This window comes from Pan paniscus, chromosome 22 (genome assembly GCF_029289425.2).
Source record: "Pan paniscus chromosome 22, NHGRI_mPanPan1-v2.0_pri, whole genome shotgun sequence".
NCBI classification, from domain to species: Eukaryota; Metazoa; Chordata; class Mammalia; order Primates; family Hominidae; genus Pan; species Pan paniscus.
The window spans coordinates 18,487,503-18,775,860 of record NC_073271.2 but is presented as its reverse complement, the minus strand read 5'-3'; the positions used below and the strand labels follow the sequence as shown (position 1 = coordinate 18,775,860).

At 34.3% G+C, this 288,358-nt stretch overlaps 1 long non-coding RNA gene and 1 other non-coding gene across 2 annotated transcripts; one reads left to right on the top strand and one right to left on the bottom strand.

The window, feature by feature from the left end:
* Positions 1-108,826: 108,826 nt before the first annotated feature.
* LOC134729747 (uncharacterized) lies at positions 108,827-287,436 on the top strand. The gene is made up of 8 exons (XR_010111155.1): positions 108,827-108,954; positions 109,319-109,399; positions 136,483-136,620; positions 205,881-206,052; positions 228,897-228,954; positions 257,796-257,858; positions 279,211-279,353; positions 280,864-287,436. It is a non-coding gene; the product is annotated as an uncharacterized LOC134729747 (long non-coding RNA).
* On the bottom strand, positions 121,797-121,937 carry LOC112438106 (U4 spliceosomal RNA). The gene has a single exon (XR_003026589.1). It is a non-coding gene; the product is annotated as a U4 spliceosomal RNA (small nuclear RNA).
* Positions 287,437-288,358: the final 922 nt, after the last annotated feature.

The window sequence follows — 288,358 nt, the reverse complement described above, 5'->3', positions numbered from 1 at the left end:
TAAGATCTGGATAATACTATGTTTCACAAAATCACTGGCTATAATCTTGTAACTAGCTGGAGAAGGGACAAAATGTTTGCAATAGATAAAGGACAATTAGAAAGTTAATATGATAGTCCAGAGAAGAAATGTCAGTGGCAATGGATGAGGTTAGAAATAGTCCCATTTATGAATGGGTTTTATAGCATAATGACAGAAATTGCAATCTATAGATTATTTTATTGATTATAACTCTTGCTCCATTTTTTTTTTTCTTCTTAAGTTTTTAACTCCTCTTGGTGTTGTGTTAAACCTTCTGGTTTTGGTCAATATATTTTATTTTTTCTCTCATACATTCCATGTATATTATGTGACCCTGCTGTCTTTCTTCATGAATCTGATGATCATGTCATCCATTTAAACTTCAGAAATAATTTTTGCCCTATTTTTTCTCTTCTTCTATTGCATAATGAGTACAATTTTCTGCTAGATCTCTCAGCTGAGTGTAAGTTCTCACTGTGAGATCCATGTGGAACAGTGAAGCACAGGGCTTATAAGGTAATAGGCCTGCTAAAGTCTTTCAAGCTGAAAGTGGTCTTGCATACAGAAATTAAATTTCACACAACAACTCAATTCTTTCCTCTAATCCTTTAATGTTTTTGTTTATATAATTTATGTGAACCTCTTACTATTTGCTTCAAATAATTTTTTTGAAAATGTAATTTCTTCTCAGAATGACATCCCTAATAACATAATAATTTCTTGTTTATTCTCTAATTGTGTCTTAATATATGTTTTATTTATCTACATGAAACTGTCAGAAATAAAAAGAGACCGACTGGGCGTGGTGGCTCATGCCTGTAATACTAGCACTTTGGGATTACCTAGCCAAGGTGGGTGGATCATGTGAGGTCAAGAGTTTGAGAACAGCTTGGCCAACATGGCGAAACCCTGCCTCTATTAAAAATACAAAATTTTTCTGGCTGTGGTAGCACGCATCTGTAATCCCAGCTACTCAGGAGGCTGAGGCAGGAGAATTGCTTGAACCCAGGAGGTGCAGGTCTCAGTGAGCCAAGATTGTGCCTTTGCACTCCAGCCTGGGCAACAGCAGTAACTCTGCCTCAAAAAAAAAAAAGAAAAGAAAAGAAAAGAAAAACAAAACAAAGAGCCCCATGAGCTTCCAGTTCAAAGGTAATATAATAAGTAACTTTATACTCTGTTAGACTACCTATAGGTCCTAAAACTAACTAATCATTAGTATGTATATATTCTATTATTTATTACTATATATTAATTTAATTATTACTATAAATCACTTTATTTTTAACTATAATGTGAAAAAACTTCCATGCAGAAAGAATTTTCCCATTCGTTTAATAATTTACTATAGAATCACTTCCTATATTTCAATATCTACCTTTGACTGCAGTAGTATGGCTACATATAATATCAGTTCAAGTTACTGGGACTTTCTGTTGGTATTATTCCCATTATTATGCTATTTAGACATGTATACAAATAATTATATGAAGATGGTGATAAACATATTTGTACATTGCCACTTCTAATATGTAGTTTTCAAACTACTGTATATCCAATTATAGGATTTCATTTTTTTCTCATGGATCTCTTGTGAGTTGGCTGCTATTATCACACCATGAATGTAATGAATAACAGGTCAGAAAGTCAATAACTTAGAGGTTAAGAATAACTTAGAATTTAAGAATTCACTTAGATCTTCTGCCTTCAATTTTCTTTTTGTAATTTTCATGATATTGTATCTTCTGTTAATGCATCTGTATATGTGTGTGTGTGTTTGCATATGTATGCAGAAAATATACAATAATTTATGTGCAAAGTTGAGAAATGGAGAGTTGTTAATTGATATGATGAACACGGTGTAAGGCATAAAGTAAACACTTAACGAACCATATGTGTCACATAAGCACAGGGAGCTCTTGCCTGCAAAACCAATCAAAAGTAGCCACCCAGTCAGTTTCTATCATACACCCTATTTTGCTCTCAAATTAGTGATTATTATTTATTCATTATTTTTTACTTTTTAAATTTAATATTTTGTCATCCCCTACTCTCACCTCAAACAGATAATGAGCTTCATACGAAAAAGGACTTTAACGTCTCCAAGTGATAGTTTAATCCTCAGTGCTAAGAACACAGCTTGGTACATAATAGGTGTATAGTAAATATTTGGTGATGTAGCCCTGATATCTTGCTATTCCATATTTATGGCCTGCACTTTTCATTATTATTAAATTGCCTTCAACCTTGCTTCCTAAGAACTTATGTACTTCTCAGTCTGTCAGTGACCTAACTCTAACAGTGCTACTTACCTCAAATTCTTTTTTGTACAGATCATTTGATGATTCCCACATCTGCTACTTTCCTAAATTACTCTGTAGAATTAATTTTCCCTGTTTCTCTCTTGTCTCAGGATTCCATTTATACATCTTCTTAATTCTTTTCAAAGTATAGTCATTTTTTTACAAGCCTTTTACAATATTGATTCTAGATTCCAGAAGAGAAACCATACACATTTGAATCTAAATTCCCACATTGCCTACCTTACTGAATTGAAAATAGCATGTGCTTAATTGAATTTTATTATAGTTTGGATTTATTATAAGATATAATACTTCTATTAAACAAGAATACTTTTCAGTGAGGCACATACTACTTTAGCAGAAAATGTTTTTCTTCAGTGCGTAGCTCTAATTGTTTAAAAATGCACTTGCAAAAATAACTTTATTCCATGTTCTAGTATTTTAAGCATTAAAACAGTATGGAGATTTTTCATAAAGCTAAATACAGAACTACCATATGAACCAGCATTCCCACTACTGGGTATTTATCCAAAGGAAAGGCTATCACTATATCAAAGAGATACCTGCGCTGATATGTTTATCGCAGCACTATTCACAATAGAAAAGATATGGAATTAACCTAAGTGTCCATCAATGGATGGGATGGATAAAGAAGATGTGGCATATATACATAATAGAATACTAGTCAGCCATAAAAAGACTAAAATCTTGTCATGTTTAGCAACAGGGATAAAACTAGAGGTCATTATGTTAAGAGAAATAAGCCGGGCACAGAAAGACAAATATCACATCTTTTCACTCGTATGTGGGGGCTTAAAAAGTTATTTTCATGAAGTAGCGTAATAGTTACCAGAGTCTGAGAAGGGTGTAAGAGTACATGTGGGGGAGATGAAGAGAGTTTAGTAAATAGCTACAAAAATACAGTTAGATAAGAAGAATAAGTTCTAATGATCAATAACATTGTTGTTAACAATTATGTATTGTTTATTTCAAAATAGCTAAAATAGAGAAGTTGAAATGTTCCCAACACAAGGAAATGACAAATACTCAAGCTGCTGAATACCTTAAATACCCTGACTTGATCATTACACATTCTATGCACGTAACAAATATTATACATATCCCATACCGGCATACATGTATTATGTGTCAATAGAAAATTAACATTTAAGCAACTGAAACTTTTGTTTTTGTGAAAGTAGTTGTTGGACAACCCTTTCACTAGAAATAAATATTCTAAATACTCCATTGGTAGTGAAAAAAATCTAGTATGATGTTGTTGTTATTATCATTGTATGAATGCAACTTGCTGAAGAGAGGAACACTAAAATACATGGTGTTGCCAAACTGTTCACAATAAATTATTTATCTGAATAATTTTTCACTTTTTTAATCTCGAAGGTATATATTTCAGGAAATAGTAAAGCAGGAAGAATGATTTTACTTATATGATCAAATTAATAATTACTGAAATTAAAGCTAATACATGAAATAAAGCATGAGACTCTGAAATTACTGATATGTTTATCACGTGTTATAATGAAATAAAAACACTTAAATCACAATTTAAATGGCTGATAGTATCAATTCACTTTTATATTCCGAAAGAAGCACAGTGAAGAGAATCTGGTGGAGGTAATTCCATCATTCTCACATGTTCCTTCCTAATCATCCTTGGAAACAGATACTGTTTTAATTACTGTAGCTTTGTAATATATTTTTGAAATCAGAGAGCTGATGCCTCCAGCTGTATTCTTTTTCAAGATCACTTTGACTATTCAAACTCTTGTTATTCTGTATAAATTTTAGATTTTTTTTCTATTTCTGCAAAAAATCCCACTGGAGTTTTGATGAAGATATTATGAAATCAGTAGATCACTTTAGATCGTATGGACATTTTAATAATAATGAGTCATCCAATCCATGAAAATGAGTTTGTGTGCTTTATTTCATCATTGTTTTATAGTTTTCAGTGTACAAGTCTTTCACCTTCTTGGTTAGGCTTATTACTAGGTATTTTTTTTTGATGCTTTTATATATGGGATTGTTTTATTTTTTAAAAAAATTCTGAACCGGAATTCTAGTTTAATTTTTTAAATTGCAGTTAACATAACATTTACCACTTTAACTGATTTTATGTATACAGTACAGTAGTGTTAAGTGTATTCACATTGTTGTGGAAGAGATGTGGTATTATTTTCTTAATTTCCTTTTGGACAGTTCATTGTTAATGTATAGAAACACAGTTGATTTTTATATGTTGATTTGGTATCCCTAAAATGTATTGAATTCAATGATTGAACTACCATACAATTCAGCAATCTCACTCCCGGATATACATCCAAAATAAGTGAAATCATGATATCAAAGAGATATTGCACTAATGTAAGTTGCAGTAGTATTCACAGTAACCAAGCTACAGATATGACCCAAATTTCAATAGACAGATGAGTGGACAGAGAAAACATAATGTACATGTACCATGAAATATTATCCAGTTTTTTAAAATAAAGAAGAAAATCCTACAACTTGGGAAAACATAGACCTGGAGGACATCTACTAAGTGAAATAAGCCAGTCACAGAAGTACAAATACTGCATGATTTCATTTATATGAGTTCTAAAAATAGTCGGACTCCTAGAGGCAGAGAATAGAATAGTGGATGTCAAGGGCTAGGAGGAAGGAAAGATAGGAATTGTTAAACAATGGATATAAAGTTTTAGTTATGCAAGATGAGTAAGTTCTAGAAATCTGCTAAACAACATTGTGCCTATAGTTAACAATTCGCTATTGTATACTTAAAATTTACGAAGAAGGTAGAGCTTATGTTAAGTGTTCTAACCACACACAAACACATACACATTTGAAACACATCAGCACACACACCCTCTCCCCAAAGAAATACATGGAAACTTTTAGAAATGATGAGTATATTTATTATCCTTATTGTGGTGATTTTATGGCTACAGGCATATGCACTAAATTGTGTACATGAAACATGTACAGATATTTTTGTTAAGAAAAAAAAACAAACTGTAAGCTCTACTAGACCCCAGGTAAGGACCCATGATTACCTTTGACTGTAATGGCTATGTTTGCTGAGTGAGTCATTAATAATTGATTCAATTAATGGATTAATTTGTTTCCCCAGGAACCTAAAGGTTAGTCATCTTTTCTTTCTCATAATTTTATTTCTCATAATTCAACCACTGTAAGAAAATTCAAAATTATGGTCATTCTTGGGGTTTTTCAAGTGTGGGGAGTTAATGACACTCAAGGCATTAAGAGGGTTATTCTAGTCATTAACCAGTCATCTCCACTGCAATGCTATGAATTACTTGTGTTTGTAGAAATCTTTTTCATGTTTCTAAGACTACTTCTAATGGCAAAACAATAATCATATCATTGGCATTCCTGCATGTTAAAGTTTATTACTTTATGGCAAATATTGAGATAGGCATGTGCTTCACTTTTCTTAATTTAGCTAATAAAATGTGAAATATAATAGTGATTCCTTGCTGACAAATTCCATTTTGCTATGTCACGTTTTTCTCTTAATTTGCTAAAGGCTTTTATAATAGCACTCATGAATGAATTTTGTCTGTAGTTGAGAGAGCTTTACTCTGTGTGTGTGTATGTGCGTGCTACTTGTTTTCTATGTTATGGCATTCTTATTTTATTGCCTATAGAAGTTGTTAGTGCTCACTCCACACCTTCCTGGCACTTACTATTCTCTGAAAGGCCAATGGTTTCTGCTACAAGCACTGGCCACACTCTTCCTAAGGATGTTCCTTGGCCAGAAGGCTCAGATCAGCAGAAAACATGCGAACTCTGTCCACATGCATGTGAAGAGTATGTATGCTCGAGAATGGTCTTAAACCAATGATACAACTTAACAGATAAATATTCCAACTTCACATGTACAAGAGAAACAATTTGAAAACATGTTCTATGCTGTCTCCTAGAAGTCCCCATCAGTGGTAACCGTATCATTAGACAACATCAATGTCATCCTTTCTTTCCCTGTCTAACTTTCCCTTTTACATACCAGTGCTTCTTAAGATTACCTATCAAACAATTTGCAGCCAAACCCATATTCAAATGTGTGCTTCTGGGGAAACTAAAACAAGCAACCCAACTGTTTTTGACCAATTTGAAAACTACTTATGTTAATATGCTACTAAATTCTTTTAAGTAGCATGTTGGCCTAGCATTTATAGAAGACATTCCTTCACAAATGTGTTCATTTCAACTTTGGTAATTATTCTTTTGCTTTTAAATGCCAATTGACGTAGTTCTAATAATATATACCTAAAATATTTTTTTGAAATTAATACTTTTTCAAGGAAATATTTTAGCAAATATTTTATTTTAAAACATCTAAATTCTTTTACACATTGGTAATTTATAGTCTTATTTCTTGTATCATTCTATATTATTTGTCCTTTGCGTAGGCATATAACCCAGATGTTGACTCAAATTGATTTTTTAGAGATCCGTTCCTCAACACACACACACACATATATATATGCTTTTAATTATCCCTTGTTTTAAAATTTATTCGTTCATAGTTTTGTATTAATTACTTTTTATGCTGCTAAATTAAGGTTTAGTTAATTATACTTATAAAATATTATTTGACAAATAATTCAGTATTTCAGTTTGTCTAGTTAATAATATCTGGCTAAGAAGTTTTTAATCAAACAAATATTTTAATCAAATTTATTCTTTACAATATAAATATTGCTTAAACTTTACCTTTTTTTATTTTGTTTATTTCAATAGCTTTTTGGGAAACAGGTGGTATTTGGTTACATAAATAAGTTCTTTAGCAGTGATTTCTGAAATTTTGGTACACCCATCTCTCCAGCACTGTACACTGTATCCAATGTGTAGTCTTTTATCACTCAACACCCCCATCCTTTTCCCGAGTCCCCACAGTCCACTGTGTCATTCTTATGCCTTTGCATCCTCATAACTTAGCTCCCACTTATGAGTGAGAACATACGATATTTGGTTTTGCATTCCTGAGTTACATCACTTAGAATAATGGTCTCCAATCCAATCTAGGTTGCTGCAAATGCCATTATTTTATTCCTTTTTATGGCTGAGTAGTATTCCATAGTGTGTGTGTGTGTGTGTGTGTGTGTGTGTGTGTGTGTGTGTGTATCTCCCCACTCATTGATTGATGGGCATTTGGGCTGGTTCTATATTTTTGCAATTGCAAACTGTGCTGCTATAAACATATGTGTGCAAGTATCTTTTGTATAATGTCTTCTTTTCCTCTTGGTAGATACTCAGTAATGATACTGTTGGATCAAATGGTAGTTCTACTTTTAGTTCTTTAAGGAATATTTCATACTGTTTTCCACAGTGTTTGTACTCATTTACAATCCCATCAGCCATGTAAAATTGTTCCCCTCTCACTACATTCATACCAATATCTATTATCTTTTGATTTTTTTATTATGGCCATTTTTGCAGGAGTAATGTCACAGGATTCTTGGGGTGTCTCTTTGCCAGCTGGAAACTTTTGTGGCAGATGGCACCGTTGCCCAAGTTTTATTTAGGCCTGCTGAGCTTGTTCTGCCCACTCGGCTCATGCTACTGGCTTGGATCCCACATGTGACAAGGGTGAGCCAGGCACAGAGTATTGAAGGGCACAGGAGTGAGCAGGTGCAGACTCTGCCCCTGCCTCATATTTGCTACCTACCATAAAATTTTTTCAGCTAAATCTTTTTTTTCTTACTTTGCAATTTCCTAAGTCATTTTTCTCCCTAGGAAAAAGTGAATATTTTAAAAATACTTCTTTCAACCTATGGCTAACGTGTATTTTTTAAAATTTGTTGATTTAATAAAAACTGTACATATGTAATTTTTTACTTCTCTTTATTTCCTTTGTCATTCTTTTATTTATTAATCTTCCTCTAGCAATTCTTACTTCACATTGTGTGATCTCTTGCAGCTTTCCTAAACTCAGTCAATTTCCTTATTTTACATATATAGTAAATAGAACATACGTGTATTTAAAATTTGATTCTACACATTTCTTATGGCACAATACTTGTTGTTGTTTTTTTTTGTTCTTTTCGAGGGGTCAATCTCTCACCTAGATTTAATAATACAAGCTTAGTGGTTTGTTAGAATGGTCACACTTTTTCTATTGAAAGTATGAACTATAAAGATTCTTCCTTTGACTCTATAGTGTATTAATTTCTCTTCATATTGTACATTTTTTATAGTCCCCCCACTCTGTTTCTGTTTTGTTATTAAAAATGAAGTTGTCTCTCTAAGCTTAGTATGTACCAGCAAAGAATGAATGCGATGCCTTAAGTCTCTCTTGTATTCAGAATAGGTACTCAAAATTTCTAAATCTAATTTTCTTCAGAATTCTGAACAAATTGATCTATTACCTATGTACCTTTTGCATTTCTCTGAAGAAATACAACAGCATTTTTATTTCTAATTGTTCATATCTGCTTATTTCCTCCCATTTTGAATTTTTCCTTGATGGAGGAATCCATGATTTAAGATCTTTTATAAGGATTATATGAAACAATGCCTAAAATATGCCAATAATAATTCCTGGCTCACAACAACTATTTTCTACATATTATTATTCTTATTCAATTGGTGCTTTTGTAGTTTGAGTTTGCAAAGTTACACTTCACTAACATGCATCCCCTCTATATCAGTGGACTTATAATAATAAATATGTATTTTTCTGTCAGTACTAAATATGTGAAACATTACATTTTATCTATCGTGGCTGAGACACATAAGTTGTAATGTTCCATGTGTCTTCTTCAAGATAAAATCCATGTTTGAAAAGCAGCCCACATTCAAAACATGCCTTTATCATTGGCAAAAGCAAAGAGCAACAAGAGAATCACACAAAGGCATATCTGAAAGATATTGTGGGCTCAGTTCCAGACCACTGCAATAAAGCAAATATCACAATAAATTCAGTCACACAAATGTGTTGGATTCTTAGTTTATGTAACAGTTCTCTTTGCTATACAGTAGTCTATGTGTACAATAGCACTACAAACAAAAATGTACATACTTTAATTTTAAAATATATTATTGCTACAACAAAATTGCTGACACAGAGACACAAAATGAGCACATACTTTTGGGAAAATAGTGCCAAAAGATGCATAATTGTCACAAATCCTCAATTTGTTAAAAAAATGCATTCTCTATGAAGCACGATAAATTTAAGTGCAATAGAATGGGGTATGCCTGCAATTACTTTTTACCCTACTGCTCAGGTATAGCATAGGTCTCTTTTGCTCACCTTCTATCAACCATGCAAGCTGCTTAGGTCTCAACTGTTTGCCCTTTGGCAGTGATTTTTCAAAAAATATAATCATCTTTTTAATCAATTTGATTTCAGTTGGCTCTATTCACTAAATATTATACTTACACTTATTTTCAACGTATGGCACATTATTCTCTAGTCTTCATTGTTTATAGCTTGAGGTTAACAGCCACTAGCCAACTCTTGGAATTTCCCTTGAGCCATTTTTTTCTAACTATAAAGTGTCTGATTTTATGTCTAACCTTTAAGACTTGGTAGTTATTTGTCTTTGTTTTGCATTTTTCTATTTAAGTCTATTTGGTTGTAGATAAAAAAAATTATATCATATCATTAAAAATTTTGAAATTTATAGAATATCTCTTTTCTCTTTTATTTTTGCTTGTACGGCAGCCAAATTTTGAAACTCAACTCTTTCTTTTAGGTTCTTAGTAAATCTAGCCTATAGACACTAAGGCATGTTTGCAGCAGTGTATTCGTAAACTTCTTTAATAATCCAGAAGCTCAACTGGTATAATGTATGACGTTCAAGTTATCACAACAGATTATTAGACGCTTGTGCTTATGAACAAGATGATTCTCAATGTCCAATTTCTAGTAACAATTTTCTTGCTATCTGCTGCCTTTTCCTGAAACCAATATCACTTATGTTAGATTTTAATTACTTTAGCACCCAGTCCTTATATATTTTTTGTATTTTTAAACTCTTACTAAGTTATTCTGTAGTAACAACATCAAAATCTCATTGGCTCACAACCAGTGATTTCTTTCTCACCCATGCGACATTCCAACTGCAGTTTGGCTTTGGAACTGCACTGCTCATTGTGCTCCATTTAGCTTCTTTATTCAGGAATCTAAACTGAAGGAAGAGCTCCAAACTATGTCATGCTGTTATTTGTGATAGAGTGGATAAAGCAATGCCAGAGCTAGAAAAAGGATTTTACCATTTCTTTTGGAGTGCTCACCTTTCTTTGGCCAAAGCAAATCACAAAGTCCAATATGATGTCAAAGAGAAGGGGAAAAGTTATGCCATCAAGAGTCCATGCAGGGCATATAGGATTTAGCGAAAAGGTGTAATTTCCTTATAGGGAAGGCAGTCAATAACTGGGGACAATAACATAATTAAGCACAGCGGGTGACTATTTAATGTGTTAATCCTGGGCATATTTTGGATTTTATGTGACGTCTGATCAAAACAATAATGTCAAATATAGTGAGTATTTTCATACCTGCTTTCATTTAAGAAGCCAATCTTTCTTCCAAAAAAACAAAATCACATTGCTTTGACCTTCCTTCTCTCATTTCTTTTCACTTTTTCTTTCTTTGTCCTTTCTTCTTTACCACTCACTTCTTTCCTTTCTTTTACATTGTCAACTAACTGTATCAACTTCATAGAAAAAGGATTCAAACAGATAAAGTAGTACTCAGAGAGAAAAATAAACTCACATGACCATAGATAATAGACTTTCCAGCAAAGTAAGTAATTCGAAAGAACACTGTAGAGAATAATGTGAGGATGACATCTCCCTAGATATGCTACCAATATTTAATTGATGTACTTGAGAAATTGAAGCTCAAACATATGTTCAAGAATTTTTAAAAGATGCAAAGGACAAATACATCCCAATGTGGAAATTAACATAATCATAAAAACGAGTATGAAAACATTAGAATAGACAACAAAGAGGAATTCAAAACAGACCAGAAAACAGTCTTTGGTTTCAACAAAGGGTTTTCACCAATTTAAGAATGTGAGAAAAATTATAAAAATTAGTATCAGAAACTCACTGAATAATATAACTTGTCTTTTTATATAATCATGTGTTTGATTAAGAGTAAGCAACTATAGCCCATGATCAAGTCAAGCTATCTGCATGCTGTTGAAGTAAAGTTTTACTGAAAATCAACATACTCATTTACCTATTGTCCATGGATTCTTTAATGCTAAAATGGCAGACAGAGTTGCATAGATGCAAGAGAGAGTATGGTCACGAAGCCAAGTATTAACTTCCTGGCCATTTATAAGATAAGATTGCTAACTTCGGGTTTAGATAATTACATATTCACATATTGTTATTAAAAAATAAATTGTCAACATCAACTTTATTTACACAGTCAAAAATCTTTTTATTTATAGTCATGAAATCTGTGTGTAAAAAATAACCAAATTTCAATTGTTCTCAAAAATAAATTTCCCCAGTAAATTTAAGCATTGCTCTCAAGATCTTGATTTTTCAAAGTGCACAATGAATCCAAAGCTGCATACAGAATGCTAGTTTATACAGGATTATCTCTCTCTACACCTGCTGAAAATAAGTCACTTGAGTACCAAGGAATTTACGTGTAATTAACAACAAAAATGACATTTTGAAAATAAGTATTGAATACAAAGTATTGTGGAAAAAGTGAATGTGATACAGATTTGAATATTCCAGAAATGATAATCTAGTAAAGCGGCATAACACACAAATAAGTAAATATTTGTACATTAAAAATTATAGATATATGAAGAAAACCTAATAACTGGTAGGTTTAGTAACACCTGTTTTAATATCTCAATAATGGTGCAGTCACTTGAAATGAGTTCAGAAGTCTGGTTCCAGATGCAGAAGAAATATTATTCTGCTTGAGAGGAAAAAATGGTACAATAGGAAAAGTATAGTTATTTTTCTAATTTTTTATCAGCCAAATTCAAGCCAATGTCATCACTTTGCAAGCTGTTCTCATACTGATTACTCAATGTTGCATCATCTAAATTATACTTATTCCCACTACTTTCTCAAAGAGTTCTGATGAGAAATTAGCAGGTGCTTAATCATTCAATATTTCAACGTGGTTTTCAATCATAGACATATGTCAATATGATACTAAAATACTGCTAACATTTCATTTTATAAAAGAATTATCTCTGAAGATGTCTGTCTACAAAATTATATATATGTACATATATAATTATATATATATAAAATATCTGTAATAATTATATATAAAAAAATCTGTATCAGAAACCTGGCATTTCCCTGTCACCGCAAATGCATCTTAACTAGAGGCGTGCTGCCTTGAAGTGATCCTGTGTTTTGTGAGATATCTAAGCTTACTAATGGGTCAAAAACAAATCTACCCTGTGTGTGGGTTTTCTTCAACTGTGAAAGATCCTTTACACTGTGACCATTTGATGGCATTTTAAAATGCCAACCTTAGCAAATGTAGTTAGTTAGGCATATTTTGACTTTAAGAGAGTGAAAATGAGTTTAAAACGAAAAAGAAAAAAGAAAAAAACTGGCTGCTAACATCTGACAGCATTAAAACTTTAGCATTAGGACCAAAGAATACAGAGTGTGACGCCAAAACATAGCTTTCTAACTTAGATATGGGTCAGTATACTTCAAAAAAGACTCAGTATTAATACTGTAGCAATTTCTCTCATGACACATGCATACACCACAAGCTTTGGTTGGCGGGATTTGTGAGAATTGAGGTGATAACCCAGCAGAAAATGGAATACACAAAGGAAGAGGCTGGAATTGTTTATTCAGAATTTTTCTCTTCTTACTTTAAAGTTTATTTTCTGTTAAAAAAAAAACCATGAATTTTTCTTTCTGATTAAGCGTGTACTACTGTGTAATTACTATAAATTAATTAAAAATAAAAAATCTATTTTAAAAATATAAAGTCTTCCTATATTTCCACAGTGCAGTAATAAACATGATTGTTATTTCCTTTCAGAAATCTATTTTATTCCAATAGATATGTTATTAAGTACAAAAATATTTTCTACTTATTAATATTTTTAACAAATGACACTAAGTTCTTTCCCCTTCCCATCATCCCATCTCTGATGTAAAATTTTGAAATATTTGTGACTGGATGTTAATTTGGAAAATGTCCTATTGATGTCTGAGGTGAAATAAATAACAGATTCAAAAGTGAGTTGGGTAACAGGCCAAAATGTAAATTTCCAAGGAAACAGTTAAGTATTTTTGTTTTTTCTAAAACTTTTGAAAATCCTCACTTGCATCAGGACACAAAAAGGATCAAGAAGGGGATTTAAACTTTGGGCCCTGAAGATATATCTCTGGGAAAAATTATTTTCATACTCTGATTTTCCTGCAAATCTCAAATCAACTGTTAATCAATAAATGAAGGATGAAGGTAAATTCTAATCTCAAGCCTGATGAGGGGGCTTTCCAGGAGGTCCCTTGGGGAGTTGGAAAAAGGTATCATGCAGTCATGTGCTTAACCATGACTGATTTTGTTATGCAAAATGTCTTTGGCAGGATGGTGGATAGAGAAGAGAGAAGAAAAAGAATAGGGTTGGGGATGAGAAATGTTGTTGCTGACTTGATAAATAACTGTATTTCCTTCTAACAACTGTAAATAGTAACAGAAACATAAAACCTAGGGGTGAGTTCTGGAACTCCATCTAGCTATTTACGACCAAGGTCATTTTGATAGGAATCTTGCTTCAGACTATCCACTAGGGTAGCATGGCAGGACTATAAAGCAGAGTCTATGTGAATGAGATTTTAAGATCAACCACTGATGAGATATCAGGAAGAAGTAGATGAAGTAGAGGCACTACTTCAAGAGCAGCCTCTGAAGTATCTATGAAAATGTTCACTAGAGAGAGTGGAGGAGAAATAAGAACTTGGCCATATGCTTTTCTCCTCCCACCCTGATGTAGTTTGAATGCTTGTCCCTACCCAAATCTCATGCTGACTTGTAATGCCCAATGTTGGAGGTGGGGCCTGGTGGGAGATGTTTGGATCATGGGTGCAGATCCCTCATGAATGGCTTGGGCTGTCCCCTTGGAGATAAGTAAGCTCTCTCTCTGAGTTCACACAGGATCTGGTCATTTAAAAGTGTACGGCACCTCCTCCAACCCCACTCTCTGTCACTTGCTCTTCCTTTCTTCATGTGACATGCCTGCTTCCCATTTGTCTTCCACCTTGACTGTAAGCTTCCTGAGGTCCATCCGGAAATCTAGCAGATGCCAGCACAATGCTTCCTGTAAAGCCAGTTAAACCTCTTTTCTTTATAAGTTACCCAGTCTCAAGTATTTCTTTATAGGAATGTAAAAATGGGCTAATAGACACCCCTACAACCGTCTTTAAACTCTGGCAGAGTATGAAACAGTGAGTAAGGGAAGTGGTGAGCAAGAAAGGGGGAAGAAAGACCATATTCTCTTCATTGAATGCAAGTGAGAGCATCATGTTTCTGGGAGTGAAGTGAATGAGAAATCTCACCTTTGATCATGGACTAAAGTAAAATTAGCACATTGGGTAAACATTCTCATTTTTTGGGTCTGTGTTTTAAAAATTAAATGGACTCTATGTATCTTCTACCACCTGAGATTAATAATAAAAAAAAAAAACCTTTTAGCATGCTGGGTTTTTATCTGGTGGAAATGAAGGTACGAGGGAGGAAATAGGTTTGAATGACATTCTTTGGACAACATATATAGCTTACACATTGCTATATATGTATCACTTTGGATGATTTAGCTTTTCTTTTAAAAATACTATATTTAACAAAGTAGGGAGAAACTCAATGCATAATGAAAGCCAGTTTTAATTAGCAAATGATTTTTCTTGTAGGGAAACTCTTTGTTCAGGTAAGTAAACTTTTGCCCAGACAAGGCAACATGCCCAAATGAGAAAACCTTTTACCCAGAAAAATTGGTTCCAAGGATTTTCTAAAGCAATGTGAAATTATTTATTCTTCTGTTATCTTGACTTCCTAGACAAAAATATCTTAGTGCAAATAGCTAAGTTATGCAGATTCAGGTGGTCTCTCTCCTCAATCCTCTCCTTGTATAATAAACAGGGCCATAGGGTGTAGTGAGTTGAGCTGTTGAAGCTGTGTATTAATGTGCCATTGGTGGTGTTACATTCTCTCTGTAAGTGTCCTGTTTTCTCATTCTTTCTGTTGCTTAATTCTTTCTTGAATCGCTTGAAAGGACATAGATGGTGAAATAACATTTAAGAGTCTGGAAATCACATATTTGAACTCTTTGACACAGACTAATATTTAGAGAATGACTGTGATCAGAATTTTTAGTCCAGTACTCAGGTCAAAGTGCCCACATTAAACTAAGAGAAGATTCTCCACCCTTAATCCCAGAAGATCACAAAACCTCATATGCAGGCATTCACCAAACTTCCTAAATTTTCTGATGTCCTTGTTTGTTTCTTGGATCATGTAATATTAAACATTCCATAAATGCCTCTAATGATGTAAGTACAATAATTTTCTCCTTAGATGAGACACATTTGATCTAGTGAGGACAACCTTGTATTTGAGGCTTCATGGTTTTAAACCCCCTGTCAACTTCCATGAACTTCTCAATCAAGGACTTTTATGGATTTGGGGATATTGCTATCTTCCCTGTCATTCCCTGAACCGTAACTTGTTACATTTGTCCAACTTTCTTAGCTTCTTATATATTGTGGAATAAACTTTAAGGACAAAAGAAAGAAACAGTGTAGAAATTCTCTACAGTTTTTAAGGCACTGGATTTTCAGTCAAAGCCTAGTTGTTTTTGTTATTATTTTTGTATCTTTTTTGAACAAACTTATCTAGTGATCACTTTTTCAAGACAGAGGATTAATGAAATAAATTTAACCCCTTCTGCTATGAGACGCTATGCTTCACTTAGGCATCAATTTAACAAGGTAATATATTTAGTTTTCTGGTGGAATCCAGTTGTTTGTGTTTTAAACTCTATTGATGAATAATTTAATTACAATAAACTGCACATATTTGAAAAATTTACCGGTTTTAATATCTGTATCCGTGCTTGAAGCCATCATTATAATCAAGAAAACCGACATTTTCATTACCACCCAAAGTGTCCTAGTGTCTTGCTTAATCCAAGGCTCCCTCTATGTCCATCTTCAGGCAACATAGTTACTGACCACCTTTCATCCAAGTATTTTGCATTTTAAAAAACTTATATAAATAGGATATACTGTGTATGCATTCTTGCCTGGATTTTTTGACTCAGAGTAAGGATTTCGATAAGAGTAAGGATTATCCATATTGATTCATATATCAAAGTTCCTTCTATTTTATTGCTGAGTGATTATTCATTGTATGAATATACCACAATTACCCATTCACTTGTTGTATTTCAGCTGTTTCCGTTTGGGAACTATTATATGAAGCTGTTATAAACCTTTGTGTACAAGGCTTTGTGTGAATATATATGTTTTAATATTTTTGGAGGATGAATAATAGAAGTGGAGTGGCAGGTTCATATAGGTGAATGATTATTATTTTAAAAAGTGTCAAGTTTTTTCTTAGAAGTAGGTATACATTTCATATTCCTACCAGAAGTGCATGAGAATTTAGGTTGCTGCACAGACTTGGCAACACTTGGGATGTTTATTTTATTTTATCTAATTAATTAATTTATTTTTTAGATGGAGTCTCCATCTGTTGCCCAGGCTGGAGTGCAGTGGTGCAATCTCAGCTCACTGCAACCTCCGCCTCCTGGGTTCAAGCGATTCTTTTGCCTCAGCACCCCGAGTAGCTGGGACTACAGGTGCACATCACCATGCCTGGCTAATTTTTGTATTTACAGTAGAGACGGGGTGTCACCATATTGGCCAGGCTGGTCTCGAACTCCTGACCTCAGGTGATCCACCCGCCTCGGCCTCCCAAATTATTTTTTTAATACTAGCCATTCTAATGGATATTTTAGGGCTACAACATTGTGGATTTTATTTGCATTTTTCTAAAGACTCATGATGCTAAACATATTTTAATGTGGTTATTTGCTTTTTACATGTCTACTTTGGTGAAATATTTACAAATCATTTGTCTTTTTAAAAATTATGTCGTATTTAGTTTTTGTTGTTGTTATCCATCTATCAGTAAATTGTATTTTTAAAATAGTCTGGATACAGAACACCTGTCTGATATGAAAATTCTCACTATTTTTTCTCAATGTCTTGCCTTTTTTTAAATAAAGGAGTCAGCTGATGGATACAATGAACGTCTAAACTTCATCACTATTAAATATTACATGTCCATGTAACAAAATTGCACTTTTACCCCCTAAATTTACACAAATAACAAAAAGAAAAGGAAAAAAGTAAAACTTTAATTTTGATGAAGTCCATTTTACCATTCTGTTTTGTATTATGGTTTGTGCATTTTATATTCTAAGAAATCTCAACCTATCCCAAGGTAGAAAAGATTTTCTCCAACTACATCTAAACATTTTATAGTTTTAGTTTTTATTTAGGTCAATGATCCATTTTGAATCAATGTTTCTCTGTGGTGTGAGCTAAAACCTGATGCTGGCATCTTTTCTTATGGATATCCAGCTGATCCAGTATCCTTTGTTGATTTTATGTTTCCCTGTTTGATTGCTTTGGAACCTTTGTTTTAAATCAATTGACCATGTATGTGACCAGAGATGTGGAATTTTTGTTCTGTTCTACTGATCTACATGTTTATATTTAGCCAATGCCAAACCAACTTGATTAGTTGTAAATTTATAGTAAATCTTGATAATAGTTAGAACAAGTTCTCCAAACTTGAAAAAAATTATTTGGTTAGTCTAGGTCCTCTTTATAATTAAATAATTATTAATTAATATAATTATTAATAATTATTAATATAATTAATCAATTAATTTATTTGAGACAGAGTTTCTCTCTTGTTGCCTAAGCTGGAGTGCAGTGGCACAATCTCACCTCACTGCAACTTCTGCCTCCCATGTTCAAGCTATTCTTCTGCCTCAGCCTCCGAGCAGCTAGGATTACAGGCGCCCATCACCACGCCCAGCTAAATTTTGTATTTTCAGTAGAGACGGGGTTTTGCCATGTTGGCCAGACTAGTCTCTAACTCCTGACCTCAGGTGATCTACCTGCCTTGGCCTCCCAAAGTGTTGAGATTACAGGCATGAGCCACTGCACCTGGCATATTTAATTTATAATTTATAATCAGTTTGTCAATAATCACCAAAAAGCTTGTTAGAGTTTGATTGGTGTAGCATTGAATCTATAGGTAAATTTGGGAAGATCTGTTATCTTAAGAAAAATAGAACATTTTATCTCATAAGCATTGTATAACTTTCTACTTATTGAGGTAGTATTTAATTCCAATATTGTAGTATTTAGATCATAGTTTTTCTATATTATAAGCATTGTGTAACTGTCTGCTTATTGAGGTAGTATTTAATTCCAATATTTTGCAGTATTGAGATTATAGTTTTTATACATCTCTTTGTTAGATTTGTATGCCATTGGCCCTATTATAAATGGTATGATCTTAAAATTAAACAGAAGTGTTAGTAAAAGTGAGAATTCTTGTGTTTATTCAAGATCTCAAAGGGAAAATTAGTTGTCTCTGCCATGAAGTATAATGTTAGGAGAATAGACGCCCTTTAATAAGTTGAGGAAATTCCCTTTCTATTCTAGTTTATTGAGCATTTTTTCCTGAATGAGTATAACATATTTTTCAATTTTTTTATCTGTATATGTTGAAATTCATTAACTTTTTTCTTGTTAATATGGTAAATTTCATTGCTTCTATTTCAAATGTTAGACCAACTTTTCAGTCCTGGAATAAACACTACTTGGTCTTGCTGTATCATCCACTCTACCTAGATTGTTAGATTCAGTAATTCAATTTGATAATATTTTCTGAATAATTATTCCATCTTTGAGATATATTGATTTGTAATTCTCTTTATCTTTCTCTACCTCTCTCTTCTTCCTCCTCCTCCTCCTCTACGCTTTCCCCTCCTTTTCCTTCTTCTTCTTGCAATATCTTTGTAAGTTCTTAATGTTGGAGTAATGTTAGCCATAAAGAAAAAGATTGAGTTGTACTCCCTCATTTTCTTGTGTTTGGAAAAAGTTTGTGTTAAATTGATTATGTTTTTCTGTAGCATTCATTAGAATTTATCACTGAAATAATCTGAGCATGCAGGTAGTGGAGTTTTTGAAACCTTTTTAATAACATTATAATCTATTTTCCATTATTAAGATTTAATGTCAAATATGATAAATTATATATTTGAATTTTTTATTTTTATACTTTTATTGAATTTGGTGGAATACATATGCTCATCTTTTAATGTCTATAGATTCTGTTATAAACCCCTTTTTTATTCCTGAAACCTGCAATTTGTTTTCTCTTTCCTTATTTCTTGATCACTTGAGCTAAAGGTTTGGCAAACTTTCATATATACTGGTTTTGATTTTGCTAGTGTTCTCTTTTGTCTATTTAATTTCAGAGATTTCTGCTCTTATTTATTTTTTCTTGACTTCTACTTACTTTGTATCTGATTTTCTATTTTGTAAATCTAATTTGTTAACATGGAGAGTGTGTTTACTGAATTTATCTATTTCTTTTCTTATATAAGCACACTTTATGTGCTTTATTTTCAAAGAATACTTTGTATGATTTCAATCCATTAAATTTATGGAGATTTTGTTATAACTTAGCATATGTTTTCCTTAGTAAATACACAATGTGCCCTTGATAAAAACGTATTTTGCTTTTTTGGAACAGAAAAGTGGAAGATAATGTTGTTTGCTCCTTTGTGTTACTCTTCATATAATTTTTCAATCAATTGCTGAAAGAGAGACATTAAAATCTCTTATGTATCGTGTGGAAGTGGCTGTTTTTCTCTTTTATCATGTCAATTTTTGTTCCTGTATTTTGGGTCTAGACATATCCACAATTGTAATGGTTATGTTTTTTAAGCAATTGTTCCTTTCATTTTCATGAAGTATATATTTTCCTTTCTATTAATGCTCTTTATTTTGAAAATCATTTTATTTAATAAATTTTATATTGTCACTTACTTGAGCAGATGGTATACGTATATTAATTTTGTACTTTCAGCTTATTTCTGTTGTAATGTACCTATTATGGTCAGAATATATTTGAATCATTCTTTTTTAAGATCAAATCTGTCAATTTCTTCATTTTAATTGGAATCTATAGGCCATTAATACTTAATGCTATTACTAATATGGTTAGATTTAAGTGCATCATTTGATTTTTTCTTTCTGTTTGTCACCTTTGTAATTTTTTGTTCTTATTGTTTCATATGTGTTCTTCTGTTCCCCTTTTCTGTATTTTTATAATTAAAATATATTACATCATACCTCATTTTATTGTATTTTACTTTATTGTGCTCCAGAGATACAGAATTTTTTACCAATTGGAGGTTGTGGCAACCTTGCATTGAGCAAGTCTTTTGGTGCCATATTTCAATCAACATGTTCATTTCATGTCTCTGTGTCACATTTTGGTAATTTTTACAATATTTCAAACATTTTCATCATTATTATATTTGTCATGGTGATCTATGATTAGCAATTTCTGCTGTTACTAATATAATTATTTTGGGGCACCACCAGCCACACTATTATGAGATAGTAAACTTAATATATAAATGTTGTGTGTGTTCTGATTGCTCCACTGATCGACTATTCCCCCTTCTTTCTTTCTCTCCCTGGACCCCTTATTCCCTGACAAACAACAACATTGGACTTAGGTCAACTAATAACCATACAATGACCTTTAACTGTTCAAGGAAAGGAAGCAGCACACATCTCTCACTTTAAATCAAAAATTGGAAATAATTAAATGTAATGAGTAATGCTTATCAAAAGTGGAGCTAGGCTGAAAGCTAGCTTTCTTGCACAAGTTAGCCTAATTGTGAATGCAAAAAAAAAGTTCTTGAAGGAAATTAAATGTACTACTCAAGTTAACATGTGAATTTCTAGAAAACAAAACAGCCTTATTACTGATATGGATAGTTTTAATGGTCTGAAACCTGCCACAACATTCCCTTTAGCTAAAACCTAATCTAGAGCAAGGTCCTAACCCTTTTCAAGTCTATGAAGGCTGAGAGAGGTAAGGCAGCTGCAGAAGAAAAGTTTGAAGCTAGCAGAGGATGGTTCATGGGTTTTAGGGAAAGAAACCATTTCTATAACATACAAGAGCAAGGGGAAGCAGCAAGTGCTAATTTAGAAGCAGCAGCAAGTTATTCAGAAAATCTAGCTAAAGTCACTGGTGAATATGGCTACACTGAAAAACAGCTTTTCCGTGTAGATGAAACAGCCTTCTCTTGGAAGAAGTTGCCATCTAGAACTATCATAGCTAGAAAAAAAAGTCAATGCCTGGCTTCAAAAGACAGGCTGACTTTCTTGTAGGGGACTTTGCAGCTTCTGACTTTAAGTTGATGCCAGTGCTCGTTTACCACTGAAAAAATCTTAAGACCCTTAAGAATTATGCTAAATCTACTTTTTCTGTGTTTTGTAAATGGAACTACAAACCCTGGATGACAGTACATCTGGGTACACAATGGCTTACTGAATATTTTAAGCCCACTGTTAAGACTTACTGCTCAAAATAAAATAAAATAATTCCTTTCAAAATATCACTGCTCACTATATCTGGTCACTCAAGATCTCTGATGGAGATATACAAGAAGATTAATAATTTCATACTTGCTAACAGGAGATCCATTCTGCAGCCCGTATTCAAGGAGTAAGTTTTACTTTCAAGTCCTATTATTTAAGAAATACATTTCATAAGGCTAAAACTTCCTTAGGTAGTGCAGTGGTTCCTCTGATGGATCTGGGAAAAGTACGTTGAAAACCTTCTGCAAAGAATTCACCATTTTAGATGTTGTTAAGAACACTTGTGATCATGGGAGAAGATCAAAATACCGACATGAACAGGAGTTTGGAAGAAGTTTATTCCAGGCTTCATGGATGGCCTTCAGGAGTTTAATACTTCAGTGGAAAAATGAACTACAGATGTGGTGGAAAGAGCAAGAGAACTAGAATCAGAAATAAAGCCTGCAAAAGTGACTGAATTGCTGCCATCTCATAATAAAGCCCGAACAATGAGTAGTTGCTTCTTGTGGATGAACAAAGAAAGTGGTCTACTGAGATGGAACCTTCTCTCAGTGAAGATGCTGTGACAACATTGTCGAATTGACAACGCAGTACTTACAATATGACATAAACTCTGTTGATAAAGTTTAATTTTAATTTAGTTTAATTTGATACAGTGTAAATTGATTGTCTCTAATATTTTTAACTTTTAAGCTCAGGGCTACATGTGCTGGCTTATTATATAAGTAAACCCTTGTCATGGGGGTTTGTCGTACAGATTATTTCATCACCCAAGTATTAAGCCTAGTGCCTGTTAGTTATTTTTCCTGATCTTCTCCCTCCTCTCACCCTCCACCTTCCAGTAGACCCCAGTGTCTGTTGTCCCCTCTATGTGTCTGCTGCTCTCATCATTTAGCTCCCACTTATCAGTGAGAACACGCAGCATTTGGTTTTTTGTTCCTGCATTAGTTTGCTAAGGATAATGGCCTCCAACTTTATCCATGTTTCTGGAAAGGACATGATCTTTTTCATTTTTATGGCTGCATAGCATTCCATGGTGTGTATCTACCATATTTGCTTTGCCCAATCTGCCTTTGATGGGCATTTAGGTTGATTTCATGTCTTTGCTGTTATGAATCGTGCTGTTATGAACATACACATGCATGTATAATTATAATCCAACAATTTATATTATTTTGGGTATATACCCAGTAATGGAATTCTGGGTTGAATGGTAGTTCTGTTTTTAGCTTTTAAGGAATCACCAAGCTACTTTCAACAATGGTTGAACTGATTTACACTCCCACCAACAGTGTATAAGCACTCCTTTTTCTCATGAATTTTGCCAGCATCCTTTATTTTTTTGACTCTTTAATAGTAGCCATTCTGGCTGGTGTGAGATGATATCTCATTGTCGTTTTGATTTTCACTTCTCTAATGATCAGTGATGTTGAGCTTTCTTTCATATGATCATTGGCTGCATGTATGTTTTCTTTTGAAAAGTGTTTGTTCATGTCCTTTGCTCATATTTTAATGGGGTTGTTTGTTTTTCTTATACATTTGTTTAAGTTCCTGATAGATGCTGGCTATTAGACTTTTTTTAGATGCAGTTTGCTAAAATTTTCTCCCATTCTCTAGGTTATCTGTTTACTCTATTGATAGCTTCTTTTGCTGTGCAGAAGCTCTTTAGTTTAATTACATTCCATTGGGAATTTTTGCTTTTGTTGCAACTGCTTTTGGAGACTGTCATGAAATCTTTGCCCATTACTATATCCAAGATTGTATTGCCTAGGTTGTCTTCCAGAGTTTTTATAATTTTGGGTTTTACTTTTAAGTCTTCAATACATCTTGCATTGATTTTTGTACATGGTGTAAGGAAAGGGTCCAGTTTCTATTTTCTGCATAAGACTAACCTGTTATCCCAGCACCATTATTTATACATGGAGTCCTTTCCTCATTGCTTGTTTTTGCCAGCTGTGTCAAAGATCGGATAGTTGTAGGTGTGCAGTCTTATTTCTGTGATCTCTATTTTGTTCCGTTGGTATAGGTGTCTGTTTTTGTACTAGTACGATGCTGTTTTTGTTACTGTAGCCCCGTAGTATAGTTTGAAGTTAGATAGTGTGATGCCTACAGCTTTGTTCTTTTTGATTAGGATTGCCTTGGCTATTTGGGATCTTTTGTAGTTCCATATACATTACAATATAGTTTGTTTTTTTCCTAATTCTGTGAAGAACGACATTCATAGTTTGATAGAAATAGCATTTGATCTGCAAATTGCTTTGGGAAGTATGGCCATTTTAATGATATTGATTCTTCTGATCCATGAGCATGGACTGTGTTTTCATTTGTTTGTGTAATCTTTAATTTATTTGAGCAGTGTTTTGTAGTTCTCCTTGTAGAGATATTTCACCTCCCTGGTTTGCTGTATTCCTAGGTATTTTATTCTTTTTGTGGCAATTGTGAATGGGATTGCATTTCTGATTTGGCTCTCAGCTTGACTCTTGTTTGTGTATAGGAATGCTCGTGATTTTAGCACACTGATTTTGTATCCTGAGACTTGGCTGAAGTTGTGTATCAACTTGGGCTAAGATTATGGAGTTTTCTAGATATATAATCATGTCATCTGCAAACAGGAATAGCTTGACTTCCTCTCTTTCTATTTGGATGCCCTTTACTTCTTTCTCTTGCCTGATTGTTCTGACCAGGACTTTCAATACTACATTGAATAGGAGCAGTGAAAGAGGACATGCTTGTCTTGTGCTGGTTTTCTAGGGGAATGCTCCCAACTTTTGCCCCTTCAGCATGATGTTTGCTGTGGGTTTGTCATAGATGGCTCTTATTTTGAAAGAAATTCTACTGTGGATAACATGCTATCAAACAACATAGCATGCTATAAAGAAATCTTTCTTTAAAGAAAGAGTCAATCAATGCAGAAATTTTCATTGTTTTCTTGTTTTGAGAAATTGCTATAGCCAATCCCAACCTTCAGTAACCACCATGCAGATCAGTCAACAGCCATCTACATGGAGGCAAGGCCCTCCACCAGCAAAGAGATTATGACTCACTGAAGGCTCAGATGACTATTGGCATTTTGAAGCAATAGTATTTTTAAATTAAGGTATGTGCTTTGTTTTTTAAACATCATATTATTGCACACTTAATCAACTACAGTATAGTGTAAACATAACTTTTGTATGTACTAGGAAACGAAAATATTTGTGTGACTTATTGTGATATTCACTTTAATACAGTGGTCTGGAATCAAATCCGCAATATCTCCATGGTATTCCTGTATACATATGTGTGTGCACACATGTCCACACATGCACACACACACAGACATATATGTATATATAGACACACGCACATACATATATATGTATATTTATTTCAATCCTAATTTTTAATTGACTTTTGACTATGCCATTTGGTATTTTATTTTTCTGAGTATAACAGAAATTATAATATACATGCCTAATTTTTCACAGCCTACTTAGAATTACTATTTTACCACTTCACGTTAAAGATAAAATACATACACTAATAATATAAATCCAACTCAATCCCTGTATACTCAATCCTGTATTTTATGGCATAATTATCATATGTATTTTCCCTATGTACATTGAAAACCACACCGGATAATAAGTTTTGCTTTTAAAATCTTACAAAGTTTAAAACTTTAGAGGAAAAAATGCTCTTTATGCTATCCCAGATATTTGACATTTTTTATTGCTGTTCTCTCATTCTTAATGATATAAGTTCTTTTTGTATCACTTTCTTTCAACCTACAGATTCAATTGCATCATTTACTTTAGAGAAAGTTCCACTATTGATATATATTTTTGTCTCTATTAATCTCAGAATATCTTTATTTTTACATTGTTTTTATTCCTGCTATGAAGTATCACTGGATAAATATTTTTGATATGCAGTTGATTTCTGTCTGCACGTTAAAGGTGTTCCATTATTCTCTGGCCTCCATGGTTTTGAAAATAAATTTGTGGTAATTATAATTTGTTCCATTGTAAATACTGTGAAATCCTTCACTAGCTGTTTTCAAGGTACTTTCTTAAACTTTGGTTTCATTAGTTTCATTATGATGTCTCTAGGTATAATGTTGTTTGAGTTTATACATTTTGTGTTTTCCTGAGTAACTTGAATTTGTAAATTTATGTCTTTCAACAAATTTGGAAAGATTTAGACTGTTATTCTTTCAAATATTTTTTCTTCTCTAATCTTCCTCCTCCTTTTTCTAAATTCCTATGATATATTAAGTCAACTTTTTGGTATTTTCTCACATGTTCCTGAACTCTGTTACTTTTTTCTGTTCTTTATATTTCACAGTTTCTATTGATCTATCTTCAGGTTCACTAACTCTTGCTTGTGTCACATCTACTCTCCTATTGAGCTCACCCAGTGAAATTTTAGATCAGATATTGTAGTGGTCAGTTTCAAAATTCTTATTTTGTTTTTTAAAGATTACATTTCTTGGAGATTCATACTTAATATTAATATCAAGTGTGTTTGATTTTACCTCAGAGTTATCATAGTTTCATAATTTTTAAGAACTTTAAAGTCTTTGCTAGATAATTTCAGTAACTTTATCATCTCAAGGGTAGTATCTAATTGTGTTTTTCCTTGAGACTTGGTCATATTTTCTGTTTGTTTTGCTTGTTTGTTTAATGTTGAGTAATTTTGGATTTTATCCTGGAGAGCATGAGTGTTATGTTGTATAGTCAGTGAATCTTATCAGAGTCTTCTAGATAATGTTGAGCTTTTTGGTCTTGCAAACAATCTTCCAGCTAAGCCTAAATTACAAGTTTTGCATTAGCTTTTATGATGGGTTGTTCAAATCTCAGCTTAATTCTTTGTCTTTATTACAATAATTTGCATCTATCCCATGAGTATCTTCTAGGTAGAATGAGCTTTATTCATTCCTGGAGCCAGATCTTTTAAAAATGTGTGTCTCAATTCGAATACCATCTTTGGTGGGTCACCAAATGATTTTAAGCAGAATGCTCCCATGAGGCTGTTGTATTAGGCTGATGCAAAAGTAATTGTGACTTTGCCTTTTTTGTAATGGCAAAAACAATTACTTTTGCACCAACCGAATATATTATTCTGTGGTTTTTAGCATCGTTTGTAATCATGGTCAGGTGTGAGGCATGAATATTTGTGACTAGGGTGGTTATAGGTCTGAATCAGAAAATCCACTGAGCCTTCACTGTAAAATTTGCAAAAGAGAAACAACTTCCAAATATGTGTCATCTCTCCTGTAGTCACTTTCCAAGCTAAATTTTACAAAAAATATGAATAAGTAAATATTAACCACACCATATTTAAAACCTTTGCAAGCTGCAGTGGTATGAAGTCCACTCAGAAGTCTTCAAAACCATGAGGCTCCCTTGGGCTCTTGTTCAAATTTTGCCTTGATAATTTTATCAGGATTATGCTAGTGACATATGAGGCATGCTTCTGAGACCTCCTCACTAACTTTGTTAGATTTTCGTCTTTTTGTTTATTTATTATTTATTTATTTATTTATTTATTTATTGAGACAGAGCGTCGCTATTGTTGCCCAGGCTGGAGTGCAATGGCGCGATCTTGGCTCATTGCAACCTCCGCCTCTCAGGTACAAGCGATGATTCTCCTGCCTCAGCCTCCAGAGTAGCTGGGACTACAGGCCTGCGCCAACACGTTTGGCTAATTTTGTATTTTCAGTAGAGACAGGGTTTCTCCATGTTAGTCAGGCTGGTCTCGAACTCCTGACCTCAGGTGATCCTCCCACCTCAGCCTCCCAAAGTGCTGGGATTACAGGCATGAGCCACCACGCCCAGCCAAAAAAATTTATTTTCTATTTTAATAGGTCTTTGGGGAACACGTAGTGTTTTGTTACATGAATAAGTTCTTTAGTGCTGATTTCTGAGATTTTGGTGCACCTGTCACCCGAGCAGTGTATACTGTACCCAATGTGTAGTCTTTTATCCCTCATCACCTACACAGGTCATTACTGTGATGGATAAATTCCTGTAAATTGTTTGAAGATTTCTCTTTGAGATCATCTGGCATGATCACATGGCCATCCTGAAATTGTTAGAGGTTTGTTTTGTAACTTGTATTTAGATATTTTTCCATTAATTTTTATATTCTGGAACTGTTGCTGACTTTACACAGCTTCTTTGAAATTTTGAAAATGTGTAGTTTTAAGGTAGTGTAGAAGCTAGGACTTCAGTGAGAGATGCCTATTTAACATAATAATCAACTAAGGTATTTTCTTATTCTCCATGTTAACTCCCTGCAACTGCCCAATGATTTTCTTCATATTAGCCACTTTCTTTGGAAGTGTTAATAGCTTTACAGTTTTTTAGTCTGCTACATATTTTTGGTTGTGCTTCTTGTTGAAGTAAAGAGATTCCTTCTTTTAAAAGCATTCTGAAATCCTTATTTACCCCAAAATACATATTATCTGTTGATTTTGAGGAATCTCTCACAAATGAACTAAGTTACAAGTCTGATAATTGTTCTTATTATGAGTTGAGACACATTATTGTGTATTTAGCTAATAATTTCTCATTTTGGTCATATGATAGTATCTGTTAATTTATTAAAAAATGGGAAAATCAGATTTTCTAGATGTCTAATATGTTTGGTGCTTCAATAGCTCTCAGAGAGTGGCTAACAGTTATAAATTTTATAACAGTATTTTAAGTATTGCAATATCAAATATAAATGTGTGAAGAAGATTGTAATTGAATTCCACTGGAGTTAAGTTTACTTATGACAATGCTGTGCCAGTGAGCAATGTAGACTGTACAGTGTGAGGAACCATCACGTTTGAGATACCATAAAACTAAGTTGGCAGGACTGCACTAATTTAGTTGCATCTGCTCTTAAGACAAGGTCAGTAGACTTTTGCCACAAAGTCAAGAGAAAGGGTATGACAAGTACTAGTCTCTGATGATTTTCATGCAGTTAGATCACCACCAACAACAAAATTAAAATTCATGATAATTATGCAAGCCTAGGGTGGAAGACTGTTTAGAGATAATTTTAAATGGCATACCATCTTTCTGATGTTCAGACAGCAAATGTTCATATCAATCTGTTTTCTAAGAGTTGGAGATTTTATTTCCTAAAGCATAAATTCTTGTGGGTTTTGAGTTTTAATAAAAACACAATAGCAGATTTATTGATATCTCCAATATCTACTGCTTTGTGTAGCAGTAACACAGCTTGAGAAAATGAAATTAGCTCAAGAAATGGGACTGATTGGTCTACCGTTGGTTCAGGATGATGGGCTACTTCTGGCTAGCATTTTATTCATTAATTTCACATGTCATTAAGTGCAATTCATTAATTTTTGCATTTCATTAAATGCAAGAAAGTTTTGCTTAATTATTTTGTGCATTTTCTCTTCTTGGAGATATTTTAATTGAAAGATTAGGTAGATGAGTTAATGCATATGTTAAATAGCTTCATTTAGCCATTACTCAATGCATACAAATATGAAAACATCATTGTGTATAATATAAATATATATAATTTTTATTTGCCAATTAAAAACAAAAAATATTAGGAAAGTCAAACTAGGTATTGCTACTTACAGATAAACATAATCTGTTATTTAGTTCTACCTATCTAAGTAAGGCTACAAAACCACATCCAACAAAATTGTTTTTTGTATTTTTCTCTAACATCTGAAGACAAAAATCATAAAATTTTAAGAGTACAGGAGTTAAATTTCCTGTTATACAAAGACTTCCTTTGTCTTTGTAAATGTGTCTATGATGGGAGGAAATACAAATGTATATTCAAGACCAAAGCATGCGCAATTCTACTTGACACTTTGATTCTAATACGTTTTTGTGTTTCCTTAGTCTCTATAGCATAGAAAAGTAGAAACACATTATTTCTTGAAGATCAGCATTACCAAAATGCACTTTTTTACCTAAAGAGAAAGATGGAGAAAATGCTTAATTTTGCTGTTAAAGCTGTAAGACCTATTCTGGTTTTAAGATGTAAAGAGTTGAATTCACCTTTTATAACTTTCTTCTTTATGCAATCACTTACTGTACCTTTTATCTACTGAAATTTAAAACAAATATTCTCTTTTAAAATGGAGTTATGGTTTAAAGTTGAGACTCTGTGAGCATAAAAACTGCTTCTGTGATATTGAAAATATTTGCCAGGTGTGGTGGCTCATGCCTGTTGTCCCAGCACTTTGTGGGGTCTGAGGCGGGAGGTTTGCTTAAGGCCAGGAGTTTGCGACCAGCCTGGGTGACGTAGTGAAACTATGTCTCTACAAAAATAAAAGTAAAAATACTAGTGAGCATGGTGGTGAGCACCTGCAGTCCCAGCTACTTGGTGAGATAATTGTTTGAGACCAGGAGTTCAAGGCTGCAGTGGGCTATTATCTCACTGCACCCCAGCCTACGTGACAACGCAAAACCCTCTCTCAAAACAAATACAGACACACAAACACACACACACACAATGCTGAAATGCAAGTTACTTCTCATTAAATTAAGATTGATTTATGAGAATATTTATGGAGGGTGTATGTGTGTATGTGTGCAGGTATACGTAGACAAATTCTGATCATACCATGGTACAACCTATTATTTCTGCTTACCAGTGAGGTATTATTGTGTGCATTAACAATTCCTTAAAAATACGGAAGAGTTTGTGTCATGAAATTATGAACAAAGCAATGCAGGTTCAAGTTATGGAGAAGAGATTTATCAAATTCTGAACAGAATTGAGAAATGTATCAATATTTAAAGAATGGGACCATTGACAGACGACACATGTAATGTGAACATTGGCTATTATTCTCTTTTAACGTGATTTTGCATGCAGTGAAACTTCAAGAAGCTTGAAGCAGAAAGAAAATACACGATGATGTAACTGAGGTGAGTGATAACATATATAAAAACAGGAGAGCACCTCTGTAGCATTTCCTAGAGATAATAAACTTTGTGAACCAAAGAGCTTCTAATGAAGAAATGAAATAGAGAAACTTGAATATATCAATGTGAGCATCGCTTTATTGATATTCAAGAGTGAAGAAGCCTTGAAATATTTGCAAATGAGTGAAAGTACAGATTAACTTGTAGAAGAAAAGATTTTGTAATTCTGAAGCTGTTTCTTACAGTGATCACAACCTCCTCTTGCAGATGTTGTCCTTATTTCACATCAAGATAAGAATGAAGAAAATTATAAGGCCTCCCCTATGTTATGTTATAACATAATTGAGAAGGCCCCCTATGTTATGTTATGCTATGCTATGCTATGTTATGTTATATTATAACATAACATAGATGGGGCCTTCTCAATTCCATGATTGCTAGATCTGTCACTCACTAAGATGTAATCACAGTAAAATCAGCTTAGTGTTGACAGTCTCAGGTTCTCAGCCTGTGAAATGGGGCTAAGGAACCTACCTCATAAATTTGTCATAAAGAACAACATGGCAGTGTGTATAAAGAGCTTAGCAGAATGCTTTTTTGTTCATTTTGTTACTCTGTGTCACATTACTTTAAATTGACTTGTCTATGACTGTGAAAATCACTTTAAGGTAAAAACAGACCATGAATTATTTAGGGTTTCTAAGATATGGTAGAAAGGTTAAGAAAGTAGCACGTTCCTATGGGTCTGAATAATTATAAAATGTGAACACTAATAGACTATAAAGATACAGAATTGGACAGGAATAAGGCAGAGTGAGGTTTTTGGAATGGTGCTTAACTCTTTGTCAAAGGCCTCACAAAAAGACAAGCTTCATTTTAAGTCTATTCTGGGAGCTTTGTCTAACAAACATACACACACACACACACACACACACACACACAAACACACACACGGCTTTCTTGCAGATCCCTTTCCACTAAATAAAAGGCTACATAGGATTTTCCACTGAAGAGTTCTATTTTGTTCCTACCCTTAACAATGCATTATGTCAGTGTCATTGCAGACCCATTGAAGTACTATATACATGGTCTAATTCTCTAAAACTTACTGAGTGACAAACAGGTCTTAAAATTGAGGATCAATAATGTGAATAACATCTCTTCTCTTGTTGACAGTGACATTCACACTTTAAAGAGTTTTACTTTTGCTGTTCACTATTTTAAGTTCAGCCAACTAACACATCAGACAACAGGGTTTAGGAAATACTAAATCCTGGACTAAGAACCCATTTAATTATTAATGACCTTTTTGGTCACAGTTGCTGTCTCATGTCTGTCTGTGTAACATTATATATAGCAAGAAGAAAATAAAAATGATTTGATTTAAAGGTGGAGTATTCAATATATGAAAAGCTGTTACAGTCACAGCAAGTTGTGATTGCTAAGTAAAGGCATGCTTGCCTACAGTTTTTTTTTTTTTTTTTTTTTTAAGACAGAGTCTCGCTTTGTTGCCCAGGCTGGAGTGCAATGGCACAATCTCGGTTCACTGCAAGCTCCGCCTCCCAGGTTCACGCCATTCTCCTGCCTCAGCCTCCCGAGTAGCTGGGAGTAGAGGCGCCCACCACCACGCCCGGCTAATTTTTTGTTTTTTTTTTTAATAGGGACGGGGTTTCACAGTGTTAGCCAGGATGGTCTTGATCTCCTGTCCTCGTCATCTGCCTGCCTTGGCCTCCCAAAGTGCTGAGATTACAGGCGTGAGCCACTGCGCCCGGCTTCCTACACAATTGTAAAGCAATAAGTTTTATGTCATAAAGTTCTAGAAATGCCTTGGGTCACATGAACACCTTTTCAAAATGAAAATGTTATAACACAAGTTAAATTTTATATAAGCAAAGAGACACCTAGAGTATTCATATGTTATCTGCATATTTAAAGAGTTTCCAAGAATACAAGATAAATAGAACTTTATTTTCAAATAATTTTCTGCATGCTTCCACCTAAACATGCCAAGGCAGTTTGCTGCCAAATAAACATGCTGTTGACATATAGGATACCACGAACAAGTTCTGCAAAGAAGGGATGCAATATTTATTTTATGAAAAATTTTAATGTATTTGTACATATATTTAAATGAAAACTGATACTACCAGTGAAATAAATTGACAGAAAATGGCTGTATATTTTACAGGAGAATTTTAAACACTACTTTTTTTAATGTCAAATGAGGCTCCTAGAACTCTAGACCATCAAATAAAAACTTCACTTAAGATTTAGCTTATGAAATGTGAATTAACGTCACTCTGGCATTTCGTAATGTGGGACCCAAGGCAAGTTACCTAAATAACTTTGAGAAATATTTCCCAGATAATTAAGTGGATGCAATGATATTAAAGTCTTTCTTATAGGGATGCTTTGAGGTTTAATTGTAATAACTTTCATGTGAGTAACTACTGGGGTGCCTTATACATTTTTAATGAGAAAGGTTTAAACGTTTCTCTCTTTATATATATATAGTTTATATATGCTATATATTTACACTATATATACTATATACTTATATATAGTACATACTTGTATTTATATACACTTATATACGTATATATACTTATATTTATATATACAAGTATACATATACTTATATAAATACTATATATATTATATATAAATACTATATATAATATATAGAAATGCTATATATATTTTATATATATATATAGTATATTTATATTTACTTTTGCAACTACCAACCGGTTTACTCAAGTAAATCTCTTCAGTTCTCTGGTTCTTCATTTTGTCAGATGTGAAGTGAGAAAGTTGGTCTATATAACCTGTAAGGTCTTTCTCATTTTAACTATAAAGTTCCAATTTATATTATTTATCTATACATAATATTTCATTAGTAGTTTTCACTTCATTTACTGGTAAAACTTGTGTGTGTGTATATGTGTAGCTATATGTGTGTGGCCCAATGCATTTTAACGTAGTAACTCCCAGCAAAGCTTGAACTCATATTCTTGATATAAAGGGTTTCTTTCCCTTCATGTTATAACCCCTCAAGATAGGTTTGTGAAGAAAAAGAAATTCAATTGTGTAATATCACAGAAGTAGAATTTTCAGAATATTTTCTTTTTATTGAAGTTGCATCAAAATTGTACATCTTCTTTAGAAACAAAAACATAATTCTGCACCATTAGGCTATATCCTCAGAGAAGCAGATGCCAGGAAAGGATAAAATGTTCAAGGAATTTATGAGAGGAAGCACGGCTGTGAGAGGAAATAGAAAGGAGACCTTAGATCTCACAACACAATTCTGACCCCACGTAAGTGAGAATAAAAAAGTGTGTTAGAGTGTCTTTCATTTTAGGGAACCTTCTTCAAATTTAGGGATTCCTTGGGCAAAGGCCCATTTTCAAAGTAGTCTAGTGTTCTAGGAAAGCAGAGCATTGTCTGCTTCAGGATCTGCACTGCACTCACTCATGGGAGGCTGGTCCTAGTGCAAGCATGGCAATGTATTTTCTTTTCTTTCTTTCTTTCTTTTTTTATTTTGAGACGGAGTCTCGCTCTGTCGCCCAGGCTGGAGTGCAGTGGCGCCATCTCGGCTCACTGCAAGCTCTGCCTCCCGGGTTCACGCCATATTTTCAAGGGATGAGCCCGGGCCCTTGGTCAATTGTGCACTTGTAGGAAGAGAAGTGCCAGTGTACTCACATGGCCTCCACACTTGTTACTGATTTCCAGGACTCCCTTATTGATGGCAAAAGATCTTAGGATCTTAGAATTAGTGATGTAGACAGAGACTGGCTTGTGTCACTCTTGAGAATGGAAACATGTTAGACTTTTGTGAAAACTCCTATTGTCCGCTGGTATCATGAGAGTAAGATACATGCCACCTCACATCTAATTCAAAGGGCCAAGTGTCTACACATAGTATTAAAATTAAGCTAATATATCAGAAAGCATCCCCAATAGTTTAGCCTATCCTCTCACAGCAACCCATGTTTCAAAAATAAATAAATAAATAAATAAAAACTAGCTTTCCCCCCACCCACCTTTGAATAGTTTCCTATTCCACCACTGCTATGGTTAAAAATATTTTATATGACTACTAATATTTTGCTTCTATTACTTTCACGTTACGCCAATTCACTTACAAATGTGACCTTCAGCCAAGGTCCAGCAACAGAAAATCCTACATTGAATAACATTAGCAGCTATCATTCGTCAAATGTTGTAGTGTCTTGAACAGTTTCTAAAAGGATGCATAAAGCACAGTGTTTCTCTGTGTTGACTACACAGATCTACTAAACCCATTAAAATCCCTTTTTTTTTTTTTTTTTGCTTTCTTGCTAAATCGTAGTTTTTTTTTTTTTTTTTTTTTTGAGACGGAGTCTCGCTCTGTCGCCCAGGCTGGAGTGCAGTGGTGCAATCTCGGCTCACTGCAAGCTCTGCCTCCCGGGTTCACGCACATCAACTATTAATGCTCTTCTTGAAACCAAGTCAAAATAGAACACACACAAAAAATGAATTTCTTAAATATAGACTACCATAAAAAATTAAATATAAACTTTATGGAAAACAAAGGCTCAGCTGGTTCTATGTATGTATGGCCTTACACTTTAATTTGTATTAACTTCCCATTTTCTCTTACCTCCTCACTGGTACTTGTTTCCATGGGTGGTTTATAATTCATCATTAAGTTTAATAAAGCATATGGTTCCTTCTATATTCACAAAATGAAATGCATGTTTTGGGACTATGTAACTAAATATGAGCCTTTCCTAAGTACCAGGGTATTATTTTCAGAAATGTCTGTGAGGTTGTAGTTACAGAAACATCTCCTACAGATTATCAACACTGTCAAACACATTTAGGAAAGCAGTCAAATGGGCATAGGCAATTGTAGTAGCATAGAATGAGATTTGTCTGTATTTTTTAACTGTCAGAAAAAGAAAACTGCAGGATATTTTAGCAGTAAAAAAAGTACACATGTGATATATTCATTATTCCCCCCTTCCTGGGTTAAATATGCCACAAAGAACAAATACAATTCCATATTCTTTATCTTGTAGTGGGAAAAATATTAAACTTACTTATGCAAAGAATCAGAATTGCATATTGGATATGTAAATAGTCCTAATTCAATGCTGAATACAAGGGGGAATATGTTTGTGTGTATATGTGTGTGTATATATATATATATGTATATACACACACACACATATATATATACATATATGAGAGAGAAAGAGCAATTCTGTAAAATTGGATTGTTGGATATAAAGTTATGGACAATGTGATATGAGGCAAGTTTAAACAAAGTAAAACATGCATCATAATTTTATTACCAGATATCATGAAGGCATAAAATGAGACAAATCATTAAATACAAAAGGACACTTTCTAAGGCAAACAGATACAGCTTAAAACAAATCACAATAATTTAAATTATTTATCAGTCAAGAATCTACCAGCAATATTAATTTCCGAAAGTAAAAGGGGAAATAAAAGCATTCAAGTAGTTGAATTTTCTTCTTTAAATTGAGATATACTTTACATGCTCTGAAATTTACTCTTTAGATTTATAGTTCTCTGTTTTCTCAAATGCATACAGTCTTGTAAACACCAGCTCAATCAGGATACAGAAGTTACAAACCCACTCCCATTCCCTCATGCTTCTTTTTAGTAAATCCCTTTCCACAACCCCAGTCCCAGCAAATACTGATCTGTTCTTTGTCTCTATAATTTTGCCTTTCCCTGAATATTACATCAATTTAATCTTACACATATGTGACCTTTGGGATTGGGCTTCGTCCACTTAGGATAAAGCATTGCTGTTCACTCACGATGTTTCATGCGTGTAGTTGCTGCAGTGGATACCAACTTTATATAAATGGGTTCCGTAAGTTTTGTCAAAGATTCTTATCCTATAGTTTGAGGATAAGGCATGAAAGACTATATACTTAATACATTGTCTCAGATTATTTGGTGACTGAGGTCTTTGGATTGCACCGTGAGAAGCCCTGAACTAGGCAACAGGAAACAAACTTCCCTTGACTAATTCAGAAGAGAGTTTGTAGGTAGAGACAAAGGGGTACAGAGTCAACGTTCCCGGCACTCTATCCATTCTCAAATCTAATAGAACCTTGAAAAAGCAAAGGATTCTAGTCTTATTGGTCAAGGTCTCATCCACTAATAAGATCTCCTACTTTAAAGCAGGCTTTTAAAAAAAATCATTACATCACAGATTTTGCATTCAGCAAAATGTGATTATCTCGACAAGGCAGAGTTCATTGGTTGTAAGCAATAGGAATGCCTACAGCTATAGAAGTAAAACAGATGTGTTAGGATTATTTTGTTTGGAGTAAACTATCTAAAGCAAAAAATATAATGTATTAGCCTTTGTATCTGGGATTTCATAATTATAATTGGCAACAGGAACAACTGGACTTTGAGATTCAAATATTTACCCATTTATCACTATCTTATCCTCTCCTAACCCCATGTTATGGGTTTAACTTTGCCACCACTCCCCAGAGAAAATAGATATACTGAAGTTCTTACCTTTAAGTACTTCATAATGTGACCTTATTTGAAAACAGAGTTGTTTCAGATGTAATGAATTAAGCTGAGTTCATGCTGAAATAGTGAGTCTTTATTCCAATAGCACTGGCATCCTCATAAGAGGATGGCCATGTGGAACAGATACACACAGGGAGAAGACCATGCGATTACATAGACAGAGGCTGGAATTACTCATCTGCAAGCCAAGGAATGCCAAAGATAACCAGCAAATTGTGAGAAGTGAGAGAGGGGAAAGGAGGGATACCTCTGTAGATTTCAAAGGATACATAGTTTTGAGGACATCTTAATGTTACATTTCTAGCCTCCAGAACTGTAGAAAAATAAATTTCTTTTATGCTAAAAGAAATTACCCAATTTGTGGGGCTTTATTGGTAGCCATGTGAAACTAACATACTACATTAATCTGTTCTTGTATTCCTGCAAATAACTACCTGAGACTGGATAATTTATAAAGAAAAGAGGTTTAATTGTCTCATGGTTCCACAGGCTATACAGAAAACAGGACTGTGGAGGCCTCAGGAAACTTACAATCATGGTGGAAGGCGAAGGTTAAGGAAGCATGTCCCACATTGCTGCAGTAGGAGAGAGAGAAAATAGGGAAGTCTACACATGTTTAAACAACCATATCTCCTGAGAACTCACTATCGTGAGAACAGCAGTGAGGAAACTTGCCCCATGATCCAATCACCTCACAGCAGACTCCTCCTTAAATGTTGAAAATTACAATTTGACACAAGATTTGGATGGGGACACAGACCCAAACCATATAATTCTGCTCCTGGTCACTCCCAAATCTCATGTGCTTCTCACAATTTCAAAACACAATCATGCCTTCCCAACAGCCCCCAAAGTCTTAGCACATTCTAGCGTTAACTCAAAAGTCCAAATTCAAAGTCTCATCTAAGATAAGGCAAATATCTTCCGCCTATGAGCCTGTAAAATAAAATCTAGTTACTTCCAAGATACAATGGGGGTAAAGGCTTTTGGTAAATGCACCCATTCCAAAAGGGAGAAATTGGCCAAAACAAAGGGGCAACAGGTCCCCTGCAAGTCGGAAGCCCAGCAGGGCAGTCAATAAATCTTAAAGTTCCAAAATAATCTCCTTTGACTCTATGTCTCACATCCAGGTCACACTGTTGCAAGAGGTGGGCTCCCATGGTGTTGGGCAGCTCCACCCCTGTGGCTTTGGAGGGTATTGACTTCCCCACAGCTGCTTTCACAAGCTGGCATTGAGTGCCTTTTGCTTTTCCAGGCACATAGAGCAAGCTGTCAGTGTATCTACCATTCTGGGGTCTGAAGGATGGTGGACCTCTTTTTACAACTACACTAGGTAGTGCCCCAGTGGGGACTCTGTGTAGGGGCCCTAACCCCACATTTCCCCTTCTGCAATGCCCTAGTAGAGGTTCTCCTTGAGGGCTCTGCCCCTGAGGCAAACCTCTGCCTGGATATCCAGGCATTTCCATATGTCCTCTGAAATCTAGGCAGAGGTTCCTAAGCCTCAGTTCCTGCCCTCTGCTCCCACACAGACTTAACACCATGTGGAAACTGCCAAGGCTTGCAGCTTGCATGCTTTGGAACAGCAGCCTAAGTCATGTCTGGGTCTCTTTTAGCCATCGCCAGAACTGGCATGGCTGGGACACAGGGAACAGTGTCCTGATGTTGCACAGGGAAGAAGTGCCCTGGGCCCAGCCTGCAAAACCATTCTTCCCTCCTAGGCCTCCAGGCCTTTGGTGGGAGGGCTTGCTGTGAAGGTCTCCAAAATTCTTTTGAGGTATTTCCCCCCATTTTCTTGGCTATTAACATTTGGTTACTCTTTACTTATGCAATTTTCCACAACTGGCTTGAATTTCTCCCTACAAAATGTGTCTTTTTCTTTTCTACCACATGGTCAGGCTGAAAATTTTCCAAACTTTTATGGTCTGCTTCCCTTTTAAACATAAGTTCCAATTTCAGAACATCTTTTTCTGAATTCATATGACTGTACACTGTTAGGAACAGCCAGGTCACATCTTGAATGCTTTCTGCTTAGAAATTTCTTCCCCCAGATACTCTAAATAATCTCTCTCAAGTTCAAAGTTCCACGGATCTAGGGCAGGGACAAAATGCCTCCATTCTCTTTGCTAAAGCATAGCAAGAGTGACGATTATTCCAGTTCCCAATAAGTTCCTCATCTCTATCTGAGACCACCTCAGCCTGGACTTCATTGTCCATATCACTATCAGCATTTCAGTTGCAACAATTTAACAAGTCTCTAGGAAGTTGAATTTCCAAATTTTCCCTCATTTTGCTGTGTTCTTCTGAGCCCTCCAAACTTTTCCAACATCTGCCCATTACCCAGTTCCAAAGCTGCTTCCATATTTTCCAGCATCTTTACAGCAATAGCCTACTTTTCTGGCATCAATTTTCTATATTAGTTCATTCTCACACTGCTACAAAGACATACCCAAGACTGGGTAATTTATGAAGAAAAGAAGTTTAATTTTCTCATGGTTCCTCAGGCTGTACAGGAAGCATGGCTGGGGTGGCCTCAGGAAACTTACAATCATGGTGGAAGACTGAGCGAAAGAAGACACATCCTACATGGCTGGAGCCAGAAGAAGAGAGACCAAAGGAGGTGCTACACACTTTCCAACAACCATATCTCTTGAAAACTCACTCACTATCATAAGAAAAACAAAGGGGACGTCTACCTCCATAAATAAATCACCTCCCATCAGGACCCCCCTCCAACAATGAGGATTACCATTTGTCATGAGATGTGGGTGGGTACACAGAGCCAAACCATATCACATGCCCCAATACAAATAACCTGATTTTTTTTCTAAATTAGCTTTATTTTTCATGTACTGATTTCCTTCATGAAGCAGAGAGATGGGAGACAAAATCATATAATGTTCCAGGTTTACACCCTCTTGGTTTTTGTTTTTGTTTTGTTTTGGACTCCATAGAGAACTATTTCTTACATCTGGTCTCTGTATATAAAATTCCGGGGGAAAGACTAAGATCGGTCAATAAATGTCAATGTGGGAAAGAAGTATGGTGATTGACACGACTGGGATGCTTACTTTCCCCTGTGGCAAAATGGAAAGATTTACAATCCCTTTGAGAGCCACATGGAGCAGAGGTGTGTAATAATGAGGATAAAATTTTAGTGGGATTTATAAATAATTGCATTCTTATTGTGGGAGATTTATTGACATTTAAAGTAGAGATAGGCAGGTACATATATCTGCACAGTCAGTCCTCTGTATCCATTGGTGCTTCATCTGTGGCTTCAAAATATTCAGAGGAAAAACAAAGTGTCCATGCTGAATACAAACAAACCTTTTTTGTCCTTATTCTATTAACAATTATTTATATTTGATTACATATCATACATGATCTAGGGATAATTTAAAATATACAGGAGTACGTGCATAGATTATATGCAACATTTTACATAAGGAAGTTGAGGATCCACTAAGTTTAGTGTTGGCAGCATCCTGGAACCATTCCTCCATGGATACCAAAGGACAACTGTATATACCTATCTATATAGGTAAATAAACAGACACATATACAACAGTAAAACAAACACATTTATTCAACTTTCTAAACTTCTCTATGACTCAGTTGCTCTGAAAATCAAGTGAGTTAATATGTGTTCCCGTGGAAGAATATCTGAGATATAGTATGTTAAACAAGTGGTAACTCATTTAACAGTAGTAGTAAAGATTGTTGAACATCAAGAAATATGAGAAGATAGGGATTAATTTTGAAAATTACCATAATCAAAAAGAAACATTAATTCACGCACAGCAATATATTTGTGTAAATCGTCAAATACCATCAACTCATTGGTAACAAATAAACATTCATCTTAAAATGATTTGCGTAAATATATAAGAACATTTTTCTAAATGTTAGTCAAATAAGTGAGAGGTAAACAAGATGCCACTAATCACACATTAAAATGACAATAGTAATAATCATTGCGAGGATTAAGTATCTGTAATGCCATGGGAACTCTCATACGCTGCTAGTGGGGTTGTAAAAATGGTGCAACCACTTTAATAAACTATTTGCCAGTTTCTAGAAAGTTAAATCCATCCTTAATATATGACCTTGCATTTCTACTTCTCAATTTTGATTAAAGAGAAATGAAATGTATGTCCACAAAAATATTTGTACATCAAAGTTTACAAACAGTTTATTAAAATAATCAAAAACTGGAAAAACATAATGTCCATCAGCAGGAAAATAAGAAAACTGTGATAAATCTATATATAAGGAAACACTTCTCAGCAATCATATGATACAAACTACAGATACACACCACAATATGAATGAGCATCGAAAACATTTTCCTGAGTAAAAGAAATTAGAAAAAACTTCATACGGTTTGATATATATTAAATCATAAAAAAGCAAGACTAATCTATAGTGTCAGAAAAAAAGCTCACTTGTTGCCTGAATGCCAGAGTGTGAAAATATTTACTGGAAATAGGAATGAGGATACATTTGGTATAATAGAAAAGTTCTATATCCTGATTGTGTTCATGGCTACATGGGTGTATGCATTTGATAAAATAATTGGCCTGCCGGGCGTGGTGGCTCATGCCTGTAATCCCAGCACTTTGGGAGGCTGAGGCAGACAGATCACGAGGTCAGAAGTTCAAGACCAGCCTGACCAACATGGTGAAACCCCGTCTCTACTAAAAATACAAAAATTAGCTGGGCATGGTGGTGCACACCTGTAATCCCAGCTACTCGGGAGGCTGAGGCAGCAGAATAGCTTGAACCCAGGAGACGGAAGTTGCAGTGGGTTGATATTGTGCCACTACACTCCAGCCTGGTGAAGGAGCAAGACTCTGTCTAAAAAAAAAAAATACATTGGCCTGTACACTTAAAAGTGCATTGCATTGTATATCATTGTATTGTATATCATTTAAACCTCAATACATGACACAATGTAGAAATATACCCAATATTAAATATTAAGTATGGTAAATGATTATAACTTAACGTTTATTTTCCCCATGATGAACAAGAAAATATTGGGCTTGATGATAATCATTCTTATTGGATAGAAAAATTATTCTGTAAGGCAAATTATGAATACATACACCTTCATTTGCTTTACTGGTAAACATTACCTGATCCCATAGCTTTTTAAGGTATTCCTGAAAGTTTATCAAAAATTTCCTTAAATATTTTAGAAATTGGTTCACAGTATTTCTGTTCTTTTCTCTTTTATGTTGATGAGGGTTACGAGACAACCACATTTTGAGACACCAGTAGTCTTTTGAGGATTGACATTGTAGTAGCCTTTCTTCCTGTAAGGGGAAGAGTACTGGTTTTCATATCTCTATGACTAACTCCACTTCAATCATATTTCAAAACATTTTTTATACCTCCAAGGAGAGTAGAAAACATGTTATAACTCTATCGAGAAGGCTAAATAATCATGACAATGAAGTACAACATTGACTGTCATGCATGCACTGAGAGTTCGCTGGGGCCTTTCCAATACAAATCATCTCTGTTTTCTCCTCAAAACCTGAAGAGGCTGAGATTTGAAATAAGGAGTCAATATTAAGGAGAAAACATTACCTCTGTTATGATAGAACTAGGCAGGAGGACATATGTTAGCATAAAAACTAACTGGCCCCTCGAATTTACAAGTAAGGAAACTTAGCCAAGCTGTCAGAGGTAGTACTGGTATAAGTCAACAAGGCTTAGAGACCAGCATAGCATATAAAAATCACATATTCTCTGTGGTCAGGCTGGATCCCCAGAGAAAAACAGCTGCACCAGTTATTTATCTCAAATTTCCAAATCATATGTTTGGAAAATAGAGTAGATTAAAAAGAAAAAAAGGCTGGGTGCAGTGGCTCATGCCTGTAATCCCCGCAGCTTGGGAAGCTGAGGCAGTTGGATCACCTGAGTTCAGGAGTTCGAGACCAGGCTGACCAACATGGTAAAACCCCGTCTCTACTAAAAATACAAAAATTAGCCAGGTGTGCTGGTGGGCGCCTGTAATCCCAGGTACTTGGGAGGCTGAGGCAGGAGAATTGCTTGAACCCAGGAGATGGAAGTTGCAGTGAGCTAAGATTGTGCCACTGTACTCCAGCCTGGGCCACAAGAGTGAGACTTCATCCCCCAAAAAAAAAAAAAAAGAAAAGAAAAGAAGAAAAGTAGAAGAAAACCTTGGGACTGATAAAATTTCATTCTCCCAATGTAGACTATATTTATCTTCTCTACCAGATAAAGTCTCCACGATGCTTCAGCATCTTGATTATGTCCCAGGAGACTGAACTTATGAACGAAATCAACAGGGATTTTTTTGCCCTTTATTTACTAAGTTTAGCTGATGGGAGTTTAGGGGAGGCAAAATTTTATCCTTATCCTCTTGGAGCCTCTGGCTGGCAAATGAGAATTAAATTGACGTAAGTTATATTAGCAAAATAAAAGCATACATATTCTTGTATGTACATGGAATCCCACACAGGAAAATGAAGACACAAAGAAGCAGTAGAATCAAATGCTTATACACTAAGTAAGACAGAGTAGTAAATTACGAAAATGTGACAAGACAGAGGGGCTTGGACTAGGACAGTTAGTTATGGAGAAGTGACTACAAAGATAAAAGTTGGCTTAATAAGACTTATTCGCACAGATTTTCCTGGGCCTCAACTCCCTGTTTCTGGTGATAAGATGGTTCATCTTATCTCACATCTCACCATGTGTGAGAGAGAGAGAGAGAGAGAGTGTGTGTGTGTGTGTGTGTGTGTGTGTGTGTTTCCTACTGGTACAAGAAGGGTATCTTTCACTTGACAGTTTCATCTCCTATTTTCAGGAAGAAAATAACACATCAGAGTTCTTGTCTTGCATTTGTTATTTTTCAAGTGCCTTTAACTCAAAGTAATTTTTATGCCAAATGACATATTTTGGGGTAGCATATTCTGCCACCTGCAAAGGTGATACTGATAGGATATGGGATAATAGAAATAGGGCGATGAGGGTGGCCAGTGGCCGTTTCTCTCCAAAGCCTAAAGCTATTGTTGGGTGATTTTTCTAAAGCCCAGGCTCCTGGCTTCCCTCTGGATTAAAACTTATTTTACCCTTTGACTCTTCTGTCCTATGGATGGTAACTTCTCTCTTAGTTTGTTGTATCCCTGGCCACTCAAGTCAATTATTCCTTCTTTAAACTTTTCATAATTGCCTATTAGAGAGTCCCATCTGTGTTTTTCCCAGTTGATACATTAAAATGGCAATTTGTTCCTGGTTCTCCTCATTATAACACAATCAAATTCTAACATTCAGGGACTCTTAAGATCCCCTTATTATTCTTATGGCAGAAGAAGAAGAACTGACACCACAAACCCTAGTAAACACATAGAAATTTAAATAATTGACAGAACATGAAAATATACCAATGGAGACCAGGTTATAAATATGAGTGGTTTATTATTTGGTGTCAAATAAGGAAAATGTAAAGTTATTTTTAAAAATCAGTTTAGTCTTCTTACAGTTGGCTTCTAGTCATGGTATGTTAATAATTGATAATTGCTGTAGACAACATCAGTGTTTTCTGGATATTTTTATCTAGCCAGTTCTAGGAAAATAAAACAATGCAACTTTGGAGGACATTTTCTTATACATGATTTTCTGGTATGAGAAGTGTGAATATCAGTCATTTAAAACCACAAATTCATTAAGATACATTTTTGAGCCAGTTTATAGAAAATTTCATAGAAAAGAAAAGGTTATTTCATATTATACTTTCCAGTTCTTTAGTTATGATATCTTATTATTTTAAAATATGTATTTTTCTTATCAGACATTTTCCCACAGAAAAAATCATTTAATACACACAGAAGGCCAATAAAACAATATCTCTTGTTTTTGTCACACCACCTACAATATGGTTAGAATGATAAAAACTTCATTCCAAATACAGATAAAAGTAAAGAACATTTTTATTGACAAAAAGACATTTTAAGTACTTTGTAAATTTTAAACAATGCTAGATATGTGTCAATTTCCATCTCCTTAAGGCAGTTTCAATTTGAACATTATCAAATCATGCAGGTTGTGTCTCCCTTCTAGTCTACAGTTAAATAAAATTGTTTCATTACCATATCCACTGCTAAATTGCATGAAACATTAGCATCTGTTCAGAAGTGAAACTCTCCCTGGGGCCGTGTACTGGAGAACTCTGTGTGTCCCTATGAATCTGAGAAAAGACTTCAGATCCCCGAAATGTCTCCAAAGTAATTTACTTTTTAGCAGTGGGAAGCCTTAGTCTAAGGAACTGAACTCTTTGAAAAGCTTTCAGTTTAATTATAAAGATTAGTTATTTCCATCCTAGTCAACATTTAAAGCAGCATTTTCTGTTCTGTAATTATACCCCAAAATGATTTACTTATTAGGTGAGGTAGACTGATGTGTACATTTATTAGAGGAGTCATCAGAAGTCAAAGAAACAGTATTGTATCTTTAGTTGTCAAAGTCTTCTTTGACAAGTTAAACATATTGTTTTGCTTAGTTGTTAAAAGTAAAAAAAGACGGTAAACTAGAGAAGTGGCAGAAAAGATAAATATGTAATAAAAAAAGTAGAAGAAGAGGTTTTATGCAGCAGGTAGTCAGACTGTTTAAGAAATCATCAAAATTGATATCGGAAAAGGATACTTTCTTGCAAGTCTAATATTAGCTAACAGCATGATCTTTAGCAAGTAAATTTTTGTATTCTTTGAGGTTTCTTTCTCATCTACATGAAGAAAAACTGTTGTAGATTATTTCTCACATTGTGCTCAGCTGTTTCATTCTGTAACGTTACCGGGAATTAAGTTATTAAAAGGCAACAAGCTCCAATATGAGGAAGAAAGGAAACTTTTCTGAGAAATGGGAGCCTTTAAATTATCAGATCCAGACAGGCACTGGAATGAGACAACAGCCATGTTTTGCTCCCTTGCCTTGAGTTAAGTAATCATCTCCAGAAGCTGCTTGCTATGTGGGCTCTAGGCTGATGCCACAAGTTGCTAGAAATTAATCTAACAATGCTGCATACTGGACACCATAATTCATACCCTATGTTCAACAATGTATAGTCAATCACTAATTAATGTTATTTCTGTAAACCAATGATAATTTCTGACAACCTTGTTTCAGTCCACTTCTTTCCCTGCTTTCTTTAAAAACATGCTTGTAACAAAAGCTGAAAAATGCACTTCACAAGGTGTTACGGTTTGGCTGTGTCCCCACCCAAAGCTCAAGGGCAGAGCCAGGTGGAGATAATTGAATCATGGGGGCGATTTCCCCCATACCTGTTCTCGTGGTAGTGAATACGTCTCATGAGATCTGATGGTTTTATAAATGAGGGTTCTCCTACATATGCTCTCTTGCCTGCCACCATGTAAGATGTGCCTTTGCTTCTCCTTTGCCTTCCACCATGATTGCGAGGCCTCCCTAGCTATGTGGTACTGTGAGTCCATTAAACTACTTTCCTTTATAAATTACCCAGTCTCGGGTAGGTCTTTATTAGCAGTGTGAAACCAGACTAATACACGAGGTAACCCGGAAGTGTTTCATAGGCAGCTGTCCTCACTTTGGCTCAAGTAAACTCCAAAATTTTATTTTGTCACTCAATTTCATTATTTAGATCAACATTTCTGACACTGCAAGCAGGGTTCAGAGCAATCCATCCCACCATGCAACACTCTTTCTGGACTTGATGCCTGGTCACCTAGAACCCCTTGTGTTCTTCTGCCTCTGACAGCATTATCCAGTGTAAGAAATGAGTCCTTCTGGATTCTGACCTCCCTACTCTTTGATGATGTCTAGACTTTTCTTTATCTGTCTATTCCAACCCTCCCTTTCTAGAATGGAAGTTTCCATCTGGTATATTTGGGTCTCAGGAACAAAACAAAAACAAAAAAGCTGCCTTTTCTACCTTTGCCTTTGGCCAGAAGTTTGGCTTATTGGTTAAACAGTGAACACTGATGGATTTTCTCTATCTGAACAATTGTTTTGAAGTAATGCTTTTCTGGACCTGCTTTATTTCTTATTGTAACCAAATTCTGCCCCTGTATTTTATGAGGCTTATTTTCTATTCAAAAGTGAAGAGGCAATTGCTCCCCCGACCCATTTGGGTGCTCTAGGAGACTACAGACTTTGCAGAGGGGCCTCAACATTTGTCTGTGATGTATAGCAGCCTCATAGGGCTTCCCTGAAAAAAGAAAACCTGGAGGGACTTTCAGCTCAGCCAGAAAGTGCACATAAGAGTTGGTCACCTGGCACTCTGAGCACTCTGCCACTGCCACTGTAATTAGCCAGAAATTCTGAGACACCCAATATAGCAATTCATGATGTTTAGGTGACGCTTTGGGGAGTGATGCTCATAAGCAGCATACTTTGACCCAAAGCATGTTTTCAGCCTTGGACACTTTCCAAAAGTTCTTAAATTATGGAAAATCAAGCTTCAAAATATGAGCACTTTTTAAAGGGATGATCTCCTTTAAAAACACCATTTGGTTTTATGTAAAATACTTAAAGAGTGTCCTTTTGTAAATATCTAGAAAAATGGACCCCCATGGCCCAGGTTGGTGATAAGCTGCAATGGCTGAAATGTGGGTCTTTTGAAATGCTTACAAAATTATTTACATGTACAACTGGAAAAACTGGTTTTAAAACCAGAAATATTGAATGAGAGACTCACTTCTAATGGCAGGTAGAAGCTTCTAAAAAGGTTGAAAAAATTGCCTCCATTCAGCAGATAAATAAAAAGATATCTGAAACTATTTCTGAATTAAAAAGGACTTCACTAAGGAGACCTTCTCCCTTCCACCTCCACTGCTCCTTCTCCACCCACGCCTGAACCTTTATATCTTCTTTTATCTAAACTTTCCTGTCCTTACTTGCCTTCAATTCTACCTCCCTGACCACCTGAGGAAATTTTCTACATCTCTGACATCCTTTCTGAAACTCCTATTTTTGCAGCCCCTTTCAAGGTAAAACCTGCAGAAAGATGTGAGCCTCCTATTATGCACACCCGTTGGACAAAGACTGAACTTAAGAATAGTATAAAAGACTTCCCAGAGCTTCTCCAAGATCCCATAGTGTTTGAAAAAAAAAAATTCATTTAATTGTCAGGACATAAGAACACAGATAGTCTGACTTTTATCAATTAGTTCACATGCTGGTATCAAAAGACAGGGCCACTGAATGGTTGAAAATGGCAAGCTTAGAACAATACCTCATAGGATGTTTTAAAAACAGACTGAAGCCAACCATGAAGGTGTCTACACCTTAGTCTAGGCTCTTTGTGATGCCATTCTCCAGACCTTTCCAAATAATGTAGCTTTGAGGAGAATTAATCAATGCTCTAAAAAGCCAGATGAATCTGTGCTGGATTATTCTGAACAGCTTGAAAAAAAAAATTTAAACAATATTCTGAAATGCCTGATGCTAGCCTCCAAGGTCATCAGAATGATTTTCTTATAAATTCTGCTTTCTTCAATGGCTTACATGAAGACTTGGTTACCTTATTTAAATAATACCATCTTAACTTTGCAGATATACAAACCCATAACTTAGGAAGTGTGGGAGATCAACTTTCTAAAACTATTCAGAAAGAAGAAAAAACTAAGGTCTCAAAGATGTATTAGGAGAAATGGAAATTTCCACAAATGGAAAACAGATGTGTACCCTCATAGACACTGAGGCTACTCTCTCTGTTCTCAGCCCTACAACTTTAAACTGTCTCCTTTCTTAGAGTAATAAAACTGTAAGAAATGGTAGCGATATCTAATGAACCTATGACTGTATATAAGTCCAAACCCTGAGAATTTTAAGTAAGCTCATTTAGTGGCCTTCATTCCCTTCGGCCTGTTGCCTTGGCTCCCATACATCTCTTGGGCAGAGATTTTTTTTGGAATTTCATAATACACTAATTTCCTTCTCACGAAAGGGGGAAATATAGTTAAATTTGGAATAGAAGGAGCAAATGGAACAACTACAGACTAAGAATGAAAACACTAAAATTATAAAAAATGTAGTTCAAACAATTTTTTTTCTGAACTGGGACTAATGAATGACATTGATGGCTTATTGCAAGCTTTGCCAGACCACTTTTCATCCCAATCTTCTACTCACTTTGGTAAAATATATTAATCCACTCTCAGTAAAGTAGAAGTAAACCTTATTAAACCTTTACCAGACAATATCCTCTAAGGCCTAGAGCAATTGAAGGAATCAGACCCATAATAAAAGATATATTTAAAATGGTCTAATTATTTCTTGCACCAGCCAATGTAATACTCTGATCCTTTCTGTAAGGAAGCCAAACAGGAGGGGCTGGACTTTTGTACAATATTTGAGAACTGTCAAGAACATTGTGATCCCAAGACATCTGGTGGTACCAAAAGCCCATATTCTTTTGGCAGCAGTCCTTACTGAAAGTTGTATATATATACATACCATGGTTGATTTATGCAGTGTTTCCTTTGATATTCCAGTAGGCCCATGGAGTCAATACTCACTTGCTTTTACTTGAGATGACTACCAGTATACCTGGACCATCATGCCCCAAGGTTATACTGAGAGCAATTCCTGTATTTTTTCAAATCTTGAAATCTAAGTTGGTTAATGTACATTTGTTAGGGCAGAGGTCCCCAAAATTTTTGGCACCAGAGATCAGTTTCCCAGAAGCCAAGTTTTCCATGGACTGGCGGTGGGGCGTGGTGGGGGTTGTGGATGGCTTCAGGATGAAACTGCTCCACCTCAGATCATTAGGCATTAGTTAGATTATCACAAGCAGCGCACAACCTCGAACCCTCTCATGCACAGTTCACAATAGGGTTTGCGCCCCTGTAAGAATCTAATGTGACCAGTGATCTGACAGGAGGTAGAGCTCAGACAGTAATACTTACTCTCCTGCCACTCACCTCCTGCTGTCTGGCACAGTTGCTAACAGGCCATCGACCATTACCAGTTCATGACCCAGGGACTGGGGACCCCTGTACTAGAGGGAATGTATGCTCATCTAATGTGTAGATGGTGTCCTTCTTTATTCCCTGAATATGCAAACCTCTAAGAATGACAGCATGCATCTATGAAAACAATTGTCATTTAAGGGACACAAAATTTCTAAAGAGAAACTCCAATTTTGCTAGATGCAGGTAAAATACACGAGACACTTGATTTGTAACAAAGGCTTGCTGAAGGATTAAATGAATTCTAGTCTTCCCTACGCATTCAAAAAAGAAGCAAGGATTTCTGGAATTGGCTGGACACTGTTGGAATTGGATACCTATTTTTTTAATAGCTCAGCCTTTACATACCCTCTTGATAGTGAATCAGCCTGATTCTCTTGTTTGGACTCCAGAGGGAATGAAAGCCATACAATTTATCAAGTCTTGCAACTTTCTGTGCTTTAGGGCCTCTCGACTATAGCCTTCAGTTTTCTGTGTTCATTGATGAAGATCAGGGAAACACCTTAGGAGTCCTAACACAGAAACATGGGGAACAAAATAGACCTGCTAGATACTACAGCCAGCAACTTGATGCAGTGGCTACAGGGATACCACCATGCTTAAGAGCAATCTCTGCTGTCACTTTGCCCTTTAAAGCTATTGAAGAAATAGTTAGGGAATCCCCTTTTACCATTTGTACTCTGCTGTTTGGAAATTCTTCTGAACTCATATCACACGCAACATTACTCTGTTAAATGACTGGCTTCCTATAAAGCTCTTCTTTTGTCCTCACCTAATGTTAATATTTTGCTATAACAATCTTAACCCAGGAAATCTCTTGCCCTTGCCTACTGAGAGGATGCCATATGATTGCATCACTCTTTCTGACAGATAGACAGGACCTATGAGAGATGCCCATAAATAATGCCAGTATAATTTGGCTCACTGATGATTGTAATTTGAAAGATACAATCTGAAAAATTTTGGGCTAATTATGCCATAGTATCACTAACTGAGGTTATAGAGGATAATCCTCTTCCATATATAAAATTGGCTCAGTTGGTAGAATTGATTGCCCTAACTTGAGTTTGTCAGTTGGCAAAGAATAACATGGCTAACATTTGTGCTAACAGCAGATATGCATTCACGGTAGCTTATGGTTTGAGGGATGCTTTGGAAGCAACACAGGTTCTGACCTCTTCAGGTCAATTCACCAAAATTGTCAACAAATTTTCGACCTCTTGGAAGTAATCCAAACCCCAAATATCTAGCCATCATTAAGGTTCCTGGTCATTCAAAACTAGATATTCCAGAAAGCAAAGGAAACCATTTCACTGATGCTGTAGCTAAGAATGCAGCCTTGAGGGTTATGTTAGACAATAAATGCTTTGAAATGTCCTTACAGACTTATTACCCATTAAAGTTTTATTTAAGAAACCACAAACAACAGCCCTCAGAAGAAAATAAACGACTGGAAAAATAAAAAAGGCAAATTTTTCCCAGAACTAGGCTCATAGTGTGGATAAACTGATCTTTCCTTTAGGATTTCAATTACCTTTTTGCATTTGAATCCGGACACAATAATAGCAAGGGGGAAAGTCATATTATTGAAAACTACCCACTACTGTTGCACAGGTTTTTTCTTACTGTAGTGTTTGTCCCAAACAATCCTGGAAAATCCTTTCATGGGTCATGTGGACATTTTCGTTTACCTGTAGGACCCTTTAAGTTACAACAATTACTCTTTGCCCAGCTGCCTCCATCTCAGGGTTATGGGTATGCTTTTGTGGTAATTTGTTTGTTCTCTCATTGTATTGACGCATTCTTATGCTGACAAACTATGGCTTAAGCAGTAAGTAAATTGTTATTAGAAAAGATAATTGCTACATGAGGAGTTTTATCTCAGCTCCATAGTGACTGAGAAACATGCTTTACTGGTCAAGTAATTTGATCCATTTGCAACATTTTGCCTATTTTCCAACACTTTCTTTGTACCAATCACTGTCATCTCCCCTAATAGCCCACATCCTCTGGACTGGTGGAACACACCAATGGCATAGTAAAACCTCAACTGGCAAAACTAACAGAAGTTGTTAACACTACCTGGCCACAGGCTCTCCCATCAGTCCTGCTCAAACTATGATTGCCTCATTTGGAAAACACCAGCTCTTTTCTTTTGAAATAATAGCAAGGAAGCCTATGAAACTAGATGAAGGAACTCATGAGCCTACACTTTTTCTTCTTTTTTTTTTATACTTTAAGTTCTAGGGTACATGTGCACAATGTGCACGTTTGACACATAGGTATACATGTGTCATGTTGGTTTGCTGCACCCATCAACTCATCATTTACATTAGGTATTTCTCCTAATGCCATCCCTCCCCCAGCCACCTACCCCTGACAGGGCCGAGAGTGTGATGCTCCCCGCCCTGTGTCCAAGTGATCTTATTGTTCGATTCCCACCTATGAGTGAGAACATGCAGTGTTTGGTTTTCTGTCCTTGTGATAGTTTGCTCAGAATGATGGTTTCCAGTTTCATCCATGTCCCTGCAAAGGACATGAACTCATCCTTTTTTTATGTCTGCATAGTATTCCATGGTGTATATGTGCCACATTTTCTTAATCCAGTCTATCATTGATGGACATTTGGGTTGGTTCCAAGTCTTTGCTACTGTGAAAAGTGCCGCAATAAACACACGTGTTTATTGTCTTTATAGTAGCACGATTTATAATCGTTTGGGTATATACCCAGTAATGAGATTGCTGTATCAAATGGTAATTCTAGTTCTAGATCCTTGAGGAGTCTCCACACTGTCTTCCACAATGGTTGAACCAATTTACACTCCCACCAACAGTGTAAAAGCGTTCTTATTTCTCCACATCCTCTCCAGCACCTGTTGCTTCCTAACTTATTAACGATTGCCATTCTAACTGGCATGAGATTGTATCTCATTGTGGTTTTGATTTGAATTTCTCTGATGACCAGTGATGATGAGCATTTTTTCATGTGTCTGTTGGCTGCATAGATGTCTTCTTTCGAGAAGTGTCTGTTCATATCCTTTGCCCACTTGTTGATGGGGTTGTTTCTTTCTTGTAAATTTGTTTGAGTTCTTTGTAGATTCTGGATATTAGCCCTTTGTCAGATGGGTAGATTGCAAAAAATTTCTCCCATTCTGCAGGTTGCCTGTTCACTCTGATGGTAGTTTCTTTTGCCATGCAGAAGCTCTTTAGTTTAATTAGATCCCATTTGTCTATTTTGGCTTTTGTTGCCATTGCTTTTGGTGTTTTAATCATGAAGTCCTTGCCCATGCCTATGTCCTGAATGGTATTGCCCAGGTTTTCTTCTAGGGTTTTTATGGTTTTAGGTCTAACATTTAAGTCTTTAATCCATCTTGAATTAATTTTTATGTAAGGTGTAAGGAAGGGATCCAGTTTCAGCTTTCTACATATGGCTAGCCAGTTTTCCCAGTACCATTTATTAAATACGGAATCCTTTCCCCATTTATTGTTTTTGTCAGGTTTGTCAAAGATCAGATGGTTGTAGATGTGTGGCATTGTTTCTGAGGCCTCTGTTCTGTCCCATCGGTCTATATATCTGTTTTGGTACCAGTACCCTGTTGTTTTTGTTACCATAGCTTTGTAGTATAGTTTGAAGTCATGCAGAAAAGGCCTTTGACAAAATTCAACAGCCCTTCATGCTAAAAACTCTCAATAAACTAGGTATTGATGGAACATATCTCAAAATAATAAGAGCTATTTTTGACAAACCCACAGCCAATATCATACTAAATGGGCAAAACTGGAAGCATTCCCTTTGAATATTGGCACAAGACAAGGATGCCCTCTCTCACCACTCCTATTCAACATAGCGTTGGAAGTTCTGGCCAGGGCAATCAGGCAAGAGAAAGAAATAAAGGGTATTCAATTAGAAAATGAGGAAATCAAATTGTCCCTGTTTGCAGATGACATGATTGTATATTTAGAAAACCCCATCATCTCAGCCCAAAATCTCCTTATGCTGCTCAGAGACTTCAGCAAAGTCTCAGGATACAAAATCAATGTGAAAAATCACAAGCATTCCTATACACCATTAACAGACAAACAGAGAGCCAAATCACGAGTGAACTCCCACTCACAATTGCTACAAAGAGAATAAAATACCTAGGAATCCAACTTACAAGGGATTTGAAGGACCTTTTCAAGAAGAACTGCAAACCACTGCTCAATGAAATAAAAGAGGACACAAACAAATGGAAGAATACTCCATGCTCATGGATAGGAAGATTCAATATCGTGAAAATGACCATACGGCCCAAGTAATTTATAGATTCAATGCCATTCCCATTAAGCTACCAATGACTTTCTTCACAGAACTGGAAAAAAAAAAACTACTTTAAATTTCATATGGAACCAAAAAAAAGCCCACGTTGCCAAGATGATCTTAAGCAAAACGAACAGAGCCTATACTTCTTAAAGGTGATATCCTCGATTATTGCCAAGGTCTCACAAAACTTCTAAGAACTCCAAATTAAATATTTATTTCACAGTGAGGTTCTGGGAGATGAAGACCTAAAAAGCATGGCCTACAACTTGGAGATTTCATTTACTGGAAACAATCCTAAGTAAAAGATTCCCTCTAACACCATTGGAATGGACCATATCAGGTATTGTAGACCAATTCCTGTGCTGCTAGATTTAAGGACATTGACTTATGGATTCATGTTTCTCATTAGAAAAGGTAATCCCAGCCAGGTGCAGTGGCTGACACCTGTAATCTCAGCATTTTGGGAGGCCAAGGCGGGTGGATTGCTTGAGGTCAGGAGTTCGAGACCAGCCTGACCAACAGAGTGAAACCCTGTGTCTACAAAAAATACAAAAAATTAGCCAAGTGTGGTGGTGGGCGCCTGTAGTCCTAGCTGCTTGGGAGACTGAGGCAGGAGAATCACTTGAACCCGGGAGGTGGAGGATGCAGTGAGCCAAGATCTCGCCACTGCACTCCAACCTGACGACAGAGCAAGACTCCGTCTCAATAAAAAAAAGAAAAGAAAAGAAAAGAAAGAAAACAGAACCACAGCCATGTGCGTGCCTCATACCTATAATTCCAGCACTTTGGGAGGCCTAGGTGGGCAGATTGCTTGAGTCTAGGAATTCAAGACCAGCCTGGCCAACAAGGCGAAACCCCATTTCTACTAAAAATACAAAAAACTAGCTGGGCGTGGTGGCACATTCCTGTAGTCCCAGCTATTTGGGGAGGCTGAGGTGGGAGGATCAACTTATCCTAGGAGGTCGAGGCTGCAGTGAGCTGAGATGCGCCACTGCATTCCGGCCTGGGCGACACAGTGAGACCCTGTCTCAAAAGAAAAAAAAAAAAAGCAACTCCACCAGAGTAGACATCTTCCGTCACTGGAGAAGGTTAACTGAAGCTGACCCACAGTCTTCCTGACCAAGGCATCAAGTAGCTGACACCTGAGGTAGTCTGATTCTGCCATTCTGCCAAGATACCAAACCTGGGCTGTATACCCAGTTCCTCACGATTCTAATGTTTACTACACCTGAAACATTTGGTCTTCTATTTGTGTTGACTAGTATACTCGTGTTTTTAGGCCTCTTTCGTATGATAGGACTCCTCTCTTGCTGGTTTTGGTAAAATTATTCTACATATAATCTCTTAGGATAGATACATCATACTAGTTGATGGGCCTATAAATGTCTAAGAGCACGAAACAATGAAAAGCAATATCTCTTCCTCCTCTGTCTATATCTATTGCTATGAAAAAAAAAACAACAAACTGGATGAGTTCCCTTCTCTATGTACATATAGCTCTGAAAAAACCACAACACTAGACTAGTTCCCTCAAACTTTTCTTTAGGTGTGACCACTAATCTATTCGGGATGGTTATTCTATTTGGGAGAAATCTGCTCATTATCTGCCTAGCCATCAAGAAGATAGTTACATGCATTTAATTGGGAGAATGCTTTTTTGCCTTGGTTGGGTGTCACTTTCCATGAACACATGATAATAATATTTTTTATAACTTTAGGAAATATTGTGATGAAACTGTAACCTCCATCACAGCTCAACAAAAAGCTATTGATTAACCGGCTAAGGTTGTACTAGAGAGTTGCATTTTTTAGGCTATATGCTGACTGGGCAAGGAGATGTATGCTTGGTGATAAATACTTCTTGTTATATATATATATATTATAGAAGCATATACTTTTATAGGAAGTATATATTTTATAGGAAGTATATAGGAAGTATATATTTTATAGGAAGTATATATATATATATATATATATATATATATATATATACTTCCTATAAAAGTAGAAACTCTTCCAGAAAAAAATTTAGCAAAGAAGCCACTTGGCTACAAGTATACAAAGAAGAAACTGGATTTAGTTTACTTCATTTAGTTTTTACTTGGGTCTTAGATGGAATAGGTTCCCAAACAAATTATCTTTTTAATTACAATCCTTATGTGCATAATATTTCTACTATTAAACTTATTAATGCTATGTATCTTTCATTTTACTTCTTCTAAGGAAACCAAAATCATGGTACGTTGAAGACTAGATATGATTCAACAAGTAATAGCAGCTATGTAAATCAACAACTAAGGCTGCATTTTTGCCACTCTTTGATAGCAATTTGGCTTTTGCACGGTCTTAAAATTCCTCACCATGACATTTTCTCATTTTCCCCAATGTGCGACAGGATTATCCAAGAATGAGGCTTCTGGGCGACAAGGTACATCTTAAAATTCAGACTTTGATCATGATTGCTTTCAAGAGGAAATATTTTGACCAAAAGGGAAAATAATAAAGAAAATAAACTTTTTATCTGAGAAATGTGAGCCCCCTTTAAGTTGTCAGGCCCAGAGAGGCACTGAAATGAGACACCCATCATGTCCCACTCCTATCCCCCTTGAGCAATGCAATCATCACTGAAGCTGCTTGCTATATGGACTCTAGACTGACAGACGCCACAAGTTACTACAAACTAACCTAACGACGCCACATGCTGGACACCATAACTCATAGTCTATAGTTTAAAAATGTATAGCCAATCATTAATCAATGTTATTTCTGTAAAACAATTCCTAACAACTTTGCTGTAGCCCACTTCTTGTCCCCCTTTTTGCCCTTAAAAACTGACCTGTAACAAAGACCAAACAGAGAAACTTCCAAGGTAATCTGGAAATGTTTCCTGGGCAACGGTCCTCATTTTGGCTCAAGAACATTCTTTAAAATTATATTTTATGTCTCAGCTTCTTTCTTTAGGAGTACAAATATAATATATTTATTTTATTACTGTTCTCTTTTTTTGTTTGGATTTTAATGGAAACTGATAGTGACAGATCTGCTTAAAAGAAGTCATTAGAGCAGGTACAGAGAATTTTAGAACTTGAGAACATATGATTATTTACCTTATTATTCATTTACTATAATATACTGGTCCAGTCACATTGATGGCTTTTTAATTCTGGGAAAGTGTAATGCTCATCCACTTTTCTTGGAACTTCAAACTGTTTCTGGGGTACATTCTTTACTTCTCTCATCACTATTTAAATGTAATCCACATTTAAATTATGAAACTATGTCATTTGCTCTGGAAATGAAGCAGTGATACCACTACCCCTTCCCACTGTTCATGCCAGTTCGTTAATTCATATAGGTATTATATCTTTATTTTCAAAATGCATGTATTGGTTTGTAGTGATGCCTTAGTAAATCATCACACACTTGTTAGCTTAAAACTACACACATGTAGGGCCAGGCGCAGTGGCTCACGCCTGTAATCCCAGCACTTTCGGAGGCCGAGGGGGGCGGATCACGAGGTCAGGAGATCGAGACCATCCTGGCTAACACGGTGAAACCCCGTCCATACTAAAAATACAAAAAATTAGCCAGGCACGGTGGCGGGCGTCTGTAGTCCCAGCTACTCGGGAGGCTGAGGCAGGAGAATGGTGCGAACCTGGGTGGTGGAGCTTGCAGTGAGGCGAGATCGCACCAGGGCACTCCAGCCTGGTGCACAGAGCAAGACTCCATCTCAGAAAAAAACAAAAACTAAAACAAAAAACCAAAAACTACACATATGTATTATCTTACAGGTCTCACAGGGCTAAAATAAAGGTATTTCCTTTCTGAAGGATTTGAGGTAGGTATTGTTCTTTTGCTCATACAGGTCATTAGCCAAATTCTGACCCTTGTAGTTGTTGAACTTAAATCCTTCTTTTCTTACTGGCTGTCAGTGAGGACTGTTTCCAGCTGTTTGAGGCTACCCACATTTCTTGGCTCATCTTTCATCTTCCTTCCTCTATCTTGAAAGCCATTTACGGTGAGGCAGTTTCACACTTGAAATCTCTCCTTATTCTCATACTTCTACTTCACTCAGGAAAGATTATCACTTTTAAGGAGTCAAAGTGTTTAGATTAGGCTGCCTAGTTAATCCAGGTGTATTAGTTCGTTTTCACGCTGCTGATAAAGACATACCTGAGACTGGGAGGAAAAAGAGGTTTAATTGGACTTAGAGTTCCACATGGCTGGGGAGGCCTCAGAATCATGGCAGGAGGCAGAAGGCACTTCTTACATGGGAGTGGCAAGAGAAAATGAGGAAGAATCAAAAGCAGCAACTCCCGATAAACCCATCAGATCTCATGAGACTTATTCATCATCATGAGAATAGCACAGGAAAGAACAGCCCCCATGAATCAATTACCTCCCCCTAGGTCCCTCTCACAACATGTGGGAATACTGGGAGATACAATTCAAGTTGAGATTTGGGTGGGGACACAGCCAAATCATATCACCAGAATAATCTCCTCACCTGAAGGTCCTTAATCTTAATCACATCTGCAAGGTTTATTTTTCATAACAAGATAACATGCTCACAGGTTCTGAGGGTGAGCATCACTAGGGATGTATCAGTCTGGTTACTTCACTTTGAAATATACAAAAAAGATTACTTGATATCCTTTCAATGAATGCTGTACCCTTTCCACATTTGCTAAACCTGTAGGGGTATGCCATTTTCATTAACATCATGATTTACAACAATCCAAGTCAGATTAATAGTAATGTAATTTCAATAATATTCAAATATTTGCTCCTCTATTGCCATGTTTCATCACTCTTTTATACTATTTTTATCACAAATGACCTCATTATACACTGTATTACAATTAGCATAGATTTGTAATAATTTCTTTATGCATTTTCTTTTTAAAGATAACACTTTTTAAAGATAAGAACAGTGAAGCCTACAGACATGTGATTTGTTATAGTTTAATGGAGCAATGCCTCCAAAATAAACAAAATAAGGTTTTGGCAAAAATTCAATATCCAAGCAATTGTCTATCAAATACGAGAGTTTAATTAAATGAATACAATCTCAAAAAATTACCACTCATGCAACCTTCCTTAGTAAGTAATTAGAAGTGTTTTACCCAAAATTAGGACTAAATGAGGAAAAGGAAAAGAAAAAAAAAATCATTCTATCCAGGAAAGAGATGAATAGCGTTGCCAAGATGGGCATAATGCCCAAGACCCAGCTAACTACCACCCCAGATTAGAGCTAAAAAAGATTTTGACATGTATTTGAAATTTACACATTATTTGATGCTGAAAGAAACCAAAATATTTCTGTCTGAAATACCAGGGAGTGCTGAGATAAAGAAGGCTCTACTCCTTGCTCCAAATTCCTGATGGCAGGACAGCAAATTACAAAGAAAAAGGTCTTTTTGCACTCATCTCTGCCTTTTCCCTCTTTACAATGCTTGCTTATCAGCTCAGAGACGGTAGCACCAGCAGGTCTAGGAAAAGACCACTTTTCCCAGAAATTTACCTTCCAACATTTTCTCACCTTTTGGAAGCCTGAAGATGCACTTTACTTTGTCTTGTCATTACATAGGATTTATGGCTTAAAAAAAACTACTACTTATACCAGGCCCCCAAGCCACTGCCTTGAGAGAGAAATATTTTTGAACTGAGGCCTCTCCTGCATGATGAGCACAGCACCTGTTAATAAACTGCTGGTTTTTCTCTTGTTAGTCTTACTTTAGTTTTCAGGAGAATATCTCAACTAAGAAAATATGAGAGGAAAAAAGAAATTATATTTTCTCCCTTACAATGCAAAATAGCTTAGAAGAAAGTTAGTACTGAACAAGTTGAAACCCCATGTCTCTGGGAAGGGAGAAATGAGTAAAGTGAAAAAAACAAATCTACTTTTTGGTAAAAACCTCGTTGAGCCATTTGACTTTTAGAAATGTGAATATGTGTATTTGGAAAAAAAAAAACAACAAATGAAAGAACAGAATAAAATAGCATAAAATCTCAAAAAAAGAAAGCAACAATGTGATCCTTTGTAAACTGAATAATTTATAATTGCAGAAAAAGTATATTCATGTTTCAAAACAAAATATTGAAGCACTTAAGCAAAATGTTCATAAGGTTAACTGAAATGTTGGTATGATATTTCATCTACAAATTAAACATAAAATTATAGAAAGCCTGGTTTTACTCTCAATTCTTGGTATTGAATGGAAACTTCTTACTAATTGCATGTATGAAATTTGAGATTATTGTGGCAAAATATTAATGAATACGTGATCTTTATGTCAAGTTAACACAGAATGCTGAACTGAATGGTCTCCTCAGGCTTATTAAATATAGTGCAATTTTTAGTAGTAATTATTACACATTTAGGTAAAATATGCAGGCTCATTTTCCTTTGATTTTGGAAAAGTAAAATATTGGAAGGTTTATAATCAGAAGAGTTTGTTGCAATTACAGTGTGCTTTGTTTAGCTGTCCAATTTTTTTTGCATATTACTTACTCTAATCTAGGAGAAAAGATTATTCCAAAAGAATTCTATTAGTAAGCTCATAGAATCTTAAATTCTGTCAATGATTTAGTAAATATTTAAAATATTTTTCTCATACTAAATGTTATTTTTTGGGTATAAGTTGTATCTCTCCTTGAGATTTAAAAAATGTACTCAGAAAAATATTTATAGAACCTGGAATGACTATGCATTTTGTATTTCATACCAAATTTTCTTTGAAACCGTGATGCTGGATCAGCCAATAATAATTTGGATTTTATTGCATTTGCACTTCTTTTGCCCAATCTGGCTTCCACCCACTCCTTTAATAACTGTTGATCCCTAATAAACAGTTTGTATCTCAAAATCTGTTTTAACATATGATTTTGGAAAATCTGATTTGTGAAACGATCCTATGAAAAACAGAATCTTCTGGCACATGCTATTGTTACAAATACTTATTTCCATTTTTTATTTTTCATTTTATTTTTATTTACTTATTATTTTTCTTCTTTGAGACATTCTTGCTCTGTCACCCAGGCTGGAGTGCAGTGGCATAGTCTTTGCTCATTGTGGCCTCAACCTCCTGGACTCAAGCAATCCTCTCATCTCAGCCTCCCAAGTTGCTGAAATCACAGGCATGTACCACCACACCTGGCTAATTTTTTTACTTTTATTTTTGGAACAGATGGAGTCAAACTCATCAAACCAGCCCAGGATGGTCTCAAACTCCTAGGCTCAATCCTCCTAAAGTGCTGGGATTATAGGCATGAGGACTGCACCCAGCCTATTTCCATTTTTAATGTTTAACACAAGTAAAACTGTCATCTGGTAAAATATCAATGTGTTTAGTTACTGTTTGTGATTCTGTTTTTAACACAAGTAAAACTGTCATCTGGTAAAATATCAACGTGTTTAGTTACTGTTTGTGGTTCTGGTTTTACATATCATTAATGCTAAGAAAAAACATATTTGACCAAAAAGAAGGTGCTAGCTCTCTGTACTTTACATTATCTTTAATAAATTAGTACATGTTTAAAATATTTTTGCTTATATAAAATAAACTATTACACATTATTCTCTTTTGAAACTTTTTGGTGTGTTAAAACATGCTCAAAAAGAGGTTTTTGAGGACCTTCTTGAATTTCTTGGTTAATATAAAATTTCTTTGACACCATGAAACAAACTAATTATAGATATTAACCAATTTGGTGGGGGTGGATGTGGAATGAAGTTATTCAGAACTATTACACACTACACTTTTCCTCTTTTTGTTTTCTTTTCAATTAGAAATGGGGTCTCGCCATGTGGCCCAGGCTGGTCTCGAACTCCTGGTCTCAAGTAATCCACTCCGCTGGGCCTCCCAGAGCGTTGGGATTACAGGCGTATCACTGAGCCACCGTGCCTGGCCTACACTGTGCTTTTCATTCCATGAAAGTAATTATCAAACTTCATGTTTTTTGCTTGTTTGTTTGTTTTTGGCTTCTGGGTTTGTTTTTGTTTTTGTTTTGTCGGGGTATATTCTGGGCTTGTTAAATTCTACTGCTGGTATGCATTTAATTTTCAAATTACAATGAATTTTCTGAATGTTTCTCAATTTAATTTGTTTACCAATGTCAAAAAAGCTGTCCCTCTCCGGAATGGAGAAGATGTTTCCTACCTGACATAACTTTTAATTTTTATAATTAGGTTACTCTCTGGCATCATCTAAACCTTATCTCTATAGAAGATCTGTTTCTCAGATTCCTCTAGATGAGAGGTTAGCAGATTTTTTTTCTTAAAGGGCCAGATGGTAAAAATTTTAGGCTTGCTAACCAGACAAAAAAATTGAAGATATTATGTAGGTATTTATATAACCATTTATAATGTAATAATTTCAAATTATTATTATTTAACTTTTACTTTAGGTTCAGGGTTATATGTACAGGCCTGTTATATAGGTATACTGTGTGTCATGGGGGTTTGTGGTACAGATTATTTCATCACCCAGGTAATAAGCATAGTAACTGATGGACATTTTTTTAATCCTTCCCCTCCTCCCACACTCCACCTTCATGTAGGCCTCAGTCTCCATTGTACCCCTCTTTGTGACCATGTATTCTCATTGCTTAGCTCCCATTTGTAAGCAAGAACATTCAGTATATGGTTATCTGTTCCTGCATTAATTTGCTAAGGATAATAACCTCCAGTTCCATCTGTGTTGCTGCAAAGGACATGACCTCATTCTTTTTAATGGCTGCATAGTATTCTGTGGTGCATATATACATCACCTTGTCTTTATTCAGTAAAATTATTTTTTAAAAGCATTTTTTAATTTTTGCAGACTTCCCAAAACAGGTGGTTGTCAAGATTTGGCTCTCAGGCCATCATTTGCTGACTCCCACTGAGAGTAAGCCATTTATAAGTAGGCACTATGTATTATATTCAAAATTCATTTTGGAGAGCAATGAAAAGTAATTTTTGATTAGAAAATGTAAACTATTGTGCCAGTTGTAACTCAGAATAATCTTTCTCTATTTGTTCTTTGTTCTGCCATTAGAGTTAGTTGTTATTCAGTTATTGAACATCTTGGACTGGTTCTGAATTATTCCCATTGTCCATGACTGTTATGCTTTTCCTGGAAAGCACACTTTATTACTATTTCCAAAAATAGTATTTTTAAAAATTTAGCCTACCATATTTTTAAAATTTTATTTTGAAATAATCAATTCATTGAAAATTTCAAATATATATATATATATATAAAGAAGTTTCATGTATCCTTCACTTGGATTCTCCTAGTAGTAACATCTTGCATAACTATAGTGCACCAGCAAAACCAATAAACTGACATATGCATAATCCACAGTTTCTTCTAATTTACTAGTTTTATAAGCAATGTGTGTGTATGTGTACATTCATGCAACTTTATCACGTGTGTAGGATTGTGTAACCACCATCGCCGTCAAGATACCAAATTGTTCATCACCACAGAGTTTCTTTATGCTACCACTTTATAGTCATATCCATCATATCCAGCTCCTCCTCTTCAGTCCTTAATCTCTGCCAGCCACTAATCTGTCTCCACCTCTGTGTTATTTCAAGAACACGATACAAATTGAGTCATATGATATGAAACATTTTGTGATGCTTTTTTTGGTGAGCATAATTCTCTTGAGAATTCCAAGTTGTTATATGCATTCATAGATTGCTCCTTTTTTGTTGATGAGTTTTATTCCAAGGCAAGGAAGTGCCACAGTGTGTGTCACCACTTACCCATGAAGGACATTTGGGTTGTTCCAGTGTTTGGCTGTTTCAAATGGAACTGCTATGAATATTTGTATAAATATTTTTGCATGAATGGAAATGTAAATTTGTCTGTGATTAACGCCTAAGGAGTGGCAGGCTCCCATAATTATAGTATCCAGAATCTCTTTTTGTTCTTTCAATCCATCCATGTTTTAGTGCCCTGTTATTGTTTTTGTTTCATTTTCCATTGACTATAATTTTTCACCTGCTTCTTTGATATGAACAATTCACTTGTGAAAGTGTCTTCATCTTAATAGAATCTCCTTCCCTTCGAGTTGCTTTTTTCCATTTGTTTGTTTTAGTCTCTATCTTTCATGGTAGTAGGTTTTCAAAGATGTGTGTTGATGCTTGTATTTGGTTTGTATTTAAATTTGAGTTTCTGAGTTGTTAACAGAATGCTCTAGACTCATTATTTTGGCTTGCTAGCAGTACTCTTTATTATAATTTATTGGGCAGTGGCATTTCCCTGGAGGATTCTTATTTTCTTTAATAATTTCCTATTGAACTTGATAGAATCCTAACAACATAATATATAGAACTGGCTATTAGCAGCTATGAAAACTAAGTATGGGGAGAGGGTTGGATGCTTAGACATTTAGTATATAAGTATACATTAAATCCAAACTTTTCAGTATTTTTTAAACCCAAGATATTTGGAAATTTTTCAATTCAGGAAATCTTAATATTTTATGGAATGGTATTGCCAGAGGTACTTTCATTTATCAGTTTTTGCAAAGCTTCAGTTTTAGCTTTCTTTTGTTAATACTCATTATTCTAATTTTATTTCCTATTTTATTTTTAAGATCAAATATACAATATTCACTGCCTTATGATGGAACCATATTGTGCTATTTCCATCTGACTACCCACAGAGAATGGCAGAAAACTGAAGGATTAGTTTTTAGATTTTAGCAATTACTACCAGAGAAAAAGGTGTGTCCTATATAACAGGATACAGATTTGGGTTTATATGTAAACTATAATTGTGCTACTGGTTTGGCCCAGGGCTCTATATTATTTATTCAAATAAGACACATGCAACTAAGGAAATGTAATTTGATTGATGCATGAAAATTATTCACAACAGTCACTGTCTTCTTTAAAAAAGGTATATCATGCAGGTGTTAACTGACATTTAAGAAATTAATGGTATTAGTACTAAAGATTGTGTTACTTAAATATCTGTCTATGAATCACAGCTCCCAAAGGTAAATAATTTCTTATTAAGCTTACAAATTTAAACTTAAGAATATCTGGCAAATAATTTAGTATTGGGCACTCATTAAAAGGCAAAAAAGTTCAAATGGCATGCTTATGGTTATATCCATCAGTGATTTAAATTTTATTTAACACATTTATAAAATCCTGTTGAATATAAATAGTGATTCATACCTAATAAGTTGACTCTATAGGAATGCAGCCAGCCCAAAAAATAGAATTATTATTAAGAAAGTAAATTATTTACATACCAGATATTAACTGACATGACATATTATTGGATTGAATATATACCAGTAAATAAAACTTATGTCTTTCTTCTTCACTAGACAAAATATAAAGAATACAGTTTTCAAATTTTGCAATCTATTGAAGTTATTAAAATATATGAAGAATACAGTCATATGGAAAGTCCATGATCTCTAAGTTTCATAATCAGAGTATATTAACAACTGAAACATCTGATGACTAAGAGAACAATAGCTACTTTCATATCACAAGTTTTGTCAAAAAGCAGCTCCCTAGTGTTACATGCAATTTTGTTTATTTAGTAATTATTTTCTTTTCCCAGATCTAGAAGTCATTCGGTATGTTCAGGTTTAGTACGGGCTTTGTCTGAAGAATGTTAATTTGTTTCTTAAAGCATTTTATTGCAGCTTGCTACACACAATCAAACTGTCTAGAGACTGAATAATACAAAAGAACTTCATTTAAATTATTAATTTAACCAATTGTATCTTTTATATGTTTGTTAGATGATATTTTTCATATAATAAGTCTTTAGCATTGATGTTTGGATATGCTTTATAAATATCTGTTGGCTCGAATTTTAAATGATCAAAATGTACACATAAATTATTTTTAAGATAAAATTATATATTATACAAATAATCACTCTTTCATTCTTTATTAAAATTAATTAAACCTAAACGTTTATGTTGAAAATAATTTATTTTCTAGTTATTTATTTCTTTCATAAAAGACAGTACCTCTTATATTTACATATAAATTATATAAGCATAGTAAGTTACAAAATCTTTCTAGAATTTGATAATATATAGAATAAAAACCGTTTCTGGTGCAAGAAGTGGACCTCCACTGCTTTCTTTCTCATCTTCATGCTGCTGATAAAGACATACTTGAGACTGGGTAATTTATAAAGAAAAAGAGGTTTAATGGACTCAGTTCCACGTGGCTGAGGAGGCCTCACAATCTTGGCAGAAGGCAAAAGGCATGTCTTATATCCGGCAGACCAGAGAGAAAATAAGAGGCAAGCAAAAGTGGTTTACCCTTATAAAACCATCAGATTTCATGAGACTTATTCATTGCAACTGGAACAGCATGGGGGAACCGTCACCATGATTCAATTATCTCCCACCAGGTCCCTCCTGCAACACATGGGAATTATGGGAGCTACAATTCAAGATGAGATTTGGGTGGGAACACAGCCAAACCATATCACCATCCACCCTTAAGAACCAAGATGGCAAAGATCTTTTATATTTTACTAATTTCTGAATACATGGGGACTTACAAAGGACCTGAAAATGGCAAGCATTAAAAAATTTGTTAAATAAATAAATAATCCCAAATACATTCTCTCTTCTTCAAATAAGAAATTAATATTCTAGTGTGTAAAGTTAAAAGTTTTCTCAAAAAATAACCTATGCAATATAACCTTTAAAAAATTTCTACACAGAAATAGAGAATGAATCTACCTCCATGATTTGGTTGCTTCTGCGATTAAACAATTTTATTTTCTATTTCATTATTTATTTTATTTAATTAGGAGAGAATAACAAGTCATAGTACCTGCTGACTACTTAAATAAATCACAATGTTTATTATCTTTTTCTATGTTTCTGAAATGTAAACATGGCACACATCACTGACATACTGGTTCCCAAGAACTGCACTGCTGAGTTGATTAGATTAAAATATGCCAAGGAAGGGGCTGTTAAAGCAATTCACTGGTGAGAGAGATGAAGAAGCTCTTTCAAAAGCAGCTTCAGATACACCTCTATACTTTTGTATAGTCTGTTACTTTAAATTCTGTACTAGCTTGTCAATTTTCCTCTGCATTTGGATTGCACTAATTAAATTACATTAAAGAAAGCCTACTTATAATGTGCCAATAATAATTTAATTATATTCATGAGAATAATCCTATCATTGCAGGTAGTATGAGGTAATGAAGAACAAATGTTCAACAGTATTTATCGGGCAATTTTTATTTACTGAAAACTCTAACAAGAATTATATACAAAAAGATAAAATGCAAAGGGCATATGGATATTTAAAGCATATACAATTTTTAAAATGACTGACAGGAGAGATATCATTTCTTCCATGAAATAGCTAACTTTTGTGCTTTGAATCTTTTTTCACTTCATATTTATGCTTTAAATATCTATATGCCCTTTGCATTTTATCTTTTTGTATATAATTCTTGTTAGAGTTTTTAAAGCATATATAATTATGCTTTAAATATCTATCATCTATCTATCTATCTATCTCTCTACCTATCAATCATCTATCGTCTACTGTGAATTCAATGATTTTATCCACTCCAAAATAATATCTATCTATCTAGCTAGCTAGCTAGCTATCATCTACCATGAATTCAAAGATTTAATCCACTACAAAATAATATCTATCATCTATCTATCTATCTTTCATCTATCTATCACCTATCTGTCATCTACCGTGAATTCAATGATTTAATCCACTACAAAATTATTTTGAATATTAGAGGAGACATGGAGCACCCTGGGTCTGAACTCCAGTTCCAAAATTGTAGTGTGGTCTCTGAATAAAAGAGAGGCCATTTATGGCAACAATAAGTATAACAGCATTATATGGTTGATATATCTTTAAGTAAAACTTTAATATTAACTGGGACCTGATTGAACCTAAAACTAATAAGAGTCAAGAATATACTTTTAAAGTTTGTCAATTATCAACATGAACTACAAATGCTTATTTTTACCTTCTTTGGACTGTATGAGAATGTATTGTTTCTGTTTCTTTTAATTAAATTAAATCTTATTTTCAACTCTTTCATTGATTCCCATATGGAATCTCCTTTCATAAAAAGTAGTGTGAGCCTAGTTTGATATTTGCAACATTGCTCTCACAAGTAAGGATGACTTATCTCTTCACTCAAAGATGCTCAAACTATTAAAATTAACTGTGAATATGACTATGTTGCCTATGTAATGTAATGTTGCCTGTGTCACTCCTTTTAGGGTCAGATGAGTTCCATATTATTTTTGTGATAAAGTTTAAATGCATAAAATTTATCCTAGAACAGAAATTTTTATAAGATGTACTATAATGGCTGGATGCGGTGGCTCACGCCTGCAATCCCAGCACATTGGGAGGCCGAGGCAGGCAGATCACAAGGTCAAGAGATCAAGACCATCCTGGCCAACATGGTGAAGCCCCGTGTCTACTAAAAATACAAAACTTAGCCAGGCATGGTGGCATGCACCTTTAGTCCCAGCTACTAGGGAGGCTAAGGCAGGAGAATCACTTGAACCTGGGAGGCAGAGGTTGCAGTGAGCCAAGATCACGCCACTGCACTCCAGCCTGGGGGACAGAGCGAGACTCTGTCTCAAAAAAAAAAAAAAAAAAAAGATGTACTATAACTATATAAACATGTCACATTAAATATATTAATTTAATAAATCATTAAATGAAATTCATTAATATTTTAGTCATTCTAAACTTCAAAGTCAAAATATGTCAATTATACTGAATAAAAATATTTTTTCAGAATTCTGTATTGACATAGCAATGACAATAAAAGCAAAATCCTGACATATGAGATGAACACACATAAGGAAGGAATACCACAGAATTGGAAAAGAAATATAACAGAAGAAAATGGCTGACAAACTAAGTAGACACAAGAAGCAGCAACAGCAGCAGCAGCAGCTGCCACTGTCAGAAATAAAAAATTTACTACATGCTTCTTTTGACCACTTAAATATGTATGGGAGTCTCTGAGACAATAAGCCAAAGCAGCAGCATTTGGGCAGTGTGTATTTACAGAACATTTTCTGAAACAATCAGTGAGTTCAGTCAAACATTGACTCAATTGAATAAATTAACTTGTTCTTTAAAATGACTGTATCAGTTACAAAAACAAAATGAGGGAACCAAGTAGATATAAAAATATAGATGGAAGGTGCAGGAAGGTCATGATGAGGATGATGATTGACTAAATGTCTGTAATGATGTGTATTTTGTGTTAATTGTCCTAAGTATTTTTTTCTTATTCTTGCATCTATTTGTCAAGTTGCAAAGTTAATCTCCTTTTGTGCTTTTGCATTACTCGTATTAGACTTTAGAAGGTCTCTAATGGCCCACTTCATAGTACAGATGTAAGATAATTCTGTGCATTATTTTATTCTGTGAACAGGAAAATTTTTATTTTTTCTTTTATCTATTTATATTTTGCAAGAGGATCTCAATAAAGAAATGAATAAGGTACATTTTTTGCAACAATTTCTTTCTCCTTTTCCTTCTTCCTTCTCAACACTTACATAACTTTAAGAACACTAGCTCCTTTTACAGGCAATTTATTTTAATGGATTATGGTGTTATATCTGCGAACTAAGTGGATAGCATTCCACTGCTGTCAAAGATGCTGAAACTATTAAAATTAACTGTGAATATGACTATGTTCCCTATGTAAGGTATGAGCTCTTGGAAATTTGATCAGTTGACATCTCTTCCAGTTGTTACAATTTTTAAAATGACTGACAGCAGAGTTATAGCATATCCTCCATGAAAAAGCTAACTTTTGTGCTTTATTTTTCATTTACTATCTGTATGTACACTTCTCAGTTGCCCCCAAGTCCAAAGCATGCCCCTTTTGGAAAGTTGCCCTAGCCGTGAGAAAGAATAAAAAAGGAATGTAACTATCTCAATTTTCCAGATAGGCTATTATTTTATTCATTTAAATTCATCACCCTCTTAATGTAGAAGTAATTTATTTTTAATTAACACTATAATTTTATCTAATCCTTTAGAAAAGAGCTTTGCTGGTGAAGAAATGTATACTTCTGGAATAAATTTGAATAAGAGAGTTATTGTAAAACACTTAACCTTACAGAGTTTTGTCTTCTGATTTATTGCTCCCATCCATGGAGTAGAAGATTTTTAAGCAGATATTTAAAGAATTTTCAAGTTTTCCTTTAAATTGTTATGAGAATTTTAGGAAAGACTTATTTCTATGAATAATACTCAAGTATTGGGCTATTTGAGAAAGTATAGAGAGATACCATTTCATAGATTGCAACAGTTAAAAAAACTCTTTCCATAGTTGTAGTATCTCTCTGTTTAATTTCAGAGCCTATATTCACTATAAAAATCATAAGCAAACAAAAAATCACATCCACAAAGTTAGGTCGTTATCCCCCTTTTCAGGGATGTTTCTTTACTAATCCTAGCCATTTTAAAATAAAACACGTATTAATTCTTCCCACAAATGAGCCACACACAGAATGAAATCCTCAGTCCTAAAGCAGTAATAAACTACATTTCCATCAAATTGTCATCAGATTTAGTTCTCCCCAAAATTATGCATGCTCTTATTTAAATAATTAGAAAACTCTTAGTGAATATTGATTAGGTTTTAAATCAGTAGGCAGAGTTTATTAAGCTATGAACATTAAGGAAGAAAGTCACTGCAAAATTAATAGAACATTCATTAAGATACAGGAGCAAGAGCGTAAGGAAACAAGAACTGAATATAGAAGGCTCAATTTACTTTAACTTTGTAAGTGTGGCTTTTGAATAGGACTTTGGTATTAGCTGCATTGTCCCATACTTGAGGCAAAGTAACTGTCGGTGGTGCCATTCGTGGACTGAAGAAAATAGAATGGGTTGTATGCTGGAGCCACAGAAACTAATTTGACTACTGCCATTTTGTTTTCAACTTTCCTATCATTAATTATTTTTCAAATGATATAATATCTGAGGTTGAACAGACAAGATAATGGTTATTTATGCAAATTCTCATCTTTACTACAAGTTTTTATTTTGTTCAGTGAGATAAAAAGGATTATCAAGTGGGAGTCAGTTTGATATAGGGTTGCAGTAATGTACCATAGTTTGTTAATACCTCCATGGATCCACATTCACAGCTGGTCATACCCACACTGATGAGGCTGACAATATACTGACTTGGTTTAGTAGTACGATAGCAGTCATAACAAAACCTGAGGCTGGAGAAAAGGGCTAGGTCTTTAAGGTTTGATCTTCCTCTTGCTGTTTTTAGGATCCCTGACACTGCTTCCATGAGAAGAATCCTGTAAAATTGTTACAGAAATGTAGTGCACCTGCTCCTAGTTGGCTGCTAACAATCACCAGAAACATACCCAACTAGCTAACTGCATCTGGCCACAGAATGAAGACACATAAATGAACCTACCCAGGAGAAGACCCAATCAGTCATATCCATCCCAAATTGCCACACAGAAAGAACTACGATCCAAACAAAAGGTGGTTGTTTCAAGCCACTACATTTATTATACATCCTTAGATGACTTACAATCTTCTCTTGTTACCTGTAGTGGATTGGTTCTAAGACTCTCCCACAAATACCAAAATCTGCAGCTGCTCAAGCCCCTTATGTACAGTACTGCAACTGGTACTTAAAAGATTTGAAGGCAAATTGCAACTTAATGGAATACATTAGATCAATGGCTTAAATGTGAGATCCTTTGTTATGACTTCTGAAAGAATAAAATCAGTACTTCTTAGTTACTCTCAATTAGACAAAATTCACCATTTTGAAGATTTGCCCCTCTGCAAACTAAATGCCCAATGTATCAGTTAATACACTGAGAGACAATTACTCAAAAAGAATTTCTGATGTGTCTTTCAAGTTACAACTGTTAGAAATCAGACTCATAGATAATTTGCCAAGTGTTTAATGGAGTTATGCCCAGAAACAAGTTGGCAGTCTTTATCGAAAGGCACTGAGACTGTTCAAACTCCAGAAATTCTCCGATTCCACATCTTTATGAAAAGAAAATAGGTTAAGAAAATTTCTGTAAGAAAATATTATCCTTTGAACTCTCCAGAAATATCTAAGGAGGATGAAAAAAAATAAAGGATATCTCAGAGGGTAGAGCCAGGGAACATGAAGGAAATATGGGAAGCCGCTCACTGGAAAAGGAATATGGTTTCGTCAGGGAGCATGCTTTCCCCTGAAATTGGAAAATATGACCTATTTGCCCAATTTTGTTTCAGAATTGCTATGGATCATGAAATGCATGTGGTTATCATTTTTCTCCTTTTGAAATGGCAGCATTTTTTGTCGTTCTTCTATTCTGTGTCACCATCAGAAGTTGTGTTTGTGTAGTGAAAATAACATGTTTTTCAATATGGTGCCTCACTGATATCCAGTATCACAGTGAATCACAAAAATCCGGACTTTAAGCCTGATGCTTAGATTATATGAGAATTTTGGTATTTTGTGAGAGAGTAAATGTACTTTACTTTTGGGAAGCAGGTAAATTATTAGTGCTAGAGCCATGCTTACTAGATTGTTTCAGTAATGACCTTCCATTTATTCACGCCCTCCAGTCTCTGCTATGTGGGTTGTGCTTTTACATGTTGAATATGGGGTTGTCCTCATAGTATGTGAGCAATGAGACAATAGCAAGCATGGCATAAGCAGATACTTGGAAATGCTTTTGCATTGAGTCCTGTTCTACTTCTTGGTCTTCTTAAAACATGCCTGATCATCACCAAATGAAGAAATCCAGGATAATTTGCTAGGTGAGAAGAGACCATTGTTTCAGTAATCCTTGTCATTTCATCCAAGAGCCAGAAGGTGAGTCTTTTAGCTGACTAGCAGCTTCCCACTAGTATACATGGGTCTAGCTAAGACCAGCAGCCAAAATTGTCAAACCATACAATTGTGAATTTGACCAATGTTGTTTCAAGGCACTAAATTTTGGTGCAGTACAACATGAATGTGAAAGAGGAAGTGATGGAGTTTAGACAACAGATAATTTGAAGCTTCTTTTTATTAAATAACTTTAATACAATATATTATTTTTAATTGCGGAAAGTAAAAACCTATATGGAAGAATAAGTTTTAATCTGAGAAAAAATTGGGGAAAGTAAAAATTTACCTTCATTATATATTCTGAATATTATTAAATATTAAATTTTAATAAACACTGCAATAAAATATAAGTATATTCTTCTAGAATATCATTTTCTTAAAAACATTTATTTATACAATATATACTTTAAAATAATGACATAATGTTTTAAGGAGATTTAGAAGGTTATATATTATGTTGGAAAAACTTTCTTAGAATAAATTAAGAAAGACCGCAGAAGACATTTACTTTATTCACAGCTGTGTCTCCAAATGCTCTGTATTTATTTGTTCATATGTAAAATGAGAAGGTTGAAGTACATTTTCAATGTCTATTATAGAATCTATTATTTTAGGATTTTAAATATCTTTTAAGGTACTTGCTTTCAGTGACACAATAAAATGTGCCATCAAAAACTAGGAGACATAAGGAGTTTCACAACAAAATCAACAAAAAGAACATAATTATTCTTCAACATTCTTATTAGGCTTTTTCCCCTCAAATATAAAAGGATGATTTATTGTTGTAATTGATTGCTTCTTTTATAATTACTCCATTCTCATATAACAGAAAATGTTTATTCTTCAGCATTGAAATCAATCCCTTTTTTCTTAGCATTGTATTTCCTGTATTTTTTTAAATAAAAATTCAAATCATGTGTATCTCAGGCATATAGGAACATTAAAAAAGTTTAAGTCAATATTCAGCATTAGCTTGTGGAAGACAAGAACATTCAAACAATCACCAAGTATTTTATTCATGGTTGGGAAATACCTTTGTAAAACAAGTTAACAGAAAAATTGGATGGAGGAAGAGCTAATCATTTTGACTTGTCTCAGTTTTTAATTAACCAAAATAATGATAATAGAGCTATTCATTCTTTTTATTGTAGTTCCCATCCATCCACACACTCACACACATGCCGAGACAGATACATACAAACAATGCTGAATTGAGCAATAAAAATAATTAACATACTCCTAGGCTAAGTTTGATCAATGTGCCAGTGTCTCAGCACCACCTCTGCAAGTTAATCAATAGATGCATCCACAGTATGACTTGTTACTTGGTGTTTTCTTTAGAAGGACAAAACTAGCATCCTCATGAAGCTCTACCGAGCTTTCATTCTACCCTATATCTTATTAATTGGGTTGCATAACAGGTACGTCCCCATACTCCACACATACATATGTTTTTATAGTATATGTGTTTAGTTTACCTGAATAAACATTTTTTTAATGTTCCAGTCTACTTAAAAAGAGGAAGGCTCAATTGAAGTAAATTCTAAATACAATAGTTCGGTTCTAAAAAAAAGTATCTGAATATGTTCAAACAGTATACATTTTTAGTATGCATGTCCACATATAATACATCTATACTCTCCTTTAATTTATTTACATTTTATAGATAAGATTCTACAGAAAGTGATCCTTCCCTAGATAAGATCCAAGGTGACCCAGCTCATAATTAGCAGCTTTATTGTGTGATCACAGATTCTCAGTCAGATTTTATTTGAAGGAAACATATAACAGAAAAAATATGTATGGCATTTGCTTACTAAACACGCAGAATTGTCAAGCTAGAAGGATGCACATACTAACAGTGCGTGAAGTTGCAGTATTTCTTGATTTTCTTTGCTTATGAGTTTATCTAGAAACTCACTTTTATTTCACACTAAAATATAAGCGCTTTATTTGCAGAAATTTTAAGTTGTAAAGGAAATTTTACAACTTAAAGGATGATTAACTGAGGGTCCCAATTACAGTTAGCCAAGTGACAGATTTTTCTAACCAGGGGTTTTATGAAGCCCTTTAAATTGTATCATAGTTCTATTTATTCAACCTGTATGTAAAGGATTACATTTTACTCATTCCCAGTGAAAATCCTTGTAAACAATCACAAGGAGAACAGATGCAAATTTTCCATTGTCTTCTGTGAAAATCTTGGAGCACTGATTTTCGATATCAAGTAAGTCCCCTCTATAAAAGTGACTCAGGCTCTAGAGCTCTTTCAAGATTGTAACAACTAGTATTCATTTAGGCCTCACTATGTCCCCTAAGCACTAATAGCACTAAGTACTACCACTGTGGTAAGATCTTACTAAATGCCTGCCATATATTCATTCTCTTTTTCCCCCTTTTCTAATTTTGTTTCGCAAGAACAATGGACTAATTTAAAACTATTTATCTGGTTGAATCCATCACAGATAATGGTGGGTTGGCTATGTGCACGGTTCTGGTCAAGGAACAGTATAAATGATTTCCGGAGAAAGCATTTCCCTTTCTGATTCAGGCTCTCTTTTTCTTATATTCTTCCTTTCCTCCTTTGCAAAAGATGTAGAGCTATAGTCATTTTGAAACTGTGAGGTAACTCTCATGAGTATGAAAGTTAATGTAGTAAGAGAACAAAACAGAATTTGAGCCCAATTTTATAAGCCTATGTTTGTAGGGCTTCTTGTTATTTGTAACTACTTAATAGAGCTATGCATACTTCAGCGTATTTATCTTCAAAATAACATCACGGTTTAGATATTTTATTACCAGTAAAATGCACATTAAAAAAGGAATAAGCCAAAGAAATGTTAATTAATGGTTTAAGTCCACTTAAAAAAGTAAAACAATGGTGAAGATGTTTTCCACATGTGCAACAGATTATTACATTTGTCAAATTTATCTCTCCAAAGAATCCTTTTGAAAGAAGATACAGTCCTTCTCTACAATGCTCCAAAAAATACTTAAAAATGAATCTTTCCTGCCATGTGGAAAATAAAATATACGGTAATTGTGCAGGTAATGTCTGACTTATGTACATGTGAAGTTTTTAATTTTTAATTAGCTGTCAAAGCATATTTTAATTGGTTATCAATTTCAAAATGAATGCCTAAATTACAAAAATGAACAACTCATGTATGTTGTTTGAATAAAAACAGTTTTAATAATAATCAAGTTCTGGGTAAGACAATTGTTTTAATCATTTCATCAAGTCAAGGTCTTAGACAAGAAGCCAACTATGGGTGTAAATATAGTGTTCTATTTGACATGCAAAAATTAAACTTATAAATGTAATTTGCAAGAAACACATTTTTAGTATAACAAAACACAAAGTTTTTTTTATAAAATAAGTTGAGAGGTGACTTACAATTTTAAATATCAGAATTCATGTTAAATATTTCTAGATAAAAAACTATAAAAATGTAAAAGTATTATAAAATTTTTAGAAGTTCATTTATTTTTCTATGTGGTTTCTATTATTTCTATTCTGTCCCTTTAAGTAATATTAAATAATAAAAAGATGTATTTTCCTTCAAATTATGTATTACAAGGTATTATTAACTTATTACATGTAGCTCTGTTTGTCATAACGGATCATTAGATAAATTTCCATTGAATTAAGGTTGTAATTACATACATTCTCATTGATTTTAGCATCACGTGCATGCCTTCAAATGAGTGCAGATTCATATTACACCCATTTAGTAAATGTGAGAGAGAGTCATAATATTGTCATCAACAAAAGATGTTTATAACAGATTTACATAAGTTAATACAATGGAGAGTTTCTGTAATCTCAATTGCAAGATGGGTTTCCAGAACCCTAAAGATTTATAATACAGAAACTCCTCAGTCTACTTTAAATATTTTCATATTGAAATAATCCAATGTAGATATTTACAAAAACAAGACAACTGATCAGTTTGTGATAACTGGTAAAATTTAAAATTCAAAATTGGTCAGATTTAAATTTTAGCCAAAAGCGAATAAAAAAGCCAACTTGCAGCTTCAAGGCACACATACACACTATATATCCCAATTCATTAGGGAAAAATGAAGTTAATCAATTCTTAAATGAAAAAATTTGTGACTACTTGATACCTTAAGAAAGAATGAATATTTTTCATTGTTCATCACTACTATGAAGTTTTATGAACACAGGAATAATTACATTTTTTTGAATTGTTTTTACAGAAAATTTTATTTTCCCCCTAAATGACAGGTTTTATATAGCAATTTCTGAAAGCTTAAACTGCAACAGCTATTTAAAAAAAGTACCTGTGACATTTTCTCTGAGTCAGAGTTTTTCGGCAATAAAATAATTATTTGTCAGTGCTATGACGATGGAAATGGTTTACCTTAGGGGAAAGAACAAAGAAAGGATGATCTTTCTGAAAAGCCTTAGGTCTTATCTCAAATAAACCCTTGTTTCCTCAAAGCACATCATTGTGTGAAATCTAAGCATAAAGTGAAAGTCAAATTTAACCAGCGGGGCTTCCTTTTCAATAAAAATGTAACTGTTAAATATTGGTTTATATATCAATGTTATTCCTGTTGATTGCTGAGTTAAGCTTTCAAATTTAGTTGATTAACATAAAAAGCCAAAGACCACTAGAAACATTCCTATACTATCAAATTATATTTGGGTTACTTGCAATTGGATAACTGAACTTTCTGAGGTAAATGGGAATGCTGATGGAGAAACGCTAGGCAATCCTTAAGTGCTGTTGATGGATGGGAGTTGCAATCTTTAGGAAAATTGCTGTACTGTTAGATAATCTGTGGTTTCATTTAGAACACACTTTCCTATTGTGCCATGGAATACCAGAACTTATTCTATCCAACTCCATTATTGTACCCATTAACTAGCAAAATATATTTTAATGTCTTCTTTCATATTCTTGAACAATGAAGACATTTCATACTTTCAGGAACATAATTTTTTCATTATTTTTCTCTTTTATTTGTATAAATTTAAGAGGTATATATGCAGTTTGTTACATGGATATACTGTGTAGTGATGAATTCTGGGCTTTTTGGGTAACGATGGCCCAAATGGTGTACATTGTACTCATGTAAACAAACAAAAAATAAGAAATATTCATTATTTGATACCAAAATGTTTAATGCATTTCTTTAAATAAGAACACATATTAATATAACCTAAAGTTACTTATACATCCATTTTCTGTAGTAAAATGTATTAAATGAGACTAGAAATATATTAAAATTATTGTCATGTTATCAAAATTTAAATTATCGATAACTCAATATTATACTACTTTAAGGTTTTAAGTTAACTATTCGGAAATTACTAATTAAGTTCTACTTGTTTATAGTATAAGACTTTATTTTAAAAACGTTCTTACTATTCTAAGTCATGTGCAATTTAGCTAAAAATTTCAGAATCATCTTGCCAAGTCTCAAAACTTTTGCTGGAATTTTTAATGAGATTGCATTAAATCTTTTTATGTATTTGGGAAAATAGAGCATCTTAACAAATTTGAGTCGTCCAGTCCTCTAGCATGGGATATCTTTCTGTATTAATCCATTTTCACTCTGCTAAGAATGACACACCCGGCACTAGATAATTTATAAAGGAAAACAATTTAATTGTCTCCATCCCGCAGGCCTGGGGAGGCCTCAGGAAATTTGCAATCATGACAGAAGGGGAAGCAAACATGGCCTCGTTCACAGGGCAGCAAGAAGTGCTGAGGGAAAGAGTGAATAGGCCCCTTAAAAAGATCTCATGAGAACTCATTATCATGAGGCCAGCATGAGAGTAACTGCCCCCATGATTCAATTACCTCTTACCAGATGCCTCCCATGACACATGGGGATTATGGGAACTACAATTCAAGATGAGATTTGGGTGGGGATACAGCCAAATCAAATCACTTTCTAAATATTTACTCTCCAATAATATACTTTATATTCTTTATGTAGTTGAGGGAGTTCCCTTTTATACCTTGTATTTTGGGATTTTTACCAAAAATGAATATCCTATTTTTTCTTTTTTTGTGATCAATTTAGATAGTTTTAGAACTTATTGTTCTTTTCATAAAACCTGTAATGTAAGCATTTGAATTCATATATTTACATTTATGAATGTTTTGCACCTTTCTACAAATTTTTATACATTGAGTTTTTCTTATCATTTAGTATACTATTTTCTACTTCATCTTGTAATTCCTTCATTTACACTTTGATTGATTCGATTTGAATTGTTTAATTTTGAGATACTCAAGACTTTGCTAGATGTTTTTAACTTCTCGTGTAATTTAATTTATGATAAAGAAATAAAGTCTGAAATATTTTACTGTTAAATCTATTGAGCTGTCTTATGGTTCAGAAGTTGAATATTTTGTGGTGAACGTTTTATGTGCATTTAAAAAATAATGTAATCTGTAACTGAGTGCACTGTTAGACATACAGGGTTATTAAAATGTTCGATCATCTTACTAGATTTTTGTTCAGTTCTTTTATCAACAATTGGGATATGGTGTTAAAATTTCCATCTAAGTTTCCAGATTTGTTTATTTCTTCCTTTGTCAATATTTTCTTCACATATTTTAAAATGTTCTTATTAGGCATATGCACATTTATAATTTTTATGTATTCCGAATATATTGACCCTTTTATTGTGATTAAGTTCTCTTCCCTGTTAATTTACTTTAATGTCCATTTTTTTCTGACATTAATAAAACTATTCCAGCTTTCATATGATTTATTGTTAATAACATATTTTCCCTTTCTTCAACTTTTATCCCATTTGTGACAATTATTTAGTGTACGTGCATCTTGTAGAAAGCATATAATTGAGTCTTGTTCCTTTGGTTTTCTGATAATCTCTATATTTAATAGAATATTTATTCTGTTGACAGTAAAGTTAGTGATATAGTAATATTTATGTCTGTCATTTGGTGAAGTGCTTTCAACTTATTTTATCTGTTTTTGTTTCTTCATTTTTATGTTTATTTCTTCTATCCTCTTTCTTATTTTGTGTTATTTGAATATTTTATTTGTACTCTATTTTGATTTCTTCTTTGCCTTTTTTGCATTACTGTTTAGTCATTACTCTAAAATTACAGATTTCACTTCATTTTCAGGTAATCGTCTTACATTTAACAAATTAGTAATTCATGTTTATAATGGGGTGCAATTTATAAATCATCCTTTATAAACCACCTATACTCTATGCTCTTGTATCATGTAAATTAATTCTATAAAAGTTGTAAACCATGCAACTAATGGTTATAATTTTTTCTTTTAACAGTTAATGGCTTTTAAGAATTTAAGAGAAGCAGAGACAATCTATGTGTCTGCATAGTTTCATATCTACCCACATATTTGCTACTCATTTGTCTTCATTTTTTCATTCCTGTAGATTCAAGAGGTCACTGTCATTTTGCTTCAGCCTGAAGAACTATCACTTCTTGTAGGCCAAATGAGCCCAATACAATATATTTTAGCTTATGTGAACATTTCTATATTTCCTTTTTCATGGACAGTTTCATTAGATACAGAATTCTTGGCTACAGCTTGTTTTTCCTCCCAGTATTTTGGCTATTTTCTTCTAATGGCATCTGACCACTATTGTTACTGTTGAAAAGTCATCTAATAATATTTGCTTTTTAGTTTTCTTCTTAAGGGTCATATGTCTTTTTCCCCTGTATACACTAGAAATATCATTTTTATGTGGGACTAGAATTAGTCTCTTTAGTGTTTATCCCACTTGGAAATGTTTAGCTTTTAAAATCTAAAAGATATGTTTTACAAAAAAAGATAATATTTTTCAACAAATTTAAGACAGTATTTCTTCAAATATTTGTTTGATTTTTACCTGCACTTTACATACCTTTTCTTTTAAGATCTTAATTAATTTTTTTGTTTGATTTCCCTATATTATCACAAAGGTCTATTAAGACTGTGTTCATTTTTATCAGTCCTTTTTTCTTTATCTTTTGGATGGAGGAATATTCATTAATCTATCCTAAAGTTTACAGATTCTTTTATCTGCCGTCTCTAAATTACCACTGAGATGACTCAATAATTTTTTTAGTTTTAAGAGTGTACATCTAAACTAGAGTGTTTCTAATTTTTATAGTTTACTTTTTCTCTATTCATATAACCATATAATGTATCTGTAACTCCTGAAGACTGTCTTTATTTCCTTGAATATATTTTTCTTTCATTTTTCGAGCATGTTTATAATAATTACTTTGGAGTCTTTTTTTTTCTGTGAAATGCAACATCTGGTCCTGTTCAGACATAATTTCCACTGACTGCATTGTTTTCCTGAATATGGGTCATATATTCCTGTTCTATGCTTGTCTAATACTTTTTGGCTGAAAACTAGCCATCATAAATAATACTTCACTGCAAGTCTGTCTTCCATTCTGTTCTTCTGAACACTTTTTGTTGTTGTTGTTCTTACAGCTTATAGAGGCAAATATAATTTTTCTAAGCCTAAATCCCTGGCAGTCCCCTCTTTCATGTGTAATTTGAGTGTTTGTTAAGGATTTGGATAAAGTTCATGCTCAGCTATTACAGAGCACTTTCTCTGTAATTTTCTTGCTTCTGGAGACTGCATCTTAAATTTCCACCTGCTCTTCTTGTATCAGGTTTTGTCCTCTGGCACATCAATTGCGCAAGACTCCCTCTTTCAATCCCGTGAGCTGAACACTCACTGAGGAATGCATTAGTTTAAACAACAACAAAGAATTACAAACATTACCTGGCATCCCTCTTACTGTCAGTGGCAATTTTGTGTTTGGTCCTTGCCTGATGTGTTTTTGCTATGGGCCCCTGTAACGTCCACCGTGTATGTACTTTACTGGTATGTAACGCATCTCAGCAGTTTATATTCAGATTTTATATATCATGTCTACTGAAGATCCCCTATTTTCAGAACTTTGCCCTTAAATTTTCTTTTGTATTTTTATTCATGAACAATATTCTCTGTCAACTGTTAGTGGTAAGACTGATTTTTGGCTTCTCTGATCATAACGGTCAGAAAATACCATGAAGTAAGAAAGCCACAAACAGACTATTTGATTGCAGTTTTTCAAAAGATAATCTCCTCTCTCTTTTGTCTGTTTTGAAGACATTCAATACTACTTTCAAATATTATTTTATTCATATTTCATAATAATTATCTGCAGGAGGGTTCAGGCAACAACTTAACTCTATTTTATTATATTTCACTACCACTGACATTGACTCCAGTTAACATTTGAAAACTCTCCATATACTCATAGGCTAAACAAAATAAATAAAATTTATTGATTTATAGTCTACGTAAACCCATTTACATTCTTTCTAGATCTAAGTCTCTTAATTCTCTATTACCTTTACCTCAGTACATTTGATTTCAAAAGAATGCGCTATAACTAATTTTGAGAATCATGTCTAGCTCCATATTTTTAAATCTCCTGCTTCAAATATAACCCTACCCTTTTCTTGATTCCATGCTCTTGTCTGGATTTCCATTCATTTCATTTATTTTTATGTAACATGTTTTTGTTAATTTGGGCATGCATATTGTTCATAATACTTCATCATTTCACAAGAAACAGATAACTTTACTCATTTATCTTCCTGACACTATACAAACATAAGTAGTAAAAATGATGGTCTTTGTCCTTGGACACTAGCCAGATAGAACTATCATGTATAGAAGGTAGATGAAATTTTATTCATGAACACTGGAAAGAGGAAGTCATTTACATTGGTCTTGATTTCCTCATATGGATTCATACTTTGGTTTATACCATACCAAAGATTTCTTCTTCCATCTTATTTTTTCTTGATGGTAAATATTTAGTCTTAGAATGGAAAGAAAGAAAACATGTTTCCAATAGTTTCTATAGCCTTAACATTTTTCTCACCTTGTTATTTTCTAGAAAATCATTATTCAAATCATCTTTCTAAACACAAGTCACAAATTAGGCTTTAGATTTAGTGGTCAGCTAAATACAATGATTGCTTGAAAAAGTTAGATTAAAAGACAAACAACAAGCAACAACAACAAAATAATTCTTGATTCAGGCAGAGACATCTTTATTCTGTGCTCCAGTATTTGAAGAGCAGAAACTAAGAACTAGCATTCTAAGGAGGTGAAATTACTTCTTCTCTACCACAAGATTATAAGATTTATTTAGAAGAGTCTAACTGATTTCCAGATGTCTGCATATCAAGTTGTTTGATTATATTTTCCTAACTCTATATTATATTATATTCTAGATTACTGCTCATAATTTTATATAAATAACAACAAAAACGACAACATGGATAGTATTTATAACCAGTAAAACATTCAAAATTCAGAAGTGACTTTTGAAATGTGTACTGTAAATATTTCAGCTTTACGTACATAACGTTTCTCCCTTCCCCCATAAAAATCTTATTTTAAGTGACTAGATGAAAAATTCCAAAAGGAAAACATAATCTAACAGTTAATGGTATAATATTGCTTGAAATTTAGTCATTTAGGTATGCTACCAAACTATATGAATAAACATATTTAAAATAAAAATTTTCACTAATCGAAATAGAATAGTGTATTCTGTGATAAACCACAAGATAAAAAAATCTTGATTTCAATGCTAAAGAATAATGGATAATTTTTTTAAAAATCTGGTCTCTTTTTCCCTAGCACTAGCTGATAATAATAACAACATATGTATAAAACATTTTATAGCTTTAAGTAATATTTAGAGATTGTTTTATTTAATAAAATGTTTTTTCATAAAAAATTAATACTAAGTTAAGAATCTAAATATAGTCTGAATAAGTCTTCATTTGGGCTTAAATGACTCTATAAAATCCATATTGGCAAGTTATAAAAACACATTATTTAACCGTAATGAAGGAGTGACATACTACTTTCTACGCTATTCATTTTTTAGGATGATTTACTTCTAATGTATAATTGCAGGTATTATATTTTATAGAATTATAGAGGGACTCTCAAGATGCATTAACCTAAAATGAACTGATCAAGCTTTACCATCTCTAATTTATATGAAGCAATTCATCTTCTTGAATATTTTACAGTTGATGCTGTTCAGTATACATTATCTAATTGTGCATACCAGATGCAGAAAAGGATAAAGTGCATGCTGAAGATAGAAATAACGTATTAAACTAATAGTAATCTAATTTTTTTAACTGTAGAAAAACCAGATATATCTGCATGGGAATGTCTGATTTACATCGATCATACAATAAATTTTAAAAATAATAGATGTAACTGATTCGGGTAATATAATTTCAAGGTCACTATTAAAAGAAACCATATCATTTAGAATAATTTTCAGCTTGGAAAAAAACCTTTGTGGAATAAAATTTAAAAGAAATATATCAGATTTAAATTACTTTGAAATTGCAAAGCTGTAATTTCGTGTGCTCACATCTTTTATTCTTATCCAGTTCTGACAGAGTAATCTCCTGACAATATTTTAATAGATAGATTTCTAAGCCAGTTCTGAGCAGAAAGTCAAAATCCATTTTGTCATTCTGATTCATTATGGTTAAACCCCTGGAGGCTTTAATTATCATTCTCTTTTTGCGAATAATCTGCATTTTTACCATTTGTTTTAATTTTATTTTGATATTGAAAGGGCAACTCTGGATAAGCCACTATTTTTATGAATATTGACAACTGGAAGGTATTTTCACAGTTAAATGAAACTCACGAGGCACTTTGGAAACAACGGTAAAATCTGTTTTATTGGGCATGCATTAAATACCATGCTTGGTAATTATAGACATACTCTATAATTTTTATTGTGTAACACCATAAAACTCACTAATTAAGAATATTGCTTGTATCAGAAAATATGTTGAAATTTAATTCTATAAACATTTATGTCATTTACTCTTACCATGTTTTGAATTTTAGTACCCATTCCTTTCATTTTTTTTTCCTCAACTAACAAATTCAACAGCACACAACGAAATTTGAAGCGTGTTGGAAAAGGTAGATTCTTATCTTCTGTGATGAAAGATTTTTGTACTTTTTCTCTTGCTCTCCTTTTCTTTGTAAGTAACTTTGCCCAGTGGTTCATGGCAGGAACCTGAGGATTACTGTTTGCTCTTTCTTCTCACTTATGCCCAGCATCAAATTGGTCACAAAATTTCTTTGATACCATTTCTTTAGTAACTAAAAAATCCAATGCCTTTTTTTAAAAAAAAAAATTCCTACCTCTGTCGCATTAGTACTAGCCCAATCACTTTGACACTGGACAGCTACAGGAAATACTTATCTTTTCTGGACATTAGTCTGTTGCCATCTATTAAATCCTTCACATTGCTGCCAAACATTTCTAAATACTTGCCTAATTATTTCACTTCATTTATATCATCTGCAACTAGCACCATACTATATCCAGGCTAAAACCCCAAAATCCTTTGTCTATTATCAAAGGCTTATTAACATGCACCTAATTTGTGTTCCTTTATCTTCTGCAAGATTCTCAGATTCTCAGTTATGTAGCAACATCAATAGTTTTTGGTTATGACTCTTATTTGCTAGAAGAAATTGTGACTTCTCTTGTATATTTACATAGAGGACTGCAAAAAAAAATTTAATAAAATTACTTTTCTTATTGAAATATCCAGAATTAAATTTTGAAATTAATGTGTTTAGTATTTTTACCCAATTACAAACTAATGTCTCATGTATGTTTTCTTTACTTTTCTGTAACAAAGAGTTGCTTAGACTTTCACAGTTCCTTCATTAGAACTATGAAGTTCTAATCAACTTCATAGTTGATGTTGCAAGAGTCATGAATTTGAATTGATAATGTATTAGTGATGTGTAAAAGTTTGTTCTTATGCTGCTAATAAAGACATACCCAAGATGGGATAATTTGTAAAGGAGAGAAGTTTCATTGACTCATAGTTCTGCCTGGCTTGGGAGGCTTCAGGAAACTTGCAATCATGGAGAAAGGGGAAGCAAAAAAATCCTACATCACATGGCAGCAGGAAGAAGACAAATGAGTGCCCAGCATAGGAGGAAGCCCCTTACAAAACCATCAGATCTAGCGACAACTAGCTCGCTATCAAAAGAACAAGATGGGGAATCCACCCTCATGATTCATTTATCTCCACCTGGTCTATCCCAGGACACATGGGGAATATGGGTACTATAATTCAAGATGAGATTTGGGTGAGGAGACATCCAAACCATATCATTCTGCCCCTGGCCTCTCTCAAATCTCATGTCCTCACATTTTAAAACAGAATCATGTCATTCCAACAGTCCCCCAAACTCTTACTTCATTGCAGCATTAACTCAAAAGTCCAAGTCCAAAGTCTCATCAGACAAGGCAAGTGCCTTCTGCCTATGAGCCTGTAAAAATCAGAAGCAAGTCAGTTACTTCCTAGATACAATGGAGGTTACAAGTATTTGGTAAATACACCCATTCCAAATTGGAGAAAATGGCCAAAACAAAGGGGCTAAAGGCCCCAGGCAAGTCTGAAATCCAGTGGGGCAGCCAAATCTTAAAGCTCTAAATTGATCTCCTTTGACTCCATGTCTCACATCCAGGTCATGCTGATGCAGGAGTTGTCTCCCATGGCCTTGGAAAGCTCTGCCTCGTGGCTTTGCAGGGTATAGACCCCCTGCCAGCTGTTTTCACAGGCTTGCATTGAGTGTCTGCAGCTTTTACTGGCACATGGTACAAGCTGTCAGTGGATCTACCATTTTGGGGTCTGCAGGATGGTGGCCCTCTTCTCACAGCTCCACTAGGCAGTGGCCCAGTGGGGGCTCTGTGTGGGGGCTATCACCCCACATTTCCCTTCCACACTGCCCTAGCAGACGTTATCCACGAGGGCTCCACTCCTGCTGTAAACTTCTTCCTAGATAGCCAGACATTTCCATACATCTTCTGAAATCTAGGTGGAGGGTCCCAAACCTCAATCCTTCACTTTTATGCACCTTCAGGCCCAACACTATGTATAAGCCACTAAGGTTTGGGGCTTGCACCCTCTGAAGCAACAGCCTGAGCAGTACGGTGGCCCTTTTTACCCACAGCTGGGACACAGGGAGTCAAGTCCCAAGACTGCACAAAGCAGTAATGCCCTGGGTCCAGCCAAGGAAACCAGTTTTCACTCCTAGTCCTCAGGGCCTGTGATAAGAGGGGCTGCCTTAAAGACCTCCTACATACCCTGGGGACATTTTCCCCATTGTCTTGGCAATTAACATTTGGCTCCTTGTTACTTATGCAAATTTCTGCAGGTGGCTTGAATTTCTCCTCAGGAAATAGGGTTTTCTTTTTTATCTCATTGTCAGGCTGCAAATTTTCCAAACTCTTATGCTCTTCTTCTCCTTTACATATAGGTGCCAATTCCAAACCATATCCTTGTGCACACATAAAACTGACTGCTTTTTCCCAGCACTTTGGGAGGCTTAGGTGGGCGGATCACGAGGTCAGGAGATCGGGACCATCTGGCTAACATGGTGAAACCCCGTCTCTACTAAAAATACAAAAAAAATTAGGCAGGCATGGTGGCAGGCACCTATAGTCCCAGCTGCTTGGGAGGCTGAGGCAGGAGAATGGCATGAACCTGGGAGGCGGAGCTTGCAGTAAGCTGAGATCGCACCACTGCACTCCAGCCTGGGTGACAGAATGAGACTCTGTCAAAAAAAAACTGACTGCTTTTAACAGCACCCAAGTCACATCTTTAACACTTTGCTGCTTAGAAATTTCTTCCACCAGATACCCTAAATCATCTCAAGTTCAACATTTCACAGATCTCTAAGGCAGGGGCAAAATGCCACCAGTCTCTTTGCTAAATCATAGCAAGAGTCACCTTTATTCCAGTTCCCAACAAGCTCCTCATCTCTATCTGAGACTGCCTCAGCCTAGACTTCATTGTCATATCACTCTCAGCATTTTGGTCAAAGCCATTCAACAAGTCTCTAGGAAGTTTCAAACTTTCCCACATCTTCCTGTCTTCTTCTGAGCCCTCCAAAATGTTCCAATCTCTGCCTCTTACCCAGTTCCAAAGTTGCTTCCACATTTTCGGGTATCTTTACAGCAGTACCCACTACCAAATACCAATTTACTGTATTAGTCCATTCTCATGCTGCTAATAAAGACACACCCAAGACTGGGTAACTTGTAAAGGAAAGAGGCTTAATTGACTCACAGTTCAGCATGATATGGGAGGCCTCAGGAAACTTACAATTATGATGGAAGGAGAAGCAAACACGTCCTTCTTCACATGGAGTCAGGAAGGAGAAGAATGAGTACCCAGTGAAGGGGGATGTCCGTTATAAAACCATTAGATCTTGGGAGAACTAACTCACTATTATGAGAACAGGATGGTGGAAACTACCCCCATGATTCAATGATGTCCACCTGGGCCCTCCCATGACAAATGGGGATAATGGGAACTACCATTCAAGATTAGATTTTGGTGAGGACATAGCCAAACCATATCACAGGATTCTCCAGAAAAACAGAACCAACAGGATATGTGTGTGTGTGTGTATATATATGTATGTGTGTGTGTGTGTTTATGATATAGATGTAGATATTCTCTCTATATATCTATATATATAGATATATTTTCTAATAATTCTTAATACATAATATGTATATATATACATCTATATAGATTGATTTATTATGAGAAGTTAAATATATAAATCATATATGAGAGATATTTATATACATATATATAATAGAGAAAGGTTGACTGTGTATATATATATATTATATATATATATAGAGAGAGAGAGACATTTGAGAAATCATATCATAATAATTGATTTACTATGAGAATTAAGGCTTATATGATTATGGACACTAAGTAGTTCCTTGATTTGCTGTCTGAAAGCTGGAGAACCAGGCAAGCTGATGACAAATTCAGTCCGAGTCCAAAGGCCTGAGAATTAGTAGAACGTATATCTGAGGGCAGAAGATGGACAGCCTAGCTGAAACAGAGAGTGAATTTGCCCTTCTTCCTTCTTTCTGTTCTAGTGAGGCCCTCAAAGCATTGGTTGATGCTCACCCACATTGGGGAGGGAAATATTTTTATCTCAGCCTACTGATTTAAATGTTATTCTCTTTGGGGTACACCCTAACAGACATCACCAGAAATAAATTTTACCACCCTTCTGAACATTTTTTAAAATTAACCATCACAAATTCACCCCTTATCAACTTGGCACCCACACACATTTCCTTAAACCATACTTAATCTCCAAATACAGACAATAACAAGGTTAGAATTCTACCTAACATGAGTCAACCACCCTGTTTATAACACAAAATGCACTAATCCTTTCCACAGAAGAGTAGCTAAGGTCCACGAATAACATTAATTTTTCTCCTTACATCTCAGTTTAAATGCTTTGATGTAAAATTAACAATATTTAAATACTAATATAAAATCAATATATCTTATGTTACATGATAAGAGAATAAGAAAACAAAGATATTTGCTCAATATATATACATATACACGAGAACATATTCATAACAAAATAAGGAAGAAATATAACAATTTCAATTTTTCTATAACTGGTCATGTGTCATAGCTGTTATTTATAACTACCTTCTTCTACTACTCCTTCTGTACTCCCTTTTTTCTTCAGGAAGCAGGTCAGCTGGTCATGATTCATTACCTGGCTGGATGACACAAATCTTAATTCCTGAAGAGTCTGGGCCATTTTTAGTCCTGTATGGATTGGGTTGTTACAGTTTTTCACTGACCTTAAAACGGAGCATGGTAATACTAAGAGACATCCTAAAATATCTCGTGTTTTCCTTCTGTTTCCTCTTCCTTTTCTTCACTGTGGAGTGGAAGTCCAATTTTCCTTTGGTAGTTTAAATCAATTATTTCACCCAACACCGAAACACCCTCCATGTTCTGTTGACTCAGAGGCAGGAAGAGCCCAAAGCATCCTTGTTGCCATTTAACCTTCACTTCAATGGAATCATTGTTGTGTCTCTTGGTGGAGGCATTTTTCCTCTGGAATAAAGACCTCTAGGCTAGCAGAGCATAAAGTCACAGAAACAGAATGCAAACATTTTGCTAGTGGGTTAACAGGAGTAATAGGGAGTAGGGCCACTCTCATTTCCACCTCTTGATTCCTAGACTGTTGAATCCTGGCTATCAGTGAAACAGCACCACGTTTTCTGTTTCATCAGATGCTGATTCAGAGCATATATTATCCTCTGCAGAATTTTATCCCATACTTGCAAGTGCCCCAGTTATCACCTAATGAACACAATAACTTAGTCTTAAAAATGCCATATCACGATCCAATCAAGCCAACTGCTTAAGGATGGTAGGGAGCATGGTAAAACCAGTGAACTTCATGATCATGAGCCCATTTCTACACTTCTTTGGCCATGAAGTGAGTTCCTTGATAGGATGCAATGAGGTACAGAATACCATGATGGTGGATAAGGTATTCTGTAAGTCCATGAAAGGTAATTTTGGCAGAAGCGTTGTATGTAGAGAGGGCAAATCCATATCCAGAGCATCTACTCCATTAAAAACAAAACACTGTCCCTTCCATGTTGAAAGCTGTTCTGTATATTTGACCTGCCATCAAGCAGCTCGCTGCCAATCCCAGGGAATGATGCCATATTGGGGGTTCAGTGCTGGTTTTGACTGCTGATAGATTGGGAATGGAGAGGAGTCAATACAGGTTGCCATTGGTGAATGGAAGTCTTACAGTGTCTGTTAGAATTACCATGCCTTCCCTGAGAGGAAGTGCATGATCCTGAGTGAGCCCATGCATAACTGATACCCTTGCCATCATGGCTACTTTGTTCATGGGCCCACAGGGTGACAATAGGGTGGTGCGGAAAGAGGTTGAGTGGGATCTCCAGAACATATCATTCTTACCACTTGATTATTAAATTTTTCCTCTTGAGGTAATTGGTGAGAATTCACATGGGACACAAATATCTTCCCCATTCAAAAATAATCTGTCCATATACCCCATCCCCAGATTTCTTTGTCCCAAGTTTTCTGATCCTTTTCCTTCCAAGTCCTTGACTATACAGGCAAACAAATTGTATAGCCCATGAATTGGTATGTAGTCGTATATCTGGCCATTTCTTCTTTAAAGCAACCTGCACAATCAGCTGCACAACCTGATGTACTACTACACTGAGAGGATTTCTCTTCAACAATGTTCTGCAAAGATGTCCCAGAGAGGGGCTGTGGCTGCTGCAGCTGTCCACTTTCAGATACTGCTCACATGTCATGCAGCACCATCCATAAACCAGGCCTGAGTCTTCTCTTCCTCTGTTAACTGATTTTAGAGAGTTCCCCATGAGGCCACAGGTGTAGGCTAGGGAGAGAAGGCAGTTTAGCAGGAATGGAGACTGTGGGCATTTGGGCACCTTTTTCATCTGACTTGTGTCTTCAGGGTCTGTGTGGGCCCTGTGGAGCAGGTTCTCTGTGCACTGGCTACCAAACTGTTAGAGTCCAGTGAGACAGGAAGATTAATTGTGTACAGATTGGCAGCAAGGGATGAAAGAAATCTAGGATCCATTTTGAGTAAGAAAGCTGCCTGGGACAGATGGAGTCTTTACTGCACTGAGCCACCTGTACCACAGCTGAAGGGCCCTGAAAGGCAGCCACCCTAGGTTATAAACTCCAGGGGCCAAGTGGATCACTGGGAAAAGCTTAGAAGGACATCCTTCTTTCCAGGTGAGACAGGAACAAAGACTGTGCTGTCTTGGACAGTTCCTCCATAACTCAAGATGTCTCACTCCCAGAAGGGACAAAAACAAGGCCCAGGATGTTTTAGGCAGTTCCTTCCTATCTCAGGATACTGCAGTCTCAATACGTTCTATACTTATTCTTAAGAACTAAGAGCAAGAATGTAGGAAGAACTAGATTGGTCCAAGACCATATGGATAATTTTCCATAGGCCTAATCATGTATATGTCACTCAATTTTCCAGTAGAGTATTGCTGTGTATGCCCAACTTCATCATTTGGTGGGTGAGATAACACCCAGTTCACAATGGACAGTTCAGGTCACAAAGTAACTTGGCGGCCTATTGTGAAGCATTCAGGTTCTACTGAAACCTAGTAACAAACCAAGAGCTGTTCCCAAAAATAAAGTAGTTACCTGTGGATGATGGTAGAGCCCTGTTTCACAATCCAAAAGACCTGTATTACAATTATATACTAAAAGCATCAGAATATAGATTCAGTATCGAAAGGCACAGAACAGAATTTACACAAAGATGGTGTCCTGATAGAAGCATGGTGTCAGGTCAGATGAATACCAGAGTGATGAAATAGACAAAATCAAGAAATAAGTTACATCCAGTAAATAGAGCAAATATATCACTAGGTTTATGGTAACAAAATATCACAGACTGGGTGTTTTAAAACAAACAAACAAAAATTACTTCTCAAAGTTTTGGAGACTCAAAGTCCAAGATTCAGATGTCAGCAGATTTGGTTTCTCCTGAGGCTTCTCTCCCTAGCTTGCTGATGGCTGTTTTCTCACTGTGTCCTCACATAACATTTTTTTTCTGTGCTCAAAATCCCTGATGTCTCTTTCCCTTCTTATAAAGACATCAGTCACATTTAATTAGGCCCCATGCTTCAAATCTCATTTAACTTTATTTCTTAAAGACTCTGTCTCCAAATATAGTCATATTAGGGGTTATGACTTCAACGTATACATTTTGGAGGAAGACAATGTAGTTTGTATTGATAGGTTACAGTGGAGAGTACAGTAGTGAAGTCAATTCTAAAACATTTTCTACTAGGTGGCTGAATGATCTTAGATACTTTCCATACTTCATATCAATGTCCTCAATTGCAAAATTAGAGGCTTGAACCAGATAATTTGTCAACTCTCTTCACTTGCCAGGTTCCTTAGTCTGTTTGTGCTGCCATAACAGAATATTAAATACTGGGTAATTTATTAAGATTTATTCTCTCGCAGTTCTGGAGGCTGGCAAGATCAAGACACCAGCATCTGTTGTGGGCCTTCTTACTGTGTCCTCACGTGGCAGAAGGCGAAGGACAAAAGAGGACAAGTACTGAGTCCCCACATGACAGAAAAGCAAAAGAGAGAGAAGGCACTCTCACCAACCCTGTTCATAGCAGCATGAATCCATGCAGGAGGTCAGAACCCTCATAACCTAAGTTCATCCCATTAGCCCCCATCCTCTAACACTGTTCCTTTGGGTATTAAGTTTCCAACACATAAATGTAGGGGGACAAACTCAGATCATATCAGTAGGATTAATTGAAGTCAGTGTAAGTTGAAGAATTAGAGTTTAAGCTTTTCTTTCTTTCCTTCCCTCCCTCCCTCCTTCCTTTTTTCCTTCCTTCCTTCCTTTCTTCCTTCCTTCTTTTCCTTCCTTCCTTCCTTCCTTCCTTCTTTCCTCCCTTCCTCCCTTCCTTCCCTCTTTGCTGCAGTTCTCCCTATGGTAAATGCTCAAACTTGTATAGGACTAATAACATTTTTCTTTAATTATGGACTATTATTGAGATTTTTACCTCAATGGAGAGAGTGAGTATCTAATGCCAGCAGGTTCGTGTTGACATAATAACTATGTAGTAAGCATCACCATTTAAATTAGTTGGTCATGATATTTTGTCATTGTTTAAAAATTCCACAAAAAATTTTAGATTTCAAGATAGCATTACAATAAATTGTTAGAACATAAACATCTGCTGGTGCAATTGGCAATACACACAAAGTTATGTTATGTGTTTAAGATCAGGGAATTATGTTAATAAGGCAACAATCATTCAAAGAAATAGTCTCAGGACATTGAGAAATCTGAAATAATAAAATATGAATTAATGAGGTGCATATTTTGATATTCATAATGAAATAATTCTTCACTTTGGAAAATAATTCAGACTCATTTATAGTGTAAATTCCCTAATGTGATGTAATGTTTTCAGGAGGTTTATATCCACATAATCTATTATGAACATGACTGTTTCATAAAGTGAAACACATTTCTACTATTACACATTGCCCTGTGAGGACTTGACATAATTGTTTTTTCTCTAAGTCACTTTTAAATATAAATAACCACTAAATAATTTAACTATTTTTTGGATTTTAAAAATCAGAGGATACTCAATGCACTTATTTTGGTAATAAGAGTGTTGATAAAGTAAGCCATTATAATGTTAATGACTACTGTATTTTCACAGGAGACATAAATTGATTTTATGTCTTCTTTTTTATTGGTATAATATGAATTTAGATCTTTAAAATGTTAATATAGCACCTGATATAAGTGATCATTTTTTATACAAATATTTCTATGCATTTCATTTTAAAAATTGCCTTGTATTATTTCTTCTTACTTATCTGACCCTTTGTGGTTATAGTTGAAAAGTATCTGATTTACTTCAAAAACTACAAATATGATTGCACAGATGGATGTTTTACTTCCATAAGTTTTATAATTAAACAAGTCTTTTCCAATTACATTGTTGAGAGATTAGCATAAATATTGTTAAATTCTTTTCTAAATCTTAATCACTATTCATCTGGCCAATACACATATGGCATATAGGAAAATTTGCATCACAAATATAGTGAATAGCTGATGAAGACTAATTGTAAAAGTTGGTAACTATAAATCTCAAGACAATTTTGTTTTTGGTTTGCTTTCTGTAAATTTTATTTTTCTATATCTTTTGTAAGCCGATGCCACTATTCTGAAGTATCAAAATGCTTCAAGTTGATGCCACTATTCTGAAATAGCAAAATGCTTCTGTCTTATTTTAGGAATTTTGTGATATTAATTATTTCATATGCTTACGTTGAAGACCAGTTTTATAGTCATTTTACTTCCTGTTATTGCTAAACATAATGGTAAATAGGCTTTGGAACTACATCAACAAAAGCTGGCTTTTAATTCCGGCTCCATGCTAATAACTTATGCTGTATCTTTGGGCAAGTTATACATCTGTTTGCCTTTTGTTCCCTCTCTGAAGCATTTCTTAACTAGCAGTAAATAGACATGAAACCACACACAGATGACATAACTATTATTTGAGGTTTATCCTTCTGAATGTTTTCTTAAGGACAGACAGGTAATGTACATGCATATTTGGTTCTGCCGCCACATAGAGCCACAAATACACACATAAGATAATTTTTTTAAGTATCATAATAGAGTTGCTATTTTGTAATCTGTTTTCTATGTAAAAGACTATCATTGAAAAATAATATTTTTGGAATTATTAAATATAAACTTAATAACGACTATTATTAGACATTTTAAGATATTGAAAATTTGGCATTTTTAATCATATTTTTTGTCTAATTTTATTACAATTTTTAAAATATTTTCCTTATTTATGTTATGGTTATTAATGCTGCTGTGGCATATAAATTTTCAGATTTTTGTTTTCTGGCACTATATTGCCTTTTAATCAATGTCCTTTTTTGAAATATGCATGGTTTACTAAATTACTCACATATATTTTAGCCAAATCTATGCACATTTTCTTCAAATTTTCTGATGTTGGGTTACTGCATACAATACACTTATTTTAAAATAATATACAAAATAACCTTTAAATATTTCCTATTTTTCATTAATGATTTGGTGTTTTGCCTTGTTTGGTGTAAAAATTTAGGACTAGACTTGCTACGTTAAGTAATACTCAGTGATATAAAATTTTTTATGTGTAGTGTAAAGATTATAACAATTTAAATTTTTAGATGGGGTACAAAAAAATGAGATACAATCTCTCTACTGTAGAGCAAGAGGCAATTTTTTGTCTCAAATTTTTAAAACATTTACAATTAAAATAAATTCAGTAATAAACAATGTGATATCATTAATGTATGTGATGCAATTAAATACTTTGTGATGTTCTATTATCACCTTCCTGTATTTTATTATGTTCCTTTCCCCAACCTCTACTTATACAAGAATAAGTAAATCTTAGTAAGCATTTTCCTTTGGCATGCCTTAAAAGGGATTCATTGAATCCCTGTATAAAAATATGTAAAAAGTATGAACTGTTGTAATCTGGAATTACAGAGGTGTGTTTTGTTTTGTTGGTTTGTTGGTATTAGTTCAAAGCGTTTATTAGGGGAAGTTACATAGAGGAAGGACTTTAGCATCCTTGTGATGCTTACTTCATTCAGAATCATACTAGATTGTACCACCTAATGCACTAGGACTGTCAAATTGCCTGTCCTCCTACAGAAAAGTTCATGAGGGATGAGCTAGAGTAGTGCCAACAGAAAAGCCTTCTAATGCTAGCTTTTTGCTCTCAGATTTCAATGCATGAGTTCAAAGCTCAGCTGGGACAGTAATTAACATAACTAAGGATACATTTTAGAAACTCTTTTGGTATAAATTTACTCACTGGTAACTGGGAAAATAACATTTAGTCCTTCACTGGGTTAGTGTGAAGCCAAAGCACTATACCTATCTATTGATATCCATAAGTAATATATATAGAATCATTTTTATACTTTTTAATTTTTGAAATGGTAAGTCATCTTTCTTTTCTCTCTTTTCACACAAGCCCTCCCCCCAAAAATTTAATTACGATGTGTCTCAGAGCAAATTTAATTAATTGTTTTTAAACTTCATTCAGAATCTTTGAAAAGACAAGGTTTCCCTTTTTCTCCTGTCTCTTTTCTTCTTTCAGTATTAAAGCTTCACTGTTTTTCCTGTTTTCTATTTTCTGACTGCCAATTTGGTGTATGTTATGAAGACAATTTTATTGTGTCCTCAATGCCTCTTAATTTGTCCTATTTTTCTTCAATCTCTTTTCTGTCATTTTTTTTTGTGCTATATTTTGGGTAGTATGTTGAAATCTACTACTAATATAAACTATTATATTCTAATTTTTGTAGTTATTACTTATTTTCCCTCTGTATTAATTCTTTGTTGGCTACTTTGTGGTTCAAACTATCATTTGAGATTTTAATTTATCTCTCTTTCTCATATCACTATGTAATCTCTCTATACCTATATCATTCTATATATATAATTCTACCTATTTATCACTATTATCTATCTATCTGATATTTTTTGAAGTATCATAATAGGCAGCCAGGCTCATTTCTTTTTTCCTAACAATGTTTCACAGTATAATGCTTATGGCTCTTATTTTCAATTCTGTATTTCAACTTTAATAGTCATTTAATAATAGTCACATTGTATTATGTTGGATAAATTCCATATCTGAATTTCTGAGAGGCCTAATTTATGAAATTACTCATTTATCTTTATTTCTTATATTTAACCATTTTTAAATGTTGAATTTACATTTGTTTGGCCTTAATTTGTAACTTGCTTCTTCCACGTACTTCCAGGATGTTTCCCACTGGAAATCAATTTAACTTAAGTAATTGGTTTGAGATTGTCCCCAGTCAATAGGCAGTGTGAATCTAAACCAAGTGTCCATAAGTGTACAGTTAACATTACAAATTCTTACCGAAGACAGTTTTCAACTTTGAGCTAAGACTCTGACAGGTATATTTCCTATCATTTTACTGTGAGTGTATCTCTTTAAGCCCCCTGCACTGCCCCTTCATAATATGTCTTTAGTTTCTCCTAACTTATGGGAACACAATCTTGTTTCTCATACTTTAGGCTGCTGTAAACTCTAGTATTGTCAATCCCCTTCTGGTAATGACCAGTTTTAGCTTATGCATATGACCTTCATTTTGTTCTTTCCTTGTTTTTGTCTTTGAAAATTCATTTTTGTAAGCTTAGATTAGCAATACATTTAATACATTATGTGTTGCATTTTGTTCAGCATGTTAAATGTTTTTAAGAAAAATGTTCTTTTAGAATTTATAAATTACTGTAATGCCAAAGCAGAACTTCTTTTTCCTTTAATTACTTTCCCCTGTCTAAATTCCCAATAAATGACTTTTTAAAAAATAATCATCAGTTTGGAATAATGGATGGATGGATGGATGGATGGATGGATGATGGATCGATAGATGGATCATATATTGCTCATCAGATAACTTTCTCTGAATAAAATAATTTAATTGTATATAATGTTAACTGTATGTCCATTATGTTAAATATAAAATTATATATACTATAAGTTTAATGTATATTATATGCGTAGTTATATATGGCATATATGTGTATTTATATTATGACATCAGGTATTAGAGTTATTCATTGATAATCACAATTTTGCTGCCAAAATAATGCTGCCTAACATTATTAAAATATATTAATTTATTGTTACAACCATGGTAAGACTATTGCTACGTTATTGCAGGAAAGAAAATGAATTTGAAATAAAATTCTCAATTTGACCAATTATATTATTTTGTGTCATTTAAGTTTTATTGTAAAACCTGACCAAGAAACAGAGCGCCCTGACCACTCTGTAACCTGGACAGCAGCATATTTCCCCCTGCAGACTTGAACCTAAGATGGGGTCTTAAACATTTCCAGGCACTGATAAAGCTTTTGAGATTGTTGCTTGAAGCTCATAGAAATTATCCATGACCCCTGAGCCAAATTCCTGCAACCCTCATATAACCTAGCTAGCCCATTAGGGACATACCTGGATGGAACATCTCTTTTCTCACTCTTCATCACAAGGAGGCTAAAGACCCCTGTCTATCTAAGTTCCCCTAATATATGCTTTGGACTGAATAAAAACAAAAATAAAAAATAAAAAAGTTCTGTAATTCCAGGTGACAAGAGTTTTTTATGCAGGGATTCAATAAACTTTAAAAATTGACCTGTATTAGTTTTTATTGGTATAATTATTACACATGAAGGCAACTGAAGAATTGTTATCCCTAAACTTAGAGTAAGGAATTGAAAGTATGTAAATCCTAAACAGGAGAATTAGGACTCAACCTATGTCTTCTTACTTCCTTCCAGCATTATTTCAGTTCTAATTTCTCTATTTAATATGACTGAATTATAAAGGGCCCTATTCCTAATAGAGCCATACTGATGTTTTTGCATTATGTATAGTGGTCAAGTAGCCATTAAACCAGAGAGTGTGGGTGTTTTCAATAGAAAGGACTTCCTTTCACTTTAACAATACAGCCTTATTCAAGGAACTGTGACATTTTTCTGATAAGGAATATTTCATCAAAACAGTAATGCTCTCTGTTTCAATGTACTTTGCTTGAGAAGGTTTTGTCCACAGTTTGTCTATTCTACAGACATGTAGGTCTTATAAAAATAAATTATTTCAACATTAAGGTTTCTGAGTGCTTAATATTTCTTTTGTCCTCTTTAACTATGTCAGTTGTCTCAATAATTAAGTGTAAAAGACATTGAAAATTTGGCTTCAGTTTTCTTTATTTCAAGCCTTGTAAAATTCCTGTAAGGGTATTTCAGGCAGCTGGTCATAGTTTAACAATCTTTGACACTGAGATAGCAACAAAATCTCCTAGGAAAAAACTTCACAAAAGAATATCCATCCTATTTAAGACAGAAACCAATGGAAATAAGCCAAATTCTAAAATTTAACCCTCCAGTGGACACAGACATCAGCCCTCACCCTAGCTATCCCCATAACTACTAGCCTGCAACATCCAGATATTTTTTAAAAAACTGCTAAGAACATGAACACTATTGAACACAGTCTGATTATTAAGACTGGAAAATTTAAGCAGCAAACTTGGTATCAGCACTAGTAGCAGTGTATTTCTTTTTTGTTTTCCCAGTTCATTATTGTAGTGTATTTCATATTCTCATTGTCCTGCTCTGATTAGGTCATCTGGTGTCAGGTTGAATAGAAGTAAGGAGGGAAGACACCATTTTCTTTTTAAAAAATCTCAAGTGAAGCTCTCCTTGTTCCATCAACTAAGATGTTTACATTTTTTGTGAACCTTCTTCACTCAAGAAATTAAAACATGAACCTCTGACTTAATAAAGTTTTTTTGTCTTATCTTGACCTTCCTTTTCAAAAGAGCAAGTAATTTAAAAGACTTTAACTCCATTTCTACCCTTCCAATTTATAGTCATGTCAGATGTTTTAATTCAATATATTTGTATTTTAAATCCCCTAAAACGTTTCTGTTTGACACCATGAATATTCATTTATATTAACCTACATATTTACTTGATTTTCAAACCTGCTCATGTATTTATTCAATCTTCATAACTTGTTGCAATTCAAGCTCCTATCTAGAATTACTTTACTTTTATTAGTGTAACAGGCTTGACATTTCTTGCACTATTTATCTTTTGGTAGTGATTATAATTTGGTGGTTCATCTAAAAAATCTTTATAAGTTCTAATTCTTGAAAGAAATTTTTTATTACTAGATGGAGATGTTTAAAGAAAAACTTCAGCCTAATTAAATTTAAAGGAGCTTAATTAAGCAATGAACGATTTACGAATTGTGCAGCCCCCAGAATCACAGCAGATTCAGAGAGACTCCAGCAAAGCCATGTGGTGGAAGACTTCTAGACAAAGAAAAAAAAGAGAGAGAGAGAAGCGAGTACAGAAATCAGAAGTGAGATATAGAAACAACTGGATTGGTTACAGCTCAGTGTGCGCCTTATTTGAACACAGTTCAAACAGTTGGCTACATTTCACTGGCCAAAACTCAGTGATTGGCACAGGTGCAGGCTAGGGTCAGTTTACACTTCCACTTGTTATATTTCACAATGTACAGAAAAACCTTCAGGCTGAACTTAAATATGTAAAGAGGCAGCTTTGGGCTAAACTTGTCTTGGAATACAAGTTACTGTCTTGTCTTTCCATACATGGAACTAACTGACATAGAGCTTTTTTTTTCTGCTTCTACTGAAAACTCAGTTATCAGAATATTACCTCATTGGAGCTGATCTAGCTTTCCTCCTACCCTAACCCGGACTTTTAAAACGATGTATCTGTCTTTGATTTTCTGCAGTGTTATTATAAATGATTTGGGTATCATTTACTTTTATTCATAAAATTTGAGCTCTTCTTAAATTGGTTGATTATCCCAAGACTTGGTAGGAGAAAATAAAATTCTCTCCAAAACGAATGTACCGATAAAAAAGAGAAAAGTTTAGGTTTTCCAAGCAATAGCTGATAAACTATAATAATGTATCATACAGACAGCACCTGATAATTTTTTAACTAAAATTTTGAGGGTATATTTCTGTCTTTAACTTGTTCTGCTCATTATGACTTACATAGTTCTATCTTCTTATTTGCTGTTTGTCTTAGATTATGCTCACCATGTTGTATTAAAATAATTACTTACGTAAGTAATTTGATACCTAAGATGTCATTTTCTTACTCCACAGATTTTCCTTTTCTCCTACTAGACACTGTGGATGTTAGCAGTCCAGAATCAAGGGCCATTGTTTCTAGGTGCTCTAGAGGACGTGCTGAGAAAAAGTCAACACTATTATTTCTAGTGCTGTTGTGTTCTGCATCTGGAGCTGGGTGGGTTTCATCAGGGACTGAATGGCTGGCAATCACTGGAATTCAACCTTAATTCATTAAGCTCTTCAAGTTCGCTGCATGTGGAGCTCTTTATTTACATTTATAAGAACAAAATTATTTAAAGAGATTTAGCTCATGTGGGTCTAGCCCAGAGGAGAGATGATTAGCCAGGGTTTCCAAGTATGGCTGACACCGAATTTCAGTTCCTGTTTTACTATCTCCAAATTAGTCCATTACATCTTAGTTCAGTCTCTCAGATACCTACACCAGATCACCAAATACATCACGGTGGAAACAATTCAGAGTCACCTGCCTTCTGTTGTTTCCTCAGTTTTTCTAGATTATTCCTCACTTTGATTTTTTAAAATATTGTTTTGATCTTTCTGTTTTTCCTTCAGCGGAACAATCAATCCAAATGAATTAAACTACTATTAACGTAGCTTAAAAGTTTCATATATTATTATTATTTCCATTTCAATTGAGACGATCAAATGTTTCTCTTTGCAGAAATAATGTGGTAAATTAATCGATATTTCTAATATTAAATCAACCTCACATTCCTGTAATAAATCTAACTTTTTTGTTTGTATTTTCACACACACACACATACTTATATCTACTTGATTTGCTAATGTTTTATATAAAATATTTTTATTTATGGTCTTCACGGAAATTGTTTTCAAGTTTTCAATTACTATTGTGCCTCTGTTAGGTTTTATTATAACAGTTATACTGGCCTCATTTTAATTTGTAGGGTATTTCTTCTTTATTTATGTTACCCATAAAAATTTAGTTCAAACAATTTTTTTGGTTTAATATAAATCTTTGGCATATGTGTCATCAACAAATTAATTAGTTAGCTCTGCTTGATAGCCTAAGCCATGAGAAACTATAAATCATGCTGAGAAGCACGGTACATTAGTTTTAAGAAAGAATATAGTGAGGCTTTTGCGACTCCCAGGCATAAATAGTGATATCTTTAATCACACTTCACAGGAATGTGCTTTTTTACAGTAATCAGTGCTGACTGGGAACCACCTCAACTCAGAAAGAAACTTTCATTTCTGCATTCTTTCCACTTTCACTCTTCGCTAAGCATGTAACACTCTTTGAAGGGTCAGACTAGTTTCATTCCTTTGCTGCATTTTAACAATTATAGATCATTAAAAAAACATTTCAACAGCACAGACAAGATGTTTGACAGATACATCCTTTGAACAGCATTCACTAAACAATCTCATCAAGAACATTAGTCTATATCTAGTACAATCTTATGTATTCCACACTGAGGGAGAATTAGAGATTACATTTCAGTTCTTAACATTTTCCTTTCTTGATGAAGCCATCTGGGACTAGGCTTTTCCTTCTGGGAAGAATTTTGAGAACTAATTCTAATAACCTTGTTATTGGTTATAGGTCAAGTTTTTTATTTCTCCTTATTCTACTTTAATTTTATTCACTTTAATTGTTAATATTACTGCTACTGTTTCTATTTTTAGTAGATTATTTGTGCTAAATACTCTGGACAACATGTAAAGCATGAAAATTTATATGAAATTAAGAGTATGTCTAATTTATAAAGGTTTAATATCAATTATCTCATCAATATAACTTTAAAATATAATAATTACCAGTAACAAACATGTAGAAGTTAAGACAAAAACATAATATTTAAAATTGGCAACCCAAAAATGAAATATTAGATATAAATCTAACAAAATTTTTACAGACTCTATATGAAGAAAAACCACAAGATTCAGATTAAAAAAATCAAATAACTAAATTATCCATGTTTATGGATAGAAAGATAATATTGTCAACATATCAGTTCTTCGCAATTGATCTATGGACTCAATGAAATCCCATTTAAAATTCTAGCAAGTTATTTTACGGATATCATTAAAGTTTCTAAAGATTCTAAAGTTTATACGGAGAGGCAAAAGATCCAAAATAGCAAAATGTTGAAGGAGAATAACAAAGTCAGAGGACTGACACTGCTCAATCTCAAGTCTTGCTATAAAGCTACAGTAATATAGTGTGCCATTGGCAAAGAATTAAAAAAAATAGATCAATAGATCAGAATAGAGAGCTCAGAAATAGGTCCACATAAATATAGTCCACTTGTCTTTGAAAAAAGAGCAAAGGCAATAGAAAGAAGCAACGATAATTTTTTCAACGAGTGGTGCTGGAACAACTGGGCATCTACATACAAAAATATAAATGTAGATAGATCTTACACCCCTCAGAAAAGTTACATAAAACTGGATTACAGACCTAACGAAAATGCAAAACTACAAAACTTCTAGAAGATAACCCAGGAAAAAACCTAAATGATCTTGGGTATAATGATGACTTTCTAGAAACAATACTAAAGATGGAATACATGAAAAAAAATTGATAAACTGGACTTTATTAAAATTAAAATGTAAAAATGGTAATTCAAACTTGAACAATCGAGTTAATTTCTATTAAATAACTGATATTTTGATATAATGTATAGTATGTAAATTATTCTTATATTGGTATTGAGTCTATCAGTTTTATTTATGTTGAATTTGATATTGGATATGCTCTTGTTCTTGTGCTTGCCCTTTTGCTTGTTCTCTCTCTCTGTCTTGTTCTTTTCTCTCTCTTTTTTTCTCTCTAATAGGCTACATGAATTTTTTCAGCTATAAAAGGCAGTAGTTACTTATGTAGTAATATCTACTCTATTTTCACCCTTTCCTTTATTAACAGCATAAAGCATAGCTAGTTTTCTCATGCATATTTGTCCATGTAAAAATAAAGTATCTCCATAAAAAGTAATTTCATCTATTTAATTTATCTGTTTAATTCGGAGCACAAGGTGATGGATACAAGAATTGCAACTCTCATACTCTCTTATTTTTTTCTTTAGTATCATCTATTTGAGATTGGTTCTGAGTAGAAAACAAAACTATGTAGGTTTCATTTGCAAAAAAATGTTCAAACTCACAAGGAATGTAAACCAATATGAGGAATTATATTACAACCAAAGTATATTATAAAAAGAGTACCAACAAAGAAACGTAGGACTTCAGAAGAGTTTATTTTTGTTGGTAAAAATCAGAAGAATTGGCTGTATAAGACTGAAAGATGGGATATTATTTCAGTGGAAATGTATGCAGTTGATTAATGTCCTGGCACAGTAACAAAAGTGAGGAAAGGCTGAATAATGCAACAGTATAAGTGACGTGCAAGAAATGATATGCCATTTGAAAGTGTAGTTGGGGAAAAAGACACAGGATGGTAGAGATTAACCTGTTTAGATTTGACTTAGTAGACTGCAGAGTTGACTACTTGTGATCAAGTGAGTAAATCATTCATTTATTTCATCTAAAAAAGTTTATCTGGGTAAGAAAGATGGAAAGAGAAACAAGACAACGAGAGGCAACTAGTTAAGAGGCTATGCAATAACTCAAGGATGAGCTAGTATACATTTCAACCACATTTATATTAACTTGAAAAATCTTGTGTGTAGCACTGACAAAACAAATGTTTTGAAAGCTAGTAGACTAAATTTAGAATGCAGTCGCTCTGAGTTATTTTCTGTTTTAAAGTAGAGGTCAAACACAGTAGCAGATAAACAGAACACAGCCTGCAGTTGTTTTGTTTGGTTTGCATACCGCTACAAAATTGAATATTCCAAAATAAAGATGGTCTTTCTTGTTCATTAACCCACCAACTTTCCATTGCTCTATTTGTGCACAGCTTGTGTATTTATTTACTCAGTGAGGTTTACTCTGATTCATTAAAAGTGGAACCATTCTCAACTATGTCCTGTGAACCCCTTATAACTTGCTCTACATTTTATTGTACTATGTTATTATAACTTTTTCTATATTTTAATAATTATTGTATCAGAAGAAATTAAAAGTATTTTATTGAGCTCTAGGTATATCTTGTTCAATTTTAATTTATTTTTCTTAGCACTTATCACATAATAAATACGATAGTATGATTATAAAAAATTGTATTGCCTGTATTCTCTTTCCCCAACATATCCCTAGGAGAAAAATTTCACAACGGGAAGACTCTTTGCTTTGGTCACTGGTATATAGTACTCAGAATTTTGCCTGCCACTGAAGAACTCTGACAAACATTCATTGAATATGGCTCATATAATAATAACAGCTAATATTAATATGGTATTTATTATTTTCCATGTATAATTTAATAATATTATATATAGGCTTATACCATATGAGTCAAAACCCTGTGATGTCAGTACTAATAGTGACCTCACAGTTATTATTTATAGGGCTGGGCTCAAAGTCTATTAAATTTCTTACCGCTGATTAAAATGTTTATTTCTCACCTCTGATTAAAATGTTTATCATATTTGCTGTTTCAAATTTGAGACAAAATATTAGAAAAGTGAATGGCATTTTTCATGCTACACAAGACATTTCAGGATTTAGTAGACTTGCTATCTTCTTGCAAACAAACTTACTGTCAAATATTAAGTGTAATGGGTGGATAGAGGTGGTACCTTGTATTTTCTCTCATCTCATTTTGGCAAGACATAATATTTCCACTGTTAATTCACATTAACTATTTTTAACTACTTATAAATTATACCAAATATGGATAGGTAGTAAGAGAAATGAGATCATTTCCCTGTTTCTTAGCAACATATTATATACATTACATACAGGAAAAAAATTAAACACGTATTCTCAATTTTCAATTTGTATGGGGATGTTTTGTCTCCATTAAATTTCCATTTAAAGAGTATATAGAGATACAAGTAGGATTATTTAGCATTCATTTTTTGTTTGAGGGACTTTTGGCTGTATATTTATTCAGGAGGGAATTAGGTCAATGCACGTGCCCTAGGCTATATTTTGGCTGTGTATTCATCAGAGTAGCAGAGGTGCAAATTTTTTTTTATTTTATATTTTGCAGAAGTTCGCGTGAAACTATCTAAGATCTTTACAGTCTACTGGTACTGCAAATGACTCTAGAGAAATCAAAGGCCAATCTGATTTTTTTTTCAATTGCTTGGATGAACAATGGGTTTGTTATCAAGATGAGGACATACGGAATTTAAAAAACATAATTTATATTAATTTTAGACATTTATGTACTAAAACTTTTCCATGAAATTTTGATATATTGTTATCATGCTACTTATAAATTACTTAGATTTGTTTTACCTAAGAAGAGGTGCAAATATTTTTTCATTATTTTCAAAGTTCCATAAAAAGTAATAAGATTTGTTTATGTTTTTACAATTATGGATCAATTATTTTTGATATAAGATGCTATCTTTCAATTTATAAACTCATATTTTATTTTCATCTTTCTTGTGCCTTATCTACTCTGTGTTCTTGTATGTCTACTTTATAATCTTCCTTTATTAAAGTGCTTTATTCTTCCTTTTAAATTTCTTCTATAATATTTAGTTACAATTCTCTTTTGCCAAAAGAACATTAAGTGAAGAGTTTTTTAAAATGTTATCTTTCTTTTAACCTCTTTTAATATTATAGTGTATGTTTCTCAGGTGGTCTAATTCTTGTTAATAATAAGTTATTATTTTATGATGATTCCTCAAGAATGTAAACACAGAATTATGTGTAATCCATCAATTCCTCTTCTGGGTATATACTCAAAAGGATTGAAAGCAGAAAATCAAAGAGATATTTGTACAGAAATATTCATAGCAGCATTATTTACACTAGCCAAAAGGTAGAAACAACCATAATGTTAGTTGAAAGATAAATGGAAACAAAACCTGGTACACACATAAAATGAAATATTATTCTGCCTTTAAAACAAAGAAAATTCTGCTATGTCACAACATGAATGAATCTTGAAGAAATTGTGTTTAGTAAAATAAGTCAGACACAAAATGACAAATATTATTATGATTCCATTTATATAAGCAACCTAGAGTAGTCAAATTCGTAGAGAAAGAACTTGCAGAGATGGGGATATGGGACATTTTTGTTTAATGAGAATAGAGTTTCAATTGGAAAGATAAAAATGTTCTGGAGATGGATAATGATAATAGTTGCACAACAATGTAAGTGTATGTAATGCTACAAAACTGTACTCTTAAACATGATTAAAATGGCAAATTTTAAGTTTCATACATTTTGTCACAATAAAATAATTATTTATTATTAAATAATTGATATCCTGGACAAGATATTTCTCAATGAAAAAGTGATGATGGAGAAGACTACCGAGTTTTCCAGGGTAATTGATTTACCTTAATTAATTTGTATTCTAGAACAGTTTCACATTTGTAGAAATTCTTGCAAAGCTAGTTCAATGAGGTCTCATATACCCCATTCTGGTTTCCCCTCTTATTAACATTTTATATTAGCACGATACATTCACTATGCTGTTGATACATTGTGATGAACCAAAGTACATGCTTTTCTTAAATTTCCTCAGTTTTACCTAATGGTAATTCTCTGCCCAGTATTCTTTCAAGGATATCAAATTACATTTAAGTCATCATGTTTCCTTAGACATTTCTAGACCGTGGCAATTTCTCATACTTTCCTTGTTTTATGTGACTTGAGAGTTTTGACGAACACTGGTTAGATATTTTGTAGACTGTTCATCAATTAAGGTTCCTCTGATATTTTTCTCAATATTAGATTGGGATTAGGAGTTCTTGGGTGGAAGACCACACAGGTAAAATGCCATTCTGATTACACCATAATAAGGTGCATGCTATCAGGATGACATCACTGATGATGTTAACCTTGGTCACCTGGCTGAAATGGTGTTTGTCAGGCTTCTTCACTGTGTAGTTATTTTCTTGAAGCTCCACTTTCCTACAGTACTCCTTGAAAGAGACTGGGACACAATTATGGGGTAGAAAATTATGGTCCACATATTTAAGGGTGGCGTATGTAAGTACATTTCTTGAAATTCATCTTGTGTAACTGTAATTTTGTACCCTTTGACCAACATCTTCCCATGTCCTCTTTCCCTGCACTACTAGTAATACTTTTTAATATTTTAAATTTTTATATCATTGTCTATATTCCATCCTGAGATCCTTCAAACTCCTAGAGTATTTTAATGCACTGTTTGTGCTGCAAAGTTCTGCGACTGTTAGTAAAGATATAGTGTCATGTACCTATCATTTCAGTTTAATACAGAATAGTTTCACTGCCCTAAGCAATCCCCTATGCTTCACTGTTCAAGCCCCCTTTCTTCTTCTCCAAACCCATGGCAAACACTGATTTCTTTTCTGTCTCTATAATTTTCCAGATTTCCACATAAACATAATTATGAGATCTAAGGTACAACGATGTGGCTATAGTTAACAACACTGCATTTCATATTTGAAATGTAAGTATAATCATGTCTTCTGTAAATTATAACTTAATGTGTCTTAGAATTGAAGGTCAAAAAACCCCACTGATTTTTTTCTAGTTCTTAAAAATAAGGATATTTTGAGTGAATATTTTAAAATATTTCTTACATTTTAAATTTATTTTTTCCTATTTTACCAGTTATCAATCCAATCATTTGTGTATTTTTAGCTCATTCTTTTAGCAGTATTGGTAAACTTGCTTAATTTATTATTTTTAAGTCCCTCTTCAAATTTCCGCAATTAGTTCGATTATTAGTTCAAACTATTTTTCTGTCTTGTTTGTTTCTTATTAAGGTACCTACAACCGTCATGTTGTTGACCTCTCCAACAACTCACTTTGCACTTAATAGCACTATTTTCTAAATAATTTGATCTGTTACATAGCTTTAAGAACAAGAATATTTAAATGGAATTGAGGGACAGCATCCTAACACTGAGATTATGGTTTTAATTCTGTTTTACTTCTTGGCCATTAAAAAATTGTGCCTTTTTCTAAGGCTAGAAACAGTATAGTAGGCTAAAAAATGCCTCCCCCAGGTTGGTCTTAAACCATACAGCGTGAGACTGCATTATCTTACTTAGCAAAAGGAACTCTGTGCCTGTCATTATATTAAGGACCTTGAATGGGGAGTTTACCCTGGATTATCCCAATGGGCCCAATACAGGCACAAGTGTTCTTGACAAAAGTAGACAAAACTATCAGAGTGTCAAAGAGGAGAGGTGATATAAAGATAAAGAGTGGAGTTATGAGTGATGTGCTTTGAAGATAAAACAAGGTGTCACAGAACAAAGAATGCAGGTAGCTTTTAGAAGCTGAAAAATGTAAGAAAATGGAATCTTCTCTAGAGTCTCCAGAGAAAATGCAGTTCTGAGGACACCCTGATTTGAACCCATAAGATACATTTCAGATTTCTGTCTTCTAGAACCATAAAATAATGATTTTTTGTTGTTTAAAGCCATTAAGTTTGTAATCATTTATTAACAGCAGTAACAGGAAAACAATATAGATGCCATTATTTAATTTTCCATGTTTTCTTATGTAGCATAATAAAAATTGGATCTAATATTTTATTTCTTTTTTGAAATACAATGTTATATTAAAGAAGACAGTGCAAAGGCATTTAAATGTTATTCCTTGTACTTAAATGTAAAACCATATATATACACATATACGTATATATACATATATGCATACATATATACATATATAGACACATATATGTATGTATATATTCAATTTCTTTTGGTAAGTCACTGAGATCCAATTTCCAGATGCTTTCTAACAAAAATGTGTCACAAAATTAATAAATGCCTGGAAGAGTCTTGGAAGAGGAGCTTCAAAATGTCTTCTTTAATAACGACATTAGCTCTTAAAATAATTAGAGGGGAGCTAAACATGGGAAGATTCAAAAAACATTGTATTTTTTAAAAATCTGCCCTGTTTAAATTTGGAAAAATAATATATATGGACTAGGCATTGGAGAACATAATGATTCAATACATTTATAACATGATTTTCTACTTGCATTTCTTCCAAATTGTAAATTAATGTTTTACTGTATAAATTAACATTTCAACAGAAAATGTGCTCAAATGTATTTTATTTAACTCAACTACAAATGTTTGAATTTGTTTAGATGAGATATGCTACCTAGGAAAGAGTCATCTAGCATGAGCAAGTTGACAGTAGTAGAAGATTTTGTAAATCTTTGCCAATTTATCTAAATGTTCATATTACAGCAAAGGTCTCCACTGACAAATTCCTTTTCAATTCCTATTTTGCCACATGGCTATATTCTCATTCTTACAATAAAGTGAGATATTTATTTTCATGAATCAGTATTATATATATATGTGTGTGTGTGTGTGTGTGTCTCTGTGTGTGTGTAATCATTTGAATGCAACTGACTGTCATCTCATGTTTGATCTTAACCTATAATTTTTGTGAGTATCTATATGGTAGTATATTGTCCATAGTAACTTACTCACAAGAACTGCATGAAATATTTAACATTCTTAAATTTGTCCTTCTGGACAAATTTCTGGCAACATTTATATCATATCCTCTATTAGATAATGTTATCTGACTTTGGAAAATGGAACCAGCTTTCAGGAAGCTCTAGTGAAAGAGTGAGCAGTTATTAAAAGAATATAATAGTTTTTCATGGGTCCAAATTGAGAAATTAATAATCATTAAAAAGAATATATGTACAGTGATGTGTCACTTAAAAACAGAATAGACTCTGAGAAGTGCGTCATTAGGTGATTGTTATCATTGCGCTAATATCACAGAGTATCCTTACACAAACTTAGATGGTAGGGTCTACAACAATCCAAGCTATGTGTTATACTCTTTTTCTCCTAGGTTACAAATTTGTATGGCATGTGATTCTACTGAATACTATAGGCAGTTGTAACACAATGATAAGTATTTGTGTATCTAAACATATATAAACATAGAGAATGCACAGTAAAAATGGAGTATTATAATCTTATAAAACCGTTATTGTATACAAGGTCCATTGCTGACTGAAATGTTATGTGGCAGATGACTGTATATATATTGCAAATATACAACTAATAACATAAAGCATAAGGGCTTATCAAAGCTTTTTTTGAAACACATTCACTGATCAGGTCACTTAAAAATAGCCATCTAAAATTCCATGTATCTTTTCTAAAAATTCTCATTCTCAAGTAAAAAATTCCCATTGGCCCATCATGGACATTATGGAAAACTGGCAAATACGCCTCTTCTGTTACTATGTGTGTATTGGGGTTGGGTGAAGGGTGTGGTGTCCTCACTGACTGTCTCAAACAAATCACGTGGAAATGGAAAGAAAAAAACATAAAAGAATAGTTCTAAAAGAAAAAACGCATCATGATGTATCTACTAGGTATACATTCAAGATTTGCTTGATTCTTAAAACTGAGCTCTCTGGTAACTCACCTAAATAGGTGTTGAATTTAATTCAAACTTGATAGTGTTCTTTTATTTAATTTCCCATTCTTTATCCTTTGGTAATCTTGTTTTTTTACTTTCTAATATCTTGAGCTGCTTCATGGAAAAAACCAATGAAAGTGAACTATTCCCCTTAAACTTCATTTTATGAAATCTCATCTTTTCTGCTTGCCAGAGATGAGTTTTCCCTGTAGATATTTCTTCATTCTCAGCCACTAGACTGATGTTATTTTTCCCCAGATAATTTTGCTACCTAATGTATGTTACATATAGGTAAAACTATCTTATAGATGATTGAATAATAAATTACTATAATCCCATTCTTTAGCATCTCTTCCTACTAGGTCTATTCAGCCACTTCATCATATTAGCTTCTTTTAAGGACAGGGAACGTAGAGGAAAATTACTGTAGAAAGTGATTGCATGTAATTTTCTTCTTGGGATTCTTTGCTAAATTGAAATTTAGATGTATATGCTACCAATTATGTATTCATGGTCCTACTGCACCCACCCTATTTTTACCTAAGGAAATTAGTTTCCCTTAGTTTTACCTGCCAACTACTTCTGGAAGGTACCAATATTCCAGTTTATGCATACTGAAAACAAGTCTTAGGCATCCTTTAATTCAGAGCCCTTCTTCTTCTTCTCCCTGCTTCCTGTCTCTGGCCCTTGTGAGACTGATAGGTTGCAATGCCCAAAGAGTGCTGTAGTGAATATGCACTTTTATATACATTTATACTTCACCCCAACAATAGACAAAAAAAATCCCTAATTGCTTTCACAAATACTAAAATTACTTCATTTAATAAGCCGGTATTCAAAACTTTCCCTTAGATGAAAGAACTTACCGTGAAAAATAATATTCAAGTACTGCACAGTCTGAAACACGTCACATGTCCCTTTGCAGGCCACCTCTTGGCAGGCTTTTAGCATTTCTCCACTTGGCAAAGGAGAACTCACCTACCCCTCATGCCACCATCACTGAGAGTCTCAGGTCTTTCTGTCCATCCCTTAGAATGTGGGCCAAACTAACTGCACACCAGCAGAAGGAAGAAGGTCTTTTTTTTTTTTTTTCCTCTCTCCAGCCTATGGTCTCCTTCCCACAGCAGGATTTTAGGTAATAAATTTTCATATTCCACAAAAGACTATCTGCTGGGGAATCCATACCTTCAGGGAAACAACCCACATTTACCCAAAGAAATGTAGTCAATTCTGATGACCCCAAAAAGGACAATCATCAGTAAGGCATTTCTCAAACTCTGGGCTATTTAAAATACCTCAGGTGAGATTTAACATATAATCTTACTTATCAAAAGTAAATATATATTTTATATACTCTTTCCTCCAGATTAAATAAAAATCCTCTTTGCTCTATTTTCAATACTTCCTATTCAAGCTTGGCATACGCACAGAGTTGTACAAATGCATTCATACGACAGAAACACAGTACAGTTTATAAGAATATGATAATATAAATCAACATTGAGAAATAATACATGGTTTCTAAAAGAATATTATGTGCAGAAGCAGAGTTCTGCTACAAGTTCACCAAACAGAAAAATTAGCTTATAAGTTTAAATATTTGCATTTTCATTATTTTATTTTACTCAAACTTTTCAAAAGAGCAATGTGTACTATATCTTTCACAATTGTATCTGAAAAGCTAAAGCATGTAGCTAAGTTTTAGAATGACAGTAACAAATATAGTTTTAATTCCTCTTTGGATTCTCATCAAATATTTGGCATTGAGAATTAAACAATTTATTTTCCTATGAACTAAAAATCTAAAAATGAAGAGAATAAGGCAATAAGTCAAAATTTCCCAACAAGTAGCAAATTATACACAATCTAATATAAATACTACATTAAATATTGGAATACAAAAATATCTTAGAAGTCTAGGAATTCTTGTGGAACCTTCTTAGACATACCTTAAGTTCATTTTAGGATTCAGACACATCTGCAGAGGATTGTTCCTTAGTCTCCTTTCAGGGAGAACTCAAGAGTTTTCTAGGACAAAGGAAAATAGAGTGAAGAAATTTTGAAGAGACCATAATGGCTGCCTCTTGCCAGTTTGGATTCTTTCATTATGCCTAAGTTTTAAGGACAAACACTGCAAATAAAAGTCAAACCAAAGGAGATGTTTTATTAATGACGTATAACAAAGGTTATTAGATTAGGAGGGTGTTAAGGTTTTAATCTATTGAAATTTGCATGATTGAGGTGAGCTATTCCTAAGAGGAATGCACAGCTAACGTGAAGTGTCAGCAGTGGCAATGGTGGCTTCATCAATTTTCAAGACATACATGCATACAGTGATGGGGAGACTAGACAAGTATAACACCTTAGAAATTTGCACAGTACACAGGCTCTGGCCACATATCAATTGGACCCATATCCTGGATCCACCACTTATTATCAGTATGATCTTGAATAAGCCCAAATTTTTTTTAACTATACGGTGATGATAAATTATTGATAGAACCTGTATCTCAGAGCTGTTGTTAGGAGATTCTGGCAAAGTATTGAACACAGTGACAGATACACAGTAAGTACAGTAAGTTCTCTGCAAATGTTATGTCATTAATTTTTCTCCATTTCCACCAGTGCCCTTCGACAAGCCAGTGTCATTGTGACAGTGACTAGTGTTGTCAACATTGGTGCTACGTCAAATGATAAACATCTGTTCAAAATTTAATGACTTTGAGCCTTTGCCAATATGCCTTCACAGAGTTCTGGGTTGCAGATATAATTGTGGCAACTGAGATCACAATAAGAAAGGCAGAGAAAGAAACAAGTAAAAGTAAAGGGAGTAATTCTTCAATTCAAACATCCTGCGTCCTTTAGAGGTCTAATCCAATGTCTGCTATATTTGTGTTTTTATTTGTTTATTTTCAAAACTAATATTTTGCCCGAAGACACATATACTATTTTTGCCTCTGTTCCTTAGTTTATCATTTTACTCTATTTGAGATTAAAAAGTTTGTTTTTTAATTTATGGATACATAATAGTTGTATATATTTATAAAATGCATATGATATTTTGGTGGAAGTATAAAAAGTGTAATGATCAAATCAGTGTAATTGGGATATCTGTCACTTTAAATATTTATCTTTTTGGGGGGAAACATCTCAAATCCTCTCTTAGATATTATGAAATATACAATAAATTATTGTTAACTGGTTGCTCAATTGTGCTAACATAGATGGTTACCCCAATTTCCATATAAATTTAGGATGTGTAATAAAAGATGCCATTAAGTCCTCTTACTTGAGAACTAGTTACTGCTTATCTTGAGAAAATGTACGTAATGGGGCCTATCTGCTTAAGTATATAAAACAGTAAAATTGCCAACAAAAAGTAGAGACAAGATGAATTCACAGCTGAATTCTATTAGACATTTGAAAATAATTGGTACTAATCTTGTTGACACTATTCCACAAGACAGAGAAAGACGAAATCTTTCTGATATCATTCTATGAAGCTGGTATTACCCTAATACCAAAACCAGGAAAGGACAAAACAAAAAAAAGAATACCAATATCCTTGATGAATACAGATGGAAAAATCTTTAAGAAAATACTAGCTAACTGAATCCAACAGCATATCGAAAAGATAATCCACCATTATCAAGTGGGTTTCACACCAGGGAGGCCATAGTCACCAAAACAGCATGGTACTGGTATAAAAATAGGCACATAGACATAGATCAACGGAACAGAATAGAGAACCCAGAAATAAACCCAAATACTTATAGCTAACTGATCTTCGACAAGGCAAACAAAGACATAAAGTGGAGAAACAACACCCTATTCAACAAATGGTGCTGGGATAATTGGAAAGCCACATGTAGAAGGACAAAACTGGATCCTCATTTCTCACCTTATACAAAAATCTACTCAAGATGGATCAAGGACTTAAATCTAAGATCTGAAACCATAAAAATTCTAGAAGATAACATTGGAAAAATCCTTCTAGACGTTGGCTTAGTCAAAGACCTCATGACCAAGAACCCAAAACCAAATGCAACAAAACTAAAAATAAATAGATGAGGCTTCATTAAACTAAAAAGCTTCTGCACAGCAAATGAAACAATCAGCAGAGTAAACAGACAATCCACATATTGGGAGAAAATCTTGGCAATCTATACATCTGATAAAGAACTAATATCCAGAATGTATAAGTCACTCAAACAAATCAGCAAGATAAAAACAATCTCATCATAAAGTGGGAAAAGGACACGAATAGAAAATTCTCAAAAGAAGATACACAAATGGCAAACAAACATATGAAAAACTGCTCAACATCATTAATGATCAAGGAAATGCAAATCAAAACCACAATGCAAGCCGGGTGCAGTGGTTCACACTTGTAACCCCAGCACTCTGGAAAGCCAAGATGGGTAGATTTTTTGAGGTCAGGAGTTCGAGACCAGACTGGCAAACATGGTTAACCTCTTCTCTACTAAAAATACAAAAATTGTCTGGGTGTGGCGGCCCATACCTGTAATCCCAGCTACTTGGGAGCCTGAGGCAGGAGAATTGCTTGAACCCAAGAGGGAGACGTTGCATCACTGCACTCCACCCTGGGTGGCAGAGTGAGACTCCGTGTCAAAAAAAGAAACCAATAGGTCGGGCGCGGTGGCTCACGCCTGTAATCCCAGCACTTTGAGAGGCCGAGGCGGGCGGATCACAAGGTCAGGAGATCGAGACCATCCTGGCTAAAACGGTGAAACCCCGTCTCTACTAAAAATACAAAAAAATGAGCTGGGCGCGATGGCGGGCGCCGGTAGTCCCAGCTACTCGGGAGGCTGAGGCGGAAGAATGGCGGGAACCCAGGAGGCGGAGCTTGCAGTGAGCCGAGATCGCGCCACTGCACCCCAGCCCGGGTAACAGAGCGATACGCCGTCTTAAAAAAAAAAGAAAAAAAACCCAACAGTGCAATATCACCTTATGCCTGAAAGAATGGCCATAATTTAAAAAAATTAAAAATAATAGATGTTGGTGGGGATGTGGCGAAAAGGGAGCAGTTTTACACTGCTGGTGGGAATGTAAAGTAGTACAAACACTATGAAAAACTGTGTAGATTTCTTAAAGAACTAAAAGTAGAACTACCATTTGATTCAGCAATCCCCCTCCTGGGTACCTACCCACAGGAAAAGAAGTCATTATACAAAAAAGATACTTGCACACACATTTATAGCAGCACAATTCATAATTGCAAAAGTATGGAAGTAAGCCAAATGCCCATCAATCAACAAGTGTTATATAAAATGGAATTTTATATATATAAATAAAATTTTTATACTGAGTAGTATTCCATTATATATATAATATATATAATGGAATATATATTATATATAATAGATAATGGAAAATATATTATATATTATATAATGGAAAATATATTATATATAATATATAATGGAATATATATTATATATAATATATAATGGAATGTATATTATATATAATATACAATGGAATATATTATATATAATATACAATGGAATATATATTATATATTATATATGATGGAATATATATTATATATTATATATAATGGAATATATATTATATATAATGGAATATATATTATATATTATATATAATGGAATATATATTTTATATATATTATATATAATGGAATATATATTATATATAATATATATAATGGAATACTACTCAGCTATAAAAATATAACTATCTATATATAAATACTACTCAGCTATAAAAATATAAATATATATAAGTATATATAATTATATATAAGCTTATATATATACATATATACTTATGTATATATACTTATACATATATAAAAATATATATGTGTATATACTATATACACTTATATATAACGCATATAATTATATATAACATATAAGTATATATAAGTATATATTTATATATAAATGTATATAATTTATTTTTATATATAATTATATATAATGTAAATATATATTTAACATATTATAATATATAATTTATATATAATTATATTTATATATAATGGAATAATACTCAGCTACAAAAAGGAATAAAATAATGGCATTCACAGCAATCTGGCTGGAATTGGAGACCATTATTCTAAGTGAAGTAATTCAGGAATGGAAAACCAAAGATTGTATATTCTCATTCATAAGTGGGAGCTGAGCTATGAGGATGCAAAAGCATAAGAATGATACATTGGACTTTGTGGATTCGGGGGAAAGGGTGGGAGGGAGGTGAGGGATAAAGGACTACTAATTGGAGACAGTGTGCATTTCTCGGGTGATGGGTGCACCAAAATCTCAGAAATCACCACTAGATAACTTATTTATGTAACCATACACCACCTCTTCCCAAAAATCCTGTTGAATTTTTTTAAAAAAGAATTTTTTGTGTAAATAGTGCTTAGAGGATTATTAAAACCCAAATAATGATTCTCATGATAAACATCTTTCTATTTTAAAATGTCAAATACTTCAAAGTTTTAAAAGTACTTTATAACTCAAAAATCATTTTTTCAAATATTAAATATATTGTGAGAAATAAGATACCTATTATAATTCTAGAAATTAAAAACACAGAAACATTTGCAGTCAAGACTTTTTAAGTTGAGTGTAGTATTTGGCAATAGGATGAAAACTCAAGTGATGGAAAGTTATAGGACACAGAATAGAGAAAAAATTTGAATAAATTTCAGGAGGGTTAGATAAGTCACTAAAATATCACCTTACGCCTGAAAGGTGTAAGGTGTATCAAATATTTGATACTAAAAAAGCATCAAATAACAAGTAGTACAGAAAGATTATTTAGGTATCAATACGTTTTCCACTTTAAAAATGGCTCCTATACTCCAGATGAGAATGCAATCTGGCTTAATCCTTGGTTTTAGCCTTGTAATACCCTGAACAGAGAAGCAGCTACACTCTGCCTGACTTCTGATCGATAGAAACTGTGAAATAATAAATGGGGGTGTTGTTATAACTCAAGAAAAATAAATCCTAGAATTTAAATAAATGAAAATATGACATTTTAAATGGTAGATGATTATTTAAAAGCAGTTGTATTTGTTAAGTTCACTTGGTAGACTTGTAGCAAATATGCATATATTTTACTTAAAGTTTTGCAGTTATTTAGTCTATTTTCAAACTTCAAGTACAATTTTCAAGGTGGAAAAAATGTAACTGACCAGTAATGACTAGCACTCATATTTACTTAGTTAAATGGGTGCTTATTTTGAGATTTTAAAACATATATTTCAAAAAAATGGATGAATTAGACAACTTTTTAAATTTTTCTTAAATATTTTAAAATATGATAGACCTGTACTTTTCATAACTTCATTGTATTTTATAAGGAAGACACTTAAATATGAATAAACTCTGAAATAAGTTTATGCTCACATCCATTAAATCAGACTACCCAGTTTTTAAAAACATGTACATGTATTCATTACGGTCATTTATTTGTGCACTCTTGCAAAGTTGAGTTAATATAATAATAAAATTATATCTTAAGATATCTAAAACATATTAAATGCTTCTAAAAATGTTTAATGAAATTCTACTTCTAAATACACTCATTGATCTATTCATTGGACAAATATTTATTAGGAACCTATTATATACGAGGACTGCTTTTAGAAGCTGGAAATATGTATAGCAGAGTACAGAAACAAACCCTTGCTTTCACTGGCTTACAATCTAGTGGAGATATATAATAAACCATAAACAAATTAAGAAATACAATTTTTCAGGAGTTAAAATTGTTGTGGAAAAAATAAATCAGAGTACGATGAAGAGAGTGAAAACAGCTATTAATGACAGGTGGTCATTAAGTCTTCTCTGAGGAGATCATATTTTAAGAAAATAACTGAATAAGTGAAAGAACTCATATACATGCAAGTGCATTATTTGTGAGACTTAACCCATACAATAGAGCATACTGTTACTTTCCTGTTGCATAGATTTTAAAATTGATTGAAATAACTTTGGAACATATGATGTCTAAAGTTCAAGGACAGGTAGACTAGTTCTTAGCCAAAGGTTCTTCCTGCTAAAATTACTTTCTTGTCCAGCTGAGCTTACTTTTAAACAAACAAGCAAACAAAAAACTAAATACATGAGGCTGATTTTTATTTTTAAAATATTGAAGTTTGGTAGTGAGTAATGGGATAATTATCAATAAAGCAAACATTCAAACCTGTTTTCATTTTGATGCTTTTGTACTTTTTCTAGGTTTGGATTAGTTAGCTCAAATAATAATTTACATTTTAATCGAATTTCATGTTAGCAATAGATATCTTCATCCATGACAAAATTGGAATTAGGATTTTCACATGAAATTATTTCATAATTATAATCTCATGTTTGATTTGATTGGCTGCATGTCCTTTTTATCTTTACTTAAAAACATCTTGATTCCAAATTTCAGCTTTCATCTTAAAAAAATACCGAAATATTATTTTCATATCAGCTTAAAGAGCACAACTAATATCTGAAATTTAAAAATCCGTATAACAAATGATAGTATTCATTTTAAAAATTCCAACACCAATCGGCCTTAGCCTGCTCTGTTTCACAAGTAACTTGCATACAAGTTGGCAAAGAAAACATTAATGCATATTTTAGACTGAAAGATTTCAGAATACAGAGACATTCATGGGCAGAAATGAAAGTCATCAGGTTTGGTGGCTTAACAATAAACAAAAAAATCATAACAACAAGCATTTCTTGAAAATTTTCATTGTGCTAGAATGTTTACAAAATAGTTTCATGCTTTAATCCATATTGTTCTAATAACAAATTTATAAGACAGGTACTGTAATTATTTTCATTCCATTGATGAAAAACTAGTGATCTAGAAATGCTGATAACATGCCAGAGATCAAATAAGTAATTCCTGGCGGAGCTGGGCTTCCAACCAAGGTCTCTTTCCAAAGCCTGTGGAAAATGGTTTCTCTTGATGCCCGAATGAGAAAATATTTGTGAGGAAAAAGGCATGTGTACAAATCAGTGGTAGAGCCAGAAAACACAATGGCAAAAAAAAAAAAAAAAAAAAAAAAAAACCGTGGGCGGCCTGGAATTTATATAATTTGTATATTACAATGTGGATATATATTGTCTTGTGGGGCAGTAAATATGAAACAAAAAACGCAAAATAATTAGACTTGTAAGGGTCTTAGAAGTGTAAGGGTCTTAGACTTGTAAGGGTCTGAAGACTTGTAATTTGACTTGCAAGTGTCTTAGAACTGCATATTGTACCATCGTTAATTACACAGCTGGGCAAGTTAAACGGAAGAGGTTTGTAAAATTATGTGACCGTACATTCAACACAAAGTTAGATGTAAAGTCCTTTACATGGAGCTAAGTTTTTTTTTGTTTTTTTGTTTGTTTTCGTTTTTTTAAACAAAGATGGTTCATTCTCTGCAGAGACTGTCGAAAATTGCCAATGTCGACCATATTTCAAGTCATCATGGCCGGGTATTGGGAAAAGTTTTGAATTAGCAATACTTGCACCTCAGATAAACCTCATCAGCTACCATACTTCCACTGTGCAAAGGTGGAGCTAAGTTTTTACACAGTATAATCACCTAGTAGCCAAATGGAAGAGGATAAGGAAAACTTTAAAATCTATAATTAGGGGTCTTTCGTTTGTATCTCTAAGGAAAAACTGGAAATAAGAGAACTAGGACAAAACAACACTAATTGGGATTTTTCCCAGATGTTCTTTTTATTCCAGGAACTGGCATGAACTGCTTGAGAGTTGAAAACAAGTTTTTCTCAAAGCTTAAAATAGGAAATAACAGTAATATAGCTAAGGATCATTCTAAAATAGTCTATACTACTTCCATAATGGATTCATGAGAACAGGAGAAGAAAACTGATTAAGATTCTAGAACCTAGAACAGCAGCTCACAAATCTTTTGGTGTCAGGACCCCTTTATACCCTTAAATATTATTAATGAATCCACATGTCATTTTTGTGTATAGCTGTCAAAATTTATGGTATTAGGAATTCAAACTTAGCAATATTTAAACTTAGTTATTATCTTCCAGTTATTAACTATAATTACACATGATAGCAAAAATAACTTACTTAAAAGATTACACTTACTTAACTTATTTAAAAGATTATTAACTTACTTAAATTAAATTATACACTTATTAACTTACTTAAAAGATTACACTTAAAAGATTAAAGATTACACTTTCCCAAACAAAAATGTTTATTGAGAAATAGTGGCTTTATATTATATTTTTGTGCATCTCTTTAATGTCTGACTTACTAGAAGGCAGCTAGATTCTCATAACTGTTTTTATATACAATCTTTTGTGATATATCTTTTAGCTCCTGGAAGACTTCACTGGAAGACTTTATTCTCTTGAGATATGGAAAGTGAAAAAAGCAGATATCATAATATTATTATGATTTTTTAAAATCTCTAGGACCCTTGTATTGTAACATGGTTCACACTTTGAGAATTGCTTGTCTGGAACAATGCCCCAGCAGACAGTAGATGTTAAAGTAATGCTTTTGAGTGAATGAATGTAAATCTCAGTTACAACTTGCCATAAAAGTTTGTCCTTAAATTGTATTCACTGTCATCCTGGGAAATAATCAATTAGACAAGTTCCTGTGTTTACATTGCCACGTTCATTAAGTCCTCAGGGTTGGAAGTCTTGAGAGCATCGACTAACCTCTGCTGTAATAATCTGGATCTTAGGGCAAGAGAACATGGCTAAGGCGAGATGTAAGTGAGATCAAACTTCAACACAAATATCCAGGAAGGACTGTCACAGCTAAAAAGCCCTTTGAACTCTTAACAATAAAACCAGTTAGGGTTCTATCATACAGAATGTAACCCCCAAATATATCAAAAATCTTATTTTAATATAAAGAATATTGTATTGACAATTGACAATATTACAGTGAGTCTAGACAGTACATTAAAGTGTGAGATAAATACATATAAATTTAACTTATAAACATGTATGCATACATAAATTCTAGCTGTGCTTACATTAAATTAAGTTAAAATTACTATAAAAATATTATTTAAGATTCAAGACCAAAAGAAAGATTATCATATAGAATCCTCATGAACTTTCTGTTTAAAAATAATGACTTTTTGTTGTGCCATTTACCTTTTTCAATGTAATCTCTTCACTAATATAAAATACCAAAATCTTAATGTCTCATATATCCTGGGAAATGTGCTTTACTACTTTAACCTTTTCAATATTTTGTAATATGATTGTCATACCTTTCTACTTCACTTATAGTTTACAGCCTTGGTGAACTGTGGGGAAGAAATTAGATTGTCAAGGGAAAAAAATTACAAAATGCTAAAGATTAAAGGCATCAGCTCTAAATATTAAACTGTCTGATTTTATTCATCTTATAAAAGACTTAATAATTTTGGTAGTCATATTTTGGAAGAGACTTTTTGCTAAAGAAAGATAACTCTAATGTGATATAATTTGGTGGAATACATGCATGTTTAAGGGTTTGTGGGTGTTTGTGTTTGGACATGTGTAAGAAAATAGCACTTTATAGAAGAAGGACTATGTTTTATTTGATTGTCAGGCTTGTGCAATAATCTCAAAGCAAGGATTCAAATTTAAATTTACAGAAGAGCAGGCAAAGTTGCTAGGTTGAAGAAATTGAATCCAAGCCTATTCATTCATGGTCAGGGGGATGGATGTATAGGTCTATAAAGACCAAAAGACAGCTATATTTGGCTAAATAAAAAAGAGAAAGTGAATATGGGTGGTAGATATTACACTTCAGAAAATAATGTAACATTTATATTCATTGCTGAGAAAAGGCTGATATAGATAGCTCAGAAAATCTGAAAAAGAGGGCTTGGTTTGAAAGCTTGACAGTAGGCTGAAAAGAAGAGAAATAGAGTGGTAGGAAAAGCTGCTCTGTAAGACTAATGCTTCACTTACATCCAAACTCATGGGTTACAATAATATCAGACAAAGAAAGCCTGCACATCTTGCTGGCTCATAAATGCATTTACTAGCACTCTGCATTCTCTCTTTCTCTATATACATTTGCAGATGTATATATCTGTCTTCATTAAAACTCAATCAAGGAGAACATTTGTATTTCTAGCTGAAAAGCAGTTTTCATGTCTTGGTAAGTAAACTACTTTATTGTGTGCATATTATTGCAATGTAACTCAGAGAAAGGCATTAGATAAGACATTTCTTTCTGTTTTGTTTAATCCAAGAGATTTTAACCAAAAGGTGAACTAAAATGAATAAGTGTAAAGACTTAACAACAGAAAAATTACTTCCCCTTAGAAACTTGGATAACTAAAGCATGAGAAGCCAGTGCTTTCTGAAACCTATGCGCCTTCCAGAGCATTTTTTAAAAATTCTCAGATAAATAATGAGCATTTCTAAAAGGATAAGCATTTTCTAAAAAATAAAAATAAATAAACTATGCTTATTTGTACCTACACTAAAATATAGTAATGTAAAGAAAGTTTACTTGTGTACTCCTTTGTTAATCCGCAAACCCCCAAGTATATTATAATCACTTTAATACATGTTAAAATATGAATACAGATTTTTCTTTTGTAAATTTTGTCACATGAATATTCAGTTACATATTTTTATGAAATGTATTTATATTAAGTATATATTTTATCATATATGGAGTATAGAACATTTAGTCTTTTCATGCATAAATCATCATTAAAATAATTTGAAACTTAAAGATTCTATCTGGTCCAGATACTGAAGCACAGATATCTATCTTAAAAAAAAAAACAAAAACAACTGAACTAGTTGGACTGTATGGGAATAATAACAAATAAACAAAGAAAATATGTGTTACCGAAAGCACTGCACTCAGGATACTTCATCTCAGTTCTACCCTCACTGCTACCTCTTCCTACCATTTTCACTTTCTTTTTATCCTGCAGCTTTATACTACATCTGGACTAATCATCCACTTCTTTGTCCCTTCAGCTAATATTTGAAGATAAATCTCAGTAAGGTAACACATTACTATAATAATCACAGAGTAATTATTTTATCATCATTATTTATTTACTTACTTTTGTCGTTTTATTAAAAAGAGATAAATTAAGTCATAAGTCACATAAATTTTAGTAAATTAAATATGTTAAAAATTAGCAAATTTTTAAATTAAAATTTAGTCAATTAAAATATGTTAAAAATTAGCAAATTTTTGTGAAAAGCAAACAGGCCTTAAAAATAAGTTTGCAGAAGGCTGTCAGCAAGAAGGTAAAATACAAAGCCATGCTTTCCCAGACGGCACATCAATTTCACAACATAAGGAAAAACTATTCCTTATGAGAAATCCAAGAACCAGTTGAGAGGCTCCTGCACTTTAGCACACAAAACCAGCTGCATAGAAGCTGGTAGGAAAATTTGAAGCACCGTCACACTGTCATCTTGTTCCATTGCACAACCTCACCATGTGAAGATAAACCCTAGATCAAAGTTTCTCCCTGGAAAAAAAAAAAAAAAAGGAAAAGAGTGGAGCATATGTCCAATGTTCTCACTTTCTGGAGGCTGACCAAGTGATACTGACAGAAGATGATCTCAGGTTGGGGGCTGCCGAGAACAAAGATGGTGATTTTTAATAGCATTTATCATAGCCCCTTTCTCTCGCTCTGCACAGATCGAGCTTGCAGAAACCTCCATATTCCAGTTTCTCCCTGGAGAGGGAAAGAGTTTGGATGATGTAGCCAACATTCCAAATTTTGTGCAGTTGACCCAGGAATTGGCTTCCGTTTTTCCAGTCTCAGAGTGCTGATGAGATCAGGTACACTCTGCATGACTGGGGAACACTGAAGACAGCAACAGCTTGAAGTGTGCACTTACCTCTCACAGCCTGTCCCTCAGTACAGTGCCACATGATTGGGAAGAAACCTCTTTTCACAGCTTATCCTAGGGGAGGAAAAGCATTGGACCTGGCATGCAACATTCCAATTATTCAGCAGGCTGCACCAAGGACTGGCTTCTGTCTCAACTCTCTGGGAACACTGGTAGGAACTAGCATACTCTAGATGCCTGAATGCTAAGAACAGGGCAAAAGTTTAGGCTAGTACAAACTCATCCATCAGAGGCCTACTCCCAGCTCAGCATAACATAGTCAAGAAGACTCCCAGTGACTGGCTTATCTCTGGGGAGAGAAAGATATGACTAACACATTTGTCAAATTTAAAACTTTTTAGGTGGTTGCCTGAGGGAAAGAACTCAGTCTCACCTGTCTCAGAGCATAGGTGGATTCTGACACACTGTAGATGCCTGGGGGGTACTGATAACAGGAAAATGAGTTTGTGCATGCTGCTACTCCAGAAGGCACATGGTACAGCCGATAGATGACAGAGGAAGAAAGAAATTATACATTTCTAAAAAAAGAAAGCAGAAAATCACGTTCAAAATGTACATGCACAAGTCCAGAGAGGATGCATACACAGAGAGGTCTTAAAGACCCCATGAATCTCTGGCTAGGCTAATGATGAGTGCCTTCTCCCATATGAGGCCACACTGGGAGGACTTGGAGAGGAGGCCGTTGTTCTTATCATCTGTTGATACCAAAACAAGTAGTAAATAAAAATAAAGTAATAAGGAAACATAATCCACACAAAGGAACAAATGAGTTACTCAGGGTGAAACAAAAGGATGCTAAGCATTAACATAAAAGCACATGAAAGCATAAACAAGTTGATAAAGGAAAATATATAGACAGTACAAAATGTTATACTGTAAAGGTAGTATGTGAATTACTTTTAATCCTAGTATACAAATTAAATGATTAATGTATAAAAATAAAAATAAGAATGCTAAAGGATAAAACATATAAGAATATGTAACATGTGACATAAATGCAATAAAATGAAGAGCAGGAAGTGTAAAAGTATAAAGGTTTTGTATGCCATTAAAGTTGTTATTATCTGCTTAAGTATACTGTTATAACTATACAACATTTTGTGTAAACCTATGATAATCATTTAAAAAACTTAGATAAGAAACACAAAAGAAAATGAGAAAGGAATCAAATTATATTATTGCAGAAAATTAACTAAAAACAAAGAAAGATAGCAAGAGAGTGAAAGGGGACAGAAGTACAAGGCAAACAGAAAAAAATTAACAATGTAATAGCAACATTAAGTACTTTTCTATCAATATTTACTTCAAATGTAAATGTTTTAAACTCCTCAACTCAAAGGCATAGAATAGTTAAATGCATTTTTAAAACGCACAAACAAGCAAAAAACAAGAACCAAATATATGCTGTGTACAAGGAGCTCAGTTTAGATTTAAGGACAGTCATAGGCTAAAAGTGAAGGAATGGAAAAACTAGTCCATGCAAATGGTAATCTAAAGAGAGCAGAGGCAGCCATATTTATATTAGACAAAACAGACTTTAAGTCAACCAATATCACAAGAAATAAAGAAAAATATTATGTAATGATTAAAGAGTGAATTCGCCATAAAAATAAAAAATTCTTAAATAATATTTACCCAATATCAGAACACCTAAATATGTGATACAAACATTGACAGAACTGAAGTGAGAAGTAGACAGCAATACAATAAAAGTAAAAGATTTCATTACTTCGTTTTCAAAATGGATAAAATATCTGGATAGAAATTTAATGAGAAAACCAAGTATTTGAACAATACTAAAGAGAAAATTGAACTTATAGAAACATGGAGACATTTTACAAAACAGCAGCAGAATGAACATTATTTTCAAGCACACACAGAATATTCTCCAGTACTGATCACGTTAGGTCTCAAAACAAGCCTTAACAAATTTGAGAAGACTGAAATCATGCCAAGTGTCTTTTATGACCACAGTGGAATAAAATTAGAAATCAAGAGCAGAAGAAAAACTGAACAATCGACAAATCTGTGAAAACTATACAACACACTTGTAACCAACAGTTCAAACACGAAGTTTTTAAAAATTTGAAAATATCTTATCAACATTAGAAAAATCTAACATAATGTAATATAATATCTTGCAGAAACAATAATGAAAACACAACATACCAATATTTATAACATGCATCAAAGCAGCACTAAAAGTTTACAGCGATAAGTACCTACATTTAAAAAAAAGAAGTTTTCAAATAAACTATGTAACTTTACATCCCAAGAGACTAAAGAAGGAAGAGAAAACTAAACTCAAATTAGTAGAAGAAAAAAATGCAAAGATTAGAGCAGAAATATAAAAAAAGGACGGAAAAACAATAAAAAGAGGTAACAAATTGAGTTGTCTTTTTAAAGACAAGCAAAATTGCCAAATCTTTAGCTATACTAAGAAAAAAAGAGAAGATTTGAGTAAATGGAAATGGAAATGAAAGAGACGTTGCAACCAGTGCCACAGATGTAAAACTGATTATAAGAAACTACTAAGAACAATTATGTGTCAACAATGGCACAACCTAGAAGAAATAGGTAAATTCCATGAAAGATGCAACCTACCCACAATGAATCATGAAGAAATAGAAAATTTGAAGATAATACTAACTATTAAGAATACCGAATCACTAATCAAAAACCTCCCAACAAAAAAACTAAATTACTTCAGGACTAGATTACTTCAATGGTGAATTCTATAAAATATTTAAAGAAGTATTAATGACAATCATTCTCAAACTCTTCCAAAGTATTAAAGAGGAAAGAACTTCTCCAAACTCATTCTATGAGGCCAATATTACTCTCATATCAAAGCCAGAAAAAGACACTATCAGAAAACATAGGTCAAAACACCTCATAGCAGGATGAGCTGCAGACAAGAACCCACCGAATTGTAGAAGGAAAGGGCTTTACTCAGCTGGGAGCATTGGCAGACTCACATCTTCAAAAACCGAGCTCCCCAAATTAGCAATTCCTGTCCCTTTTAAGCGCTTACAACTCTAAGGGGGTCCGTGTGAGAGGGTCGTGATCGATTGAGCAAGCAGGGGGTACATGACTGGGGGCTGCATGCACCTGCACTGGTAATTAGAACGGAACAGAACAGGACAGGGATTTTCACAGTGATTTTCCATACAGCGTCTGTAATCTATAGATAACATAACCGATTATGTCAGGGGTCGATATTTAACTGCCAGGCCCAGGGTGTGGCACTGAGCTGACTGCCTGTGGATTTGATTTCTGCCTTTTAGTTTTTACTTCTTTTTTCTTTGGAGGCAGAAATTGAGCATAAGACAATATGAGGGGTGGTCTCCTCCCTTAACCTTATCAGTGTAGATGTAAAATTCGTCAAAATACTAGCCAACAGAATTCCAGAGAGAGAACACTTAAAGAATGATAAAGCATGACCAAGTAGAATTTATCCCCAAGATGCAAATATTTGTTAACATATAAACATTAGTTAATTTGATACATTACATTAACAGAATGAATGCTAAAAATCACATGGTCATTTTAAAGATGCAGAAAGAAAAAAATGACAAAATGTAATGCCCTTTTATGATTAAAAAAAATTTCTAACAAATGTTGTATAAAAAGAAATTGCCTCAAAATAATAAAGGCCACCTTCAAAAGCCTCTGGCTAATATTATATTCAAAGATGAAAACCCTGAAAGCTTTTCCTCTAAAATCAGAAACAAGAATGTCTACTCTTGTACTTCTATTAAATATAGTACAAAAAGTCCAAGCTAGTGCTATTAGACAAGAAAAAGAAACAAAGCACATCCCAATTTGAGAAGAAATAAGTGAAATTAACTCTGCTCACAGATGACATAATCTTGTATGTAGAAAATTCTGAAGATTCCACCAACAAAACTTGCCAGTTTAGTAAATGTGTTCAGTAAATTTACAGGGTAGAAATCAATATACAAAAATCAATTTTGTTTCTACACACTAACAACAAACTGTTTTTAAAGAAATTTTAAAAGATAATCCCATTTACCATAGCATCAAAAAATAAAATACTTAGAAATACATTTAACCAAGGAATAAAAAATGTGTAATTGGAAAACTATAATGTACTGCTGAAAGAAATTGCAGGATACACAAATAATTGAAAAAGTATCCCATGTTCATAGATTGGAAGTATTATATTTTTAAAAATGTTCATACTACCCAAAGTGACCTACAGATTTAATGCAGTTTCTTTCAAAATCTCTACTTAAAAAATAGAATAAAGAGACTTTAAATTAGTATGGAACAACAAAAATGCTGAGTGGAGAAAACAATCTTGATAAAGAACAAAACTAAAGCAAACACTTTTTTTTATTTCAAAGCATTCTTCAAAGTTGCAGGAACTAAAACAGTATGATACTAGCATGCAGACAAACATATTGACCAATGGGACAGAGTGAAGAGGCTAGAAATTAATCCATGCATGTACAGTCAACTGACTTTTGAAAATGATGCCACAAATGCACAATAGGAAAATAATAGTATTTTCAATATATAGCATATGAAAAAGCAGATATCAACATGGAAAAAAATGAAAGTAGACATTTATCTTACATATTACCTAAAAATCAAGTCAAAGTGGATTAAAGATGTCAACTTAAGATCTGAACTGCAAAATTCCTAGAAGAATACCTAGGAAAAAGCTTCCAGGCATTGGTCTTAGCAAGGACTTACTGGCTATGAGAGTAAAAACATAAGCAAGAAAAGTAAAAGTAGACTGGTGGTATAACACCAAACTAAAAATCTTCTGCATGGCAAAGAAAACAATCAATAAAATGAGAAAAACTAATTGCCTAACATTTATCTGATAAGAGGTTATTATCCAAAATATATAAGGGACCCCTATAACTCAACAGCAAAACATAATAAAAGCAAAGAATAACCACCAAATCCACTTAAGTAACCCAATTCAATAATGGGCCAAAGACTTAAATCAGCATTTCTCCAAATAAGACAGACATATGGCCACCAGTTATATGAATATTGATCAACATCACTGATAACCAGGGAAATAAAAATCCAATTCACAATGAGACGTCATCTCATATTGTTAGAATAATTATCTAAATAAATAAATATTGGTGGGTTTGTGGAGCAATTAAATGTTTTTTTTTGTAGTTGAAATGTAAAACGGTATGGATACTACAAAAAGTAGTATGAAATTCTCTTAAAACATTAATAATAGAATAACCTTATAACCCAGCAAAGAGATTGATACCAGGATCTTGAAGATATATTTTCATTTCCATATTCATTTCAGCAATAATTACAATAGTCAAGCTGTGGAAAAGATTAAAATGCCTATGGACTGATAATTGCATAAAGAAATTATGGTGTATACATCAAGTAGAATACTATTCAGCCTTAAAAGAAAGAAATTCTGTGATCTGTGACAACATGAATGTACATCAGGGACATTATGGTAAGAGAAATAAGCCAGCAACAGAAGGACAAATACTGCATGATATCTTTTATGCAGATATGTATGTTGGGAGCAAGCCACCCAAAATCTGGCCATAAACTGGCCCCAAAACTGGCCATGAACCAAATCTCAGCAGCACTGTAGCATGTTCATAATGGCCCTAACGCCCACCCTGGAAGTTTGTGGGTTTACCGGAATGTGGGCAAAGAACACCTGCCCCACCCAGGGTGGAAAACCACTTATAGGCATTCTTAAGCCACAAACAATAGAATGAGCAATCTGTGCCTTAAGGACATGCTCCTGCTGCAGTTAACTAGCTCAACCTATTCCTTTAATTTGGCCCATCCCTTCGTTTCCCAAAAGGGATACTTTTAGTTAATTTAATATCTATAGAAACAATGCTAATGACTGGTTTGCTGTTAATAAATATGTGGGTAAATCTCTGTTAGGGGCTATCAGCTCTGAAGGCTGTGAGACCCCAGATTTCCCACTTCACACCTCTATATTTCTGTGTGTGTGTCTTTAATTCCTCTAGAACCACTGGGTTAGGGTCTCCCCAACCGAGATGGTCTCGGCAACTGCATGATACCTTTTATGAAGATATGTATTTTATGCATGATACCTTTTATGAGATGATGTAAATAGTCAAATTCATAGAAGCAGAAAATAGAATGGCAATTTACACTGTATGGGAGGAGAAAGAAATGACTAGTTGCTCTTCAAATGGTATAAAGTTTCAGTTAAGGAAGATGAAAAAATTCTGGAGATCTTCTCTACAGCATAGTGCTTATAGTAAACCATACTGTACTGTACAATTCAAAATTTGTTAAGAAGATAGATATCATGTGTGGCCTTACCACAATAAAATATAACTAATAAATAAAATGAAAACAAAATAAAGTTTTCATTAGGCTTATATTCTAGAAACATAAATATTGTGAAAATGTTAAGTGAAAATAGTTTAACTAATGTTTTCAGACTTTTTTCTATTTTATTTTTCAAAAATTGTACCTTGCTCTACAAGGCAATTGAAATTCTGGTCTTTCTCTTTCTGTTGTGTGTGTCCTTGGCGCTGGAACCAGAGTTTTAGGGCATCCCACAGTGCAAGAGATTCAATAATTTTTCCAAAGCACCCTCTAACTGAGGAGTCAAAGTGCTTCTTTGCTGGAGCTGAGAGAGACTGGCGAGAGATAATCATCTCCCTTTGATATTGTTTGGCTCTTTGTCCCCACCCAAATCTTATGTTGAATTATAATTCTGATCATAAAAAGTGTATGTCACTTCCGCCCTTCACTCTCTCTCCTGCCACCATGTGAAGACATGTTTGTTTCTCCTTTACCCTTCTGCCATGATTGTAAGTTTCCTGAGGCCTCTCCAGCCATGCCTCCTGTACAGCCTGTGGAACTATGAATCAATTAAACTTCTTTTCTTTATAAATGACCCAGTCTTAGGTAGTTCTTTATAGCAGTGTGAGAACAGACTAATACACCTTTCTGCATTTTTTTGCTTCCTTGGCTCTTTCCAGCCTAGAAATACTAACAGTTCAGATAGCGCTGCAGTCTCATATAGGGAAAGTCCTTCTCAGCCTGAACTTGAGAAGAGAAAATGATAGTAAAAGATAACTTTCCCAAAGGCACTGTGGCTTCCATGGAGAAATCCAAACACTCTACCTCTTGCCCGTCTTAAATGTAGCCAGCACCGAATACCCAACCTCCATGGCTTCTTCTGCTAATGCCCTAATTTTCACTCCCACAGCTGTATCTAACCAGAAGCCAGAGGATACAATAACCCATATAGAATATGAAATCCAGGGTTCCAGAGCACAGAGCATAGTGTAAGAAAGTACAGAGTAAAATCAAGTGGAGTCGAAGGTAAATGAAACCTGGGGACCACATTAGGGATAGAAACACTCTGGCATAAAAATATATTTTCTTCTATTATGCAATAAAATCTCCCTCTTATAAAATTGCTTTACTCCCTCTTGGTAAAAGGCATAAAAAGGAAGAAGCAATCTCATAGATTCTGGAACAAGAATAGGGACGACTAGCTTCAGAATCCTTTGAGTGATGTTACTTAACTGTTTCTTGACCTTGAATGACAGAAGCACAACTTTACGGTAGACTTCATTTTCTATTGAGTCAGAATGATGAAAAAGCACGCTTTTTTTTTTTCTCTGACAACCACCATTTGTATTCCCGTAAAGAGTCTCTTCAAAATTTCAGAAAACTGAGTGAGTCTTTGCTGTCAGGAAAAGAGCAATTTGTGAAATGATAGCTGCAATAATTTTGAAGACTCTATATAGACGTTGGTCAACTATTCATGCATAGGGTGGGGAAAATGAGAACCAAGAAGTTCTTTTTTCTATCTCAGCCAGGGTTCACTTACCAAATGAGTTTCTTTGTGCCTTGGCAGTTGAGTCTGCCCAGCTGGATGTAATTAAGTGGATAGTTGAGCCAGAGAGATCTCATCAACAGAAATACCTTCACTGTCCACAAAGCAGGGATTTAAACTATGTTAACTATGAATGTGCCCCTTAAAACTTTAAATACAAAATCATATTGCATCATAATGAAATACCTTCACTGTCCACAAAGCAGGAATTTGTACTATGTTGACTATGAATATGCCTTTTATAACTTTAAAAACAAAAATCGTAATTTATTATTTAAATACAAACGATATTGTTTTATTGGCTTTGCCACTAAAAGTAATGGCAAAACCCGCAATCATTTTTGCACCAAGAGTCAGTAACAGTTCAATAGAGATCATTAGTTTAAAACAGATGTTAAAATGTTGGATATATCAAAGGGTTGCTAAAGAGTGGAGACTAATAGAATTTCAACTTTGCAACACCCATGGTACTTACACAATTAAAGACTTTAGATCCATTAATTAAATTTACTTCCCATATTTTACCATTCCGAATTCAAAGTTTAGATAAATATTTTTAGAAAGGAAAGTCAAGTCACTTATTTTTTACAACTCTAGAGGCATGCAAATGCACTATGCTTCCAGCGTTATGAGGGCAGAAAATCAACCTGTCTATTCATCAAAGTGGATTTAGGAACTGTCATCCTATCACCTCATCATTGGTCTTCATTACATATTTGTTGAATAAATGAATAAAAGGAAAAAATGAAGAAAGAAAATACTATCTTGTCACATCCAAAAGAGTAAAATTTTGTCTCTTTTAAAAAATTATTTGCTGCATCCCCAGAATCTAGATCAATACTTTGCACATACAAGTGATCAGTAAATACACGTTGAATAAACAAGTCCTAGATTATCTATTTATGCCTTAGTCAATCCACTATTTAGGTTACTGTATGAAAAGTTTATGTATTTGTTGATCTGAAGCTGCTAGAGATACAGCTTTACGTTCCAATTTGCTCTGATTTTTTTTTTTTCATGCTCTGTTTTGAATGAATCTGGCTATTTGACTTCTTCAGTTTATTCTCAATCCTTATATTCCCCTTAGTGGAAGAAAATAACAGGTCAGAAACCCTTATTGTTTAACAGTTTGTAATGTTTTCTTGGAGTTGCTCTGTTGGCAATATCTGTTTCAGTTACATAAATGAGAGTCTGGAAAAGCAGAAAAACAATTGATTGAGGGTTCCTCTGAGACAGCTGCAGCCTTGTTTTACATTGTTCTTATTTAAAATGTGAAAGAATTGTAGTTCTGCCAGGTCCAACATACAAGTATTTCTAGGAAAGACATTTTGTACTTTCAGAAACCAAAGCATAATTTTAATGGACTTTAATGCATTTTAAATGTTTATAAAGTTATGTCATATTATTTTGCATATAATTACCACTTTTGACATTTCAGACTATCATTCACAGATAACAAGAAAGAAACAAATACTCAGTACTTTCCTGAATTAAGTTGCTAATTTTTGTTTTTCCATTACAGCAAAGAAAATAAATACATAAATAAATAAGGATAGTTATATCAAATGATATGTTCTGTTATTAGGCAATGTTCACTTATTCTGAAAATTCATGCTGTTTTTCTTGAGTTACTTTCCAATCCAAATATCTTCATAAACATGCTAATATAAAAATATTCATCAGAGATCAAATATACCATTTATTCTTGGCATTGGTTTCAGTTCTGGAGCATTAACTCAAATATGTAGAAATTAACTATTTTTCTCCATAACTGTTTAACTTTCTCATAATTTACCATTCACACTCAGTATCCAGAAAACAAGCATCATACCTAATGAAATTCATGTAAATTAACAATCACTTCTGATTTATTTCAGTAACAGATTTACTCAGTCTCACATTTTGTCTCTTTTTAAAATTATTTGCTGCATCCCCAGAGTCTAGACCAATATTTGGCACATACCAGCTGATCAGTAAATACATGGCGAATAAACAAGAACTAGATTTTGTCTATTAAGTGGTAAATACTTAGTCTTCCAGAATTTTTGAATGCTCCCTTTATCCAAAGGTACACTCTAGTTCATTAACATTTTTCTCTGTGCTTTGTCTCTATCCTTACTGCATCTACTGCTGGAGTACCCAAAGTATCTTCCCCTGCTGGCACAGAATCTCCATTTTTTTTTTTTTTTTTTTTTTTTTTGAGACGGAGTCTCGCTCTGTCGCCCAGGCTGGAGGGCAGTGGCGCGATTTCCGCTCACTGCAAGCTCCGCCTCCCGGGTTCACGCCATTTTCCTGCCTCAGCCTCCGGGAGTAGCTGAGACTACAGGCACCCGCCACCACTCACGGCTAATTTTTTTGTATTTTTAGTAGAGACGGGGTTTCACCGTGTTAGCCAGGATGGTCTCGATCTCCTGACCTCGTGATCCACCCGCCTCGGCCTCCCGAAGAATCTCCTAAAGATTACATTCTGTTCTCAGCCCCACGCAAACTTCTACAGACCTTCAGGTAACTCACTGCATCAATACTACGAGGTCTCTCTCATGTATTGTTTTGGAGGGGGTGTGGATTTGAAGTGGGGCTCACAATAATTTCAGAATTCCATCCCAGGTCCTATAAAAACAAAACAGAAGGGTAGTGACAGTCAGGGAGGGGGAAGAGTAGGGTGTGTATAGAATGAGGAATGTTAACAAACTTGGAGGATTTTCTGTCCTGCAATTTCCAACCCCTTTGCATCACTCAGACCTCTCCCATTTTGTGAAACTTTCTCTAGGGTTCCAAATGGGAAATAGGAAAGTAATCCTCTTTGCTATTTTAATCCATAAGCCTATGATGATTAAGATATTTTTAATACCGAAGACTTCCAAATGCTGAGACTCAAGCCTCAAAATGGATTAATGTCCTTTCAGAAAAGTTTCTCATATAGTTATTTTATTCACGTCTCCGCACTATTGTATCAGTTACATATTGTGACCATTATGTTGCATTACAATCGCACAACCTGATTGACATTAGTATTAGCTCAGGAATTTGAGTGCTTTAGCTGATACAAGCTAGGTTGGCTATGAGTATCTGCTTGTTGGGTGTTGGTTAGATTTGTGTTGATCTATGATAGTTTTGGTGAAGAAATCTAATGGCTCATTACTCTGGCCCATATATTTCTAATACTTTACCCTGGACTAGCCTAGGCATGTCCTCCTCATGTTGATAGCAGAGGAAAAGTGCAGTACCTGAAATACTGAAGTATTCTTCCTTGTCTCTTTGTCATGCTTGCTAACATTTCAAGGTGAATGTGATATAACAATGAAATACTCTTTACCCATAAAATCATGTCTTTTGCAGCAACATACATGGAGTACGATTTACCCATAAAAATTATAAAATTATGTCTTTTGTAGTAACGTGGATGGAATTGATGACCACTATCTTAGAGAAACAACTCAGAAACACAAGGCCAAATACTGTATGTTCTCATTTATAAGCGGGAGTTAAGTAATATGTACGCATGGTCATAGCATGTGGAATAGTAGACACCGGAGATTCAGAATGTTGACAAGTGTTGGAGGGGTGTGAGGAAGAAAAAATTACTTAATGGGTACTATGTACATTATTTGGGTGATGGTTACACTAAAAGCCCAGACTTCACCACTATGCAATATATCCATGTAATTAAACTGCACTTATACCCTTACATTTATACGAAAAAAAAGTTAATCAAGTGACTGAGCTCAGAATCAAGGGGCAGTGCAGAAAGCCTTGCCCGTTATAGACCGCACTGTAAGGTTACACTTGAAAGTGTATACATAAGGAAAGAGCAAAGGGTGATAGCCGGTAGTGCCATCAGCTTAGCAAAACCTTTATCTTTTGGGATAGAAATATGTCCATAATTCTTGAATCTTTTATCCATAATTATTCATTTTATAGCACTATGCCCAAAGACTTTTATGCTGTATTTTTTCAAACAAAGGGAAGTCATTAAGTGTGGAGAGAGACCATATTTTTCTTTCTATTTTTAATGAAAATGTTCTTATCAGCTTGATGATAGTGAAGTGACTTATTTTGGGGGAAAATGTGTCTACTTTCTTATCCACCCATAAACAAATGTAATGCATTCCATGGCAAAAGATTCAAAGTGGTCTTCATGATTCTACTCTTCTTTCTCTACATTCTCCACATAGCAGTGAAAATTCTTTTAAAAACACAATTCATTTTTTTTTTGTCATTTGGTCTCAATACTCTAGCACCTTAAATATTAAATACAGTTTAAAATTCTTACCATAATTCACATGAGGCCTTCCGGGATTCCATCTGTATGTGTTTCCTCAGCTTCGTTTTCTATCAAGTTCCTCTGTTATTAAACTTTTATTTCTATAATCATACCGAGCTGATGTAATACAGCTATATCAATGCTATTTTGGCTTTCTCAACTTTTTTTCTTCCTAAGTAATTATTCCCCAAATATTCACATAATTCTCTCTCCACTTATTCAGGTCTCTGTCTTAATAGGAATTAATTGAAAATACCCCTCCTAAGTACCATATAAAATAGACTTTCATGATTATCTCATTACCATGCTTTGATTTATTTAGAGTACTTACCGCTGTAATTAAATTCATTTCATAGTCTATTTATCCATATTCTCCTCTAGTCAGTAAACTCTGTTAGAAAAAAATAGCTTGTCTTTCTTGTTTAAAACTATTTTTTTCTAGTACCTATAACGGTGGCATATACATATGTTTACTAAAGTATGTCTTCGATGAATAAATAAATTAATCAAACACAAAGGGCAATGAACCTTTTGTTTTATAGTTAAAAATATCTTGCTACAATTTTATTTATGCTTTGATGGTAAGTTTGAAGGATTAGAGAAACAGAACTAATCAGGAGGTATATGCAGAGAGCAAGGAAAAAAAAAACACCATTGTGTATTTAATACAAGACATTTGAAATAATTCTATTAGGTAGGTATTTGCCCTGCTTTTGGAAGAGGAAACTGTAGTATAAGAAGATTGAATGACAGGCCGGGCACGGTGGCTCATGCCTGTAATCCCAGCACTTTGGGAGGCCAAGGCGGGCGGATCACAAGGTCAGGAGATCGAGACCACCCTGGCTAAAACGGTGAAACCCCGTCTCTACTAAAAATACAAAAAAAAAAATTAGCCGGGCGTGGTGGCGGGCGCCTGTAGTCCCAGCTACTCGGGAGGCTGAGGCAGGAGAATGGCGTGAACCCGGGAGGCGGAGCTTGCAGTGAGCCGAGACGGCGCCACTGCACTCCAGGCCGGGCGACAGAGTAAGACTCCATCCCCCACCCCCACCCCGCCCCAGAAAAGAAGGTTGAATGAATGACATGACTAAGTTATCGAAATGTAATTTTTTTGATGATATACAAAACCAGTGGTGGCTCCGGCCTGTAATCCCAGCACTTCGGGAGGCTGAGGTGGGTGGATCACTTGAGGTCAGGAGTTCGAGACCAGCCTGGCCAATATGGTGAAACCCTGTCTCTACTAAAAACACAAAAAATTTAGCTGGGTGTGGTGGCTGGCACCTGTAATCCCAGCTACTGAGGAGGCTGAGGTAGGAGAATCGCTGGAACCTGGGAGGTGGAGGTGGCAGTGAGCTGAGATCCTGCCACTGAACTCCAGCCGGGGCGACAGAGTGAAACTCCATCTCAAAAAAACACGAAATACAAAACCAGTTTCTGTGAGTTTTTTATTTCTATTTGGCTAGAAATATCCCCAATTGTGTTGCTAAGATCCTTTTAGTAAGCTTATATGTACTTATAATACAGGGATACAAAAATATATAGATAGATACATCATAGAAAGATAGGCAAATAAATGATAAATGATACATGGATAGATACTAATAGATAAACTAAAAGTCTACCAAAGACATTTTTAGGCAATTTTCAATATTACTCGAAATAGTTTGTGTTGAATTTTCAACTATTTAGACTAGGTATACAGTTCACTACTCATATTTTATTCATGCCAAAATTATTTAATTCTCCTTAAAAGGTACACATATGTGAAAACCTAAGATAATGATGCAAAGTATCTCATATTTAAGTGATATAGACAGATCACATTCTTTTCTTCTATTTTGTTTATCTACTGATTGACATGATGCATATTTACAGCATTCCTAGAAAAAGTGTAAATAAATATTTAAATATTTACAGTCTAACAAAGAGTTGAAAATGTCAATAATAAGCAAAGACAAGAAAAGTTTAGATAATTATTTAGAAGAATGGAGAGTGTTACAAAAAATATATTTTGTGAGAATAATTTTTTGCAACATTTATTTTAATGTTGAGAGAATTCGTTTCAATGGAATTGCTTTATGTACTTTATCCATAAGTGATGACTTAGAAACTTGAACTTTTCCTAGCTTTCTTTCTAGCTCTTAAGTCAAATGCTTACTATTTATAACTCTTGATATCCTGCTTGTGATAGAATCAAATGTGCAACCTACAGATATATAGAAAGCAGAATTTGTAAGCAATAAATTTGGATATTTACTGGAGGAAATTTTCAAGCAAGTGTTGAAGATGCAGCTCATTTTTTTCTTGGTACTTATAGTAAAGGGACAGAGGAAAGAGGTAAATGGAGGAAGAAATTTTAAGCAAGAGAGCTAGAACTGGAAGTGCATATATATAAATATGTATTTATTACATTATGCTATATGTGCATAACTACATAGAGACACAAGCGTTCATACACATGTATACACATAAATACATATATGTGTATAATTACACATATGTATATGTAATTATACATACATAATATACATAATTGCATACACATACATGGGCATATGTAATTATGCATATAATATACATAATTACATATGCGTACTTGTGTATATATGATTATACATACATAATTACACGTGTATATGTGATGATACATACATAATTACATACACATGTATATGTAATTATACTCATATGTATTTATGTGTATACATGTGTATGTGTATGAATGCTTGTGTCTCTATGTAGTTATGCATATATAGAATAATAAAATACATATTTTATATTATGTTACATTTATGTGACTTATATAATATCTAATTACCTAAGTATTTTTGGCAGGGCATCTACCTACCTAAATTTAAACTATAGATGTTGTTCTTATGGACTTTAAGAGTCTAATTGAATCTATAGGAGAAGGCCACTTGACTTATATGTGGATGTATTTCCACGCAGCCCCAGTTCAGCACCGTTTAGTTTTTGGGTCTTACTACTTTGAGAGTATTGAGTGTAGAACACTTTAGGAAGAGAAAGATTCCTCTAACAAAAGGCAGCACATGTAGAAACAACATGAAAAGGCATAATCAATATGCAATTGTAAGGCCTGTGTGAAACAATGTTGTAGGATTTGTACATGAGCAAATATAGGCAATTCCAGAGATGCTAAGAAATAAGGCACGGAGCTGTGAGTAGGATTACAAAAATAGCATTTCAGCAGTGAAGAGGGTGAGGTTAGCATCAGGTGAGCAAGTGACTATGAAAAATGTCACGGACTCATTTGTACCCACAGGACTTGACCCTCGAAGATGAGTTAATGAAAACAGAGAGAGAGAATGTGTGTCTTACTTCCCTCTCAAGAGTGCCGCATACAAAGGCTTAGAATTTTGCCTAAATATTTACTGATCTCAGAAATACTCATTTCTGATATTAGTAATTTGCATTAAAATGCTATGCATAATTAGGAAAAGTTTCTTTAAAATTTAATTTTAAAAATCAGCTAATCAGTGGAAAAGATGCTTTGAGAGAAGGATCAAAGAATGGATCCCTGTACCCTTGCACCCCACTCACATTCTTCAAGCATAACAACATGAGGAAAAACTATACATCTTTTATGACCTTATGTCTCTCAGTAATTGTTGTATTTCTGGTTTGTAATGACTTAGATTTGAATATGGCCATTAAACATTTTGATTTATTGGATTTACTTTCCTGGATAGAAGAAAATATTCCCTAATACATTGAAAATTTTGAATACTTAAATTGAAAAACTTATTCAACTATGATGGTTGCCTGAAATTTACAATGTATAAATGCAGTCAGAAACTAGTTTGACTTTTAAAACAGACTTTACTAGTTGGGGAAACAGCCTGAATGTCAGGAAATGACTTAATTAGAAGTGTAGAAGATAGCAATGTCAATAAGTTCTGAAAAGCAAGGTTTGTTACAGGTAATCCATAATGGAGTAATCCCAGGAGGTAATCAAGAACTGACTATAAGTTGAAAATACATTGGTTACGTGGCAACGCACTTGAAGAAAAATCTTTAAGGTGGAAAAAACAAGTACCCAATTAAATGGGAGGGTAAGCAAGCACCTGGTCCTAAAATGCACTCAATTAAATTGAATAATGACAGTATATTTCAGTGCAACTGTGTTTTTAAAATATAATAGCAGTTAAAATATTTGTCTAGCAATTACTACTTTTTTCCAAAATACTCCCATACTTACCATATTAAAATCACTCAACATTAACCAAGGCTACAAAGTTACTCATTCATAACAATACATAATGTATGTTTATATAACCTATACAAAGTAGTTACTAAAATGAAAATAAAGATGAATACGAATATGATCATAGTTACTTTTATTATGTATATATCATATCACTGCTTATTATATTATTACTAGAGTATATCTTCAATGAGGGCATAAGATTTGTTAGACGTATCAAAAACTATAGCCTTGTGGTGCCTTGAAAAGAACATTGTATATATTAGATGCTAAAATCCTAAATTCCATATAAAGAAATAAATGAGTGTATGATGTAATACATAGTAGAAGGCCACTAGTAATACAAGTGATTTCTGAGGTAAAAAACTATTTAACTTTTTTACTTACAAGGAAAAACAATTCCATAGTTTCCTGCTTAGCAAGTAAAGCTTGTGTATGTAGAGAGATAAAACAAGTTTGTGAAAAGATCTTACCGTGTTCTGACTTTTGACTGTTCTATTTTTATAGTTAATAAACACTGTTTGAGATTTAAGGAGAAACTATTTCATTGCTCTCACTGTCTTGAGAACCGTCTATAAGTTTCTATTTTATTTTGAGTTTCAAGTGACATTTTGCAAAAGTTCTTCTTTATCTGCTTAAACCTTACAGAAAAAAAAAATCATTGATTTGCCTTCCATGTGCACCTACTGCAAACTTAAATGACACCTACTAGTCACTGAGGCCTTCTTAGGACTTTGGTATATCTCTGTTCACGAGGAATGTACTTTTAAGATGGAAATAAATATGATTTCCCACAATTGTAGTCATTCAAAGACAGAAAGCTGCATGTTTCTCTCAAATCAGTGAAAAATGTAGTGATAATCCCCGACAAAGAAGATTTTTCTTTCTTTTTTTTTTAAATTTTACTTTAAGCTCTGGGATACATGTGCAGAACATGCAGATTTGTTACATAGGTATACATGTGCCATGGTGGTTTGCTGCACCTATCAACCCCTCATCTAGGTTTTAAGCCCCACATGCATTAGGTATTTGTCCTAATGCTCTCCCTCTCCTTGCCCCCACCCCCCGGACAGGCCCCAGTGTGTGATGTTCCCCTCCCTGTGTCCATGTGTTCTCACTGTTCAACTCCCACTTATGAGTGATAACATGAAGTTTTTGGTTTTCTGTGCCTGTGTTTGCTGAGAATGATGTTTGCTGAGTTTGCTGAGAATGATGGCTTCCAGCTTCATCCACGTCCCTGCAAAGGACATGAACTCATCCTTTTAATGGCTACATAATATTCCATGGTGTATATGTGCCACGTTTTCTTTATCCAGTAAATCATTGATTGAAGCTGGGTTTTGTGTAAGCTTTTCTATATTTAATTACCGTCTATCATATGCTATTTATGTAAGCACTGTTAGAGGCTGTCACCACTGTGTTAGAAAATGCTTCTCCCTTAAAGTGGTCAATGGTTGTTCATCACAATATTTTTGGAATACCTTTAAACACAAATTGTGTCTTCACTCCTGTCGAAAAATTTAGTCTATTGACTTCTTTTTATTGAATTCCTTCTTACTTTCTTTGTACCATTTCCCCGACTGCTCCACAAGTACAAAGGAAGGTTGTAACCTCTGTCTGTCTGTCTGGCTTTCAGTTTCTTTCTCTATCTAGTATATAATAAATTCTTAATAATGTATTTATTGCACACATACAGAGTTAGAACAAAATCTTTAAGGTAAAGTTGGCTATTCTGAAGTGTTATTTTATTATGGGAAAATGCACATAAATGTACATTTTGAGGCAAAAATGTTCTCCTTTTTTCAATGACATTTAGGAGAAAAACAAAAATGGCACTCACATACTGTAGTTGTAGTTCATAAAAAGTAATACTATTGTTACGGCATTTTAATTGTCAGATAATCTTTAAAATATTTTATTGAGTTGGGAGTATAATTTTGAATTAATAAAGCTTCCTAGTAATAGATATTAAACTTAAATCAACTTTTAAAAAACATGAAGTAAAACACAAACAAAAACTTAACTCATAAATTTAAATCAAAGTGACTTTATTCACTGCACAGGAAAGGAAGCAATCAATGGAGTGAAAAGACAACCTACGAAATAGCGTAAAATATTTGCCAACCATATTTCTAATAAGGAATTAATTTCCAAAGTATATAAGGAACTCCTACAATGCAATGGTAAATAAATCAGTAATCTGTTTTAAAAATACGGAAAAGTTTGAACAGACATGTCTCCAAAGAAGACATACAAATGACCAATAAGTATATTTAAAAATGTTCAACCTCACTATTCATCAGGGAAATGCAAATAAAAAGCACAATGACATAGCATCTTAGACATGTCAGGAAGGCTATTATGTAAAAAAAAAAAAAAAGCACAGCAAATATTTTTAAGGATATAGAGAAACTAGAACCCATGCACACTGTTGGTGAGAAGGCAACATGGTACAGAAGCTATATAAAACAATATGGATATTCCACATAACTGTAAAATAGAACTATTATATAATCCAGCAATCCCACTTTTGAATTTTACTTTTTTTTTATTATTATACTTTAAGTTTTAGGGTACATGTGCACATTGTGCAGGTTAGTTACATATGTATACATGTGCCATGCTGGTGCGCTGCACCCACTAACTCCTCATCTAGCATTAGGTATATCTCCCAATGCTATCCCTCCCCCCTCCCCCCACCCCACAACAGTCACCAGAGTGTGATGTTCCCCTTCCTGTGTCCATGTGATCTTATTATTCAATTCCCACCTAAGAGTGAGAATATGCGGTGTTTGGTTTTTTGTTCTTGCGATAGTTTACTGAGAATGATGATTTCCAATTTCATCCATGTCCCTACAAAGGACATGAACTCATCATTTTTTATGGCTGCATAGTATTCCATGGTGTATATGTGCCACATTTTCTTAATCTAGTCTATCATTGTTGGACATTTGGGTTGGTTCCAAGTCTTTGCTATTGTGAATAATGCCGCAGTAAACATACGTGTGCATGTGTCTTTATAGCAGTATGATTTATAGTTCTTTGGGTATATACTGAATATTCATCTAAAAGAATTAAAATCAAGATCTCGGAGAGATATGTGTACTCCTATATTTATTGCAGTATTATTCACCATAGCCAAGATATAGAAACACCCCAAATGTCCATTGACAGATGAGTAGATAAAGAAAATGCAGCATATGTATGCAAAAGAATATTATTCAGTCAAAAAAAGAAAATATTCTGCATAGACAACAAATGGATGAACCTGAAAACCTATAAGTGAAATAAGTTCACTACAAAAAGACAAATATGTTGTGATTTCACTTACATGTGTTATCTAAATTAATCAAATTGAGAGTAGATTGGTGTTTACTAGGGGCTGGGGGAAAAAACATGGGGAGTACCAATCAACAGTTGTGAAGTTTTAGTCAAGCAAGATGAACAAGCTCTAGAGATCTGCTGAAAAACATCATACCTACACTCAGCAATATTATTCTGTACACTTGTAAGTAATTAGGAGGACAGTGCTCATCTTAAGCTTGTAGTAATCTACAATAAAATAAAAGAAATGGATTAATCCAAAACAGAATTAAAATCAAATAGTCTTACTATGGTCTGAATGTTTGCATCACCCCAAAATTCCTACGTTGAAACCTAATTCCCAGTGTGATAGTATTAAAAGGTGGGAGCTTTGGGAGTTGATTAGATCACGAGGGTGAATCCCTTATGGATGATATTAGTGATCTAATAAAAGAGGCCCAAGCAAGCTTGTGTGCCCTTTTCATTATGTAAAAACACAACAAAATCTCGGTCATTGAAGAGTTAATACTCACCAGCACCTTGATCTTGAACTTCCCAGATTTCAGAACTTTGAGAAATAAATTGCTGTCATTTATAAGCTACCAACTTGTGGTATTTCGTTCAAGCAGTGTGAACAAAGAAAGTATCATCAAATATTTACCCTTCAGCCAAACTCACGCAAGTCTATATGCACATGCACGCGCATAACTGCACACATATTCTCATACCCTTACACTTCTCTCTTCATAAGGTCTGATTTGTTCTATACTAACCTGTTAGGCAGTTTGTTCTAAATTTTAAAACTGATATTTGTCGCTTCATTCAGACAATGTCTTTAGCATTCTTAATCAGTGAAAGCTTTCTGGCTTTGCTTAGTCACTTACTAATCCCTATCGCCACACAATCACGTATCCAAGGAGATGGAATTGACACAGATAGGCCAACGTGGGTCTTATATGCATCTTTACGACATGAAAGGCAGGATCATAGGACTTGCGGCTTCACCCTAATTATATGGAGCAAAGGAGAAGCAGTTTCTCAAAGGATACAGGGAAGCCAATGCAGTTAGCCCTCCATAGGTTCCATGAATCCATGGATTCAACCACAAAACCACAGGGATAGAAAATGTTCAGGGAAAAAAAAGAGGTGGTTGCATCTGTACTGAACATGTATAGACATTTTGTTCTTGTTCTTAATCTCTAAATAATACCATTTATCAACTATTTACATCGAATTTATATTTCATTAAGTATTATAAGTGGTCCAGAGATTATTTAAAGTGTATGAGAGGATCTGCATAGGTTATATGCAAATATGATATCATTTTATATAAAGGACTTGAGCATCTGTGAATTTTGGTATCCATGGGGGATGCTGGAAACAATCTTCCGTGGATATCAAGGGACAACTGTATAGAGACAATATGTACTTAATGTATTCATTATCTGTTTTGTGTATTAGATAAAACTCATAAATTCATAAATTTTAATTTACTCAATGATTATAGGAACAGCTTACTCCACAGTAGGTTTGCTGTAGTCACCACTGCTCTTATTAAAAAAGTTATTGTACATTCTCTAAAGGATTTAACCTTCTAGCACTAAGAGAACAATCCTATATTTTTTAAACTCTAGAATCCCAGGGGATTGCAATATATAAATGATTGCAATATATTTGGCCATTCAGTTGAGCTCACATTAAAACTGAGGGGTTAAAGCTCACGTAAATCACATGGAGTAGTTTCTGAATGGCTTGTTAAAATCACTGGTATCTGTCAACTCACATTCATTTTACTATTTCCAAATCACTTCTAAAAGACAATTATTCAATCATTCAACTTAAGGATACAATCATTGTTAATATACAACACTTCTCTGAAAACACTGCAAAATATCATACAACTGACAGTGATCACACACTCCAAAAGTAAATGTATCACACAATACATTTTTGTTAAATATTGTTAAGTCTAAGAAGATTTTGCAGCTAAAAAACAAAGCTAGTCAAATTGAAGAGAGTAACTCAGTGTTGCTTAAAATTTGGACCATTTGCTATGCACTGTGTCTGAGAAAAAAAGGCAGGTGATTTAATTAAGAATTTGAACTCTTTGAGCTTGACATTTATCTCCTTGGTGCATAATTTTTTGAAGCAGTAACCCATGCAATATAATACAAGGATGCTAAACTACACAAACTTACATACACACAAGATACCAACTAAGAGCCGAATTCAATTATGGATAAAGGATCAAAAAGAGTTTCACTATAGAGAAAACATATTATCTTTACACTAAATATGCAAATAATGTAATACACTCACTAAAAAAAGAATAAAGGCTAATAGACAAAATGTCTGTCACAAAATGTCATGCATTTCCATATTCTTATCAAATTGCCTTGATTTCATTCTTAAGAGTAATAATACTATTCATTTTTATACCTATTAACCACCATGACAGAGAAAAGTAAAGTAAAATAAAAGGTTGAGGTCACACACATGACCTTGGCTGTTTCTACCCAACATTCTTCTTAACCCACAAATTTTTGCAGAAATGGTATGGGAAAACTGCCTACTCAAGCCTCAGTAATGGCAGACACCCCTTCCCCCACCAAGCTTGATCATCCCAGGTCAACTTCAGACTGCTGTGCTGGCAACGAGAATGTCCAGCCAGTGGTTCTTAGCTTGCTGGGCTCTGTGGGAGTGGGACCCACTGAGTGAGACCACTTGGCTCCCTGGCTTCATCCCCCTTTCCACGGGAGTAAACGGTTCTCTCTTGCTGGAGTTCCAGGCACCACTGAAGTATGAAAAGGGAAAAACTCATGCCGCTAGCTTGGTGTCTGCCCAAACAACTGCCCAGTTTTGTGCTTGAAATCCAGGGCCCTGGTGGTGTAGGAACACAAGGGAATCTCCTGGTCTGCAGATTGCAAAAACCATGGGAAAAGTATAGTATCTCTGCTGGATAGCACGGTCCCTCACAGCTTCTCTTGGCTGGGGGAGGGAGGTCCCCGGCTCCTTGCACGTTTGGGTGAGGCAGAGCCCCACCCTGTTTCTGCATGCCCACCGTAGGCTGCACCCACTGCGTAACGAGTCCCAATGAGATGAACTGGGTACCTCAGTTGGAAATGCAGAAATCACTAGCCTTTTGTGTTCGTCTCACTGGCAACTGCAGACAAGAGCTGTTCCTATTTGGCCATCTTGCCTAACACTGATTTCTATGTCTTTCTTTTGCACAGTTATATTAGTCTGTTCACACATTGCTATAAATAACTACCCAAGGCTGGATAATTTATTTTTTTAAAAAAAGAAGTTTAATTGACACAGTTTTGCAAGTTGTACAGGAAACATGGCTGGGGAGGCCTCAGGAAACTTATTTACAATCATGGCAGAAGGTGAAGGGGAAGGAGGTACATCTTACGGGAGGAAGAGAAAGGGGCAGGAGGTCCTACACACTTTTAAACAACCTGATCTCATGATAAGTTACTTACTATCACAAGAACAGCATCAAAGGGGAAATCCACCTTCATGATCCAATCACCTCCCACCAGGCCCCAACTCTAACATTGGGGCTTACGATGTAATGTGAAATTTGGGAGGTGACAAAAATCCAAATCATATCTTTCCACCACTGACCCCTCCCAAATCCCATGTCCTTCTCACGTTATAAAATGCAATCATCCCTTCTCAACAGTCCCGCACATCTTAACTCATTTCAGCATTAATTTAAAAGTTCACAGTCCAAAGTCTCATCCAAGACAAGGCAAGTTCCTTCCACCTATGAGCCTCTAAAATAAAAAGCAATTTAGTTACTTCAAAGATACAATGGGGGTAAAAGCATTGGGTAAATACACCAAATCAGCCAAAACAAAGGGGCTACAGGCCCCATGAAAGTCCAACCCCCAGCAAGGCAGTCATTAAATCCTAAAGCTCCAAAATAATCTTTGACCCCATGTGTCATCACATCCAGGCCACACTAATGCAAGGGGTAGGCTCCCAAAGCCTTGGGTAGTTCTACCCCTGTGGCTCTGTGGGACTCAGATCTCATGGTGGCTTTCAAGGGCTGATGTTGAGTGTCTGTAGCTTTTCCAAGCACATAGTGCAAGCTGCCAGTGCATCTATAATTCCAGGGTCTGAAGGACAGTGGCTCTCTTTTCACAACTCCACTAGTCAGTGCCCCAGTGGGGACTCTGTGTAGGGGCTCCAAGCCCACATTTTCTTTCTGCACTGCCCTTGCCGGGGTTTTCTATGAGAGCTCTGGCTCTGTACCAGACTTCTGCCTGGACGTTTAGGCATATTCACACATCCTCTGAAATCTAGGCAGAGTCTCCCAAGCCTCAACTCTCGCCCTCTGTGTATCCTCAGGCTTAACACCACGTAGAAGTCTACCAAGGTTTACGTTTGGCAACAAATGGAGCAGCAGCCTGACATTTATCTGGGGTACTTTTATCCATGGCTGTAGCTAGAGTGGTTGGGACATAAGGAGCAGTTTCCTAAGGTTGCACAGGGCAGTGTGTCTCTGGGCCCAGCCCACAAAATGATTCTTCCCACTTAGGTCTCCAGGTCTGTGATAGTAGAGGCTTCCCTGAAGGTCTCTGAAATGCCTTTGAGGCATTTTCCCCATTTTCTTGGTAATTAACATTTGGCTCCTCTTTACTTATGCAAATTTCTCAGGCAAGCTTGAATTCCTCCCCAGAATATAGGTTTTTATTTTCTAGCAAATGGTCATGCTGTTAATTTGCCAAACTTTTAGACTCTGCTTATTTATTAAATATAAGTTCCAGTTTCAGATCATCTCTTTGCTCATGGATATGAGCATATGCTGTTAGAAGAAGCCAAGACGCTTTTTGAATGCTTTGCTGCTTTAAAATTTATTCTGCCAGATACCCTAAAACATCTCTCTCAAGTTCACAGATCCCTAGAGCAGGGCACTATGTCACCAGTCTCCTTGCTAATACATAACAAAAGTGATCTTTACTCTAATTCCCAGTAAGTTCTTCATCTCCATCTGAGACCACGTTAGCTTGGAATTCATCATCCATAGGACTATCAACATTTTGGTCACAACAATTTAAGAAGTCTCTAGGAAGTTCCAAACTTTCGCTCATCCTCCTGTCTTCTTCTGAGCCCTCCAAACTGTTCCAACTACTGCTTGTTACCTAGTTCCAAAGCTACTACCACATTTTCTGGTATTGCTATAGCAATGCCTCACTTCCCAGTACAAATTTTCTATATTAGTTTATTCTTGCATTGCTATAAAGGACTACCTGAGGCTTGGTCATGTATATATTTAGAAAAAGAAGTTCAATTGGGTGACAATTCCACAGGCCGTACAGGAAGCATGGCTAAGGAGACCTCAGAAAACTTAGTCATGGCAAAAGGTGAAGGGGAAGCAGGCACATCCTACATGGCTGAAGTAGGAGGAAGAGAGTGAAGGTTGTGGGAGGAGGTGTGGCTACATACTTTAAAGAAAGAGATCTTGTGAGAACTCACTCACTATCATGAGAATAGCAAAGGGGAAATTCTCCCCCAAGATCCAATTACCTAAGACCAGGCCCCTCCTTCAACACTGGGGATTACAATTCAACATAAGATTTGGGTGGGGACATAAATTCAAACCATTTCAACATTTACAGACCCTCATGATTATACTGAGCCCACCCAAATAGTACAGGATAATCTCTATATTTTGAGATCATCTGATTAGTAATGTCAATCTCATTTTAATTTTCCTTTTGTTATGTAATACAAAAAATTTACAAATTACCAAGAATAGCAAACTGACATTTTTGGTATTATTCCACCTACCACACATCACATGTTTACTACTGAATCATCTTTAAGCCAAATTTGTCAATGCTTTTTTCTCAGAAAGCCCAGACTATGACTAAAGGTGAAAATATTCATGGAGAATTACCTTTCAATGAAATCAGCATACAGATGCTTTATAAAGCAACAAGAGAAAATGAGATCAATTAGGGAGTCATTGTATATGGAATTACTGATGAGACACTTGACTATTAGGATTCACAGAGATAAAGAAGAGTAAAGAGACTAGTGTGAGGGAAGAGTATGGGCTATAAATATTAAGGTTAAGCAAGAGAATGTTGTCTCTTGGAAACAAAATGGTGAAAGGGAGAAAGAAGAAAAATCTCAAGGTTTGCAGATGCTGTCAATAGGTCAGTGAATTTTAGACTGATAAACAACCATCACATGTAGTAGCTGTATTAGTCCATTTTGTGTTGCTATAAAGGAATACATGAAGCTGGGAAATTCATAGCCAAACGGGTTTATTTGGCTCATGATTCTGCAGGCTGTATAACCATGGCACAAGCATGTCTTCAGCTTCAGGTGAGGCCTCAGGAAGCTTTTACTCATGACACAATCTGAAGGGGAGCAGGCATGATACATGGTGGGAGAGGAAGCAAGAGAGAGAAGAGGGAGGTCTCCAGACTTTTTAACAACCAGATCTCATGTGAACTCATTACAATGGTGGGAGCAATTACAATGGTAAGACCAAGCCACTCATGAGGGATCTGCTCTCATGACACAAACACCACCCACTAGGCCCATGTCCAACATTGGTGAACCCATTTCAACATTTGGAGAGTAAGAACATCCAAACTATATCAGTCACATAAAAGTTATATACCATTTAATGTACAACATTGATATAGGCTACAGCTTAAGTAGTCCATTTGGTTTATCTCATCCTACTAATTCTATATAATGCTATCCCCATTAGCTTTGACTTTTATTTCTATAACAAATAACACATTAAAATGTTTGGTTAAGCAAGATCTATATCACATTTTACGTTTGTATTGTAATCAAATTTTTTGTTCACATTTCACTACGTGCAGATAACATAACCATGGGAAGCTATTACATAATAAAACACAAAAGTAATTAAGAATCATAAATAAGCATTTTTTAAAAATAAATAACAACTCATATTTCCTAGAATTTAACACTATGATGACTGCAGAATGGCAAGAATATATAATAGATAGCTCACAATGAAAAACTTCACCTAGGTTTACATTTTATGTTTATTTGTACAAATTCAGACAAAATGTTTTTAGGAAAATTGGGGGAGGTGCGGGTTACTGTTTATATTCTGTTACCTCAGAAAGGTTTGAAATTTTTAAAAAAGGCTATTATTCATTTAGTGGTTAATTAACCATACAGAACCTTTAACTTGTACTATAATTATTAAATCTTATGATGGAGTAATTGCTATGGTTTATTGGTTTATTGAACACGAAGGTAGTTAAACGTCACAAAATTATTCTTGCATATATTTGCTTATAAATAAATATTTTCATGCCTCCTAACATAGTGTGTGTATATATATATATATATATATATATAATGACCTCTAAAACATATCCATTTGTCATTTTCAGAAACTATTCTTGCCATTTACACATATAATTTTGAAGCCAAAAAAGGAATTTTAGGGTCTTCAGTGAGTATTAAAATGTGATTTTTTTTCTTTAACGTGTTATTTTAAAGGAATTTCTAAAATTATTTCAAAAGATCATCAGGGAGCATTTGTGTTGAATATTGTTCTTTTATTTCTGTTAAGAACCCAAGCATAATAAACAGAAAAAAAGGAGCTCTCTTTGACTTCAAAATACTTTTCTCTACAGATCTTGATTTAAAGAACTAGTCCTAGGTAAAAATAACAATGAGTTGGACATTGGCTATTGGAGAATAGAATGAAAAATAATGTTCATAACTAGAATAGATTATTATTTTGAGAAAATAGAGCTGCAGATGTTTGAAATTTTAGAAACAACATTTCTCAAGAGAGTAAGACAAGCCACAATCTGGGAAAAAAATATTTGAAAAAGACACATCTGTTAAAGGACTGCTATTCAAAATATACCAAAAAAAACCCTCTTAACAATAAAAAAAGAAGAGACTAATTAATAAATGAGCAAACACTCTGAACAGTCACCTCACCAAACAAGACATACAGATCACAAGTAAACATATGAAACTATGCTTAACATAATATGGCATTAGGGAATTTCAAATTAAAGAAAAACAAACAAACAAGATACCACTACACATCTATTAGAATGACTAAAATCCAAAACACTGAAAACACTAATTGCTGATCGGGATGTGAAGCAACAAGAACTCTCAATTATTGATGGTGGGAATACAAAATGATACAGCTACCTTTGAAGACATTTTGAAAGTGTCTTGTAAAACTAAACGTGTTCTAACCATATGATCCACCAATCATGCTCCTTGGTATTTACAAAAATGAATTGAAAACTTATCTCTACACAAAATCTGCATATAAATGTTTATAGCAGCTTTATTCACAATTGCCAAAACTTGGAAGCAATCAAGGTGTCCTTCAGCAGGTGAATAGATAAAGAAATCCTGGTACCTGCAGGCAATGGAGTATTATTCAGTGCCAAAAGAAATGAGCTGTTAAGATATCAAATGACATGGAGAAAATTTTAATGCATTTAATTAAGTGAATGGAATCAATCTAAAAAGGCTACATACTATATGACTCCAACTATAAGGCATTTGAGAAAAGGTGAAACTGTGAAGACATTAAAAAACTACCATGGGTTAGGGTAAAGGGAGGGATAAATAGGCAGAGAGCAGGATTTTTAGGGAAGAGAAACTGTTCTGTGTGATGAAACAATGATGGAAACATGTTAATATACATTTGTCAAAATGAATAGAATGTACAAAACTAAGAGTGACTCCTAATACAAACTATAAACTATGTAAAAATAATGTGCCAACATTGATTTCTTGATTGTGATAAATTTACTATGGTGGTATAGGATGTTGATAGTCACGTAGGTTGTGTATCTGTGGGGACGAGGTGCATATGGGAACCCTCTGTACTCAATTTTGCTGTGAACCTGAAACCGCTTCAAGAAAATAAAATTTATTAATTAAAATTCATTTCACTTTTCCCCCTGAATGATATATGTTTACATGTATTAACATGTTGTACTCAAAATATATATATACATAATATGTACCATTATTTAGTAGAAAATTGGAATTTTTATATAAGTTCTCTTCTTTTTTTCTGTATTCGTGTTCCTGGCTCTCTCCATGAAAATTCAGAATTCCAGACAGAAGGCTTTCACCATCCAGATATCTTTATGTAGTTTAGGTACACCTGTCTTAACCTTTAGGCCTACTGCTGAGTTATTAAACTGTCCTTGCAGTTTCCCTGTACTCTGCTATTATCTTAATCCCCTTTTATTAATGATTCTCAGGTTACTCAGTTTGCGTATGCTGATTTGTGTCAAAACTCTTACAACATTAAGAGAACCCAAATTTATCACGGTTAAGTTGAGTCAAAAAGCCATTTTGGAAAGCATTTGTTTAACTGAATTTTCTCTTACAATGATAGTAGTTGGTGTTGTTCATTACATCATTTATTGTATAAGAATAATGGCACAAAGGTATATTATCATCTTTCAAGTACATTTTAAAATTATGCTACTAGAATTGTTAACAAAATCACTCACTGGTATTTTATGACCAACATGTATTGCTTTGGGTCAGTGCTTCTCATTTTCAAACTGTCTCCTGTTTCCTGAAGTTATTTAGATATAAATTTTCTAGATACAAATATGAGTTGCCTAAGATGATTTATTTCAGACACTATTTTTAATATTTTGCCAGAAATAGCTGGTTAATTTGAATAGCTAAATTGTAATTTATTTTCTATACTCTCAGAATACATCAATAAATATTAGATATATTAGACACCAAGAGCTGTGAAGATGATGGAAATATAGGTACTATTGATGATGAAGGTACATTTGATATTTCTAGAGAACGTAAAAGAAAAAATACAGGATAATAAAAATGTATACAACAAAATTATAGTATGGCAAAATTGAGGTCAATGTGCATCTTTTTTCCAAAAAATTATAATTAAACTAAATAAGATTCTCAAAAACTATCATTTGATGTTTCTGAAAAAGACCTAAGGCATACACAACATTAAAATGCATTTGCTTATGATTATCTCTTGAACCTCTGTAAAACCATTGGGAGTCTGAGGTATTTTCACCTTTGGCTGCTTATATGTCCACTCACTCTCTGATCCATGGTTTATATTTAAGTAGAGCAGGAAAATAGGGATGGCAGCCTTGCATGTAGAGTAGTCTAAGTGGAAGGCGGAGGATGGAAAAATCCCATGCTCAGAAATACTGTAAACAAAACTAGTGATACCCGTGGAAATAATCATGGAAGGCTAACTTTGCAGGTAAGTTAAGATCTCAATACTGGTTGAGAAAAGCAAAAGTTTAGCAGACCTGCCAAAAATTTAACAGGGAGATGTTAGGCAACTAAGAAGACAAGAGAGCCATGATATAGTTCTATCCTTTGTTGGACACCTGTGTGTATGTAAAAGGCTTCACACAAGCTCAGGATACATAACAAAGAAACTTAGTGAGTAGTTCATCCTTTACTGAACACAAGATCTAGTAAATGTAAAAGATGGAAAAAATGATGACACAATCTTGTAAATTGTCTAAGTCTTGAAAGAACTTATCATCCAATACACTTGTATTGGCAAAGGGTTGGTGCCTTTTTGGCTCACAGGATTCAATCACAACATCTGATCACTGGCTGAACCCTAAGCTTTACTAAATAAGTGGCAACACCTGGCAATTTATAATAAAAGTGAAAATAATCTTTAAAAAACCTGACCAGAGGCTTTAGTGGCTGCATAATGCAGGGAAACAGACACTGCCAATAACAACCTTACTCCTCTGCGTATATCCAAAATGAAGAAAAGCAGAACCTCGAAGAGATATCTGCACTCCCATGTTTATTGTAGCACTATACACAATAGCCAAGGTATGGAATCAACCTTAATGTCTAATGAGGTGATGGAAATCCTCATTACTCTAATTTGATCCTTACACATTGAATGCTTGTATCAAAACATCACATGTACCCTATGAATAAATACAACTATTATGTTTCTATGATAATTTAAAATTAAAAAATTAAAAATGTAAATGATACTCAAATGTTATTCTAGAAATGATACTAAATGTTACTATATAAAATATTTAATGAAAAAGAAGATAGTAAAGGAAAACAAAGGCATAAAAAGACATTAAATATAATGAAAAAATATTAAAATGGCAAACATAAATTGAGCCACATCAAGAATAAGACTAAAATTAATTGCATGCATTGATGCCATGTAACCAATCACATAAACTAGATTTTAAATGCAATTCCAGAGAGAGCAGGGTGAGATTAATACAAATTATTGAGTAGATTGAGAAACATGTACTAAATAACATTCAGACTTCTACAAGGAGAGAGAGCTGCTTACTATATACATTAGGTTCAGTTAGAAAAAAAATGCATATTTATTTTTTTCCACATTAATGATTTGTGGGAAAACAACAGTACATCCAGCAAACAATAAAATTATGCAAAATCAATTTTTCAATAGATTTTGATCTAAAATAATCTGTCTTTATACCAAAATATAATTTTTTTGAGAGAAAGACAGTGTCTTCCTCTCCTATCCAGGTTTAAGTGCAGTGATGTAATCACAGTGTACTGCATTCTGAAACTCCTGAGCTCAAGGGATTCTCCCACCTCAGCCTCCTGAGTAGGTGGGACTACAGCCGCATACCTTTGTGGCCAGCCAATGTTTTAATTTTTTTTTTTTTTTTTGAGATGGGGGTTTTCCTCTCTTGCCCAGGCTGGTCTTGAACTTCTGGGCTCAAGCAATCCTCTGCTCTCATCTTCAGAGAAAGTGTTGGGATTACAGGCAAAAGCCGCTGCGCTCCACCAAGATGTGGTCCTCGTATACAATGGGAGCAAGCATTTCTAAGAAAGCACCATTAAAATAATGAAAAATTAATACTTGCTACACATTTTTATATTAAAACCAATAATAATCTTGGCATTTCTTTATTGTTTGGTACTAATATAAAACAAGTAGGCTTAGATCCAACAGTTATTTCAGTGATGGTTAACTCTACATGTTACAATTATTTTAGAAATTATGTGCAGTTAACATTTTTAAAACTGTGTACTTGATATCTTATTGCAAAATCATTACACTATATTTAAAAGTAGAATTAGGTATAGTTTAACATTTATATAGATAGCATTATTTGTACACCTTGAAGCAGTCCTTAAAAAAAGGCATTAGATATGTCAAGAGAAACACTGCAATATTTATCTCCATTTGAACTATCTTGTATGACAATATACTTAAATCAATTTACATGAAGTCATGGGAGAGTAAGAACTTTGCAAAAAAGGAAAAACAGAAACACAATAGATTTGATCAAAAGATTTGATCAATAGTATGATCATATTGCTGCTTCATCTCTTGTTGCAGTATGCCTATAGGGAAATATAAACTCAATCTTAAAGAAAAACATTTAAAATCAAAGAACAATGAAGAAGGGAGAAGAAACACTTTTTTCTACTTTTATTTTGATACCATTACAAATTTAGTTTTAGAGCATATTTGATGAAAAATGAATCTTTACCATAATTAATAATATATAATTAAATATTTTTTATTCCACTCATGTAACTAAATGAAAAAGAATGCATAAAAATATGACTTCTTAAAGTACATGCAAATGTATATGCATGTTTTATACATAAGCACATTCTATACAAAACATAAGAAAAAGAAAGTGTTATTTTGAGATCTCTCCTTTACTATATATGACTATAACATGTTTTGGTAAATATTTTATTTCATAAAATAGCCATAATCTTATCCATTCACCATATATTCTCTCTTAATACTATGTATGGGTGTTCTTCTGCGAAGTCATTGATAGATCAAATATAACAAATATGAAAATATTAAATTATATTTTGGGTTTCATGTTTATTTCCCTTCCATATCTACCAAAAGTAATTTTTAATCCTTTACTTTTTATTTCTCAATACATTGAAAGTTTTCTGTAAATAGTCATTAAAGATTCTAATATCAGCAATATTTTAGATATACTTCTGAGGTAAACACTCCCAACTGAAATAAAATACAATTGTATTTACAACTTAAACACTGATTTTCCTTAAAATTAAAGTATAAAAGTCATAGATTAAGTAAAATCAGAACCTTGTGAGATAGTGGAGTGCCAAAGCTGAAATTTGGTCTGAATATATCTGCTGAATGACCAAGAATATTAGCTTCCATGTGGGTAGCTAGAAGTGGTCTGAGACAAAGGGGAAAAACTAGGATGTGCACTCCAATTGCCTATGTCCATATGTAGCTTGAAACCCAAAGAGATAAACTTATAATTAACAATAAACTTCACATAGAAGGGGACAGTAATTTTGTTGTTGTTCCAAACCAGATGTTATTTGCAGAAAAGAATCTCATGAGGAACTTATGATCTTGAATTAGTAGTAGTTCTCATAATGACCTGTAGTCATAATGCTCTGAGTGATGTGTGTGTGTGTTTGTGTATGCATTTATTACTCTGATACATATATATGTACATTTATATATGTACATTACATTAAATAAATTTTGTTAAATTGTACAATAGATACTAAAGAACAATCCAAAATAATGAAACACTGCTAAATACAACAAAATAGATTATCTCAGGCATAATAATAAGCAAAAAAAATTCAGACAAAAAGATAAAAAATTAATATTTGTGACACATTTTTAGTAAAATTAATGATAATCATATTGTTTGATCTAGTTATATAAAGGTCAAGACCTGAAAAAACTAATCTATAACAATAGAATTCAGAAAAATGGTTTTCTTTGTTCAGATATTGACAGAGAAAGAACACAAGGTAACATTCTGGGGGCTGAAAAGCTTTCATGTTTTGATCTGGGTGTAAGAAATTGGGTATATGAGTCTAAAAAATTAGTAAAGCTGGACAATTGAGATTTGTGCATTTTCTTTCTGACTCAATCTTGGGTGATTGTATGCTTTCAAGAATTTCTCCATTTTCTACAGATTTGTGTGCACAGAGGCATTCATAATAGTCTCTGAGGATCTTTTGTATTTCTGTGGGGTCAGTTGTAATGTCTCCTTTTTGATTTCTGATTGTGCTTATTTGGATCATCTCCTTTTTTCTATGTTAATCTAGCTCGCAGTCCATCTACCATGTTTATCCTTTCAAAGAACCAACTTTTAATTTTATTGAACTTTATATGGTGTTTAGGGTGCAATTTCATTTAGTTCTGCTCTGATTCAGGTATTACTTTTCTTCTGCTAGCTTTAGGATTAGTTTGATCTTGTTTTTCTAGTTCCTTTAGGTGTGATGTTAGATTGTTAGTCTGAGGTCTTTTATCTTCTTGATGTAGGTATTTAGTGCTACAAACTCTCCTCTTAAGACTGCTTTAGCTGTATCCCAGAGATTTTGGTATGTTCTGTCTCTATTTTCATTTGTTTCAAAGAATTTTTTATTTCTGTGTTAATTCTTTGTTTAACCAAAAGTTACTTAGTTTCTACATAATTGTGTAGTTTTGAGAGTTTTTCTTGGTATTGGTTTCCATTTGTATTTCACTGTGGTTTGAGAATATGCTTAATAATATGGTTTATATTTTCTTGAATTTATTGAGACTTGCTTTATGGCCAAGCATGTAGTTGATCATAGAGTATATTCCATGTGCAGATGACAAAAATGTATATTCTTTGGTTGTTGGGTAGAGTATTCTATAGAGGTCTATTAGGTCTAATTGTTCCAGCATCAAATTTAAGTCCAGAATTTCTCTGTTAGTATTCTGCCTTGCTGATCTGTCTAATGCTGTAGATGTGGTGTTGAAGTCCTCCACTATTATTGTTTGGCTTTCTAAGGCTTTTCCTAGATTTAGAAGTAATTATTTTATGAATCTGGGTGTCTATGTTGGCTGCACATATAGTTAGAATAGTTCATTCTTCTTATTGAATATGTAATGCCCTTGTTTCTTCTTTTTCTACTGTTGTGAGTTTAAAGCAACCTGAACCAATCAATAGCAAGTCCTGAAATTGAGTCAGTAATTTAAAAAACTACCAACCATTAAAAGTTCTGGAAAAGACAAATTCATGGCTGAATTCTACCAGATGTACAAAAAATTTGTACCAAACCCACAGAAGCTATTCCAAAAAAAAAAAAAAAAAAAAAAAACAAAGAGGAGGGATTTCTCCTTAACTCATTTTACGAAACCAGTATCATCCTGATACCAAAATCTGGCAAAGACACAATAAAAAATGAAAATTACATGCCAATATTTATGATAAACATAGTTGCAAAAATCCCTAACAGAATACTAGGAAACAGAATCTACCAGCCATCCAAATAATTAATTTATCTGGATAAAGTAAGCTTCATTCCTGGGATAGAAGGTTGGTTCAACATATACAAGTCAATAAATGTGATTCACCAAATAAATAATATTGAAAACAAAAACCACATGATCATCTCAGTACACACAGAAGAAACATTCTATAAAATTCAAAATCCATTCATAATAAAGACCCTCAAAAAATTAGGCCTCAAAGGAACATACTTCAAAATAATAACAACCATCTGTAACAAACCCACAGCCAATATCATACTGAATGGGGAAAAGCTGGAATCATTTCCCCTAAGAACTGGAAAAAGACAAGGATATTTACTCTCACCACTCTTATTCACATAGTACTGGAAGCCTCACCAGAGCAACTGGGCAAGAGAAAGAAACAAAAGGAATCCAGATAGGAAAAGAGGAAGTCAAATTATCTCCCTTCATTAATCATATGATTCTTTATGCAGAAAACCCTGAAGACACCACCAAAAGCCTCCAAGACCTGATAAATGACTTTAGTAAACTTTCAGGACACAGAATTTGCATGCAAAAAACAGTAGTATTTTTCTCTACCAATATTGTTCAAGCTTTCTGCCAAATCAAGAGCACAGTCCCATTTACAATAGCCACAAAAATGTAAAATGCCTAAGTATGCATCTAATCAAGGAGGTGAAAGATCTATACAAAAAGAACTATAAAACATTGCTCAAAGAAATCATAAATGACACAAAGAAATGGAAAAACATTCCATGTTCATGGATTGGAAGAATGAATGTCATTAAATTTTTCACACCGCCCAAAGCAATCTACAGATTCAATGCTATTCCTAGCAAATTATCAATGTTATTTTTCACAGAATTAGAACAAAACTATTTTAAAATCCATATGGAACAAACAAAAAATGAGCCCGAATATCCAAAGCAATTCTAACTAAAAAGAACAAAGCCTGAGTCATCACAATACTTGACTTCAATCTATACTATAAGGCTACACTAATCATAATAGCATGGTACTGTACAAAAATAGATACAGAGACCAATGAAACAGAATAGAGAACTCAGAAATAAAGTCACACACCTACAACCAACTGATCTTTTACAAAGCAAGCAAAATAAGGAAGGGGAAAAGTACTGCCTGGTAAAAAACTGTGCTAGCATACTAGCTAACAATATGCAGCTACCTCTCACCATATACGTAAATTAATATGGATTAAAGACTTAAATGTAAGACTTCAAACATTAAAATGTGAAAACAAATGTGGAAAATATTCTGGACATGAGCCTAGACAAATAATTTATAACTAAATCCTCAAAAGCAATGGCAATAAAAACAAAAATTGACAAGTTGAATCTAATTAAAGAGCCTCTGCATAGCAAAATAAGCTGTCAACAGAGTAACAGACAATTTGTGAAATTGAAGAAAATATTTGCAAACTATGCACTTTACCAAGGACTAATATCCAGAATCTATAAGAAACTTAAATAAATCAAGAAGAAAAAAAAACCCTATTAAAAATGTGCAAGGGATATGAATGACACTACTTAAAAGAAGACATACAAGTGGTCAAGAAATACAGGAAAAAATGCTCCACAACGCTAGTCATCAGAGAAATGCAAATCAGAACCAAAATGAGATATCGTCTCACATGAGTCAGAATGGCTATTACCAAAAAGTCAAAAAATAACAGATGTTGATGAGGCTGTAGAGTAAAGGGAATGCTTATACGCTTTTGGTGGAAATGTAATAAATTAGTTCAGCCCCTGTGAAAAGCAGTATGGAGATTTCTGAAAGAGTAGAAAATAAAAGCACCAATTTACAGGAATCCCATCAATGGGTATATACCCAGAGGAAAATAAATAACTCTACCAAAAAAGACACCTGCATTCATTTGTTTATTGCAGCATTATCCACAATTGCAAAGACATAGAAATAACCTAGTTTGCATCAACAATGGACTGGATGAAGAGAATGTGGTATATATACACTACAGAATATTATGCAGCCATAACAAAACAACAAAATCATGTCCTTTGCTACAACACTGATGCAGCTGGAGGCCATTATCTTAAGCACATTAATGCAGAAACAGAACACCAAGTATCACATTTTCTCATTTAGAAATGGGAGCTAAACGCCCATAAAATTTATAATAGAGTGAGATAATCTAAAATATGTTTAATGTTCATTCATAAAAATATAACAGAATTATAAAATGAATTAAAAGCAGATAATAGAAAAAAGGAGAAAGAAAATATCAGGAAAAATGGTTTTGCATTTTATTTAATTATTGAAAGGAACAAATCTTGAAATCTAGAAGGTTTAAAAATACAAATTAAGTAAAAACTAAGTAGGATTAAAAAAAAACCCTAGATGCTTACAGTAATTCTACAAAACGCCAAAAAACACAAGAGAAAGTTTGAAATACAGTTAAAGAGAATATATGGATAAATCAGAAAGAAAAACTAGTTAGACTAAGTACAGATTCATTAAGCTAAATGTTAGGGAGCTAATACTTTGAATATATTGAGTGAAAATAATCAACTTTGAAACCTACTCAATGACAGTGTTTAAAAAAAGGATTAAACATTGATAAATATATACATGCATACATAAAACTATACACACTAACCTGCATGCATAGACAATTAAAAATGTTCTGCAGGATGAATATATTCGAGATAGATAAAAATAATATCCAATGAAATAGCTGAGCTTTAGGAGGAGATGTTTAGCCAAAATAATAGTAAATTTGGGGTTAGAATTATTCAAAAGCTTACTGAATTAAATAGTAATGATCAATGTGAAAGACAGAGGTGCTTCTGTGGTGTTTTTAACTTTCTTGACTTTCCTTACAGTAAAAGAGCAACTTTGATTTAAAAAAAAGAGACACACATTTTGCAAACTAAGTGAAAATGAGTTTCCATGAACTGCAGTGGATGAACTGAACTGTGCATATAAAACCTGCATAAGTTGACAGATGTGTGAGGAACCAGCACAACCATGAAATAGATTTCTTCTTATGCTTCTAACTAAATATTGGGGGGCTACTGCAAATTTTCCAATCTTTCTACTCTGCATCCCTTTTAATTATAAATTCCATCTTTAAGTCATTTATTTGCTCAAACGTTTCATTCTATGAGGTCAAAAGTAACCACAGAGAAACCTTAATGCTTTGCTACTTAAATTTTTTTCTACAGATATTCTAGTTCATCATCCTTAATTTCATCATTCCACAAAGCCCTAGAACAAAAAAATTCAGACAAGGTCTTTGGTACTTTACAACAAGGAAAGTCTTCACTCCTGTTTCCAATACCTTGTTTTTCCATTTCCTTTTCATATATATATGTAAGTGTGTGTGTGTTGGTTCAGTAAGAAAAGTGTGCACACAGTAAAAAAAATGATGGTGTTATTTATTATTAGGAGTGAGAACTGATTTTTCTTTACATTGTTAATGTTCTCTAGATGTGTTTTATTTTATTTTTAAAATTCTACATTTATTCTTTTTAGGAGTGTATTGTGTATTTATTTATTAAAATTTTGTAATTTTAGAGTCAGGCATTGTGGCTCATGTCTGTAATTCCTGTTACTTGAGAGGCTGAGAATCTCTTGACCCAAGGATTTCAAGACCAGCCTGGGAAACCGAGGAAGAACACATCTCAAACTAAATAAACAAATAATATTTAAAAACAAGTGAGAAAGATTTTGCAACTTTTTTGTTTGCTTCATGCCTAAGTATTTTAGTATTTTCTGTTTCATTAATTTTGGCCATCATATTTGACTAGTTTTTAACATAATTAACTTTTGGTTTGATTTACTTTGTTCTCTTTTTTAATGATTAGGTTGAATTACATTTTCATTATAAAATTTGAATTTAGGTAAGCATTATATAGGTTATTAATATTTCCCTGAAAATTGTTTCAGCTATATTCCAATTGGTTCTAACATGTGACATTTTTACTTTTACCTTCATAACATTAACAAATTTTGAAATGCCTTTTTTTTGGCCCAAGGGCTATTTAATGGCTTTTTATAAGTTTTACTTTCCAAATGAAATCGCCGTTTGTTTTCAAATTTGGTTAATTTTTAGTTTTATTACATAACAGTTTGAATTGCTCTTTATATATTTTACAAGATCTCATTCTGTTTTTTTGTCACTTAATATGCAATCAGTTTTAATAATATAACATATTAAAAGATGTATTGTCTATTTTGGGGTTCAGAGTTGGATATACAGCTGACCCTTTAACAATGTTTGTATGTATCATTTTACCTTGTGAAAATTGTGGTTTTGAGGTCCAGCATGAGAACACAGTGACAGTCTTGCTGCTGCTTGCTGTACATAATGAATAGATTTTTCATTCTGACCTTCAACTCTCTGTCTCCTGCAAATGTCTATGAAACAAACTTGCTTGCTTGCAAGTAAGATACAACCCACAGATCTCAAAAAGACATACTCTTTTTACAGTGGTGTTTATGTTTTTATATCTTTTTAATAATATTCTTATACAATTTTTTATATTATGATAGCTAATTGGCTGAGTCGTATTCCATAATGTATATATACCACAGTTTTTTTATCCACTCATGGATTGATGGGCATTTGGGTTGGTTCCACATTTTTACAATTGTGAATTGTGCTGCTATAAACATACGTGTGCAAGTATCTTTTCACATAATGACTTCTCTTCCTCCAGGTAGATACCCAGTAGTGGGATTCCTAAATCAAATGATACTTCTACTTTTAGTTCTTTAAGGAAACTCCACACAGTTTTCCATAGTGGTTGTACTAGTTTACATTCCCAGCAGCAGTGTTCTCTTTTCACCACATCCACACCAACATGTATTATTATTTTTTTATTTTTTTGATTATGGCCATTCTTGCAGGAGTAAAGTGGCATTGCATTGTGGTTTTGATTTGCATTTCCCTGATCCTTAGTGATGTTCCATGTTTGTTGGGCATCTGTATATCTTCTTTCAAGAATTGTGTATTCATGTCCTTAGCCCACTTTTTGACATGATTGTTTTGTTTGTTTTGTATTTTTTTGCTAATTTGTTTAAGTTCATTGTAGATTCCGTATAAATCCATCATCCTTTATGATTAAAACTCTCAGCAAAATCTGCATACAAGGGACATACCTCAATGTAATAAAAACCATCTAACCGACAGCCAACATAATACTAAATGGGGAAAAGTTTGAAAGCATTCCACATGAGAACCAGAAAAAGACAAGGATGTCATTTTCACCACCTTCATTCAACATATTACTGGAAGTCTTAGCCAAAGCAATCAGACAAGAGAAAGAGACAAAAGGCATGCAAATTGGTAAAGAGGAAGTCAAATCGTCGCTGTCTGCTGATGACGTTACTGCATACCCAGAAAACCATAAAGAATCCTCCAAAAAGCTCCTATAACTGACAAAGAATTCAGCAAAGTTTTAAGATATAAAATCAATGTACACAAATCAATAGCTCCCCTATACCCCAACAGTGGTCAAGTTGAGAACTAAATCAAGAACTCAACTCTTTTCACAATAGCTGCAATAAAATAAAATAAAATACTTATAAATATACCTAACCAAGGAGGTGAAAGCCCTCTACAAGGAAAACCAGAAAACACTGTTGAAGAAAATCATAGATGACACAAACAAATGGAAACACATCCCATGCTCATGGATGGGAAGGATCAACATTGTGAAAATGACCATACTGCCAAAAGCAATCCATAAATTCAATGCAATTCCCATCAAAATACCACCATCACTCTTCACAGAACTAGAAAACATTTCGAAAATTCTTTTCTTTGAGACAGGGTCTTGCTCTGTTGCTCAGGCTGGAGTACAGTGACACCATCATGGCTCACTGCAGCCATGATCCACCTGCCTCAGCCTCCTGAGTAGTTGGGACCACCGGCATGCACCACCACGCTCAGCTAATTTTTGTATTTTTTGTAAAGACGGGGTTTCACCATGTTGCATGGGCTGGTCTCTAACTCCTGGGTTTAAGCGATCCACCCACCTCAGCCTCCCAAAATGCTAGAATTGTAGCTGTGAGCCACCACACCTGGCTGTAATCTTCCAGACTTTATCACAGACTTTGAATTTACTTGGCTACGCAATCTGAACTTTTTAAAAGTACATGAGTAAAAAACTCACACACTTGATTAATAGGACAAAAAAGGTGTTTGATCTTTGTTTTGTTTTCCTTAATGCATTTATATAACTCTTTCTCACTGTGTGCTCTCTTTTTATTGCTTTAATTTTTGGGATTTTCATATTTTCATTTTTTATATTTTGTTTGGAATTTAGAGATGTTCTACATTTGTTTTGATTGTTGCATATATCCTAATACCTTAATATAATATCCATATCATTCTTGCTTTTAACACAGTCTGTTGTTTTCCTACTTTGAGTAAGATTGAATTATCTAGTTTCTTTTGTTCCCGCTTTTCCTCATTTAACATCAAATTTAAAACATCTTTTATACTAAGTCTATGTCAGAAAATCAACAGCTTATTCTACTTTCCATAGTCCTCCTCTATTCTTTATATATTGATGGTTATATTTTACGTAAATTGTCAGAGCATCATATGCAATATTCCACCATCATTATCCACATCATTTTGTCATAATTATACAGTTGTTCATTTGGTGATCAATGCCAGTTTTTATGCTGAGAATTCTTCAAGTGTTTCTAGGTAGTTGGAAAATTTTCAGTGTTTTTAGGATTTGTGAGCTCCCCAATATTCATCAAGATGATGACAGAAAGGATCCAAAGGCAATTTCAGAGATTTTGGGGTTGCCCCTCCCACCACTGGCCCAGAGCTCTAGAAAGGTGAACTGGTTTCCAGAGATAGGCCTTGGATGCCCTCCACAAGTTTTGTTGCCCAGGGCTGCCTTGGAGCTTTTCTCCCCATATTCCAGTGCAGAGTGCCTTGGCCACCCCAGCTGTGGCTCAAGCAGGCTCAGGAGTGGTTCAGCTGCCACTCCAGAGGGTGTATGTGGTAAGTCTTAGCAGCATCCACAATGTGCTTATTCTGCAGGTGTGCTGTATAGGCATGTCTTCCTTCACCCTGCATTTTAAAGGATGCTGAAGACCACTTAGATGCCTAGGCAGAAAGTTGCTAGGATTGTTTGCTAACTTGCTAAACTTGTTTAGGATTGAACTCAGTCAACTAGTTATGGAACTTAATTACATCTGCAAAATTCCATTTGTCACATTGTGTTTGCTATTCCATGTGTTTACAGGTCTCAACCACACCCAAGGGGAGGCGATCATATGGTACATGTATATCAGGATATAGGAATCTCAGAGCGAGCCATCTAAAAAAATCTGCCTCACAGAATTTGAACGGCAAATATTAATGCCTATAATGGATTGAGATGCATCAAGTATACATGTAAAAAAACCTAAGATATTTTAATTATACTTATAAAAACTAATTTATCACTTTCGGGGATTCTTAAGAGTCCAGTAAATTATTCTGGCTATTCATACAGAGAAAGAAACAATAATTTATTCTACCTTCCTTATAAAATTTTATTTCAAAATAATTAAATAGAGGAGAGAAATTTCTTTACTGAAGACTTCTAAGTGTTAAATTTTTAAAAAATGATAATATTAGTTATGCTTTGCAAATATTAGTTAAATAACATATCTAGGCAACTATTGTCAGTCATTGTTAAACTTGTGGTTGAAATATTAATGGACAAATTTTCAGCAAATGAAGCTGACCAAATCTAAACTTACTGGTTCATATTAGCAGCACTGAAATCAAGATGATAAGACAGTATATGGCTACTGGATGCTACAACAGAAAGGTTACAAGATGGTCTACACATTTATTTTTCTCAATGAATTGGGCCTGACTATAACATAGCCTTTATGTCCAAATGTTATTTCACAGAATCATGAGGATGAAAATATGTGAGGCACCACAATGACCCAAATTACCAAATTAGGAATCTAAGATAAGTTTCTTGCACAAAAAGTGACATGAAGATTATAAAGTGGGAAAACGTATTAATTAGAAGAAAATTAAAAGACATAGCAACCACATGCAATGTGTGCATCAGTTTGTAACCTGGAAAAAAACGAGTGTAAAAATATGTTTATGAGGTAATTAGAAAATTTTGGACATGGAGAAAAATCATATAAAGTAATAATAGAGAATCTGCTTCAAAATGAGGATGGATAGATAAAATCAGATTGGTAATATGTCAACAAGCACTGAAGCCAATGATGACTAACTGGGATCCATTATTCTACCCCCAATTGTCTTGTTATGTTGAAAAAATAAATCCATAGCCTATAATGCACTGTATTTGGCTCATCATTGATAATTATCTGAACTCAGCTCAAAGCGAACGTCAATTCATTGGTATGAACTTATTAAAACTAATACTGGTAGCAACTTAGGTTTTGAAAACTTTATTTGTACTACCTTGTGGCAGGCTTTGTACATTTCACAATTATAAAAATTGATATTATGCCTGCCCCGAAGAATCTTGCAGACAAAATGTTATAAACTTCTCACACACAATAAACAGTTGATTAAGTTTTGTATATATAAACAGCTTCAGAATATTCATACTGATATGTGCTGCAATGCTATCTTATCAGGCCTTACAGCAAGCAAAAAAAAAAAAAAAAAGGTAGTTGCTTCTTAGATATTTCTGGTTATTAAATCCAGTTGAATTATACTGACTATTAATCATAACCCAGAAATTATAATCAAAGTTTTTGGGTGCAGTAACCTAAAAGAATGAGATATTTTTATTCTGTGTTAGTTAGCTTAGGTTTTAAAAACAAATGGCTATTAGGCAGCTTCAAAGACAATAAAGCTAAGGTAATGAAAGTTTGAAATGAAGCACTAGTCTTGTGTCAACAAGCTGATTACAGAACACAGGAATATATGGATGCATGGGAAATGAGAAGGGGTTCCTTGTCAAGAAGAAGCCTAAGCACCTGCCAAAATATTGACATATCATATGCGATGAATTTGGGGTTATGACAGTTTGTGGAATGATCCACCAGCTACCCAAGATGAATCCCATTCTGTGTCTCCAATTGCAATCTTTTACAAACAGAAATATAAACAGTGTTCACACAGATATATTTGAAATTTAGGGCCACCTCTCCTTTCACTTAACTAGGCACCAGATTCTCCCTACCTTAGCAGTGAAGTCTTAGCGTGAAGTACCTCTGGCAACATGTTTGTAGAGGCTTCGGGAGGACAAAAGAAGCAACATTATTTAGAAAGGCAGTGTTGAGGTCACTCTATCTAGCTTTCCTGGCAATATCAGCAAAGGTATCCTGAGAAGAGATAAAGAAAAATTGACCTGGTAAATATTTTAGGTGACTGCACAATTTGGAGATTTGGAAGTGTGGAGGAAGCAGAGTGGAATTGGGAGGAAGGAAAGTTAAGCATGCAGGGGTTATAGTGTATTTAAATTTTTTAACTTCAATGTTCAGAAGAGCACCAAAGCTTTTAAGTACCAATTAACGCCATTGCAGTTTCATTGTCTGTTGTCCGTTGGGGTCAATAATGGGTTTTCTTAGGTTCTTCAATAACTATCTGTAGACTATTTTTACCAGCCAATACTTCACGTTATTTTTATTTCCCCCAGCTTAGGACACATAGTTCTGCTCTATCCAGTTGATTTTTTTCCTCTGGTTTCTTACTTGATATTTTTTTTGAATTTTTGCCTCTCCTAAAAATTGGAAAAAAAAACTTATAGTTTTAAATCTTCATTAATAAGGAAATACATGTTAACACATGTTTTAAAAATATTAGTTCAAGTTATAATGTCACTATGATTTTTAATCCACTAACAAAATTGAAAGATCATTCTTGCACTAAAATTGGAAGATTTTAGTATAGCTGAAATCTTTGTAGTTGTTCATACACCTAGATAGGAATTATTGTTCATTTTAATGCTCCACCAAATAAAAGAGTCCTTTTTTTTAGAAAAGCTTTCTGTTAAATTGGAAGCAGCAGCAAATTTCTTGAACTCTGCCCAGAAGAACCCATACTTTGAAGTTTTTTTGTTTGTTTGTTGGTTTGCTTTACTTTGTTTTTGTTTATTTGGTTTTTATAAGTCTAGAATTTGAATAAAGAAGCATGTTTGTGTCATATATTTCTGGTTTTTCTGTCCTTGAATTCCAGTGTAGACAGTACCCCAAAACAATGAAATACTTCTATTTATTAGGACGCATCTTTACAGAAACCTCACTTTTTACCTCTGTTTAATTTTTTTAAAAAAAGAAAAGATAAATAAATGTTGCAACAGCTGTCAGCCCCTACTGGTGATCTGTTTTCAAAAAAGTCTCATTATACTATCCAAGAAGAAATTTCCTTCTAAACTCAATGTCACTTAAAAGTTTTCAAAGTACTTTTAATATTTTACCAATATGTTCACTCAGATCCTAATTATTTTTGGATCCTGCTGAGTAATTTCTCAGCTTCTTAGTGTGGTGATTTGCATTCCTTCTCACATCTGGGTTCTTTTTCTGCCTGTTAGTTTGTATTGTTTGAATTGACATAGGAGCTTTAATTTTCTCTTTTTAAGAAGACAAAATGAAACTTTTCTTAAAAATGATAATTTCCTGCAAACTTGTAAGTTGTCCCTAGATGTTTTATTTTTGCATGCTTGAAAAATGTAGCAGTAAGTATTGCTTTGCTATTTTTTTTTTCCTGTCAGAGAAAGTTGTTTCTGGGTTTGGTGTTTTTACCCCATACCCCTGCTCTGGCAGAGCCTGTGGTCATAGCCCTATCTTCCAACTCTGCCCTACAATAATGAGAGCTATGGTGTGAATGATGTCGTCCCTTCTGAAGTTAATATTGAACTTAATTCTCCTTTTGGCAATATTGAGCCCTCGGGCCTTTTGGGAGATGGTTAAGTCATGAAGGCTCTCCCTTCATGAATGAGATTTAGTATTCTCAAAAAGGCTTGAGGAAGAGTTTGGCCTTCTTCTAGCCCTTCTGCCTTCTGACATGTAAGGATGCATCAAGAAGGCCCTCCTCAGACACCAGATGCCTGGTATTGATCTTGAACTTTCCAGAAATGGGAGAAATAATTTCTATTATTGATAACGTACCCAGTCTGTTATATTTTGGTAGAGCAGCACAGATCAATTAAGATAGAAACTGGTATCAAGAAATAAGGTGTATTTTGATGTGAATGCTGACCTGATATGAGTTTGGCCTGTAATGTATTGCTGTGAATGGAACATCTAAGAGTGATTTTGGTGAAGACTCAGAAGAAACTGGACAAAGAAGAAGGTAGTGGTGATGGAGGTGGTGAAGAGGATCCCTCAACAGAAACCAAAGATGTGAACAGAAAGACTGCCTGGCCAGCAGACTCTGGGACATCAGTCTGGCCCAGCCTGAGAGCATCCACAGGGACCTGGAAAACTCTCATACTTAGTCAGATGATGTACCAGACATAACCTCAGAGGAGTGTTGCTCACTCGGCTCCCATACTGTAGCCTGCTCCTTAACCCCCAGAGCCCAAAGTGCACTGAGCCTACGTGCCCATATGAACCTCACTGCCCTACTGAGGGACAGACTGTCTTGAAGCCAGAGGTGCAGAAGCAAGAGTAGGGAGTGGAATGAATGCTCCTGTTCTGAGAAGCACACTTATTGTAATAACTCCATCTTTTGGAAATATTTTTGGTAGGGGACAGGGATTTATATATTTTATTTCAAAGATTCTCTGGTCACAGGTTTTCTCCAGGGAAATTCTGAGAAATTCACAATTTCTTACCAGATATAAGATGAAAAGTTTGTCATTAGTTCCCCTTCCCTTCCCTCCCATCATTTTAGTTTTAATTTATTGGTTTAATGAATGGTGGCAATACATGAGTTGTGTTAAAGAGTATATATGTATGTGTATATATAGTATGCTAACATATACTGAAAGACACATTTCAATAAAGATTTCTGTCCTAAATTTTTAAAAATGGCTTAGTCTTCTTAGTGATATCTAAGTGATCATGGGGCCAGCTGCGGTGGCTCACATCTGTAATCCCAGCACTTTGGGAGGCCGAGGCGGGCAGATCACGAGGTCAGGAGATCCAGACCATCCTGGCTAACACGGTGAAACCCTGTCTCTACTAAAAATACAAAAAATTAGCCGGGCAAGATGGTGGGCGCCTGCAGTCCCAGCTACTCAGGAGGCTGAGGCAAGAGAATGACGTGAACCTAGGAGGTGGAGTTTGCAGTGAGCCAAGATTGCACCGCTGCGCTCCAGCCTGGGCAACAGAGTAAGACTCTGTCTCAAAAAATAAAATGAAATAAGTGATCATGAACACAATGTTGGTAGAAATATGAAAACTAAAGGCCATTCTGATTAAGTCTTAGATGGAAGAGAGGAACAAGGTATAAGAAACTGAAGGAAAGTTAAACCTTGTTCAATGTCAATAAACTTGGTCGAATTGTGTTCATGTTCTAATGCTTTTTTGAGGGAGAACTTGCTGTTAATGAACTAGGATATCTGGCAAAAGAAATATCTAAGCAGAGTGCTCATGGTGCTGAGTGACTTCCATTGATTAAACTTGACCAATAGTAAAATGTTAGATGAGAGAAACTATATAAAGATAGAACTCATAATTAAAAGGGAAGCATAATGTAAATATTCTCAGCCTAGTCATACAAAGAATAAAAAAGCATGTTTAGGAAAGAAAATTCAGAGGCTAGCCAAGTGACCATTTCATAAGGAGACTAGTCTTATTAGAAGGAAGCCAGATGCTACTCATCAAGATAATGAGAGAATGGCCCTGACCGCATTTCTGAGACCATTGAGGCTGCTATGCCCATTACAGCCCCAGAGTGCCAGAGTTTCAAAGGCAGAATGGTTTCAAAAGAGAAGTCCAAGTAACCATAGGATTTTGGGGCTTGCTGCTCAGCTATGCTTCAAGCCTCTGCTCTCTGCATTCCAGGGGTATTTTGTAGCAAAACAAATGGACTACAACGATGAGGCTGTGCTGCTTCCCAGACAAGTCTATGGGCTGAAACTTGACTGCTACCCACATATTGCAGTAATGAGATGGTGAACCAATGATGCCAAGTCTGTGCACAAAGCCCGGTGTTCTATTCTACACTATAGTAATGAGAAGGCAACTCTTTCAAACAGGGTCTATAGGTAAAACACTCCCTTCAGAAACCTATAGTAACAAGGCTGTGTCCCACTCCCTCCTCAGCAGGCTCTATAGAGACTGAGGTGGAGTTTGTCAAGTGCTTAATGTACAATTGTGGCAGAACAGAGTATCATTCCAAAGGCTGTTCAAATTAAAATCTTATTTAAACCATCACCAACAAAAGTAGGCCAGGATATGCATTCATCCTAAATATAATGACTACTTTCTAAATTAGAAGATATAAATAGATTCTTATAATATATAAAATGTCTAGGATAGCATCAAAATTACTCACCATATCAAACACCGTCGAAATCTCAGCTTAAATGACAAAAGATAATCAACAAATATCAATGTGAAGAAGTCACAAATATTGGAATTGTTGGACAAATATTGTAAAACATTCTTGAATAAATGGAAAAATAGAATGTCTCAGCAAAGAGATATAAGATGTAAGACAAAATCATACAAATTTTAGAACTGAAAAATATAATAACCAATATAAAAATCTTACTAAGTGGCTCAATAGCAGGATAAAATTAATAGGAGAAAAAAATGAGTGAATTTGAATTTATATTAATAGAAATCATTCAGGATGAACAAGAGAGAAAAATAAAAAAGTAAGAAAAGGATGAACAGAACAAGAGGACATCTGAGATAGTAACAAAACATCAGAAACTGCAAAAGAAAAGAAGGAAATGTGGCCTGGAAAACTGTTTAAAGAAATAATGGTTGAACATCTCTCAAACTTTGGGAAAAACATAAGCTTACAGATCCAGGAAGGTTACTGACAATAGTTTTATTTGTGTAAAGACAAATAAATCTATGCCCAAGGATATCATAGTCAAAATTGTGGAAACTAAAGACAGAAAAAAATGGTGAAAGCATTTGGAGAGACACAATGCATTATCTATAGGAGAACAATTCAAATGGTATTGAATTTTGATATGGATGTCAGAAGGAAGCAGCACAATCGCTTTCAAATGCTGAAAGAAAATTACCAATAAACTATATTTCTATACCGAGTAAAAGTATTCTTGAGTAATGGAGGTGAAACAAAGACATTCTTAGAAAAAAGAGAAAACTACAATACTTCGACAGCATTGTCTGCCTCAAAAAACATTTGACAAACTAAAAGAAAATGATAACAAAATGAGTCTGAAATATCAGAAAAGATAAAAGAGTAAGGAATAGATAAATATGTGGGTAAAGATATGCTTGTCTTAAATTTTTAAATTATAACTTACTGTTAAAACCAACATTGATGTAAATAACACGAATAGCTTATGGACATTATGCTGAGAAAAAAGCCCATTGCCAAAGGCTAGATTATATGTGATACTATTTATTAATTTTCTCTAACAAAATGATAGTCATGAACAGTTCAGTAGTTGTCAAAGGTTAGATTTGAGGTAAGCATATGACTATTAAGGTACAACATGAGGAAATTTCTCTGTAGTTGTGGAACAACTTTGTATCATGAATGTGCTGATGAAATTCTACATGTAAAAAATTTATAAAATACTACTCAAAAATAGTTTTTAGTCAGGCATGGAAACTCATGCCTGTAATCCTAACACTTTCGGAGACAGAGGTGGGAGGATTGCTTGAGGCAGGAGTTTATAACCAGCCTGGTCAACATAGGGAGACCACATCTCTATAAAATAAATTTTTTAAAAAAATTAGCTGGCCTTGGTGGTGCACACCTGTAGTCCCAGCTACTCAGAAAGCTGAGGTAGAGGACCACTTGAGCCCAGGAGTTGGAGGCTGCAGTGAGCCATGATTGCACCACTGCACTGCAGCCTGGAAAACAGAACAAGACTTTGTCTCAATTTAAAATAATAATGATAACAACAACAATAATAATTTTTAAAAAGGAATGCATGTAAAAATTGGTGAAATCCAAATATCCAACCATGTTTATCTGAGTTTAATTACATGTCAATGTCTATTTTTTGTTTTTGACAATGTACTGTTCTGTAAGACATGATCATTGGAGGAGCTAGATGAAGAATACATGAAAAATCTTTGTACTATTGTTGCAAGTTTTTATGAGAAATCTATTGCAAAGTAAAAACATTAAACAATAAATCAGGATGTGTTTCCTTCTCTTCTTTTCTGATAGATAAATCTTGTCTGCCATTGGTATTATTTTTCCTAAATATTTAGTAAAGTTCACCAATGAAGTCATTTGAATTTTGAGTAGTTTGTGAAAACAATGTGTATTTTTTTATTCAATCTGTATATTATATATAGGATCCTATACATTTTCTAATTTCTTTAAATTATACTTTAAGTTCTGGGGTACATGTGCAGAATTAGATATTTCTCCTAATGCTCTCCCTCCCCTAGCCCCACACCCACCAACAGACATTTTCAAATTTTTAAGTACCAGTAACTTGTCCATGTTATACATATTTTTAATTATTTAAAGTATGAAGTATAAAGCTCTTAAACATTCATAAAAGTATCAAGAAAGTTTTAAAGTATTTATTAACATTTTAACATCATTACACTTAGCATACAACCATGGGTTCTCTGTTATTATTGATTCTGTAATTCATAGTTTCTCTTTTTGTATTGATCAGTTAATTAATCTTTTATGCCTGTATTAAAATAGGCATAGATTAATTTCATTGACTTTCTAAATTGTCCACCCTATCTCCATTTTATTGGTTTCTACTCTTTTCTATTCTTCCTCTGCTTATTTTGTATTTAATTCACTCTTATTTTTTCTAATTCTTAAAATAGGTACTGAGATTATTGTTTTTAGATTTTAATTTTGTGTAACAGAAACCTATAGGACTGTAGATTTTTCTTTAAGCACAGCTTTAGCTGCATCCTAGAAATATTGATAGGCTGTATTTTCATTTATAACAGATATACAATAGATTGTATTTTTTAAGTCAATATTCCTCCCAACATTACCAAAATGAAAACATTATAACTGCTAGTAGATCATCAATTAAAGAAAAAATGAGAACTATGCAAGGACAGGGTTGGACTCTTGGTACATTATTCATTAAACAATATTGCCCCAAAATATGTAAAGAAAATAAATAAATGGACAACTATTTAAAGACATACTGATATATCCTAAATTGTGGTGAGATAGGTTAGCCTAATTCTCACTAAAAGTGATAGACTAAGTAAGCATGTATTTTTCCATTCTTGCATTGCTATGAAGAACTACCAGAGACTGGGTAATTTATAAAGAAAAGAAGTTTAATTGGCTTATGGTTCCAGGGAGGTACCATACACTTTTTCAAACAGCCAAATCTTGTTAGAACTCTATCATAATAATAGCACCAAAGGGGGCAATTCACCCCCATGATCCAGTGCCCTCCTACCAGGTCCCACCTCCAACATTAGAGATTACAATTCAACATGAGATTTGGGTGGGGACACAAATCCAAACCATATTATTCTTCCCCTGGCCCCTCCTGAATCTCATGCCCTTCTCATATTTCAAAATACAACCTTGCCTTCCCACCAGTTCCCCAAAGTCTTAATCTAGCATTAACTCAGATGTCCAGAGTCCCAAGTCTCATCTGAGACAAAGCAAGCTCCTTCCACCTATGAGCCTGTAAAATAAAAAAAAAAGTTAGTTACTCCCAAGATACAATGGAGGTTTAGGAATTAGGTAAATACTCTCTTTCCAAAAGGGAGAAGTCAGCCAAATAAAGGGGCTACAGGGCCTGTGCAAGTGTGAAACTGACTGCAGGTAGTCAGTCATTAAATCTTCAAGCTCCAAAATAATCTTCTTTGACTCCATGTCTCACATGCAGGACATATTGGTGCAAGGGGTGGGTTCCCAAGGCCTTGGACAGCTCTGTCCTGTGGCTTTGCAGGGTTCAGGTCCCATGGTTGCTCTCATGGGTTAGCATTGAGTGTCTGTGGCTTTTCTAGGCACATGGTACAAGCTATTGGTGGATCTCCTATTCAGAGGGTCTTGACAATGGTGACCCTCTTCCTGCAGCTCCAGTAGGCAGTGTCCCAATGGGTATACTGTGTGTGGGGAAGCTTCAACCTCACATTCCTTCTCTGTGCTGCCCTAATAAAAGTTCTCCATGAGGACTCCACCCATGCAGCAGGCTTCTGTCTGGACATTCAGGCTTTCCATACATCCTTTGAAATCTAGCAAGAGGTTTCCAAACCTCAACTCTTGCACTGCATGCATCACACAGGCTTAAAATTATGTCAAAGCCACCAAGGCTTACAGCTTTCACCCTTTGAAGCAGCAGCCCAAGCTGTATCTGGGTTCCTTTTAGAGACAGTTGGTGTCTTGGAGTTGGAGTGGCCAGGATGCAGGAGAAGGTGTCCCAGTGCTGCACAGGGCAGCAGAGCCCTGGGCCTGGCTCTGACACAGGAAACCATTTTTCCTTCATAGTCCTCTAGGCCTGTGATGGGAAGATCTGCGACAAAGGTCTCTGAGATGCCTTTGAGGATTTTTCCCCATTGTCTTGGCTATCAGCACTTGCCTTCTTTTTAGCTATGCAAATTTCTGAAGGCTGTTTGAATTATTCCCCAGAAAGTGGAGTTTCCTTTTCTAACATATGGCCAGGTTGCAAATGTTCCAAACTTTTAGGCTCTGCTTCACTTTTAAAAATACGTTCTAGTTTCAGTTCATTTCTTTGCTCACTCATAGGAACATAGTCAGTTAGAAGCAGCCAGGACACATCTTGAACTCCTTGCTGCTTAGAAATTTATTCTGTCAGAGACCTTAAATCATCACTCTTAAGTTCAAACTTCCACAAATTCCAAGGGCAGGGGTAAAATGCCTCCAACCTCTTTGCTAATGCATAGCAAAAGTGACCTTTACTCCAGTTCCCAATAAGTTTCACATTTTCACCTGAGACCTCCTCAGCCTGGCTTTCACTGTCCATATCACTATTAGCATTTCAGTCACAGCAATTAACAAGTCTCTAGGAAGTTCCATACTTTCCCTCATCTTCTTGTCTTTTTTCTGAGCACTCCACATTGTTCCAACCTCTTCCTGTTACCCAGTTCCAAAGCTACTTCCACATTTTCAGGCATCTTTATAGCAATGCCCCACTGCTCGGTACCAATTTTCTGTATTAGTTCAATTTTGCATTGCTAAAAAGAAATACCTCAGACTGGGCCATTTATAAAGAAACAGGGTTTAATTGGCTCATGATTCCACAGGATGCACAGGAAGCATGATGCTGGCATCTGCTCAGCTTCTGGGGAGGTCTCAGAATATTTACAATCGTGGTGGAGGGTGAAGTGGGGAGCTGGCACTTCACATGCCTGGGGGCAGGAGAAAGAGAGAGAAGGTGGAGGTGCCACATACTTTGAGAAGGTGCCACATTCTTGTGAGAAATCTGTCTCCAGAAAAGCACCAAAAGGGGAAATCCATCCCCATGATCCAATCAGCTTTCACCAGGCCCCCACCTCCAACTTTAGAGATTAAAATTCAACATGAGATTTGGTTAGGGACACATATCCAAACCACATCAAAGCACAAAGCAATAAGGATATAGACAATTTGTAAAATATTAACAAATGTTAAATATAAATCAAATCATTCACTAATGGAAGTATATCAATTTTCTATAAACATACAGAGTCTGCCTCAATTTGCTCACATACGAAGTCTCAAAAGAAGGCTCAAAGTAACAAAATAAGCTGTATAATTATCTGCATACTTTGTTGTCAATAAAAACTTATGATTTCAAATTAACTTCTAAACTTCAAAAGTTTAATGTTTTATTTAAAATGTTTTATTTAAAATTAAAATCATTAAAAGTTTAAGCTTTTTAAAAAATTTATTTTGAGACAGAGTCTCACTCTGTTGCCCAGGCTGGAGTGCAGTGGCACAGTCTCAATTCACTGCAAACTCTGCCTCCAGGATTCAAGTGAGTCTCCTGCCTCAGCCTCCAGAGTAGCTGGGATTACCAGCACATACCAACAAACCTGGCTAATTTTTGTATTTTTAGAGATGGGGTTTCAACATGTTGGCCAGGCTGGTCTCAAACTCCTGACCTCAAGTGATCTGGATCTGCCCTCCTCAGCCTCCTCAGTGCTAAGTAATGCCCTCCTCAGTGCTAAGATTATAGGTGTGAGTCACCATGCCCAGCCATGAAAATTTTAAAAATTAAAAAAAAAATACTATTCTTAAGGGATAAATCTGTAGCAATAAGTAAGTATTTTTTCTGTAAATGCAAATGTTTTAAACAACTTACTATCAATAAGTTAAGTAACTATTTCAGAAAGCAGGAAAAAATGTTTTAGCCAAATCAAAAATACAAAAGTATGAAAACAATGAATGTAATGAAAAATTAATAAAATAAAAATCAAGAAAAGATCTACAACACTAAATGATAGTTCTCTGAGTTGAGTCATAATGTAACTCAACATAAAGTAACTCAATATTTAAATTTTAAAACGTAGACAAAGCACACAATGACACAAGGTATTCAAGACAAATTTTGAACATGAATGTAAAAAATATCAGTTATTATTAAGGAATACTAATGGTAAGAATCTCAAAACTAACATAAAATGATAATACATGATAACAGAATTACTAGAGAAACACTTTAAGAGGATTGATTTCTCACTTACATGGGAATGGATTAGCTTTTGAGAGAGCTGGTTGTTCAAAAAACAAAAGTCTGTCTTTCTTGGTTTCTCTCTCTTTCTTCCTCCATTACTATGCGACCTCTTTGCACAAACCCACTTCCCTTCGGGTTCCCTCCGTGTGTGGAGGCAGCATGAGGCCCTCACCAGATGCTGCTGCCCAATCTTAAACTTTTCAGCCACCAAAATAGTGGGCCAAATAAATTTCTTTCCTTATAAATAACCCAGTCTTAGGTTATTCTATTACAGCAGCACAAAATGGACAAAGACTATATATACATATAGTATATACATATACACATATAGTATGTATATGTATATACAGACACATAGATAAACATTACATACACATGTATACACACACACATACATGCACATACCCACAAAAAATTCCAGTGTTAAACAAGTTTATAGGTACTGTGCACTAATCTCACAACACCCATATAATTATAATTGATGAAAATTTTTTTGATAGACAAAAAGGTCAGTCAGAATAAAAAACCTAGACATATGAGCACACATGTGCATAATTTTTAGATAATACACTTTGCACTACACAACAGCTAGGAAAACAAAGGTAGAAAGGATAATGCTAGGATAGCTACCAAATATGTATGATAAAATTGTAGTGAAAATTCACACTGGACATCAATTCCACATAGTTTAAAGACTTAAATATGAAAAGCAAAAATTTTTGAATGAAATATATTTTAATACCAGGATATTGATGTATTTCTAATGCAGTGTGATCATATAAGAAAAATCCTTGCTATATCAAAATATTAAAAGAATATTATAATGAAGTTATGAACTAATTAAAGGATAAACTGGAAATGGCAATGTTTTCAACATAAACATTTCAATAGCTATTAATGTCATCAATATATTAAGTATCCTATAAATATACATTCAAAGAACTCAGTAAAAAATCATAGTTGAACAAGTACATTTTGGACTAGAAATTCCTACGACAAAACCCAAGTTGCTAATAACATATAAAAATTTGTACAACACTGCAAATTAGAAAAATGCAAAATACAACAAAGGAATTCCATTTCATACTGATTTGATATTACCTTCGTGTAGCATACATGTTGGAAGTGTGCAGTCTTATGGATGCTGGAAGTGTAAATTATTGCAGCAACTTAGAAAAGAAACTTGGTATTTGTCACAATATTTTAATTCTCATTTTCTACTACAGGCCCAAAGAGATGCATAGAGTAAGAGTAGTATGTAAGCTTGAAAACAGCAAAACATGAGAAGCAATCTAAAGCTATTTTGGGAAAATAATTGATAAACAACTTGTGATATATTCATAGAATGATGTGTTACACAGAATTAACCAAGAGGAGAGAGCTAGCTCTTAGTAAGTAAAAATAGGTAAATCTTTGAAAACCATGGTGAACAACAAAAAAAGTAAGTTTCAAAATGATATGTACAGCAAAATAGATTTTATAAATTATAGTATTATATGTTATATATGAAAAAACATTTGTATAAAAGTTTAAAATTATATATGGATAAGTACTCAAGAAATACAAGATAGTAGATATACCTTAATAGGAAAGAGAAAATATAATCTAATATTAACATTTCCTGAAATCTGCATAATTGTTACATGATGGATGCTGCATTATTTTTAGTATATTTCTGAATGTCTTACAAGTTTCATAATTAAACACATGAACATTTTTCAAAGAGATAGAAATTACCTTTCTAGATAAAGCATTGTACTTTTGGAAGTTCCTGTCACTTTAGATGTTTATTCAATTAAAAAATAATCCTGAAAAAGTTATGTTGGCTGTTTGAAAAACCAAAACAACCTTAAGAAAAAAGATAATGAGAGATGTGGGAGGTATGGAATTCTAGATCAGGGTGGAAATATTACAAAATTGTTTGCCATACTTTTTGTATTTATAGAACTAATTTGTACCTTTAGTTATACAATTGTAAATTTTTTTGGTGATTTTGAATGTTTAAATCTAATTTAATACCATATTTGGAATTTTATTTAATAAATATTTTTGAAGGTATAAAAATATATGTAATAAACAAAAATTAATATTTCTACTCTTTTTGCCAGAGGAGATTTGGAATATTCCTAATGGAATAAAAAGATAAATGTTTGAGTTAATGAATATCCCAGTTACTCTGATTTGATCATTACACATTGTATACATGTATCAAAATATCACATATACTTCAGCAAAATGTACAATCAGTATGTATGAGTTTTTAAAAATTCTCCTATTTCTATCTCATTCTCAGTAGTATCAGCTTTACATTTCTCATTTCTTTTATCTACACAGTGACCTGGATAGACTTCTATGTACCTTTTAATATCTGGATTTTTCCTATATTTTTATAAACAATAAATAAAAGTAAAATATAAAAACTATTTTAAACGAGGGCCAAAAAGCCTGTTTTCAATGTTTAATTCTTTACCCTTTTCCTTACACAGAGGAACACTTTTGACTTTTTATATGTTTAGCACATTGGATGAATACTTCTAAGTATCACAATGATAAATATCTTTTTACTGCATTTATTGATTTTTCAAATGTAAGCTTCAGCTATTTTAGCCCTGATGTCAAAGCTGTTTGTACCTTCTAGCGGTAATTTTAGTGCTTGCAAATAATATCTTTAATGTCTATATCTTAGTTCAATAATATTAGGTCTTTTATGTTGGCACCCCATCATACACACTGAGGAAATTTGTCCCACACCGTTTTTTTCACATCTTATCAGTCCCACCAAATTATCTCATAGATAAATTAATTATACATTGTTTTACATTAATATTTTTGCAACTTTAAGTTATGCATGATCTATTGATTTTGAAAGATACAATAATAATTATAATAATTAAAGTAAGTTAGAAAATTTCTAACTTGCAAAAGGTCAACGCTGTAGTCAACCTGAATTAGAGCTTTCAGCAAACACTATGATTCACAAGCTCTTTAGTAAAGCTGTAAATATTTCTTCCGTAATAATTATAAGGAGATAAGAATTAAGAGTCTGATGTCTGAGGATAGCAGAGAAAAATATAAAATAAACTCAAATTACTAACCTATATTGGACAAATAATGATGACTCACAGCAAAGAGGCATTCACTTTCCAGCTCTGCTTTGCGTTCTCTTCAAATCTATAAGACTACTTGTTTTGGACATGAGTATTAATCTATTGATTCATGGAAGTAAAATCGACTCTCTGTACTCACGGCGTCTGAATTTGCAGATTCCACCAACACTGGAGAGATCATATTTGAAAAAAAAAATAAAAATATAACAATAAAAAGTACAAAATACAGTATAATAAGTATTTACATGGCACTTATATCGTATTGGTTATAAGTAATCTAGAGATGATTTAAAGTATACAGGATGATGTGCATAAGTTAAATGTAACTACTACAATATTTTATATAAGAGATTTGAGCATCCGTGGATTTTGGTGTCTGTAGGTTCCTGGAACCAATCCCCCATGGATACTGAAGGCTGACAGTACTGGCTATCACTCCATTCCTCTGCTAATTCTTCCACCTTCATATGGTTCATTTTCAGCAGGTACATGTGCCTAAAGCATGTTATGATTATTTTAAAGATGTAAATTGGGTCACAAACAAACACGTGTCATAATAAGGAGAATACAGCATGGGTATTGACTTTCCAGCAGAAATATACCAATCCAAGTTAGATATCTTAATAGTTCTTATAAAATAATTTTCCAATCTAAACCTAGGGTACCTCAAATTTTGTAACAGTCCATAAGTCAATTATCTTGATTTCTACAACCCTTATTATACAGTTCCAACACAGATTCTTCTCCTTTACATGTTCTAAAACGGGGCCCACTCAGCATGAGTTTATTGATCATGGGACGCCATATTTCTCCTGTTTTCCAGAAATTTATGGAACTCTGGACAATTGCTGTCACCTCTATTCCATACGTTTTAAAAATATTCCTTTTTGTATGCAATAATTGTTACTGATGTTTTGAACCATTTGATCAGTTCATTGTCTTAAACTGGAAATGTAGGCTCCTTATTTTAAAACTGTTATTTTTGAAAGAGTCAACAGTATCCCTTGCTGGTTTAATCAAGATGTAGAAACACCTCCAATTTCTGAATATATGATCTTTTATCAATATTTTTTACTATTGTTTATCCAAATTTACACACGCATAGACATAGTTAAACATTTATGTTTGGTCTGTGTTTGTAAGTATTTCCACTGGAATTTGGAAATGGGGAAGGTTTTATTATTATTATGTTAATCTATTACTTATTAGTTACTTTTGAAGTTTTCCTCATTTACCACATCCAGTGGTCACCAGATCGTTCATTTCTAACGCAAGAAGAAATCTACAAGTAGCGTGCATTTTAAAAATCAATAAGCAAATATACTATATTATTCAAAAAATGACTTATAAATTAAAATTATTGCAGTGATAAAAGGATGAAGTCCTAAAGCTTCATGAAAATGAGTTATGATATAACTGTTTGCTACCTTTAACTTAAGGTAGCTCTAAGTCTTATGTAAAATGTGGAGAAATCATGATATAGTAAATTATTTTTAGGTAATTGTATCTGTGATATTTTGACACAGATTCTTGTGATATTGTCCAGGTTGGAGTGGAGTGGCTTTTTACAGGCACAATCATAGGAGCTACAGCTCCAAACTCCTCAGCTTAAGTCTCCTGCCTCAGACTCCAGAGTAGCTGGATCTACAGGCATGCACCGCCATGCCTGGCTTGCAACATTGTAATTTTTTACTTCAATTTCAACTGTGGGTAAATGAATACAGGTACAGTGAAGGGGGTGAGATTTAATTTTCTTGATACCAAAACTAATGGTAAATGGTTTGCACTTCAAAAAAACCTTATCCTTTGGTAAATGCAGTACAAATCAGTGAAACAAATATGAAAATTGCACGAAAATAAAATAAAGAACTAAAGAAATGTTCTGTATAAATTTTGTTTAGTCATATGATGAGTGTGAAAGAAAAAAATTTGTATGCATTCTATGCTATATTAAACTCTAGGTTTTTTAAATAACCACAAATTTGGCTATTATTTCTTCTAAATTAAATGTAAGTTGAATTATGAGCATGGTTAACAGTGAAATTTCAATGTTTTATGATGATTGATTTATATTAGTTTCATTTAAATTAAAATGAGTTATTTGAATTAAATTCAATCTTCTTTTAAAAAAATCTTCAGTATATTTCTACAGGCCAACTTGCAAATACGGAATGATAGCATTTTAACATGTTCGACCATTCTATGAAAAATGGCTAATGAGTTCTTTCTTTGGTATATCACTGTTGAAATGGGTAATAGATTTATTTACATGTTAAAATATATGTGTTTTGGCTGTCAATGTAGTTTTACATTGTGACTTTTAAAAAAACATTATAACCTTCTATATAGGGAGTTTTGTCAGAAACTTGCCTTTAAAAATTTAAACACATGCTTTTTTTTTAAGGCTTACTTTAATTGGTTTGATAAAATATGACTAATTGATTTTTATTTCTACTTACAATATTCAAATATATCGATAACATTTTCTACCTTCTAGTTCCCATTTGGTGCTTTCCCTTAATTTATTACATAACAATAGAGACCCGTCTCTTTCAAAATTGTTCTCACTTAGGTAGTTAGTTACTTTAATTTTACTGAAGCAATTTTTTAAGACTAATGACAATAGTATCTCAGGCATATGTTTCTAAATATTTCCTTTAATACGAATATCTCTTTTCATAGCTGTTATACATTTCCACACTTCTTTCAAGACAGTTACTGATATGACATCTGGTTTATAGGAGCATTCCAAAAATGTAGACTTTGTTCAATTGAAATAAGTGTTCTGACCTCTACCCTGCCTTTTTCAAGAGACTACTGGGTCCAAATATATCATGATTTTGATCCTTTCACTTTTATCTGTGAATAGTGTCATCCATTCTTGATGGAAGAGGGTAATATGGACAGAGTTCATGGCTATAGTGTGCCATTACCAGAACAATATCAATTTAACACACATGTACCATCAAAAAGAACTCCATATTCTCCTACTCCCTGAAGTGATACTTACATGCTGAGATGGAAAGCTACCTAAATCAGTTAACACTGCACTATAGGCATAGATCTGCTATTTGGGCATCAGAAGAAACAATAACATATCTTTCATAGGCAATAACATGGAAAGAGAAAATGAGGTTGGATGACTTGAACACTTGAATCCCAGCTCAACTAGCAGAAGCCACAAAAAGGCTGTTTCTCTCTAAACCATTACACAACATTCTGCAAGAAATGGTATTAACTAGTAAGAAATAGTTCAAAATACAAATGTATGTCACTACATAGTTTATTAAGTTCATGGTCATTACCGGAAAACTTGGAAGAAACTTTTCAGTTTCTCTGGTGTTATCAGACACAAGTATGTGGTTCTACAAAGTCATTCAAATAGATAAAATAATAATAATAAATCATTCTCTGTTTTGTTCTCATTCAGATTCCTCTAGATTCCCGCCAGTACTCCCCTCAGGGAAGTTTCCAGGGCTGTATCTGTTCATTTTGTTTGAAATCATTTTATTTTAATACATGTAGAGTGTGTTATCATAGACACCTTGTTTGCTACATATTCAGCCTTGTCATGGCTCTATTCTCATCGGATTTTCTCTTATATATGTACAAATTATATTATCACAGTGTTCAAAACTACACAATTATGAATTCAATTTTTATAAACTTCTTATACATACCAGCTGGATTAACCCCCCCTCTATGTGTTTCTTTGTTGTGTATAAATCCTGGTACTGCAAGACTCTTTTGCTAAGATGATTAATATTCTTACAACTTGAGTACTATTTGTGACTTCTTAAAGTACAATACAAAGAACGAAGCACACATGCAGAGATACAGATCTATGATCCACTGTATTAGCATTTCCACTTACTATCTTCTCCCATTTCTAGTTGTTCCTTCATTTTATCCCCATCTTCCTACAGCGAGAATTCTTTTACTGTCCTTTGTAACTGGTGCTTCTTATCCAGGAATTACGGTAATATCTTAAACTGTCATTTTATTTATTTATTTATGTATTTTTGAGACATAATCTCGCTCTGTCTCCCAGGCTGGAGTGCAGTGGCACGATCTCCGCTTGCTGCAACCTCTGCCTCCCGAGTTCAAGTGATTCTTCTGCCTCATCCTCCTGAGTGGCTGGGATTATAGGCGCCCGCCACCACGCTCGGCTAATTTTTGTATTTTTTTAGTAGAGAGGGTTTCAACATGTTGACTAGGCTGGTCTCAAACTCCTGAACATAGGTGACACCACCCCCCCCCCCCACCCCCTGCGCCACGGCCTGGGATTACAGGCGTGAGCCACCGCGCCTGGCCTTAAGCTGTTATTTTAAACTGCTATGTTCTGCCAGTTTACCTTAACTGAAGCTTAGCTCTTCTCCAAGGAAATCTTTTTTTTTTGAAGTCCTCCTAAATGGTATTCCTTATTCCCTCTCTCTTACACCTGAGGACTGCAAGGTAGATTTGTTGTCTTACTTTCTCACTAGTCTTATTTCATGACCATTATTCCATTATCAAATTAAGAAAAAAAAATCTATGTCATCTTCTCTACCTCCACATACCTCTCTGACACTCCCTAATTTATTAAATGCTTCCAGACATGATTGTTATGTATTTCTTCGCTCCAGGCTCAACCGTCTTTATAGATAATTTTTTTTATTGTGGTAAGAACACTTAACATGAGATGTACCCTCAACAATTTTTTTTAAGTTTAACAGTATTGTTAACAGGCACAATATTGTACAGTAGATCTTTTAAACTTACACATCTTCTATAACTGAATCTTTATACCTGTTGAACAGCAACTTCTCATTTTTTCCTCCCACAAACCCTTGACAACCATAGTCTTATTCTGTGTTTATCAGTTTATTTCAGATTCCTCATATAACTGGAGTTAGGCAGTATTCGTCTTTCTGTAACTGGCTTATTTCACTTAGCACAGTGTCCTCCAGGTTCACCCATGCTGTCATGTAGGGCAGAATTTCCTTCTTCGTTAAAGCTGAATGATATTCCATATCATGTCTACCACATCTTATTTATATTCATCCACTTACGGATGTTCAGGGTATTTTTCTGTATCTTGACTATTGTGAATAATGTGCAAGGAATATGAGAATGTGGGTAACTCTATGAAATCCTGGTTTCAATTACTTTGGCTATATATCCAGAAGTGGGACAGCTGGATTATATGGTTGTTCTGTTTTTAGTTTTTTGAAGAAACTTACAGGGTTTTTCATAGTGGCTGCATCATTTTACATTCCCACCAACAGTGTAAAAGGGTTCCAATTTCTCCACATCCTTACCAACACTTTTTTTTTTCCTTCTTTGTAATAACAATCATCCTGATAGCTGTGAGGCGATATGTTCTTGTGGTTTTGATTTGCATTTTCCTGATGATTAGTGATATTAAGCACCTTTTTTTTACTTGTTGCCCATTTGTATTTCTTCTTTGGAGAATTGTCTGTTCAAATTCCTTGCCCATTTTCTAATTGGGTTATTTATTGTTTTGTTTTTGTTTTGCTATTGTGATGTAGCAATTTATATTTATATATATGATATTTTGGAGAGTAACTCCTGACATGATATATGGTTTTGATAATATGGTTTGCAAATATTTTCTCCCATTTCATGCACTGCATTTTTACTCTATTTTTTTTCCTGTGCAGAAGTTTTTTAGTTTTATTAAATCCCACTTCTCTATGAATGTGGCCAATGTAACACTCTTAAAAAGAAAATCCTAGAATCTGGTCAATTCCAACTCACCCACCTCTCCCATGTTACATTTCAGAAAGTTGCATCACCTTAACTTCAACGAACCGTATCTATTTATCATCTAAACTGTGACTCTCCTGAGAGTAAAAATTGGCATTATAATAGTTATGCCAGGAAAATAGTCACAAATGACTACCTTCCGGGACATGATAGGATATATGGCAATCCACAATCTCTTCTCTTCATTAATCGTATATCATTGAAATACAATTTCAAATGAATATGCCATTTGAGTTAAAAAAAGAAAACAATAGAATTATATGGGCATATTAAAGGCTTATTTGAAATACATATGCATGTGTGTCTGTATATGTGTGCACAGTAATAATGATTGGACATTCTCAGCATAAATGCCTTTTTATATGAATTTGTGTTTTAATTTTAGTAATTCATTATTTCTAATATTTTACAAAAGTATTTGGCCATAACAGAATGCAAATAAAAGACAAAATTACAAACACAAGCATAATGCTTTATCACCAATAGTTTAAGCAATAATAATGTAGATAATAGACTTGCATATATTTATGGATATTTTGACATTTTTAGATTTTTATTAAAATATCGCAGTTGCACATAATTTTAGGTTACATTGCAGTACCTGTGATGTTTTCATACATGTATACTATGTAGAATAATCAACTCAGGGTAAATGCCCTTTTGTGAACCTGCAAATTCATATTGTCTTCTTGGGTGAATAATGGAGCTTCCTCCAATGCCTAGTTGTCATTTTCTAACAAGTTTAGAATGGACAACATAAAAGCAAAATTCAACTTTCCTCTAATGTACTGTGATAACAACTAGTAGATAAATGTTTTCATTTAGTTAATAAAGGCAAGTTAATCGTCCCTGTGAACCTACTGGATCAGGTTGATGGTATTTCTATGCCTGAAGGAAGCATTACTCTATCTCTCAAATACCTGCTAAGCAGGCATTTTATGTTCCTGAAAGATTTGTTGGGCCCATAAGTGGAGAAACCCAGTGCTGACTTATCTGCTTTCTTTTCATCCTGTCTGAGAACTTCTGTTTTCATGCAGAGGATGCTTCCAGGTCAAAAATGCTTCCAGAAATAAAAATAAATTTGAAACTGCCCAAATGGAAGCATACCTAGTCCCACTTTCCAAACGAGAGATTTTTAGGAAAAAAAAATGTTTATGGACTTTCTCTCCTAGTCACGGTTTCATAGTAGGAATAAACATGCTATAGAAAGCAAGTTGTTTCTTGATAAAGGAGAAGGTGAATTTGTTAAGTCTTCCAAGAGCCCAGAGCAATTCTTCGCAGCCCTAATAAGTGTAGCTAAATCTGACAGGAGCCAGCTGATTGTTAATCTGTTGGTGAAGGCAATGGCCTAACTATTGGGGCAGAATAGTTTTACCTTCCTTAATAACTTCAATGACATAGAGATTTGAACTCCCATGTTTTGATAAAAAAAGAAGCTGAAGTCCAGAAATGAGACAATGATGAAGGTGATTGTATTAGTCAGGATTCTCTAGAGGGCAGAATTAATAGGATAGATGTATATGTATAAAGGGGAATTTATTAAGGAGTATTAACTCAACACAATCACAAGGTGAGGTCCCACAATAGGCTGTCTGCAAGCTGAGAATCAAGGAAGCCATTCTGAGTCCCAAAGCTGAAGAACTTGGAGTGTGATGTTCGAGAGCAGGAAACATCCAACACGGGAGAAAGATGTAGGCTAAGCCAGTCTAGTCTTCTCAGGTTCTTCTGCCTGCTTTTATTCTGGCTGCGCTGGCAGCTAATTAGATTGTGGCCACCCAGATTGAGGGTGGGTTTCCTTTCCCAGTCTGCTGACTCAAATTTAATCTCCTTTGGCAAAACCCTCACAGTTATACCCAGGAACAATACTTTGCATCCTTCAATGCAATCAAGTTGACACTCAGTATTAACCATCACAGTGATGAGAAGTCTGTTGGCTGTGTCACTGCTTACAAGTTTGATGAGAATGCCCAAACTACAAAATTCCCATGGTGTCTGGCATAATTGCTGGCTAGATGCGCTTAGAATGCATGAAGAAATATTCTGATCATTTGACTTGGAAAAAAAACATAGTGTTTAGAATAGACCTTTAGGGATGTTTGAATTAGAAGCCATTGACAGGGAACCAGAGTATTCGTGGATAAGGAGTGGGAAGCCACTTCTGGGTGCTGGGGACACTACCCTTCACTGTGCTAAAAGAACAGGACAAAATCAATCATGTGATTTCTTGGTAAGTGTTGTGCCAGTCTAGAGATTCTGGAAGGTAAATTCTTCCTTTTGTTTGCCTCCTGGCTCCATGCATCATCCCAAATTCAAATTAATGCTTTCTACATGTCCACTCGATTTTAGTTAATACCTTCTCCACATCACAATTCAGCCACTGGCCTTGAGGTGGAGCACCAGGAATCATAGCATTTCAACACCTGGGTTTTGATGTGCCTGGATTTAGATCTGCATACACTTTAAAGATCCCAGTGGCATTTCTTTGTGTCAATAAACTACCGTGTCTTCTGGAGGGCATATATTTATGTTTTCTAGATTAAAAATAAGTGACTCATATAGCTGTAAATCTGTTTTAGAATCAGTTGATTTTAATCAGCTTTGTGAATAGTTAATGACATAACATGAAAACAACATAAACATAGTCGAGAATAGGGAGGGAAATAAAGTTGATAGTCTAGTAAATAGTAACAATGTATAAATATTGACATATAAAATTATTTTAAAGAAATGTATTTATGCTCCGAATGTGTGATATATCTACAAACGGGATAAAAATAATTGGCATTCAACAGACTCAGAACCAAAAACAGTATATTTAATTGGACAATGTCTTTCTCCATCACTGGCTAGTGATGGCTACTATTTTGCCAGGTAAATATGTCAGTGAATGTTCACTTTCCTTTTTTGGTAATCAACTTTATTATTTCTGTCATATTACTTTTCAGGAGTGAATATTCAGCCATAATACTATCATTATGACTGGTACCTTTCATTCAATAATAAAAAGAGTCTGTTGTTTCAAATTAGAACACCAGTGGAGACATTATTTTCATAGGCACAGTGAAAGTGTGATTAAATTAATCAAAACTCTCTGATTAAGAGAATACTTCCCTTGTATCAGTCTCTGATAATTACTCAAAAACCATCGTGTTGCATGATATTTTAGTTGAAAATATTGTTGCCCATGTTTTCTTAGCTGCTTCACTTTTTATGAATATATGACTACGCTTGCTGGTTTAGGATTTATAAAAATATTGCAGATTACTTATGCCTACAACCAATCTGTGTTTAAGTGAAGTGTCTGCTGTACGTCTCAATTATGTATTTTTATAACCAAGGGCATGCTAGAAGTCATCAGTAAGAGGACTAAGAAAAAAATGCTATATATTTGTTTTCACTTTTAAAGGGAAATAAGAAACCTACAAAAACCCTGGAAATCTCTTACCCACATTAACAGGAGAGCAAATAACTCCTTTTGTAGTGGAACATAATTATCTCTGCTTCAGAGCTTACAGGAAATGATTTCACAGACTAAAAATAAGTATTGTTAAATATTTTCCTATTTTTAAAGCTCTCATCATATGAAGAACTAGTGTAAAATATATAATTTTTATTTAAAATGTGCTTTAAATATGCCAGTAATCCTACGCATACATTTTTCCGAAGGCCTCTTACCTTAATGAGAAAATAGGAGCTGTCAAACGAATCTTGTTCATTATCACACTTCAAATCATCAACCTAGGCTTTTGTAGTGATAATATGTATGTTTATATTTTTACAAAATGATGTGTTTACTATGGTCTTATTGTTCTTATGTAAGGACAACACATTCATTAAATTATTTTTTGTTTTCCACACTCTATACCTTTTGCAAAAACTTGACTTCAGCATTTCGACCCCCCCCCCCCACTGTCATTAATTCCCAATGGCCATTTTCACGGAAAATTCCCATCAGCAACATATAAATATGCTCTAGCTGTTCTCAGAGGAAATAGCAAACAAAGACTCAAATACACCCTACTCTGGCTGCCATTCCATTTCTGTCTTTCCATTCATGGCAGGGGAAATAGCACTTCTACTTAATCACTTGTCTCAGATTCTCTCTGGAAGCCCTTTCACCCCTCGTAACTGTATGAAAACTGCTTTTGCATGATTTCTATACCAAATGCAATCGTCTTTTTTCTGGGCTCTTATTGCATATCTTCTAATTAGCATTTGAGCTCTTGATTTGAAAGCACTCCCCATTATTGGCTTTTGTGATAACTCTTGATTGAAATAGATCATTTGAACATTAAATTATTTAACATCCTTGGAGTCATATATTATTTAGCTGAAGATCATACCTGAAGATTTGAGTATAACAATATTGTAGCTTCTCACCACGGTGATTAATTACAAAACAATCAGCAGACACAGCCCTCTTTTCCTAGCACACATTTATCAATGACTATATTTCCAGTTACGGCCTTTAATTACAGTAGGTGGAGACTAGATTAAATTGAAACTATAAACTCTACTGGGCTCAGAGAGGTTTACTTATATTCTGAGGGCTAATATGCACAGGTGATGTATTAAGAGAGATATGTAAATTACCACGAGAATCCATCCATACTCCCAGAATTCTATAAATCATTCATCATAAGACAAAATAAACATTAACTTCATATTATATAATATATAAATGCAAAATAAATTTGATATATGCTTATTAAAATTAATTTCTCAAAAATTCCTATCATGCTAAAATATGTTAAAATACATAAATTGGTTAGAATTATGAAAATTATAACAGTTTCGAAGAAAAGCAGAAGGACAAAGTAATCAGACTCAGCCAGATAAATGGTAGGAAGGTAAATTCATAATTTCCAATAAATAACTTGCCTATCAGAATAACCTTAGAAATAAGTTGATGAAGATGGAAGTGATGGAGAAAATACTAAGTGGATGAGTACCCCAGCTTTTTTATTTTCAGGTAAGAAAACTCTGAGACAAGCACTACACAGTCTCCCAGAGGTTTCTAGTTATATAGTTACAACCTATTCTCTGATGCAATTTGCATTGCCTTCCACCGGCTGCTCACTTTCCCATTCACTCAACATTGTTTGCAGGAATTACCTCCTAAATGAATTACTTGCAACCAAGTTCTGCTTCCACTTAGAAGGTGGAAAGCCGCAAGTAGACATTGCTTCCACCCTAAAGCAAACAAACAAACAAACAAAAGGCAACAGGGTAGTCAACAGAATCCTAACATTTCTCAAGTGCATCAATCAGGAAGCTGTGGTTCCAAGGTTACCAGGTGAACCAAGGTGCCAAGCCTCTCCAAGAAACACAAGGTGGAGCATTGTACCAAGGACTTTGTGTTTCTTTCTTTAGAGTTTCATGCTCTAGAAATGTGAAAGAAGAAAACAATGAAAACTTTACAAATTCTTCAGGGTCAAATGTTGTCAAGTAAGAGAGCGTAGTGGGAGCCTCAGACATAATGGAGTTTACACTAACTTGTGAGGTCTTTTTCACCTCTGGATACTCATGAGATAAACTACATGCAGGGCAAAGAGCTGAGAGAGGAATCTTTGGTTGGACAAAGGCACAAAACTGACAAACGTGGACAGTGACATGAAGCCCTGACCATGTTCTGGAACTTTTCTCTCAGAAAAGTAAACGCCATAAACAGCTCCATTATGGGCAGGAAACAGTTCTGCTCCCAGCGTTGTAGAATAAGTCCACTGCCTCTAGGTAGAAGTAGAAGCAATCTACCTCTGGGGGAAGAGATAACAAACTACCTCTGCTGTCACAACAAGCTTTGCACAAACAAATAAGCAATATCACTGGGAAAGAAGCAGGAAACTACCATCTTGGACCTAGTCTCAGGCAATGGTGCACTGCTTCTGAGGGAGGAATAGACCCAAAACCTGGCAGTCTCTGGTGGAGAGCAAGAAGCCTACTGGGGTTGATTGATTCAAAGCACTGATTCAAAGCGAGATCAGTATTGTCATGGTAAGTTGTGAAAACTGTTCCTGCCCAAGGCTCTCTGAGACACAAGGCAGATAATGGCTGTCATAAGTCACACTGAAAAAGCTCCATTTCTAAAGGCCAAGTCAATGAGGCTGACGAAGTGGAAGACAAAACCAACCCTACCTCCACTTTGACACCTGCACCCATGAACAGAAATGACAGTCTACTGTTTATTGTGGAAGGGACAAAATGATATATAAACACTCTCTGTGGCACAGGCTTGTTCAGAAATTACGGAAAGCGGAAAGTAGATTAGGAACACAAAAATCTCTTCAGCACCCCAGACCCCACATCCAGTATATGGTACCAGCTGACCAAGATGAAAGGAAATTGACATCTCAGTATAAAAGTAATAAATGTAGCCACAACAAAACCCAAACCCAACTCAACTCCTGACAACAGTGACTAAATACTTTACAATTACGACTTGACAAAAGAAAGGACAGACCCATTTCAAAACATAAATGTTTACCTCATTCTCCACTGTTCATTTGCACATAATTTTCATTCTAAAATCTAAGATGTTACATAAAAAAGTTAGAAAAAATAGCCATTGTTAAAAGATAAAGTAGTCAGCACATCCAGACCTTGAAATTATCTAAATGCTGCAACCATGAGACAGAAAGATGGATTTATATGTTAATGCTAGTGATGACTTCAATAAGTAGGTCTATAGGAGCTGTTGTTGAAGAAATGACTGTAGTTTCTATTTTGAGCATATTAAGTTTAAAGTAAGCACGTGAATATTCCTACAGGCTATTGCTAATATGGGACTTGATTACAGAGACATGAGCAAAAATACAGAAGACTTAGACTATATAAGGATCTGTACAGAAAAATCTTAGAGTATGTGATTTCTAGGGGATAGCTTTAAAATGATTTTTTTAATGAGACAACTTAAAAAACATTTCTATTTAGGATGTGAATACTTCACAAATGAAACTGAAATCCACTTTGTTATCAATTTAGAATAAAAATCAACTGAAAGATTCTATTACAGATTACAAAGGAGGAAAGAATTTCAAACAGAGCACGTGAATGGAAGACGACACAAAACCAAACCAAAAAAAGAAAAAAAAATACAAGGCAATGAGATGTGCCAAACATTGAGTCCCTGTGTTTTTCTAGGTAGTGGTTTTACTAAACTGATGGTAGAGCAGGTCAAAATTAAAATATATTTTACACTAAACATTTGGAATAAAAAGATTTTTAGGGACTATTATTTTATGACTTAATATTTAATACATTATAAATACACATAAAAGAAATATTCATAATATGTTCATGACTATATACTCTATAATTATTGAATTCACTTTAGTTTAATGAGAAAAGTAAAAATTTTATATCAATAAAAATAAATACTGAGGAGCAACAAATTGTGCATACAATTATTCTTGTCATTTAGAATAAATGACAAAATGGCATCCTTAAGTCCTGGTAAGGGTAATTTAATAAAAAAATCAATGTCTTGGTCGGGCATGGTGGCTCATGCCTGCAATCCCAGTACTTTGGGAGGCCGAAGTAGGCAGATCACCTGTGGTCAGGAGATTGAGATCAGCCTGGACAATATGGTAAAACCTGTCTCTACTAAAAATACAAAAATTAGCCAGATGTGGTGATGCACGCCTGTAATCCTACCTACTCAGGAGGCAGAGGCAAGAGAATCCCTTGAACCCAGGAGGTGTAGGTTGCAGTGAGCCGAGATGGAGCCACTGTAATCCAGCCTGGGTAACAGAGTAAGACTCTGTTTCAAAAAAAAAAAATTCAATAATATATACAGATAAAAATCAGAAAAACAAAAGAATATTAAATAAATCAAAGCTGCATCATTGTATGCTCAATAAAAAACAGGAACAATATTTTACTAATAATATTAAACAGTTTATATTTTAATTCACAAGTAAAAACTACATTTCAATTCTGTCATTTAATTTATTTTTAAATTAGCATTTGTGTATAGAATATCATGTTTAAAAATATTTATATTTTAGTAAAATAAATTGCAAATTAGGTGCAAAATTATATGTATGTATATACTCATACACATGTAAGTGTGTTTGTGTTTATTTGATCTTTCTTCTAAAATTGCAATGGAGAATATTGCAGAGTAAGCAATATTCTTATTTTGATTGCTCTAAGTTAAATAATTACCATTTTCAGATATTTCATCAGAAGTAAAATTAAAACATTGTTATTTATACTGCCTTTCTTTTCCTGAGCATCAATAAATATTCACGTTTCTAGTACCATTCAGGGCCAGATTTATTGTTAATCTGTCCACCATAACTATTTATTGATATTGTTTCTAAAATAATAGACATATTTCTTCTTTATATAACCCAAAACACGGATATATAATAAGTAGTTTAAAATTAATATTCACTGATTAACTTATATTTCTACCATTTATGTTGCCAAACATGCTACAAGCAAATACACTCTAATAGAGAAAGTTTTATTCCATTTTTATCAGTTTCTATTTAGATATAGACTATTTTGTAATAGAAGTTGTCAACATACTTTGGGAATCCATGATAAAACTGTATTGTTCAAAAGTCTAAGAGTAAAACCATTGTCCATATGGTTTTAAAATTTTAAACAGGTTTAAAACAACATTGTAAGCAAGTCTAAAACAACATTTTGAACAAATTTCCATTGGGAAAGAGAATCTAGCACATTAGAAGTTTGTTTTTATCTTGAAATTTAGAAAATTTTCTGCTATTAGTAAAATGCAGTTGGAATGAGAAAATTCACATTATTTGCAAATTTCATTACATGAAACACTACAGAAGTATCAACATAGTCGAGTAAATCACATGGTTAACTCACAGCCTCAACTGTGCCTGTAGCAGAAATGAGAGACTCATTTTCAAACTATATAAAATTTGCTTCACATATATTCAGCAATCCCCTAAATTTTTTTCAGTTTGTTGGTATTGATTGTTTTCCTGAGATTTTAAACCAATTAAGAAAGAAAAATTTTATGCATATTATTTTTAAAGAGAGAAAATTGATATTAGTTCATAAATTTAAAATTCAACATGGTAATATATAATAATGATAATAAAAGCTCATTTTTCCTTTGGTTTATTTTATGTCTTTTTTAACCATTAGAAGCATAGTCCTTTATATGTCTGTTTCTGAGGCAAAACTATAGTATATTCAGCAAATTTTAATTAAGATTTAGAGAAGAAAATCCATGAAAACTTAAAACCTTGGCAAAACATTATTTAAGATTCAGAACACATATTTTAAAATTTTATTTTTGATAATAGCACATAAAAAGTCTCATATCATACTTACATGGTTTTAGGCACGTGAGTATCAAGACCTACTTTTGTAAACTCTTGGAAAACACATTTGTGAAGTAACATTATGTCCTTCTTAAAGTCCTGTAATCCCTTGACTGATACATTATTTGTACATCTATCTTTCAGGCCCTCCTACACAATCTAAAGTATATAAGCTCTGCTTTTTTTCAAAAAAATGTCCATACCTGCTAATTGCTTCCTGAGTAGGTTTTGTTGTTATTTCAATGAAAGGTATATTTAGCAAACAGATTTAGCAAGCAGCAGATAAAACAATTAGTACAAAGATCTTTTGTGAAAGAAGTGGCTGGCAGTACACCCGCAGCGAAGGCTGAATTTGTAATTTAGAAAACAGATTTAGCAAGTGGCAGATACAACAATTAGTCTAAAAATCTTTTTGTGAGAGAAATAGCTCACAGAATAGAAAGAGGGAAGACACATTTGCATAAAAATGATATGTCAATTCCACTAAAAAGCAAATCATTTTCCATGTTTTAACCTATTCTTTTCCTTATTATTTTCTTTTTTCTCATATATTATCGGTGGTCAAGGCAAAAGACTATTCAAAAATCATGAAATAAGTATTATCGTCTCATCTAATAGGACCACTAAATTTTTAAAGAATAATCACTGCCTTTCCCTGGGTCACAGTATGTACTGGATTGTGGAAGGGGATGAACCCTTTTCTCTTTTCTCTACTGATTTATGCTTTGTTATTCATAGTTTGGACTTCACAAATAGAATTGACAGTTAATAAAAAATGTAGAAACGCAAACTAATGTGGCCTTTCAATAAGAGTAACTTTACAGGATATCATTCGTTATTAGATTCCCAATATAGAAGAAAGGAAATAATATAATTAAAATGTAATAATAAATTATATATAATTTATATATAATATATAATTTATGCAGATTTAATAAATAAAATAATAAATAGTATAATATAAATATAAATAAAATAATGTAAATAGATTACAGAATGAACTCACAGTAGGTCTCATTGGAGTCTATTAGCTTCAAATTTCTTCCTCTTACTTAAGAAAGGATGCCAATAGTGTGGACACTGGATCCTCAAGGCTAGGCCCTGTGCAACTCCTAAATCAAACTGTTGTCAAGGGATCTATAATAAAAACCAATGGGGTTAATTAAAACAACAGAAACTGTTGCTTCTGTTCAGCAATGGAAGACCTTACTTGTTGAGGTTGAGCTACCCTTGATGAAAAGTCATTAAAAGCCCTAAAGATCCCACAACTATTGCCAGGGACCTTTCTTGACATTTACAGTTATAAAGTTCTTGGGGCTTACACGGTTTTAAATAATTTAATGATTTCAGAGATACTCTGTCAGTCATTTAGGTTTAGAACTCATTTATGTACATTTGATGTAGGCAACCACTTGTGTGTTGGCCATAGTGTTTAACCATCAAGCCTCATGGATAGTTCTGCAACTATTTCACTCTAAGCTTATTCCAGCTCATGGACAATGGGAAAAAGCTCACAGACCCAGACTGTTTATTAAATTGATATTACACACATATTTATATTTAATTTTTATTTATGTAACTCTACAGGTGAAATCTTAATTTACTCAATTCAGAAAAACGCTTTGTACAAAATGCACATTCTTATTCATTTCTCAATTTCTGTTTGTTACTCATGCTCACTCTGGCATTTTGCTTATTGTTGTTCAATGTTACTGTTTTCTGTGTTTGTTTAGTTCTTCATTATTCTCAAAGGAGTTGACAACTATTTTATATAATGGGCTTTGCAGGCAATATGGTCTGTTGCAACTACTACAATTTTGCCATTGTAGTGTGAAAGGCATCTGAGACAATAGGCATGTAACTGGGCATGTTGAATCAAGTTTCAATAAAACTTGATTTACAAAACCAGGGAGCAGACATGATCTGGCTTATACTAGCCATAGTTAGTCAATCCTTGCTTTAGGGAGCCATCAATCAGTGTTAACTTGCATACATTCACTCATGATGTTCATGCTGGCGGAAACCTGATTGGCTATGCACTTAGACAATAATTGCTCACTATAAGGCAACCCATGAAATATGAATTTAGTATTGAATAATAAAATATCTAAAAAAACAATATTTTTAATTTAGTGAAAAATCTTCTAAGGCTTCCTGTACTCTGTCATAGTGAAACATATAATTTTATTTATAAAATGATTGATACATTTTAAATTTTACATTTAATGTGTGATGTCATATATTATATATTACATATTTATATATAACAATTTCAAATTGTTTTAATTTTTAATGATTACTCTATAAATATAACCTCATACACTTTGGAATAAGGATATTGAAAATAAAAGAAATTGAAGTACTAAATTAACCTACCTCCATATTTCACAAATAGGAAACTGATACCAAGAATGCCATATATTTTATTATTCTAAGGAAAACAAGATTGGGATATGATTTATTTGATTATGAACTATTATTTTTAAAATTTTTGCAAAATTTGTTATTTCTTTTCCCAGTTAATTGATTGATCGGATTCTGACACAGCACAAATTCTGTCAGCAGCATAAATGATCAAATATTCTACGTATTACATAAACCCCAGTTGTGATGGTTAATATTGAGCATCAACTTGATTGGATTGAGAGATGCAAAGTATTGTTCCTGGGTCTGTGAGGGTGTTGCCAAAGGAGATTAACATTTAAGTCAATGGACTGGAAGAGGCAGACCCACCCTCAATCTGGGTGGGCGTCATCTAATCAGCTGCCAGCATCGCTAGAAAAAAGCAGGCAGGAGAAGATGAAAGAACAGGCTTATTGAATCTTCTGGCCTTCATCTTTCTCTCATGCTGGATGTTGCTTGCCTTTGAACATCAGACTCCAAGTTCTTCAGCTTTAGGACTCTTTGCCTTACACTAGTGGTTTGCCAGAAACTCTTGGACCTTTGGCCACAGACTGAAGGCTGCACTGTTGGCTTCCCTACTTTTAAGGTTTTGGGACTTGTACTGATCCATCACTGGCTTTTTTGCTCTTCAACTTTCAGATGACATATCATGGGACTGTACTTTGTGATCATGTGAGTCAATTCTCCTTAATAAACTCCCTTTCACATATACATATATCCTATTAGTTCTGTTCCTCTAGAGAACCCTAACTAGTATACCAGTAATATAGTTTCTTTCTTTATTTAAATTTAAACATCATGGCTTACATTTTAATATAAATATTATTTATAAAATTAATGGTCATTAAATAGAGATAACTATATGTTGCACTTTTACAGCTTAAATCCTAGCAATAGGTTATTTTTCTTTAGTAAGATCATAAACTGAAATTGCTTCTAATACAGCAAAATAATCCAGTTGTGGTCTATCTATTGTTTAGACAGTAATATGGATTTTTTTTGTAATTAAAATATCTACCTATTAAGTTTTAGAGGGTTAGATTTGTCCTCCAAAAATGGCGGAGACCATCAGTAGATAGTTTGACATTGATCATATTAATTAACATTGAAAATAAATCAGCTAATTCAGCATTTCCATAATCAATATATTAAAAAATATATAACAAATTGTCCTTGAGATCAAAAAATTAAAATTTAACACTAATAAATACAACCCAAAACATGTGTCATTTAATTTAATTCAATAGCTGAGCTATTTGATTTAAAATATGCATAATGAACTGGTAGAGTTCCCAGATTCCCCTCACAGGACGTGCAACAGGGGTGTGGCTCACCTGTTGGGTTGCCCTGAATCTCAAACCCTGAGGGAAGGGGGAGTATGCAGATGGATAGATGCCAAAGCCCAAGTAGGTGTGTGTTTCGAGCCTTGCTGCCCGCAGGTGGCTAAGTATTAACCACCTCCCGCCCAGATTTTTGTCCAGCATCCTGGACGACTCAGCTCACATGAACTGTTTGAAAGGTGATGAATGTGGAGACTATTAAGTAGTGGAGGTGGCTTTAGGGATCTGGAGTGGGAAGGTGGAGTTGCGGGGAGATAATCTTCCTCAAGAATGGCTGAACTTCTCTCGACCTTCAAACACCTCTTCTCTCCTTCCTCTGCCACTGTTTGCCATTCCCTGATGCTCTGTTCCTCTGCTCCTCTTGGTGTTCAGTCACTTGTGTGTATGCCTGCTAAGGTCTCGGGTTTATACCGGCACAGTATGGGGCGCTTGGCAGGCCAGAGTGGTCTTGGAAAATGCAACATTCAGACGTGAAAACAGGAGTGCCTGTTTTCACTTAGGTCCGCAGGCACAGGCCCGAGGGTGGCGCTCTCACCAGAGACTCTTACCTTCTCTACCCAGCACTTCCCTGCCCGTATCATTTCCTCCCTCTGAAGAGGCACATCTAACTGCTGTTAGAGTATAGACAACGACCGGTCTTAGCTACTTCATGTTGACAGGGGACGTTGTTTTGGGGAAAATGGAAGTCAGATTCCTTCCAGAGTTCTACCTAAGGGTTCCTGGCAAAGGGGAGCCATTGTCCGAGGCTCCGGTTACCTGACCGTTTGGAGTTCGATAGCCTCTCAGTGTGAGAGAAGAAACAAAACAAATTTTTATAAAGTTACGTATGCATAGGTTAAACATGCGTATTGGACAAGGAAAGAATTTAGTGCCAACAATTACAGAAATAAGAAGTGAAATATATTAATTATTCTGAAAACACTATCGTGCCCCGTGATACAGAACAGAACAAAGGTAAGAACAGCAAGCATAGCCAAGACTATATAGAGGATGTCCATGGAAGGTTAATTATTAACACTTATCTTTTGTGATTTTTAGCTCGAGGTCCCTGATCTCTTCACGTTGGTACTTTGGGTGCTCTTCTGGGTTGACAGAAGTGGCTCCATCCATTTCCCAGGCCTTTACTTGGGTATAATAAATTCAAGAATCCATTCCAGTGACCTATTATAAAAGACCGAGGTGACCACTTTCAGAAGGTTCTCTAAAGTACTATCTGGTCCCAGGGCCTGTTTCCTCAACTTCCTCCTGATATCAGGGGCTGCCTGAATAATAAACTTATTCTTTAATATTAGTTGTCCCTGGATGGAATCAGGAGACAGAGAGGTGTGCATTACCAAGCCTTCTCTTAGCCATTCCAAGAAGGCAGTGGGATTTTCATCAAATCCCTGATCGATCATGGACAATTTAGTGTAATTGGGAGGCTTGATCCTGGTCTTAAGACGCCGGTTATGCACACCTAGAAGTGTCTCCTATTCCAGTCTCTCATCTCATCATTGGGATCCCATCCAGGGTCATTCACTGGTACTGCTTCTCTACCAGTTAGATAATGTTCACCGTCTTCCCTGATGCTATATGTTATACAAAGCTCCTCCCCAAATCTCCCTGTCACTTGCAAAGTGGCTTGCTTCTCAGTATCCATCAGGGTCTGGTTCACAAGTAACATAATATCTCTCCAGGAGAGTTCAGATCTTTGGGTGAAATTCTGGAAAGCCTCTATATATCTGTGAGGGTCCTCTAAAAACTTGTCAATAGCCCCCTTAATTTGCTCTAAGTCCTATAAAGAGAAGGGGTCTGGACCTTACTGGGGCCAAATTCACCAGGCACTTGTTGCAGAGGCAAGAGTAAGACTGGGGCTTGTCTAGGGTGAGAATTTCTTGGAGGGGAAATGTGAGAGGCTGAAGCTGGATAGGGAAGTTGGGGAGGACCTCAAGGAGCAGGGTTAGAGGGAGCTGGCTCTTCTTCTGGGGGAACCTCTGGGGTTTCTTTCTTTAGTTCCTTGAGATTGCCCCTGGTAGCCTCTCCCGAAGTGGCAAACAGGAGGGCTGGATCAATCCTACACTGTCGGCAAAGATCAGGATTGCCCTGCAAGGTATAGAAAGCCTGCACATACGGGTCCTCAGACCACTAGTCCTCATGTTTACAGAAAAGGTCCAATTGCAGGATGGTATTGAAATAAATGGTTCCTTCCTGAGGCCAAGCCAGTCCTTGCTATAAATCATAATTTGGCCAAATCTTTGTACAGAGGACTATGAGACATTTTTTTTCCTCCAGATTCTGAGGGTCAAAGCAGTCCCAATGGTTTAGAATACATTCCAGAAGAGTACAAGCTGGGGGTGGTGAAGAGAGCTGGTTACTCATTCCGAAAGATAGGCTATAGAGCCGTCCCTCACTTCCCTTCCTTCTTTCAGCGAACCTCGGGGTGTGGAGACAGAAAACAAGTGTCCTCCCTTTCTCTTCCATCTTTTTATCCCTGTGTCCCGGTGACCTTGGCAGGTACTGCTCATGGGTGCCAATGCAGCATACACCCATAAAACAGGGAAAGCGTAGAGAACAGGAATTTTCTGCCCTTACCTTCGCCTCCATCTTTCCCTGCTGTTGACAACCTTTGAGTTTCCTAGGTCTCATTTACGCCACAGAGCATGGCCTGTTTCCGTGGGGTGGGGACTTTGGTCAGCAGGAATTGGTCCTGTCCATTTACATTGTGCCTATTGCCTGGCTTTGGATCCCTTAGATCTGGTTTTCCTTTCTAGGGCCTCAGCCTGAAGCTTGTAATCAAGTTTGGGACTCAAAAGTATTTCAAGTGGCTGCATGAATCTGTTTCAACTATCTCAAATGAGCCCGGCTAAATTTGCAGTTATTAGCCAGTAGGGGTCGCTTCTCCATTAACTTCCCTAACAGAAGCAGCGTGCTGGGGAAGAAAACCTCTTAGAAAAGGAAAACAAGAGAAAACAGTTTAAGGAACAAAAGGGGAAGGTCCTGGGGGAAGAACCCCTTGCTCAGCGCAAATGTGTCTCCTTAATCATTGTATGCTTCCCCCCGGTTCAGACAGAGCTGAATTCCTTGGCCAGAGTAGAGTTCCACTGGCACACCGGGCAGCAAGCGCCAGCCAGCCAACCGTGCAGGCTCCCAGTGGCAGCTGTGGTTTTTCCCCTGCCCGTCGTGGCCATTGCCGTGGCCATTTCATCTGGGGGCTCCATCTGGGATATTCATCAGAAGGGTGAGTTGAAATGGAAAACTGTCGGATCTGTCTCTTTTCCAAGACCCTGCCACCTCTCTCTTTCATGCTCTGTTTCCTTTCGGGGAGGTCTAACTACCACATCGGTCGGGAGTAAAGCCCCGGGGCAACTGAAGGCATCTTTTGCTGGAAGGCCCCAAGGCTGAGCTCCATTGGTCAAGAACCCCAGACTTCCTTTGGTGTCTTGTCTTCTCTCTTGGTTTGAAATGGTTCTGATCTTTCCTTTGTAATGCTAAGCGTTTTGCTACAGATTACGGCTGTAATATTAAACAGAATGAGCATTTGGCTCAGCCATCAAAGGTGCAAATCAGAACAACATGGTTCTGTTTCCACCCCCACATCCACAGGCACTCAGGGAACTTGACAAATTCATGCCCTGTCCCCTCCCAGCTCAGGAACCTGGTCATGTTCACTGCGTGCAAAAGCCATGTTCAGTGGTCACGAGGGGCGGGAGAAAAACCACGGCTCTCACAGTAATTTGTTACAGACAACAGAAAAGCAATAGGGAAATAATACATTAACATTATTTAATCTGCATATCTCTGTAGGTGTATCAATCTCTTTCTATATATGTATAATTATAATACATATATCTATGCATCTTCCAAAATGATTTAAAAGTGTCTTGAATCAAAAACTATTTTATTTTTTGAGACAGAGTCTCACTATGTCACCCAGGCTTAAGTGCGGTGGCGTGATCACACCTCACTGCAGCCTGGACCTCCACGCCTCAAGCAATTCTCCTACCTCAGCCTCTTCAGTAGCTGGGACTACAGAAGTTCATCAGCACACCAGGTGAAGTTTTTGGAAATTTTTTCATAGAGATGAGATCTCATTATGTTGCCCAGGCTGGTCTCTAACCCCTGGGCTCAAGTGATTCTCCTGCCTTGGCTTTCCAAAATGCTAGGATTTCAGGCATGGGCCACGGCACCCCAAAAACTGATTTTAATTTGGTACATTTTATATGCCAGGCATGTCCTGAGTAGCTACTTATGATAGAAGTTAAGCTACGGGTAAATGTAAATGACCATTTACATTCAAGTAAGCATAACTTGATTGATTTATTTGGAATAAGTGGTACACTTATTCCAAAGAAAGAGAGTGAATAGTAAAATTTAAACTAGAATTGGGGAAATGTCACATCACTATTCACCATAAGCACTAATTTAGAAGTTTCCACTTTCCCTTGAAGGCTATTGAGGGTTATTAAATAATTTTATGATCAAATAATATAAAATGAAAAAAGTAGATAAAAGTAGAAAGCTTAAGTGGAAAAACAGTCTTCTTCATTCAAAGGGTCGTATTGCTATTTATTGGCGTCACTAGAGTAAAATATTCTGTGAGATGTATTAAAAAATCTTGTTAAATTGAAATTTGACATAGCATTTTATAAAATATAAAAATTTAAATATGATAGTTCTCTAGGGAGTTTATATCGGAGATGCAAAACCCACTTACCTTTAAAGGAAATCTTAGAAGCTGCTAATGTAGCTATGGTTTACAATATTATATGTCTGTTTTGCTCACCAGTCTATCAGATAATTCTTAAAGCAGCAGACCCCTGTAATGACCAAGGATTCCTGGCCCCAAAAACACAAGACAGTACATGCAAACTTATGAAATATCATAGGCTTTCTCTGTTATAGCTGACAAGTGGGATCTCAACCCACTACACCTAACTTTGGTGTTTATTCAATTCCTTACTCATACTTTATGTATGAGTGTGATTAAATGCCTGCTAATTACATGGAGTATTTTTAAAATCAGGAGCTCCTTCTATTTATGAACAGAAATGCCGTATGCAAAAACAATGAAAGTAAGATTTGGCGGTTCTCATTTTCACATGACTTTGTATAAACCCATATGAAAATTGAATAAACAGAACTGTACCTTTACTTAATGAGGACTCCAGTCTCATTATATTATTTATTTCTGCCTCCTGATCTGCCGTGCAAAAGGTAAGGTCACAGGAAATGGGTGATATTTTATGGTCATTATATATTGAATATGTTTGTTAAGGGGTTCAGGATAAGCTTTTATATGGTCATGCCAAATAAAGGCACAGCTCTGTAATTAGATTTAAGCAATCAATCAGTGAAAAGATTGGAAAAGAGACTCTGAGCTAATTTGCTCACTTTAAAATATTTTGTTAATTGAATAAATCTAACCAGGTGCAGGATTTTGAACTGTGATTAATTTTAAAAAGAGAGTGATATAAATAGAACATTTAAGAGGTAACAGGGAACAAATATATCTTCAAAAAGAAGAAATTTTAATGTGAAAATGTGAAACTATAATACTTTGGGAAACAATAACAATTTTGTAATTCACTGAGTTACAATTTTGGGCCCTCAGCTCATTTTTCCGAGGAGAACTAAATTCACCTACAAGAATAGGTTTAGCAACATAAACTGGTCTTATTGAAAATTCTTTATTTTTTACACATTTAACTGATTTTCCACATCTAATTAATAAAAGATTTTCAATGGAATCTTCAGATTCAGATGTTTTTGGACTAGTGATGATAAAGGATATTATCTGGGTTTCCTACATTGTCAAGTTTTGCTTAATTTTTTTTGTATTTCTTTCTCTGCCACTAATGAAATCTGTTCTCTGTATGCCTTAAGATTTGATAAGTCCTTAGTAACATACCAAATGTTTACAATATTGCATGTGTTCAAGATTTGTTATTTTAATAAGTTGAATGATTGCATGAGATTTAGTAAACAGGGAAATCGTTTCTGAATATTTACAATAAAATGACCAGGAAGTCAAATCTGGCAAACATATTTTTGATGATTTTGTATCACTTATAACAAATACATTATAGAAGAAATTAGCAAGTGAATTAAAAGTTACATAACATCCAGTTTTTCCGGTGATTTCATGTGTGTGTGGGTTTTGTTTGTTTGTTTTGAGACAGGGTCTCACTCTGTCACCAAGGCTGGAGAGCAATGGTGTGACCTAAGCTTACTGTAACCTCCACTTCCTGGGCTCAAGTGATTCTCTAGCCTCAGCCTCCCTAGTAGTTGGGACCACAGGCTCTTGCCACCACACCTGGCTACTTTTTGAATTTTTGTAGAGACAGGGTGATATGATAAGACTTTATGTCCCCACGCAAATCTCATCTTGAATTGTAATCCCCATAATCCCCACATGTCAAGGGAGAGACCAGGTGAAGGTAACTGAATCATGGGGACAGTTTCCTGTATGCTGTCCTTATGCTGGCCTTGTGATAATAAGTGAGTTCTCATGAACTCTGATGGTTTTATAAGGGGCTCTTCTCCCTTTGCTCGGCTAGTCTCCTTCCTGCTGCCTTATAAAGAAGGTGCCTTGTTTCCCCTTAGCCTTCTGCCATGATTGTAAGTTTCCTGAGCCTCCTGACCCATGCTGAACTGTGAGTCAATTAAACCTCTTTCCTTTATAAATAACCCAGTCTCAGACAGTGCTTTATAGCAGTGTGAAAATGAATTAATAAACAGAGTTTTGGCACTTTGACCAGGCTGTTTTTGAACTCCTGAGCTCAAAGCAATTCTCTTGCCTCGGCCTCCCACGTACTGGGATTACAGGCATGAGCCACCTCACCCAGCCAAATTTATGTTGAACACTTAATTTATAGTTTTTGTATTAGTTTTCTATAATCCCCACTAACTCAACTTCAACATCTATACCCAGGCAGTGTTGAAATGCATTAAGTCCTCGTGTAACATCGTCCATAGTTTTTGGAAACCACAAATTTAAGCAAAACGATGTGTAAGAAAACCAATTGTACCATAGGTTAATAGATATAAACAAGAGTTAAGATCCTACAGCATGTTTGTTGTCACAAAAACATCTCCAAACTTCTAAATAAATACCTCCAGCCCTCCCAATATAAAGTGTAAAATAAATGTGAGATATATATATATATATATATATATATGAAAGGTTAATACAAACAAGTATGATAATTATTTACCCAGTGTTCAGTGAATCAGTCAGTGACTGTGGTTTTAGTGGTGGTGGGTTAAAACCAAGAATAAATGTTTGGAAAATGAAAATTATCAGGAGCATCTCCTTCCAGCACTCAATTCAAAAATAATCACAAACATGGTGCGTTCACTGTGTGCTTTGATTCCACCTTGTTTATTAAAGTGCACTTGTGTAATTATAACCTACTTTACAAATTTTTATTTTACAATCATTTATATCCATCATTCCTTTATTCAGTCCACTTATTCTGCTTCAGGGTCACAGGTCGCAGGAGCCTCTCCCAACAGCTCAGGGCACAAGGTGGAAACCAGCATTGGACAAGACATCATCTTATCTCAGGTACACACACACAGACATTCACTCCTACTGGGATGATGTAGACATACCAATTCACTTAAAGTGTACACCTTTGGGATGTGGGAGAAAACCCAATTACTTGGAGATATTTGAGAACCTGCTGTATAGACTCTTCTTATGCTACATAAAATAGGTAATACCTAGAATTTATCAAAATTAACTCTAACTAGATATTAATTTAGTCATTTCTAAAGTCTTAGTGGGTTGCATAAAGCAGTGCTGTCAACTGGTGATATAAAGAAAGTTTTAGGCCATACTCCCTTTCCCACTGTCACCAGTGGTATCGATTTTGTCTACATTTTTTCTCTCTGGCATGTTTCTGCAGTTTTCCTTCTATTAACTTCTTTTCTCTTCAAGACTGCCCATAGTCATTAACAAACATGTTCTTATTGTGGAAATAGAAGAAAGATAAATATGCAGTGTGATCTCTACCGCTTAATCAAATATTTGTCATTATTCAGGGTACTTGGAGACATTTTCAGCTGTTGAAACAGCTGCAAACTTAGGGATTTCCAATGGAAGCAAAGAGAGAGAGATTGATACTCAGATATAGTAATGTAAAATACTCTCATTTTACTAACAAAAAATTAAAACTCAGAGCACTGGTTGACTTAGCAAATGTCATCCGTATATGTTGGGGAAAAGTGAATACTTGAACTGGTATGCTGACAAGGCAGTGCTTTCCATTCGGATTTTCACATATATGTCCCTGCAATATAACTTTGCCTATTTTTCAAGATATTTTCTAGCCCTTCCATTCTGCTCATATGCATAAACTTCCACTATATATGTGTGTGTTTGTGTGAGTATATATATATGTATACACACTTCTCCTATCCTCATGTCCCTATGCAGTTTTCTTGGCTTGGAACATTTTACTTTATCTATTCAAGGTTAATTTTAAATTTTGGGATTTTACTTTTTTTAATTTTAATTTTTTTTTCTTGATTTCTTCTAAAATTAAAAACCAGGACACATGTGCAGAACGTGCAGGTTTGTTACACAGGTATATGCATGCCATGGTGGTTTGCTGCATCTGTTGACCCATCCCATAAGTTCCCCTCCCCTCACCACCCAACCCCCACAGGCCCTGGTGTGTGTTGTTCCCCTCTGTGTCCATGTGTTCTCAATGTTCAACTCCCACTTATGAGTGAGAACACTTGGTGTTTGGTTTTCTGTTTCTGTGTTAGCTTGCTGAGGATGATATCTTCCAGCTTCATCCATATCCCTGCAAAGAACATGATCTCATTCCTTTTTATGGCTGCATAGTGTTCCATGGTGTATATATATCACATTTTCTTTATTAAGCCTATCATTGATGGGTTGGGATGCCTATTGTAATCATATAAACATACATTAAGAACTAAATAACAAATCATTTATCTCACATGTATTCAAGATTTCATGATATTATGAATTTGAAGTAAAATATTAAGTTCTATACCACCCTTTTTATTATGTATAATCAGTATTAATAATACAAAATGAAGTCATAACTGTAAATATTTTATATCTAACATCTTTCAAAGTAACTTTAAGATATGTAACAAAAAGAATAAAAGTTCAATGCTCAGAAGCTGACACAGAATTTAAGACAGACTTAGATTTCACAGAATAGTAATAATATCAGGTACTCAAAATCAAACATATGGAGTCCCAAGGAAATTTGTCTTGTCTCTTTAGATCACCACTTTCCTTTTCAGAGGCATAAACAATATCTCATTCATCTAGATTGCCAATATATTATACAAATACATTCTAAGATATTTTAGACATAAGAAATACACTAGTGTAAAATCCATATTGCAATGTGATAAAGATTTGGTCAGAAGTCAATTTTTTTAAAGGTTGCACCAGAAAATAAGAATATATACACCATGCAATACTATGCAGCCATAAAAAGAATGATATTATGTCTTTGTTTTTTTTTTTTTTTTTTGAGATGGAGTCTAGCTGTGTCGCCCAGGCTGGAGTACAGCAGCGTGATATTGGCTCACTGCAACCTCTGCCTCCCGGGTTCAAGTGACTCTCCTGCCTCAAGCCTCCTGAGCAGCTGGGACCACAGGCATGTGCTACCACACCCGGCTAATTTTTGTATTTTCAGTAGAGATGGGGTTTCTCCACATTGGCCAGGCTGGTGTCTAATTCCTGACCTCAGGTGATCTGCCCACCTCAGCCTCCCAAAGTGCTGGGATTACAGGCGTGAGCCACCATGCCTGGCCAATATTATGTCTTTTGCAGAGACATGGATGGAGCTGGAAGTCATTACCCTTAGCAAACTAACACAGGAACAGAAAACCAAATACCACATTTTCCTGCTTATAAGTTGGGGCTAAATGATGGGAACACATGAACACACAAAGGACAGCAACATGTGCTGGAGCCTTTAAGAAGGTGAAGGGTGGGAAGAGGGAGAGGATTAGGAAAAATAACTAATGAATACTAGGATTAATACATGAGTGATGAAGTAATCTGTGCAACAAATCCCCATGACTCAAGTTTACCTGTGTAACAAACCTGCACTTGTACACTGGAACTTAAAAGTTAAAAAAAAGAAAGAATACTACTAAAAGCTGAGTAAAGGTAAAGTTGATTTTTTTTATTGTCGATTATTTTGGCTTATTTCTGATAGATAAGATCTGAACTTGTTAGAAAATACAAAAGGCCACATATATAGGTGAAGTTGTAAGATGCTTGACAGAGAAAATAACATTTGGTAGCACTGACCGTGTTTTTAAAGTTCTCAGTTTATGTCAAAACATTTCAAGTGAATACCTCTAGAGCTTTTCTGTCTACTGCAACTGCTAGCTACATGTGGCTACTTGAGTTTAAATTAAATGAAACTAAAAATCCAATTGTTCAGTCCCCTAACCTCATTTAATAGCCATATTGGCCTGATGGATACCATAGCACAACGAAGATGTAAAATGTATCTTTCCTCACAAGAAGTTCCATTGGTCAACAGAAGTCTAGATAGAGAGATGAGTGAATATATGGAGTTTGGCATAAAGTATAGCTAGATAAAAAATACCTGCTACAGGCACAAAACCAAGTGTCCCTTTGGTATTCTACTTTGTACATGTGAGATATTCAGGCCTCCCTGATAAAGAGGCCTCTGAAGACAGCTCCAGTTTATCCCTAGAAAAACCTTGTACTTTTGATGTGTTACATACAGAGGATACAATATCTTGCAACTTTATGAAATTCTTTCCTTGGATTCACTGCTTTGAGGATCTTTTTCATCTTCTTTGAGGTATTCTTACCATAAGAAGAATGAAAACTAAAACAAGCTTCAGGTGCTTTTTTGGGACTGGGCTGTCTGCACTGAAAAAGCATAGGTTTGGTTGTATTAGGACAATTTTTCTCCACAGAATTTTTTTTCATACTCTTTTACTTAGCATTTATATTTTAATGTCTATGCAACTTAGGAAAAAACACAATGAATAAGTGGCCTAAAATCATTGGCAAAGTCAGAGAATATGATTGATTAGTGAAACATTTTGAAACAAAAGCAAGTTTAGTGTATAGGAGGGAGTTGGAATAAGGGAGATGACAGATAGTATTAATGTTGTAGAAAAAAGAGGAAAGAGACACAATTTGCCATGTAATAGTTAAGATAATGATGATCTAGAAGGGAGATAAAATTCTGTCCTCTTAAAAAGTTTGAAGAATCTTATAATCAAAGACTCAGAAGAATCCTTGATATAGATGTTAACATCACCGAAGATGATTTCCAGGATCATGTAAAGAAAAAGCTTATACATCTCTATGTATACATCTTGACAGGGTCATACAAGACAATAGTAGATGGCTACGATAATTAAAAAGGGTGAGAGATGGCAGGGCATGGTGGCTCACGCCTGTAATCCCAGCACTTTGGGAGGCCGAGGCGGGTGAATCACGAGGTAAAGAGATCGAGACCATCCTGGCCAACATGGTGAAACCCGTCTCTACTAAATATATAAAAAATTAGCTGGGCGTGGTGGCGGGCACCTGTAGTCCCAGCTACTCGGGAGGCTGAGGCAGGAGAATGGCATGAACCCGGGAGGTGGAGCTTGCAGTGAGCTGAGATCATGCCACTGCACTCCAGCCTGGGCGACAGAGCGAAACTCTGTCTCAAAAAAAAAAAAAAAAGGGTGAGAGACACAGGATATGAAGTTTAAATATTAATAAGGAAAGAGAAACATGGATTGATGATGTGGAATGGCACAGAGGAATAAGAACACAGTCAATGTTACAACTACTTTTAGTGGAAATCCAAGAGGAAAAAGGAAAAGCCCTCACAAAAAAAGCATCAGGGCCGAGTGTCTGAAAGAGAAATACATGTATATAATATTTGCAGAAATAAGGGTAGATCAACATGGGTTACAGTGCAAACTATTCTATGCAGAGAATAAATGAAAGTAACTTTTTAATGAATGAAATAATAATTTGCATATAAAGAACTTATGCAAGTAAAGAGATGAGTTGATTTACATAGTGGTAGACCTGATGAGGGGTAATGATTGAAACACTTGATTAGGAACAAAATACATTCTGACATTTTAAGTCTAACTTACCCGACTGAAAAGAGAGGGTTTATTCTAAACTAGAATATGACCATCTGACTTAAATGATTATCCAATCTTCTGCCAGAGTTTAAAAAACTGTGTAAATTCAAATTGTCATCATGAGATAGGATGAACTCATTTACACAGCATGATATTTGCAAGCTAAAATTTTATTCAATCTTTATGTCCCAGCTCAATTGTTTTCTCTTTAATAAGACTTGCTTTGATCCCTGTTCATAACTGGATTCATTTTGATATAAGGGGCATAGAACATCAAATTCTCCAAAGAAAAAAAGAAGACATAGAGAGGCAGACAGATGTCACAGAATTACAGAAATAAATGAAAAGCCAGACAGAGAAAGGGTAGGAATCAGGGTGTTACTGAAAACAACAGGAAGAGATCATACAATATAACACCAGCATCTGAAATTAACATAAATCGACTGTACTCTACTTTTCTTCATCATTCTGTTTTACTTATTGATTCAGTTAACTGGGATAAATCTCCATTTATTTCCATGTAAAACCACAGGACACTGTCTGGTCAATGACTGATTTGACCATGTGTAAGAAGTAACTACACTGCACCAGCCAGCACTGAATGGAGAAAGGGGATTATGAGGGACAGTGGTGCATTCATTGACACATTGTTCATTCATTTGAAACTCTTGAAAGAACAGATTATTTGAAAGAAGAGAAGAAGCAGAGCAGAAATTTCAAGAAAACTCTAAATTATCCCTGCCTAAAAGTTATCTTTCTTTTCTTTTTTCTTTTTGTTTTCTTTTGGTTGTTGTTTCAGAGACAAGGTCTTCCTTTGTTGACCAGTCTGGAGTGTAATAGTGTAATCCTAGCTCACTGCAGTCTCAAACTCCTGGGCTCCAATAATCCTCTCACATCAGCCTCAAGAGTGGTTAGAACTACAGGCATGTGCCACCATGCTCAGCCAATTTTAGTTTTTTATAGAGACAAGGTCTTCTTATGTTATCCAGGTTGGTCTTGAACTCCTGGCCTCCAGCAATCTTTCCACTTGGCTTCCCAAACAGCTGAGATTAAAGACATAAGCCATCTTGCCTGGCCATGTTTCTTATCTGAAATGTAGTAGGACTTTATTTATACATACAGCAACTGATACACTTATCAAAGCTTCCCCCTATTATAGTAATGAAAGCACATATCTGTCTTTATAAATGTACGTTCCTTGAGGTAAGGTCAATGATGTATCCTTTAAATGTCTTCCCCACTCTCCTTTGGTGACTTCTCATTTTTTAACCAATTGGTGAGTGGTTAAATATGCGACAGAAGACTCAGTCCTTTGCTTTTCTCTAAATACTTTCACTCTCAATATGACCCCATATCTCTATGTCTTTAAATATAAAGCTGATGGTGCACATACCTCTTCTGTAAATTCAGCTTAAATATCTTTAAAAATCTTCAAAATTTCAGTTTAGATGTCAAGAAGCATCTCAAAGTTAACATGCCACTAACAGTTGGCTTAGAATTTTTTCTCCCCAATCTGTCTTGTTCTTTGGTATTTTCTGTTTCAGCAACTGATACCATCAGTTGACCCTGTGGCTAAAACCAAAAACCTATGATTCTATCATGACACCTTTCTTTTTCTAATACTGTGGTATAAATCCCAGTATTTAACCTATCAGAAAGTTCTATATTCAAAGTCATATTTTCAATCCAACCGTTTTTCTCCACCTGCAATCCTAAATTTAAGCAAGATTTCCTGTTGTCTAGTCCAGTGGTCTTCTGTCTGCCCTCCTGAATTCTACTCTCCCCCTTTTCTGTCAATACCCAGAATGTTGACAAACTGAGCCTCCAAAAAGTAGAAATCAGATTGGACTACGGACTGCTTTCTAAATATCTCTCAGACTTACCCTGGTTTATTATCTCTATATGATCAGGTTATTTGCCAATTTCTGACATTATCTCACTTTTTAATGTTCATATATCTATTACTTAAATATATTTTACAATATTTAACAAATGATTAGGCTTATTTGGATGTAAACATTGAGCTGCATGTAAAAATGCTATTGTTTCACATTTTTAATATTCTCATGAATACATTTACCTCTTGTCATATTATTAACATTTTGATGAGCTGTGCTTGATCACTGAGCAATTCCCACCTGTTAAAGATAATTTCTGTAGGAGAGAACACAGTCTGCTGTCCAGCAGTTACTTACACTTGTCTTCCCTTCTAAAATGAAATCTTTTGTTGTAGTCATATCTCAGTAACATGTTTCTTTTAATTTTATATATTAGTTCAATTGTTACTTGAAATTGATGGTAGGTAATGACAGAGATGCTAAAGTTTTGGTCACAATATATTTCTTATAATCTTTGGGCACCATCTACATTTATAAAATATTTTTGACATGCGACTTTTCTAAACATAACATTCACCATAGTAATGATGAAAAATCTGATAACCTTCAGGTTATAGTTTGAAAATTAATGGTGCAATGAACAGCTTCTGAGTAAGTATGCCAGATTTTAAATAAATGTTGTATATTTATGAGAAGAATTTGGTGTCGGAAAATAAATACAACAGCTGCTTTTTAATGTTATGTAGAAATTATGATTCTAATCTGTTACATTTAATAGCACAATACCTTTGAAAGAATGTACTACTAAGTATTCATGTTACTAAGCATTTTTGCACAATAAGCTTCACTAAAATAACTCACACTTTATGTTTTTGAAAATAGATTGGCCTTTTTTTAGTGAGTTCATTTCTTTCTCTAACATGTGCCACTATCAAATAACCTTGGGCTTGGTTAGAGGAAAGATTTCCACTTTTGTTTCTTAACTCTTCAAGTTAGCCATCCATATCTCTGTACTACAGGTGAAACGTTTTTCCTCTGAGAAGTGACACATCAAGGGTAGACACCAGGGATTAATGCCCCCTTTGCTTAAATGCTTTAGTGAGAGAATACAATCACCATTGCTAGAATAAACAGCAAATCTTACTACGTTAAGACTGCATTGTAAATGTTGGCACTATTGACAATAGAACTATCCATGTATACCTTTTGTGGTTATGGTATTAACATACTTTGTTTTACATGGGTAATAAATTTCATTTATTTATTAGGGAATATTGCACATATTCCTTAAGAATTCCAAGATAAATATTCATCACTATTTATAATCTAGGTCCAATAAAAACTTATTGTAAAATGTTATCATTTTAGGAATCTTTTCAGGGCTATTAAAATCAACCAAAGGTATTCAACAAATTGGGAAGTATTACTTATTTAAAATGACTCAACATTGAGTAAGAGCAGGAGCAGTCTGACATGTTATTACCTGGGTGAACTGCTATTTTCTACCCAGATCTATAGCATGGTACTTTAACTAGAACAGGCTGTCTGTAAAAATCAATAGCTTCATAAACAGAGGAATGTAACTTGATTTGAACATCTGATAGTTTAGTTTCCAAAATATATAAGAAACTCAATAGCAAAAAAAAAAATACCCTGATTAAAAATTAGAAAAAGGTGTACATAGACATTTCTCAAAAGAAAACATACAAATGGACAACAGGAATACTAAAGAAAGTTCACTATCACTAAGCATCAAAGGAATGCAAATCAAAACCACAACGAGATATCATCTCACACCTGTTAAAACGGCTACTCTCAAAAAGACAAAAGGTAACAAGTATTGGAAAGAATATGGACTAAAGGGAATCTTTGCATACTGTTGGTGAGGATGTAAATTAGTATAGTCATTATGGAAAACAATATGGAGGTCCTTCATATAATAAGAATAGGATGAATGTAAATTCCAGCAATACCACTTGTGGATATATATTAAAAAACTGAAATCAGGACCTCAAAGAGTTATCTGCACTCACATGTTTATTGTAGCGTTATTCATAATAGCCAAGGTATGAAATCAATCTAAGTGCCCATCAAGGAATAAATGGATAAAGAAAATGTGAGACACATACACATACACACACACACTGGAATATTATTAGTGTTAAAAAGAAATAAATACTACTATTTGTCACAAGGTGGATGAACTTGAAGAACATTAGGCTAAGTGAAATAAGACAGTCACAGAAAGACAAATATGTTATGATCTCACTTATATGTGGAATCTAAAAAAGTTGAATTTACAAAAGCAGAGAATAGAGTGGTGGTTGCCAGGGGCTGGGAGTGGGAGTATTGCTGAGATGTGAGTCAAAGAGCACAAAGTTTCAGTTAGGCAGGATGAATAAGTTCTGGAGATCTAATGTATAGCAATGGTGACCATAGTTAATAACACTGAATTGTATATTTGAAATTTGCTAAGAAATTAGATCTTAAATGTTCCCACAATACACACACAGAAAGATACATGTAGAGTGATAGATACATCTATTCACTTGATTGTGTTAACCATTTTACAGTGTATACATAGATCAAAACATAGCATTGTACAGGTATTCCCCATTTTATTGTGCTTTGCTTTATTGCACTTCTCAGATGTTGTGTGTTTTACAAATTGAAGGTTTGTGACAATTCTGTGTATAACAAGACCATCAGCTCCATTGTTCCAACAGCATGTGCTCACTTCATGTCTCTGTCACATTTTAGTAATTCTCACCATATTTCAAACATTTTTGTTATTATCATATCTGTTACAGTAATCTGTGAGCAGTGATCTTTGATGTTACTATTTAATTGTTTTAAGGCACCACAAACCATGCCATGTAAGGTAGTGAATTAATTAATAAATGTTATATGTGTTCTGACTGCTCCATCACCTGGTTGTGTCTTTATCTGTCTTTCTCTCTTCAATTCTCCCTATTTCCTGAGAAAAATACAATATTAAATTTAAGCCAATTAATAATCCTACAATGGCTCCTAAGTGTTCAAGTGAAAGCAAGAGTCACATGTCTCTCACTTTAAATTAAAAGCTAAAAATGATTACACTGAGTGAAGAAAGCATGTGAAGAGAACATGATTAAGCTTGGAGAGGAAGGCTGGGAAGGACAACATTTAGGCATCACATACCAAAGAGTTAGCCAAATTGTGAATAGAAAGAAAATTTTTTGAAGTAAATTAAAAGGGCTCCATCGGTGAACACACTAATAATAAGGAAATAAAATAGTTTTATTACTGATAGTAAAAAATGCTTTAGTGGTCTGGATAAATGATTCTGGAAACCATCCAGAACATTCCATTCAGCCAAGCCTAATCCAGAGCAAGGCACTAAGTTGCTTCAATTCTATGAAGGCTCAGAGAAGTTAGGAAGATGTGGAAGAAAAATGTGAAGCTGGCAAAGGTGGATCAGTGAGGTTCATGGAAAGCAGTTGTATCTACAGCATAAAATCCCAAGATGAAACAGCAAGTGCTGATGTAGAAGCTACAGCAAATTATCTGATGACTTAGTTAAGATAACTGATGGGAGATGAACCAATAGCTAGACTACCAAGAAATGAAGACAGAAGACCCAAATAAACAAAATCAGAAATGAAAAGAAGATATTACAAATGATGCCACAGACATACAAAGGATCATCAGAGACTTTTGTGAACAACTATATGCTGACAAACTGAAAAACTTAGAGGAAATGGGTAAATTTCTGGAAACATACAACCTACCAAGATTGAATCAGAAAGAAATAGAAAACCTGAAGAAGCCAAAAATAAGTAGCAAGGTTGAATCAGTAATAGAAAGTCTTGCAACAAAAATGACCCATGAGCAAGTGGATTCACAGCTGAATTCTACCCAAATGTACAAAGAACTGGTATACCAATCCTCCTGAAACTGTTCCAAAAACTGAATAAAAAGTATTTCTTCCTGTCATGGTTTTTGAGGCCAGTATCATCCTGATACCAAAACTAGACAAGGACACACACAAAAGAAAAATATAGGCCAATATCCCTGATGAACATTGACACAAAAATCAACAAAATACTATCAAATGGAGTCCAACAACACATCAAAAAGATAATACACCATGATCAAGTGGAATTTATACCAAGGATCCAGGAATGGTGCAATATATGCAAATCAACAAATGTGATATATCTCATCAACAGAATGAAGGCCAAAAGCCACATAATTATCTCAATAAACACAAAGAAATCATGTAATAAAATTTGACATCCTTTCAAAACAAAAACTCTCAACAAACTTGACACAGAAGGGATATGCCTCAAAATAGTAAAGGTCATATACAACAAACCCACAACCAACATTATACTGAACAGAAAAAGATGGAAACATTCCAGCTAAAAACTGGAAGAAGACAAAGATGCAAACTTTCACCTTTCCCATTCATCATAGTACTAAGTCCTAGCCAAAACAATTGGTAAGAGCAATAAATAAAATGCATACAAATTGGAAAAATAGGAAAGGAAGTTCAATTATCTTTATTCACTGATGATATAATTTTGTACCTAGAAAATCCTGAAGTTTCTGCCAAAAGACTCCTGAACATAATCAACGACTTCAGTAAAGTTTCAGGATTCAAAATCTAGTTACAAAAATCAGTAGCATTTCTGTACATAAATAATATAGCCAAGAAAGAAATCAAGATGACAGTACCATTTACAACAACTACACTAAAGTAAAATACCCAGAAATAAATTTAACCAAGAAAGTGAAAGATCTCCACAAAAAAAAACTGCAAAAACGGATGAATGAAATTGAAGATGACACAAATAGAAAAATATCCCATGCTCATAGATAAGAAGTATTAATATAATTAAGATGACCATACTGCCCAAAGCAATCTACAGATTCAATAAAATCCCAATTAAAATACCATAATTCTTCACAGAATTACAAAAAATTCTAAAATTGATATGGAAGCAAAAAGACCCCAAATAACTAAAACAATATTAAGAAAAAGATCAAAACTGGCATCACGTTATCTGACTTCATAATATATTACAAAGCTGTAGTAATCAACATAGTATGTTATTGGTAAAAAGACACACAGACCAATTAAAAAGAATAAAGAACCCAGAAATAAAGTCATATATTTACACTTAACTGATCTTGACAAAGCTGACAAATCTTACATTGGAGAAATAAACCCTTCTTTAATAAACAGTGATGAGAAAATTAGATAGTCACATGGAGAAGAATGAAACTGGACCCCTATCTCTTACCGTACACAAAAATCAATTCAAAATTGATAAACAACTTACATTTAAGACCAAAAACTATGAAACTACTAGAAGAAAAAACCTAGTGCAAACTATCATGGACCTTGGTCTAGGAAAGAATTTATGACCCAGACCCCAAAATCATAGGCAACAAAAACAAAATAGACAAATGGAACTATTTTAAGCCAAAAATCTTCCACACAGCAAAGGAAACAATCAACAGAGTAAAGTGACAGCCTATTGAATGGAAGAAAATATTTGCAAACTATTCATCCAATGGGAGACTAATATCCAGAATGTATGAGGAATTCAAACAAGTCAACAGGAAAATATAAACTCATTAAAAATTGGAGACAAGACATGAAATGGTATTTCTCAAAAGAATACATACAAATGGACAGCAGGTATATGAGAAAAATTTCAACATCAATGAAGAAACACAAATCAAAATTATAATGAGATGTGTTATTAATCCAGTCAGAATAACTATTGTAAAAAGGCAAAACAATAACAGATGTTGGTGTGGATGTGGAAAAAGAGAAACGCTTATACACTGTTCACATGAATATAAACTTGTACAGCCACTGTGGAACACAGCATGGAGATTTATCAAAAAACCTAAAGATAAAATTATTGTTCAATCCAGTAATCCCACTACTGGATATCTACCCAAAGAAAAATAAAGCAATATATCAAAGGACACCAGCACTCACATGTTTATTGCTGCACTATTCACAACAGCAAAGATATAGCATCAACCTATATGTTTGTCAATGGATGGATGAATAAAATGTGGTGTATATATACAGTGGAATACTTTTCAGCCATAAAAAAATGAAATCATGTCATTTGCAGCAACATGGATGGATCTGGAGATCATTATCGTTAGTAAAATAAACAAGGCACAAAAATACAAATATGGCAAGTACTCACTAGTATGTGGGAACTAAAATCTAGTTGATCACATGGAGGTTAAGAGTGGAAAAATACTTAACAGAGATTGGAAAGGATGAGTGAGAGCTGGGATGATGAAGAGAACTGGCTTAAAGGGTATTAAATGTAGTAGAAATAGCAAGAGAACTACATGTGACTGAATTGCTGCAATTTCATGATAAAAGTTGAACGAATGAAGAGTTGTTTCTTATGGATAAGCAAAGAAAGTGGTTTCTTGAGGTGAAATCTGCTCTTGGGGAAGATACTGTGAACATTGTTGAACTGACCACAATGGATTTACAATACTTGTATGGTAAATATATACAATTTTTATTTATTAATAAAGCTGAGGGGAGAAAAATCATATAATTGAGTCCAGAGACATTGAATAAAGACATTTTCAGATAAGGAAAAAAGAAATAATTTATCACTGGCAGAGCTGTTTACCAGAAATATTAAAGTGGGAACTTTAGGCTGAAAGGAAATATCACCAGGTAATAATACAAGCATATGCAAATACAGAGAAAGCACCAAAAATACAAATATTTAGGTAAATATAAAAGTCCATATACTTCTTTTAAGTTCTTTATAAATAATAAAATTGTATAAAATAATTATTTTAAAAATAAGTTTATAACATATATAGATGTAATGCACAGGCATAACTCATATTGTGCTTTGTTTTGTTGTGTTTTAAAGATACTGTGTTTTGTTTTTTTCACAAGTTGAAAGTTTATGGCAAACTTGTGTAGAACAAGTCTATCAACACCATTTTCCAACAGCATGTGCTTACTTTGTGTGTCTGCACAAAGTAAGAGATTTTTTAGCAATAAAATATTTTTCAATTATGATATGTACATTGTTTCAGACATAATGCTTGCATAGTTAATAGAATACATTATAATGTAAAAATAACTTTGATATGCACTAAGAAACAAAAAACTTGGTGTGACATGCTTTATTGTGATAAGAGCTTTATTGCAGTGGTGTCCAACCAAAGCCTCAATATCTCAGAGATATACCTGTGTGTGACAATCATAGCCGAAAGTTGAGGAAGATGAAATGGAGCTATATTGAAGCAAATTCTCCATAGTTTAAGGAATTAAAGCTACTATTATTCTTAAATTGAATGCTATAATTTGAAGTTCATATTGTTGTTCCCAGAGCAATCACTAACAAAATAAATCACAGGGACAAGATGGCCACCTATAAGCCAAGAAGGGAGGCCTCAGAAGAAACCAACCCTCCCTACACCTTCATCTCAGACTTCCAGCCTCCGGAACTGTGACAATAAATTCCCGCTGTTTAAACTACTCAGTCTGTGGTACTTTGTTATGACCACCCTATACACAATACAGTCACCTAATAAGATTCTGTTGTAGCATTATAAATGCATCAGTCAGTTCTGAAATGGTTAAAGAATTATAAGCATCAAAAGAAACAAAGTCCTGAATGATTTCAAATCATAACATGAATAGAAAATCCCTAATTAAAAAAAAGTAAAAGAAAATAAATCAAAAAGTATAGTGGATTTGAATAGCTCTTTCTTCAAAGAAGAATTATATATGGCTAATAATCATATAAAAAATGCCCAACATCACTATCCACTATGAAAATGCACATGAAAACAAGAAACACCACTTCTCAAACACTAGAATGGCTTTAATAAATAGGCAAAAGACAACTTATGCTTATATATTATTTTTCCAAAAATGTCTCAAGTATATGATTCTGTAACTTTTTCTTTTAATGAACACTTCTATACAAACTTAGCTCTCAAACATAAAATCAAAAGGCCAAATCCAATTGAATAAATTCACTGCAATTGCCAGTTCCATCCTTTTGGAAAGTTCTGTAAGTTTAAGTGATTACATGTGAATTCATCAGGTTGAAATTTCAGTTTTTACAACCACTTACTTATATTCAAAGGGCTTCCAATTTGAGTCACCATTATCATTAATAATAGTACTATAGGGATGTGGAGATAATTACCATCAGTCTCCCTTATATGGAAAGTTATTGCTTGTATCTGAGATGGAACATATAAACATCCCTCTCAATTTGTGCCTTTTTCAGAAGCAGGAAAGAATCAGTAGTCAATGTGCTTTATAGGGTACAGGAATATTATAAGTCTTGGTTTATTCAAAAACTCAGCCGCAAAAATTCAATTCTAGTAAGATAATCAGATCATTTATCTCCATATCTGGCACTTATTGTCTATAAGATAAAATCTTATTCTCCTTTAAATGTTAGTTAACTAGATTTTCATAATTTTTATGTAAATCTTGAAATTATGAAGAAAATACTAGGAGTTGTAGGTAATTTTTGAGGAAGGAGAGAGAGGGTTTTCTTTCTGATTATTCCCAAATCTTTTTCAAATATGTACACATAGCAGTCTCGACTAAATTCAGGTAAGTGTTGGGTAGGAACATTATTTATTATTTTATTTTCCTTTCAAAATGCTAGGCTGTGCAGAGATACTTTCATAAACTGAGGAATTGTATGATGATTCATCTCAGAAGATTAAAAATTAATAAACTTGTTCTGAAAGAATCAGTATGAAGGGGCAAATCAGGCTTGTCCAATATTCCTCTAGTGTAGGGATTTGTAACCCTTTTCACACCAAAGACTGGGAAAATCCAGTGAACCTTACAGGCTCATTCTCAGTATATGATTTTTACTGAAGTAAAACATACATATCATACAATTTTCCACTTTTAAGGGTATAGTTTAGCAGTGTTAAGATCTCCAAAATGTTTTTATCATGCAGAATTGAAACTCTGTATGGATTAAACAACAAAGCTCCTTTCCCCCTGTTCCCAGCCCCTGGTAACAACTATTATGCTTTCTATATCTACACTGTAAATAGTGTTGCTATGAACATGCACATGCAAAGATCTCTTTGAGAACCTCACTTTTTTGGGGGTAAATACCCAGAAGTGTGATCGCTGATTATCGTATGATATTGGTATTTGTAATTTTTTGAAGGAAGTCAGTATTGTTCTCCATAAAGGTTGCACCATTTTACAATCCAACCAACAATGCACAAGGGTTTCAACTTGTCCATATTCCTGCTAATACATTTGTTACTTTCTGGTTTTGTTTGTTTTTTATAGTTTCTATCCCAATGGATGTGTGGTGATATCTCACAGCAAAATGAATTTCTCTGATGATTAGTGATACTGAGCATCTTTTCACGTTTGCTGGACTTTGCATATCATCTTTGGAGAAATGTTTATTCAAGTTTTTAACCTACTTTTAATTGGGTTACTTGAACTTTTGTTCTTGAATTGTAGGAGTTCTTTATATATGCTAGATATTAACCTCTTATCAGCTACGTGATTTACAAATATTTTCCCCCATTTCATGGGCTCTCTTTTTACTCTGTTCATGATATCCTTTGACAAATGAAAACTTTTAAGTTTGATGAGGCCTCATTGGCCTATTTTTGCCTTTGTTTCCTGTGTGCTCACTGTAATTTTTATACATTTATAAAATAAAATACTTAGGATTACAAATAAATTTAATTATTTTGAAACATATTAGTCAAACTATAGAGACTATAAAATTCAGTTATGTATGTGATCATATTGATACATCAAATGATGAAGTCTTAAGGCTGGACTAATAAGTAGCAAAATATTGTGGTAGTTTTGATTTTAAATGTGAAGCAGGTTCACTCTGCACTGGTTCCCAACTTGCTTTTGTTTGATGAGATAGAACACCTATACATAATGAGTTATATGAAGTAGATTTATTACTTACAAATAGACAGAAAGAGACAATAGAAGCCTAGTATTGCTTGTAAGCCAGCCTGTCATGGATCAGGAAAGCTGCCCAGGGTAGACAGAGTCTTATCTGTGCATACCTTAATTGCACCATGGCTAAGAGGCCCTGGAAACCAGCACATAATGGGTTTTATAACCATAGAGTTCCATGGATCACTGGGTTAAAGCATTGAAGGACATTCTGTTTCTAGGGAAGGACTGGGAAAGAGACCAGGCTGTTCAAGATAGTTCTTTCTTATCTCAGGACATTGCATTCACAACACATTCTGCAATCATTCTTGAGAACTCTAAGTGAGAAAATGGGGAGAAATTGTCTAAGGTCACCCAGAGAATTATTCTCCAGTCAACATATTTCAATATATCTGCAGCAAAGTAATGTGATATGAAAATATACAAAATTTTAATTGGCGACAAGATAGGCCAGGCACTCTAATACTACTTTGTATTGTTTGCATATATCTAAGATGTACTAAATTTCAGTTAGATATATTAGTGAACATAAAGATTTAACTTTTTTGTTCCCCTACAAAGTTCGTAGGTTGAATCCCATTGTGGGCTGTGGATACAGAACCATTGTTGTAGTGCTTGGGTGCATGGCTCAACAATAGCTATTAAGAAAAGTGAAATACTAATTTTCCCCCACCACACACCCCTATTATACTCTTCGAGGGCCTTCTATCCAATATTGTCCAAAACAAATTCCACACGTAAGGACCTTAAAATCAATATGGTGCAGAAGACAGGCTGCATAGCAGAAGAAACAACTCTGTCAATGTGTTTATTAAAAAGTCCTTTAGGTGTCAAGATTATTTTACTGACAACAATTAATTTTACTGACAACAATTAATTTGTAAATTAACCTTACAAATATACACATTTAAAAAAATTTTTAAATCTTTTGCAATATTCTTTTCTTATGGATTTTTATAACAAGAAACATAAAGATTTAAGGCCATTCAATAAAACACGTTTTCACAATAGGCATATATGAGTACTTAGCCTAGCCAATCAATCCCCATATTGGCAATGAAAAAGTAATTCCTTGCAAGAAAGAATATTTGTAAAGGAGATATAACTCACACATATGTCTCATTCCTTGGAAACTGATTCAATCAGAGAGCCAAGAAAAATACTGAATAAAATATAAGTTTTCACACTTTATGAACTAGGAAAAATGGAGTGCATTAAACACAAAACTCCAGGAACTACTTCTATTGAATAAAGCAGTAGGGATTCTTCAGTTGGTCAGTTGCCCTAATGAATAGAGTCTATAACTAAATCAAGACCCTAACAAAATGACTTTTATGATGAAAGAAAATGGCTGACAGGAAATAAAACGTGTGTGAATGTGTCTTAAAAGCTTATCAAAACAAAAGAACAATATTTTCAAAGGAACTTTGTAAAAATATAATTTACAGAAATAATCAAATTATAAGCAGACATATTAAGAAAGCAATTTAATTGTCCTTGACCTACTTTAGCAATTGAGTCCTTCTTGATATTCCTTCTCTTTTAGGGATTTCTTTTCATTTTATAATTTTTTTCTGAATTAAAATGTAAAGTGACATCAAGCATACCTTATGATTTTTATTTGAAATTTAAAAGGGTTTATAAGGCTAGAGTTAGCATTTTATATATATATATATTATATAAAATATATACACATCTGTATGTACATAAAAACACACATTATGCAACCACATATATAGATATATAGCATATCTATACTAATGTTTACATTATATTAATTAAAATAGTTGTTTTTTTGGTAATGTTAACTTCTCTGAAATTAACACAGCTTCACAGTAAAAAATAAAGTGGGGTACTGCTAAAGAGTATTTTTAATGTCCTTAAATAAGCAACTTACAATTTCCATAAAATCAATAATAGGCAAATTTATTTTGGGATTTACAGTTAAAACCAACACAAAGAAAACAAACTTTAACCAGACATATGAAATCATTCAGACCAGTGTTTTTGATGTTACTTGCTGGATGACATCTATTTCATTTACTCTAATTTGTAGTATATATGCTTCCTATGAGTGCTAATTCCTATGAGTGCTCATATAATAACTATGTATTGTATATTTCACTTTTATAGATCATATTTCAAGTGTGCTGGTAGAGCTTCTCCTTTGATGGAAACATTTGTTATACAGGTAACTTTTATATGCTTATACAGCAAACATTGCATGGGTGAAAGTTTGCTCTTGAGTGTGTGTGAAACGTTTATTTAAAATGATCACTTACTAGGAAATGTATTTTTTTTCTAAACACAGGCAACTGTTCTAGATTTTGTGTATGGCTTTTTTGATACCCTTATAATTCTCACAACACAATATCCATTCAATAAATGTGTGTGACAATATATTATTTCACTTACATTGCTCAACTATTCCATCAATTTCATCAGTTGAGTATGAAACAAGAAAAAAAGTACACATATATAAAAGATAGATATATCAGTTGATTGGATGGATAGAAGGATAGATACGAGATATATAGATAGATTGGTAAGTGGGAAGGCAAAAGATAGAATTGTGGATGGGAGAAAGAGAGACAGAATGAGAGAGCACAAGAGAAAAGAGAGATGACAACATGGCATTTTAAAACATAGCTTTCTAAAATCAGACCTGTGGATTTGATTGCCTCAATCAGAGTCCTGGATTTATACTTGACTTTGTGGTCATAGAAGAGTATATATATATATATATATATATATATATATATATATATATATATATATGTATTTAAGATTCATTTTTTTTCCAATTTAAAAAACATAATAATTTAAACAGAAATATAAAAATCAACCTAAAATGGCCAGGCACAGTGGTTCACGCCTGTAATCCCAGCACTTTGAGAGGCCGAGGCAGGTGGATCACCTGAGGTCAGTAGTTCAAGACCAGCCTGGCCAAAATGGTGAAACCCCGTCTCTACTAAAAATACAAAAAATTAGCCGGGCATGGTGGCAGGCACCTGTAATCTCAGCTAATCGGGAGGCTGAGGCAGGAGAATTGCTTGAACCCGGGAGATGGAGATTGCAGTGAGCCAACATCACGCCATTGCACTCCAGCCGTGGTGACAGAGCAAGACTCTGTCCAAACGAACAAACAAACAAATAAAAACCTAAAATGTGTATAAATGCCTTTAAAAAGTTCTTATAAAAAGGGCTTACTTTTAAATGAAATTCTTGCAATTACTTCAATATCTTTTTTCTTGTATTTCTTTTTTTTTTTCTTTTTTGAGACAAGGTTTCACTCAATCTCTAAGGCTGGAGTGCAGTGGCACAAACTTGGCTCACTGCAACCTCTACCTCCTGGGTTCAAGCGATTCTCCTGCCTCAGCCTCCCAAGTGACTGGGACTACAGGTGCACATCACCATGCCTGGCTAATTTCAATATGTTTTACAACTTAAAATAACACCCACTACAAAGAGTAAGAAACAAATGTTTTCAGAAAAATGGGGAGAGTATAGTTATACTTTTTGAGGCATTCCTAATGTTATTAGCATGTTTTCTTTCTACATTAATCCAAAGAGCACAATCTCCTGAAAATACAGTGCAAAGAGGTATATTGTGAAGAATGAGAGTAGAAATGCATAGTCTTGACCAGTGAAACTGACTTTGGGGAAAAAGAAGTATTTTAGGGAAGGGAATAATTCCACAGGTGGTGCACATTGGAGATTGTTTATCCACTTATGTTTTCAAGTTTCATAATAAACCAGAGAAGTAAGCAGAAATTGTAACAAGAGAATATATATTTCTAGATGATGAATCTTGTAAAATTAACTTCTTTCAGAGATAAATATATGAAAATATTCAAACATGGGCCTTCTCAGTGGAAAAAAACTATAAAAAAGGAAAAGTTAAAATTATTATGTCTAGACATGATATACACAATATTTCAGAGACAGTTTTAGAAATTTCTTGTCAATATTAATGAATAAAGGAAGATTGCTGCAAGAGATTTTCATTTACATAAACTCCACTTTCCCTGTGGAGGGACTACATCTTGAGAAACATTGCCACCTTTTTGCTGTGCCTGTTCATCATGTTGGTGAATGGCATCCATTTCTTAACTCTTCTCTATTAGGTAGAAGTAATTTACTATAAGTTGCAAGTGTTAACTGAATCATTCATGTTCTTGTTTTATTGTTCTACCCTGTTTAACAACAAGTCTAGCTAAATACATGAAGCCTGAAAATGTGCACTTTCCTAGGTGTGATATCCTGGTATTGAGACTGGTATTGTGAGCATTGCTGGAGATGGAGAGTTTGCAAGGACTTTGGCCACAGATTTTAAATGTTCTTTACCAAATCCACTTTCAGTGTCAATGCTTATATTGTAGTTCCATATGAACGTATCTACTTTTTTCTTAGATTGGCCCAGACTCAGGAGGTAAAGAAAAACACACTATTTTTACCTCTCCTTATAAAATAACATCAGAAAATTATAATCACTACTTTTTTTTCTTGAGACGAAGTCTTTCTCTGTTGCCCAGGCTGGAGTTCAGTGGCACAATCTCGACTCACTGCAACTGCAACCTCTGCCTCCCTGGTTCAAGCAATTCTCCTGCCTCAGACTCCCAAGTGGCTGGGATTACAGGCATGCACCACCATGCCTGTCTAATTTTTTGTATTTTTAGTAGAGGCGGGGTTTCACCGTGTTGGCCAGAATGGTCTCCATCTCCTGACCTCGTGATCCACCTGCCTCGGCCTCCCAAAGTGCTGGGATTACAGGCGTAAGCCACCGCACCCAGCCATAATTACATTTTAAAAAATATAATACCTGTGATTTATGTAAGATAGGTAGAACACAGAATTACTGTCATGAAAATTAAAATGTATTAAACATTATTTTAGATTAAGATAGAGGCTATATAAAATTGAAGGAGTAATAACTTAAAAATCTTTGAACTATTTTTGCTATAGAAGATAGGGAACATATAAACACAAATGAAATAAGTAATGATATAATGGAAAGTTAATGATAACCTATTATAGGATTAATAGATAATCTTGGTTGATTTTAGAAAATAAACACCAATTCTCCACTAACTAAAATAAAAATACTTATGAACTAGGAAAAAGGTAAAAAGTCTCATGAATGCACGTAGAAAGGTAGATGCATATTCAAAGAAAAATAAAAGCAAAGCAGTGCAAAACAAAAACAACAGCAATTTCTATACCTTGATGACACTGGCAAATTTGAATCAAAGAAAAGCATAGAGAAATAAAAGCCAGAGTAATAAAAGTCAGATTAATGTAAGACGTCTTTGTTATAGAAATAAATTTCAAAAAACAGTGGGGCAACATTTCTAAACTTTGAGGGCAAAATGTTTTGCCCCAATACTGGAATATTGAGATAAGTTTTCTTTCATATCTTTATATGATCTTGGACAATTTCAGATATCCAGCATCTCAGGGGATCTGAGATGATTTAGGAATAGGAATATTGACTCAGGTTAGGTACCTTGCAAGGAAAGCCTAAGAGAGGAATTCTTGTAAAGGCAATTCTTAAGGTAGCATTCGTAGAAGCGGAATAGAGAAATTGACTGGCTAGACAACGAAGAAAGAATGAGATCTTAATTAGAGACAAGAAGTGGCCCAGTTTCATAGGGCAATTGGAGCATGAGTGGCACCATAATGTTGGAGCTTCTTTGAGGGCACGCCACCAGCCTTTGTACCTCTGTGCCAGTCAGAGGGACACTGGATGACTGGCTGCCCTGGGAGCCAAAACTTCCCAGATGAAACACCTCTTATTTAAGTGAGGGCAATAACCTAATAGAGACAACTGTGTGCCACTAGCAGCCAGCAATCAAAGTAAGCAGAGAATGGGCACGACAGCTCAGTGAAGCGGCTCTGACTGGGGTCCAAGACATCCTTACATTTCCTCCCCTACAATGCTTAGTTTAACTTGTTTATTAATAACATTACTGTTCACAATTTCTGTGAAATGTAGTAAAAGGAACATTAATGTGAGGATCTAGAGTCTCTGCTGTTTTGGTTGCTACCAAGGCTATAACAAATATCTATCATCCCTCTTATTCTCTTTGATTCCAGATTCCAATTTCATGCACCAAACACTTCTGCTGAGCTCACTTCTGAGCAACTAAATAGTGGCTTCCCTAGTAGATTAAAACTGAACCTTATCCATGAAATGTCTGGGTTCTTGATAACCAAGCTTATCTAAGGCTCTGTGTGCTAACGGCATTACAGTTAAGTGTGTCATATGGCAGGGGCAGGGGACCAAGATGGCCAACTAGAAATAGCGGCAATCAGAGGCTCCCATCGAAAAGAGCCAAAACAAGTATGTGAATCCTTCACCAGCAACCAAGGTATCCAGCTTCTCTCATCAGAACTGACTAGGAAGCTGGCATGCTCCACAGAGAGAAAGGAGGTGCAGTGTGGTGTAGCAGCCCACCTGAGAGCCACACGAGCAGGGGAGCCTCCACCACCCAGCCATGGGAGGTGGTGAGTGAGCATGCTACCCAGGCTGGGAAACCGTGCTTTTACCACAGAAATGTGCAACACATGAAGTGGAAGATCCCACTCACAAACCCATGCCACGGAGCCATGCAGATTATCAACAGCCTCTCAGCTGGAATAGGCTTAAGCCTACCTTTGTCTTTTTGACAAAGACTGAACCTACGATTGATTGGAGTACCTGAAGGAGACGGGGAGAATTGAAACAAGTTGGAAAACACACTTCAGGATATTATCCAGGAAAACTTCCCCAACCTAGCAAGACAGGCCAACATGCAAATTCAGGAAATACAGAGAACACCGCTAAGATACTCCATGAGAAGATCTACCCCAAGACACATTATCACCAGATTCTCCAAGGTTGAAATGAAGGAAAAAATGTTAAGGGCAGCCAGAGAGAAAAGCCAGGTCATCTACAAAGAAAAGCCCATCAGACTAACATTGGACCTCTCAGCAGGAACTCTACAAGCCAGAAGAGATTGGGGGCCAATATTGAACATTCTTAAAGAAAAGAATTTTCAACCCATAATTTCATATCCAGCCAAACTAAGCTTCATAAGCAAGGGAGAAAGAAAATCCTTTTCAGACAAGAAAAAGCTGAGGGATTTCATTACCACAAGGCCTGCCTTGGAAGAGCTCCTGAAAGAAGTCCTAAATATGGAAAGGAAAAACCAGTACCAGCCACTGCAAAAACACACCAAAATATAAAGACCAATGACTTTATGAAGAAACTGCATCAACTAGTGTGCAAAATAACTAGATAGCATAATGATGACAGGATCAAATTCACACATAACAATACTGACCTTAAATTCAAATGGGCTAAATGCTCCTATTAAAACACACAGACTGTCAAATTGGATAAAGAGTCAAGGCCATTGGTGTGTTGTATTCAGGAGACCCATTTCATGTGCAAAGACACACATAGGCTCAGAATAAAGGGATAGAGGAAAATTTACCAAGCAACACAAACAAACGAACAAACAAAAAAAAACAGCAGGGGTTGCAATCCTAGTTGCTGTCGAAACAGACTTTAAACCAACAAAGATCAAAAAAGACAAGGGCATTATGGTAAAGGGAACAATTCAACAAGAAGAGCTAACTATTTTAAATATATATGCACCCAATACAGGAGCACCCAGATTCATAAAACAAGTTCTTAGGGACATACAAAGAGACTTAAACTCCCACAATAATAGTGGGAGACTTTAACACCCCACTGTCAATGTTAGACAGATCAACGAGTCAGAAAATTAACAAGGATATTCAGGACTTGAACTCAGCTATATAGACATCTACAGAACACTCCACCCCAAAATCTACAGAACTCTCCACCCCAAATCAACAGAATATACATTCTTCTCGGTGCCACATGGCAATTAATTTAAAATCAGCCACATAATTGGAAATAAAACACTCCTTAGGAAATGCAAAAGAACGGAAATCATAACAGTCTCTCAGACCACAATGCAATCTAATTAGAACTCAGGATTAAGATGCTCACTCAAAACCACACAATTAGATGGAAATTGAACAACCTGCTCCTGAATGACTACTGCATAAATAATGAAATTAAGGCAGATATCAAAAAGTTATTTGAAACTAATGAGAACAAAGAGACAACATGCCAGAATCTCCCGGGACACAGTTAAAACCGTATTAGTTGAAAATTTATAGCACTACATGTCCACATCAGAAAGCCAGAAAGATCTCAGATCGACACCCTAACATCACAATTAAAAGAGGTAGAGAAGCAAGAGAAAACTAATCCAAAAGCTAGCAGAAGGAAAGAAATAACTAAGAGCAGAGCAAAGTTGAAGGAGATAGAGACATGAAAAACCCTCCAAAAATTCAATGAATCCAGGATTTGTTTTTTTGAAAAAATTAACAAAATAGATAGACCACTAGCTAGACTAATAAAGAAGAAAAGAGAGAAGATTCAAGTAGACACAATAAAAAATGATAAAGGGGATATCACCACTGACCCCATAGAAATACAGACTACTACTATACAGATAATATTATAAACACCTCTATGCAAGTAAACTAGAAAATCTGAAAGAAGTGGAAAAATTCCTGGACACATACACCCTTCCCAGACTAAACCAGGAAGAAGTCGAATCCCTGAATAGACCAATAACAAGTTCTGAAATTGAGGCAGTAATTAATAGCCTACCAACCAAAAAAAGCCCAGGGCCAGACAAATTCACAACCAAATTCTACCAGAGGTACAAAGAGGAGCTGGTACCATTCCTTCTGAAACTATTCCAAACAATTGAAAAGGACAGACTCCTCCCTAACTCATTTTATGAAGCCAGCATCATCCTGTTACCAAAACCTGGCAGATAACACACACACACACAAAAATAAAACTTCAGGCCAATATTCCTGATTAACATCGATGCAAACATTTTCAGTAAAATGCTGACAAACCGAACCCAGCAGCACATCAAAAAACTCACCCATGACAATCAAGTAAGCTTCATCCCTGGGATGCAAGGCTGGTTCAACATATGCAAATCAATAAACACAATCTATCACATAAACAGAACCAAAGACAAAAACCATATGATTATCTCAATAAATGCAGAAAAGGCCTTTGATAAAATTCAACATCGCTTCATGTTAAAAACTCTCAATAAACTAGGTATTGATGAAGCATATCTCAAAATAATAAGAGCCATTTATGACAAAACCACAGGCAATATCATATTGAATGGGAAAAAGCTGGTAGCATTCCCTTTGAAAACCAGTACAAGACAAGGATGCCCTCTCTCACTACTCCTATTCAACATAGTGTTATAAGTTCTGGCCAGGGCAATAAGGCAAGAGAAAGAAAGAAAGGGTATTCAGATGGGAAGAGAGTAAGTCAAATCGTCTCTGTTTGCAGACAACATGATTTTATCTTTAGAATACCCTATCATCTCAGCCTAAAACCTCCTTAAACTGATAAGCAACTTCAGAAAGTCTCAGGATACAAAATCAATGTGCAAAAATCACAAGCATTCTTTTACACCAACAACAGACAAGCAGAGAGCCAAATCATGAATGAACTTTCATTCACAATCGCTATGAACAGAATAAAATACCTAGGAGTACAGCTTACAAGGGATGTGAAGGACCTCTTCAAGGAGAACTACAAACCACTGCTCAACAAAATAAGAGAGGACACAAACAAATGGAAAAACTTTCTGTCCTTATGGATAGTAATAATCAATATCGTGAAAATGGCCATACTGCCCGAAGTCATTTATAGATTCAATGCTATTCCCTTCAAACTACCATTGACATTCTTCACAGAATTAGAAAAAACTACTTTAAATTTCATATGGAATTAATTGCTTGTTGATAGAACAAGGGGATACCAATGTTAAGATTGTTTTCAAAAGAGATTTTACTTAGCACTTCTACAAAGAGTATATATGAGTCTCTTTAAATTCAAAGTAATAAATTGGTATTATTATATTTCCTAGATGTTTCCAATCAAGTAGGTGTGAAATAGTATCACATTGTGGCTTAATTTACATTTTCCTGATTACTAATGAGGTTGAGTATCTGTTCATATGTTTACTCAACATGTATTTTCTATTTTTTGCTGCTATATCTTTTCCCCATTTTTCTCTTGCCTTGCTTGTGTTTTTCATATTGGTTTATAGAAGTTCCTTATATACTCTAAACATTAACTTTTTGGCAATTATGGAAAATATTTTTAAAGTTTAGTCTTGTTTTACTTTCTTTTCATAAAATGAATTCTTAGTTTCCATGTGGTAAACTTTGTTATTCTTTTATTTTATGGTTAACAGAATTTGTGTTTATTTAAGAAATTCTTGTTTAATAAATTTACTCAGATCCCAATATCAGAAAAATACCTAATACACTCTTTGAAAATATTTAGAGATCTGTTTTTTACTTCTAATTGTTTGATTCTCAAGTGATGGATTTGTGGTTACTAAGGTTGTTCTTACATTCCATTGTGCATCTGTACCACTTAGATGGTTCATTATAACATGAATTGTTGTCCCACCTAACAGAGTTTGTGATTCAGCCATTCTGTGGTTGGGCCCAAGATTATAGATTCAAACATGTTCTCAGTTTATATTGATGCTCTGGACTAGGCGCCATGCTTTGAAAATCAATTGTGCACACTCTGAGGCTGGAAAACCAATTTAACTTATATTCTCTAAGGATAGTCAATGTAATTTATTTTCTGTAAGGATAATTTATTTTCTATAATTGTTTTAGAATGTCTACTAAAGTAAGTCTATAAAGTTTATAATTTCCCCAGTGACCTAAAATGCCAAATGTCATACATAATTTTTATTTCTTTGTGGTTTTATAGCTCTTTTATTCCATTGATCAATTTGTTTATTTCTGTTTAATAGCACATTAACTTATTTGTATGGCTTTATAGAATAGCAAGTTAACCAATGTATTCTTACTTAGTAAGATTTGGAGTATTCTTGGCCCTTAATTCTTGTATACATTTCATAATCAATATGAACATGTCACAAGAAATCCTATGGGTTTTTTTGTTGAAATTGCACTGAATAATACAACAATTTTCTGAAATTAGATGGCCTTTTTTTTGTATTTTTTCCTCTGTACATATAATGTAATTTAATTATTTCTCTTAGAATTTTCTTCAGGTAGTACTGAACATCTTTTAAAATTTTTATTTGTCACTAAGTTAAATTTGTATATCTATGTCTATCTATCTAAACTTATAAATAAGCAGAATCTATAGCTATGTCACTGCTTTTTTACAGTTTTTATTGTGAAATATGTGTATGTTCATAGGCAGATGCACAAATAAGGTAGTGAGATCTGGTGTAGCCTTAATTTCATGTCCTCTTATGGTAACATGTAATTACAGTACCATATGAAATTTATAAAATTAGTCTTTGTACAATCCAGAGAATTTACTCTGATATTTTAAGGTTAACATACACTCATTTGTGTAGTTTATATGTATTTGTGGTTTTCTCATATGTGTAGATTACTATAATGACCACTCAATCAAGATAAAAAAAAAAACTGTTTCATCACCACAAAACTTCTTTGTGCTATCTCTTCATAACCAAACCCATGCCCTTGTGCACTCTCCCCTAAGCCATATCAACCACTATTCTATTCTCTATCTCCACACAATTTTATCATTTTGACAATGTTATATAAATAGAATCATATATAATTTGTTTCTGATATCGAGATTTTACTTAGCATAATTCTGTTGAGATGAATCTATTTTGATTCATCTATGGAGATTTTGAATGTACCTCTTTGGAGAGTTTTAGAGGTTGTTCTAGGAATCACATTATGAAACTTAATGTGTTAATGTTGCTGGACTTCACAACAAAGCCTTTATAGTCTTGATGCAATTTATTGAACACATAATCACAGCGTCTAAAGGAAACCACACATGATAAACTCTGCTATGCATGTATCTGCCACATCAAATCTGGAAAAGGCATGAACCTACAGAGATGTCAATGTCTCTTGAAGACATGACACCTTGGTCAGTGTGTCAAAGGCCAACTCACGTACAGTTACTTGAGGTGGCTTTCTTTCCATTATTTTTACCTTAAACAGGACAGTTAATTGCTTTTTCCCCTTCCCTACAGTTTGTTTCAATCCCCAGGCAAGGCCTTGAAGTAAGTGTCATGTAGTCATCCTTGCCACGTGGCATGGTTGCATGGGTAGATGTTCAAAGACAGCCCACAGTGAAAGCCTTTCAAGGGGGAATTTACCAATACCCTAGAGCTCACCACAGCAAAAAGGAAATAAAATCTTCTAATTTAATTATTTTTTTTCAGAGTATACCAAATATGGGGGAAAGTATACACTCAAGCACAAAGTAGGTAACAGGTTTTCCAGAGAAGCTGGTGAGCAGGTGAGACCCAATTATTCCGTGAGCTGTTCTTAATTTTGGTTTTTCTACCATGCATCACATGCTTATTATCTGCTAAGAGCTTGATACCCAAGTCGTTCTAACAAAACTACAAAGTAGATGTTATTTTTTCCCATTTTACAGATGATTAACTGAGGCTCAGAGAAAGGAAGTAAATTTGCTCATAACTGCAGAACCAATAGGGGAGGAGTTGAGATTCACAGTGGGTCTGGTCTCTTTTCAGACACTTGTTAACAGTCACTCCACAATCTTGTGGGCTGCTGACCATCCCTCTTCCCATGCCTTGCATCTGTTTGCTGTTTAATAGTCTATAGATCTCTCAGCCTGTGAAATCTCATTTGTACATCCCTCCTATCATCCTCCAAATCAATTTAAAAATCTACAGTATCCAAGGTGGCTCACATTTTAGTCCAAGCATAACTTTGCAGCCCAACTTCCTTCAATCACTACTTATATATCCTTTACTCTCAGTTTTCCAGAACACCCTTGACTAATTTTTTAAAAATAATTTCAACTTTTATTTTATATACAGGGGGTGCATGTACAGGTTTGTTACACGAGTACACTGAGTAATGCATCCATACTGGCCCCTTTGCACGAGGATTCACACTGAAAGTAGAGTTCCGGGAGGAGGAGGAGGAGACAAAGAGCACGTTACTTCCCGGAATGTAAACTGTACCAGTAGGTTTATAATGGCTTTTGGGGAAAACCTCAGCAAAATGTAGGCAGTGATTATACAGTAAGCCACCATATCAGAAATGTGAAATTGAGAAAAAATATACATCTTAGAAAAGAGGAAATAAGATATACTCTATTTGACTGGTGACGTCCTGGTAAAACGATGCATCTTGCATGAATGAAGAACTGCATTTTCAGGTATAACACTCGTATGATGACCAAGGAAACCAGTGCTTGGAGATTTCAGCCCAACATCTTCATCTCTTTGCCATGAGTAAAATATTTTGAAGGCATTCTTAGTCATCTTTGATGATATGCAATCACATATAGGGAATATAGCCTCCTTGGCTTTTTGGCATTTTAAATGTAAGTTTCCATGTCTTAATTACTGAATTATTAAAAACCGAAACTTACTTCAGCGTGGAGTATGAGTAAAGTGGTAAGAATAGGTTAGCAGTTCTACTATTTTAGTGGTATGAAGGAGAAACATAAAAATAAATCAAACTGATTTCAGTACTCTTTTAAAAATATTGTTTTTAAAAAGTTTTTCCTTACAAGTTTTTAGGTACATTTTTGCTTTTGTTTTCCTAAATATAAGTAAACATAATTATACATGTAGTTGATTGGTAATGAACAGTTTTTTGTTAATGAAGAAAAACAATATCACATGTACCTCAGCTCTCAATTCCTAGTTCTTTCTAATTGTTATTAGAGTATTCTAACTTCTAATATCTTTAAGATGGAAAGTCTTATGTATTTAATTCATTTTAATTTTATTTAGTTTACTGAATAAGTTGTAATTTTTCTCCATTTTATATTACAGTTGTACAACTGTTACAATACTAATCTATACCATTTAATGACTCCTAATATATCTGCACAACTTTATATCCAGTTAGAATCTGTCTTATAAGTTACCATTGGGTTTTATTGCAATTCTGAAACTTTGTAATATTTTACAGAATTTCAGAGGTGCAGAGGCTAAGTTACCAAGTAAGTAAATAGCAGAGCTAGCCTCTGAACTTATTCTGTGAAAATTGCTGAGCTATTGTTATTCTAAGGAATATTTTGTTACAAAATTTATTTATAGTTATTTACAAAATTTATTTATAAAATTATTTATAGATAAAGGTTACAAAAATTATTTATAGAGAAAAGACCCAAATAAGGGGGTAATTTGGGACTGAGATTCAGCCCACACGCTGCATATCTATGTGCTATGGCTCCCAGCAGGTTACTTCTGCTCATATAGGTGCCCTTTCTGATTTGTAATCAAACAGCTTAGGAATGGGCTAGTGGCAGCCCACTGCAATATACATGTTATTACTGGTGATCTTCTTATGCTGCTCTACATAAAGAAAACTCTAAGCAGCTGCCCTGTATTATTAAGTGTGATCTACTACCCCCACTCCTATTAATGAAAATTGAGAATCTTTGAATATAAAAATATCCAGCCTTGACAAATGGTCATGTTGAAGGAATTAAAATAGCAACCTTTTAAATGCTTGTTGAGTCCTTTAATTAATGTGAAGCATGGTGAAGGCAAATATTCAAAGATGATTGTGGAGATAGGATTTACACCTAAAGAATCATGTAGTAGCTACATTGAGGCATGGATCCCATTTTCATTTAAATTTATTTTATTCATTGAAAACCTAAATTCAGAAATGATAGCTAGAGAAAATATGTAGGCCATTACAAATCTTAATTCATTTTCTTAAATTATTCTTGCCTGCATTTTTTTACTTCTCTTGGATTAATGCCACATACTGAATGCTTATATATTTATTTTGCCTCTTGAGTAAGCACATGAATATGAGTAAATCAGTTTTCCATAGGGTGTTGTGAACCTTATTCCCATTAATAATAACTATATCTATTAAGTGCTTTAAAAAATACATTGATTTTTGTAATCTCAAATGAGATTTATTTATTTTTTTGGAAAACAAGACAAAATATTCTTATTTATAATATCTTGTGCTAAGTAAGAAACCAACATACCATTTTTTAAACCGCATAGCATAACAAATGCTCTGGTCATTTTGCTACACTGATAAGAAAATTGGTTTGGCTCAGTTAAAATGGGGAAAAAGCTGAAAGCCACTGATGTATGTCAGTGTGCTTAAAGTGGCTGGACATTTTGACCATAAAACATTGATTTGCACAGACTTACTGAAACCACCTTTGCAAAAATTATAACAGTGAGAAAATTATAACAGTGAAACAGATCTGTTCTAACCAACTCCAACTTGCCTTAACCTCCAAACTGCCCTTGGTCATTCCTGTGTGTAGGTAAAACTAACTTTGGGAGATATTTAGTTTACAGTTTAGATGATAATAACCCTTTCCAAAACTAAATCATTTTTGTAAAACTAATTATGAAAGACCACCAGGTTAGGAAGATGAGAGGGTCCTGAAATCCGCTAAGAGTATAGTTAAATGATTAGCAGCCATTATTCTGGAGGTCACAAAATTTGTAACTCCTCCAACTGTTCCTGCAAATAACATCAATATTATACAATCTAAGATTGCCCTTTTGAGATGCCTTTTCAGGCTTTTGCATTTCTGATGACCAAATTGCTCCACCTGGACCAGTGACTCCTCTGTGGCCTGCACACAGAGGCCGACTCAGCGAATCAGGACCATGTTGCACAGCCCTGTGATTGTATCCCCAACCAATCAGCAGCTCCCATTCCCTAGCCCCCTGTCCACCAAAGTACCCTTGAAAAACTGTAGCCTCCAAATTTTGAGGGAGGCTTAATTGTGTAAAAACAAAACTCTGGTCTCCCATTTAGCTGGCTCTACCTGTATTAAACTCTTTCTCTATTGCAATTCCTCTGTCTTTATAAATTGGCTGTATCTGAACAGTGGGCAAGATGAACCCGTTGGGTGGTTTAATTGTTAGTGATGGCTCATTCATAAATATTTTTTAGATATTGTTCTGAATATAAAAGACCAAAATTAAATATGATTAGTAATATTGAAAGGCACAATATCAAAAAGAAAATGTGTACTTTTAGTGTAGTGATCATTGGATCAATCATTTGAATCAGATATTCTCCAAAAAATGGTTCTGATCAAAAGAGATCAAAGGCGAAGCCATTCTTGGAATAATTTTACTGATCTGGAAAAGACTTTTCAAGATAATTTGCTCTAACCCAATCATTTCATCAACACTGATGTAGAACTCAGGCTCAGATAAAGCAATAGATGTTTAGGATTAAAAGGCAAAGATGTTCACTGTAAAATCTCAGGGGATTTTCCATGGCATGTGCTTTCCCTAAGACATCAGTGAGACCCTAATGATAAGTTCATTGATGATGAACTTACTTAAAATCATGCCAAAGAGAATTTATTAGAACTAGAGTTAAACTGTATATTCACTTATATTATTTGAACAAGGAAAAATTAAGTTTGTAAAACATCCTCCACGTTACAATTATTAAAACAAGTCTTTTATTTTACTTAAGTAGCCAATAAAAGTGGCCAAAATATAAATTAGACTAAAATGGAATTTCTTCTTCAATTAATTGATAGGAAGTCACCTTTTTAGCCTTATGACTATTCATGCTTATTTTATTTTGTCAGTGTGACTTTAGTTTGATCTCAAAGCCATGGACTCTGTTCAAAATATCCATAATGAGCTATATCCATTTTTACAAAAGAAATATAAATTGGCAGAGAATATGCTGTTAAAGCTATCTGAAATTTACACATAAAGCCAACCTCATGTTTTCTTTTCTGCCTCTCTGTAGGCTTCTGTATAGGGATGAAGGGACCACCTATGATTTTTAAATATACTTTTCTTGCAGTAAAAACACTGTTAATGTTCATGATGGTTAATTACTCTTGTGGGAAATACGTTTACTGATAATTTACAAATTTTTACACATTAATATGTTTTCCTCATCATTACACAAATGGTGAATTTAAAAAGTCCAATGGGACTGTGCTTCATCACAGCATGGTGACCTCATGGTGGTCACACTAATTATATAACAGATCAGGACTCTGAAGTTCAGTGACCAAAGAAAAGCAGATGGAAGTGGAATGTTTTAACTGCAGAAATCACAAAATACCAATTCTGTTATACTCTGTTGATCAGGGCATGTGTAAGCCCTCCCAGATTCAAGTGGTCAGGAAACAGATCCCACCTTTTAACAAGAACCCACCTTTTAATTGCTTGCAAGTAATTTAAAAACTGTTTTAAAACCGCCCTGAGAAGGTGGTTATTTACCTACAAATTTCCACCCAAAAACTAATTTCTTCTAAAACTTCAAAAATACATCCGGTTATTGAAAGCTCAAATTTCCAAGTCTATTGCTTAACAAAAAAAAAGTGCATATCAGAGAGCAAGAAGGAATTGTGTCAAAAACTGGAGGTAAAATCAAGCAGATTTTGTGGGCCTAAGGAGTAGGGAATAGTTCAATGTAAAAGTGGAACCGATTCTGACAAATGAAGTTGTATCATTCAGTGACAAGATCATGAAGCTTTTTGTGTGCCGTAGTACTTTTTATGGCTTCTCTTTACTTGTATTTTTCTTATTTTGGATGTCATATAATTTCTTCAATTTATTTATTTATTTATTTATTTATTTATTTTGAGACAGAGTCTTGCTCTGTCGCCAGGCTGGAGTGCAGTGGTACAATATCCGCTCGCTGCAACCTCCGCCTTCCAGGTCAAGCGATTCTCCTGCCTCAGCCTCCCAAGTAGCTGGGCCTATAGGCACTCCCACCACTCCCAGCTAATTTTTGTATTTTTAATAGAGACAGGTTTTCACCATGTTTGCCAGGATGGTATCCATCTCTTGACCTCGTGATCTGCCCGCCTCGGCCTCCCAAAGTGCTGGGATTACAAGCATGTGCCACCACACCCCGCCAATTTCCTCAAATTTTAAAGCTGTCAGTGGAGAACAGTATATGTCTATGACTCCAAATATTCCTGACAAATATTTGCCAGGAATTATCTTTCTTGGTAATTTACTACTGGGTTACCTGACTTTAAAATGAATCTAGTTATGCACAGTTTGTGACTATCATCTATCACAGCATTACTTTTTCCAGGTTCTCTTTTGTATTATTTCTATTTGCATCAAAAATAACTTTTTATTGAAAGATATTTATTATGTGATCATAGTCATGTCTTCATCATATTAGTCTAAATCTATTTTCCTATACACAAAATAAAACCATTTAAAAATCATCTCATAACTTTTCCTCTGTTGAGATTTTCTACATGACTCTTATTCTTTAGGACTCGCATTATATGTCACTCAATCTGGAAATCCATTATTGCCTTTCCCAATTTGGGATTATTGCCTTTATTCTGGGTTTTTACAGCAATCTAAGCATATTTTACTGCCAAACAAAAGTCACACAATTTAACATTAAACAATAACTATTTAAACATTAAACAATAACTGTTCCTTTGGAATTCTTTTGAAAAGAATCAATAAACAAACCTATAATGTAGCAGGTGGTTATATGACTTACACCAATGGAGAGTCTGACTGTGATTTGGAAAGATCCTTTCTACTGGAAATCCCAAGGAACCGGTTACCTTGACAACAGGCAATTTAAAATAACATAAGCCACCCTAAAATGCTCTTTAGCGTTTATAAAAATTTTGTGATAGCTATTTAGGAAACACAAATACTATATGACATACCATTTTAAAAGATTTGAAAACTTGCTCCTTGCTTTTTGTCTCATGTATTCCAATTGACATTTCTGGTTTGTCAAAAATATATAATTATTTAATTAAAAAATGTAGCAGTAATATTAATACTCATTTAAGCCTATGTATCATTTTGCTTTCTCTAGAGTGCTTTCTCATGCTTCAATTAATGATTTTTCTGTATTGTTGGCAGATATATATATATTTTATATATATATTTTATATATATTATATATATTATATATATTTTATATATATTTTATATATATTATATATAATATATATAATATATAATATATATTATATATATTATATATATAATATATTATATATATAATATATATATTTTATATAATATATTATATATATATTATATATATTTTATATATATATTATATATATATTTTATATATATATTATATATATATTTTATATATATATTTTATATATTTTATATATATTATATATATTTTATATATATTATATATATTATATATATTTTATATATATTATATATATTTTATATATATATATTATATATATATGTGTGTGTGTGTTCATTTAACAGATAAAGTATCAGAACCTTAGATAGGTTAAGTGACTGTCAGGATTGCCCAGTGAGTAGTGGAAAAGAAAGAAGAACGTATTTGGGATGATATACCCATACTTTTCTCCATTGGCACCTTTAAAATCTGAGAAGATTAACTTGAACCCGGGAGACGGTTGTTGCAGTGAGCTGAGATCACGCCATTGCACACTCCAGGCTGGGCAACAAGAGCGAAACTCTGTCTCAACAACAACAACAACAACAACAAAAACAGCAACAACAAAAAACTGAGATGATTAAATGAAGTTCAAAATAGAAAAAATGCAAATAAAGAGAAGACATAAAAAGTACTATGGCACACAAAAACTTCATGATCAGGTCAGCGAATGCTGCCACCTCATTTATCAGATTGTGTTCCGCTTACACTGAACAATGTCCCATTCCTTAGACCCACAAAGTCTGCTTTATTTTACATCTAGTTTTTGGCACAAATCTTTCCCGCTCTCTAATGTGCACTTTTCCTCTGTTAAGATTTTCTACATGGCGTTTACTCTTTAGAATTCACTGTACATGTCACTCAATCTGGAAACCCATTATCGCTTTTCTGAATTTGGGATCATCACCCTTCTTCTGGGTTTTTATAGCAATTTGAGCATATCTTTATTTTACTGCCAAGCCAAAGCACACTAATGGAAATCTCGCTAACTTGCTGGGGCTCTTCACTAATCTGCTAGCAATTTGACAGCACTGTCTGTCTTTAGAAAAGCATTTGTTTATGAATTTCCTAGTTTTACTTAACACATAGTACCTAGCCCACAGCTTATTCAGAATGACAAAATCATTGAAAATTAAGAAGAAATTGATATGTATTGGCGTCTTTATTTGTACACTAACTTTAATTGTAAACAGCCTGAAAGTTAAGTTACAAAAATACCTTACTGCCTTGCTTTTTTCCTAAAAGCCTTATATTAACCAATGATGTGACAGTTCAGTAAATACTTGGTGAGTGTTATCAAATCGTACATGTGGAATTCCAATTGTTTTCCTCTTTATCATTGTAGAAAATTTTAGATTCTTAAAATTTGTGATCCCAGATTATAAAAATAATAAAAACGAAAAAGGAACATCTAGATAAATTTGAATTTGAGATAATTTATTATTTTATATAGTTATTTCATGTTTAATTAGTATATACTTTCTAAGGTGTAGTTTTTCTTTCTTCATTATAAAACATTTATTTATTTATATTTCAAGCCCTTTTCTTTTAGCAACATGTAATTTGGTCTTGTCTTTTTTATTCTATCTGACAATCTGCCTTTTAAGTGAGATATTTATACTCTTTATGATATGGTTAGTTTAATTCTGTCATCTTTCTATTTTAAAAATTGGTACTATCTGGCATTTCTTCCATTTTTCCTCATTAAAAAAATCTTACTTGAATCAATTATTTCTATTTTATTTTATTTTATTCATTTATTTGTTTATTATTTCTTTTTAGTAGGAGAAAAAGCATACAAATGTATTTAATGTGTATACACTGGAGCCTTCAGAATGAACACTCAACTTCCTACTGATTTACGGAAATTTATAATCATATTGAGATTACAGAAAGAATGAGGTCTTAGGCTCTGATAAAACATGTTTTGGAAAGGGGAGAAGAAGCTTAGCTAGCAACTTTGTTATGGCCTTGGTAGGCAGCTTTGTTATGTGGATAAAGACTTGCTTAGAAAGAATAGATGGTCAATGTTTTTTCAGCCTTTTAAAAGTGCCAGACTCTCAATTGCTCTTGGAATGGAGAAAGGTATAGAAAGTGGAGGTGGCATGGCTGTCTTAACAGAGATTCTCTACAGATGCAAATTTTCCCCACTTAAGATAAGGCTACTTCTGTCTGGTAGCCAAATGTAAGCCATTTTTAAATATCTCAAAGAAATATATTTTGAGGTAAAATATTATAATTTCCTTCAGCCCCGACTTTGAAACTTAAAATAAGTTTCACATATTAAAAACCAAGCTGACAGTGTTAGCAGAAAGGGGACAAGATGTTGTAGGACTTTTTCTTAGTTTAGCTAAAGATAGAATCCTTGTCATAGGACCATGAAAAATTAAGCTTGCAGACAATTTGAAGGATGAGAAAAATGAATTTCTTGGGCAAAAAGGAAAAATAAAAAGGAAACAGGGACTCTCAGCAGAGCGAGAGTTCTGCTAGTATAGGTTTCCCACCACACAAATTGAATCTCAGGTTCCACCCAGGAAGATGAGGGGCCAGCTTCCACCCCAGTGTTCATTGCAACTAGCTTGCAGACCAGTCAGAGGTTCTCTGGGAACCCTTTATAATTGGCTGTCTCAATGATCCAGACCCCAAGAGAGGGTTCTTGGACCTCACTCAGGAAAGAAATCAGGGCAAGTCCACAGAGTAAAGTGAAAGCAAATTTATTAGAGAAGTAAAGAAACAAAAAATGGCTACTACATAGGCAGAGTTATTTCTTGATTATATGCTAAACAAGAGTCTTCTGGGGAAGGGGCAGAGATTTCCTGGAACTGAGGGCTCCTCTCCTCTTCAGACTACATAGGGTGACTTCCAAACATTGCTATGGCATTTGTAAACTGTCATGGTGCTGGTGGGAATGTCTGTTAATGTATTATAATTAGCATATAATGAGCCACTGCTCATTGAGTGTTACTGGAAAGGGGTCCCTATCTAGACCCCAGGAGAGGTTTCTTGAACCTCGTGCAAGAAAGAAAGAATTCAGGGCAAGTCCATAGAGTAATGTGAAAGCAAGTTCATTAAGAAGGTAAAGAAACAAAAGAATGGCTACTCCATAGGCAGAACACTGACATGGGCTGCTCTACTGATTGTACTTATAATTACTTCTTCATTATATGCTAAACAAGGGGTGGATTATTCATGAGTTTTCTGGGAAAAGGATGGAATATTCCTGGAATTGATGGATCCTCCCCTTTCTAGAACATATAGGGTAACTTCCTGATGTTGCCATGGCATTGCAAACTGTAATGGCACTGGTAGGAGTGTCCTTTAGCATGTTAATGCATTATAATTGACATATATAGAGCAGTGAGGATGACCAGAGGTCACTATTGTTGCCACCTTGATTTTGGTGGGTTTCAGCCAGTTCTTTTAACACATCCTTTTATCAACAAGGCCTTTGTAATCTGTACCTTGTGCCAACCTTCTATTTCATCCTGTGATTTAGAATGGCTAACCTCCTGGAAATGAAACCCAATAGGTCTCAGCCTTATTTTACCCAGCCCCTATTCAAGATGGAGTCACTCTGGTTTGACCACCTCTGACAAAAGCTTTGGAGAGTTTTGGGTTAGAGGTTGTTAGAGATAGACAAAGGAGTGGACAGACAAACTAGGATAAGTAGAAAGGAACAAATTTATGTTTCTCTCTTGCTTTATTAGCTATAACTCTTTATTTTGTTATTTCAGTGCTTGTTTTACGGTTTATGACATACTTATAACTTGTCATGGTCTGCCTTTAATTGACACTAAACCATTTCACATAGAAAATAAGTCCTTTAATTTCTTCTCTTCTGGCCTTTTTATGCCTTCATTATCTTACATTTTACTTATGTATCAATGTATGTTATTTACTCCACATTATATTCTTACTATTATTGCTTTTAAAACAGCTAATTAAAACAACTAATTATATTTTAAAGAGATTTGATGAATAAGAAAATAACATGTATATGGTTATATAAACATACATATCCATGTGGTTACCATTTTCAGGGTTCTACATTCCTTAGAATATATCCATATTTTTATGGGTAAAAATTTTTGTTTTTTTCCATACTTAGTTCAGGATGTCCGATAGGCAGCCAAGTAGGCAGGTAACAGAAACAGGTTATGACTAAATTTATTGCTTTAGCTGTAGCAGGGCTAGTCTATTCTGTATAATCAGCATAGAACACATCACTTAAGATCTTTGAATTAATTTTAAAAAATAAACTATGTGAAGAACCAGACACATATATGCTAAAGAAATGATAATTATAGACATAATAATTAACATCATGTACATATTAATAAACCAATCTTTATATTTATGAACATTGAAATTGCCTTTGCAAAAATTATAACAATGAGAAAATTATGACAGTGAAATTGATCTGATCAAACCAAATCCCATCTTTCCTTTAACCTCCAAACAGCCCTTTTTCATTCCTGACCTTGGGCCAAGCTAACTTTAGGAGAAGTCTAATTTATAGTTTAAATGATAACAGCCTTTCCCCCGAACTAAACCATCTTTGTAAAATGAAAGGAAGTCCACCAGGTCTAGAGAAGAGCCTGAATTCTGCTAAGGAGTAGATGTAAACAATTACCAGACCTTATTCCTGGAGGTCACAAGATTTGGCAACTTTCTCAATTTCTCCTGCAGATAACATCACTATTGTAGAACCTAAGATTAGCCTTTTGAGATGTCTTCTCAGGCTTTTGCATTTCTGAAGACTGATAACCCTATCTAAAACCCACAACTTTTGACTCAACCAGCCCTGTGGCCCCTACCCAGAAGTAGAATCAGCACACAAGGACCCTTTTCCACTCCCCTATGGTTGCATTTTCCCACCAATAAGCAGTGCCAATTCCCTAGCCTCCTGCCACAAAACTTTTCATGAAAAACCCTAGCCTCCAAATTTTGGGAGAGGCAGATTTGAGTAACAATAAAGCTCTGTTCTCCAATTTAGCCAGCTCTAGGTGTGTAAAACTCTTTCTCTATTCCAATTCCCCTGGCTTGATAAATTAGCTTTATCTGGGCAGTGGGCAAAATGAACTCATTGGATGTTTCAGTGTGAAAATGATGTGTTAATTCCATCAAAATGTTTCTGTAAGAATGAACAGAAAAAAAGAAATGTAATTTCAAATGGTTCCTCACAGGCTAAATATGAAGATAGACATGGAGTTGCCACATGTGATAACTGATGCAGAAAGTAACCAAACCTTCACAAAAACCTTCAAAGATGGGTTTAATAAGTCTTAGAATTATATTCTTTTACACATTTAATATAATTAAATTAACTGTAAAATATATGTATGTAATTATCTGTTTCATCTTCATAAATTTATTTCTTTGATTTTTTTGTAATAGGTATATCTACTGAATAATACACATATTGGTTGTTACAGTTGAAAATTTGGGGAGTATAAGTGGACATGTGGTAAAATATACATGAAAGAAAAGTAGGAAATGTAAGCAGCTGTCAGAAACTTTTGAAAAATTACTTAATTTTAACTCAATATTTGTATTTTCTATTATTGACTTACATTCAAATCCATGTCTTTATAAAAAGAAAATTCTGCTCTTGTAAACAATTATGCATTTTACTTTAAACTCTGGGTAGACAAGTTACAACACAATGCAGATAAATTTTTTAACATAATGTTGAGTAAAATAAGACGCAAAAAGGATAGAGTGTGATTCCTGCCGTATAAAGTTTAAACACAGGCAAAACTATCTTATGCTGTGAGAAGTTAGGATAATTTCTAACCCTAGAGCTAGGAGTGAGAGGTAAGTACTGGAAAGGAACAGCAAAAGAACTTTGGGGGCCCTTGTAATGTTCCGTCTCTTGATTTGTATGCTGGAAAAGAGAGCCTAATTTATGAAAACGTATTCCTGATAACATGCAAACTTTTCCAAATATATATTACACATCAATAAAGTTTAAAACATTCTTAATCAAAATACTGAGACGTCTTTTTAGGATGTAAAAATGTTGCTTTCTCTTTGACTACCATCCGTCCCCCAATTGCTCTTTCTATCATAACTTATTCCTGTTATATTCATAATTGTTATCTCCTTTTGGCAATCTAAGGTGCATCTCCAACTTGCACTGAAAACAAAATAAGGCAAAGCAAAAAAATTTTAAATTCCCCCTAAAAACAAAAACCTACAAGCCGTTTTTCTTTTACTCCTAAAGCTAATTTACCAATACCTTAATAATGTCAGCAAAAAAATACGTGGTAAATCTATCCACTACTTTTCATTTCTACTGCTTTAATCTGAAATTAAGCGTGTGTCAGCAAAACTGTTGTAATAATCTCTTAATATTTATCCCTTTTTTTATTTTATTGGTCTAAAGTCCCCTCTTTATACAGCGACCAGCATGAGCTGGTTCTGATTGTGTTACTCTGTTGTCTAAAACTTGTTGATGGCATTTCTTTATACCTGGCATAAAATGCAAATTTGGATTAAACACTGCATGCTCTGCCCTACCTACCAGTATAAGAGCACCATGGAAAGTGGCAATCTAGTTTCTGCTGTAGTGTTTTAGTTGTAAATATAAATCTGCAGAATGCATAGCTTTTCATTGCGTCTTTTCTTTTTACCCTGAAGATGTTCATGACAGCTTGTTCAATTGCTAATTAAAAGTATCCACTATGACTCTATCACCTCTCTCTATTTCCATTTTCTGCCAGTCTTAAGATTTGTTTGTTTAGTATTGTCTCAGTTCACCAGAATGGACGACTTGTAAAAGAGCTGTGACTTTGTCTCATTCCTATTATAGGTATAATTTCAAAAAAAAGATACATAAAATCTGATAGGTGCTTAGTATTTTTTCAATGAAAGAGAGAATAATTAAAAGAAGTTATAAACGTACTTCATACTCAATTAACCTTTATTTAATTTTTACTTTTGTTATTTGAAATGTACCTATAGATCACTTTGATATTAAATTTCATTTTTACATTAAACATGAATATTATTCTCTACTAGAAAATCTATATAAATCATGATAACATTTTTCCCTACAGTCTTTATTAGCTTCTTAAATATAAAGCAAATTTATCACTTTCAAAGATAAGACCTAATTATAAAATTAAAAGAAAAAAGTAACATTAAAAATTTAAAAATGTGTCACTTTCATCTTCATTATAGCCTCTAGTATTGTCAATTTGATTAAAGGGTAATACCAGCTCAGAGATTAAAAATAAAAAGGCAAGAATGATTTTGATGAGATCATTTCTAATTAGTTTTAAGATAAAATCAGTCTTTTACTACTGCATGTTTAGCCTTGGCTGGGAGGTGAATGTCATCCATTTTGCATTATCTATAACTGCATTATAAATAAACCCTAGACTTAAAAAACGTTTTTTTCCAGCAAAAAGTTGAAATCTTTGTTTGTTTTTTAGCTGTTTAAGTATACTAGGAATAATTACATTAGAATTATTTAGTGTATCCATGTGCAATTTCAGATTTCTAGTTCGGTGAAATCAATTGTTTTTACATGGGTGACAAATTTATCTTGGTTTCATTAATCAATATATCTTACAAAAAAGAATGCATATTGTGTGCTTTCAGCCTGAGGAGAGCAACACTATTACATTTTCATTTTGCATAATAACTGACCTGGAATATAAAAAAATACAGAAAATTAATTTTCTAATTTTCAATACCTATAAATAAACACTTCTGCAACTATAAATGTGTACAGTACTAACATATGAATGTTAAAACATGGAGAATAAATTCATGACATTATCAAAATAGTTTTCACATTAATAAGAAACTCAGTAAAATGTCAATCATGAAAAATGGCTTATAGCTTCTTGCTATATGATTATAATTATTTTTAAAATATTGAATATGCTTCATTAAATTTAAGAAATATGTTTAAGCCAATTTACCCTTTTACTTTTGCTTTTGTAGACTATTCTCTTAGCAATGTTAAATATCAGTTAATAATTGATGTATTAACCTTATAATAAAAAAATCAGTGTGAAAGACTCTGCATTCAATCAAATGCCAAGGATATTTTAGCAAGTATAGCATTATGAGGTTGTTCAGATATTACTCGCTTTGATGTTAAGGGTGGTTAGGTCTTCCTAATCATTTTATATAAAGGGATAAACTATTTTTTAAAAAATAGTTATTGATTTTAATAGAAACATATAGATATATTTTCATTAAAAAGTGAACAAATATTAACCTTAGTTGTGGTCATTTTACCATATATAAAAATATTAATAGTGAGTATACTTATATCATCCACACAGCTAATATAGAATGTTTTTATTCAAGCCACACTTTCATGCAACCAATACTATTGCTAATTTACCTCAAATCCTCTCAGCCCATGCCTGAATTTACCTGCAGATGTAATCGACATTTTGAAGTACTTTGAAGCTTTGACAATTGATAGGAACTTGTTTCACAAAGCTGTGTTGTGGTGAGAAACCCCAAATGGTTAACATTTACTTTTTCGTAGGCCCAGTGGAGAGGAGGTTAAATTCTATTTTAGTAAAATAGATAATCCAATATACAATCATTGTCCATCTAACTTTAGGATTGGTAATCACAATCATTATGACTGATAAAGACACTTGTCATGGAATGCCAGTATAAAACACTGTCTTCTAATAACTGTTTATGGTAGGAAGAGACTACACATTTCAAAATGATTGCTATATACTTCAAGAACTGCATTTACTGAATTTTAAGTTCTCGGTAGAATTTAAACAGGTTACAAATCAAATAGTAAAGATCGCAGGAGGGTTCCTCAGAGTCACTCAGCGAAAATACTCGACTTGAACCCTGTTCTCACTCCTTTCTCAAACCCCCTTTCTTATTTCCAATGGAGTAAATACCGATACAGTAAAAAGAACCCTGATTACTTCACAGGCTTTGTTCATCTCTGCACATTTCCTAAGGCTCATCCCAGTGCCTGGTCTAGAGTAAGCATTTATCAAACAAAAAAATTAATGACTAAATAAATGAATCAATGATTCCATGAATACTGATATGAGAAAGTATTGCTCTTTCATTATTACAAAGGAAATAATCAAAAATATCTGAGCATAAGTCTATTAGTGTCTAAGATTATACAATAGGTATGTGTGGGAAAAGAAATCCCGAAAATGGAACAGGTTACAAAAAACCGGGATCCATTTAGTGGATCCTTGATTACCAACTTTCCTAGACCTTTTTGAAAATATAAAACTTACAGATCCTGTTAAACATTTAACTATTTAATTCAATAATGGAAAGTACATTCTTTACTGATACTTTGTGTGTTATAATAAGATACCATTTTATTTCATTTTGATATTTAGAGAGCACTGTTTTGCTTTATTTTTTATCCTCACTAAAATCCCTCTGTGTGTGTTGTTAAGTCTATCTGAAAAATGAGAACACATGGACAAGGGGAGGGGAACATCACACAGTGGGGCCTGTCGGGGGGTGGGGGGCAAGGGGAGGGATAGCATTAGGAGAAATACCTAATGTAGATGACAGGTTGATAGGTGCAGCAAACCACCATGTCACGTGTATACCTATGTAACAAGCCTGCATGTTCTGCATGTGTATCCCAGAACTTAAAGTATAATAAATAAATAAATAATAAATGAAAGTAAGCTTTAAGGAGCAAAAAATAGACAAATGAAACATAAATGTAAGTCTTTTGTTTCAACCAATTATTTTCCACCCATGCCACATTTATATGAAACTAGTGAGTTCTCTTTTCCTTTCCAGTGGAGCCTCACTACATAATGAGGTATGCCTTTAATTCCTATTCTTGATTTACAAGTTGTCTGTTGGCTCGTCTTTGACCAGAAAGACCAAGTGGAACATGTGAAAAACATATTTGCTGTACAGATTGGTCTAGCAATTCTTCATGTCTTAGTGTCAATAGTAAAGAAGGATACTGCCAACATTAAGATCTGAGCATTGCTGATAAGGTAACCTAATACTAAAGTATGAATTAAAAGTTTTACAGACCCCTAAAAATAAAATAAAGGGAGTTTCAGTAATCAAAATCAAGCTTTCTCACAAAACATGACACATTCTTCCAAATATTTTAGGCTCTTTAGAAGCAAGGATCTAAAATTATTATGAAACATAATTTGTCTCAAAGACGTTCTATTATTTTCTTTTTTTGAGATGGGGTCTCACTCTGTTGCCAGACTGGAGTGCAGTGGCACCATCTCAGCTCACTGCAACCTCCGCCTCCTGGGTTCAAGCGATTCTCTTGCCTGAGCCTCCCAAGTAGCTAGGACTACAGGCACGTGCCACCATCTCCAGCTAATTTTTTGTGTTTTTAGTAGATATGGGGTTTCACCATGTTAGCTAGGATGGTCTCGGATCTCCTGACCTTGTGATCCACCCACCTCGGCCTCCCAAAGTGCTGGGATTACAGGCGTGATCCACCACACCCGGCTGTCTAATATTTTCTTCTGCTTCCTATACAAACAAGCCAAGTGAGAATTAAGGAAAAAAAGACCATCAGAAAACAGAATAAAATATTGTGATAGGCACATATAATTGATAATATTTCTTATTTAAAATAGAGAAAAAGTGTAACATGATAACACAATCTAGCTTTGAATATATGAACACCTTTATAATATGATGTTCCAAACGAGAAAAAAAAAATTTCTTAGGTGTGTGTGACTTTAAAAAACATTAGAGAAAATTTTTGTTAAGAAGTATTAGAAATGTGTAAAAATCACATTCTGATGCTTATGTCTTAATTCTTTGAAAAACTAACATCTGAATACAGTTACGTATTTGATTTTGAGAAGTTGTGAAATACTTTTTCTCTGACCTTAAGAGGTAATTTACAATATGGCATTGGTATCATGTGAGACTGCAGATTGTTGATTTAGAATCTTGCTGCATCATCATTAGATTTTAGATGGTAGTTTTTTTTTTTTCATGTTACATAGCAACCTTTTTAATCTACTTTAAAAATATCTGGGAAGTTAATAAAAAGGTGCCAAGCTTCTAAGATTTCCATCTATAAACTATTTTCAATAGTTTTACTTTAATATTTGTTAAATACAAGGTAATTCAGAAAATATATGTAAAATACTTCTAATTCCAATTAAAGCTTGGTTACCTAAATTAAAAACTTTTGGGAAACCCATTAAAAAGTTGATAAGAGCATTTAAACAAATTTTATTAGCATTTGGAAAAAGACATTACCACCATAGAACATGCATTTTTTTCTTCATGTTTAATATATTCATTAAGAAATCAAATGAGTAAACAGAATAAAAAGTTCAGGGAGATAGAAAATAAATGAGAAACAAATTAGTGTTAGTTCAATTAGAAGAATGTTGAGTTATGTAGAGAAAATAATTCAGAAAGTATTTATTTAGGATTCAGAGGTGATCAAGATACTTCATTGCTCATTGTTTAGCAACATGGAATAGGTTAGGAGGTGGAGAGAAATAGAGCCATAGATCACTAAACCCCAGGGTTTAGAATGACAATTACCATAAATGAAGAAAAAAGTGAAGTGAATATACAAAAGAGAAATTATATCTGTTTAGTAAATCAACAAAGCTTCAGAAAAAGAGGCTTGTCTAAGGTAGTTCTTGAAAGATTAATTGCTGTTTCCTGGGTGTATTGTGTAGGAAGAGGCTTTTCGATGATGTGAATGGCCGGAACAAGTGTTTGCTACTTTGGAGCATTTTAGGCCATCTCAAGTAGTTCATGTTGACTCTAGCTTTTGGGTCTCCTAGAAGGGTCCACTGTGAACCAAGGCAAGTGAAATATTTTGGGATAGACCATGACTGCCCTTAAAACCAGCATTAATGTATTAATTTTTCAATCAGCAGGATAAATGGAATAAAATCTTCCTTTGCCATCTGGAAATATTTTTGTATTAAGCTCTCTAGAGGGGTCTGCCCAACTGAGTCCTAATCATATTGTATATTCCTTTTTTTCTCTACCTTATAGAGTTAAATCTCCACAATTTACAATGAAATTAAGAGAAATCTAGCATTATTTTTCGAGAACCTGGTAAGTCCCTATATCAAGCTGATTGTTAAAACTGCTTAAAAATGCTTTTCTTTGGTTGGTTCTTGACTGCTCCACATAACTATTTCAGACCTCTATACTGTTCAAGATACACTCACACCCCCTTCTCCTTCAAGTGATTAATGATTATACAACCACTTTACTGTGAAGTCTGATTTCATCTTATAGAAGTTTTTTTTTTTCAATTTTTCTTTCTTCTCATTTATTTTTTTTGAATTCCCACCAGTTGTATTCTCTTCTACTTGTACAGTGGAATTGTTTCATCCACACTCCTCAAGAATCACGTGTTATCTACACACTGTTCCTATGTCCTTCTTAACCCAATTTGATCTTTTGTGCATCTTGTGTTATTCAATTTGCAATTATTCTTTCTTTGAATAATATTATTAATTCAAAAATTAAACTGGCATAAATACTTTCATTTAAACTAGGTTTTATTCTCCTTCTAGATTTTCTCTTTAATTATGTCATAAAACTTTAAGTTTATGTCTTCACTAATACTATCTCAAAAACTGTGCTGAAAGTAACCAATGATCTTCTAATTACTCATCCAATAGTCTTTCGCAGTGATCATCCAGTCCAATTTTTGTCTATGTCTACTGTCAATGACTTTTTAAATAAATGCACTCTTTGGTTGACTTTTAGGACATCACATTTCATCTGTTCTCCAATAGGATTCTTTATTTCTACAACATAATTTTGACCACATGAGTCTTTCTTGATAACTGTGACAAGTTAAAGTCAAGGGGTGACATGGAAGCCCAAGAGAGTAGACTATTCAGTACTACACAAATATTTTACAAATGCCTTCCTCTTTCAAGAAGTCTCCTGTTTTGCCTTCTTAATGTTCTCATGAAACAGTTTAGTGCACCAATTAAAGGTTGAGTAGGCATGAGATTCAGGCAAAAATGGTGCAAATTTCTGTTTCATCATTTATTCACTGGATGGGCAACCTTGTCCTTTGGAGCAACATGAACTCATAAGGCTGTTGTGATGTTTCAGCCATAAATGCTTACGAAGTTAAAAGTATTAGTGATTTTTATAAATTAATCTGTCAAATCTTCTGCTTTTCATTGAAACCCCATTTGCATTCATATAATCCATTTGCATAACTCCCTACATCTAATAATGACAAGCATCCCCAAAACTTTCCCTGGTGCATTTTCTTTATCTTCTTCTCTGTTCAAGATGATTGTTCAACCAGCAGATACTTTTTAAAATCCTATTTTCAATTTTCTTTCTTACTTAATTGTAAACCTGTGAAAGTACAGTTAGTTACGTTGTTTTGATACATTTTTAACTTTATTAATCAAAACCTTGAGGGTGATTATGTGGATTAAAAATTGAACCTTACAACAAATGTGAACACAGCTTCAAAGAGCTTTTACATTGAGACAAAGCAAAGCAAGAATCATTAATTCTGGAAAGTACCAAATCATCTTAATTACCTTATTTAGTATTTATTCATGTCCTAACTCAAAAAATTGTGCAACATAGTCCAAATTATTTAACATGATTGTGTTAATCAAAATAGGGATAAACCTCAATCTTTAATTTCAAAAATCTGTAACAAGACTTCAAATCAGGCATGAGACATAGTCAGAGAATAAAGTCTATTTGAATGATTAGAGAAAGCTTCCTGAAAGGCAGTTCATGGAGAAATATCCTTGTAAATAAGTAACATGCTTTTTTTTTTCCTATCAATTCATCTTCCAAAGTTGTAAAAAACACCTTATTTTTTTTTTTTGGTAGGGAATAAATAAGAGCAATATATTTTGCCTTTCAGAATAAAGAAATCTTCTCTAGGTTTAGCATGTCAGTGGTTTTTAGATTTTCTGTTTTCTAAACACTAATTTTGCAGTAGCCGTATGTTGATAAAGCCCTTTTATCTATTTGGCTCTTTTTCCTATATACGGTTTTTTTCAATTATAAAAAGAATGAGCTGGAATAAGTCACCATGTAATCCATGGCTATGAATGGACACAAGGATTTTAAATTTTAACTGAATTTAATGTTGAGAGCCAAGATAGAATAAACGAGAAAATTAATTAAAAATTATGAATGGACCAGTACAAGGACCAGTACATAGTTTAGTACAGGATTGAGCTCTATATTTAGAGAATTGTATAAGTGAACGGATACTGACAAAATTGCTAGTGCCATCTTATTTTCCAAATCAGAACACTGAAACAACCAAAGGATTAAATAACTCATCAAATGTCATGCATTTGATTTAAAAAAATGGAACTAGTAATTATATCACCTGATTTATCCATGGTATTTCAGTATTATGTACCACGATTCAATGCTTTCAACCCCGGTAAACTGAGAAGTTCCATTTATGTTGATTGAGTTACAAAACCTTGGAAAGGAGCTGTGTTTTAAAATCTATGGGGAGATTTTTTTTTCCCAAAAAGTTTATTTTTCATCTCTTCACATTCTTCCTGAACCCTAATGAACAATTTTGTTGAACTACAGTTGGGTTATTTTAAGTAAATCAAATTAGTTATTTTCTCGTGAATTGACTGACTTAGGAATTGCTATGGTTTGAATGTCTGTTCCAATATTCATGTTGAAATTGAATTGTCATTGTAACAATATTAAAAAGCAGAACATTTAACCAGTAATTAGGTCATGAGGACTCCATCCTTGTAAATGGGTTAATGCTGTTATTGTTAGAGTGGGTTCTTAGTCAGAAAACAGACTAAGAAAAGAATGGGTGACCCAATATTGGCCGATAAAATGTGAGAGAAATTCAATTACTGTAGTCATGGGAATTTGGAGAAAGGTTTCCTTGTTCTTGAAATATAAAATATAAATTTTATATATTTTTTGTAATTTTGTGCATGAAGATATAATATCTGTTGTTGCTGCATATATCTTGTAACCTCAAGGAGAGCTAAATAACATGACGACGGCAGAAGAGAAACAGAAATTACTTTGGTCTTTGATGGTAGCACTGAGCCACTGAATTAAATGTGGAGCTTCATTATCTTAGAACCATATTTAAAGTGAGAGAATAAATGTTTCTTTCTGGTAAAGCCACTTTCATTGGGTTTTCTGTTATAAGTAAAAAAATATCAACTGATCAGATTAATAAAATCCACAAAGGAAGGTAAGTGCGGGACATTGCAACGATCAACAAAATTCCAAGGATAAAACCACCAGGATGTGAAGAGAAACCAGGGTAATTACAGTAACCTATGAAGGAGGAAGTACTAAGCAATTTCATAAGAATGTTACCAAGGAAAGTGAATACATTATTTTCTGTTTGTCATTTTGCTGAAGATATAAACGCCAGAAAGGGAGCATTTGATTGCCCTAACTTCTGTTATGCGTCTACCCCTTGGCTACAAGGAGTAAAGATCTTCTGATTTACAGTCCCATGAGACACTATCTAATAGAACAGAGGTAGTTTCTAAAAAAAAAGGAAAGAAAGAAAAAACAAGAAAAGAAAGTAAAGGAAAGAAAATACAAATAAGAAATGAATATATTATTAAAGATTTGGGTTTGGATAATGTTGAACAAAAGTTAAAAATTAACAAATGTCCACAATAACAAAAGTTGTTAAAAATTAACAAATGTCCACAATAATTGTGAGAATTTTACAGACATTTGTTATGTCCATAACAGTGCGTGAAAAACTGTTCTAAGTACTGGAATTTTACTAGGGAGTCAGCAGTTCTGCTAATCCTCATGGAGCTTAGAATTAGGAAGGTAGACAATAAAATGTAATAAGTTCCTTAATAGAATACAAGTAGATTACAAAGGTAAAGTATAATGGTGGCTTTTGAATTGGTGCAATTTAAAAGGAAATTTCTCTGACATGGTAACATTGAACTGTGAACCCAAAGGGTAAACAAATCAGCATCACCAAGACCTGTGGAAATTTTCCAGGCAGAAGAAAAGGCAGAGGTAACAACTCTGACCAGGATAGCTGTCAGTGTTTTAGAAAGTCAAAGAAGGCTGCTGGGCTTAAAATGTCATGAGACCAAGGGACAGTGGAGTAATGCATGTTTGAAAAGGTATAAAGGGCTCAGATCAAACATAGCTTCTAGAGCATAGTGAGGAGGTTGGAGTTTATTTGAAATCAATGGAAAGTTTAAAGATTTTTCTTCACCATAGTGGCATGGCCCAGTTAATGTTTTAAGGATATCTGTACATCACATATAGAACAGATATGAAGGACCAGGAATAAAATTAAGAAGATATGTAAAGATGCTGTTTGATCTCTAACAGGGGGAATGTCGTTTCATTTGTGGAGGCTTAGACAGGACCAGTTTTGGAACTGGTTTGAGAGTTTGATTTGAGAGTGCTAAATTTAAGATAGCTGTAAGATGTCCAAATGTAAATATGTAAATATCCAGTATTTACATATAATTTAAAGGCATGTTTGTTGGGTGCGTAAATGTCTTCTTTTGAGAAGTGTCTGTGCATATCCTTCGCCCACTTTTTGATGGAAACAAACCCCTATCTTCTATACTTCCCAGACTCTGGTAAACATCATTCTATTCTCTGCCTATATGAGGTCAACTATTTTGGTTCCCACATAAGATTAAGAATATGCGAAGTTTGTCTTTCTTTACCTCACTTATTTCATTTAGCATAAGGACTTCCAGTTTCATCTATGTTGCTGCAAATAACAGAATTTCATGCTTTTCTGTGACTGAATAATATTACATTATGTATATATACCACATTTTCTTAACTGAGGGACACCTAGGTTGATTCTATATTTTGACCAATGTGAACAGTGCTGCCATAAACATAAGATACAGTTATCTGTTTGTTATGCGGATTTCCTTTCCTTTGGATCACTACCCAATAGTGGAATTTCTATATCATATTGTAGTTCTATTTTTAGTTTTTGAGAAACCTCCACACTGTTTTCCAAATGACTGTACAAGTTTACATTCCCATCAATAATATATAACAGTTTCCCTTTCTCCCCATCATTGCTAGCATTTGTTATTTTTTTGTGTTTTTGATATAACCATTCTGACTGGTGTGTTATATTGTGTTTGTTTTCATTTTCATTTCCCTGATGAGTATTAAGTTTTTTTATATTCCTATTGTCAATTTGTATATTTTCATTTGAGAAATTCTATTCAGATCTTTCGTCCACTTTTTAATGCAATATCTGTTTTTTTTCTCTTGAGTTGTCTGAGTTCTTAAATATTCTGAATATTATACCTTTATACAGATATTTGTTATGTTTACATATATGCAAATAAATAGTTTACAAATATGTTCTATGATTCTACAGGTTATCTCTTCACTTTGTTAATTGTTTTCTGTGCTACGCAGAAGATTTGTAGTTTAATAGAGTTCTGTTTGTTTATTTTGTTGTTGTTGCCTGTGCTTTTAGGCTCTTAAACTTAAAACCTTTGCCAACATCAGTGTCCTAAAGCATTGCCCCCATGTTTTCTTCTAGTATTTTTATAGTTTTGGGATTTAACATTTAAGTCTTTAATCCATTTTCAGTTGATTTTTTTATATTGTGAGAGATAGAGATTCATTTTAATACTTCTGTATCTGGATATCCAGTTTTCCCAGAAGGATTTACTAAAGAGAGTGTCCTATCCCTAATATGTATTTTAAGCAACTTTGTCAAAAATCAGTTGAACATGAATATGTGGATTTATTTATGGTTATCTAGTCTGTCCCATTGATCTATGTGTCTGTTTTTATGCCGGTATTATACTGATTTGTTTATTATAGCCTTGCAGTATATTTTGAAGTCAGGTGGTGTGATACCTAAGTTTTGTTCTTTTTGCTCAGGATTGATTAGGCTTTTCAGGTTGTTTTATGGTGCAAATAAATTTTAGGATTTTTTTTTTCTATTTCTGTGAAGCATGTCTTTGGTATTCTGATAGGGATTGCATTGCATCTATAGTTTGCTTTGAGTAGTACGGACGTTTTAGGAATATTAATTCTTCCAGTGCATGAGCATGAGATGTCCTATTTGTCTGTGTCCTTTTCAATTTCTTTCATTAGCATTTTGTAGTTTTTATTGCAGAAGTCTTTCATATCTGTGGTTAAATTTATTCCTATTTAATATATGTAGCCATGGTAAATAGGACTGTTTTCTTGATTTCTTTTTCAGCTAGTTTGTTATTTGTTTTACAGAAATACTACTGACTTTTATATGTTAATTTTGTATTATGTAACTTTACTGAGTTTATGAGTTCTAAGTTTTCTGGTGAAGTCCTCAGTTTTTTCTATATATAAGATTATGTCATCTGCAAAGAGAGACAATTTGGCTTCCTCTTTTCCAATTTGGTTGCTTTTACAATGTATCTACTCTAACTTAATAATCATATGTACTTTAAAACTACATAATAATGACTACACAATTCTGTTTAAATTTTTAAAATGTGATTATATTTACAATTCTTTTAGAAATAAGAGCATAAGTAAGTTTTTATGGCTTCTACAGCTAAGAAGCACAATGTAGCCAATGAAATGTGCAATGAAATATTTTCAACATTTTATAATTAATGCTCATGTTCCTCAGTTTCAAATACACTGCACAATCATTCTTTTTCTTCTTGGCATTTAATTTTAAATGTGGTGAATCTCACAGCTTGTCTTATCACAATGCCAAATTAACAATTCTAAAAGGAGTAAGTAGATGAAACCATGAATAGGCATTTTTTAAAAGCGAAGAATGTTGCTTGCTCCACAAAACCTCTCATCAAAATACTTGTTTCAAACCAGTTTATTTTGTATAGTAAAATAATGTTGCCTGCCCATATTCAATTTTTTTCTATTTCTCTTAGGAATGAATAACTTTTACTGTGTTCTATTGGAGAGTAAATATTCTATCCCTACATCTTAAAAATGAAAATTTTAATCAATTTGTAGAGAGTAGAATTTATTAACAATTATACAACAGCACAATCTCAGAAAAGATTAAAGGGAATGACTTTGATTCTGTAACATTCTGATTACTTTCTTAAGATTTTATTCTTCTGGCTGGGTGCAGTGGTTTACACCTATATTCTCAACACTTTGGGAGGCCCAAGGTGAGCAGATTGCTTGAGCCCAGGAGTTCCAGATCAGACTGGACAACATGGCAAAACTCCATCTCTACAAAAAATTACCTGGGTGTGGGGGTGCATGCCTGTAGTTTCAGCTACCCCAGGAGGCTGAGATGGGAGGATCATCTGCCCCTCAGGGGTCAAGGCTGCAATGAGTTGTGATTGAACCACCGCACTTCAGTCTGGTGACAGAGCAAGACCCTGTTTCGAAAAAAACAACAAAAAGATTTTAATTTTCTCATATCTTGTGAGTTGAAATCTTAAATGTTCGCTGTGAAGCAGCCAGAAGAAACACAAAAAATGAAACCTCAACACAGCCACTAAGTTGGGCAACTAAAGCCCAGTCACTTTAAATTTCAGGGTTTCAGTTTTGTGGTAGAGAACTTCAAAAGCTGGAGCATAATGAATTTTAAATCTCAACCATGCTTTTTAAATTTCTCAGATTGCCTTTTGAATCATTAATAATTTCTAATAAAATATTTTTCAGTCATATTTTATAACATACATACATGTAGTCACACATGTATTTATATATAATATATGCAAATATATGTCTACATACACATATATAATTTATGAGCTTGTAAAAACTCATGATATTCCAGTTCTAAACAAAATTATTAACAATTCTACTAGTTAAGATTCAAGATAGCTCAGCAGTTTATTTTTTCCTCTGATGCAATCTTCCAAGGGAATAGTCAGAGCACTATATCCAGAAGTTGCTTGAATCGATTTATCTTTTTGTCTTCATTGGTTCTGTTATCAATGTTAAATTTATATCCATTGCTATTTGTTTTGCACTCAATTGTAGTCCTTGTTTATTTTTTAAATTTTTGTCATTATTTTGGGTAAGGTATATGTTTTGATCATATAACATATTTATCTTTTTCTTTTTTGCTAAATTGAAGTGTAAAGTCATTATTTGCTAGTATTGGGGGTTGGTTTGCTTGCATTTTTATCATGTTTTCGATCCCTTAATTTTCACGTTTTGCTTCCTTCTTTCCTTTCCGTACCGTGTGTAAAAGGATACCTTCTGTTTCTAAGCAGATTGCTTTTTGCCCAAAGGCTGTACCCTCTAAATATTGCTGCTTATTCTTCACATTTTTAAGACCATTTATTTCAAAAATACAAGGCAATGATTCACTGAATTAGAAATTTCTTCTTAGTATTTTCCACTCCTGATGGGATGCTCTGTATCAGATGAGATTTTATTTTCTTTGTCAGAATACATAAAACTATAAACCAAATGGTTTTTATGATTCAGTATTTGTTAAGCTGATATTTGCATGTACTGTTTTTAGCAATACATTTTGTTAATATAAAAATATTTACTTCTAATCTATTACAAGGAAAACATAAAATAAAAACTGCAGTCTATTAAAAATTAGTCATTTAGGTAATGAATTTCTTTCTCAATATTGGGTTGGATTCTATCCTTCATAAAGATTCTTCATTGAATTTTTCCTTTTTATCTTCTTGGATAAATAACAGATAATTATGAAATATATGTTATATCATCAAAAAATTCAGTGATTATTTAAATTGCTTTCAATTGTTATTCAATATGTCATTTTGCAACACCATCTCATCAAGTTCCTGTTGTTCCTGAAAACGTTAATGGTGTGAAATCTGTTTCTGAAGAAACTCTGGTTCCCTACAGAATGATGTATCTCTGTGTTTATTTTGGAAAGCTTACATGACGTCTTACACCTTATTTTAAAATTGTTTATTTTGTATTCATTTAATTTATTCTAGAAGGGCTTTCTTTTCTTGTCATATGCTAATTATAAATTCTTGATATACTGATTGAATTCAAATTTTACTGCTCAAAACTTAAAAATAGTTTATTAAATATTTCAAAGGTAGTTAGAATAATAATTCATTAAATAATGATGCATATTTCACATATAATGATTCTGTGAGTCAATTTTCATTAAGAAAATCATAATTTATGATGTCTGTATTCAAGTGAGTCCTCTTGTTCTAAGTCTCAGGATGTACCTCCCTGGAGAGACACTCATTCAGTTATTTTTACAAAGAAATAATAGATTGTTATTTTTGCAACTCTTAAAATGGAAAAAAAAATGTGTTTGTAATTCATTATCCTATGTCAGAAACAAAATAAGTAAACTATGGTTGAAGTATTTAAAATAGTCCATGGACGATAGAGAGTGTTGGAGACAGTTTAGAACTCATAATTATCTCATCTAAAACCAATGTTTCTTTCACCCACACCAATTCCAGAGGTACTATCATTATAAATTTCATTGTTTTAAGAGCACTGTTAATTGGAGTTATGAGAAACATAAGTTTACATAAAGCTAAGAGTGAAAGTACCAGTATTTAATTTGCTTAATGTATTAAGTTTTTCATATTTGTTTCTATTCACTCATAGTGTTGTGGGGTTTTTAATGTCATTAATAACTATTCAGTAATTAAACATTATTAAAAATACTTACTTTGCATACACTTCCATTTCTTCTTCTAGGATCTAAGAAATATAATAACTAGATTGGAAAACATCACACAAAGTAGCAATCTATTTTAAGTAAAACTTTTCTTTCTTTTTCTTGTCCTATCAATGCTTCTATCTGTAATAGGTATAGAAAATGTTAGAAATGAATTTTGTCTAATGCTCATGATGATTTAGACCTGAAGGATGGGTTTTATAGTTACTTTAACATTATTTTTCTCATATATTGAATTATTCTTAATCACAGTGTGATCTACCAAAAATAAATTTAATTTTTTAATGTTCAACATACTTAAATATTTGAGTATTTAATTCATATTTATGAGAGAAAAATTTCAGTTTATAAGACTATATTACTCCATTTGTCACAGCATCTTAAATTGAGTATATTAGTTTTATATTCAGATAATGTTATGGACTGAATGACTAAGAGAGAAATTAGTACCAAGAGTGGGATGGTTCTGTAAGAAATACCTAAAAACATAAGTGTAGCTTTGGAACTAGGTTATGGATAGAAATTGGAAGGGTTTTGAGTAAATGCTAAAAGAAGCTAATACTGCCATGAAGGACCTTTCTAAAGGCAATTCTGGTTAGAGCTCAGAAAGGGAAGAGTGGAGTTGTCGAGAAAGTGTTCATCTCCTTAGAAAACACGTAAGTAATCATGAACAGAATGTTAGTAGAAATATGGGTTATAAGGGTCATTCTAATGAGGTCTCAAATGGGAATAAGCGAGATGTTATTAGAAAGCAGATAGATAATCTGTGATATAAAGTGCCAAAGAACTTGGCTGAACTGTGTTTGTGTAGTAATGTTTTATGGAAGGTAGAATGTATAACTTGTGATATTGAATATTTAACTCAAAGCATTTCTAACCAAAATGTTTACAGACTGGTTTCATTTCACCTGTTTACAATAAAATGAAAAAAGAGATAAATGAATTGGAAAAGAAATTGTTAAGCCAAAAAAACCCAGGACTTAAATATTTAAAACATTTAAAGCATATATACATATACATGTGTGTATATATGTGTATACGTGTGTATATATATACACACACATAATGTGAATGAGTGTTTGTTTGGAGGAGAACAGTAATGGTGTGGCAAATCAACCATTTGATAAGGAGATTAGTGTGGGGGTAAACCAGAAACTCCCAGCTTTCTCAATAGAAGCCCAGAATAGAGAGAGCATGATTCCAGGAAAACACTAGGACTAAAGGAAACACGGAAAATGAGATGTAATGAAGCAAGACTCTAAATGTGTGCTCTTCTTCAAGAAATGTGTGCTGTTCTTCAAGAAAAGGGAAGAATCACTGAAAGTGATTCAGAAAACCATCAGGGACACTGTCTAACTTTCAACAGGGCAGAAGGCTTCCTAAAGAAATTGCAGAGGCAAAGCCACCCTGCACGTCTCTGGAGCATGACCTCCTACCCATTAGAGCCTCAGCATGGGTGGGGCCGCTACAGATTGCCACAGCATGGGGCACTGAGCTGTGGGGATAACAGTACTACCCCAGTGGGTATGAAAGGCAAAATATCAGGCCAAAGGAGATTGTTCTCAAGCCTTAAGAACTCATGGAGTTTTCCTTGCTACATTTTAGAATTGCTTGGGACAGATCGTCCTTTCCTTTTTCCCTATTTCCCCCTTTAAAAATGGAAATGTCTTCTCTATGCCTGTCCTATAATTATATGTTTGAAGCAGATAACTTGTTTGGTTTCACAGTCTCACAGCTGCAGAGAATTTTGCCTTAGAATGAATCTCACTTCAAGTATTATCTCTACCTAATTTAGATGACGTTCCAATAAGACTTTGGACTTTACCCTTTATAGCTGATGTTGGAATGAATTAAGACTTTGGAGATTATTAGGGTAAAATAAATGTATTTGGCATGCAAGGATATACATTTTGGGCAGCCAGGGATGTAGTGTTATGGGCAATGTCTGTGTCCCTCAAAATTCCTATGTTAAAGTCCTGATTCCTGATGTGATGATATTAGGAGGTGGGGACTTCGGGAGGTATTTAAGTTGTGAAGGTGGAGCTCTCAGGAATTAGATTAGTGTCTACATAAGAAGAGACCTGAGAGCTTGCTGTAAATCTCTGCTTTCTGCCATGTGAGAATAATATGAAAAGAGGGCTATCTGAAAATCAGGAAGAGTGTCCTCATTAGACAACAGACTTACTGTCACTTTGACCTTTGACTTCCCAGCCTTCAGAACTATTAGAAATGAATTTACCTGGGTGAAGCCACCCATTCTATGGATTTTTTTATAACAGCATAAACTAAGACATACAATAATGTCTAAACATATTTATTGTTTTTTGCATTTTCCTGAAGAGATAAATTTTCATATATCATTTTTTAGTTTTATTATTCTTTACATTTAAAAAATGCTGCCATGTACTCAATAACTGTATTGAAAATATTTATACAAATACATATTATATATTTTAAAATTAACATTTATATTAGACAATAATACTTCATATTTGGTGATCTGGTGAGCAATCACTATTATAATCATTATAAGACCATTAATAAATAAATTAATAATATATTCGTGTACATTATTTTAGCTAAAATCTACTGAATTTCTTCTTCATCACCAGCATTAACTAGGCCCTAAGCTGAGTCCACACTTTCTAGAATGTGAGAGTTTCAACAAGAAAAATAAAAGTATCACAGAATGGTGGGGGTAGGGAGTTTGGAATAAGTAGTTAGTTTTTCAACAATACTATTGTGATTTTTGTAGATTCCTACATGTTATAGATTCACTTTTGAAATAGCAGAATTAAATAATGTAAAGCATGCATTCATGGTTTTGTAAATCATTAATAAAATATTGAAAGTAGTAGTTGCAGCATAGATACTCAAATTTTCTTGTTTCAGGTTATGGTTTATGGGACTCATGAACATTTAGATTTCAGAAGTGCATGCCTATTATTGACCCCAAGCTGCTGCATGTTTCATGCAGATATGATCTACTATATTTAGTGTGCATATATGATCTACTATATCTAGAAGAGAATGTTACCAGAAGTCTCAGGGCACTACAGTATCAAGCATAATATATATGTTACAACAGTCGGGAAGAATAAAAAGATTCATTGTTATCAATGTTTACAAATTTCCATATATCATTACAATGTTTCGTTGTTCATTACTTTGTAATGGTAACTATAGAAGAATAGAAAAGAAAAGCATATCTCTCTATAACTTAAATAGGAAAATGAATATTGTAATTTGGTATTATCACTGATGATCTTCTTTGTTTAAAAAAAGAGATGTAAGTATTCTTGATGTAGAAAGGAGAAAAACAAATTTATGTCCACAGTGCTTGTCCTTTATTCTCTGATTAGTCAGTTATAATGTAATCTATTGAAAAATTAGATTTTTGTCTGAAATGTGTCTTGGCATCAGATTGGTACAGGATTAAGAAATTGATATTATAAGGAAATTTACTGTTTTTATTACCATAATAACTGAACTCAAGTATCACTTTGCATGTTATAATACATATTTTATTTTTTCCTTTGTAAATTTATTTGTATGTTGGTTTAGAATGAGGCCCTAGGAAAGGAAAATAACTATATATTTATATTTGGGGGTAGGAGGAAAAGACAGGGAGGCATCCTAAAAGAGTCGGTGGTCGAAAATACGAATAAAAATGAGTTACCTCCATCTTCAATCAACTTCAAAACCAAACAGTTTCAGCAATTAATTCATATGCAACTAAGAATATAAGAAAATGTATGAGATGTACTCAAAGATAAGAAGTATACTAAATATATATACTTAATACATATTATATTTTTACTTTCTATGTAATCAAGAATTATAAGTTTATTAAATATATATTTTCTAGAAAGAATATACATACATGTAAAAATAGAAATATATTTATTTTACATATATGTAAAAAGAATGATTTCTCTATATATTTCTCTGTTATATACGTGTGTGTGTGTGTATATATATATAAATAAATATATATATTCCTTTGTAAACCTCTAATTTCTAAGATAGGTTTGCTAGGGGTTAAAGGCAACAGCTTGGTAAGTGTCAGTAAGTCAGAGGATGAGTTGGTTCATGAATTATTCCACTGATTTGACATTATGACCCAGCGCGTTTGTTTGGACCTCTTGATAAAAGCATTCTGAAATGCTGAGCACTACACACTAATGCATTTTACATTAAACCTAATCAGCTGGATATCCAGAATCTTGGTTTTTAAATGCCAAGAAGAAAATTTTCAGTATTGTTTTTAAGAGCTAAATTTCATTTTGTTACACTAAAATATTTTTTACGTCAAAATCCTCAAATATCCTATGCTATAATTAATAACCACTGAAAACATATATTAAATTGGAAAATTGTAGATTCAATGAATGTTTTAAATCTTTAAAAATCCTGGCTGGGCGCCGTGGCTCACACCTGTAACCCCAGCACTTTGGGAGGCTGAGGTGGGCAGATCATGAGGTCTAGGAGTTCAAGTCCAGCCTGACCAAACTGGTGAAACCCTGTCTCTACTAAAAATACAAAAATTAGCGGGTGTGGTGGCAGGCGCCTGTAGTCCTAGCTACTCAGCAGGCTGAGGCAGGAGAATCACTTGAACCCGGGAGGCGGAGGCTACAGTGAGACGAGATCGCGCCACTGCACTCCAGCCTGGGCGATAGGAGACTCCGTCTCAAAAAAAACATCCTATTGACCACTTTCTCATTGCTAAAGCCATGTTTATCCTTACTTCCTCCTTGTCTAAATATAAAATAACTTATATATATATACACACATATATATACATATATACACATATATACATATATACACATATATATATGTGTGTGTGTGTGTGTATATATATATATATATATATATATATATTTTTTTTTTTAGACAGAGTCTCACTCTGTCTCCCAGGCTGGAGTGCAATGTGCACGATCTCGGCTCACTGCAACCTCTGCCTCCCGGGTTCACGCTATTCTCCGGCCCCAGCCTCCCGAATAGCTGGGATTACAGGCGCCCACTACCGTACCCGACTAATTTTTGTATTTTTAGTAGAGACGGGGTTTCACCATGTTGGCCAGGCTTGTTTTTGACTCCTGACCCCAGGTGGTCTGCCTTCCTCGGCCTCCCAAAGTGCTGGGATTACAGGCATGAGCCACTGTGCCCGGCCTAAAATACTAACTTCTTTAAGTAGTCAATAAGAACATAAGTTGCTAAAAACTGCAAATGTTACTGTGTCTTAAATTTCCAAATAAATTTTAAGTAAATTGAAATTTAGGTATCAACAAACTTAAATCATTGACACTTAGGATGAATTAAAAAATTCGGTGGAGGAATTTTTCTTCTCTGACTTATAGAATCTCTATTCTTTAACTGTATTACTGCAGGATATTTTAATATTCAATTATCTTTTATTTATGTAATAGTGTTTTCACCTTCCTTTTTCATGTATACTTTAAAAATTATGTCAAAAATTCATGGTGCTTGGAAAGATGTTTTCATTTAAATGGGGTGATTATGTTGATTCTTGCTGTTATAATAAAATATATAAATGCAGAAAGAAACATTGGACTCATGGAGAAAATTCCAGAACAGAGAGTGCTGGCCCAACTACAGAGTGTGCTTTTTAGCCTGCTCTCTCCACTCCTTTAGTTTATTGGTTGAAATCAATTCAAAAACTGTGAGTGTGCGTCACTGACCTTTACCCAGCTTGGGGTATAGCTACAATGATCCTCTAATTAGTACTATAATTACAAGAAAATTGAAGGGTAAAGTAGGTTAGAGTCTTTTCCTCTCCATTTATAGTAATGTAAATATTGAAAATACAGTTTATCAACTCAATTTTGCATATGTTGTCTTCAGTACTCAAATTTGTTATTACTCACATTCAACAAGTCAACAAAACAAATAATGAAAGAGGTTAGATGATTTGTTCAATTTCTCCCGACTGGTATTTTTCAAGGCTGGATCTGCATGTTGGTCCAGTGTGCTCCTGCCACCTGTTGCCGAGTGTGCTTAGATTTCCCATCCAGACCAAAAAGGCCCTCTTCCTAACAGTGATGTATCTGCTTGATATACATCTTTGCTGTTTAACAATGAAGTCTTTTAGTTAAAGACATACTTTTGTGTAAATTCCAGCTGCTATATAATAAAGTACCATAGAGTGTGTGGCTTATAAAAACCAGAAATACATTTTTCACATTTCTGGATCCTCAAAATCAAAGATCGAGGGATGATCAGGTTTTGGTGAAGGCTCTCTTCCAAGCTGCAAACTGCTGACTTCTCACTGTATCTTCACATGGCAAAGAATAAAGAGGGGAAATAAGCTCTTTCATGACTCTTATAAAGGCACAAATCTTACTTGTGAGGGCTCTACCTTCATGACCTTATGTAATCCTAATCACCTCCCAAAGTCCTCATCTCTAAACACCATTGCTTTGGGGATTAGACTTCAACATATGAGTTTTGGGAGGACATAAATATTTAGTTCATAACAAAAATCTGTAATTTTACATGTGTATACACACACAGACATACATATATATGTATGTGTATAGATAGAGATATAAAATAGATTTTTAAGGTATGAGAAAAAGTCAAAAGAGAAGGAAATATTTATGAAAAAAAGGGTGACATTATCGTACCCTTGAAAATTGTAATTAAAACTCAATGAATTTTTTTCATCAAGTAGTATTCATCATGCAACACAATCATATCTCCAATGTCTATTAAGGAGACTTTTTATGAGATATGTTTACAGCGTTTGGGAAGAAAATAACCAAGAGTTAGTAGTAAAAATACAAAAATTACATAAAAAACATAGTTTTTATGAAAGAACTGATTAAATTAGAAGAGACAAAATCATAAAGACAACTGAAATAAAACAGTAATTGTTTTTCAAACCCCTAAAGAAATTGCATAAAATTTTTCCTGCTTAAAGAGAATATAATTCACCTTTTGCAAATCACACTTTTAGAAGAAAATTTATAGTTAGAATGGTAGTTCAGTATAATTTGTTTAGACTGTTGCTTTAAAAATATTGTTTTTTCATTTCCAAAAAAAATTATTTCTCTTGTTTTATACTCGGAATCTACACTTTTTCAGACAAAAATAATGGCAGTATTTTGCTTTATGTGTTAACAAAACAAAAATCTCAATTGTAATAGTATATCATAAAAATTAACATGATTTTTATTTCCAATGATTGATTTTATATTTTCTTTATAGCTCTCACTTTAAAATTTGTAAATAATTTCAAGTGTATAAAAAAGACAGTACAAATAACATTTTTGCCTTGAACTATTTAAGAATAAATTGCTGTCAAATCTCAATATTTCTTTGTTTGACATTTATTCATGATTAGATTTATAGTGTATGTTTGATTTTTGCTTTTAATATTGTAAGGTGACTTTGAAGAAGCTTTTAAAGAAATAAGTACATAATTTCCCTCAGTCTTATGATTGTATTATGCTTGTGAAAGATAAAATAACGTCTCTGTAATATGCAAAAGTCCTGTTACGTAAGGTCTCATAACATGTTAATATTACTCTATAAAAATCACTTCTGGATTGAAGCAATGAATTAGACAACAATTTAACTTAATCTAGGTGTTCTATTCCTCACACATTGTTTCATTAAATCAAATTTAATAAGTATTATCCATGTAAAGCACACATTTTGATGAGTTGTGACAGATGTATATACTCATAAAGTCACTGACATAATTAAGATAACAGAATGTGGTCATAATCCCCTAAAGATTCCTTTTGCCTCTTGCTAGTTGATTCCTTCCACTGACTTTGGACCTATGTAACCACTAATGATTGTCTTACATTTTATTAACTTTTACTAAATTTAAGATCTGCTATTTATGTTATTTTGTGTCTGACTAGGTTCACTTAGCAAAATAACCTAGATTTATTCATGTTGTGGTTGACCAGTATTTTGTTTCTTTGTATTGCTGAGTAGAATTACATTGTACAAATATAACAAGTTGGATTTATCCATATACATGTGGATGGGCATATGGGTTGGTTTCAGTTTGGAATTAGTGAAAAGTAAAAGTCCTATAAATATGTGAAAATAAGTTTTTGTGTGTAAATATGCTGTCTTTTTGTGGGGGGTACATGTCTAGGAATGGAAGGAAAACATTATATGCTAAGTGTATAACTTTAAAAAAATAAATAAGTAGTTGCCCAAAGTGTCACGTTTTATGTACCAACCAGTAAGTTTTCATATTCCAAATATTTGTCAGCACAGGTTTGTCAACACAGCTGCACCATATTTCTGCTTGGAGACATCTTCCAGAATATTGGCTTGGGAAGAAAACCTAAATTGAGTCTAGCAGATTTCCAGTAGGAGAAAAAAAATCAGAATTTAGGGAGGCTGAGACTACAGGAAATAACAAGGCAGAGTTGTGGAAAGAAACAAGCAAGAAAAGAGCTCAAAAATGCATACTGGGTTCCTTCTGGGTCAAAACTAAAAACAGCACACTGGTAAATTTAAAGCCAACCATACTTTAATCATATTAAATATATGTGCTATAAACATTACAGTTGATAAAATAGAAAACAAAAACAAAGCACCTTCCAACTATATGCTATCTACAAAACAGAATGGCTTGAACCACCATCTTATGTACTAGAAGCCGTATTTATGTATCACTTCAAATCCTTGAAAAATAGTACCAATGTTTCTCCTTATTATGATACTATTTTCTGACTCTTCTAGTCAACTGATATCCAACAGGTTCATCAAAGTATATTCATTATTGTTGTATCTCTCTTTAAATCTATTATTAATGGATACACAATTATGGATATTATCTTTTTCCCAAAAATATATTTTCTGTACATAAATCCCTCAAAGTAATTATGTTGTGTAATTATAAACATAAAAGGAATAATGTAAAGTACAAAAAAGTAGGAGGGAAACCAGCTTTACTTAACTGACTGATTTTTCTCTCATCACCTTGCTCTTTTCCTTTATTTTAGCACATAGATTAGTTTAACTAAAGAGCAAGGGAGATGACGGCCAGCCAATGTGTTCAGACTTTGTCAGAAATTGAAATACTCTCTGATGTAACAGCAGTTAAATTTTGGAATTTCTTTGTAAACTCAAAATGCCTACATACGAGTCTCTCCATTCCATATCAAAGAGATAGTTAGATCTACACCTTGGAAAGGACAGAAATTCAGATGTAATGTTCAAATATGACATCATCTTTTTATCCATTGTGGATTATCAGGCAAAAAAGGAGAACATAAACCAATACATTTTCAAATTATATGTGTACAAAATTAACTTTGAGAAATATTATATTATCTAGTAAACACAAAGAAAGATTTTTAATATAAATTATATCTCTCTTAATTCCAATCAACTTTGTAAAGAATCATGTGCTTTAACATAATAGCTATACATTGTTTTACAGTTAATTGTCTTTCTGTCCTTTTGTTTCAGCATATTCATTTCTTCGTTTATTCACTTATAAATATCTTCTAATTTCAGTCAGGTATTCAAATTTTCAACAAAAACTGAATACTTATAATATTACCTGTGAATAAGCTCCAGTGCTGAAGTAGCTAGATTTGAAGGGCTCGTGAGTTAATAGAAAAATAAGTTGCCAAAGCATAGGACTAAACAGTAGTTTCTAATATGTTAAATTATTTTTCATGCTTGGTTGCTTACTGGAAGAGCTTGGCCTTACCAGTCTCTGCAGGCAAAAAACCGGGGTAAAAGATCTCTTTTTCATCTGAGTGCTTTAAGAAATTAAATTATCATGTAAGGCACTCCCTAGGAGAATGTCCTGTTCTCTTTTGTCAGCATTCCCCTTTTCATGACCTTTGAAAACATTTTGCTTTTCAACCATATCTCTCCTCCAACTATTCTTTAGAAAATAAATTGAAAGTTCACCTGATGGTGATCAACTAATAAGAAAGACTTTTCAATGTCAGATTGAAATTGGAGAAACACATTAAAATTTGTCATGATTTTAGATATATTTTTCCCCTGAAGCTAAAGCATTTTTTCTCAAGACTTCTGCTTTTTTCTGCTGAAAAATTAAATTGTAAAAAACCTCCTTTTTCACAGGGTGTGTGAGCAGATTAAATGAGGTACTCTGTACATTACTTTCTAATATATCACACACTTCTTGATGTATAGTTTTAGAGAAAAATTTATAAACAGAATTGCTTTTTCTTCCTTTGCTTATACTATAGTGATTTATGTGCATGCTCTTTCCCTTTAAACATAAAATTTTTAAGTTAGGTACCATGTCTGTTTTGTTTGCATAATTACTCATAGCTAATACAATGGTGAATTTCACCCACAAAGTACTCAATAAATGTTAAACAGCGAATGTAATACGTTATTTTTTTGTAAGTTTTGTTCATACCAAGTGGCTATAAATTTATTATTTATGTTGTTTATGACATAAAACTTTGGAGGCAGTCATCTTTATTCCCATTTTACTGATAGATATCTAAGATTTTCAAAAGTTAAGTGATGTGCTACGTAAGGTCATATGGTTGATTGTAAGTATGTTTTACAGTTTAGAAAACAGTGTCAAATATCATTATACTTGACGGTCAATACCTCAGACAGATGGTTAATATAATTGTAAACAGTGATAAGTTATGTTGATGACATGTACCCTTGATATATTATGAAAATGACACTTTGCCTCTGTTATTTTTCTGCTGAAAACACATAACCCCAAGAACAGTCATGATAAAAACATCAGAAAATTTCCAGTTGAGAAACATTATTTAAAATAACTGACCAGTAGTGTTCAAAACTGTCAAGGTCATAAAAAACAAGTCTGAGAAACTGTCATGGCCAAAAGGAGTTTAAGGAACTTGATGATTAAATGAAATGTGGCATTCTGAATGATATTCTTAAACAGAAAAACGGCACTTCATAAAAACTAAGGAATCTTAATAGAGACTTCAGTTAATAATGCATCAACCTTATTTATTGTAATTTATTAACCTTATTTATTATAGTTTATTAATTGTGACAATGTACCATAGTATTAAAAGATGCTCTAAAAATTTGAAAAAGAATCTTTCCTCATTGCTGTCAAGTTTCATGATGAATCTAAAAATTTTAGTTACACCTAGTTTAGTAAAAATCTTAAAGGTGGATTGACACATTTTAAGCAGGCAAAGAACATACTTGCTCTTTCTTACATTTTCATTAGCCACTATAGCTAAGCTTTAAATTATTTAACTGACTCATGTGCCTGCTGACAATAGCTTCTTTTCAATAGTACATCAGTTAAATAAAGATAGATATTGCCCTGAAGGTTTCTTTTAAATAATAACAGCCCTTTATATTGTTGTGATGCTTATAATGTCCGAAGTGCTTTTACATTCGTTTCTTGATTAAATTATTAAGAAAGAATATTTCAAAAAGTCAGCAGTCTTCAAAACTATTCCCATTTATGTGGTGACCTTTCACATTATCTCCATTTACACCAATGTTCTTCCCAAAGTGGATGCTCTGTTGTGCTTCTCATATTCTTCCTTCAGGGTAAAGGCACCCTTTTCCCAGGTACTAGGAGTCTTCAGTGCTACTAGTTCACAGGAAAATGCAGTCTGCACAAGGAAGTTTGCTCTTTCATTTTATGCCCCCTCTTGGGGGCACTCTGCATCCCATTTATTAATCTATCTGGAATTCAAAATTCCATGCCATTTTCTCTTTCTGGGAAATTCTGAAGTTTCATGCCAATTTCAATTATTTCTGTAGTTATCTTTGTAACCGCATCTTAGTTCAACATTTCTGTTATTCCAGTTCTGCTTCCTTCACTTGCAGAGAGTTGTTGTTATGATGAGCCTCCAATGAACCTGCTGTATCCCTGCTGCATATCTATTATCTGGGGTAATCTTCCTAAAAAGCAGAGTGTCAAGCAGCATGCCTGGTTATTCCAACTTATGCAGAAATAGAAGTGTCCTAAGGTAAGAATGAATGAACTTATGGGTAATGAGAAATAACATAGATGATTATCAAGAACATGAAAAGAGGTCTGTGAAAGAAACGTGGGTGTATCTATGTGAGTTGGAACAAATTGTGTAGATCTTTGTATTGCATTTTAAGTTTACCAGTAAGGATTCATCATAGAAGAGTCAGTCCCAAAAAGCCACACAGAAGCAGTGACTTGGCAAGTTCTCATTATCCAGGTTCTGTCATTTGCTACCCCATAGCAGGCACAAAGTACATATATGAAGTGGACATAGTGTTAGAGATAGAGAATATCCATGGATTAACAGCGTAACCTCCCACCCACAAAAGCTAATCTAGTTAATGCTGCTGCAGAATACCAAATATCTAAGAAACAGAGATCTTTGACATGGCATAATTTTTCAAGGAGAATTTCCAGCTACTTCATAAAAATCCGGTACATGCAACACTCTCAACCTGGAAGGAAAGTTGGTTTGTCATTATTATAACATGTATCTTTCTTTCCTCTGTGCAAGGCATTGTAAGCACTAATATCAAAGGATTTACTGAATGTTTGAAATATGATCTGGTAATCCATCAATACCATTTTTTAAAACAAAAGAGTCACTTTACAGCAAAGGAGATATGGTGGTACAGATATGACGATGGGACCCATAAATACTGTTATGTACTGCACTGCCAAAGATGAACAGGCAATAAAAAAAAGCCAGCATGTTGTCAAGAGTAATTAACCCTGATAATCAAGGGGAGGTAGGGCTGCCATTATCCTATTGACCCACAGCTCTTTATTTTAAAAATGGCCCTGTACTCATTATTCTTCTTTGTTATAAATTAGTTCCTTTTATACCTGTCTGTTTCTAGAGATTCTATTCTGTTCAATTTTTTAACTTACCATTGTGCTAATATCACATTTCTGTGCTTATTGTAGTATGTAATAAGCCATGTGTTCTAGTAGAATAGATTCTCCATCTTGTTCTTTTAAAAATGTTTCCTGACTTTTCCTGACCATTTTTTATTTCTTGTAAATTTTAGGATTTGTTGGTAAATGTTCACAATAAATACTGCTTGCATTTGGTGGGACTGTATTGAATCCATGATTGTGTTAGAAACAATTGCTGTCTTTGCAATGTCTTCAACTCATAAACTCGATATGACTTTATTTATTTATGAAATTTGTATAATTTATAATTTTTTCCGTAGATATCCATCTCATTAGGTTCAATTCTAATCCCTTCATACATTTATAAATGCTGTCTTTCTTCTAAAATTTCACTTTCCAAATATTATTGCTTCCATATAGAAATAAACTTGGTTTTTACATCAAGTTTAACTTGTATCTATAGCCAATATCAAAGTTGACGTTTAATTATAAGAATTCTATAAGTTACACCTGCCTTTGGATTTTTAGACAATAATTTCTTTGAAAAATTACAGTCATATGTTTTCTTCCAATTCTCATGAAATTTATTTTTATTTCTGTTTTCTTTCTCTGCTTAACACTCTTAGCTTGGGGCAAGATGGCCGACTAGACACAGCAAGTGGAATTGCCGCCAGCAAGGGACTGAGACAACTGGCGCACTCCTAACAAATCATCCGATGGAAGGTACCAGGAGTGGCCGAGGGAAGACACAGAAGGAAGCTGGGCTGAAACAGGAGGAACATTGCACGGAGCTACCATGCGCCGGGACTTATTCCTGGTCCCCAAGGACTCTCAGGGAACGGGTGAGTTGAACTTGCAAGGAGCAAACCTGTTCTAACCACGGACCTCTGGAATTCCAGCTGCAGGAGGCCCCTCAACTACCATGGACACTCAGGTTGGCAGCCACAGCTGCTTAGAGAAGTGGTAGGGGCAGCGAGCCAGCGGATGTAGAACTTAGGGAGTTTGGTGCGAGAACATTTGTAGCGGAGCACGGTCAGGAACTTCCATCCCTCTAGGCTTGACATGCTTTCATAGGAGACTTTAGTTCTAGGGCAACAGTCGGACTTGAACTCTGCAGGGTGGTCTTGACCATCAGACAAGGTTGGCCCAACATGAGCACCCTTTCGTTTGCTGGCCTCTCCCAGGGCCCGAGCCTGGAAGCACCTGCTTGCAGGGAAGCCTCAGGTACCCTGAAGGCCTGCATCATAGCTTCTGTGCTGGAAGGCCTTCCATGACAGGGGGGAAGCGCTCCAGAAGCACAGCTGCCATGGCCACACACCAGCCTGCCCACTCCCACCCCACACTACAGCTTCCCGTGTGTCTACAGCAAACATCCACATCACTTTGCTGACACATATGTGCACAGATGGGTTTTGCTTTCTTTACCTTGCCAGCATACATGTGTAAGTGCACCCTGCCGTGCTACTGCTGCAAGAAGAGTGCAGTCCACACCCCCTACCACCACCATGGCAGTTAGAACCTTGGTGGTCCCAGAGCCAACCAGTCCTACACCGACCATCACTGGCCATTTTGCCAACACTGCCATGGGAATGAAACTAGGCACAGGGAACAGCAGACCTCCCCACCCTGAGTGACCACCCCTGCCTGTGGCACATAGAAAACACAAAAAGAATGCACACAGACCTGTGCCCATCAGCACCCTCCCCTATTGCCAACACTGGTGCAAATACAGTCGCCAGCAGGGGCCCCTGCCCCCATAAGTTGCATTTCCTCTGCCACTGTAGTCTACACTTGAGTGGAGACAGGCATGCAGGCACCTGCTAACACCCTGCTGTAGCTGACCAGCATGCACTCCACTGTGCTTCTGCTGCTGGCACATGCAAATGAGGATGTATTCCATTGTCACCAAACTAGAAAAGGCTTTGACTGGTACCACCCATCAGAATGTAGGGACCAGTGGTTGGAGAGCACCATGGCTCCCTCAGTGCAAAGGGATTCGTAACCTCAAGGAGACAAAAAACAAGGTTTGCTGGATACAAGTTCCCCAGAATTAGAGCAGGCAATCCAAGAGTTTGGTAGCTGGGTGTTGGCTATCTAGAATCTTCCAGAAATGAAGCAAGTTGGCTGAATTCACCTTATACCACAATTATGTCCTCAAAATTATCAAATAGGATAAAAGAAAAAAATGCATCCAAAGGTCAGCAACTTCAAAGATTGAAGGAACATAAGGAACCTAAGTCCAAAAAGATGAGAAAGGACCAGTGCAAGAACCCTGAAAACTGAAAGAGCCATAGTGCCTTCTTTCCTTCCAATGACCACACCACCTCCACCACCTCCTCTCCACGGGTTCTGAACCAAGCTGAGATGGCTGTAATGACAGAAATTGAATTCAGAGTATGGATAGGAGCAATGCATTGAAAACCAATCCAAGGAAGCTAAGAATCACAATAAAATAATGCAGAAGCTGACAGACAAAATAGCTAGTATAGAAAATAATGTAAAGGAATTCATTACCAGCAGATATGCCTTACAAGAGCTCCTGAAGGAAGCACTAAGCATGGAAAGGAAAGAACAAAATAGCCAGTATAGAAAAGAACGTGAGGGAATCCATTACCATCAGACCTGCCTTACAAGAGCTCCTGAAGGAAGCACTAAATATGGAAGGGAAAGAACACCACCAACCACTAAAAAAACACACTTAAGTACACAGACCAATGACATTATAAAGTAACCACATAAACAAGTCTGCATAATAATCAATTAACATCATGATGACAGAATAAATGCACATATATAAATATTCACCTTGAATGTAAATAAGCTAAATGCCCCAAGTAAAAGGCACAAAGCAGTAAACTGGATAAAGAACCAAGACCTATTGATACACTGTCTTTAAGAGATCATCTCACCTGCAATGACACCTTTAAAATCAAAATAAAGGGATGGAGAAAAACCTACCAAGCAAATGGAAAACAGAAAAAAAGCAGGAGTTGCAATCCTAGTTTTACACGAACGACAAGCCCAGGACCAGATGGATTCACAGCTGAATTCTACCAGATGTATAAAGAAGGGCTGGTACCATCCTTGCTGACACTACCCCCAAAAAATTGAGGAAGCGGGATTCCTCCCTAAATCAATCTATGAGGCCAGCATCATCCTCATACCAAAACCTGGAAGAAACACAACAAAAAAAGAAAACTTCAGGCCAATATCCTTGATGAACATTGATGCAAAAGCCCTCAAAACAAAAAAACAAAAAAAAAAAACAAAAAAAAAAAACAAAAAAAAACTTGCAAACCAAACCCAGCAGCACATCAAAAAGCTTATCCACCATAATAAAGTTGGCTTTATCCCAAGGATGATAAGTTGGCTGAACATAAATACATCAATAAAAATGATTCATCGCAAAAACAGAAATAAAGACAAAAACTACATGATTATAGATGCAGAAAAAGCTTTTGATAAAGTTAATACTTCTTCATGTTAAAAACTCTCAATAAACTTGGTATTGAAGGCATATACCTCAGAAGAGTAAGAGTTCTCTATGACAAAACCACAGCCAACATCATACCTGAATGGGCAAAATTTGGAAGCATTCCCCTCAAAAACCAGAATAACACAAGGATGCCCTCTCTCACTACTCCTATTCAACATATTATTAGAAGTCCTGGCCAGAGCAATCAGGCAAGAGAAAGAAATAAAGGGCATCCAAATAGGAAGAGAGGAAGTTAAAATATCCCTGTTTGCAGACATGATCCTATATCCAGAAAATCCTATAGTAAGGACCCAAAAGTTCCTTAAGCTGATAAACAACGTCATCAAAGCCTCAGGGTGCAAAAATCAGTGTACAAAAATCACTAGCATTCCTATATTCCAACAAGGGTCAAGCCAAGAGCCAAATCTGGAATGCAGCCCCATTCACAATTGCCACAAAAACAATAAAATACCTGGGAATACAGTTAATAAGGGAGGTGAAATATCTATGCAAGGAGAACTAGCAAACACTGCTCAAAGAAATCAGAGATGACACAAACAAATAAACATCCTGTGCTCAGCTCATGAATTAGAAGGATCAATATTGTTAAAATGGCCATACTGCCCAAAGAAATTTTTTAATTAAATGCTATTCCTATTAAATTACCAATGACATGCTTCACAGAGCTAGAAAAAACTATTTTAAAATTTATATGGATCCAAAAAAGAACCTGAATAGTCAAGGCAATCCAAAGCAAAAAGAATATCCAGCTTAGGATACCTCCTAAGCTGGAGCCAACGCTCTACCTGACTTCAAAGTATAATACAGGGCTACAGTAGCCAAAACAGCATGGTCATGGTACAAAAAGAGACACCTAGACCAATAAAGCAGAATAGAGAGCCCAGAAATAAAGCCACACAACTACAACCATCTGATCTTTGACAAAGCTGACAAAAACAAGCAATGGGGAAAGGATTTTCTATTTCATAAATGGCCCTGGGATAGCTAGCTAACCACATGCAGAAGATTGAAATTAGACCTTTCCTTATTACCATATACAAAAATTAATTCAGTATTTAAAAAATACCTAAATGTAAAACCCAAAACTATAAAAACCCTGGAAAACAACCTGGGTGGTACAATTCTGGACATAGAAACAAGCAAAGATTTCATGAAGAAGATGCCAAAAATTATTGCAATTAAAACAAAAATTGACAAGTGGGATTTAATTATACTTAAGAGCTTTTGCACAGCAAAAGAAACTATCAGCAGAGTAAACACACCACCCACAGAATGGGAGAAAATGTTTTCAAACAATGTATCTGACAAAGGACTAATATCCAGTATCTATAAGTAACTTTAAAAAATTTACAAGAAAAAAACAAATAGGCAGTGTGCAGTGGCTCACAACAATAATCCCAGCACCTTTGGAGGCCAAAGCAGATTGATCACTTGGGCCTAGGAGTTTGAGGACAGTCTGGGCAATGTGGTGAAACCACATGTCTACAAAATAAATAAATAAATAAATAAAAATAAAAATTACAACAACAAAAATGCTAGGTGTGGTGGTGTGTGCCTGTAGTCCTAGCTACTTGGGAGGCTGAGATGGGAGGATCCCTTGAACAAAGGAGACAGAGGCTGCAGTGAGCTGAGATTGCACCATTGCCCTCCAGCCTAGATGACAGAGTGAGATCCTGTTTCAAAACAAACAAATAATTCCATTAAAAAGTGGGTAAAAGATATGAACGGAACACTTTTCAAAAGAACACATACATTCAGCCAACAATCATATGAAAAGAAGCTCAACATCACTGATGATTAGACAAATGCAAATCAAAACCAAAGAGAGAAACATCTCACACAAGTCAGAATGATTATTATTAAAACTCAAAAACTAAGAGATGCTGCCAAGGTTTGGGAGAAAAAGAAACACTTATACACTGTTGTTGGGAGGGTAAATTAGTTCAACCATTGTGGAAGACAGTGTGGCCATTCCTCAAAGACCTAAAAATCAAAGTACCATCCAACCCAGCAATCTCATTACTGGGTATAAATCCAAAAGAATATAAATCATTTTATCACAAACACACATGCACACGTATGTTTGTTGCAACACTATTCACAATAGCAAAGACATGGAATCAACCTAAATGCCCATCAAAGGTAGAGGGGATAAAGAAAATGTGGTACATATAGACCATGGAATACTATGCAGCCATAAAAATGAACGAGATAATGTCTTTTGCAGGAATATGGAAGGAACCGAAGGTTCTTACCCTTACCAAACTCACATGAACAGAAAACCAAATACCACGTTTTGACCTATAAGTAGGAGCTAAATGATGGTTACACATGGACACGTAGAAGAAAGGAAAAGCAGACACTGGGGTCTATTGGAGGGTGAAGGGTAGGAAGAGGGAGAAGATCAGGAAAAATAACTAATTGGTACTAGACTTAATACCTGGGTGATGAAATAATCTGTACAACAAATCCCCATGAGACAAGTCTACCTATATAACAAATACACACATGTACCTCTAAACTTAAAATAAAAGTTAAAGAAACAAAGACACTCTTAGAATGCTGACTTGAAATGGAGTCAGTGGGCAGGCCCAGGCTTCCATCCCAGAAAAATGATGGAGATTTTTTTCCACTCTTGAAAAAGCACAATGAGTTACCATCTCACATAAATCAGAATGGCTATGTTTAAAAAGTTTAGAAAACAACAGATGCTGATGAGACTGCAGAGAAAAGAGATCACTTACACACTGTTATTGGGAATGCAAATTAGTTCAGCCACTGTGGAAACAGTTTGGAGATTTCTTGAAGAACTTGAAACAGAACTACATCTGACCCAAAAATCTAAAAGAAAATAAATCATTCCACCAGAATGACACATGCACTTGTATGGTTATCACGGCACCATGCACAATGGCAAAGACATGGGATCAATCTAGGTGCCCATCCATGGCAGATTGGATGAAGAAAATGTGGTACATATACACCATGGAACATATGCAGCCATAAAAAACAATGAGATCATGTCCTTTGCAACAACATGGATGCAGCTAGTGGCCATTATCTTAAGCGAATTAAGACAGGAACAGAAAACCAAATATCACATGTTCTCATTTATAAATGGGAGCTAAACATTGAGTACTCATGGACATAAAGATGGGAATAATAGATCCTGGGGACTATTGGAGGGGCGAGGGAAGCAGGTAAGCAAGAGTTGAAAAACTAATTGTCAAAAAAAAAAGGTTGAAAAAGTATGCTCACTACCTGGGTGATGGGATCATTCAAATCCCATACCTCAGCATCATGCAAAATACCTATGTAAAAAACCTGCACGTATACCCCTTGAATCTAAAAAAAAAAGTTGAGATTATTTTAAAAATTTTAAAATAAAAATACTTAAAAGAATCAATGTGTGCATGGGTGGTGGTACCCATCACTACATGGACATAAGCCATAAATGTTTGGCAGCTTACTACAGTTTCACTCAATGTGGCCTTGGCAAACAGGGGTGATGGGAAATCCTCCCTCTGGCCAGGACTTCAGGTAGTGTATCTGTTATTACAGTTTGTGGAATATATAGAGACTCCTTAGCAGTAGCAATTTTTCTAGCCAACTGGTTACAAATACCAAGAAGAAGAAGGAGAAGAAGAGGAAGAAGAGGAGGAAGAAGAAGAAGAAGAAGAAGAAGAAGAAGAAGAAGAAGAAGAAGAAGAAGAAGAAGGAGGAGGAGGAGGAGGAGGAGGAGGAGGAGGAGGACAGGAAGAAGAAGAGGAAGAAGAAGAAGGAGGAGGAGGAGGAGAGGAAGAAGAAGAAGGGGGAGGAGGAGGGGGAAGGGGAAGAAACAGGGAACAAGGAATTACAGAGTAGAGACAGTGAGTAATATTTATCACATTTTAACGCCCACCAGAGAGCACTTCAACACAGCACATGCAATAAAAAGCCAAATATAAAAAATAGCCAGGTGATATGGTTTGGCTTTGTGCCCCCACCCAAATATCATCTTGAATTGTAGCTCCCATAATTTCCACGTGTTGTGGGAGGGACCTGGTGGTAAATAATTGAATCATGGGGGTGAATCTTTCCTGTGCTATTCTCATGATAGTGAATAAGTCTCATGAGATCTGGTGGTTTTATAAAGGGGAATTTCCCTGCACAAGCTCTTTTCTCTTGCCTGCTGCTATGTGAGATGTGACTTTGACCTTCCGCCATGATTGTGAGGCTTCCCCAGCCACATGGAACTGTGAGTCCATTAAACATTTTTATTTTGTAAATTGCCCAGTCTAAGATATGTCTTTATCAGCAGCATGAGAGCAGAGTAATACAGCAAGCAAATTTTATTAGCCGGCCTTAGTCATTGGACACATGAATATTGGCATGTTGGGCACATGAACAAAGTGGTTTTAGTGGCAGAGATGGAGGCTAAGTATGAAGATATCGATACGACTATTCTAGCTATTAGCACCACCATATGTCTATCCCAGCAGCAAGAAAGCTGAAAGCTAAACCCCAACGGGAATTTAATTCTCAAGGAGATCAGATGGCCTCTTGAAGACAAGTTGCCTAAAATCAGCCTTTCTACTCTGCAATGGTGGGTGGCTTATTCTCATGTAAATATACGTGAATTCTGG